The sequence below is a fragment of the Ornithorhynchus anatinus genome, chromosome X1 (assembly GCF_004115215.2).
Source record: "Ornithorhynchus anatinus isolate Pmale09 chromosome X1, mOrnAna1.pri.v4, whole genome shotgun sequence".
Classification (NCBI taxonomy): Eukaryota; Metazoa; Chordata; class Mammalia; order Monotremata; family Ornithorhynchidae; genus Ornithorhynchus; species Ornithorhynchus anatinus.
The window spans coordinates 100,559,021-100,847,378 of NC_041749.1; the positions used below are offsets into that span (position 1 = coordinate 100,559,021).

The following is a 288,358-nucleotide window of genomic DNA, read 5'->3' on the forward strand; positions in this document are numbered from 1 at the left end:
GAAGTTCAAAACTTAGAATTTTGTGGTTTTCTCAAATCCAATCAGCTTTTTTCAGCCTTCTTGTGTCTTGTCTATTTCCTAACCACCTTTGGCAAACTCTTAATCACTTTGTGACAGATTATTCATTCCATAAAACATTCTAAGTACAAACATGGTGGCAGGCCCAGATTTAGGAACTGCCCAGGTTGACCCTGGGTGAGCCCAGCCTAAACCCCAGTCTAGACTCATACCTTCATTATTTTGACTGGAAATATACTGGCCTAAGGAACAAAGCGGTGGGTTTTCTCCATACAGTCTCATCTCTCCTTGACATCTGATTGGTTGTGAAGGTGGGCACACAAACAAAATTCTCCTCTTTAAAATCCCAGCACTTAAGTTTTAAAGACATTTTAGAGGAACCGTGAGAAAGAGGAGAATTTAACATTCCATAAATGTATAGTAGTTGTTACTAAGGCAATAAAGGTTTGCAAGTTTCACTATTACCTGAATTGAGAGAGTACATGAACACCTAATCTACAAACAATCCATCTCTTTTGGTTTGATTCCTACGGAAGAGGATAATTTTGCCCCGATTTTTTATGATAGCAGTTTTGAGTTTCCTTTTAAGCACACTGTACATTATTAGCAAATGCCAATAGCTGTAGGCAGTGAGCTACACCTAAAATACTCACTTGATGATGTATATTAAGGACACGAAATAGTTGAACCCATCCGCTTTGCTTCCTCTGACCTTTTCAAAAGGCTAATAATAAACATCTGGATCATTTCAGATTATAATAGGGACCTAGAAGTTTGGTAACAGTGCAACTTGTGATAATGGAGTAAATTAGAATACATCTGGAGCCTGCAACATCTTATCCTCACTTCACTGAAGGGCATGATTATAAGACTTTTCTCCATTACGTTATGGAAAAAAGGAGATCTTATTATATAGAATATGAATAACGACAACAAACCTTCCGAAATCCATGATACCAACTTGAAAGGTTAACAATAGTTATTACAATCCTCCCTGTATTCATACTGGCAATAATGGTTTTCCAAGCTTAGGCAGCCAGATAACATGTAATAAAAGTTCCCTGCCCCTGCCTTTTAGAGCAAAAGAAATGGGAGCACAAAGGAGGAGATAAGACTCATGGACTTTGCTTTCACTGAAGTAATAATTTGACAAGAAAGATTAGTGCTGAAATTCCATTTAAAAACTTCTATGAAACCTACCATGGAAGGCACGCCTTGAAACAATTATGTTTTCTTATTTCTAGCCTCTGAAAGTATTGGTCTTTAGATGTTGATGGTTCATGTGACATTTCCTTAAAAGTAATCTCTTATTTCAATCTGGGTTTTTGTGTTAAGCCTTTTTATACTGGGTAAACTAATTGGGTTTTTTCCATCTATATGTACCCAGTAAAAAAAAAATACTCCATGTAGGGTCAAACAGAGGGAAATACTTCTTCACACATGTCCACAGGATAATTTACAAAGGGGAAGTATCAATAGAATCAAGGTTTTGTTTAAATTCATGTCTGATAGGAGAGTAATAGGTTTTTTAGGAAAATGGGATACTAGAAAACATAAGAAGGGTTTGGATAGATATGTGGATTACATGTTCATTATTGCTTACTGAGGAGGACCATTAATACTTTTAGATGATACATCCCAAACCATGAGGATGGATGTGATGGAAAACAACAATTACTTTATTCAGCCAAGTATCTTTTTGAAAATGTTAGTTAACATTGTTTATGCTCTTCCCTTAGACTGTGAATCCCATGTGGGACAGGGACTGTGTCCAACTTGATTGTCTTATATCTACCCCAGTGCTTGGCACAGAGTAAGCACTTAATACCATAATTATCATAAGTAGTTATTATTGACTTTTCCCTCTAGACTGTAAGCTCATTGGGGGCAGGGAACGTGTCTACCAACTCTGTTGGATTGTACTCTCCCAAGTACTTAGTACAGTGCTCTGCCCACAGTTAGTGCTTAATAAATACCATTCATCGATTGTTTGATTCCCGAATTCTTCCAATTTAACTCCCAAGGAACAGCACTATGTCCTAGAGTATCTTAATGTCTGTCACCACTGCTAATGTGTAAAGTCCTTGTGAGCAGGCAACATTTTCTTGTGCTTCTGTTGTATTTTTCCAAGCACTTTGTATGGGGTATTAAACCACTGGGAACTCAGTAAATACAATTACTACTACTACTACTATTATTTCTTTCAGTTAATCCATTCCCATATTTTCTGCCCTAGCCAAGTTAATAATAATAATAATGTTGGTATTTGTTAAGCGCTTACTATGGGCCGAGCCCTGTTCTAAGCGCTGGGGTAGACAGAGGGGAATCAGGTTGTCCCACGTGGGGCTCACAGTCTTAATCCCCATTTTACAGATGAGGTCACTGAGGCACCAAGAAGTTAAGTGACTTGCCCACAGTCACACAGCTGACAGGTGGCCGAGCCGGGATTCAAACCCATGACCTCTGACTCCAAAGCCCCTGGTCTTTCCACTGAGCCACGCTGTCAAATTCCTTACAATCACTCCTGAAAGAATTGCTCTTATTAGACAGCCTGTTTCTGCTACTAGAACTTCTGAAAGCACATGGCCATTACCATACACTCAACCAGACCCTCAAATATATCACATTACATGTCTTTGTTCGTCCTGTGACATAGGTCTAATGAAATAAATAATGTGGCCTAGTGGAAAGAGCAAAGAACTGAGCAAGAGAACTAGGTTCTGACCCTGCTCTGCCACTTTCCTACTGTGTGACCTTGGTCAAGTCACTTAACTGCCCTGTGCCTCAGTTTCCTCATCAGTTAAATGGGAATTCGATTCCTGTTCTCCCTCCCCCATTACTCTGTGAAGTCCATGTAGGAAGGGGGCTATGTCTGGTTGGATTGAAATATATACATACCACGGTTTTTGCACATTGTAAGTTCTTAAAAAATGCTACAATTATTATGATTTCATTTTTTCTTGCATTTATAGGTCCAGGTGGAAACATTTTCCCCTCTCTTGTCCCTCTGTGGACTTAAAATAACCCATTTCATCCTTTTGTTGGGGGGAGGAGAAATGTGGTTTATATCGTTTCTCACGAATCTGAAATTACCAAAAGCCAGCAGACAGTATAACTGTGCTAATGAAATTGATAAATTTGCCACAGTATTTTGACAGCAGCCAAAATGAACATTTCGCTTGATTTTACACCAAGAAAAAAAAATACCTGAAAATGTGGGGCATGTGTTGGGTATCAATTCTTCCACATACTAGTTGTCTTAAATACCCTTAATTCATGTAACATTTTTCCTATTAAAAGATACGTCTGGATATTTTTACATAATTTGAGATGAGGGATGATAGGTATAAAGAGCAAAGAAGCACAACTCATGTTCTTTTAAGATTACACAAAGTCAAACTTTTATTAGCAAGGTTGAATTTCACGTATAATGCAATATTTTTGAAACCATACATATACATAAGCATGATACAAACAGCAACTACAATACAAACACATTTTCCTCCACTTTACTAAAGTTCCATTAAGAATATTAATCTAAAAAAGTAAACCGTTTAACTTGGTACACATATTCATTTACCTCTTCGGATGATGCAATGTCAAATAAAATTAAGGATGCTTTGGCTCAACCCCACCTATTTCACTACATGTAAATTTGAATGAACTACTGCAGGCTACAAACCCAATCCCTTTAGAATTGATTTGAGATTGTTATAAGCATCATAAACCTAATGAGATGTAAACATATTTAGGGTTTTAAATGGCAATCATATTTTATATGCTTTAAAGAACTGACCATACTTGCCATTAATGTTCTCTCTTTAGCTTATCTTTTGTACCATGAGTATAAAATAGAAAAAAATATTATTTGAGACTTCCAGCATAATTGCATTGTGCTCTATATTTTTTTAAAAACATGGGCATACTTAAAATATTAGATGTCCATATACCAAATAGACTAAACCCACCAAATTCATAAACATTTTCTTATAAATATGCATGTAAAATTAGTGGAAAAACACTTTAGTATAGCAAAGACCCTGCTTCTTTTTCATCAGATTCATTTTTTTAAAGGCATACTCCTGAAAGAACAGTAGGCATCTTTACAATTCCTGTAGATTTGTTTTTCTATAAAAATATATTTATATGCTCACAGGGAAAATTTCTGAGTTTGTACTGACTGCCTACCTGTTTGTATTTCTATTAATAATATATGCAAGATCTTATTCACAGAAGGTGCATTTCATCATTGCTCTAAGCAAAGGCTCCACTAAACAGTGGAAATTTTAAATGCAGAGGGATGTTATAACATGAATAAATACCTGCATATCATTTTTATAGGTTCTCAGACATACTTTACCCTATCGTACCTTGTTTAATGCCTTTAATAGAAGACATCTTAGCTTTTTCAGCTATTCTTTCATTAATTTTCATAAAACCCTGTGATATTGGCAGGAGCAAATTTGATCATCAGCTCTCCTGTAGAGTTCAGGGAGCTGAAGTACAGAGAGGTTAAGCAATTTGCCTGAGACCACTCAGTAAGTCAGTGGTGGACTTGGACCTTCCAATCTTGGTCTAGCCCTCTGAATAGTAGACAATCCTGCCCCACTCCCAATTCCTGGAAATGGATCGAATGTGACTATATGAAGACTGAGAGTTTTATGGGAGATAACAAAGGGGACCTTCGAAATGGACTTTTGAAACTCAGGGTAGAATTGCATTAGAGTAAAATGCTTAAACTTTTCAAAATACAGAGCATAGAGTGTTTTCCAACAGCATCTTTTGAAAATATAATTTGGATCTATTTGTACCACAATATGCTGAGCATAAAGAAGAAAAATGTTTTATAGTTAACTGCAGATAAAGTAACTATAGAGCAAAGTGCTAGTTTCAGACCTAAGAATTTGGGGGCATTGAACACTTTGTGGGCCAATTCTAAAAATGCCAGTGCACAATTAAAATAATCAGGAAACACAGGTCGCAAAGGTACACTATTGAGATCCTGAGGCATAATGAGAAACACAATTAAGAACTTTTTTGAATTTTTTTAATAGAAAAAAGCATCCATATGAGTTCGTGGCTTGCAAAATATATACATGATACAACTTAGCAATAGTTGATAGCATATTGCCTAGAACAGTTGATACTAAACTCACATTGATCAAAATACCAATGCTTCATGATATAGCCATGCCAGTATATCAAAAGCAATCATATTAGAAGTTAGATATCATAGCTGATACAATAGGCCCTACACACATCTTAAGCACTCCGAGTCCTGTAGTTGGATAATTCACTCAAGAAAATAAGTGAGCCTGCCTTTCCTTACCTAGAAAATGTGATCTTTTTGAATTAGGGTTGTGCGGCAATTCAAAGAATTGACATTTTTTCTTCCTCACTCTTTAGCTCAGTCTCTATCTCTCGACTGACCATCATTTCCCTTATCTCTAGGCTACTCACATAGTTTTTGTGAAAACAAAAACAAAAAAACAGGACATGGGACACCATCTCAAGCTTGAATGCCTTTCTCTCCCATCTCAATGAACTTGAAATAGGGTGCTGGGGACATAGGATCCCTAAACACTCTGGGAATCTGGACTATGAGTCCCGGATAGTGGTGGGACCATTAGAACTAAACTGAACCTTGTGCTGTATATGCTCCAGCTCAGATATAGAAATCTAAGCATTTAACATAAACAAGAGAATTAATAAATCAGTCATTTGTATTTATTGAGCACTTACTGTGTACAGAGCACTGTAGTAAGCACTTGGGAGAGTACAACATAAGAGAGTTGCTAGACACGTTTCCTGCCCACAATGAGTTTACAGTCTAAGTTGAAGATCGGTACAAAGTAGGTAACCAAATTCGCCAGGACTGTCCAGATTCTAAAGTATTTGTCCATTTTTCTGGCCTACAAAACCTACTGCATACAGAAACTGGGACTGAAGTCATGAGCCTGGGTTCTGAGGTCAGCAACCTATCTCAAGTAGCAAGGAAGGTCATTTGTTTCTTTTTGGTGAGGAGAGAAGAGATGCGCGAATAAGCGGGAATAAGCGGGAATAAGTATCCCTTTGCTGATGCAATGCTAAGGAGAAAGACTCATTCACACAGAATCAGGAATAATCTCCAAATTGTACATCCTTGGACATTTTTGTGAGCCAGTAACTGTAGTTCTTTCATAGCTGGAGATTAAGTCATATGTATACATTCCTGCAATGGAAATCTGGGTAAATCACAGATCAAGGTTCTTTGATATGGAGATTCTGGGGCTTTAAAAGGCCAGGAGGAGTTCCTATCATTTAAAATTATTTCCAATGGATACTGTAGTTGAGCTCATGGACATTAGGCAATCATTTGGGGAAGAAATTCACTGATGCACCAAACAAGCACATTATGTGGAAACTAGTTCTGGCTAACAGAATATTTCACCAAAACATGTTTTCACTAGTGTGTTCTGTGTATTAGGAAGGAGAATTGAGATTTTTGAAAGAAGAAAAAAAGGCTTGTCTAGCTGTCAATGGGCCACACTTGGCTTTCCCTCAGAGCTTTCTCTTTCACCTTAACCTTAACCCTTTCTAGCACCAGGTAGACATACAAATAGAGAGGAAGAAAATGCATTTGGGATCCATCCAACAATATAACGCAATCTGAGAATACTTGTTTCACATAGCCTCAGATGCATTGTTTGTAGGTACCATTCATTTTCTGTCTATATATTGGAATGCAAAAGATGATAGGTTGAAAATTGGTGAATCCCAATCCTATGACTATTTCAAATATCCTCAGGTGGGGCCATAAATAGATTTAAGTCAAGAATTTAGCTTATGGTACTAAGTAATCAGATGTTACATTTTCACTATCAATATGCATTAAGAGCCCTCAGCCATAAAATTGAATGCTGAGTAAATAATTTTCACCCAATACATTTCTAATAGATGCTTTTAAAGCAGTTAAAATTGTGTTAACACCACAATAAAAAGCTAGATTTAACTGGAGTTGAAGTGGATTATTTGTTAACTTTTTCACACAAAATTTATATTTAATTAAAAACTGAGTGTTATCCTATATGCCAGAAAAACAGTTCTAAGGCTTAACTGAGCTTCAGAGAGTGAAACAGAATGACAACAAAGAAGATTGAAGATGCTTGAAATAAGATGCAGGCAACCATGCCCAAAGGAATCTAGACTTCAAGCATTTTTACAAACCCAGTTAACTGAAAAATAAATATATTGAAAACAATATGAAAAAATTACCTTCCATATTCAGAAGTTATTTTATTTTGAGAAAGACTTGAAAAAGTTACTCCAAATCCATTTCCAATTTGAAAGTTCATTTTAACTGCTGTAGTTCTGCAAGGTGCAAAAAGATCCCTTTCCAAATACCATGACTGTATAGGTGCCCACATTTAATGCCATGCCTCACTTCCAAATGAAACACATCTATATTTAAATTGCGTAAATATTAACATAATATGTACAATGCATTCATGAATTGTATGCTAGCATTCAGATATACACACATGGAGCAAGCAAGAACGGTAAGTGAAGAAATGTGGCTCTTAGAGAGGATTTGAAGTTGAAAACAGGCTGTCTCTGCACTGTATGAATACCCAATCCTGTTCTGTAGCAAGCAGACATTCTACGGCAGATGGCTCTTTAATTGATGACTACCAAAAAGAGCCCAAAAAAGCAGCACAAACATTATCAAAGTTTCTGAAACTTGTGTGAGCTTTTTTCCTTTGGGAAAACTGGACACCAAACCAGATCTGGATGAATCACAGTCACCTAACTAGAATCACATAAACAGACTCCTTTATATTCAACATTGAATAAGCAGATGTAGAATGTTTTTCTTTCGTGAATTCTTTCAATGAGGCATGCCATGTGATTTTAATTTCCATCTTTTTTTTTCCATTTTTCAACTTCTAGGAAATAAGGTCATGATATGCAACACTGTGATATTGAATGCAAGTGGGCATTCAAAGTGATGAAAGCATACAAGTCAAGAATTATGAGAACACGCCAAACAGCAAATACAGGCACATATGTAACACTGATTACCGGTGGTTTGGGACCTACTGAATTGAATCTGGACTGTTTGTCTTTGTTCTTCCACAATGTGCGTATCCCATACAGTGTTGGAAGAGTTTGATTAACTTATCCTTTTGTGGAAGTGACACATTTCTTAGTATAGTTGCTTAAAGCTGGGCTTTTGACAAAACTCATCTGTAACCCATTTCTGATCCAGTGTGGTAAAATTTGATTTTACAAGTATCGATACATGTATTAAGATTGAAATTAACCACCCATGTTGCTTATGCATGTTGAGTTTATGCCCGAAGTGGAAATGTTGCTGTAGAACTTCCATTACTTTCAACAGATCCTTTTTCCTTAGATCCATTGTAAGCACCAATGAATGAACCATCTTCGTTGAACTGTCCGTGGTCTCCCTCTCCATAATCAACCAAGCTATCAGCACTCTCGGTGACTTGAATATCCCTGGTAAGGGACCGAAGACTTCCCTTGAGTGGTTTTTCATCACTGTCACTAAAAGAGAAACAAAACTCTGCACCAAAATCTAATACTGTTTTAAACCTAAATAAAAGGTTAATTCTGAAATCCACATAGAAATAATCAAAGAACTTTCACATGCAGAATACCACAGCAACCCAAGGACTAGTATGATAGTATGTGCACAGAGCACTGAGGTTCATCCATTTAAGTAAATTGAAGTGACACCACATTTTGCAAACCTCTGCTCATCTATTCCCTAAACACTTATCACAATGATAATAATAATTGTGGCATTTATTAAGGGCTTATTATGTGTCAGGTACTGTTCTAAGCACTGGGGAAGATAAGGATAATTGAGTTAGACACAGTCCCTCTCCCTCACAGGTCTCACAATCTAAATAGGAAGGGGAACAAGTATTGGATCTCCATTTTACAGATGAGGTAACTGAGGCACAGAGAAGTTAAGTGACTTGCCCAAGGTCACAGAGCAGGCATGAGGAGCAGATGGGATTAGAACCCAGGTTCCTCTGAATCCCAGGCCCATAGTCTATCCATTAGGCCACGCCGCTTCTTAAATATGCCTAATAACCAGCTTGAAATATATTACAAGGAAATATAGATGTCCTTTTCTCTATTATCAGTTTTGGTCCATGTTCAGAGATTTTGTTAACTTTAAATGGTGCTATTTGGCATGAAGAGGCAAGTACAAAGCAGAAACCCTTCTAAATGTAATATAGTATTTGCTTGGTTTAAAAAAGTAATAGTGACTTTCATCACTTTAAAGAACATAAAATATGATAATATGAAATATGATAATATCATATTTTAGGTTGTGATGCTTTACTGCTGCCTAACAAATGATTGTTAAATATATAATTTATCTGGGGATGCTGAACTAATAAGAAGTTTTTATAATTAAAGCACCCACTTCAGATTCTTAAATATAGACACCTGCCATTAAATTGATTAGGTAACCATTTCATTTTTTACATTCTCTACTTGAACACTTATTAAATTATTAAACTTATTAAACTATTATTAAAAGTTAAGGAACAGAGCAAAAACATGGCCCTACATTTGAATCTCAAAAAAAAAAAAGATGGTGACAACTGGAAGTTTTAACATTTATAGTGAATGTGAGAAGATTGAAATAGTTGGCAATTTTTCTCTCCTGGGATTGATAATCAATAACAAAGGAACTAGTAGTCAAGAAATATACTGAAGATAAATGTTAGGGAGACTTGCTATGGAAAAAGTCATGAAATGTGCTGATGTAACAATTTCCACAAAAATACAAATTGTCAATTCTGTGGTGTTTCCAGTGACAATGTATGGATCTGAAAGCTGAACAGTGAAAAAACAGGATAGAAAGAACATCGATTGCTTTGAAATGTGATGTTGGAGAATGCTTTTGCAAATACCATGGACTGCCCAAAAAACAAACAAATGGATTTTAGAGCAAATTAAGCCAAACTGGCCTTTGGAAGGCCAAATAACTCGACTTAGATTAGCATATTTTGGACACATAGGAGGACCAATTATCTGGAGAAGACACTAATGCTAGGAAAACTCCAGGGAAAATGAGGAAGAGGCAGGCCAGCAGCTAGTTGGATAGAGATCATAGCAACGATAACGGAGGAACCATTAGAAAGATGAGAATTATGGCAGAGGGCAGAACATTCTGGAGGAAGTATATCCATGGAGTCCCTATGAATCAGAAATGACTCGATGGCACATAATAATAATAATAATAATAATAAAACTTGAACTCTTAGGAAACATAACGTAATTGTGGATATTGCTGTTGCCAATACGGTGTCCTTCTTACTTTTCTAAATATCACTACAATCCAGTCTGCACACTTCGTTCATCTAATGCCAATTTACTCACTGTACATCGATCTTGTCTATCTTATTACCGACCCCTTGCCCATATCCTCCCTCCGGCCTGGAACGCCTTCCCCCTTCATATTCGACAGATCACCACTCTCCCCACCTTTGAAGCTTTATTGCAAACATATCCCCTGCATGAGGCCTTCCCCAGCTAAGCCCTCTCATTTCCTTCACCCATTCCCCTCTATTTGGATCTGTACCCTTTAAGCACTTGATATTCACCCATCCTCAGCACCATGACACTCATGTATTATTATTATTGTTATTATGTGCATATCCATAATTTATTCATATAAATGTCTGTCTCCCCCGCTAAACTGTAAGATCCTTGTGAGCAGGGAATGTATTGACAAACATGTTATATCATACTCTCCCAAGTGAAAATAATAATGATAACTGTGGTATTTGTTAAGCGCTTACTATGTGCCAGACACTGTATTAACCGCTGGGGTGGATACAAGGTAATTGGGTTGGACAGAGTCCTTGTCCCACATTGAGCTCAGAGTCTTAATCCCCATTTTGCAGATAAGGTAACTGAGGCACAGAGATGTGAAGTGACTTGCCCAAGGTCACGCAGCAGACAGGTGGCTCAGCCAGAATTAGAACCCAGCTCCTTCTAACTCCTAGGCCTGTGGTCTATCCACAAGGCCATGCTGCTTCCCAAGAGGTTCGTACAGTGTTCTGAACACTGTATCTGGTGTGGGCAGGGATTGTCTTTCTTTATTGCTGAATTGTACTTTCCAAGTGCTTAGTTCAGTACTATGCACAGAGTAAGTGCTCAATAAATACGATTTAATGAAGGAATGAACAGTAAGCACTCAATAAATGCCACTGGTTGATTCACTATAGTGAAAAAGCTTGTAGCTTCCTCTCCCTTCATATTTGCCCAACCTCAGAATAAGGCTAATTTTCATTTACCTTAACTGTTATTTCATCATTTTTGCACTACCTCAGCACTTTTTCACTAACAACCGTATGTACTGTTTCATATAATTGGCTATTTGAGCACTTGAGCTACTTGAGATACAGACATCAATACAAATAAATACAATTACAGATATATACATAAATGTTGTGAGGCGGGGAGAGGAGAAGAGCAAAGGGAGCAAGTCAGAGTGATGCAGAAGGGAGAGGGAGATTAGGAAAAGTGAGGCTTAGTCTAGGAAGGTCTCTTGGAGGAGATGTGCCTTCAGTAAGGCTTTGAATGTGGGGAGAGTAGTTATCCGTCAGATTTGAGGAGGCAGGGCATTCCAAGCCAGAGGAAGGATGTGGGCTAGGGGTCAGCAGCAAGACAGGCAAGATCGAGGCACAGTGAGAAAGTTAGCACTAGAGGACCGAAGTGTGCGGGCTGGGTTGTAAAAGGAGAGAAGTGAGTTGAGGTAGGAGGGGCAAAGGTGATGGAGTGCTTTAAAGCCAATGCTGAGGAGTTTTTGTTTGATATGGAGGTGGGTGGGCAACCACTGGAGATTTTTGAGGAGGAGAGTGGCATACCCTGAATGTTTTTGTAGAAAAATGATCCGAGCAGTAGGGTGAAATATGGACTGGGGTGGGAAGAGACAGGAGGTTGGGAAAACAGCAAGGAGGCTGATGCAGTAATCCAAGCAGGATAGGATGAGTGATTGTATTAACATGGTAGCAGTTTGGATGGAGAGGAAAGGACAGATTTTAGTGATGTTGTGAAGGGTAGACCGACAGGATTTGGTGATGGATTGAGTATGTGGGTTGAATGACAGAGAGGAGTCAAGGATAATGCCAAGGTTATGGGCTTGTGCTAAAGGAAGGATGGTGGTGCGATCTACATAGTGGGAAAGTCAGCTCTGTTTTGGACATGTTAACTTTTAGGTGACAGCAGGACATCCACGTAGAGATGTCTTGAAGGCAGGAGGAGATGTGAGATAGGAGAGAGGGAGAGAGATCAGGGCTGGAGAAGTAGATTTGGGTATCATCTGCATAGAGGTGGTAGTTAAAGCCATGGGAGCAGATGAATTCTCTATCCTGGGTGTAGATGGAGAATAGAAGGGGTGCCAGAACTGAACCTTAAGCGACCCCCAAGGTTAGGGGGTGGGAGGCAGAGGAGGAGCCTGCAAAGGAGACTGAGAATGAACAGCCAGAGAGATAAGAGGAGAAATAGGAGAGGGCAGTGTCAGGGAAGCTAAGGTTGGATAACATTTCCAGGAGAAGGGTGTGGTCCACAGTGTCAAAGGCAGCTGAGAGGTCGAGGAGGATTAGGTTGGAGTAGAGGCCATTGGATTTGACAAGAAGGAGATCATTGGTGACCTTCGAGGGAGTGGTTTGAGTGGAGGGAAAGTGGACAGAAACCAGATCGAAGTGGGTCAAGGAGAGAATTGGAGGAGACAAATTTGAAACAGTGGGTGTAGACAACTCACTCAAGGAGTTTGGAGAGGAATGGAGAGGAGGGAGATGGGGTGATAACTGGAGGAAGCTGTAGGGTCAAGGGAGAGGTTTTTTTCATACTCTACCAAGCTCTTAGAACAATACTCTACATGTTAGTAGGTGCTCAATAAATATTATTGATTCAAATATTGATTATGCCTAAACTATTGCTGTTCATCCTCAAATGATGCACTAACTCAATTTAGTTCAATTTATTCTCATGTTTGATAGCATATTATATCGGGTGGTTGAATGTTTGAATTGAATATACAAAGGTAAATACGCAGAAGAGGAGCAAATTTCACTCCTCTAGGGGCTTTGGATATTATGTTTTCAGCTTGTTTCCTTTCAAGTTGCATAATGTTGGCCTCACCCCAGACAAGGAAAAGGACGAAGTGGGGAAGGGGTTTGGGCCTTTCCCAAGACCCCCTCTCCTGCACACACATACCCTTCTGCTACCACTACCTCTCCTTCTAGCCCATATTCTTCCAGCCCCAGCCTTGAGTTTATGACTTTGCAGCTCCAAGGGCTAGAATCAAAGGCCATTATGGAGGAAGAGGTTTTGGGAAACTCATGGGAATGGGGGAAGCTGGGCTAGGAAAGATGGGCAGGAGAAAACTCTCTGGGGAACCACTAAAATGGACCTAAATTTATCAATCATTTCAAGAAAAATTGATTTCAGCTTGGCTGATGTGGAATTCATTCAGTCGCATTTACTGAGCACTTACTATGTGCAGACCATTGTACTAAGAGCTTGGAATGTACAATTCGGCAACAGATAGAGACAATCCCTGCCCAATAACGGGCTTTTATTAATGCTCATCAAATAAAGTATAATTTTCTTTTTATGAATGTTAACTAAGTGCTGTTTTATACTACTATACTGTAGCTCTGTTATAAAACTTGCATTATTTCTTTCTATATACATATATATATGTATAAATCAGTAGGAGTTATGAAAGCCTACTGTGCGTAAAGCATTGTACTAAGTGCTTGAGAGAGGATGAAAGAGTATATGGTAGAACTGGTCCCTGCCTTCACGGGCCTTACATTCTAGTAAGAAAATTAGTTCTCCAAGGAAATGGAGAACTATTCCCTTGGAGAAGGGTTCAAGAAAAGTAAACTAACATAATTTACAGAGAGGAGGAGAGATTACAGAGGATATGTAAATAAGTTGTAAATGAGCAATACAGCCCGGGAGTATATAACCTGAGGACAGTAGAATTAACCAGCAAAGCCATTGGAGGAGATGTGATTACAGAAGAGCTTTGAAGATAAGGTCATCTGTGACCTGTCAAATTTAAAGGGGGAGCCAATCTTAGTCAGGGGTAAGGGTGCAGTAAGAAGTAGCAGTGGGAGAGTTGAGATTGAGGCATAGTGAGTAGGCTATGGGTGGCCTAGTAGGAAAGAGAGAGTTGAAAGAGTGCCTTAAAGTCAATGATTAGGAATCTCTACTTGATGAGGAGAGAAAGAGCTAACCATTAGAGGTTTCTGTTCAATGGAGAGCCATGTGCAAAACAATATTTTAGAAAAATGCGCTAGGCAGGTAGGTGAGATATGGGTTGGAGAGGAGCAAGACTGGAAGCTTTGAGATCAATTAGGAGGCTGATGCAGTAGTTCAGACAGTACATAACAAGTGACTGGACCAATGTAGTGGACATTAGGATAAATAGGAAGAGGAGGATCCGGGAGATTCTGGAGAGAAACTCCTTCATTCCAAAGAAGAAAATTTTGAAGACAAAAATAAGGAATATGATGAAGGATACATATTTATCAAAAGCCAATTATTTTTGTCAGAGTTTGTACAAATTTGGTATTTTCCTATCTATTCCAATATTATAAGTAATTCTTTAAGATCTGCTTTAAAAATGAACAGTTAGCTTTTCTGATAGTCAGATGAAAGCATGACGATTATATGCTTTGAAAAATTTGAACAGCAAATCATGTTTACCTGTATTCTCCAAAAGTTTCATCTTTTATCGATTGAACTTCTGGATCTGGATGTAAATCTTCCTTTTCTTTCACTAAACAAATAAGAGATATATGTTACTTTTCCCAACCAAATCAAATTTTGGAAAAAAAATTAGTAATATTCCCTGAAAAGTGAGTGTTCAGTAAAATCAGAATAAATCAATCAAATGTTATTTATTGAGTGCCTACGGTGTGCAGAACACTCTACTAAGCGTTTCAGAAGTACAATACAATGGAGTTGGGGGACATGCTCCCTGTCCACAATGAGCTAACAGGGTACAGAAGGAGGAGCTCACAGTCTCAGCTAGGTTTTTTCCAAGATGTAAGGTCCACAAACGGTGAGCAAGGAAAGGGATTTCAATGATGAACGATGACACCACTGATAGAGAACTTTATCACCCCCTGGGGGTGTGGTGGAAATGTTCAGTGCATGAGAGGCAGGCTACCACAGTTCCAACTGTACGAATTCATTTAGCCCTTAACCTTTTCTTTTCTGCTCTGCTTAGCTTGACTATGTGGAGTTAAACAAAATGGTGCATGAAAACAAGAGTAGAGGATGGGGCTGGTCCTCTCTCTGAATGGTTCAGTGGCAAATGCATATTAAGAATCTACTAGACTCAGTCCCACTCACATCTGAGGATCCAAGTTATTACTGATCCTGCATACCTGTCTGTATGTCTGTGTGTGCATATCCACATCCTGTCTGATAATTCAACCTCATTTTAACACTTTACCTGAAGACAACACCCTCTCAAGAGTTCCTGTCCACCATTCTCTCATGTTAACACAGTGTTTTAAAACCAGATGGGGCCTAATTCTGGGAATAAATTTGACTTCAATGCTTCATTCCATTTCTCCACAGGGGCCATGGCAATGCACAGATTCATCAGGTATACTCATTATTTTATATAAAACTTGGTGGCATTCAGGAAAAGAGTCACTCCACACCTTAGTCAAGGTAGGCACAGATTTGGGCAGTAGCACTGGCCAAGTATTTTGGATTTCTTCATTCTCTGCTAAATATGTGTTTTGACTAGAACCTTCCTTGGGATACAGCAGAAAGTCCTGATAAGAGCCCATGTTTTGCTGAAACATTTGATCTAAATTAATCATTAAGAAACTACCCTCCAATACTACAATGCCTGATTCAATACTTTCTGAAATTATTTTGTGCCCAGTCAATGGGTTGGGACAGAGTTTATTTCTATACTTTCTAATCTTGAGTTGTATATTCTACTGCAGTGGAACTCCACCATAATTTCCCTTTTATCCCTGACCATTGAAACCTTTAAAGTAGCCCTATCACTTGCGCTACTAGTGTAAATTATTGGGTATAATGTTTTATGATATGTCTTGTCCAAACAAGTATCAAATCAATTATTGGAAGCTAAATATTAGAATACTCAGTAGAAATAGTGATTTAGCTTTCACAGATTGCCTTCAGAGTTTAAGAAATGGAATGGAAAAACGGTACAGACCACAGAGATGCCTGGAAAGTTTTTTTTGTTTCTTTAAAGTTAGCTATTTTTGCATTATTAGACTGGATGCATGTGGCAGCGTAGCTCTCTCTTTCCCTATAACCACCACGACACACGCTGCCAGATTCTCCCCTGAATAAATCAGTGGTATTTATTGAGTGCCACTTGTGTGCAGAGCACTGTACTAAGCACTTGGGAGAATATAATACAATGGGGTTGGTAGATGTGATCCCTGCCCTCAAGAACCTTACAGACTGGTGGAGGAGTTGACAATCCTGGCTGCCTCTTTGGCCACTGAAAACCCAGATGCTTTAGGCTGCTTGAAAATTAAATGGAAAGCAGATGTTCATGGAAGAATAATTTCACTTCTAAAATGCTACCCCCCAATCTTAAAAATGAACAAAACTTTACCTGAATATTTTCCACCTTTGTTTCTTTTGACAAAGCAAATAGTTAGCAGTATTAATGTAAGGAGAGCTATTGCACACATCAATCCAATAAACCAGCCCTGGGTGGAGAGTCCATTGTATATGCCAGCATACACTGTAGTACAAGGAGAGAAGTCAAAACATTTAAAAACAGAAATCCAATGTTCATACTGGAAAAATAATGCAGGCACCATTATCAATACTGCACTGCTTCCAGTCACTGCTGAATTTTCACTTTCATTTTTCATTTGAGGGATGGGAAATGTACAAATTCAAGAAATATCACTTGTATTTTGAACTTAAGATTCAGAAAGGTACTTGCAAGGTTGTACTGGATTCAGTGGATTAAAGCCAAATAGGAAAGCAGGACAGGAAATTTGACAAGTCATGAGCAAAAGCAGTATTGTGCAAAAAAGAAAAAAGAGGGCTTAGAATGCATGCAGACTACTAAGCGAGCCTCCTTTAGCGTGCAGTAAATACCAGAAGCTATTGTTTTTATATAACGATTATAATGGGGTTTAACAGCATGAATGGATTGGAAAACTGGATAAAATATTTGATTTTTTCATTAGCCAATGCTAATACAAAGATGAAGTGAAAACTGGGATATCAGCAATGATAGCTTCTTTAAACATAAGATTCTTATTTTGATCCCAAAGGGTGTTTTCATTTCTCACCTCTCCCCTTTGTCTCAATTACATCTTCAAAAATGCTATTGTTATCAACCCAATTCTTAGTCACTAGATGAACTGTATGCTCAGTTCCAGGTTCAAGGACCTCAACTGGGTGAACCTTTTGTGTGGGGTTTACTGCTTCTGAAATCTTCCCAGTACTTTTACCTATGAAACGTACACAGTTAAGTCACATTAATTGATACTAACCATTTGACAGAAGAATTATGAAAAGCAAATTATGATTATTCATTATTACCAGGGGTAGCTATATTTTTAGCATTTTTTTCTTGGCTGGCGTTTCCTGAATTTTTAAGGAAAAATTTCTAAGGTATTTTTCTTCTACTTTCCAAGTCAGAATCGAATTATATGATTGGTTGAATTGTACAAAGTGCTTCCATCACTCTTTAAGGATGAAAACATACACTTATGAAATGACCTGGAATATTATAAATCAGCCTTACCTCTTGAAAGGCTCAAAACTGAATGATGATTTGGATGTTAATTATGTTATGAATATGATTTAATGAAAAACCAGTTTTGTGTATACAATGAGAAACTCTATATGGATGTTTTATCATTTCTATCCCACGTAGAATAAAACTATCATACCACAGACCCAATTTGCTTTACTTTTTATTTTGCCAATCTGTGTTTACTCTTTAGTTCTGATGGGAGAAAAGACAAAATGCTAATTTGTAAATGTTAGGTTTCTTTTTGGGATAAATGATTTTAAAAGCTTTAAGGCTTTTTTATTAAAAAAAATATATTGCATAGTCATACACATATAAGAATGGAATGCTTAATGTAATTGTTTGAAGCACTGACTTCAAAATGAATCATTTTATACTTGTCACATTAGTTTATTAGGAAGGTTAATCACTTTTTGAAGATTTCAAGAATGATTCGTGCTTAGATTATGGAAGCTGCATCCAACCCAAACCAAGGCTAATGCAAGCAAGAAGTCTATACAGTTACGAAAACATTTAACTTCTGATAAGGTGGTTAATGAAATAATACAGCCTACCACCATCTATACCCAAAATAAAGCCCATAGCATCTATTTTTTTCCCACATGCTATATGCATCACCAAAATTAGAAAGCAACTCGCATGGTCATTAAATGAGAAAATTTATAGATTAGAAATTGGTTAATGGATGAAGTGGAAAAAAAAAAATCTTGGTCATTGTCTATTTTAAGCAGAATAGAAATACAGTAGTGTCTACACATTTCCAATAGAGTATATGATGAAGTAGCATACCGTACAACATAGAATTTAAAGTTACACAGAGGACAAACTCCAGGCTAAGTATGTTTAGAAATTATAAACTTGTTGCAGAAACATCATATATTACTATAACGATCTCGTTATTCTAATGTTAGGTTTTGTGAAATGAATTATATGAAGATGAAGCAAACTTTTCAATTAAGTTGCAAAAGTGACAGAAGAGTACTAATGTTTTTGATCAATTTTCAGAAATCAGAATTCATAATTTGAATTGCTGGCTAGAGAACAACCTGAAAAAAATGCTTGACAGATAAAAATCACTCCTACTTGGAGTTAAATGTCAAATAGCACTTAATTGTGGAAAGTAGGCAGAGAAAGAAGGAAAAGATAAGCAGTAATAGACTCTAGCTTGTACACAGAATCTCTTTTATGTGTATTTTGCGATAACAGGATGTTGTTTCTCACTGGAAATTATCGTTTCTATTCTCAAAGATCACGTTGGTGTCCAGTGCAAAAAGGTTTTAGAGTTTTTTCCTTGTTATTTGGTCTGAATTGTGGAACAGATACCTATAGAAGAGAAATCATTGGAAACTGAAAAAGGGCAGATGCAATAGAGAAAGTGTAGAACCCTGAAAAAAAAAAAGCAAAGACAAACTGGTCAGGAAAAATTTACCTCCAAATTACTGAAAGGTATATCCTGGCACTGAAAGAATTGATGTTAGAAAGTTGAAAATAATTGGAGTATATTTTTATCCCCAGAAAGATAGCACCAGCAGTAATAAAAAAATCCTCCACCAGCATTTGACATTCTCTCTTACCAACTTGTAAGGAGGTGTGTGTAAAATGTAAAACCTATAATTTCCTGGAGTGGGGAAGGTCATTAGGAGTCTCCTCTCCAACGACTGTTTAATTATTTAATTACTTTTCTATTCCCTTTGTTTTAAATTCTTGTTTTGTTGGTCTTCCTGCTATCTATACCTCATCTTAATTTATTTCTCTTTTCTAAATGTCCTCCCACCAAGGTAATAAGCCCCTATTTGGAACAGGAACTATTTCTGAATTCACTGATTTCATACTTACACCAGTGCTTGGCACAGTGCTCAGCACAGAGAAAGCACCCAATAAGCACCAGTACAACTAAAATAATTCCTATTCAAATCCTCATCTTTAAAAAAAATGGAGATGACATTTTTTAAAGCATACTATACAGCCAGGTCTTTCAAAATGAGAACATCCTTTGTGTGTGAAATCTGCTGATAAACTTGCCTCTGGGATGCAATTAGTGTATGCTTGATTGTTAACTGACTTTATGGCTCTATCTGTATAGAGTAGGCCTGTTTTTTTAAAGGAAACTGTCAAATGGAAAATGTATTTTTTGGCTTGGCTCTGCAAGAGGAAGATTGAAAATTAAATGTGGAGCTGTCGTTACATCAACCTGTTTACCTTATTGGCAGAGAGCATTTGGGGCTTTTCCACTCAGAAAACCTGTCTCCCTAGAACACTGCCATTCTCAGGAAACTAAACACATTACTCAAAGTCCTGTCTGAGCTATAGCACCCCTGTGCATAAACTGTCAATCGAGCAGAGCCTTGAGCCCCCCTCCCTCTAGACGGTAAACTCACTGCGGGCAGGGAATGTGTCTGTTATATTGTACTCTCCCAAGCACTTAGTATAGTGCTCTGCACACAGTAAGTGCTCAATAAATATGACTGACTGAACCAGTCAGTAATTTTGCCAAAGCAAAATCCCTATCCATACCAAAACAACCTAATTCTTTGCAACAGAAAGTTTTACTGCCAACTTTACATTGCAGAAGTTAGCTAACAAAGCAGATTTTGTTAGACTGTTAAGACACTTGCAGAATCTATACATTTTTCAAACTGATAATAAATTGACCAGTGCAGGTTCTGCCTTAAGCCATCCTACCCTACAATTTATTCTCTAGAGAGAACCAGGAATTTGAGATAGATATTTTGTGAATGGCTAAAGAGACATTCATAATGTAAGCTTTGGTGGTAATAATGTTGGTACTTGTTAAGTGCTTACTATGTGCAAAGCACTGTTCTAAGCTCAGGGGTAGATACAGGGTAATCAGGTTGTCCCACGTTAGGCTCACCGTCTTAATCCCCATTTTACAGATGAGGTAACTGAGGCACAGAGAAGTTAAGTGACTTGCCCACAGTCACACAGCTAAGTGGCAGAGCCGGCATTCGAACCCATGATCTCTGACTCCTAAGCCCGCACTCTTTCCACTGAGCCACGCTGGTGGTAGTCTCATTGCCATACAACTATTTGCTTTTGAAAATTTTGGTCTCCACACCAAACGGTTGAAAAAAATGTAGACAAGTACCTTAATTACCTAAATCTCAGCTTCCTTTTCAGTTTTGTTTGTTGGATCCTCTTCTGTCTCTCATCCTTTTACCATGGATGTTCCGCCGGGCTCCGTTCTGGTTCCCCCAACTCTTCTCCCTCTGTACTCAGGGAGCTTATCCACTCTCATGGGTTCAGGTTCTATCTTTATGCAGATAACTCTGAAATGTACCTGTCTAGCTTTGACTTCTCATCTAGTCTATAATTTTATACCTCTACTTACCACTAGGACACCTCCACCTGGATGTCCTGAAAAACCCCCCTTTTCCTTAGCTCCCCCTCCCTTCTGCGTCACCTCGACTCACTCCCTGTGCTCTTCCTCCCTCTCCCTGCCCCACAGAAATAATATATATAGGTATTATCTACAATTCTATTTATAATGATGCCTATTTACTTGTTTTGATGTCTGTCTTCCCCCTTCTAGACTGTAAGCCCGGTGTGGGGGGACTGTCTCTCTTTATTGCTGAATTGTACTTTCCAAGTGCTTAGTACAGTGCTCTGCACACAATAAGTGCTCAATAAATACAATTGATTGAATGAAGAATTAATGAATGAATGTTCTGCCAACACCTTAAACTCTATATGTTTAAACAGAACTACTCATCTTCCCCCCTGAACTCACTTTTCTTCCTAACTTTCCCATACTACTGATAACACCTCTCTCCCTCTGCCCCAGAAGCCCACAACCTCAATGTCATCCTGCACTCTTCACTGTCTTTAAATTGTCACATTCAATCTAGTGACAAATCCTGATGCTTCTTCCTATATAATATCTATATAATATATAATACCACCTGGATCCAAGCCTGTTTCACCCAAATTACTGCCACCCTGGCCAAGGTTTAGTCATATCATTGCTAGACTATATTTTATGAGCCTCCTTGTTGGTCTTCTTTTCTCTATCCTCTGTCCCCTCCCATCTATATTTCACAGTGTTCCATGGATCATCTTCTGGAAGAGTCATTCGGCATTCATTCATTCAATCATATTTATTGAGCACTTACTGTATGCAGAACACCGTAATAAGCTCTTGGGAAAGTACAATACAACAACAGGCACACTCACATTTCCTGCCCACAACAAGCTTACAGTCTAGAGGGGGGTAGGAGGGCACACATCTCTACTCCTCAAAACCCTCCACTGACTTCCTGTATCCCTGTACATCAAACTAAAGCTTATCAGCACTCAGGTTTAAGACTCTCAACCAACTCACCACATCTTACATATCTGCTTTCACTCATTCCTTTTAAGCTAAACTTATAACTCTACCTTTGTCTTGCCTCACCTGCCTCCATCCATTTGCCCATGCTGTTCCTTCAGCCTGGAACTCCCTCTCTCTCTCCAAATCTATCACAGCTCTCCCCACATGCAATGGCCTCCTAAAATACCACGTGCTCCAATAAGTGTTCTCCAATTCTTGCCCAGCCCCAGAAGCAGCTCTATCCTCCTGATAATCATCAATCATCACTACCACCGCCTCCATTAACAGCATATATATGCTGAGTGCCTGATAAGTGCACAGCACTGTATTGTGTACCAGGAAGTTTTGAAAAGTGTGAAGGCATAGTTTTGCTCTCAAAGAGCCTAAAATGTAAAGGGGAGGAAAAAACAGACATAGCATATAGATTGCTAAAAAAGGAGCACTTAGGTACATGTGACTACACAAACCATAGACATTTAAATATATAGGTGCATATACACATAAAATATTCAATTTTCATATAATTGGAAATTGGAAATATTTACCAGTTGTTTTGGGTTGACAGTGCAAGGGGATTAGTAATTAATAAGAACCAAGTACCATTCAACCTAGGTAGATTTCAAATATGATACTACCTTTCCCTTCAGTCTCAGTTCAGTAAAAGCACAAAGACCTGAAGGTATAAAATCAGTAGGCAAGTCAAAGAAACTCCAGTCTCTAAAGCATTATTTAAAAACTGCCATTGACATAGGAAATACAATCACTTTGTCAGCACTCAAGCCTGCCATGGACAGTATATATCTCTATGGATAAACAGACATTTATATTTAAGTATATGACCCCTTTTAACTTACTCCCTTCTCCTATTGTCCAGCCTTCTTCTGTTATTGGTTTTCCACAGCCATTTGAAGTGCATGCCCTCAAGTAGAATTTGTATTTCGTGGTCGAGTTAAGATCTGAGAGCCTCAAGCTGAGTGTTGAAGGGTTTGTAATGTTGATGTCATTTAATGCTCCAACTTCATATGTTTCATTTACTAGGAAGGGAAAAACAATAAATAGCTCCATATGGATTCCCGAAATTCCATTTCATTTAATTAAGCATGTTCATTAAACCTTTATTATATGACTACTCATAGTTTGGCTGAAATAGCTGCCTTTTACAAGCAATTAATGAGTTCCTAATGAGTTTTCCACTTTTTCATGGTCACATTTATGTTTAGGATGAGGAAAATGTCTGGCTATCAACTAATACTTATTGAAGGTCCACATTATGCTAAATGATCTGAAAATTCCATGACTTTCAAATCAAGCATTTCACATTTATTAGCTGTACTATATAATAATTCCATTGGAGTGTGCTCCTTTAAAGCAAATGCTCATCAGAGATCCAGACCTAATACCTGCACCAGTGACCCTTCTGCATATGGCGGCCTCCCAGCTGGACTCTGTTTTCACTAGAGCACCCACAGAGTTTTGTTATGGTATTTGTTAAGTGCTTACTATGTGCCAGGCACTGTACTAAGCACTGTGGTAGATACAAGATAATTAGGTTGGACAGAGTCCCTGTCCTGCATAGGGATCAGAGTCTCAATCCCATTTTTACAGCTGAGGCAACTGAAGTCCAGAGAAGTTAAATGACTTTCGCTAGGTCACAAAGCAGGTAAGTGGCAGAGCTGGTATTAGAAGCCAGTCCTTCTGACTCCCAGGCCCATGCTCAATCCATTAGGCCATACTGCTACTGAGTGAGATGTAAAGACTGCTCTTATTTCCCAGACAATCAGTATTTTTTGGTAGTCAGAGGTCAGGGGTTCTAATCCCAGCTCTGCCACTTATCAGCTGTGTGACTTTGGTCAAGTCCCTTAACTTCTCTGTGCCTCAGTTACCTCATCTGTAAAATAGGGATTAAGACTGTGAGCCTCATGTGGGACAACCTCATTACCTTGTATCAACCACAGAGCTTAGAACAATGCTTTGCACATAGTAAGAGCTTAACAAATACCATAATTATTATTATTATTACTTTTCCTTAGTCTACCCTTTTTGGTAATTCTGACTTCCGCATTAAATTTGTTGACTATCCTGTTCTCCCTGGCCTGTTGATGATCCTGTTTTGTCTTCCTGCTCTCCTGACTTCCATATGTTGGACCAGCCAGTTTCACCTGCAGCCTTGCAGGACCTTTGACCCTGATTCCAGGTCTTTACCAGAGCCAGGTCATGTGACTCTAAGCACAGTCTAAATCCCAAGAAGCCCACTCTAGACTGCAAATTCTACAGTAGGCAGAGAGCATGTCTACCAACCTTACTGTGCTGTGCTCTCCCAAGTGCTTAGTGCAGTCCCCTGCATACAGTAAGCACACAATAAATTCCACAGATCAAAGCCAGCCCTATTTTGAATCATTCACTATACCCTCATGTTTTCTGCCTAGGTGGCTTAAAGGGGCCACTGGGAATTGGACTTTCGGCATTCCTGTATCTGAGTGGTAATGCTGGAGTTCCACTGGTTAAACTACAAGATGTCCAGTGACTGCTTCCAATAACACTTCAGGTTAGGACCAGCAACTTTCATACCATCTGCAGCTCTCATGTTCTACATCTAGAGAATCCAGTTTTCAGACATCTAACACCCTCTGCATCCCTGATTCTCAGGCTGGAGCCCCTAGAGCACATCAGGCAGCATAGGAAAGAGTGGCCCAGTACAGACTGACATTGTTTGGGGTATGCAAAATTGTTGGGGAGAATATAATAAAAGGATCAGAAGACCTGGTGAGGCCATTATTGATGACAACGGAAGAGTAAATGGAGGGTGAAGGATAAAATAATCCAATCAAGGTAGTTGCTGGCAGCAGCAATGAACCAAGAAGGCATTATCTGTACGGCTAAATAATCGAGAACTAGACAAGGGCAAAATGATCAGATAATCTTCAACAAGAGTGTCGAAACCATGAACACAAATGAACAAAAAGGGGAATGTCTCTGAGGAAATCGCCAAGAGACAAGAGTACAAAGAGGATAATAATAATAATTATAATTATTATGGTATTTGTTAGGCGCTTGCTATCTGCCGAGCACTGTTCTAAGCGCTGGGGTAGATACAAGGTAATAAGGTTGTCCTATGGGGACTTCACAGTCTTAATCCCCATTTTACAGAAGAGGTAACTGAGGCACAGAGAGGTTAAACAGCTTGCCCAAGGTCACAGAGCAGACAGGTGGCAGAGCCGGCATTAGAACCCATGTCCTCTGACTCCCAAACCCATGCTCTTTCCACTAAGCCATGCTGCTTCCCCCTTCTGAACAGGCAAATAAGAAAAGTTTGCACACAACAAGTTATTCCTAGATTTAGTGTCTGAAGTTTTTTGTCAGATTAGTTTTGGCCATGATGTAGTTATTTTGCAGTATCGCTTCATCTCTACAAAATTGTAATTCATAATGATATGAAATACTTTATCTGCATATTCTATGACATTCACCAGATTCTCCTAGTATATTAGCTGTTCTCTGGAAGTGTCATCGTTGACTGCAAGCTCACTGTGGGCAGGGAATGTGTCTAGAGAAGCAGCATGGCTCTGTGGAAAGAGCACGGGCTTAGGAGTCAGGGGTCATGGGTTCTAATCCTGGCTCTGCCACCTGTCAGCTGTGTGACTTTGGGCAAATCACTTAACATCTCAGTGTCTCAGTTACCTCATCTGTAAAATGGGGATTAAGACTGTGAGCCTCATGTGGGACAACCTGATTACCCTGCATCTACCCCAGTGCTTAGAACAGTGCTCAGCACATATTAAGCGCTTAACAAATACCAGCATCATTATTATTATTTCTTGCTATATTGTACTCTCCCAAGTGCTAAGTACAGTGCTCTGCACATAGTAAATGCTCAATAAATACAATTGAATGAATAAATAAAAAGATTGAACTTTAAAGCTGCATTAATATTTTTTTCTACTGGTCATGGTTCAGTTAGGCCAGAGGGATGTTCAGATGCAGTATCAATCAATCAATCAATGGTACTTATTGAGCACTAGTATGGAAGGGAACGATACAAGGTTGCTGTCACTGTGCTTGCATCCACCTGAGACTATTGGTGCAGACATCGATAGTGTTTGGCCTGCTCGATCCCTCTACATGGAATGGTTTGGAATTTCCTAGGAGAAGCTGGAATGGTGCCTGTTTCCTAGAATTCTTGCACTTATGATGAAGAACATGCCTGAAAACATGATGAAATCACAGGTTTCTCCTGATGCTCTGTATTGAGACTACCCTGTCCTGGCAGACATTTTGATGCACAGTAGTTCAGAGGATAAAGACACAGTTTCTCCTCAATTTCCACATAGTCCAAATTGAAACTGCTGTCAGTTTATCAATAACAAATGTACTGAAAACTACACTAGTCCCTGAGAGAATTACTACAAGGCCCAAAGGGGCCTAACTAACTTCCAGAAAGTAGTTTATTCCATGAGAGAATATAACATTTAAAAAGATTTAATTCCTAGATTTTCCTCAAACTACTCTAGAGATTTATCTATATTTTTAGTTTTCATAGCTGGTGACAATCCCCAGTACCTAGAAGAAACACCTCTAGTCAAGACTCGAAAGGGTTGACTTTAAATCCCTGATTTTGCCATGACTTCCTGTGCATTACGGGGCTAGACTTCTGTTAATATCAGTTTCAGAGTAGATGAAATGGAGATAATGAAACTCATCCTTTATTTAACAGGAATCTTGGAAGAAAAAAAGGTCATAAATGTAAAGTGATTTCAACTTAGAAAAAGAACCCGACAGCTTTTTCGTTATAGATAAGAAGTTGCAAATTAAGCCTTGGGACTCAGAAAATTTGGGCATCTGGAATTGAAATTCAAGAATGAGATCTAATTCTCTGTTTACTGCACCATCTTTTTGCCTATATTGTTAACCATAAATTGTTTCTTAAATGAAATCCCTACTTACTTATTTGGTATTGCAAAACGTAGCCTGATAGGCGGCCATTTGCTTTCTTAGGAAGCCCCCAAGATAAAGTTACAGCATTCTTATCAAAATTGAGAATCCTTAGGAAAGTTGGTTGTTCAGGTACTGAAAAACATAAGTATAAATGTCATTTTACTCCAGATGTTATGCCAAATAATGACAAATTATAAGCAATATGATTTTTATATAAAGGAATCCAATGATGTTATCTTACTGTTTTCTAGCATCACTTTATTTTAGACTTGGGCCTCCCAACTCTGTTTTATTCTGAGACCCATAAAAGACATGAGGAAAAGTCTTTGACCACAATTCCCACATCCCCCAATTCACAAACCTTGAAGTGGATGAAGGATGTGGAAGGGGTGGGGAGGAGGTGTTCAAGGCTCCTTCTCATGTCTTTGCCGCCTCAGGACAAAAACCAGGATCCCAATGTGTGTGTCCAAACGTGCTCAGGGTGGCCACCAATCAAAATAAAATAAAGCATGATAGTGGCCAGAAATACCAGGACACACCTGAGAATTGGATGTCACAATAGTCACTGGGGACCCCTGTTTAAAACCATTACCACTGGATACCAATAATCCCAAATCATAAAAACAATGGTTTCAATTACTTGGACATGTCTCTCTTTGCTTTCTTACCCCTCAATTTTCTTACCTCCTTCTGGGGTTTGAAAGATAATAGGTGAACTTTCAGGTCCAGAACCTTTTGAATTAAAGGCTAAGACAGATAAATGAAATTCACTATATGGTTCTAGGCCAGGAACCATGCCATGGTCTCTGTCTCCCCAAAACACTAAAAAGTGTTTTTCTTGGCGATGTTTTCTTTCATCCAACAAACTTTTTGTTTTCCACCAACTGATCTGAAATGAAAATGGTCAATCTTCAGTATATTAATTTTAAGAATTATTTGTGTTTTTTCCAACTGAGATTAGCTTTATTTTTGAAGATTAGTCCAATAAAAGTATGAGAAAAAAATTGATAACAAAACCTTATATCCTTTTAGGTGTCCATGTACCCTTTCTCTGGGGATTTTAGACCAGGTTGCATTAATAAGTGTACTGTTTATTATATTCACAGCAACATTCAATGGAGCTGCATCAGGATCTATAAATACACAACATTTGGACAGATTTTACGTAGAATGAATTTTCTAAATGTAAAACAAAAGCAGAAAGTAATTCTCACAAAAGGCTTTCCATAAAGGTTTAATGAAATATTTTAAAATATTTTAAACTGCTTTTTAAATCCAACCTACGGCATTTCGTTTAATCACTAAGTCATTTCGAAAGCAGGGGTCATGCTGACAGTAATCACTTTTACACACTCTAAGGATTGAATCTTAAGAGAAAGAATTTTGAAGCATATAGCAATAAAATGAAAACATTACACATAAAGTACAACTTGCTAAATATATCTGTCTAAAAGAGTGAAGAGGGAAAAAAGTTAGCATTCACAAAAGGCAAACTATCAAGGACCAATTTCTAGGATGTGTGCAAGCATGAAAAGTTGTGAATGAGGTAATAGTTAGTATTTCTAAGGGCTGGGTAACAAGGGGCTGATAGGGTTTTATTACAAGCTTTTGAATTCTAGGTGTAGAGTGGTTTTTTTTTTAATTCATGCCATCAGATTTTTGCTTCAGCCAATCCAGATTTATTCATTTGGAATCTTTACAGGAGAATGTTGGATTAGAGAGGGGCTTGTGAATTCTCACTTCGAGATAGGCCACAGTTTATAATACCAGTGGAATTTGATTTGAGTATCTTCATTTTTTTCCTGAATAGAATTATGGATTCTTATAATTGTCAAAATATTGTAGTACAACTGCATTTAGAAGTCTGAAGCCCACTGTGATTGTAAAACCTCCACTAGATGGCCAAGCCCAACTCTCTGAGATAGGAGATTCACAAAAGTATACGCACATAGAAATCCCAAGGCAAAAATGCAGCTGGATTGCCAGCCTTTGTTTGATTCCTCTCATTTTCAGTTACAAATACGTGCATAAACAGAGCCTTCAACTATGAAAAAAAAACATTTGCACGTTTCCGAGTATTAGATTATGCATTAGTCAGCCAACTACTGCATTGATGGTCAGGTCTGTATGGGACCCGGCATGTTTTTGGAAAGGAATTTCCATTGGAAAATTCACTTTCATACCTGAATGTGCAGAGAGCAAATCTAATTTGAGTCTCCAGCTAACAGTAGCACTGACTGCACTGGACAGAAGAGACTCATGCTTTTGTAGCCATGCAGTCTAGCCCTGCTTCACAGAAAAGGTGACATCCATGCTACCCTCTATGCTGCCGTCAGAGCATTTTCAGGGAGCAACCAAACTGATCATAGGGCTAAGGGCGCAGCATAAAGTCATTTGCCGCCTGAACTGTAGGTGCCCCGGCAGTTGGCATTCCTGAGGATGTAATCTAAAATAGAAGTATCTGGGAGCAACGGAAAGGAGGGTGCTCGCCTCTGCGTTTTTCCTTACCATATAGTGTAGTGCCTTCAGGAGTTCAAATGGGAAACTTGGAACAACTTTCTTTATGGTAGTTATCAAAGAATCACTGACATATGCATTTTGGAAACATAATCAGAAGTATTTGTAACAGTTCATTATAACAGGTAATACTGAAAGTCAAGTTGTTCTGCTTTGAAGGACAAATGCAAAATTAATTTGGGTTTAGCAGCAGGAGCAAGAGACTGCTGAGAATTTTAGGTCAAGTGATCCTATGAATTTCAAATCATTTAGATTGTGCAATGAGATTCGTTACCAGACTTCCCACCTTCCCAAAAGTCAGGACTGGGACAACAGAAGGACTTCTGCATATCTTATGCTTGTGCCTGCTGGTGGCTGTGATATTTTCTGTTTTGTGTTCTATGGCTGACCATATTGCCACATATTCACTCTGACATATTCTTGAAATATCATCAAGGATTTTAGGCACCTTCAATAGTTTAAAACTGGACACAAAAATATACTTCTCTTTGAAATGTTTTTGCTTTTTTAATGTGTGAAAAGCAAAATCCCTCATGATATTTTACTTTCTTAGCTTGAAATGGAAATTTTAATTGGAAGTTGTGCATAGATCATCTTAACTCATTATGGTTGAACAAAATACAATACAGAAATTCATTAAACTCCCTCAAGTTGATAAAAGGATAGAAGACATTCTAAAATAGAAGTCAAAACATTTCAGTTGTTCATACTCAAATTGTTTAAGCATAAACCTCTTATATGAATATTAATTTAACCCTAAATGATGGAAAAACATCATATTTTTGAATTTTAACTTAGTTATAATTTTGCTGCTATATTCCGAAAGCTAAAAGAGACCGTAATCATTCTTTATGGGACAGACACATTTTGTTACATATTTCCACTGTCACAAAAAGCCACAGATGCTTTATGTTGTTGTTTAAAATATGGTGGTAGCTATTCTAAGTAATGAGGCAATTAATGGGGAGGATTAAATTATGTAACAGGTATACCCTGACTAATAAAATTTCTTTCTGATATGGAATTGTAACAAATGCTTGAATTTCAAATCAATTTTGAAAAAATTTCACTTACAGTCTTCTCCAGAATATCCAGTTGCTACCTGGGGCTCAGGTCCAGAACCAAACTGATTTATTGCTTGAACTTTGATATCATAAGGAGCAAAGGTGGGGGTGTTCTTCAACACCAAGACATGTTTTTTTACAGTTTCTTCATTCCAGTCCGTTTCAACCCCCTGGCGCCTCCAACTCACTCTGTACTCCAGTCCTGGTCCATTCTGCTCCATGGGCTTCAAAGGCTACAAAAGAAATTAAGAGACTTACTAAACTGCCTTAATTTTCAAAAATGAAGTGGAAATTAAAGAATGAATAATTTGTGAGTCAGTGAATGTATGATAGGTCAAAATTAGGAATACAACTTTCAGTATATTTCCCTAAAATAACTCAAGGTGACTAGCAGCATGGTTAAAACAGGGGCCTGGAAATTTGAGGCCTTTGACTCTTATCTCGGCTCTCCACTTGTCTGCTGAGTGATCTTGGGCAGGTCACTTAACATTCTCTGTGCCTCAGTTACCTCATCTGTAAAATGGGGAATAACATTGTGAACCCCATGTGGAACAATGGACTGTGTCCAACCTGATTAGCTTGTATCTACTCCAGGGCTCAGTATAGTGTGTGGCACAAAGTAAGCACTTAAATACCATAAAATAAAATTTTAAAAAAAGATTTATCAACTTCAAAGGCAGTTTGAAAGACTAGCTGGATTAAGGGACGTTTGGTCAGGAAAAAGAAATACTACAATTTAAGTTTTTAATAGAAGAGGATTTCATTTCTGATGAAGTCTCAATAACAGAATTCCTTCAGAGTGATTGTGTATGGATCAGTGGGGCCTCAGGCATTTTAGTCCTGGAATTTTTCACATGTTCACTCCCGTACAATCATGGGATTTCCTGTCCAATGAATAGTATGAATGGGGATTGAAGTGAGAGCCATTATTTCCTTTATGTAAATTCAAGCCTCTGGACATGCTTCTACCAACAGGCCATGAAATTTCTGACTATAAAAAGAACTGCATTTTCTGGGGACCCATCAATTCTCAGATAATGTTCTGTATAAGAAAGTAACAATAAGTTTTGATTATTCTTTATTTCATTTTAAATTTTATAATTATATTTTCCTTCGATCCTGCTTGACAAAAGCACTCCTAGGCAAATTGTTGTGGTTAAATCCAGTCATAAGTATCCAAAATGCATATTTTCTAGCATATTCTGAAACCCTCTAGTAAAACTGCCTTAATTTTCATTATTTAAGGAAAAGCCCTACGCAATCCGAAAGCAACACATGTGGGAGAACTTGACTACTGCATCAGCCTTCTCCTTGACTTCCCTGCCTCCTGTCTCTTTCTCTCCAGCCCTTTCTTCAATCTGCTGCCTGGACCATTTTTCTAGAACTTCACACCTCCACACATCTCCCCATTCACTTAAAACCTCCAATGGTTATCCATCCATCTCCATATCAAGGAGAAATTTCTGACCACTAGCTCTAAGGCACCCCATCGACTCTCTCCAAACTACTTGTCATCATTCTTCTCCAATTACACCCCAGATCATATACTTGACTCCTCTCAAGCCAACATACTCACTGAACATTGTTCTTAACTCCCCTGGCTCTGGCCTGTTCTTCATACCCGTATCTACTAGTTTTATTGTATTCTCCCAAGTGCTTAATACAGTGCTATACACAGAGTAACCAGTTACTAAATATCAATGACTGATCTCTCTCTGCCCTTCCCCTAAACACACAATTATCACGAATTCTTTCTTGAGGGAAGATAAAACAAGATGCAATCATGACATGAGTTAGTACTTTAAACTTTAACTTAGAACCAAAGCTGTCTGATAATTTTAATTTTGATTGATTGATTATACTTAATTTGGAATGTGTCTACCAACTCTGCTATATTGTACTTTCCCAAGTGCTTAGTACAGTCCTCTGCACACAGTAAGCACTCAGTAAATACAATTGATTAATTGAACTTGAATAAAGAGAATCAAATTTTTAAAATCTTCAAAATGAGGAAACAATCTTTACCCAGAAAACAACAACAGTGAATATTGGCAAACAATTAAAATCCCAAATAAATAGTTTTGTTAAACATATTTTAAATGTGAAACTTTTTAGGTCAGGTCATTCTGTTTCATTTTAAGTCTGACTGGGACTCATGATTAAACTTACATGTGGAAAAGTAGTTTAAAGATAGGGTTGAAAACTACAGTTCAAATACAGAATTATATTTCAACAGAATTTCACCTTTAGTTGGATCATGTTTAAAGCTGAATTCTTTAATTCAAAAGTCTGCTCCCAGTGTTAATCTGGTCTGTTAATCCAAATGAGGAATATTAACATCTTTTTCAAACAGCACATTGCCTCTCTTTGCTCTTTGTATTCTGAAAAGGAATTCTTCCTTAAAATATAATTTTCTGAGTTTGGGTAATTGTTTCTAGACATATGCATGTCAATATGATTTCTTCCTGAATCCATTTGGCAGGGCAGAGCATTTAAATTCCAGCACAATAAACCTTCTTAAACCATAAAGTGGTTTTGTTGTTTCGGTTGAAGATTCACAATTTCAACCAGCAGCTCACTAAAGGAAGACAATGTCATTTTAAGTATCATTGCTGTGGTTTAAGCTGGTTCAACACTTTCTGGATCTGGCTGCCACTAGGCAATTAATAACTGAAAACCTAGAGGAATCCACTTCTTGCTTACCAACCAGACCAAATGTCAAATGAGCTATATCACATTAAAATCTCCTTTTTGAGACTCTTCATCTAATTTTACAAAGCCAAGAGTCTGCATTAACATTCAAAGATTGAATTGACTGCAAGACAGCAAAATTCAAAGGAAAGATTTCCTGGATTGGCCTCCAAACCTCATTGCTGACTCATTAACCATGTCTACACGGGGCAAAACCAACCTTCATTTCCAGGAACAATGCTGTGCCCACCAGAAAAAACAGAAAGATGATATTCTCAGTTCTATCTTCAACCATACCAAAAGTACAAAGGGCCAATTTTGTGCTAAAGCTGGGGGACTGGCTGAAAGTCATTTATTTCAAACTGTGTACCCAGGGTTTATTTGCCTAGTCAGTGGACTTTCCTGTACGCATCCTAATTGACCCGAAACACCACCAGGAAACACTGAATGTGTGTCTCTTCCAGTTTACCCTTTCTTTTTTAGAAGCTATGATAAGTCCAAGTCTCTACCTTCTGAGCTGCAGTGGGACCAGTCTCTGGGCCCCCTGGGCAGTGGGTAGCCTGTCTTGTCTGATAACCCCCATGGTAACATGACACTACCATTATCCTGGGTCTAAGATGCTCCCCTTGGTTACCTTCCATTCTGGCCACCTAAATATCCTTCATCATATGGCCTTGTGAGCCTAGCTCCTGTTTTCTCTGGGCAACACAGGCCGTGTTTTCAAACTCCATAGATCAGTGGACCCTGCATCTGCTACCTCACTCTCCTGTTGGTCATGGTAAGTCTATCACTCACCTGCTGCTATTGGGTCATGATGGGGCCCTCTCAGTAACCCCAGGGCCGTGAACCACTAGCTCGAGCCCTTTCTGGAAGCACACATGATCTATTGCCTGAGCAGCTTTTTTTTTTTACTATTACTATCATTATTATTCAGGGATAGCTCTACCACATAGATAAATGAGGCAATTATCTACTTGTCAAAGAATAGTATTTACTGACTACTTATAGTGTGCAAAGCATTTCACTAAGGACTTGAAAGAGCACAATACAAGAGTTAGTAGACATGTTCTCTCAAGGAGTTCACAATCTAGCAAGAGAGACAGATGTTAAAATCAATTACAGGGTGGGAGAGCAACAGAATAATCAGTAAATCAATCAATCGTATTTATTGAGTGCTTACTGTGTAGGACACTACACTAAGCACTTGGGAGAATACAACACAACAATATAACAGAAACATTCCCTGCCCACAACGAGCTTACAGTCTAGAGGGGAGACAGACATTAGTATGAATAAATACATTATGGATATGTACATAAGTGCTTTGAGGGTGGAAGGGTGAATAAAGGGAAGCAAGTTAGGGCGATGCAAAAGGGAGTAGGAAAAGAGGAAATGAGGGTTTAGAATAAGAGAATAAAGATATGTACATAAGGGCTCTGGAGGTGAAGGTGGGTGAGTACCTACGCGCTTAGAGGTTATGGACTCAATTGCATAGGTGATGCAATAGATAGGAAATTATAGGGAAGGGAGACAAGGGATTAGCCATGCAAGGCTTCCAGGAGGAGATATGATTTTAGTCGGCTTTGAAGGTGGGAAAAGCAATGGTCTGCCAGATTATGAGGGGGAAGGAAGTTCTAGGCAGCAGGACACAGGGTGAGAGCAAGGGTAAGGCGAGAGAGACGACAGCATGAAATAGTGAGTAGGTTGGTGTTAGAAGACTGAAATGTGCAGTGGGAGTGGAGCAGGGGTAGATAGGAGAGAGAGAACTGATTGAGTGTCTTAAAGGTAATGATGAGGAGTTTCTGCTTGATGCTCAGATGAATGGGCACCCATCTCTTAAAGACTTTCACTTCTTGCCATCGGATTCAACTGCCTTTCGCATCCCTTCCTTCTCCGTAGGTGGCCAGAATGTTATTGAGCCTGTACTGATACCCTTTGTATTTTTAAGCATCGTGTACTATGAATTGGGGTAAATATGATGTGATCCAATCCCTGCCCCACAAGAGGCTCAAGACTTAAGTGGAGAAAGGCAACACATATAACAAAAAGCTATCATACAAGGACAAGGAAAGACAATTTAAAAATAAAGAATGAAAATATTGACTAATTGACTAAATGTATCAACAAAACAGTACTTGAGGAGGGCAGTGATAGTACATGGGTATCTCACCATTATAGTCAAATTATCCTTGGGTACAAACTGCCATAACATTCCCAACATTTGAACAGTTGGGAAGGCAGGTATGATTCCGACAATACTCAAAGGAAGAGAGGAGGAGGGTGGCTCCCTGCAATCTAGGAACTCACTGGAGTATGGACATCTAACTGACTCCCAATTAAAGCCTATCCTCCACTACTGCAGGGGGTTGGGCCCTGGCTCCTGCACTGCTAAGTGACAGAGGAACATGGGTAACAAATGGCTTCTGGGAGATCTTTCCTCCTGTCTCTTGGGAGACCAAAGACTTAGATGCACATAAATTCTTATCTCTCCTCCTGATCCTTTCTCTGTCCCTATATGTCTTCTCTGTTTTCGCTGGTCTCTGTCTCTACTTTGTGATGAGTGTGACCTAGTGGAAAGAGCATGGGCCTAAGAGTTAGAGAACCTGAGTTCCAGTCTTGGTTTTGCCACTTGCCTATGTGACCTTGGTCAAGTCACTTAACTTCTCTATGCCTATTACCTCATCTGCAAAATGGGATTTCAATACTTGTTCTCCCTTCTATTTAATAATGCTGGTATTTGTTAAGCGCTTACTATGTGCAGAGCACTGTTCTAAGCGCTGAGGTAGATACAGGGTAATCAGGTTGTCCCACTTGAGGCTCACAGTTAATCCCCATTTTACAGATGAGGGAACTCAGGCCCAGAGAAGTTAAGTGTCTTGCCCACAGTCACACAGCTGATAAGTGGTGGAGCTGGGATTTGAACCCATGACCTCTAACTCCCAAGATCGGGCTCTTTCCACTGCGCCTGTGAGCCCCATACGGGGGAGGGACTAACCAGATAATCTTCTATTTACCCCAGTGCTTGCTTAGTAGAGTGCTTGGCACAAAGTAAACCCTTAACAAATATTTTTATTTGAAAGAGTCCTGCTAGACTGTAAACTCTTTTTTAACTTTTCTTCCTGGTATCTCCAGACACATGTGCAAAACTACAAATTGCAGTATCCCATGGAGTCAATCATTTATGCAATTACATGATCCCTGGGACACTTTTGCTTTACCAAGGACTCATTCTGAGCCAGCCTGGACTCTGAATCCATTAATCCAGGAGTCTACCTGGGCCAGACATGGCACAGTCCTAGGTCACAGTAGACTAGGAAGGGTCAGATTGCGGATTTTTCAGAAGACCAATGATGGTGTCCGAGTGCCCCATCAAACATGACAGGTGAGCATTGGTCCTGAATCTTTAGGCCCGAGAACCTGCATAGAGGAACTGATTATACTGCAAGTGACTAGCAGTGCCACTCACACTCTATTGTCATTACCAGCTATGATCCCGTTGGGATGTGGAGAATGATCTTCTAGACCGTGAGCCCCTTGTTGGGTAGGGATTGTCTCTATCTTATGCCGAAATGTACTTTCCGAGCTCTTAGTACAGTGCTGTGCACACAGTATGCGCTCAATTAATACGATTGAATGAATAAATGAACAATGAACGAGTGGGAGGGGACTGCAAAGTGCATGTGCAGCCTTCGCCATATTAGCCAGCTCCAGACAGAACCGTGACTAGATCCCTGGTCTCCTGATTCCCCAAGCTGTGCTCTATCCATTGGACCAACTAGCAAGGCATCAGAAAATTAATTAGCCCACAGATGTGTCAACATCTTTAACTTTCATTCAGGGAGTATAGTCAGGAAAGTAATTTGGAGATGGGGTGGAGGGTCAGGTTCAAGTCGACCCGCAGTGAAAGTTACCAGTTTCCAACACTAGCTGTGTGGAGTAGATGGATCTACTTCCATTTATTCTATGCTTTTGGGCTGATCTGCTCAGCAAGCAGTACCTTCATTCTTTCCTGATGGTGGTACTTGCAAGGATTCCAGTTTTAAAGATGATAGGTCTTTTTGGATTAGAAATTGTATTAATTTCTATCTGATACGAATTTGTTGCTCCTCCCCCTCCTCCCACCATTATACTTCTTCCATCATGTTTTTACTTTCTACATAAAGTTATACGATCAACTCAGATCATTCTTTCATCTTCTTCTTTCCCCCTCCCTACCCTATACAACTCCTATCCACTCTTTTGAGACACCAGAATATGAAGTTCAAAGGGAAAGAGGAATAGAAACACCCCCCAAAGAGTCCCAAACCTATCCAGCATGTGGAGGACTATATATGACAGCCTAAAGCAGTGGCAATGAAGTGGTCATCTGGTGTCAAAGTTCCTCATGCTGTTATCTATCCCTGTGCTTAATACAATGCTTTGCACCTAGTAAATGATTAACAAATACCATGATTTAAACTAGTGGGCGTCTAGATAGGATTAAAGGCAAGTTGCTCCTAAATCATCACTTTTCAATGACTTTTTCCTTGTGATCTTAGGTTTGACACCAAAGGTTAGATTGTGATAAATACAATTGAATGAATTGTGATGTGAAGATTCTGTTCACAAACAGAAATGTTCCACAAAGAAATCCTTTTCCCAAACATTTTTTTTTCTGGGTGAAACCCAGTAACTGGCTAGTCTAACTCAGGCTTTGTAATAGTGGATGAATCACCTATGCTCTGAGTGTCTCAGTTTCTCTTTGGTCAAACCAGAGAATACCACACTAACTTCCTACCTCCCAGAAGAGTGGTGAGGATTAACTAATTGATGTTTGCACAGCAATTTGTGGTCCCTTGAGGAAAGTTCTACTCTAATTACAAAGGATTGTTATAATCCAAACCCGTGGACTATCCACCCTTCAGAAGTTTGGCTGTGAGTTTTGAGTTGGGAAGGGCAGACACGCTAAAGCAGGATGCTTACATTGAGTCTGGGGTGATCCCTTTTACATGGCTTCACTGGAATGAAGGATATTCTACTGAAGGATTTTGTTTTTTCTAGGTTTCAAAACCCATGGACCGTTTTCATCTTATGACAATCAAAAAGCCTCAAGGAGGATGTGAGTAGTTGGGGGAAGTTTTATTTTTATCCTCTCCCCTTAGGGCAGGCCAAGCTCAGTTCCAGGATGTTCCCTCAGCCTTGTAGGATACCCCATAACCTGCAAGGAGGTTCCATCTGCCCATTTCTGAAGGGGGCAGAACACTTTGAAGTTCTCAGTTGAGTTTACAATGCAGGCTGCAGAATCCTCACTCCTATATGGGCCCCACCTCTTCTCCAGGCAACATTCTATTACAGTGGTGTCTACTAGAGGTAATGCAGGGGCTATAGAAATTCATGAGAGCTGAATTTCTGCCTCTTCCCCACACCTCAATTTTGCCTCTGACAATATATGGGAAGAGAGGAGGGAGAATATGGTAGATTTTATACTTAGACTACTTCCTTGGAAATTACAGCTCTCTCTCTCTCTATATATATATATCATAAAGCTTTCCAAGAAAACTTTAAAATGCCTATTTCAACCAGTAGAGGAACTCATCAGCAAGAAATCCTCCTTGGAACCCACAGTGGAGTAAAAAATCAACCCAAAAGTATTTATTTTTCTACTAGGTGCTTGAGAGAGGGTGATAGACACAGTGGCATTCTTTGATCTAGCCCCTGTCCATAACTCAATTCAACAGGGCACTGGGGGCCTGGGGGAAGAGCGAAGGTAGAAAAGAAGCCCTGTCCTCTCTCTCTTACTCTTCTTCACATATACATTCCTCACATACACTCATTCCCACACTCTTACACTCACATTCTTACGATCAGCAGACTGAGTCTGAATGGGGAAAAGGAGCCTGGATAACATGGTTGAGGCTCGGATTAAGGCTTGCTTCTTCCAAGATGACAAGCAAGAATTCTGAAGCAGGCCTTAAACTGGAAGCGATAGCAGTTGGAAGCTGCTATTAGATTGAAAGATCCTTGAGTAATCATTTCTTATACGCTTTCCTTATATCCCCCATGGGCCTAGTACAATGCTCTGTACACAGTAGGGATTCAATAAATAATGTTTACAATGATGATGTTGCTATAGGATCCCACAGAGGCTTTGATTAAGCCAGGAGTTTACAAATACATTTTGAACAACTGAACAGAATGGTCTGAAAGCCCCCCAAATCCAGATCCTCATAGTCATATTTGGAAGAATGGTCACCCAAAGTATATTAAAGACTCACAATCAGGATTGTTGAACCTCTGCAGATAAAAAAAGTTCAATAAATCTAGAATTCTGCCACGCTACCAGTGGAGAAAGCTGAGCAGTATGGGAAGAAGGCACAATTGTTAACTAGGAATGTGGCACAGTGGACAGGGAGCAGCTGAAAAAAATGAGAGCCAATGAAGATAATAATATAATAATAATGACGGTATTTGTTAAGGTATTTGTTAGAGAAGCAGCGTGGCTCAGTGGTAAGAGAACGGGCTTTGGAGTCAGAGATCATGGGTTCAAATCCCGGCTCGGCCACTTGTCAGCTGGTGACTTTGGGCAAGTCACTTAACTTCTCGGTGCCTCAGTTACCTCATCTGTAAAATGGGGATTAAGACTGTGAGCCCCACGTGGGACAACCTGATTCCCCTGTGTCTACCCCAGCGCTTAGAACAGTGCTCGGCACATAGTAAGCGCTTAACAAATACTAACACTATTATTAAGGGTTTACCATGTGCCAAACACTGTTATAAGCACTGATACATATGGTATTTGTTAAGCGCTTACTATGTGCCAGGCACTGTACTAAGCACTGGGAGCAGATACAAGCAATTTGGGTTGGACCCTGTCCTTGTCCCTCATGGGGCTCACAGTCTTAGTCCCCATTTTACAGATGAGGTAACTGAGGCAGAGAGAAGTGAAGTGACTTGCCCAAGGTCACACAGCAGACAAGTGTCAGAGCCAGAACTAGAACCCATGACCTTCTGACTCCCAAGCCTATGCTCTATCCACTATGCCATGCTGGAGAGGGTACTGAGTGTGACTGAGAATTAGAGGGAGTAATGCCAGATTGAAGGCAGAAAAAATGAGACTAAAACAAGATAGAAGGGAAGGTGAGCTCATTGGCACTCACAAATTTTTAGGTCAGCTAGTTCCAAATAAGAATGATAACTTCTGAAACATCAGCAGTCTTGCCCTGTGGCCATGAATGCTAATAAAAAAATACACTGCCTTCATGCACTCCAAAGTTCTTCTATTTTCATATGAACAGAAAACATAGGAATATTTTTATTTCATGATAATTGACACTTAATGATTATACCGGGAAAGACACAGGAAGCAGCACCACACCTCTGTATTCCATTTATAGACTAAGCCCCACTTTTCTGCATCTTCCACTCCCTTCTGCATCATCATGACTTGCTCCCTTTGCTCTTCCCCCATCTCTCAGCCCCACAGCACTTATGCATATATCTGAAATTTCATTTATTTGTCTTGATGTCTGTCTCCCAGCTGCCCCCCCAAACCACTGAGGCTGTGACCTCGTTGTAGGCAGAGATTGTCACTCTTCATTGTTGTAGTGTACTTTCCCAAGTGTTTAGTGCAGTGCTGTGCACACAGTAAGCGCTTAATACATACGATTGAATGAGTAAATGAATGAATGAATACAGATCTTTTTGAGATGTTTGACCCCCATGCTCAGATAGGAGTCTGGGAACTACTAAGCAATAGATCCTTACGCTACTACAAGAGAGTATGGCTGTATGTCTAGTCAATTCAAATTAAAAGAGCCCTTTCTCATCTTTTCCTATCACCATCACAGTAAAGCAGACCCTGTCCCGTTCTAGGCTTTAGGATGAAACAAGAAACCTGAGAACAGGTTTCAAAACACACAACTGGTCCATCAGCCAATTCAACAGACCATGGACATCATCAAATTTCTTGGGCCAGACAACCAAGAACTGCCTCATGCAGCTGGCTTTCTTATGGGGTGGGGGTGGGAGATTAATATGGTATTTGTTAAGTGCTACTATGTGCCACACATTGTACTAAACGCTGGGGAAAATATAAGCTAATCAGGTTGAACACAGTCCATGTATAACATGAAGCTCACAGTCTTAATCCCTATTTTACAGATGAAGTACCTGGGGCACAGAGAAGTTAAGTGACTTGCCCAAGGTCACATAGCAGACAAGTGGAGGAACCGGGATTAGAACCCAAGTCCTTCTGACTCTCTGGTCCGTGCTCTATCCACCAGACCATGGGTTTTAAAGGCACGTAAACAAGAAAACGACCAGCTCGATATGAACCACTTTTCAATCTTCACAATACAGACTAGCCAATTCTAGCATGAACCATACTTATATAAGACCAGATATTTTCACTGAAAGCAGAGGACTTGGTATCCCCTAATTCTGCTACCAGTGTGGCTATTAGAATCAATCAATCAGTGTTATTTATTGAACACTTACTTTGTACAGAGCAGTGTTCTAAGCATTTGGAAGAATACAATACGAGTTAATAGACATGTTCCCTACCAACAAGGAGCTTACAATATAGAGGGGGTGACAAACATTAAAATAAATAGTAGATATATACATAGGTGTCATGGGATTGAGGATGGATTGAATATCAAGTGCTTCAAGGGTACAGATCCAAGCCTATAAGTGACACAGAAGGGAGAGGGAGCAGTCTCTAGACAGTAAGTTTGTTGCGGGTAGGGAACACGACTAACAACTCTGTTATACTGTACTCTCCCAAGGGCTTAGTACAGTGCTCTGCACACAGTAAGTGCTCAATAAATATGATTTATCAATTGATTGATAGGGGACAGGGGGGATTAGTTGGGTAAGCCCTCTTGGAGAAGATGTGATTTTAATAAGGTTTTGAAGGTGAGGAGCAAGACTGTGAGCCCGTCATGGGGCAGGGATTGTCTCTATCTGTTGCTGAACTGTACATTGCAAGCGCTTAGTACAGTGCTCTGCACATAGTAAGCGCTCAATAAATACTACTGAATGAATATATGAAAGTTCCAGGCCAAAGGGAAGACATGGGAAAGGAGCTGGTGGTGAGATAAAGATCAAGGTACAGTGAGTATGTTGGTGATGAAGCAAAATGTGCAGGCCAGACTATAGTAGGAAATCAGGTAAGGTAGGAGGGGCCGAGCTGATTAAGTGCTTTAAAGCTGGTGGTAAGGAGTTTCTGTTTGATGTGGAGGTGGATGGGCAACCCGACTGGAGGTTCTAGAGGAGTGGGAAAATGTGGACTGAACATATTTTTAGAAAAATGATCTGAGCAGCAGAATGAAGTGTGGACTGGAGTAGAGAGAGACAAGAGGCAGGGAGATCAGCAATGAGGCTGATGCAGTAGTCAGGGTGGGATATAGGTACTTAGATCAGCATGGTAGCAGTTTAGATGGAGAGAGAAGGAGGGACAGATTCTAGAGATGTGAAGGTAGAACCGACAGGATTTGGTGACATATTCAATATGAAGGTTGACTTAGATGAGTTGAGGAGAATGCCAAGGTCACAGGCTTGTGAGACAGGAGTTTAATGGTGTTATCTAAAGTGATTGGAAAGACGGGGGAGGACAGGGTTTGGGTGACAAGATGAAGAGTTCTATTTTGGACATATTAGGTTTGAAGTGTCAGTGGGACATACAAGTAGAGATGTTCTGAGGGCAGGAGGAAATGAGAAACTGCACAAAAGGAGAGAGTTCAGGGCTAGAGAGGTAATTTGGGAATTGTCCATACAGTGGTAGATGGTAGTTAGAAGATTGGCAGAGTTTGACGACAATGGATCATCGAACTTCATTCCATAATGAACACAATTGAAGCTAAGGCCTTGTCCAATTTTCTATTTGGCTATGATACCTGGGTCTACCACAGAAAGAACATCCTGCTTCTCAGGTAGTTTCAGCAGTATCACCTAAAAGTTATACGTGATACCAAATGACAAGAAAAGATCCCCAACACTGAGGTTCTGGAATGCAGTCAAGTCACTAGTATTGAGACAATGCTCACATTAGAACTTAGCTATAAATATATCAAGCAGCTGCTGTGTGGTGAACTAAAATGAGGCATAATTAAGCAGGAGGGATTGAATAAACATTTCACAGACATGGGAAGGTGTAGTCTCAAACAATGTGGTATAGCAAAGAAATACTGGGAAGCAGTTGTGACAGTCAGACCTGGCATGTGGCAATAAGAAATACCACAGTGATTATTATTACTAGGCACTAACGATGTGCCAAGTCCTGAGGTAAAGCCAAGATAATCAGATCAGACATAGCTTGTGTTCCACATGGGACTCACAGTCTAAGAGGGAGTGGGGGATACACTTTTTGTATCTATTTTACAGATAAGGAGACTGGGGCACAGAGTTAGTGACTCGCTGGATGTCACACAGCAGGAAAGTGGTAGTTGGAATTGGAACTCAGGTCTCCTGATTTCCAGTCTGTGCTCTTTTCATTAGACCAACTGCTCTCCTTGAGTAGATACTCCAGCAAAGCCAGGAAGCTAAGTCTCAGACTTAAAATATCAATAAAGGTTACAGTTATCAAATGCATCATCAAGGCTGAGGGATACACTTTTCATACAGTTAGTATGGAATAGCCATTTGATGTCCAAATATCTTTAAAGCCTCACTTGCTCATATGGGGTAATATCTCACTATCATCTTCCAGCATGAAAGACAGAAGCACACACACACACCATTTTTTAGGAATTCTTTTTTGAACTTTTAATGGTCAGCCAATCCAACTCTTTTGTATTGTATTCTCCCAAATTCTAAGTACAGTGCTCTGCACACAGGAATCACTCAATAAATACCACTGATTGATTTATAAATCCATGACAAGTGGTCTTTGGAAAGTGTCATGTAAAACTAAAAGTGTGAGTGGTACAAACTTTCAAAGTTCTATTTTCATTAATTGCAGAGTGGGTTTTTTTCATTATTTAGAACATTATAAGCTTTAAATTTATACCAGCAAATTGCTTTACAGCTACGTGACCAAATGCAAAGAGCATGGACCTGGGAGTCAGAGGACCTGAGTTCTAATCCCAGATTTGCCACCTGATTGCTGTGGACCTTGGCAAGTCATTTAACTTCTCTGTGCCACAGTTTTCTCATCTGTAAAATGGAGATTCAATACATGTTCTCCCTCCTACTTAGACTGAGTTCCATGCGGGACAGTTATTGTGTCTGACCTTATTATCTTGTTTCTACACCAGCAATTGCTTTAATGCTTGGCACATAGTAAGCGAATAACAAATATTATTATTATTACTCTTCATATTTACTCTAGAATATTACTGCCACTATTTATATTTACTCTAGTAACAACTACACACTTATGAAATGGTTAGAAATTTTCCTCAAAAGTAATGTCACCAATAGAATAAAGGACATCAAACTCATTTCCCCCCAGCTGACAGAACCATACTCAAGACAATTTATGAAAGAAGGAAAATGATTTTCACACATCTCAAATTTTAAAAATATGCATTTTTAGGTCATTTACCTATCAACCTATGCCATCTAGCAGAGTAAACAAGTTACAGTGCTAGTAATACTTACCTCCCATTTCATGATCATTTCATTTGGTTCAGAAGCATCGACCCTTATGTTTTCTGGATTCTTGTCTGGAGCTAGAAAATTAGATACACTAAAATCAACTTTTATCCTGTTACCTATTAAGAGTGCACTGATACAAAATGAACATTTCCAAACCATAGCCAATTAAGTTACACAAGGTGAAAATCAAACCAAGGACTTATATTGAACTAAATCATGAACTTTAGGAACCTTACAATTCAAAGAAGCTGGCACTCCCTAAGGTGTATTCCTTTCTGATATAAGCTTACTTTTGTAGTTCTTGTTTTAAGCATGTAAACATTTGACTGACAATTATTCAAGAAAATGTTCACATTTCTTTTTACAGTCAAATAAACATTAATGAAAGCTGTTATGCTACACCTCTCCCTTGAAGTTGGCATACTGAAAATAATCTGAATGAGTTCATTAAGAGAGTAATGAAGAAGCATAAAACCATAGAGAAGACCAAATCATCCAGACCTTCAATGACCTCAACAGTATCTCTTTGCAAGACTTTGCATCACTTCACAGGACATGTTAAAGTTCCAGCCTTGAAATAGAAAGCTGATGAAAGTGCATACAAACCTGCAGGAGGTGTCTCATGATGTTCCGAGGGCTTGCTAGGTTGACTTCTCCCAACACTATTCACGGCAATAACACGGAACTTGTATTTTACATAAGGAGCCAGTGATAAAATGACTGTAGTTTCATTCCCTGGAACTGTGATTAATTCTTCCCACTTTTCAGAATCCTCTTTATTCCCTTCATATTCTATAATGAATTCTAGGAGTGGAAATCCAATAAAACATATTTATATCAGCACAATACCATAAGTTATGAAAATGGAGGATACTAATGAATGACTGCAATGTCCATTTTACTTTGTTTTACAGCCCACTTCCCATAGTCTTTTTTTTTTTACCATTAATTATGCTGTTGTGGCTATTCCCAGCTTTCCAAGTCAGCCGAACACTCCTATTCTGCTTTTCTGAAAGGTGTAGATTATCAGGTGAATCTGGAACATCTAAATGGGAAGGGAGAAACATTTTAAAAGGTCATGGGCAGTGCCATGACTGAATTAGACCAATGGTCCATCAGGCTACTATTCTACTTCTGACAAGTAGCGACAGGATACTTACTGGAAAAGCATGATGATTGACTTACTTGACATCTACTCTCTTGGTTATATATGTAACATCTACCATCACTAACATTTCCTCTATATTGCTTTATCTTTCCCTCTAGTTACCCATTACGGACTTCTTGTCCATAACTTTATCCAAACCCCACCCTGAACATCTTACTATGTCCAATCTGAATACATTTCTTTAGTAACACATTTCATATGCTTATCATCTGCTGGGTTTTTTTTTTCTTTTTTATTAACTACCACCTTCAATCTTCAGTGGTTGTGTCAGATCCTCCCCTTCCTCTCCACCCAAACTGCTACCACTCTGGTACAAACTCTGGTTTTGCCACAGCTCAACTATTGTGTCAACCTTATATCTCCTCCAACTCTATTATGTCCTTACTAAGATGTGGCCATCAGAAATACATGTAGAATTCTACCTGATTCATTTTGTTTTCTATTCCCCTTACTGGTGGTGCCCAAGGCCTAATGGTAGCCACTTTATAAAGAATCAATGGAAGATCTAAAGAAACATTGAATAAATTTTATAATCTCTCCTTGGATTTTTTTTTCCAGAATTTATGTCTCAGTGTATTACAGTAGGAAAAATAAGGTAAAGGTAGGGGACCAAATGGAAGGAATTAAGAAATAGGGATAGCTTCTTATTTTAGTTCCTTAATACATTCTCAAGCATAGAAGAGAATAGAATAAAATGAGACGGGACCTACAACACAACCCTCATTCCTTAAATGATGGGGAAAGACCAGACAGTAGAGTCTAAACTTTAATACACAAGGATAGAATCTTGATGAACTTATCAGATCAACCAGTGCCTTTTTGAGTTAAAGGCTATTAATCTTTTTTAACCTTCTTTTTATTAAAAAAAAAAGCCAGAATGAAATGGCAGTGGTGTTATTTCAAAACCTAAGATACTATTTGCCAAGTCAAACATTCCAGATCTTCAGGGTGCCTCTCTTTTTATGTGTGCACCAGGAAACTAATCTCGCAATGACCCCTTTGTTGTAACACTCAGCTGTGCACACAAACTGCACAAATACATTTCTGACAATCTGTTCTCTTGTATACAGTAATTTTTAGTATCAAAACATTCTATGAGTTAAAGCTAACAAGGAAAACTACAGTTCTGTCAAAAAAATTAGCTACCAACCCAAATTACAGAATAACAGAAAATGGAAAAAACAACAACACTTACCAAGGATAATTACATGAGAGTCAGCTTTGACACTGTCTAGAGACGTGCTAGCTAAACAGGAGTAAACACCTTCATCCTCTAAAGTGACATTTGATATAGACAATGTATTCATTTCAATCATTATCCTACCGAGAAAATAAAATGCATGATGAGAGAGGAACACTGAAATGAAACCTTTCTGATACTCAATCATTTTCTGAGTGTTTTTTCATACTATGAAGATTAAATATATAGAGGTTCTGTATTTTTTAAGTTGACACTTTATTAATGTCACATTTCATACCTGCCATTTGAGCTAACCCCCAAATTATATCAGTTGGTCATGAAGAATTTCAATGTGAACTGGAACATACATGATTACCATATTTGATTTCTTTGTTCATATTAATCATCAGAATTATCATGATGTGATAATATAATCAATCAACTAAGGGTATTTATTGAGTGCTTATTGGGTAGAGAACACTGTACTACCTGTTTGGGGAAGCACAATACCATAGAGTTAGTAGACATCCCTGCCCTCAAGGAGTTTACAGTCTAGCAGGTGAAGACAGACATTGAGTCGGTAGACACAGTCCCTGCCCAAAAGGATGTTACAGTCAACAGGGGGCAAAAGACATTAAAATAAATTACACGTAGGGGAAATGGCAGAGTATAAGGATATGTACATGAGAGCTGTGGGGCTAGAGATGGGGTGAATATCAAAGTGCTTAAGGAGAACACACCCAAGAACATAGGTGATTGGGGGGTGGGGGAGGAGGGGAATGAATAGGATAGGGAAAAGAGGGATTAGCAACAGAAGCTCTCTTGGAAGAGAGATGCTTTCAGTAAGGCTTTGAAGGTGGGGAGAGTGATGGTCTGTCGGATATGAAGGGGGTGGGAATTCCAGGCCAGAGGGAGGATGTGGCCAAGGGGTCAGCGGCAAAACAGATGAAACTGAGATACAGAGAGTAGGTTGGCATTGGTGGAGCAAGGTGAAGAGGATGAGTTGTAGTAGATTAATGAGGTAAGGTAGAAGGCACAGGGCGAATTGAGGATTTAAAAGCCAATGGTGAGGAGTTTCTGTTTGATGTGGAGATAAATGGGCAACCACTGGAGTCTTCTGAGGTGTGGGGATACTTGGACTGAATGCTATTTTTTTTCCTTCAAAAAAAAAGACCTGGGCAGAAGAATGAATTATGGACTGAAGGGAAGAGATAGGAGGAAGGGAGGTCAGCAAGGGAGGTCACTGCAGTAGTCAAGAAGTGATAGGATAAGTACTTGGATCAGCATGATAGCAGTTTAGATAGAGTGGAGGGGGTTGATTTTACAGATGTAAAAGTAGAACCGAGAGGATTTGGTGACAGACTGAATATATGCATTGAATGAGTGAGATGAGTTTAGAATGATGCCAAGGTTATGGGCTTGTGAGACACAGAGGATGGTGGTTGTTTTTTATGGAAAAGTCAGGGGAGGCCAGGGTTTGGGTAGAAAGATGAGGAGTTCTTCTTTGGATATGTTAAATTTGAGGTTTTGGCAAGACAGCCAATTAGAGATGTCCTGAAGGCAGGAGGAAATGTTCGATTAGCAATTTTTCCAATAAAAAATGACAGCTCTTTACCTATTTAGTGATATTACCTTTTAATTAAAGTATTACTGTGAAAGCTTTTATGATGCAGTATCTATTTGAATTTAAAAGCCAATTTGGGGATTATACTAAAGCACCAGGAAAATAGAGTTGGTTATCATCCCTAGTTTTCAAGCTAATGTTCTAAATCTTTCATGGGTATTCTTGCTAGAGTACAACTAGCCATCTGGAGAGACTAATACAATCTGCAGCTTCATTTAGTTGACTTGTGGCCAAAAACTCTATTGCAGCCTAAGCTTATATCTGATTAAAGGACTGTATTGTGTTTGCCCTTTGAAACTTTACTGAAGAACATATCAATTTGCTATGATTTTACTCACCCATAGAAACAGGAAAATCCATTGATTTTTCTATGGGAAGAAGCTTCTAAATATTATGGCCTCTACCAGGCCTTTAAAAACTAGTTGGATGTCAGAGATATTAATAGTTTTATTACATTTCAAATTGGAAGTCAATACATTCAGGATATTTTACAAATACCCAGTCTCTTATATTGGGAGATAAAGGATGGTTTCAAATGTCAAACCACATTTTAGCATTAAAAATAAAAATCTCCTATTTCCTTTGCTTACCTGTCACCTTCTGTGCCATTGCTTTCAAGCTCATTTCCATCTTTAGTCCAGGATAATTTTAAACTGTGCTTCAAATGAGAGTCAAGCTCTATTTGACATTGCAAAACCAGCAAATGTGATTTCAAAACTTTAGGATTCTTTGGCAAAACTCTAAGTTTTGTAGCATCTGTAACCACAGTGAAACACTTAGATTAATAATAGAGCACTCCAGTTTCTTATCAAATGCTGGAATATTTTTATGTTTATAGTTAGGATGAAAGAAACATACATTTCCAAATTCACAACCTGTTTCAGCTTTTGAACATGTCAATTTTAGTTTTATAAGGCTACCCACCTTTATGGCATTAGCTCCATGGGTTCATGTGGTTGGATGTTGTAATGAAGCAGGGAAGCAATATTTAAAACTGTGAAATTGGAGGAGGGATAGAGAATAAAGTTTAAAGACGGTGGAGGGGGAAGGGAAGAGACAGAGGCTAGGAGGCAATGTGTGTGAGGGTAGAAAGGTTTTACTGATTGTCAGGCAGAATCACCAGAGAGGATCAATCAATCAATCATGATTATTGAACTCTTACTGTGTGCAGAACACTGTACTAAATGTTCGGTAGATTACAACATAACAGAGTTCGTAGACATATTTCCTGACCGGAAGGAGCTCACATGTACATTTTACTTTCAGTAAAGTAAATGTCAGCAACGTTACCATGGAATCTCTCTAATTCGATATGAAGACATTACACACTATACATGAGTAATATATACCTCATCCATATTCAGTATATAATTCTGAATAATTTTGGTTGAGGAAACAATACTCTATTTACAATATCATTCCTAGAGAAGCAGCATGGTCTAGTGGATAGCACACAGGCCTGCGAGTCAGAAGGACCTGGGTTCTAATCTCAACTCCACCACTTGTTTGCTATGTCCTTGGGCAAGTCACTTAAATTCCCTGTGCCTCAGTTCTTTCATCTGTCAAATGGGGATTAAGACTGTGAGCCCCTTGAGGGACATGGACCTGTGTCCAACCTGATTAGCTCATAAGTACCCCAGATTTTAGTACAGTGCCAGGCACATAGAAAGTGATTCACAAATGCCATTAAAAAAAAGTGGTTCCAATTTACATTTTTGTTTAAGATACAGTTTTTTAGGAACCAATTGTGTCATAAGTCTGATTTAAGACTTTAAACTGAATTTTCAAACATCAAATGTGGTATGGATTTTCCAAACAACTGCTAATTAATGTGAAGTAGTGTTACCCTGGATTTTTCCCCAAGTTTGCCTTAGATCTTCTGCTGAGGGACTAATAATACTAATCTCATATTAATATTTGTATTTGTTAAGTACTTACTATGTACCAAGCACTGTTCTAAGAGCTGGGGTTGATACGAATTAATTAGGTTGGACACAGTTCCTGTCCCACATGGGATCTTCCAACTAATTAGGAGAGAGAAGAGGTATTCAATCCCAGTTTTACAGATGAAAAACTGAGGCACAGGTAAATTAAGTGTCTTGCCCAAGTCACATAGCAGGCAAGTGGCAGAGCCAGGATTAGAACCCAGGTCCTCTGACTCCATTGCTCTTCCACTGACTCCTGTGCTCTTTCCACTAGGCCATGGCAGAAATAAGGGCCTATTTCTTTTCTGAAACAGTTGTGTTTTGGTGGAAGGAATAGAAGATTTTCTCATCTCATACCCCTGCAAATGTAGGCAAATAACAATAAGCTGTAAGAAAATCTGAATTGAACAATAAAAATAACAATAATAATATCACTTTGAATATGTAAATAAATTTTATCTTTCTAAAGCACTTTAACCTCAATTCCCTCATTTTATACCCCCAACACCCTATCCCCATCACATAGATGTGGAACTGGCTGTACAGAATTTAAGTGACCTACTTGAAGACACACAGTGGGCCACTGGCTGAGCTGGGACCAGAATATAAGGTTCCAGGCTACCACACTAATTCTACCTCATTAGACCATGCTGCTATTTTGGAAGTGCACATTTATGATAATATGGAAATCATTAAGTAGAACCAATCCTCCAGAGGAGAGAAAGTATGAACAAGAGTTTCCATGGAGATGACGAGAATCAGTAACAAAGGATAATAACAAAATCTAAACATACTACAAACCTCACTCCAAATCCCACTTTTCAAATCAAATTTCAATGTGAAGAATCACTGATCTCATGTCAATTGAGAATGCAATGGATTAATTGTGAAAAAAATTCTAGTTTCTCCTTTTAATACAGAATGAAGACAAAAAAGAGGAGAAAAAGAGGGAAACAACTATCAGTGATTAAATGTGGCTTTCCTCATTTCTCATCCCATTTCTAACGGGTGCTAAGATTAGTTTGAGGGAAACATGGCTAAGGAGCAGAGAATATAGGGAGCAATAAGACCAAGGTAGGACTCTAAAGACAGCTCTTCCGCCCTCCTACCCTTTAAAAAAAAAAAAGCTATGTAGTCCGGGCATCAACTGAAATGACCAGTTGTGTAGAGTGTGATAAGGATTTGGTGAGCCCTATTCTCCTCCCAAATGTAGAGGGAGCAGGTTCTTGTAAAAAGGAAGGTGGTTTCATGGGGATGAGAGGAAGCTGAGAAAAACTGGAGAGAGACAAAAGACATATTTGGGGTGCGCCAGATCCAGTACCCCAATCAATCAATCAATGGTATTTATCAAGCACTTACTGTGTGCAGAGTACTGTACTAAGCGCTTGGAAGAGTACAATACAATAGAGTTAGTAGACAAGATTCCTGCCCTCAAGGAGTTTATAGTCTAGATAATTTGAAGAAGGAGAAGGAACCAACCATTTTGTAGCCCAGTTGTGGTGCTTATATCCTCCAATTAATATATTTATTGACCAAATACTTTGCATGCACTGAACTAAGGACTTGGGAGAGCATGATATTACAGAGTTGGTAGGCATGTTCCCTGCCCATAAGAAGCTTCCTCCAGTAGCTCTCCTGGTGAGTGAGTAATCAGAGGAGAAACTCTAAAGTTACTTAGCTGACATAGCAACTATACAGCTTCCTCCTCCCACCCCTCCCTGGACATCACCTTCCAGCCTGCCCAACCCCAGTCTCCCCAGGAGGGATTGCACATGTGACTCTGTCAATCCCTACCTGTTTCTCTGCCTTACCCTGCCTCCTAATCTGAGGGAAGGGCTTCCTCTTCCCACCCCCTCCTCAGGGGCACTCTTGTGGGGCTGGGGTTGACTGTGGCCTAGTGGGAAGAGCACAGGTCTGGGAGTCAGAGGCCCTGAGTTCTAATCCCAGCTCTGCCACTTGTCTGCTGTGTGACCTTTGGCTAGCCACATAACTTTTCTGTGCCTGTTTCCTTATCTGTTAAATGGGGATTAAATCCTACTCCCTCCTATTTAGATTGTGAGCTCTATATGGACAGGGTCTAAGTCCAATATGATTATCTTGTATTTACTCCAGAACTTGGTACAGTGCTTGGCACACAGTAAGCACTACTTAACAAATACTATCATTATTATTATTACTATTTTACTTTGTAGATTGTTTGCCCCCCTTAGCCTATAATATGCCTGCCTAGGGGAAAGAATAGTTTGAGGAGAAGAGCACAATCTTTCCTTCTTAACCTACTGTTAACTAAGCCCTCATTTTCCCTACTAGCTCTCCCACCTGAGTACCTTTTTTATTATCTGTACCGTCGAGTTGTTTCCGATTCATAGAGACTCTACAGATATATTTTCTCCAGAACGTCCTGTCTTATGCCATAATCTGTAACCTTGCTAATGGTACTTCCGTTATTGTCATTATGGTTTCTCTCCATATAGCTGCTGGTCTGCCTTCCCGATGTACTTTTAACCACTTGATATTCACTGCCCTGCCAGGCCCCACTGCACCTATGTACATATCCTCATATCCTGCACTCCCTTTATCCATAATTTATACCATTGTCAGTCTCCTACTTTATAGCATAAATTCTTTGTGGGCAGGGATCATGTCTACCAACTCTATTGTAGTTTACTTTCCCAAGTACTTAGTTCAGTGCTCTGCATACATTAAGTGTTCAATAAATAGCATTGATCGATTGATGCTGTTAAAACCCTTAGAAAACAAAAGGTAGGAGAGAGTAGTGAATGATGGGAAGAAACTTAATAACTCCTAAAATAGGTGTTGAACCAATTTGAATTGTTGGGAAAAGGAAAAAAAGATATTAATTTCCCTGGAAAAGACCCTGCCTCAATGACCTCTGAGAGGTGTTATGAGAAAGGAATTGAGGTGAGATTGCAGGTGAAGGGCAAAAGGAGAGACCCAAGGTTCTAAATCGGTATTTTAGGGTCACTGACTGTAAATTTCACAGAGGTGTATCTTTTGACAATAAAATGGATATAGGCACCACCATTACTTTAGTTTCCCTTTGGTAAAATACGGTGACTTTCTCAGGGAATGTGTCTAACAACTCTGTTACATTGTACTCTCCCAAGAGCTTATTATAGTGATCTGCATACAGTAAGTGCTCAATAAACACGAGCAATTGAATTTTCCTTGCTTATCTTCTAGGGTTAATGTGAGGATTTTTAACAGCTGAAAGGAGAATGAGATGGGCAGATGATGACTTATGATAGAGGAGCAGAGTATGGGTCAGGGTTATGGGCAATTGCTACTTGATGAATAATATGCAGATTAAATGTGACGTCTGTGCAAAAAAGAAGTCACATGGATTTGTGGTAATAGGAGATGAGGTTAGGGGATCTTGGACCTATTTAATAATGGAAACCTTTGTGGAGAGAGATGAAACATTGAACTAAAAGCAACAAACATATTTCAATGGGTCAGAAAATAGCCAATTCATGGGAAAGGACACACATAGATACTCCATGCAATCCCAATCATGGATGCCCTCCCCCCATTACTATAGGATCTTTCAAATCTTCTGTTTCCACCTTAAAAAAAAGCTCTTTTAAGCAGTTTATCAAACAAAGGCAACAATAAAACCAGTGATCGTATGGAAGGACTCCCAGGACTTTTATTTGTGATCTATAAACAACAGGTCTTTAATCAATTTGCTTTGTGCCAGTTAACCTAAATAGCAACATTGGCATCAGATTGCTGGTGACCTTCCAGTCATTTCTATGACCATAAATGCAGAGAAACAAAAGAACCAAAACATGCTTTGTTCAGTGACAGGGAGGAAAGGTATCCACATTCTTTCAGAAGTGAACCTACATTCATGCAGTTTCAGTTTATTGATTGTGCCCACAGTAATGCTACCCCTGAACACAATTACCTATGAAAATATAAAGTTTAAGGTACATATCCGGGGAAGGAGCAAAATCAATACAGAAATATTAAAATAATATGCTCTGCTGTTCCCAAAGACATTTTAACAACATTTTACCACAGCTATAACACAGTGACCAAGCCCAATAGTATTTGCCACAGTTTTAGTTGTTTTTTCCACCTCCTGCTATTTTGGTATGGGAAGAAATCAGAGAGCATTAAGAACTGTGAAAATAAGCTGTGAAGAATTCTTTGTTTGGTCACATATTTGCCCTTGGAAAATGAGAGAAGCTAAAGCCATGTCAATTCATGAAGGCTTTTGCAGAGGGCGAGAAAAAAGAGTTATTACCTCTAATAGCCAGGTAGGCCGTGACTCCAGTTTTTCCTTTGCTATTGGTCACCAAACAGTTATATGACCCAGAATCTTCTTTTGTTGTTTGTTTTATCTCTAGTGTTCCATTTTCATATTTAAAGAATCGTGGACCTCCAAGGGGGGTGACACTGTCCTCCCTCTGCCTGTCATAAGGATTACAAATGATTTCAGTGCTAATATTACTTTAATGGCTACATACTTTCACAATTTTTTCAAAATTTTATCAATAAGCCCTTTACTCTTTCATTAGATTTTAAGCTTGAGGGCAGAGATCATGTGTTTCACTTTAGTATGTTTTGTGATCATTCAATATAAAGCTCTGCACCCAGTTGATACTCAATAAATACTATCAATACTGATCTACTCCAAGAAGTACTGAGGCACTTCAAATAGTTGCACTTCTGTCGACTGGGATAGCATTTGCTAGGTTATTGCTCCACTGTACTTAGTGGTACCCCCAGGCACAGAAAGAGTAAAAGTAGAGGATGCCCTGAAACATATTCTAGAATGATTAGATAGTAGAAAATCCTTGAGGGATCAAACAAAATAACGTCAGGTCTGTCCACAGCTCTACAAAATGTACACTGGCCAGTTGACATTGTTCAACATAGGTCTCTCTTCCATTTACATTTCAATAACCAGGAGTGGTCACAAGCAGCATTTATGGAAGAAAAGCCATGCAAATTATCCTACTTACCAAATTATCTCTGCAGGAGGCGACGAAAAAACTCCACAATGCAAGAAAGCACTATAACCAATGACTGCAGCATAGTTTTCACCATCTAAGGTCAGCATTACTGGAATGATATCTATAAAATGGAATGTGGGGTGTTATACACGAGTTAAAAAGCAATATTTTTATCATTCTACATCTGAATTCTTATTTCTCTTTCAAGATAAAAATCATAGTAAAATTTTTATATAAGCTCTCATTATGGGCAAGGAACATGTCTGCTAATTCTGTTGCACTGTACTGCCTGAAGCACTCTGATGTAGTTAGTGCTCAATAAATACCACTGATTGATTGATATGATCAATGGAACAAAAACCTCAACAGATAATAAAAACACCTGTGTTTTCATAAAATCGACTGCTCAAATACGTAAATACAATTTGTCAAATGATTATCATAAGGTGCAAGTCTTCCCTTCATAACCAGAAAGGCCATAGAGATTCTTCCCCTCTTCTTCCCTAATTCTACTTATGCCCTGCCCCCAGCCTAATATTGATCTATGGAATCCAGCCCAAGAGGTTTGGCCACATTCCTTCTGAGAAGGGCAGCAGAGACAATTATTGTATGTGCCTAAATTTCAGTGCCTCAATCCAGTTTCAGAATCAAGTTAGCCCTAACCTCGACCAAGGAGGAAGGCCTCATACTTGGAAACATTTGAGCAGGCTTGCCCAGTCTCTTAGTGACTACTCTGAGGGAGAGAGAGAAAAGGAAGAGCAGTGAAAGAAGGGAAGGGTCCCGTGCTTGCTAGTGAGAGGCATGAAAAGGTCCATATGGCTGAGGAGAGAGAGAGAGAGAGTAAGGGCACCGACCACTCTACTGCCCACCCCAAAGACTGCAAGTTAGGTTTGTTATGGACAGACACCTGACTCCGTCTTGGGATGGGAAAAGTGGGAAGGTATGAAGAAATGGGAGAGACCTTTAATATATGCTTGAAAACTCCTTGCTGAGAATTTCTTCCTGAACACTGAGGTCTTGGCCTGATATTGGACTGGAGAAAGCCCTGGACTTCTACAACTCTAAGGAGGGTGTGCAGTGGAGTTTCTTTATGAGTGAGAGAATCATGCTTCAGATAAACTACCATTTCCACCCAGCAAACCTTGAGTGGTTTCCAACCAGGAAACCCCTTTCAGCAATATCCTGATATATATCCTATATATATCCTATATCCTATATCTTATATATCAAAGAAGGAAATAAATGCACATCACACACAACACACCAGGAATTGCGGTGTAAAGTGGTGATGTCACAGGTGCCATTTTGCCAAATAATGCAGACTTCACGTGGCCCTAGAACATTCCTCCAGGGGGCTCCTGAACCCAGAGTCACTGGTTCCTTCCCCAGGAGAGTGTGAAGCCTGGCATAGTATTTGAGCTCCAGAACTTTGCAGCAGATCTATGGCAGAAAGAGCTTGTGACCAAATAAATCCCACAAAACCAGACACAAAAGCATCCAGGATCACATCAGAAGGAGTCAGGGAAGAGGCCGGCTGAAAACCAAACTGCCCAGTATAAAATTGGATGCGCCAGTCTAGAGATATGCACAAGACAAGAGAATGCACAACCTTCAGAATTATGCCTACTAGACTGGAAGAGGGACTATTCAACGGGAGTGGCATTTTCCTCTATGCACAACTTGCTCTCTCCCCTAAGTAGGGTCTCACTGCATTGCGGGACTTTTTATGGCACAGCAAAATAGAAACCCAACTTTGATTAATGGATATTAGAAAAGACTTTCAGAGTTTGGATTTCCAATGGATCTAACACTAGGGTACTCTAAACCCAGAGTCATTAATCCGTTTTCAGAGAGAATTGAGACTTACCTAAAACATCAACATTGGCATTGGCCAGAATGGTGCCGTGCTTGTTTGAGGCTTCACACTGATACACAGCACTCTGATCAAGTTGTAAGTTGACAAGACTAATCTCTCTTGGAAAGATTTGACCACTGGAGACAAGATTTTCTTCTGAAAAGGATTAAATAATTTCCAAATGAGAAAGTTACACAATATATTTACAAATCAACTAGAGAAGTAATATGAAATAGAGGAGCAGCATGGTCTAGTGGAGAGAGCATGGGCCTAGGAGTCTGAAGGACCTGGGTTCTAATCCCGGATTTGCCACTTGTTTGCTGTGTGACCTTGGGCAAGTAAGTCACTTCACTTCTCTGGGGTTCTGGGACCTAGGTTTTAATCCCAGTTCTGCCATGTTCTGCCATGTGACCCTGGGCAAATAACTTAACTTCTCTGTGCCTCAGTTACCTTATCTGTAAAATGGGGATTCATTCATTCATTCATTTCATTCAATAGTATTTATTGAGTGCTTACTATGTGCAGAGCACTGTACTAAGCATTAAGGGATTAAGACTGTGAGCCCCATATGGGACATGGACTGTGTCCAACCTGATTAGCAGAAGCAGTGTGACATAGTGGAAAAAGCATGGGCTTGAGAGTCAGACGATGTGGGTTCTAATCCCAGCTCTGCCACTTGTCTGCTGTGTGACCTTGGGCAAGTCACTTCACTTCTCTGTGCCTCAGTTATCTCATCTGTAAAATGGGGATGAAGACTGTGAGCCCCACGTGGGACCACCTGATCACCTTGTATCCCTCAGTGCTTAGAACAGTGCTTTACACATAGTAAGCACTTAACAAATGCCACCATTTATTTATCAGCATACCTAACCGGCACACTGATAAAGATCTCAGCATCAATAGCATCATCTTCCAACCTAAAACACAGCTCTATACCTAGTATATCCTGTAATCAATTCCTCGAGAATATTCCCCCAAATTGTGCTGAAGAAAACTTAGTATGAGGGCGTGCATTTTTTTCTCTAATGGTATTCGTTAAGTGCTTACTATGGGCCAGGCACTGTACTAGGCACTGGGGTAATAATAATGATGGTATTTGTTAAGTGCTTGACACTGTTCTAAGCGCTGGGGTAGACACAAGGTAATCTACATGGGGCTCACAGTCTTAATGATTGACAACACCTTCTGTAGCTTGTGCATGTACAAATTTCACTATGCTGCCCTGTTGCAGTTGCTATCCACTTGATAAACTATAGAGCAGCTAAAATTTTTCAGTGGCTGCTAGAGACCAGGTCTACAGATGGTGTTGAATGTTCTTGTAAGGTCTACAGACACTGTATAGAGGGTTTAATGTTCTTCCTTGCACTTCTCCTGAAGAGTCGGTATAACAAAACATGCCTGGCTCTTTAGGTGCGTTGGGTTGTAAATTTCCTGTGTGCAGGGATTATATCTACCAATAGTATTGTACTCTCTCCCCCAAGGGCTTAGTACAGTGCTCTGCACGCAGTAAGAACTCAAATGCCACTGATTGATTGATTGGGTGATTCCATGGTATGCTATCTGATTTATAAAGGGGTTCTGTTGAATCTATGAGATATTTACTGGTAATCGGCAAATGTTATTTTAGCTAGAAATTGTCACTTTTTCCTCCACCAAATATTCCACTAATATTGGTCTTTGATCAATTTGCTGATTAAATTTGCAATTTCGCAAAAGGAAAAGCAGGGCAGTGGCTGAGAAATAATAATAATGATGTTTGTTAAGCACTTATTATGCGTCACGTGCTGGGCTAAATGTAGTAAAATCAGATCAGACACAGACCTTCTCACCCATAGGGCTCAGAATCTAATGGGATGGAAAACCAGTATAAACTAACATTTTACTAAAGAAGGAGCATGGCATAGTGGATAGAGCACAGGCCTAGGAGTCAGAAGGTCATGGGTTCTAATTCTGGCTCTGCACTTTTCTGCTGTGTGACCTTGGAAAAGCCACTTCACTTCTCTGGGCCTCAGTTACCTCATCTGTAAAATGGGGACTAACACTGAGCCCCATGAGGGACAGGGACTGCATCCAACCCGATTTGCTTGTATCTGCCCCAGTGCTTAATACAGTGCCTGGCACATAGTAAGTGCTTAACAAATATCATCATAATAATAATTAGTAATAATAATAATTATTATTTTATAGATGGGGAAATTGAGATATATTCGGATGAAAAGTTTGATGAGAAAGGAAGTTGAAATTATCATCTAAAATGTAGTTTAGGAATTTGCCATGAATTCTGTTTATTCTTTTTCAAAATTAGTAGGTTGGCTGCTTTGTGATTCAATTAAAGTTTTACTGAATATTCATAGTGATATTTATCTTAAAGGAAAATTCACTACTGCCAGTTTTTTGGTTCTTTTTTTTAATTTTCCCCCAGAGTCAATAGGGAACAAATTGTTACTGGTTGGGGGGGCATCTACAGGACACATTTAGTTTTGAAGATAAATTGTATTTATGTCTTTGCTATACATTATCAGACACATCTGGTGTCTCAGGACGCTTCTTGCCTGAGACCAGGAGGTTGAAACAAGTTCAATAAAGGAAACCAAAAGCATCAGATACATATTGCCCAGGACAAACTACCATTAATTGTTACTCACTATTCACAGGTAAGCCATTCCTTTTCCACTTGATTTCAGGCCGAGGATTGCCAGAAGCTTCACATCGCAAGATGGCATTGCTCCCAATACTATACACACCGCTTTTAGGTTTTTGTGTCCAGCGAGGGGGCTCTGTCATTGTAATGAACAAAATCGTGTTAGCAAATTCTGTCCAAGAGAAGCCACAAATTCCAAGCCCTGCAATTTGACTCTATTCCAGCAGATGGAGAACTCTATCAAGTATTCAGGAAAGTGTTTTTTTTTACTGGTAGTTGATTTTTTTTTTTGAGAGGTAAGCGTAAAGCGATCATTGTTTCAACATTTTTTGAGGTCTTTAAAATCAATTTAAATTGCTCATAGAAAAAAAGGATTTTATATGATCATAACTTTTGAAATATCGTTTCTAAAAAAGAGAGAAACAGGATAGGATGAGTCAGAAGGTCAGATTGATATGAATGTATTATACAAGCTTATATCTTACTCTCAAGTTGAGTGTTCTTCCAATCATCCTTTGGTGTCACTGTTGGAGACAGAATACTGGGCTGGATGGACCATTGGTCTGACCTAGTAATGGCATTTCTTATGTTCTTATGTTATTAATAAATCTGGAAGGCCAACAAATCTGACAAATGCTTTAGGATTTAAATGTTCATAACTTCCTTAAAAATGATAAACAATTCTATAAATGGTTTTCAATAAACAACTTATATCTTGCTTTTTACTCTAATTCCCCACTTCACCCTGGAGAAGGCACATCCTCTGCCTCCTCTGTGGAGTAGAGGATGGCTTAACAGCTGTAGATAGCCAATGAGACTCTTGGCAGAGGGCAGGCAAACCTTGGCCAGAAAGCATCCTGGCAGCCACAACATGACCAGGAGAATTTCTGGTCACATATGGCTGCGGGCCCTGCTGCTGGCATGCACCAGCTATCCCCTCTTTAGGGCTATTCTCCTCCAGTAAAGGAGGAGAATTCTCCTTCTTGCTAAATATGTGCTGGCAGACTTACCACCCCCACCCCAGGAACAGGAATCAGCCTCATTCCATGAATTTTCAGAAACCACTAGCCCCACAGATGTTTTGGACCCGAACTAAAACCGGGATCTAACTTCAAGCTCTCAAAATAACTTGGAAAATTTGTGCAATCCAACCCCCTCAGACACAATGCAGCATTTCTAGGAGCTGCTTCCTGATAGACAAAATGAAACATATTCTTCTTTCGGTGCCAAAGTTACTTTTATGTTTTGTCACCTTGGATACATTATTGTGTCAGGATAGAATAAAGGAAGGTAGGCTCAACTGTGCCCTTGGATGATTTTAGATTGTTGGAAATTGCTCAAAACCCTAGACAGAGTTTGACCCCAGTGTTATAAGTTATAGTTATTTCCCAAGATGTGTACTCTTGGATTTGTCAGAAGGGGATTAATCAAAAAAGTCAAATGGGAAAAAAAAATCACCACATGATGCCTGAGATGTATTAAAAAATAATAAAAAATAAAATTGTCCTTCTTATGATTGGTTATGGGTTTGAAAAAAAATAAAGTCCCCTTAGAGATTTACCAATAAAAAGGTGGTGAAATAGCAAACAAAAGCTGATCAAGTCTGAACATGAAAATTCCCTTTGTAATCACTTTGAAAGGGTGGGAATGTAACTCTTGAGTTGTTAAATGTGCAAGGTCTTTTTTTTGTTGTACCTTTAAGCAGGTAGTTTGCAGAATAATGACTGAAATGGAATAGTCCAGAGAACAACTTCTATATCTGGCCAACAATTTTAATCCTGGTGCTTATGGTACTTAATATTTTACTAAAATTCAATCGCTTCTCACTCCAAAACTGCACTACGTTTGAGCAAATTTGCATGAGTTCTTAATTGAGATCAATCACAACAGACATTTTCAACTATTTTCTCTTTCAAAATCCATCACTAGCTGACTTAGTTTCATTTTTCATTCACTAGAATACCCACAACAAAATACAGAAACCCAATAAACAGCCTCCTACCCTAGAAGAGGTAAATGAATGCATCAAATCCAGACATTTCCCAAATGTTTATTGTTAACCTGAGTACTGTATAAGCACTAAGATGACCAGGGGGATTTGAGATCTGGAATGGATTAGATTGTGAACCAGCTATACCAAGACATACTCGCTGACCCTTTCTTTTGGTTTTATAGGTATGCTCTAATGCTGCCTACATTTTGCCCATAACTCCTCAGGGTTTCACTGTCTAGGAAACTCCACAAAATGAAGTCCCCCTCTAATTGTCTATATATTTTCTCTAACACTTTAACACTCTTGTGCTTCTCTTGTCTCTTTCTCCTCTGCTGAAACTCCACCTTCTGAGATATTGTAAATGGAAGACTGAATTTGACTTTTGTGGAATTTACACCTTGTTTCTATTATTTTATTTTTATTCCTGTCCAGGGAAATTTTTTTGATGGGTATATGTCACATGGATATTAGACTTCTTTTTATTTTCTCAAAAAAGCACTTGGAATTCTCAAAGCATGGTTGCATGGAATTCTTGAGGATGACATTAAAATAAGTATTTCCTAATTTTCTGGATTCAGGATCAGAAATAGTGCTAAGAATTATTTGTTTTACTGATTAAAAATGGAAACTATTTTTTCAAAGGTTGGTCATTTTAATTTTAGATAGATAACTGAATTGATCAGAGTCAAAGTTTCATTTTAATTCTACATAAAAAAAGCCTCTGACTTTATGATCATTTTAGTGTCCCAGAATATACCTCAGTGGCAAAAGTTATTCCATACTAAAACAGTGTGTGTCACATTATGAACAACTAAACAATTGGCATGTGCTTTATGGAAAATTTTCTGAGATTTTTTTTGGTTGCTCAATGGGACTAGCCAAATTGAATAGCTCAAAAATGCTGCTAAGCATTTAAGAATGGGAAATCATAGATAAGAAAGAGAATTCAAGCCAGGTTCTGATTTAATCACAATAGGTATCAAGGGAAATGGATTGGACAATCAAAATAGACAACAAGATTTGTTCTTGCTCATATGTTTAATTCTGGACTCACTTATGTGGTCCTCTTAAACAAGGAAAGAAAAGGATAGAGAAGAGACAGGAAGGAGAATTAGAGAGAGTGTGAGTGAATCACCCCATATGATTGATGAAGGTGATATTTAGAGCTTCAAGACTTTAGAAATCAAGGCTTTTTAGTTTGATTTAGCTTTCACTTGCAAGCATAGAAAAGATTCCTGATATATATAGCCAGAAGACACCTATAGTAACTATTCACAGGGAAAAAGGATTTAATGGTTCTTGTAAAAACATTATTTACATCTCAATAGAGCTAATAGTTGTTTTGTGAATAGAAACGATAATTTGTTTAGGAAGCCTATGTTCCTGTAGACTCTCACTGACAACATTTTGAATTGCTTAATTTTTCATTCCTCGTATTTTCTTTTTTTTTTTTCAATCCTGCATTTCAATTTTGGAGTCAAGAAAACCGTGGCCAGATTGTTAAAATATGCAGCTTCTGTAGAGACGTTACAGGCCATCTGGAAGGATTTCTAAGAGTCAGCAACTGAGAATACAGTAGCAGCTCACAATTATCCATTCCGTGTGTGTGTGTGTGTGTGTGTGTGTCTGTGCTGTGTAAAAAAAAAATTATAAATTTGGAAAAAAGGTCTTTGTTCTTTGGGGCTGGGGTAGGAAAAAGTAAAATCATTTCATCTGGTTATCAAATAATTTATATGAAATTCAGGGAAAACAGTTTTTGGAAGCTCTTCCTCCTCTCTGGATTCCTCCATAAAGTCGAGGCTTAAGTTAAGAAGAATATTTGGATATAAGCAGATGTTGATTTTAATACAGAATGTGCTGTTTTGTATAGAGGATCGTAATTTGTTAGTATCAGGGATAAACATGCTCTCAGCATTGTTTTGCTTCTAAAACCATTCTTTTACTTTCCTATCTGGCAGAAATATGGTGATGTGAATAATGTCAGCATTATTATGGGAAACATTACTGTTTAGGTAATTTATCTTTAATTCTTCAAACTCCAAACAGAAAAGCATCTATCTATAAAATATTAATTTATATGAATGTTTTAATTTTATAGAAAAACAAAAATATTTTCCTAGTTTCAATTGGAACCCAAATTGTTTGGCCATTTTGGTTTAGTTAGAGACCCGGATGAGCCATTTTTGTCATATTTCATGCTTCTAGTTCTCCTTTTGCTGGTGGCAGCTTGTATAATACCACTTATAAAAATGATAATAATGTTACCTTGCAGTAATTTAGCTCATTTCCTATATGGGACCAAAGGGTTGGGTAATGTTTTTTCTTTAAGTCCCAGTGCTTTTCTCATGTGTTTAAAAAAAAATAATCCCAGACTGGGCAACTTGGAGTTCTGAGTTTCGCAGCAAAATTGGGGGTTGGGGATAAATTCCTAAATATAGGAGCTAGCCTTAGAAAGTGAATCTGGGAAGTTCTGTTGACATTTCTAGAGGACCTGATGTTCCCTTTCCCCCTTAACAAACATACCAGTACTCTGTAGTCCTCTATCCAATAGACAAAAAAGAAACAATCTGGAGAAGTCAACCTAACTGTGAGATCAGATGGTGTGCTTTGTGATATTTTTTTTTCTTTAACATACCAAGCCTTTTGACACTAAAACTTTCAATATAGAGATAGTGGGTCAGATTCTCTGAACTAAGTGAGACAGCTTCTCTGTTATTTGGTGTCCTGTGAGGTATATTAACTCTTTCAGGTCTCAAGGTATCAATTAGCACAAAAGCATCAGTTTATCAAATGACAACTTAATGTTGAATGCCTTGAAAGAGCTAATATACTCCCAAACATGCCTAACTTGCTTTGACTATGGCCCTCAATTGAAAGAAGGTCATCACTACAAATTTGTCCAAATATTTCACTTCCCACCCTTTGCTTATTCTAATTTATCATTCTAAAGAATTAGAAGTCTGTTTGAATGGAGATAGCACCTTCCACAGTAACATGAAATTCATGTTTAGCTGATCCCATAAAATTGCTTGCTGAGCAGAGATAAGTTCCTTCATCCGTATTAGACACTTGTTCTATCTTCAAGGTCTTTCCAAAATTTTCTTTTGCTTCCCTGTCCTTGGGCAAATTTCCATCCAACTTTTTCCAGGTTATCTGTGGAGTTGGCCTAAAAAACCCAAAACAAGAAAGGCACATAAGATAATGTGACCTACATAGTCATAAAATCACCTTGTGAGCAATTAAAATTGCTTTAACAGTAGACTAAAGGACATAAAGCATAAAGTATTAATAACAAGTCCTATTGTCTAGGGAAAAACTTCTGTCAGTCTCCACCCCATGGATTACCTAGGTATGACCACCCAGCCCTGGAGGCAGATGTTGATCAGAAACAGCATGCTCCAAAAGGCAGGAATGGAGGTTACAAATGCAGCTAAAGTGAGGAGTGCAAAATCAGTCATTTAAGATGGGCTGGGGATGCCAGGCCCTGGGAAGATATCATCTTGTACTCCCCAAAACTTATCTCAGGGTTTGGCACAGAGTAATTCCTTAATAAATACTATTATCATTATCATCATCATCATCTTCATTAGGTATGGTGCCAGAGAAAGAGAGAATGGTCCAGGGTGGGGGTGGGGGATGGCACACCAAGAGAGAATTGTTGCACTATGACAAAATGCTTTAAATGGAGATTCCACCAAAATGACCTATCAAAGAATCATTTAGTGTGGGAAAGGGTTTTAAAGGGCTAACTATCCCATCCTTTATTTCCTGCTTGCATTGTTACACCTGTACATGAATGGACTCATGTTGCTTGCTATGAAGCCAAGCCTTGCACATCTAAACACTTTGGTGCATAAAATGTTTTGCAAAATCTGTATATACTCTACTTACATGTCTTTCTAACACAGCCACACATAGGCGAACACATACAGTTCATTCATTCAATCATATTTATTGAGTGCTTACTGTGTGCAGAGCACTGTACCAAGCACTTGGGAGAATACAATATAACAATAAACAGACAAATTCCCTGCCCACAGCTAATTCACTTCTCACTGGTTTTGAAGTTTTGGCAAGCCTGGCACATAGTAAGCGCTTAACAAATACCATAATTACTATAAAAAATCTCCAACAATAGAGAATCAAACAATGGTATTTATTGAGAATTTACTGTGTGCACTGTAATCTACTAAGAGCTTGGGAGAGTACAATACAATAGAGATGGTAGACATGATCCATACCCAGGAGGAGCTTATTTTCTAGAGCAGGAGGCAGACATTGAAATAAATTACTGAAATGGGAGACTATAGCGATATGTACCTAAGTGTTGTGAGGAGGTACTTAGAGTGTACAGATCCAAGTGCATAGGCAAAACAGAGGGAGGGCAAATAGGTGAAATGAGGGTTTATTCAGGTAAGACCTCCCAGAGGCGATGTGATTTTAATAAGGCTTTGAAAGTGGGCAGAATGGTGGTCTGTCAAATATGAAAGAGGAGGGACTTTCAAGCCCGAGGAAGGATATGGGTGAGGGGTTGCAGTGGGACAGTCAAGTGAAGGTGCAGAGACTAGGGTGATGGCAAAAAAATGAAGTGTACAGGGTGGTTTGTAGTAGAAGTTCAATGAGGTAATGTAGAAGGGAAAGAGTTGATTGAGTGCCTTAAAGCCAAAGGTGAGGAATTTCTGTTAGACGCAGAGGTGGATGAGCATCCACTGAAGGTTTTTGAGGACTGGGTAAACACAGACTGAGTTTTGTTTTTGTTTTTAATGATCTGGGCAGGAGAGTGGAGAATGGACTGGAGACGGCAGAGACAGGGGACAGAGAGGTAAATGAGGGAGGCAGAAGCAGTAGTCAAGGCAGCATAGGATACATGCTTGGATCAGCATAGTAGCAGTTTAGATGGAAAAGAAAAGGCAGGTTTTAGTGACGTGAAGATAGAACCTAAAGGATTGGTGGAAATTGAATATGTGGGTTGGTTGTGAGCATGGAATGTGTCTACCAACTCTGTTAAATTGTTATATTGTACTCTCCCAAGCGGTTAGTATAGTGCTCTGCCTCCAGTAAATACTCATTAAATGCTATTGACTGATTGAACGGGAGATGTAGAATACACATCTTGCGGACTAACCCTTACAGTCTAGAGAGAGAAGACATGACCCAGAATTTCCTCCATGTATTCAACCTAAATATTTCCTACTCCAACATAAATCGCCTTTATCCTAGGAGGAAATCATCATTATTTTCATAATAACCCTTCCCAAGACTCCTCTTTTCCCAGCATAAACAGCCTTTTTAACTTGTCTTTGTGTCCATTTTCAATGTTTTAACCAATTTTGCTCGTCTAGAATATCTCCAACATTCCACAATGTGAAAATTTAAAATGAAAATTTTCTTTTAAATTGACCTTAGGAATGTTAAATAGAGCAGGAAAATTACTTCTCAGTTTTGCTTATTATCCTGCTTTATAACAGCATGCACTGCTGACTCATATTCAGTGTTAGGCCACCGTGACCCTGAATTTCAAATTTTAAGTAGCTGGACGTTCAGGAAAAAAGCTAATCTCCTAGAACAATGGTTATCGGCTAGAGAGCAATAGAAGGGTTGGGTTATTGTGACAAAAGAGGTGGAATTGTTGTTAGCTAACTTGCTAGAAAGAGGAAATGGCATTTATTTTACACTTCAGACACCATAATGCAATCAAGACTGTACAAGGCTGATGCACAAGCAGAATGAGGATGTCTGAGGAGAAGCAGTGGATGTGTTTCAAAGAATGTCAGCATATCCTCTGCGAAAACAGGACTCTAATCCTGTTTTAGCATTAAAAAAGAGGGGTCAAGAATGCTTTACTGACAAGTTTATAACAATTGTGGTGTTTTTAAGTGCTATCTATGTTCCAAGCACTCCGGTAGATCCCGTATAATCAGATCAGGCACGGTCACAGACACATCCTAGATGGGGCTCACAGTCTATGGGGGAGGGAGAACAGGCATTAAATCCCCATTTTATGGATAAGGAAATTGAGGCCCAGAGAAGCTAAGTAGCTTGCCCAAAATCACACAGGAGACAAGTGGCAGAGCATGAGATTAGGACACAAGTCTCCTGACTCCTAGTTCTACCCTCTTTCCACTAGGCCAAGCTGTTTCTCATGAAAAAAAGGACAAGAAAATGATTGAGGATTACCCTTAGTGACTTTTGCCAAGGCCAGCCATATTCTCTCCTGATGATTAAAAAATAAATCAAAAATACTATACTGTGACCTGGGAAAAGCTACATCTTTAATGCCTGTTTACTTGTTTTGATGTGTAGGTATCTATAATTCTATTTATTTAGATTGCTGCTATTGATGCCTATTTGCTTGTTTTGATATCTGTCTCCGCCCTTCTAGACTGTAAACCCATTCTGGGCTGGGATTGTCTCTCTTTATTGCTGAACTGTACTTTCCAAGCACTGAGTACAGTACTCTGCACACAGTAAGCACTCAATAAATACAATTGAATGAATGAAATATTTCTGACCCTGCAGCCAAATGTACTCTGCTCTTACAACTGCTCCAGCACTCTAGGCAGCCAGATGAGGCAATTTACAGGATTAGGCAGTGTCGTTGCATAGATTTGAGACATTACTTTTGAGAAATCAAGGAAGACAGGAGAATTGGAAAAGGGCAAGCTCTGACCCTTTCTTTAATGATGAAGGAAAAGCAATGCCGCAGCTAATTACAAACTGGCCAACTAAAAATCGGTAGCTTGAAGATTGTGGAATAAATCATTGAACTAGAAGATAAAATATTAGGAACCAGCCAACATGACTTTGTGTAGAGAAAATTGTATCAGTGACAGGTCATTGATGCAAAGAAGAGGTACTAAATGTAATTTATCAGAACTTCAGTAAGGTCTTTGATTTTATTCCATCAGTTACTCTCATTAACTAACTAGCAAGTATGTTCTTAAACTACTGTTGTTGAACAACATGTTGAGATTCACCTGAAGGGATAATTTTCAGTGGTACAGTGGCAAGCTAGAGTCCTCTCACTGTGCCTCGATATTGCCTGTCACCGCTGACCACTGGCCTACTTCCTACCTCTGGCCTAAGAAAGCCCTCTATCCTCAAATCCGCCAATTATTCCCCCAGCCCCCAAAGGCTTACTGAAGGTACATCTCTTCCAAGAGGCCTTCCCAGACTAAGCGCCACTTTTCCTCATCTCCCACTCCCTCCTGCATCACCCTGAATTGCTCTCTTTGCTCTTCCACACACACCTCCCCCCCACCCCACAGCACATGTATATATCTGCAATTTTATTTATTTATACTGATGTCTGTTTATTTGTATTGATGACTGTCTCCCCCTGTCTAGACTGGGAGCTCATTGTGGTCAGGGATTGTCACTCTTTATTTCTGTATTGTACTTTACTGCACACAGTAAGCACTGAGTAAATACAATTGAATGAATGAGTGAATAGAATCAAGTAATGGCCCAATCCATTGACTCTAGTGCCAGTATCTTTATCGATTACAGATGAAGAAATTGAGAATTTAATCATTCTAATTTCAGATGATATTAAGTTGAGTGGGTGTGCAAATAGTTTAGAAGAAAAAAATGGCATTCAAAATCATCTCAATAATTTGTAGAAATGATCCTGCAGAACTAGAGAAGCAGCGTGGCTCAGTGGAAAAAGCACGGGCTTTGGAGTCAGAGGTCATGGGTTCAAATCCCAGCTCGGCCACTTGTCAGCTGTGTGACTTTGGGCAAGTCACTTCACTTCTCGGTGCCTCAGTTCCCTCATCTGTAAAATGGGGATTAAGACTGTGAGCCCCACGTGGGACAACCTGATTCCCCTGTGTCTACCCCAGCACTTAGAACAGTGCTCGGCACATAGTCAGCGCTTAACAAATACCAACAAATACCAACAAATAGGATGGAAATACATAAGCATACATGTGAGGGATAAGTAAACATAGAAACACACCAGAGATGTAGACTCTCCCCCTCTTCAAAGGCACATCTCCTCCAGGAGGCCTACCCTAAGCACTCTTTTCCTTTTCTTGCATTCTCTTCTGTGTCACCCTGACTTGCTCCCTTTATCTCCCCTCCCAGCCCCACAGTTCTTAGGTACATATCTGTAATTTATTTATTTATGCTAATATCTGTCTCCCCTTCTAGACTGTGGATTTGTTGAGGGCAGGGAATGTGTCTGTTACATTGTTCTACTGTACTCTCCCAAGCGCTTAGTACAGTGCTCTGCACACACAGTAAGCACTCAATAAATACAACTGATTGATACTCAAAGACAGGAGGAAAAAACTCGGGATCATACTCAATGGCAAACTGAAGGAAAGCCAGTACCACAGTGGCATTATAAAGAAGTTAAGGTGGTAATGGAATGTCCTAACATGACATGCCAGAAAGTAATACAGTCCTTTTTCTATGCTAAACATATAGAATATCATTAAAATCCATGTTCAATTTGGATCACTCTCCTTCAGTGTATGTGGGGAAACTCGAGAAAGTCCAGAGAAGAAGAAGAAGAATGACTAAAGGAAGGGGAAATGGATCCTATGGGGAAAGGTTAAATAAACTGGGATTGCTTACTCTGGATAAACAAGGGGAACCGATGGCTTAATAACTGTCTTTAAGTGTCTGAAAGATTTTTATAATAAAGATGGTATTTGTTAAGCACTTACTATGTGCCATTATGAGAATGAAAAGGTTTTTATGAGAAGCAGCATGGCCTACTGGAATGAGCACAGGCCTGGGAGTCAGAGGACCGGGGTTCAAAAACCCGGTTTGCCACCTGCTTGCTGCTTGACTTTGGGCAAGTACTCGACTTTTCTGTGTCTCAGTTTCCTCATCTGAAATAGCTGGCTTTCCCTCCTCCTTAGATGATGAGCCTCATGTGGAACATGGACTGTGCCTGACCTGATTTTCTTTTATCTACCCTAGCATTTCTATAGTGCTCAGCTCAGGGTAACTGCTTAACAGATATAAGAACAATAATAATGATAATAATATCAACCCTGAAAAATTTTTCTCCTCCTCCACAGATGGTCAATAGGAAATGGGCTTAAAGTAAGGCAGGTGTATTTTCAGTTTCATGTAATGATGGAGCTTTTGATTGTCAAGGTGAAAAAAACATGAAATAGGTTACTGAGGGAGGTTTTGAAAGTCTCCATTGGTGTAGATCTTTAAAAAATGAAAGTCATCCACCGGTTCCAGTTGGCTTAGTCATTCAAATGCCTTGTAAGCAGGAGGCTGTACCATCAGATCCCTTGAAGCTGATTCCAGCCCTATTATTGGAAGATCCGCTAGGCAGTGGGAGAGAATTTTCCTTTAGTACTGTTTCCATCATATACATGCAACCGTCTCAGTAAAATTACCATCACATTCTGCAGCCATAAACAGCTATGGGTGCATGACAGCTTATATCTTAAATGGTGCATGAAAACTATATTTTAATTATTTCACAGAACTCACTAAAAAATTATGCAGTTGCCAAAAGGAATGGGAAATGAACCAATGTGGCATTATTTTTCTAAAGTGAATGACAACCTTTCAGGTATGTACGAACCAAAACAACAACAATAACAAAAAAATATATAGTGACATTTGACATTGCAACAAAACACACTCTAAATCTACCCTGGCAAGAGATAATGGCACCTATTATTCTATTATATATTGTGTTTTTATCTCTTAACCACAGTAAGCATATAAAAACAAGAAGATATTACATAGCACATGGTTACCATCACAAATCAAACAACAATTTACGTACCTTCTGAACTGGAACTGAATGTGCTTCTCTTTTTCCACCTTTTGTAAAGTGTTAAGAGAGAAGCAGCTGGGCATTTTTTAGAGTTTATTTCACTACCCATAACCAATATGGGTCCCTGATATATACAGAATGGGACAGAAAATTGTACAAAGTAGGACTTTGGGAAATGAGAATCTCAAATCATACATCTTGAATCAAAATTTGCAAAACAACTAACAAATGACATCATTTCCAAGATCACAAAAACTGGTCTACTAAATCAATTTCCCTCTTATCTATTTCCCGGTTTCAGCTAAATGGAATCATTGTGAGCACAATGCTTGTATTGTTCCTATTGAAGAAGGACCATTTTCTTGTTCATATTACTTGGTTCTTACATCTTCACTTTTTATCTTTGCTATAGTGTCCCCTGCTCTAGCTTCCTACTTGTCTAAGATATTATGCCAGGATTAGCAGCTGCTGTTGTATGGAAAAACCAAGTGAGGAAAAGCAGAGCTGATGGTATTCAAAGATTCCTGGGAGCAGGAGGGATTGGGGGGGGCATGTCACATTAGTGTAAATACTAAATGTTTCTGCCACTGTGTGCAAGAAATCCTTTTGCACAACACTTATCTAGGACATATTAATACTCACTCCACCTCTCACCCCAGCCCCACAGTACTGATGTATATATCTCTCTACTCTCCCACTTCCCCTTTCAGTAACTGATTTTCATGTCTGTCTCCCACACTAAACTGTAAGGTCTTTGAGGGCAGGGAATGTATCTACCAACTGTATTGTATTGTACTCTCCCAAGCATTTAGTACAGTACTCGGCACACAGTTAACATTCAACAAATGCCACTGATAGACGTTATCCCTGTTTTCTCCCACCCTGTCCCCACCCCATTCCATTTCAGGTTTGGGGGAAGTAGGTATCTCCCAAACCCCAACTTCCCTCATCCACAAATAAACAAATGCATATGCCCCATGCCATCTCTGCACACTAAGAACTGAGAGAGCAGTGTGGCTTAGTGGAAAGAGCACAGGCTTGGGAGTCAGAGGTCATGGGTTCAGATCCTGGTTCTGCCACTTGTCAGCTGTGTGACTTTGGGCAAATCACTTAACTTCTCTGTGCCTCAGTTACCTCTTCTATAAAATAGGGACTAAGACTGTAAGCCCCACGTTGGACAACCTGATAGCTTTGTATCTATCCCAGCACTTAGAAAAGTGCTTGGCACATAGTAAGCGCTTAGCAATTACCATTATTGTTATTATTATTATCTCACCATCTCTTATTCCATCCCCAGTCCATTTTCCTTTATTACAAATAAATGTACCTTCCTGCATTTGGAATTGCTTCCTTTATTCACCCTCCCTCGGCCCCTCAGCACTAAGTACAGATCCATAATTCATTTATTTATAATAACGTTTGTTGCCCTTCTAAACTGTAAGCTCAATGTGGGTAGGGAACATTGTACTCTCCCAACCTCTTAGTACAGTGCTCTGCACACAGCAAGTGCTCAATATATGCAATCGATTGCCTCTAACCCTCTATTCCTGTCCCTGCCACCTGTGGACTGGAGAGACCAAAGTGAAGGGAATGGTTGGCTTTGGGGGGCCAGGGCATCCCTACAACATGAATGTCATCTTAATCCAGATAGATAGGTAGGGCAGGGAGCCTAACACAGCAAAGACAGATCGGGAGACAGGATCTCAGCTGGGGAGACGGTTGATCTTGAGTTGGGAGGATGTGTAAAGGAAGGGGTCGGTGATTAGTGGGTGACGGTCACTACACAGGGCTGCAAATGAAGAGTTCCAATCATACCATGAAGCTAATCAGACAGTATGGACAATAATCCTCATTGGGAGAATTTCCCAAGATTGACTGCTTTAGAGGCAGCTTTATCAAGCAACTATTCCCTTTTTCAAGTCTACTAAGCCTTGATTTTGACATTCCTAGTGAAGAGGGGTCCAGGCAGGGTCCTGCGTCTCCAACACAGGGTCACCTCCCCAGAGACTGCCCATTTACCCCCAGTTTTAATGGAAACAGATACCACTCCCCCTTGTCTCCCCAGAGACAACCCATGTATCTCCAATTTGGGGGGAGCCGGTAGTCTGCTTTCTTTCACTCAACCCGCCCCAGGAAGGAAGAAACCTGCAGCCAGCCAGCTAGCCATTTCCCAAGGTATTCAAGGGAATCAGAGGAAAAGCCAGCGGAAAGGCTCTCCTAGGCTCTCCAACTCCTGTCCTGAACACTACAGTGGCAGTAGTGGCAGTGGAGAGAGAGATGGAGAGTATAAAGGAAGTGGGGAGGGAGCAAACCAATGGGCCACTGTCTCCTCCTCCACCAGAAAACCAGGCTTGGGGTGGGGAAAGAGTTATAATGATGTTACTGATGCCTGTTTACTTGTTTTGATATCTGTCTCCCCCTTTTAGACTGTGAGCCCATTGTTGGGCAGGGATTGTCTCTATTTGTTGCTCAATTGTACTTTCCAAGAGTTTAGTACATGATCTGCACACAGTAAGCACTCAATAAATACGACTGGATGAATGAATGAAACACCTTTAAAAAAGGGGGCCTGAACGATAAACCTTTCCCTCCCAAAACCATCTATAAGCATACCCTATAGAGACCTAGGGACTCCAATGGATGAGGATTAAAAAAAAAACAAAACTGAAGCTTACACGAAGGCTGATTTGTGAAACCAACTGCTTTCATAGACTCAACAGTGCATACAATCTGGAAAACCTCAGACAACAAAATCAGTGCTTTTGAACCAAACAGGGTCAAAATCAAGTGCCTTTGAATGCCAGAGTACAGTGATATGGATGAAACATAGTTCACGCAGTTCAAGAAGCAAAAGAAATGCAAATGATCCCATAGGTGGGCCCCTTGTGATGCTGAAGGCTGAATAACCTATTAGACTGTTAGAAAATGAGCAGTTTGTGAAATCTAATGGCCAGATTGACAGATTTTTGATAGTGTCGCAACAACTGTTTCCAGTAAGTGAGTAGTGAAGCCAAGAATGAAAGCACACTGAAATAACTGAGTGGCATGGTTCATCTGGTTGAAAATGCAGGCTGACAAAATGGGGCTTTTCTTCAAGGTGACTGAACAAAAATTTAAAATTCTAGGGAAAAGAATGTGCTAGTGGTAAAATATCAAAAGACTTTTGATACAGTTCTGTTGATTCTAAGACGAATGGAAAAGAAAAGAGAAAATTAAGAAGTGCTCAGAAAGTCCCCAGATCCTAGAGTTATGAAGAGAACTATTTGATATGGTGCCCAGTACTTCTGAACATTCTTGAGCATGCCTTGGAAGGTCAGTAGAACTGCTGTGCCACTAGAGAGGCAGCGTGGCTCACTGGAAAGAGCACGGGCTTTGGAGCACATAGTAAGCGCTTAACAAATACCAACATTATTATTATTATTATTTGTGCCCAGACCCACCAACCCCTTCACAGCCACAAAATGGTGCACAAAAGCACATAGTATTCTCCGGCTGCCCACAGGAGTAGAAATGTTAAAATTCTCTCTAACCCTTCCTCCCCGACTTAAACCAACATCAGTTTAAATCTATCTTCTCCTTCCTGATGTAGTGAGCAGATCTAGGCTTAATAAGCATAATTTATGGAGTTATTGTTATTTGTTACAGAACTTTAGGAAACTGAGCTCAATTTTACTGCTGCACATGGGGGGTCGCACAGCGTGGAAAGTGAGTAGAGCTTAGGACAAGGCAGGAGTGATGCAGAATGCAAATTGGTAGTAGCAGAGTTGCAGTGATTCTCCCATTCACCATCCAGCCAAGTAGTAGGTGGCTTCTTTGGGAGGAAAATGACAAAAGCTAAACTCCTTCTGCAGAAGCTCATCCTAAGAGAGAGCAACCAACACGAGTAACTTGGCCAACATTCTCATCACTACCCAGGGAGGATGGGTGGGGCACAGGGATTTTTTTTTCATTCACTAACTAGCAGTCTCCTGTGCCCAAAGGGGAGAACAGAAGACATTACAAATCAACATGTCATTGCCTATGGGATGGATAATGAGGTGAAGTTCCATAATAAAACTGGCAGGTTTAAACACATAAAGCATGATTCCAGGTTCAAAAACATTATGTACGGGTGCCCACTAAATGCTCTTTCTTCATAGGATCTAGTTTAACAAGATGATGAAATGTGTCCACAGTTACTTACAGGCCTTCAGCAAAACACTCAAGCAGGAGAGTGCTACCGTTGAGGAAGGTAACTGAAGAACGGCTGCCAGAAGTGTCAGGAGGCAAAAGCATTTTTGGTTTCCTCTGCTTGATTGAATTTGCTAAAAATATAAGAAGAAAATAAGCAGACATTTTCAGTTAAAGCGGCTCTGTTTTGGAAGCATCATTCTCTTCTTAAAACATATTTGTGAGTAAATATATAATCTCCACTTTACGTTTTACTCACCCATATAGCTATGAAATGTGTCATATAAATGGTTCATAATTTTCGGTGTCCAAGGTCTTAATAAAGCTAATATTACCCTATTAGTCCAGAATTATTTCAGCGATTCCAATATTGTGAATGGCAATTTTTATGAGCTAACACAATTCAATAAAAATGGTATTTTTAGGATATGTTTATGGACAATCATGAACTGAAAGCATATTTAAATGAGTCGTATTTTCTTTCTTAAAAATAGGCAAAGCTAATTCAGAATTCACCTGAAGCATATTTTTATTCCCATTTTAAAATGTTTGTTATGCTCTGCATAACCTAGATGGCAAATACAAAAGTTGGAACTCTCAAATGTTGATACCTTCACCTACCAGAGGAAAGATGGTATCTGAGTATCTTTTAATTTAGTAATATATTTGTCCTTACCAAGTTCCAACAGTTATCAAGTCATTTTGCAGAATTTTAAGTACTACTGAAATATTCTGACATGAATTTTTCTGACTCTCTAGTTCCATCCTTCACTTACCCTTAGGAACCTGCTGTAATAACAAAGATTTCCATATGACTTTGAAAAAAATCATTAGCCCACAAAAATATGATTTGGCCCAAATAATATATATTAGCAGTGACCATATTCACCAATGTAATCTTCTACTGCTCCCCACATTGTTAAGCTAAGAGAGAGCATGAATCTGCCTGCAGTAAATATAATCATAATTTCCCCACAAACACAGATTCCTATGGAAATCTACCAAAAATGACATTTTAAAAGAGGATTTAGAGTTCACTATGCTTTTATCAGTAGGCCTCCTATCTGATTTTCAATGGCACACTGCCTGACAGTTGTTTGATCCACTGTGATTCTTTTTAGATTCTGAACATGTGGGCCAGTGCTAACCTTAGCTGTATAACAGTACTATAAAAATGATCCTTTGCTAATAAAGAGGGATATAATTATTTTTCAAAGAGGTGCTACCACACGAGTGCCAACTTTCCATCTTGAATACGGGCACACATTTGGGGTGAGTAAAGAGATGGAGCTTTGAGGGGGTGGGTAGGAAAAGTAGGTAGAGGGAGGAAAAAGGGGAGGATTGAGAATAAGGATTGTGATACTTATTCATGTCAGCTCCTTTGAGGGCAAAGTCATTCACCTCTGGTTTTCCCAGAGAGCCTGGAGAATCCTCTGATGATGAGGTAGGAAGGAGGAGGAGACAGAAGGGAAGAATAAAAAGGGCAAAGAAAAGGAACTCCACATTGCTGCCCTTGTCTTGGTATGTTTCACCCTCATCGAGCCCCTAGGTCCTTGAGGGAGAAGTCATTCACCTCCGGTTTTCCCAAACAGCCTGGAAAATCCTCTGATGATGAGGCAGGAGTCACAGCCCTGGAGTCGTTATGACACTGGTTTAAAGCTAGTGGGGCTGCAGCTTCTCGCTTGCTGCATCTTGCCCTGGCATCTGTTGCTTGCACAGCAGCAATGACAAGCACTGGTCAAAGAAGCAGCATGGAGTGGCTTCCCTAAAACACTTTAAAAGTGGATCCATAAGTTTCCTGAGCAGGCAAGTGGTGAGACAGGCATATGGCTGCTTCCTGAGCAGGCATGTGGTGAGACAGGCATATGGCTCACTCTGACAGGATATTGGAGTTGTGAGAATGACAATGAGAGAGAAAAACACCATTTTGGGTATCATGACCTACCAAGAGAAGACAAGAGGCAACATCTTGGCTCCAACCTAAGCCCCTTTCTACCTTTCCCTAATTGGGTGAACTAGCTAGGTCTGCTCACCCAGCTCAGAAAGCTATGGGCAATACCTTCTCTTGCCAATGGACTTAGTATCTATGAAACCATTTCATCACACTCCTACTTAGGCCATTTTTAGATTGTGAGCCCCTGTGGGACTGGGACCATGTCTAATTTCCACCTGTGCATTCTTTCTGGGTGTTAAGTACAGTGCTTTGCACAGGGTAAGTGCTTAATAGATATTACTACTACTACTAGGAATATTCTCATGTTGTTTTCAGTGTGATCAAGTCTAATGTTTCAATGAATCCACCCAGGGAGTAATGGAGTAAAATGGAAATTAGAATTCTAAGCATACGGGGTGTTGTGAGGGTAAAATTAGATTCCAAGCATCTACATGCATGTTCAACTTACCCTTAGAAAGAGTGGCATTTCGTGAACTTGAGTCATTAGCATGCTTTACTGAAATAAACAAAAATGGAAACCAAATACAAACATAACAGTTGATGCAAATGATAAAAAATAAAACCACATGAACATCTCAATATAAAAATCAACAGAAACTGTGTCCTGCAATCACAAGGCAAATAAAAACAATAAAATGAAGAATCAACTTTCAACTATATAAGACTTGAGAATGCAGTTTATGAATTATCTAGACACTTGGCTCCCTCTCCTCCTTCCTTCTGCTAGATGCCTTGGGGCAAATTAAACATGGCACCTTCCACAGAGGGTGGGGTAACAATGGATGGAAGAGCAAAACTCAAATAATTAGAAGTTGCTGTTTTTAATTGCTTTAGTGAAAGGTTTAATGAAGACACTGGAAGTATTGGCTAAAATGAGATATGTTGATAAACTGGATTTCATTTATTCATGAAGAATAATGGGTAACATCATCACACATAACTGAGAATTTGATGTATGGAAAGACCATGCTTAGTTCTCTTTTAGCAACATCATTTTGTTCTGTTTACATTAGGCATTCAATAGACATGATTGACTGAGTGATCCTGGTTTTTCCTTCAAATTTTTTGGACTTTCTTATAGTGTATTGATACAGTTATATGAGTCAGTGGGCAAGAAGAACTTGGAAATCAGCCCCTAAATTTTCATTGTGGACTTAGCTCTAAGATAAGAGATGCATTCTTGGCATACAGCTGATGATTTTATCCCCAGAATTGTGATTTGCTTTTCTGGCTCCATGGAAAAAAAACACTGGAGGCTTATGGCTACGGAAGCTTTTCCCATCAAGGGGAAGCTTCAGTAGTTGAGATAACAATAGAAGGGTAAATATATCAATATAATTTATTTTCTCCAGTCAAATGATATTGGACAAATGATGTATGTTTGGGTTCAAAGTCACTGATGATGAAAAATAAGCTACTTCGACTTACAACTCTTCACAGTCAGTTTCATTGGCATTTTCTGTACAATAGTTCTTAGTCTTGGAAATGCTGCAAAGCAACAGTAATCACTTCGGCTGTCATTTTCTTCCACATTTGCAAAGTACAGATCACCCTTATGGCTCATGTATACTCTTTCATCTTGTGGAATGTGTTGCAAATCTGGAAAGAAACAATAATTATGTTATGGCAAGTAAAAATACAACTAGCCCTTATCCAACTATTGCTAACATTCTCCTATAATGCAGGTTTTTTTGTTTTTTTGTTTTTTAAGGTGCAAGTTGTCAAAGAGAAAGAGGCAAAGGCTCAACTAATAAATTAGTTACTTGACACTTCCAGCGGCATTTGCTATCCAAATGTGTGAATTCCAACTTAGGCCACAGTCTTGTAATGTTAGAACACTTTAAATGTGCCCCAGTGTACTTTAATGAAATAGATCTATGTTTGGGGGAAAAACAAAAAAGACTTCCTGGTTAAGTAAAGCTGTTCAAATTTATGGTTTTCTATTGAAGTTTTGACTTTAAAATAACATTTGTTCCTGGTCTAGCAAACCCATGCACCTCAACTGTGAAGGTTTCATAGAGGAAAGCTTAATGTCTGTTTAACGTAAAGAAATAACCAATAGTCATAGCCTTCCTTACAGTGGTTCCCTGTCTTGGCATTAATTAGCAGACTTGCAAATAGTTTGAGAAGATATATAGGCTGGCAAAATTTCCTCTGTTCACAAAGGGGGCAGAAGTTCTACCCTCTACCCATAACAAGTGACCCTCTCTTCAGAGTCAGAGACAGACAAGCAGACCACATTACCCACGCTTAAAACACAAATCTTCACATCTCATATTATCTGCAGCTTCTAAACTGCATGTATTATTTTGACAGAATTTTCAATTGCACCCTTACATTTATTTATTCCATTTCTCAAAGAGTTAGGGGCATATTCCAATTTGCTTTAGTTAAAAAGAATATGGTCATATTCCAAAACACAAGGGCTCATTCTCACATCTACTACAAAAATAATGAGGAGGTGGTGTTGGTTCCTTTCTTTTTCCTTAAAGAATGTAGGAAAAGATTCCCATAGTTGGTGTAATCAAACACAGCTCACCTATATTCATCCAGTAGATGTGTAAAGGTGGAATTCCTTTAGGGGGATTGCAGTGCAGAACAATTGAATCACCTTCTTCTACTTCAAGAGGGTCAATTTTTTCTTTGGGGAATTTTGGTATACCTGATACAGTAAGACAAGGAACAATCTTAAACATTTGTATTTTCTTAGCCAGCTATGTATTCTCTCCCTCTTAGCTACAACTGTTCATTCATTGGATCGTATTTATTGAGTGCTTACTGTATGCAGAACATTGTACTAAGCACTTGGGAGAGTATAATACAACAATAAACAGATACATTCCCTGCCCACAATGAGCTATGATTTTCAAATGCTTAGTCCACAGCATCAGTTCACTTAAACTGCTAAACATAGTGGAGAGTAGGGGGAAGACAGCCACCTAAAAAGAAAGCAAAATCAAAAGTAGGAGCAGAGAAACTATCAAAGGCAACCTGTTTATGGCCATTAAAATGAACACAGAGAAGCCTCTTAACTAACTGCTCCCAATTAAAGAATCTGTAAAATCAAATTGCTCTTTGAACCAAAAAAGTTTGCAGTATTTCAAACCATTGTTTTTTTCCACTTTCCAGATAAGTCCTAAGTGAACCATATATATTTTGGTCAGCTTAGAAGTACCCAGGTAACCAAAATGAAAGATAAGTCAGTTGTCACCAGAAGAGTCAAAGTGAATTTCCAAGCAAAATGTCAAAACTTAAACTTTTATGTGAAAAGTAAATGAGTTGAAATTTGAAAAATAACTCCACCTGGATACCTGTCATTAATGTTCCCTGATGCCCCTTAGCTTTGGAGGCTTGGCTATAGAAATCAGGTGATTCCAATATCAGTGATTATTTCAATGTGTCATACCATGTCCCAAAGTGATACACAACAGACTGTCATTATTCTTGAAAGGGTAATAACCCAAATGCTCATTAAAAATGCTCTTCTTTAAGAAGCTGATAACTCTCCTGTGAAAGGGTGGGTTTTTTGTTGTCTTTTTTTTCCCCGCACCTGAGGCTGAGGGAATTTGCTGACATTTCTCTCTTCCACATAACAAACCAGTTACAATGAATCATTTTTTAATGTGTTAACTCTCTGAGGCTCTTTATGGCAAGGAGCACTGTGTATAGTTCAAGACTTTTTCAAGTTCAGAAAAATGGTTTCACTATTCTTTATACAATCACATGGCTATTTCATCAATGAAATATCCTTGATCAACTGATGTTTGTGCTGAACATTTATTTTATGAAACTAAAATTGGGTGTTAAGGCTCTGTGGTTTTTCCCATTAATTTGCACAAATATATGTGTGTTGTGCTCTATAAGTCCTAATCCCAAGGAAATAAAATGAAGTCCAATAAAGCAAATTCATAAAGCAGCATGGTATAGAGAAGCAGCATGGCATAGTGGATAAAGCACGGGCCTGGCAGTCAGAAGGTGATGGGTTCTAATCCTGACCCCTTCATTTGTCTGCTTTGTGGCCTTGGGCAAGTCACTTCGCTTCTCTGTGCCTCAGTTACCTTATCTGTAAAATGGAAACAAAGACTGTAAGCCCCATGAGGGACAGGACTGCGTCCAATCCGATTTGCTTGTTTCTGCCCCAGCACTTAATACAGTGCCTGGCACACAGTAAGCATGTAACAAATACCATAATTATTATTAGTGGTAGTAGTATGAAATCAGCCACCTGCAAAATCCAATACTCAGAATCATTTTAGCAGTGCCTGCCAGGGAACTTCCATTTCCAGGTAATTCCTACATGGTAAGGACTAGAGCAGCCAGGGAAGGAAAAGTCAATATCAATCTTTAGCACAGTCCATTAGTGGGCTCTATCACCTGGGGATTAATTAATTCATCAATCAATCAATAGTATTTGAGTGCTTACTCTGTGCTGAGTACATAACTAAGTGCTTGGGAAAGTACAATACAAGAGAGTTGATAGAAAGGATTGCTGCCTTCAAAGGATTTACAATCTAGTTGGAGAGATAAACATTTAAATAAATTATAGCTAGGGGAAGCAGCAGAGTATAAGGCTATTTACATAATTGTTGTACGGGTGGGGTGAGTATCCAAGTGCTTAGCTGGGATGGACCCAAAGTGCATTGGTGATGCAGAAGGGAGGGAGAATGGGGTGGGGAGATGAGAGGTTAGTCACCCTGCATAGACTGTGGTGCAATGGGTCTTTCTTTGAACACAGGGACTCTAATGCTGCAAGAAAGAACTGGCGATGCCTATTTTTTGTTTAAATTATTTTTTTTAAATATGGTCATCCCAACTTCTGTTACTCTCTAGGTATACATTTGCATTGCATCTTGAGAGTACTAGAAATCAGGCTCACATGACAGATCTCTTTTTTTAATTCTCACCAAATCACTTGTTACATACTGTAGGATATAACTAGATCCTGACACCAGGTGCCTCTTTCTGTTACTACTAGGTATACATAGAGTTAAAAAATCATGACCATCTGGGCTGTGTATTATGAGTAGCAGCCTCTCAAAATTGTTCTAGAAGGTGGAATAACCATTACCTTCTCTCCATTTGAGGCTTAGACAACAGGAGCTTTTAAAATGAAGAATGAAAAAACAAAATGGAGTCACATCCTGTGAGGAGGGCATAATTGCTAATGCACTTTATAACTTTTCCACTAGATTTGCAAACAGCTGTTTGACCAAACCAAAGTAAATCATTCAAAAGAAAATTTTCCACTGAAACTCTCTCTACAGATTTGATTTAATTTGCTAGAGTATGCCTGTTTTCACTAATCCAGATTTTTTCAAGTCTGATTTTGTAATAACCAGATTTGATTGGATCCAACTGTCCTCTCTACAAAGTTCTAAACAGACTGCTTATCAACCAACAAATGTGTTTCCAGATCAATAGTTCTGATGCCGATTGAATCATCTGACTCCCCCTCCCTGCCCCGCCCCATGCACTGGGAGCCTAGAACTACATGCCGCATGTCCCCTATCCCCACCTCCCCATCAGTGCATGGGGGATTTGGGATTGCACAAAGAAGGAATCGTCTATCCCATCACCCCCTCCACCCCTCCACACATGAGACCCCAGTGCCCCACCCCACCAAAGAAGTAGGACAGTGGCTAAGGTGATAATAATGTGTCAATAATCACCCATCAACAACTAAGGACTTAAGAGTGCTAGCCCATTCACTCACAACTCAGAACAAGTGGATTCCTCCACACTGGGAGTGACATGAGTCACCACCTAGTAGATTAACCTGCCCACTACCCAGTGGGTGTACAGATCAATTGCTGCAGATCAGGACTTTCTTTCCTTTAAACCCCCACCAAGTTCTGACAACAATATTTCTTCCTAATTCACTCCCATACCCACTGCCCCCACCAGCTGTTCCAGACATTTTATCCTCTCCTCAAGCTTCCTGCCTCCAAGCCCCCACCATTTCTTTCACCTAATGACCTGGCCTTATTCTTCATCAACAAAATTGAAGCCATCAGGAGTGATGGCTTGGCTTCACTGACTCCATTCTCTCCAGGTTCTCCTCATATCTCTGGCCGTTCATTCTCAGTCTCCTTCGCGGCTCCTCCTCCCCATCCCATCCTCTAACTGTAGTGGTCCCTCATGGTTCAGCTCTCGGTCCCCTTCTATTCTCCATCTACACTCACTCCCTGGGAGAACTCAATCGCTTCCACGGCTTCAGGTATCATCTCTATGCAGAGATATTCTCTCTCCCTCCCTCCAGGCTTGCATCTTCTCCTGCCTTCAGGACATCTCTACTTGGATGTTCTGCAGACACCTCAAACTTAACATGTCCAAGACAGAGTTCCTTATCTTCCTTCCCAAACCCATCCTTTCCAAAACTTTCCATCACTGTAGATGGCACCACCATACTTCCCGTCTCATAAGCCTGTAAACTTGGTGTCATCCTTTACTCGGCTCTCTCATTCAACCCACATATCCACTCCATCACCAAATCCCGTAGGTCTCACCTTCACAACATCGCCAAGTTCCTCTCTTTCCTCTCCATCCAAACCGCTACGACATTAGTATAGTCACTCATCCTATCCCTACTGGAATACTGCATCAACCACCTTTCTGACCACCCAACCTCCTGCCTCTCCTACTTCAGTCCATTCTTCACTCTGCTGCCTGAATTATCTTTCTACAGAAACGTTCAGGACATGTTTCAGGATATGTCACCCCCCTCCTCAAAAATCTCCAGTGGTTGCCTAACAACCTCTGTATCAAACAAAAACTCTTCACTATTGGCTTTTAAGCTCTCCATCACCTTGTCGCTTCCTACCTTACCTCCCTTCTCTCCTTCTACATCCCAACCCACTCACTCTGCTCCTCTGGTGCTAACCTTCTCACTGTGCTTCGATCTTGCCTGTCTCACTGCCGACCCCTGGCCCACGTCCTACCTCCGGTCTAGAACGTTCTCCCTCCTCAAATCCGCCAATCATTCTTCCCTCCCTTCACCTCCTCCAGGAGGCCTTCACAGACTAAACCCCCTTTTCCTCAGCTCCCCCTCCTTTCCACGTCACCTTGACTTGCTCCCTTTGGTCTCCCCCCACCCACAGCACTTATGGACATATGTATGTGTATATATATGTATGTATATATATAAATATAATTCCATTTATTTATATTGTTGCCTGTTCACTTGTTTTAATGTCTGTCTCCCCGCCCGACCCAGACTGTAAGCCCACTGTGGGCAGGGATTGTCTCTCTTTATTGCTGTTTTGTACTTTCCAAGTACTTAGTAGAGTGTTCTGCACACAGTAAACACTCAATAAATACAACGGAATGAAAGAATGAATAAATGAAGTGATCTTCCTACAATCTCTCCTGCTCCTCTTCAATTCCCCCTCCCTATATTCCTTGCAGTAACTCAAGATGAGATCTTTTGCCTCTTCCCCAAACCTAACTCCTCCACCTGTGTTTTTGACCTCATCCTTCCAAACCTTGACTGCCATCTTCAACTATTCACTTTCCACTGGCTTCTTCTCTACTGCTTTCAGACATGCTTATTGTATTCCCTATCCTTAGAATGACTCTCCCTTGACTGCATAGCTCCCTCCAGTTATGGCCTCTCTCCTACCATTTCTCTCCAAACTACTTGAGAGATTTGTTTATACCTGCTGTTTCCACTTGCTGTACACCAACTCTCTCCTAAATCCCCTCTGATGTGGCTTCCGTCTCCTTTACTCCACAGAAACAGTCCTCTCTAAGGTACCTAATGACCTTCTCACCAAATCTGATGGCTTCTACTCTATTCTAACCCTCCGAGACTTCTCAGGTGCCTTTGACACTACAGACTGCCCCCCCTCTTCTCCCTGAAACATTATCAAACCTTGGCTTCACTGTTGCTGTCCTCTCTTGGTTCTCCTCCTCTCTGACCACTCCTCAGTTTCTTTTGCTGGCACCTCCTCTGCCTCTCATCCTCTGACATGAGGGTCCTTCAAGGCTCACTTCTAGATTCCCTTCTATTATTCATCTACACCCACTCCCTTGGAGAACTCATTCGCTCCCATGACTTCAATTACCATCTCTATGCAGATGATCCCCAAATCCACATCTCCAGCCCAAACCTCTCTCCTTCCTGGCAATCTTGCATTTCCTCTTGTCTTCAAGACATCTCTACCTGGATGTCCCACAAACACTTCAAACTAAATGTGTACAAAGCAGAACTCCTTATTTTGCCACCCAAACCTTGTAATCCCCCCATTTTTCCCATCATTGTAGACAATATCACTAATCACCCTATTTCACAAGCCAGTAACCTTTGACACCTTTCTCATTCTACCCATGTATTCAATTGGTCACCAAATCCTGTCAGCTCAACCTTCACAACATTGCTAATATCTGCTCTTTTCTCTCAAACAAAACTGCTACCTTGCTGATCCAAGCACTCATCCTATCCTGCCTTGACTATGGCATCTGCCTTCTTGCTGACCTCCCAGATTTCTGTCTCTCCCCACTCCAGTTCATACTTCACTCTGCTGCACGGATCATTTTTCGGCACAAACGTTCAGTTCGTGTCTCCCCATCTACCTCCACATCAAACACAAACTCCTTACCATTAACTTTAATGCACTCAATCAGCTTGCCCTCTCCTACCTTACCTTGCTGATCTACTATGAGAAGCAGTTGGGCATAGGGGATAGAGCACAGGCCTGGGAGTCAGGAGGTCATGGGTTCTAATCCCAGCTCTGTCACTTGTATGCTGTGTGACCTTGGGCAAGTCACTTCACTTCTCTGGGCCTCAGTTACCTCATCCGTAAAATGAGGATTGAGACTGTGAGCCCCACATGGGACAGGGAATGTGTTCACCTCAATTTGCATGTATCCACCCCAGTGCTCAGTACAGTGCCTGAAAAGTAGTAAGCGCTTAACAAATACCATAATTATTACCGTTATTATTCCTACAGCCCAGCCCACACACTCCACTCCTCTAGTGCTAGTTTACTCACTGTGCCCAGATCTTGTCTATCTCACTGCCAGCCCCTTTTCCACCTCCTCTCCCTAACCTGGAACTCTCTACCCCTCCATATACACCAGACCAACACTTTCCCACTTTCCCCACCTTCTGTGCATTATCATGATCACATTTCCTCCAAGAGGCCATCCCCAATTAAGTCCTTTTTTTCCCAGCTCACTCACCCTTCTGCGTCATCTACAGACTTGGATCTGTGACCTTTGGACATTTGATATATCACCCCACCCCCAACCCCACAGCACTTATGTACATAGCTTTCAATTTTATATTATAAACTACTGAGTTAGTCATATTAATGTCTACCTCCCCTTCTAAACCATAAATTCCTTATGGTCCTAATTCTGTTGTACTCTGCCAAGCGCTTAGTACAGTGTTCTGCACATCAAAGAGAAGCAGCATGGCTCAGTGGAAAGATCATGGGCTTGGGAGTCAGAGGTCATGGTTTCTAATCCTGGCTCTGCCATTCGTCAGCTGTGTGACTTTGGGTAAGTCACTTAACTTCTCTGTGCCTCAGTTCTCTAATCTGTAAAATGGGGATGAAGACTGTGAGCCCCATGTGGGACAATCTGATTACCTTGTATCCCCCCCCAGCACTTAGAACAGTGCTTGGCACATAGTAAGTGCTTAACAAATACCATCATCATCATCATCATAGTAAGCTCTCAATAAATACCATTCATTGATTGATACGACCCATAATGAGTTATAAGATAAACATGATCCATGATAAACATGGATCAGCGTGGTAGCAGTTTGGATTGAGAGGAAAGAGCAGATTTTAGCAGTGTTGTGAAGGTAGAGCTGACAGAATTTGGTGATCGATTGAATACATGGGTGGAATGAATATGGATCATCATGGATAAACACAGACCTGTAGGGCAGGAATTTCTTGGCACATGCAATTCCAAGTCTTCTGCTGAAGCAGAAATTAATCACTATTTATTTGCAGACAATTAAACATATTTAACGTAACAAGCAGATCAGTATGGCAAAGGACTATCTTCATGTGCACCTGGACTGGGTGCAGAGTTTTCTGAAAGCTTTCACTGCTTCTCTCAATGTGGGAATGATTTGCTTTCAGACCACTACTTATCTTCAGTTTTCTGGGATACCAAAGAGCTAAATCAGTGCTTATGCATCTTTCCTTGTTTGTAATCTCCCAAATATGGCACTCAATAAATGCCTGTGATGACGACAAGGATGTTGATACTGGACTAGAATGTGAAGAAAACCCCCAAATCTTGAAAGTTCAATGCTTCCCGCCTTCATGACAATGGGACCGTGTCTTTTGTTATATATTCCCAAGTCCTTAGTACAGTACTCTGCACACATTAGGCACTCAATAAATGTCATTGGTGACATTAATGATGATGTTCCTTTTTCTCTCTGAGAATTAATTCTTTTGCTTCTCTCTTTCTCCTCCATATACAAAGTAGCTATAACACCGAATGAGCTATGATGAAAAGATGACAGGCTATATTGCTGTTTTCAGGAGAGAGCTGTGGTACTAAAACTTGCTTGCTTGCAAGCATTTTGGCATTTATGGAGCACTTTCAATATGTAAAATCCTGTACTTGGCATTGGGGAAATGCAAGGACCATGATTCAGACCCAGGTCCTGGTTTGTGGGGGACTCATAATAGAGGAGTGAGGAAGACAGAACCAACCACAAAAAATAACATAGTGAATTCAAATAACAATTAATTCAAAATGCATTTAACAGGAATGATTCAACCAGAACAACAAATGGAGTAGCAGTAATCCATTACTGGGAGGGGATGGTCCCCAGGCTCCTCATCACTCCAGGCAGACTGCCCTTGGTTCGAACTACCTCAACCTTTCAAATGCTCAGAATGTCCTACAGAATTTCATCTTCCTTTCCCCATTTATTCCTCGAAGGAATGGGGCTCTGTGCCATGATGACTGGTGGTGAGATGTTGGCAGGGTCTTGTGCCACAGAGCCCACCCTAACTCCAGAAGCCTGGAGTGACATAGACCATACTTTTCTGTCTTCTACGAGCCACTCAATGTCTTAGAGAAGGAGCATGGTCTAGTGGAAAGGATACAGGCCCGAGAGTTGGAGGACCTGGATTCTAACCCCAGCTCTGCCACTTGCCTCTGTGTGACCTTGGGCAAGTCACAACTTCTCTGTGCCTCAGTTTCCCCACCTATAAAAATGGAGTTGATTCCCATTTTCTCCCTTCCCCTTAGACTAAGAGCCCCATATAGTACAGACACTGTGTTCAATTGTAGTGTATCTGTCCTAGTGTTTAGTACAGTGCTTGGCCAGAGTCCGTTGTGTGACCTTGGGCAACTCACTTAACTTCTCTGTGCCACAGTTACCTCATCTGTAAAAAAATGGGGATTAAAAAATGTGAGCTCCACGTGGGACAATCTGATTACCCTGTATCTACCCCAGTTCTTAGAACAGTGCTCAGCACATAGTAAGTGCTTAACAAATACCATAATTATTATTATTAAATATTTATATTACCACTGTTTTCATTATTATTGTTAAGTTTATTAGCTCATTAAACTGGCTATTCAATGATATATGAATCTCAAGTTGGTCACACAATTCCAAAAATGCCTTTTAAAATAATTTACTGTATTTGAAGCTCTTTGAGGGCATAGCCTGTCTAATCTAAAATAAGTGATCCCACGGCACCTAATATAGTACTATGTTCCTTATGGGGATGTATAAAGATAGTCCTTGGCTATAAAAAAAAGTGTTTCCTCTTTGCAGTACAGTCAGCTAATTTGGAATGCAGGGTTTCACTTTGATTTTAGACAGAAATCTTTTGGGGAGTTGAAGCAAGTTCTGTCTGGATAGAACAAAATGTAAGAAATGGTTGTGTGAATGTGTGCAGGGTCAATCAAGGTGTGCGCACTACAATGGAAGTTTCTCAATGGGAGATTCTTCATGAATGTAACCCTGTCCAGTGTTATCAGAGAACTCCTCCTCTCAATGTTATGAGAGAACTGATGGTGCATAAATTTATTTCTGAATGTATCCCTTGACTGCACAATTTTTCTAAATCCTATACTCAAAAAGTTCTCCTTTCTCTCGATTGCCACATGCCATGCAGTTTGTTTACTGCAGTCTCACCTCAGTCCACTGTGTTCATATAAGACACCACTGAGAGGGAATTTTAATTTTACATGCAGATGTGAGAAAGGTTATCTATTGGCCTTAAGGCCTCAATCAGCTCTCTCATCTACTACTTATCCTTGCTCCTCTCCCACTACACAGAGAAGCAGCGTGGCTTAGTGGAAAGAGCACGGGCTTGGGAGTTAGAGGAGCTGGGTTCTAATCCCGGCTCTGCCACTTGTCTGCTGTGTGATCTTGGGCAAGTCACTTAACTTCTCTGTGTCTCAGTTACCTCATCTGTAAAATGGGGATTATTACTGTGAGCTCCACATGGGACAGTCTGATTACCTTGTATCTACCTCAGCACTTAGAATGGTGCTTGGCACATAGTTAAGCATTTAACAAATACCATTACTATTATTATTATTGCACTCCAGCAGTCAGGGTTCACTCCTTTACCCACATCAAGCCAACATACTTACTATGCCTCACTCTCATCTCATTCTTTTTTTTTTAATGGTATTTGTTATAAATGTTACTATGTGCCAGACCCTGTACTAAGTGCTGGAGTAGAGACAAGCTAATTGGGTTGGACAGAGTCTATGTTCCACATGGGTCTCACAGTCAATCCCCATTTTACAAATGAGGGAATGGAGGCACAGAGAAATGAAGTGACTTGCCCAAGGTCACAGAGCAGACAAGACAGTCAGTAGGGCCTAGGTTCTAGTCCCAGCTTCATCACTTGGCCTCAGTCACCTCACCTGTAAAAACTGGGGATTAAGACTGTGTCCATCCTGGTTACCTTGGATCTAGCTCCAGCACTCAGAACAGTGCCCAGCACTAAATAAGCACTTAACAAATACCAAAGTTTTTAAAATAAAATTTACAAAGTGGCAGAGCCAGAATTAGAACCTAATTCCTTTCTCTGTCAAACTCTTGCTCAAGCCCTTGCTTCTGCCTGGAATTCCCTCCTCTGTCACATCCCCCTCTAGTCTATAAACTCCTTGTGGAGAGGGATTGTGTCAACCAGTTTTATGGCACTGTACTCTCCCAAGCACTTAGGACAGTGATCTACACAGAGTAAGTGCTCGATAAATACGCTTCATTGACTGCTGATCGATCAGGAAGATGCCTGCTCTCCCCACCTTCAAAGCCCTTCTGAAATCACATCTTCTCCAGGAGGCTTTCCCATATTAATCCTCCATTTCCTAACCCTACTATCTCCCTCTCCTCCCCACTGCCATTTCAGTATTTCTGTGTTTCCTAAGCACTTGGATACTCACATTCCCCTCCCTTTCATTTGTGCCCCTATCTTTATCCTCATTGACGTAATATGTGACTGCCAACTCTATTGTATTATACTCTCCCAAGCACTTAACACAGTGCTCTGCACACAGTCAGCACTCAATAAATTTTGATTGATTGACATCATGCCTTGCACATACAAAGAATATCTCCTCTCTACTTCTGTGTTCAGTCATTCTTTCATTCAATCGTATTTACTGAGCGCTTACTGGGTGTAGAACACTGTACTAAGCTCTTGGGACAGTACAGAATAATTTGCAGTGCCAGATGTTGCTTATGGTCAGCCCCCAGCCTCACAAACCCCTCCAAGTTTCTGCTCAAACAGAGTCACTCCTTTCTAGACCACAGGCTATTTAGCGGTTTTTCTAGCCACACTACCTGATGTTAAGCATGGTACATAGGTGTCACAGATGAAATTGCTTAAGAAACCTGATGAGCAGTCTGTAGCAGCTCCAGGTCTCACAACCCTGAAGAAGACTGGGTGTCAGTGCAGCTCTGAAGACCTTCAACGTGGCCTGAAGCTTGATCTTATTCTGTTGCCAAACTCATTCTGACAATGTTTACTGCATTTTTTGAGACAAGATACACCACATCTTTAAAATGCCAGTTCTGTTTTCCCTAAAGCAGCATGGCCTAATGGATAGAGCACGGACCTGGGAGTCAGAAAGTCCTGAGTTCTAATCCCAGCTCTACCACTTGTCTGCTGTGTGACCTTGGGCAAGTCATTTCACTTCTCTGTGCCTCAGTTACCTCATCTGTAAAATGGGGATTAAGACTGTGAGCCCTATGCGAGAGAAGGATTGTGTTCAACCCAATTTACTTGTATTCACCCCAGCACTTAGTACAGTGATGGTACATAGTAAGCACTTAACAAATACCACAATCAATATTATTATTATTATTGCATTTCAGCCCATCTTAGAGATGATATCCATTGTCATCCATTGACCTCATATGGCCCATCCAATGAAGTTGTCTTCAGTAGGCCTTTCCTCAATCCTGCTAGGTTGGTTGTGTTCCAGCGCCTTGTTTTTGGCGATCCTCTGTTGCCCTTTGGTGTATGACTTGTAGGTGACACTAAAGTGTCCCAGAAGCCAGTGGGAAGACTGTGTTAGGTCCCAGTCTTGCAGCCACATTGAAGGTTTACATACTGTTAGTTTGGTATGCGACTTGATGTGATGATCTTCTCACACAGGCCGGTGAGCTCACGAAGAGACTTCCTTGCCTATCTGTATACTGTTGGACAGTGTGCTGCCTAGGTAGCACTGAACTCTGTGTTCCTGCTGAATTTTTGGTGGCATGTAGAACTCCCCTGGAAATGGTTGGTGTATAACTTTGGACTTTAGATCTGTGCTAACTCTGCAGGTGTTCATAATATCTGCATTTCTTCATGTGAGTACTGCTTCCAGAGATTGCCATCAGATATAACAGCTCCTTGTGTCCATCGAAAACTTCTGCTGATGCTCTTGGTCTGTTGAATTGAAGGAGTTTCCAGGGGATTTGAGGCATTTTCTAAATCCAGGTCCCCGGTTGCATTCTTCCGTGTGGGAGGAAAGAATGGGACTGAACAAGGCTAAAGTGTCTACACAACCCTGTCTAGTGAAGTCTTTCGCTTGCCTGGAGACATGGGACTTGTTCAGGTGCTGTTCTTTCCCGCTCTAATATCTACTTCAACTCTCCACTTTGTTTTGCTCATATGCACACAACCATAATAGAATGCAGAGGTGCTGGGATTATTCATTCATTCATTCAATACTATTTATTGAGCGCTTACTATGTGCAGAGCACCGGACTAAGCGCTTGGATTATGAAATGGAGGGGTATGATTTTTCTATTATTGTAGTTGATTTTCGCTTTTCTCAGGGAATGAATTGACAGGTGAGACAACTGTTTTTTCTGCCATTATTAAAAGTATATTTTTGTTGTTATGGTTACCAATAGCTTTGAATCCTTAATCATTATCTTCTAGAATATACCATGTATTTTATGCAAAAAGATCATTGCCCTTTGATCTTTTATTCTGTTCACTTAACTGGATTAATGAGTTTTAAGTACTTTAAATTTTCCTTGAAAATAATTCCCAATCCGTTTGGAATTTCTGAATCATTAGCCTGAATAGCTCAGCACTTCTGCACCATCTATACACTTGTTCATTCAAACCCATCTAAGCACTTTTTACACATACCTTTCTATTTTAAAACTTACTCATCTACATACCCACTTTTCTTTTTTCTTCTTCTGTATGTTACTCATTTAATACCTGCATCCCCCGCACTGTTTTGTAAAGCTCTCTAAAGGCAAAGATCATTTCTTCTGACTCTATTGTATTCTCCCTTGCATTTAGTTCAGTGGACTGCTCACAGCAGTTGCCAATAAATACTATTGATTGACTGGTTAATTATTCTGCTCTTATATACTGTATAACTTGTTACGAAAGTCAATATATTCCATTTCCTCTTTGGGACTTAATCTGCCTTGTACATAAAATGAATGATGTTAACCTGTCTTCTAGCCTGAAAACTCTTAATGTATTTATCCTAAGGAAAAAAAAAAATCAGCACAATTTATCCTTAAGCATCCCCGTATACTGACAAATAGGAGCAGTACCTCTTGCCTTGATCAAACATTTATGATTCAAAGTTGCATGCAGCAGCTAAGCAAATTCCACTTCTTTGGTTCATTTGCGGCTAATAATGGAAATAGACTTATTCTACAGCCCCCCACCTCATTCCTATAAAGACATTATTAGCGAAATTGGCATCTGTGCACTCTTCTTTAAATAGGGCATAAAGGGGATGTGTTCCAACCCCCTCCACTAGATTCCCTGTTGACACTACACAAAGATTGATTCATGGTTAAAGCATGTGTTTAATACTACCATGCTCCTTTTAGGGGTGCTATATGCCAAAATACAGTAAAGCCCACCATCCCTGGAAAACATACCCACCCAACTTCAAAGCTATTCATTTTCTGGTGAGTTCTTGTTTCACCTATGTATAATTTGGCTTTCCTGGGCAGTAGAGGCAGCATGAGAAACCACATACAGTAGTTCCTCTATAATGCAGTTGAAGTACACAGTGTTCATGGCCATGGCCATGGCCCAATTTTTGGTGATATTTTATTTTATTCTTTGGATTCTTTTTTCCCAAACTGTTCATGTGTGCATACTACTTGGTATTTGTGAATTTTTGTGTTAGAAAGTAAATTGTTCAAATGTGAAGCTGGAGATGAGAGACCATTATTTTTGTGAGACTACTTATCACCAGCCAACAAAACCTGTACTTCTTGTGGGTGTGACACAGACAGAAGTACAGAGACACACAGATGGGAGGGAGAGACAGGGACACACAAGGAGGGAGAGGCACACAGGAGGGTGGAGACAAACACAGAGGGAGACACACACACGGAGTCCTGCGGGGAGACGGAAACGGAGGGAGACTCACCTCTGCCACTTGGCTCGGCTCCTGGGCGCCTCTGCCACCTCTAACATGGCCGTCCTGGCTGAAAGCGGGACCTCTGCGGGTTCCGCCAACTTTGGTTGCCCTCTCGGTCCCGCTCCTGTGGGAGGCGGGGTTGAGGCTGTAATAATGCAGCCTGGTGGGTAGCCAGGAGGGGGAAAGGTAACTGGCCCTCTTGGGCCATTTTCACCACAGTCCTGCTCCTCCAGGAGGTAGGACTGCGGCAGGTGGGGAGGTGGGAGGGAAACATTGGGGGAGTAAGGGATGCGTACAGCATGTGCAACCCACATCCCTCAGTTTTCCAGGCCAATCACCTTCTGGTCGCCATCTCTGTAACAATCAGAATGATCAGAGATGGCAACCCAGACAGCAACAAGTCCTCTCATATATATCAGCTAATAGAATTCCCTGACTTTGCCAGTGAGTTATGGAGTCGATACTCACCCAAGACAAATTCCTCATCTGGAGAGGAAAGCATTGAAGTAGAAGCAGGGAAACAACTAAAAACTGCTGGAGTTACTACTTCTAATGCCATATTCATCTTGGCTGCAACAGTCAAAATCTGGTGAAAGCATCAAGGTGGCTTTGATAGTTGCAGGAACAGCAGCGGTGGTGGCAGCAGGTTCTGATTCTTCTCGTGTCTTAGGCTCCTAATCTACTTCTTGCTGAGCTCTTGGTAGAGTCATGACCTCTGGGGATTCCAGAAGAAGTGCAGCAGCGGTGGCAGAAGCAAGTAACAAGGGAAGCACTAGTTGCTATTAGCCGCACGGCAGCCATAACGGCTGCTGCCGGTAGGCCGTTCTTCCCATCGTTTGGGAGGGGTCGTACACCCGAGTGGATAGAGGAAGGTGGTGATGCTCACGCAAATGTTACGTATGTAGAAGAATACCTCTCACCAACTGCTGCCCAAACAGCAGTGACCTGCACTTAGTCACTCTAGGGTGAACTCATGGGCTTTTAGGGGAGTTAGTTTCTATTGAACATGGGGATTCTTCCCATGGAATGAACACACTTTGGGAGAAATTCCCCAAAGGAAAAGGCACTGCAGGAAGAACCCGGAAACCAATTTGAAAATCAGACAGAAGTCACAAGAAGTCACCCCCATCCCATCGCTGCCTCCATCACCCCGAGTTTGGCCCCACCGAGGGACAATGGGCAATGGGTCACCCTGCTCGAGTTTGGGGAGGGGAGACTATTTTTCCCAGTCCCATGCTTTCACCGCTATGACAGTAATGAAAATGTATTTCATAGTTCCTAAGTGGCAGTAATGTCACCGTGTTTTAAGTTTGACTTTGTATCTGAGAGAAAATCAAATAGAAGGGAGGGCTTGAATATTTGAGAATATTTCTCAGTGGTGTCTGGTAGAAAATCACTAATAGCAATTTGAGGTTTAGTCCTCTTGTCACTAGCAGGGGTCCTAGGGAAAGGGCAAATGGCATTAAAGTGCTTCAGTTTCCTTTTGGGACCTCCCCAAAAGTTGCTTTTCCAAAGTTAATTCCAGGGGCTTGGGAGAACACTGGAATATGAAAATACTGTGCTCTAATTTAACCCAGTGGCTTCAGCTTCTATTCCTTGATTGATATATTGGCAAGCGATATACAGAGGGAAAGCAACGTTTGGGGTGGCAGAATACAGCCCATTTTGTATAGATCTGGCTGCAAAGAAAGGCCTGTTCAAATGATTTCTATCCTTCTGACCAAGATGGAGATTTGTACCAAGGCTGAGGCAATGTGTTCACCAGAAATTGGAATTACTGTGAAACATTTGGCTCACGCCACTCTCCCCTTTAAGCTTAACAGATTCAGGATACCTGGCTGAGGATATGCTTATCCTTCACGGAGGCACGGGCACTAATTCTGCCTTTGAATTCAGGCCAGGAAAGCTGTGTGCTTAGAATCTATATTGCCATGTTTGATAGGGAGCCTCTGAAACACTTCCACTTTCCCATTCCCATCTTCCCAGCCTGTTGTCACCCTGGACACCTTCAAGAAGTTAGCAGAGTCTAGGTGGACTGATAGGGGGTACAAGGGCAATGCCAGAGCCATAAGCTGCATTATAACAAAAGAGTAGTGTGCCTTACCCTCATCTCCTCCTTTTGGTGAATTGAAAACAAGGCTACCCCTGCAGTGGCTGTTAATTATTGTGGGATTGTAAGGTCTTTGAGGCCAAGAGTCACATCTGCTAACTCTACTGTTTTCTCCCCAGCACTCAGTAAAGCATTCTGCACAGAAGAAGCACTCAATAAATACTACTGACTGATGGATTGGATTTTTTGAACAGTTGGAAGTTTGTTCACTGTGGGAATGACCTCAGGGTGACAGGGAGAAACAAACCGATAAAATAAATAGATTCATCGCAGTGCTTTTTTGGCTTTTGGATGAGTACTGTGATATTTGTAGAAAAGATAAATCATTTAAATGAAAATTTAAATAGCCTGCTGGAAAAGCATTTTTCAATTTACTGCTTTGGCTTCAGTTTTGGACTCATTAATACAAAAGGTAGAGCAGGTGCTCAGGTGGGATGGGACTGCATTAAATAAGCATATATTTGAGTGGATATATTCTTTTTGTAAATCTATGTTTTACATCTGAATCAACAAAGGGAAAACCAAATCCAGGACATTAAAGAAATGGGGAAAGTGCCAGGCGGACAAGAGAATATCTGTGAAGCAACATGCAACTTGTCTTCCTCCCAGGTCTTCCCTGAGAACTCTGACATCTGCTTAACTGCCTGAACCCAGTCCTGTGCTTTGGTTGGAGGAGTGGGGAGAAGAGGGGTTTCCTGGATCTGTTCCTCCCTCTCACTTCCAGCTCTCCTGTTGCTGTGGTATTGAGGAACTGTATTTGTCATATGCTTTAAAGGTTGGGGAAAGGAGAAGTAGAGTGAGAAGTGGGAGGACAAAACTGGAAATGTTGAAAGATTTCAGGGTGAGGAAAAGCATGAAAATAAATTAATTCAGAAGGAGACAAAAAGCAGGAAAGGCAAAGAATGACACGCAAGGACAATTCTTAGAAGGGAAGAAATTTGCCCACTTTTCAATTCACAAATAATTCTATGCTACCCACTTAATGTGTTTAATTTGAAACAATGTACCAGGTGATGTTTGGGTAGCATTTTAGTTTAACAAAATAGTTATATTGAGAACAAAGAAAGAATACAGTAAACATATTTCCAGTTATTAAGCACTTTGTTTTCTAGAAAGAGAAGGGCAGGAGGGAAATTGAAATGGGCAGATGTGAAGTGTCAATCAGGCTTACACCCAGGCCAATCAGAACCCGGCTCAAGGGTGTACTCTAATTGGATAAATCCCTTCTTGCATTGTCTCAAACAAATAACTTCCAGCAGATAATCTGATTAAACTGCAATAAAAACCTATTGCCGCAAATCAACTGGAAATGATTTGACCATACATGCATACCTGTTTTGGTCCATGTGGCCTCAACCTATGATTGTCTACATAGACAAAATGAAGAGGAGAGTTTGATAAATTAATAAAATCACTTGGTTCCAATCTACCTCTTTCTCCTCAGTAATAATGAACTGTGGTCTCAATTGTTTGAGGAATTACTCAACTCTCTACATCACTTGCCGGAGTGGAAGCAGGCTATTCTGTAAAGAAAGAGGTATTTTCTATTGCTCAACTATTACCTCATATACACATGAAAGTAGAGCAGTGAAAAAATCAGATGCACCTAGTCATTCCATGCACGTAGAGTTCATGATTGAATAAAATGATTGAAGTATGGAAAAAGAATGCTTAGAGCTCAAAGAATAACCAAGTACAATGAGCATAAAATTCAATTTCCTGGTTACTAAATAAGACTGATACCACACCAATAAAATATTCAGTGTAAGCTGCAGAGTCACTGAGACAATGCACATTTAGTTTAAATCAATAGTTTGTAGGTGATTTGATCCCCATACAGCACCTTAGCGTTCAGTACTTACTCAATATTCAGTCCACCAAGGTCCTCAGTAAAGATGACAATTACAATACGAGTATATTTTAATTTCAGAAACTTACTTGGGACGATAAATTCAATTTCTTCAGACATGGCAGTTCCTAATTTATTTGACGCAAAACAGCGATATTTCCCTTGAAAGTCAGCTACATTTCCCTCATTTGGAATCTTAAATGTTCCTGAATTATTTGATACAATTATCCGCTGGTCAGAGAGTAAATCGATGGGATTTCCATTCTTTGTCCAGTTAAAACTAAAAGATAATAGCAAACTTAGGTAAAAACCACAACCGACTGTGTATCTTTCAAAATGTTTTAAAAATAGGCATGGGGAATTTCATGACAATAAAAGCATTTACCAAATCACATCAAACAGTGACATATAACATAGTACAGAAATAGAAAACAGACCAGAATCCCCAGTAAACACCAAACTGCTGACTAGGCAAGGAGAGATTAAAGAAATGAGAGAGAGCTTAAAATCAGTTGCTTCTGGCAAGAAACCAATAAAGTGGGTGGACCTGGGGGAAATATCTTAACTCTTTTAGGTGACTGAGGTACTTTTAATGCAATAGTCTGATTATTTGTATCTATCTCAGTGCTTGGCACAAGTAAGCACTCAAAAAGCACCATAACTACACATCAGAGTAGAAATCAATTTCCTTCCCACTGGCAGAATCAAGAGCATGAGAATACAGATCTCCAATGCCAATTTGCCAACAAATAACTGCATATAGCAGTAAGTAAGCAATCAATTGTGCCTAAAATAAAATGTATTTCCTCACTGACCTCCCTGACTCTCGTCTCTCCCACTCTAGGTTTTAATTCTCTCTGCTGACCAAAACATTTTTCTAAAAAAGTTCAGTCACTGCTTCCCAACTTTTCAAAAACCTTCAGTAGTTCCCCATCCACCTCCACATCAAATATAAAGTCCTTACCATCTGCTTTAAAGTGTTCAATCACCTTTTCCCCTCCTACCTTACCTCACTGCTTTCCTACTACAACTCAGCTCACTCACATAGCTCCTCCCGTGCCAACCTACTCACTGTACCCAAATCACATCTATCTCACCACCGACCCTAGCCCATGTCCTCCCTCTGGCCTAGAACTCCCTCCCTCTTCATAACTGACAGACTACCACTCTCCCCACCTTCAAAGGTGAGACACAGGAGGCAGGGAAGTCAACAAGGAGGCTGATACAGTAGTCAAGGAGGGATAGGATATGTGCTTGTAATAGCATAGTAGCAGTTTGGATGGAGAGAAAAAGGCAGATTTTAATCATTCATTCAGTCGTGTTTATTGAAAGCTTACTGTGTGCAGAGCACTGCACTAGGTTCTTGGAAAGTACAATACAGCAATAAAGGGAGACAATCCCTGCCCACAACGGGCTTACAGTCTAGAGGGGGAGAGACAGACATCAAAACAAGTAAGCGGGCATCAATATAAATAAATAGAATTATATATATACATACACACGTAAGTGTTGTGGGGCAGGAGGAAGAGCAAAGGGAGTGAGTTGGGGTGACACAGAGTGGGGAAGCTAAGGAAAAGGGGGCTTAGTCTAGGAAGGTCTCTTGGAGGAGGTGCTCCTTCAGTAGGGCTTTGAAGGGGGGAAGAGTGATTGGCTGAGTTGAGGAGGGAAGGTGTTCCAGGCCAGAGGTAGGATGTGGGCCAGGGGTCAGCGGCAAGACAGGTGAGATCGAGGCACAGTGAGAAGGTTAGCACCAGAGAAATGGAGTGTGTGGGCTGGGATGTAGAAGGAGAGAAGGTAGGTTAGGTAGGAAGGGGCAAGGTGAGTGATAGAGAGCTTTAAAGCCAATAGTTCAGAGTTTTTGTCTGATACAGAGGTTGATAGACAACCACTAGAGATTTTTGAGGAGGGGCGTGATATGCCCGGAATGTTTCTGTAGAAAGATAATCTGGGCAGCGAAGTGAAGTATGGACTGCAGTGGGGAGAGGCAGGAGGTTGGGAGGTCAGAAAGGAGGCTAATGCAGTAGTTCAGTGAGGATAGGATGAGTGATTGTACTAACATGGTAGCAATTTGGATGGAGAGGACAGGGCGGATCTTGGCAATGTTGTGAAGGTGAGACTGGCAGGATTTGATGACGGATTGGATATGTGGGATGTATGAGACAGCGGGGTCAAGGGTGACACCAAAGTTGCGGGCTTGTGAGACAGGAAGGATGGTTGTGTCATCTTGCGGGCTTGTGAGACAGGAAGGATGGTTGTGTCATCTACAGTGATGGGAAAGTTCAGGAGAGGAGAGGGATAGGGATTTTAGAAACGTTGTAAAGGTAAAACTGACAGGATTTGGTGACAGATTCAATATATGGGTTGAATGTGTGATGAGTTGAGGATAATGTCAAGGTTACAGGCTTGAGATACAGGGAAGATGGTGGTGCTGTCTACACTGTTGGGAAAGTCACGGGGAGGATGGGATTTGGGAGGGAACATGATGAGTTTTGTTTTGGACATGTTAAATTTGAGGTGTCTGCAGAACATCCAAGTAGACATGTCCTGAAGGGAGAAGGAAATACGAAACTGCAGAGGAGAAAGATCAGGAATAGAAATGTAGATCTAGCAATCTTCTGCTTAGAGATGGTAGTTGAAGCCATTGGAGAGAATGAGTTATCCAAGCTAGTGGATGTAGATGAAGACTAGAAGGGGACCCAGAACTGAGCGTTAAGGGACTCCCACAATCAGGGGTGGGAGGCAGAGTTACAACCTGGAAAAGAAAGGACCACCATCTTTCCTGTCTCATAAGCCCATAACATTGGCATTATCCTTGACTCTCTCTCTCTCTCTCTCTCTCTCTCTCTCTCTCTCATTCAACCCCATGCATTCAATCTATGACTAAATCCTATCAGTTCAAACTTCACAGCATCACTACAATCTGTCCTTTCCTCTCCAACCAAACTGCAACCACATTAATCCAAACATTTATCCTCCCCCATCTTGATTATTCTATCAGCCTCCTTGATGACCTCCCTGCCTCCTGTCTCTCCCCACTCCAATCCATACTGCACTCTGCTGCCCAGATCATTTTTCTACAAAAAAGTTCAGTCCATGTTTCCCCACTCCTCAAAAACCTCAAGTGGTTGCCCATCCACTTCCAAATAAAACAGAAACACCTCACCAGCAGCTTAAAGCACTCAATCACCTTGGCCCTCCTATCTCACCTCACTATTTGCCTACTACAACCCAGCCTGCACATTTTGCTCCTATAATGCCAACCTACTCACTGTACCTCTATCTCGTATATCTTCCTGACAACCTCTCATCCACATTCTGCCTCTAGCCTGGAACCCCTACCCTCTTCTTATCTGACAGGCGATTACGCTCTCCACCTCCAAAGCCTTAGCGAAAGCACATCTCCACCGAGAGGCCTTCCCTGCCTAAGCTCTCATTTCCTTTTTTCCCACTTCCTTCTCTGTCACCCTGACTTGCTCCCTTCATTATTGAAAGCACATCTCTTCCAGGAGGTCTTCCCTGACTAGGCCCTCTTTTCCTTATCTTCAACTCCCTTCTGTGTAGCCCTGACTTGCTCGCTTTATTCATCTACTCTCCCAGACCCACAGCAGTTTTCTGTTATTATTTATATCAATATCTGTCTCTCCCTCTAGACTGTAAGTTTGTTACAGGCAGGGAATGTGTCTATTATATTGCATTCTCTTAAGAGTTTAGTACAGTGCTTTGCATGAAGTAAATATGACTGACTTACTGACTGACCACCTCCACCACCAGCCCCACAGCACTTAATGTACATATCCATAATTTATTTATATTAATGTCTGTATCCCCCTCTAGACTGTAAGCTTGTCTGTTACATTTTAAAGTTGAACGATCCCAAGAGCTTAGTCTTAGAATAGTTAACTCAGAGGCTTTAGTTAGCAGGACTATGACAGAAAACAAAGTTTCCTCTTTCTCCAACTCTATTATGCATAATAAACCTTATTACTGGAATGTATGGATGAACATCTTTCACTAGTCTGGCTAAATGTGCTAATGCAGAGACCCTTCAGGGAAAACCACTAGCAACCTTTGCTAGCTCCAAAAGTCTGCCAATGTCAAAAGAAAAGTGAATGGAAATCTACGGAGGTGCAGGTGAAAACTTCTCCACCTGGACAACATCCCAGGAGACTCCACTAATAAGAGTTCAGGAATGGGACCTGCAGCTGGAACTCAAATACAGGCTCTAATCAAAGACAGACAGGAAACTCAAGATTTTAGTGGCAGTTGGTTTTGCTGAAGTATGGGGTAGGAAGGATGTTGCACTTCCAGGGGGTAGAGCTAAATTGAGCCCATCTGCTGCTCTGATATAAGGCTATACCCATCTTGGTTCCCTGAGAGAAATGCAGTGACAAGGTATTATCCTGTAATCTTTGTGTGTATCTCTGTTACAGTTCAGTTGCAGGTGTCTTTATGATGATGTTGGTATTTGTTAAGCATTTACTATGTGCAGAGCACTGTTCTAAGCGCTGGGGTAGATACAGGTTGTCCCACGTGGGGCTTAAGTTAATCCCCATTTTACAGATGAGGTAAATCTGTAAGAAAGAAAATTCATAGCAAGAAAATTGAAAGACTCAGTCAATTTAATCAGTCAATGCTATGTACTGATTAACCGGACAAGCCCTGCCCTCAAGGAGAAACCACCCATGTGAACCAATTTATGGGTAGGATAATCAAAGAACCACCAAAATTAAGAGACCAACCTCCCAGAATAGATGAGGCAGTGGTTCAAGATGCTTCTGAATCTCTCCCAGACCATAAGAACCAAACAAAATATTAAACCCACCCAGGAAAAAAGCAGCACCCCACAAATTGTCTATTAATTGAGTGAATTGATTTAATCTTTCAATTTTGTTACTATGTCCTGTTGAGCTCCTACTGAACAGATTAGATGATAGAAGGATGATAAATAATCTTCATAGTCCTATATTTTACAGAACACATCAGTGCATGGTATGTCCTTATCCTCCCTCCCAAACCCTGTTCTCTCCCTGACTTTCCCATCACTGTGGACAGCATCACCATCCTTCCTGCCTCACAAGCCTGCAACCTTGGTGTCATCCTTGAATTTGCTCTCTCATTCACCCCACACATCCAATCCGTCACCAAAACCTGCTGGTCTCACCTTCACAACATCGCCAAGATCCGCCCTTTCCTCTCCATCCAAACCACTACTTTGTTAGTAAAATCACTCATCGTAGCCCGACTGGATTACTGCATCAGCCTCCTTTCTGATCTCCCAACTTCCTGTCTCTCCCCACTTCAGTCTATACTTCACTCTGCTGCCTGGATTATCTTTCTGCAGAAACGGTCTGGGCATGTCATCCCCCTCTTCAAAAATCTCCCGTGGTTGCCTATCAACCTTTGTAAGAAGCAAAAACTCCTCACTATTGGCTTCAAAGCTCTCCATCACCTTGACCCCTCCTACCTCACCTCCCTTCTCTCCTTCTACAGCCCAGCCCGCACATTCCGCTCCTCTCCCACTAACCTCCTCACTGTGCCTCGTTCTCGCCTGACCCGCCGTTGACCCCTGGCGACATCCTACCTCCGGCCTGCAATGCTCTCCGTCTTCACATCTGCCAAACTATCTCACTTTGCCCCTTCAAAGTCCTCCTGAAGGCTCACCTCCTACAGGAGGCCTTCCCAGACTGGGCCCCGCTTTTCCTCTGCTCCTCCTCCCCTCCCTACCACCCCTACCCCCCTCCCTGCCCCACAGCACTTGTGGCCAGTGCTTAGAACAGTGCTTGGCACATACTAAGTGCTTAACAAATACCATTATTATTATTATTATCCATAATTTTATTTATTGATTATGATGCTATTGATGCCTGTCTACTTGTTTTGTTTTGTTGTCTGTCTCCCCCCTTCTAGACTGTGAGCTCGTTGTTAGGTAGGAATTGTCTCTATCTGTTGCTGAACTGTACTTTCCAAGCCCTTTGTAAAATGCTCTGCACAGAATAAGTGCTCAATAAATACGATTGAATGAATGAATGTAAAAATTGCTACAGAGATACTAAATGTTAATTTTGCTCTGTTAAGAAACTAAATTCAAAAAATACTCACCTTGGTTCTGGATTTCCTTTAGCTTCACATACAAGTGAAAAATATTCATCGAAAGGAAATGCAACTTGTACTGTTGACTGTTTTATAATTGTTGGCACTTGTTCAACTAAATATAAAAAATAATGAATGCATAGAACACACTTTTCAGTCAAAGCATGGCTAATTTAACTATGGCAATAATTAGCAATTTCATTGTCAAACATGATCATTAAAACAATTACTGGAAAAGTGAAAATGTTATAACACTGCAGCAACCTTCAACTCAAATGCCTAATTCAAAAGGACATGACTATGCCACCTAATGAAATAAAATTAATCATTCCACTATGATGTGTCAATTTGAGCTTGACCAGCATATTGAATGACTACAGATAATTGTCTCGTTTAATTTCTAACAGTTAAATAGGATACTAATATTTTAGGGAAGGCAAGTGTATGATATGTAGGTGTAGGTTTCAGTAAGATTAAAAAAATGCAATTTCGTGCATCTCAGAGTAGGCCTTGAATTTGAATTGTGCTACTTTTAAGTACAGCAGCTCACCAGTTATCACTATTTTATAAACACATTTTAATTACACCTAAAAATGATGATGGATGATTCACAGTGACTGCAGTTTAGACAACAGTTAGTACCTTGTGAACAACTCGTCACTGGGAAATTCATTCTCCCTTGAATTGCATAGCTGTGAATTCTCAGCAATGATTAGATGTTCATGGAATTAAATGAACAACATTTGCATATTTACAAAAAGTTCTATTTTCATTAGAAATTATTTTCTCCAAAATTAATCTGACTACAAATTTGCCAGACTTTCACAATCAGGTTGGCTCCCCAAGTCGGTTTGCAGGTTTGGGCTTTAGCATCTCTGAAATGAATTAGGCATGTCATGTTCCCTCAATATTTCACAACAATTATTTTCTCTAGAAATTATGTTTTGAATGTACAAAGAAAACTGTAGGTCTCAATGTAATTGAGGTCTTCTGACAGTGAAGTCTTTGTGTTTCCTACATTCTTTCTCAGTTATGACTGTAAAAATGCACTAGGGAAAGGGGTAGGTGAAAATGCATAGGAATAATAAAGCTACCTGGATTACATATAGGAGGGGAAATGTTCGATGTGTGTCTGATGAAAACTTCTCTTTGGATGCACTTCTAACTAGGGCACTTGGGTCTCTTAATTTGTACCCTCATTCTCTAGCCTGGGCATAGAGGAATCTGGAGAGAAACTGAGTGGGCTTTTATGATCATTAGAAGTACTGCTCTGATGACTGGTTCTCTTATGGGCTCATGACTCCTCTTCTATCACTTCATTTTGCCATTCCACCATTTTCCCTTTTCTTTCCTAAGGTTACCCCCAACTCTCCTACTATTCCAACCTCAAGCACCTACATCGCATCTACATAGTTGTTGATGGTGCTTAATTTTTATGGGATGGGGTACTGGCAAAACTGAAAACTTTCCATTGACGAATCTGTCTCCTCACAGAGCTCTTGGTGTTTTGGTATTTTTTTTTAGGAGGGATGGTGAGGGGCGGGGGAATAGCGGGGGACTGATTTCAAGAACACAGGTTCTACAGCTTTCGTACACCAATGTTTATTTTCAGGTACTCTCTCTGATATCCTCTGGCATCTCTAACTATGTACCCTATCAGGACCATTTTTTTTTTAATGGTATATGTTAAGCGCTTACTATGTGTCAAGTACTGTTGTAAGGTCTGGGGTAGATACAAGTTTATCTGGACAAGTCCCTGTCCTACAATGGCAGAGCTTCAGAACAGGACCCGAGCTGAGTTCCTGGCAAGCCCTGGAACAAATTAAGTCTGCTAACACACATGGGGCATGGATTTAAGCTCTGACCTTGGGAGAGAAAAGTTAGGGCTCACCACCCTTTCATGTATCCTCCCCAATAGGCATCGTATCCATTACTCCAGAGTCTCACTGGAGGGAGTGATTACTTGCTAAGCGGCCTCTGGGAATCCTCCCGTTCTGGAAATCTTAAAGAAACTGGGAATATTTAGAAGGTCCAGAGACTGTTGAAGAAGATCTCAAAGTTTATGCCGATTTCTGATGCCCTAGTCTTCAGCTCCACTGAGAGCAGAGCAAATCGTTTAAACTGCTGAAAGGATTTTGATTATTCACAAGGAAAGAGTTCCTGATAGTGCAAGTTATTAAACACTGGAATGAGTTAGCAAGGGAGCCTCATTCTCAAGAGATAAAAATAGTGCAGTTTTCCATCAGTCTGGTTAGTTCAACAATGATATTTGTCACTGGAATTCTGCCTCAAATTGGAGGAATGATGAAAAGATATAGGAATAGCTATCAACTCAAGCTCTTTTCTGGTCCTGTGCCCCTTTACAATCAAAATCATGGTGTTGCTATAGCTAAGCAAACACAAAATTCATTCATTTCCTCATTCTATTCATAAATTTAAGATATTAGGACTTGTAAAAAACAGTACTCATTTTGGGACACTTTTCCCTGTAAATAAATCTTATAAATTCCTGTGACCTTTTGATTTTATTTGAATGTATCCTTTTAAATTGACAGAATGGATAGAGCAGGGGCCTGGGAGTAAGAAGAACCAGAATTCTAAACCCAGCTATGCAACTTGTCTGCTGTGTGACCTTGGACAGGTCACTTAAATTATCAAAGCAGCATGGCCTAATGGCAAGAGAGTGGGCTTGGGAGTCAGAGGTCATGGGTTCTAATGCTGCCTCCGCCACTTGTCTGCTGTGTGACCTTGGACAAGTTACTTAATTTCCCTGTGCCTCAGTTACCTCACCTGTAAAATGGGGATTGAGACTGTGAGCCCCACGTGGGACAACCTGATCACCTTGTATCTGCCCCAGCGCTTACAAAAGTACTTGGCACATAGTAAGTACTTAACAAATACCATTATTATTATTATTATTATTATGGCATCTGTAAAATGGGGATTAAGGCTGTGAGCCCTTTGTGGGACAGGGACCATGTCCAAGCTGATTCGCTTGTATCTCTCTCAGCACTTAGTACATTCCCTGACATGTAATAAGCCCTCATAAAATACCATATTAAAAAATCACTTTTCATAAATGGTTATTTAAGGAATATGAAAAATTTGGTTTAAAGAATTTTGCTCTACATAATTACTAAGATCATTTATTTGAAAAGACCAAGGGCTGCCTGAAAGAAAACCCTCACCTGCCAAAGGGTCTGTGCAAGTGTCTAGATGAAAGAAAAAACGGAAATTGCAATCTTAAATTTTCAGGGTGTCCTTTCTCCTCCCAGTCAAAGATGTAGAACACCATCGACTACATGTTCTCATATTTAACTTTTTTTGACCACAACCCAGTTTACACATCAGCTTCCACTTTGGCAATAGTGCAGTATAATCTACAATTTCTAGTGTTGATACAACTAAGCAAAAACCTGAGTCATATATTTCCCCATTCTATTCTGGATATCAGCTTTGATTCCAAAGTGAAATGGTATGAAATTAGTAAAAGGACAACAACACATAATTCTCAGAAATAATTTTAGCAATGAAATGGGAGTCAAAACCATGCAATAAAAAATCACAATGAAATTATTGATATAGAATACTGTTCTCTATATCACAAAGTTCAGAGTAATGGCATGTAGGGAAGTTTATAAAAAAATTAAAAATAGCACAATTAAAGGGCAAATTTTTTATCAAATTTTAAAATTACCTCTTGGTGGAATCTCAATCTCCATTGCAGGCAATTCTGCTGCTATTGTTAAGTTAGCCATGAAGAACAGAAGACATATAATGCATCCCCTGCCATATATCAGCATCTCCATAACTTCTCTGCAAAGAGGGTGGTCTCAAAAGGAAGAAAGATGGATCTGTGGTCCTTTTCTCCTTCAGTTCCAAAGCAATGTGAACATGTGAACCTACAATCCCAGAAGAAATGAAAAACAATATTCTGAACCCCACATATTCTGGAAGCTGAGTAAATTAGAAAGCAGACATACCCCTCATTATGACTTGCATTTGGGAGACTATTTCCCTTTTTTGATACATTTATTTAATGAAATTGTTGTGTGTGTATGTATACACATATGTGTGAGTGTGAGTTATACAGCGTAAATACACATCCACTTCGGAATTTCAATTTACTACAAAAATCAATTTCAGTTTTGCTTTGCATATCAAAGAAATACTGTTAAAAATGGCATACTGATAATCACGGCTTTTTTGTTCTTGAGACAAGTGCTCCAATATACGATATCTATCATTGACCATCTGCTGAATGTAGCACACCGTCTTAAGCACTTGGGAAGAACAACAGAAGCAAAACACATGTTCTTTGCCCTTCAAGGATTTTACTATCTATTGGGAGGAGTTTAGGAGTTTACAATCTAATAGGACCTAATGAGTAAAATTATGAAGTCTAAGGACCTCATTTATCCCACTCATAAATATTACATTTTTCCATTTATTTTGTATGATAAGGCACTTAACACTACTTAATCCCTTAATAAATTTGACTTGTCATCCCTTGTTTAAAACTACCTGTGTTATGGTGGATAGAGAGTCACAGGGATAACCAATTTAGCTGAAATTCTCAATTTCTTTCTGTTCAGTTCAAGGAATACATGAAAGCATCAGCTGGTTTGCATTTTAATAAAATCATTCATCCGGGCATCCATTCCTAATTTTATAGTGACAGAATTAAAGCACCATGGTGACAAGAATCATTAATTGGTGATATAGTACCTTGTATATTTTTTAAGCACTTTCATTATTTTTGCCATTTTGTCTTCACAAAATCATTGCATGGTAGGCAGAAGCAAGGATTATCACTTCTAATTTACAGATGAAGAAACTGAGGTAGAGAAAGGGGAACCTTGCTCCGGGTCACAGAGCAGGCCAGTGATAGAGCTGGACCCAGGAGTCACAACTCCTGACTCCCTTTCCACAAGATCATGCTGCCCTAATAACAATTTGCCCCAGATGTTTTTCTGCCTAAATACCAGGGCGGTCCCCGCTTAGGGTCATACCTGGAGAGTTTCCAGTTCTCTACCAGTCTCAACTATGAGAGGGACTATGAGAGGGAGAATAAAGCAGAGGCATATACATTCTATTCCTAGCTTGCACAGTGGCTAGTGAGTGGAAGGCAATCTGCTACAAGTCAAAACTCACCTTTCATTCAATAGTATTTATTGAGCGCTTACTATGTGCAGAGCACTGTACTAAGCGCTTGGGATGAACAAGTCGGCAACAGATAGAGACACCTGTGCTGGGGAGCAGTGGCATGGGAGAGAGTCAAGGGCAGAGACTCAAGTTTACTGTGTGGAAGGAGGCAGTGGTAAACCACTTCCGTATTTTTACCAAGAAACCTCCATGGATACACTACCAGAATGACTGCAGGTGGAGGTGGGCATTCTGAGATAGATGTGTCCATGGCATCGCTATGGGTCAGAGACGACTCGACAGCATAAGACAACAACAACAACCAGGGTGGTGGAGTTTGTGGCTACTGCTAGGAACAGGGCCAGGGAGGAGAAGGTCTGAGGCTGGCAGCAGGGAAGGTAGATGTGGAGGCTCACAGGAGGGGCAGGGGTTTTCGATGCATACTGGTTTAGGCAAGGCTAGCTGTACACAGCTCTATGGGAAAGAGGTCGATCCCCTGAATTGTGAGGCTCCTAAAGGAAAATAACCCAATCAATCCATTGCATTTATTGAGCACTTACTGTGTATAGAGAACTGCATTAAGTGCTTGGGAGAGCACTGTATAACAGATTTAGTAGACATGTTCCCCATCCACAAGGAGCATAATAATAATAATAATAATGTTGGTATTTGTTAAGCACTTACTATGTGCAGAACACTGTTCTAAGCACTGGGGTAGATACAGGGTAATCAGGTTGTCCCACGTGGGGCTCACAGTTAATACCCATTTTACAGATGAGGGAACTGAGGCACAGAGAAGTTAAGTGACTTGCCCACAGTCACACAGCTGACAAGTGGCAGAGCCAGAATTCGAACCCATGACTCTTGACTCCCAAGCCCGGACTCTTTCCACTGAGCCACACTGCATACACACTTTGATTGGGTAACTCTCACTGGTGGAACCCATTTGACGATGAGTCATCCATGAAAACAATGAGCTGGTGGCCCAGCTTTGGCTGCAGTACTCAATTCATTGATAGGTCATTCAAAATTTATAGACTCAGTATGCATGAGATCGTTACGAGGATATCATTATCCCCGCCACATAAGGTTGGCCTTCTCGCTGGCTGACCTTTTCCATCATCCCGTCATTGGTTTCTTATTCCTATGGATAGCACATGCCCTTTCTCTGGGAACTGAACTTTAAGCTTTGAGATCGTATCTCACTATTTCAATTAGGTAAGCATCTACCACAGCTGTCCTTTTGTGTGTATTTGGCAGGAAGCTATCAAATTGGCCCCCTCTTTTTTATATCCACCAGCTGTGCTCAGCTGAGGTTAAATCTGTGGGGAACTTTGCCATTAGCTTCAATCAGTTTCAATTCTAAATCTCAGTAATCTAGTTTCAGGGATTCACGGGCTATTGAAGGATGTATGATATTGCCTCCCATCCTCATTCTGGCCACAGAGACCGCAGGGTGTAAGCTTGTTCTAGTGGGCTTGGCACCATCAGTTAGATCAGGGATCGGTATAACGATCCCTGATCGGTATACACAGTTTGTGAGCCACATGCTATTCTTCTTTTGCTGAGCAGCTTAAGGTGAAGAGTTTGTTCACTAGCTATGCATTGTTTCTTTTTTCATTATTGCTGTGGTGGGCTGCAGCATTTGCAATGACAGCAGCTGCCCCTCGCCCATGCTGGGGAAGAGTGTGTCACCAGACCCTGCCACCAATTCCTACTCCAGATGCTCCTTAGTGCCTCGTTGCCACCCTCCCCATTTGCCCCAGAATGTGCTATGTGCTCCAGTCAAAACAATATTTTCTGGATAATAATTATAATTATGGTACTTGCCAAATACTTACTATGTGCCAAGCACCGTTCTAAGTGCTGGGGTAGAAACAAGTTAATCAAGTTGGACACCGACTCTGCCCCACATGGGGCTCATAGTCGAAGTAGGATTTAGCCGGATTTAATCCCCATTTTACAGATGAGGTAACTGACACACAGAGAAGTGAAGTGACTTGCCCAAGCTCACTCAGCAGACACATGGTAGAGCTGGGATTGAACCCAAGTCCACTGATTCCCTGGCCAGTGCTCTTTCCACTAGGCTACACTGTTTCTCTAGACTGTAAGCTTGTTGTGGGCAGGGAACATGTCTGCCAACTCTGTTGTATTGTACTCTCCCAAGGATTTAGTAAATGCTCAGTAAATACCATTGATTCATTGACTGATCACTTGATCAAAGGGAATCACTTCTCCCCCTTGAATCAGAACAAGAATGGTATTTAACCAATAATTGAGCAATGGCATTTATTTAGCACCCACTGTGTGAAGAGCACTATACTAAACACTAAGGAGAGCACAATACAAGAGAGTTGGTAGTGATATTCTCTGCCTACAAAGAATTTACAGTCTAAAGAAGACAATCCATCAGTCCATCAATACTGGTTGGAAGACATTGATGCCTGCCCACAAGGAGCTTACAGTCTACAGGGGGAGACAGACATTAAAATAAATTGCATAAAGGGGAATTATCTGTTTTATTAAACTAGTTTCCAAGCTACTATGGGAAAAAATCTGCCTACTGCAGTGTGAATGATTGAGTGTTTCTATGGAACATTTTCTAAGACTGAGAGGACTCCCAGAAGAACCCACCAGAACTAGTTTAATGACCTGGATCTAACACAGATGTCAGATCCAAATTCTAGAGCAATTCCACTAATGCCACCTATGTGACCTACTTAATATCAGATGGTAAGATAGGATCTCAAACAATGAGGTTGTGAAATTTAGTCAGGCCCCAGGTCTTAGACAGTGCTGCATTTCTACCTGAGAGCTGAAAATCAGTTACCGCATTCAATTGCACGGTATATGCAATCAGGAGAGGAGTGGCTCTACTGGGGATCAAGGAAGCAAAGGTGAAAATAGTGCAAAGTGCTACCAACTACAAACATGACTTGGTGTGTGCACAGTGCCACCAGGTTTTTGGGTCCTGCACTGACCTTTTCAGACACACATACTCACATGGGTGAATTTTACCATCAGTGATGTCCTTTTCAAGTACTAAGGAAAATGATATATATGGAAACTATATGTATTCAATCGTATTTATTGAGTCCTTACAATACAAAGAGTACAGTAGAACAGTAACAGACACATTCCCAACCCACAATGAGCTTACAGTCTACATATGAGTGTGTGTGTTTTAATTAGCACAAAGTGCCTTTTTGCTGAACATATTGTGAAAGAATACACTTTGAAAATTATTTACCTATGTAGACATAAAAAATTTAAAATCTTTTATCACTGGCACTTAGTTACATAGCTATTTGATTATGCAACTATTTTTGTCACTTTAAAAATTCATTTGTGTAGTTTGGGTTGATTTTTTGGATATGGGAATACAATAACCCTCTACTTTCTATGGGAAATCCTATTTCACTGAGCACTGTTTTCTTTACCAAGAAAGCACTGAACTGGGAGTCTGGAAACCTGGGTTCAAGTCTCAGACCTGCCACTGGCTTGCTATGTTGTGACTCTGGGCAAGTCACTTAACTTTTCTGGGCCTCAGTTTTCTCATTCATAAAATGGTGATAAAATAGATTGCATCTCATGAAGGACAGGGACTGCATCCAATTTCATTATCTAGAATCTATCTACTCCAGTACTTAGTAATAGTAAGTGCTTAATAAATGCTATAATTATAGCATCTATTTCCATGAATCCAATTAATAAACCTAACTGGGGTATAGGAATATGCAGTATGGAGGTGAAGATGGACTTAAAAAGGACTGGAAACAGAGTATTTACTAGGGTGGCACAGGGCTCAGGGCAAATCATCCAGTGTTTGCCCCTTTGGTCTCGAAAAGTGACATAGTCCTCTAAAGAGTCCATCCTGGGGAAATTGCCCCAGTGTTCCAAAATCTGAGATAGCCTAATAATAATAACAATGATAATAAGATTAATATCATTGATAATAATAATAACAATAATAATAATAATAGTATTTGTTAAGTGCTTACTATGTGCCAAGCACTGTACTAAGTGCTGGGGTAGCTATAGAATAATCAGGTTGAGCACAGTCCCTGTCCCATACCGGGATCACAGTCTAAGGAGTAAGGAGAACAGGTATTGAATCCCCATTTGACAGATGAGGAAACAGAAATGCAGAGGGAGTGAAGTGACTTTCCCTAGGTCATCCAACACACAAGTGGTAGAGCTGGGATTAGAACCCAGATCCTCTGACTCCCAGGCCTGTGCCCTTTCCACTAGACTGCACTGCTTTGCGGCCAAGCTGCTTCTCAGCCTAGACTTAAAAGATATTAATTGAGTAAATAATTAGTCAACTAGGCCTCAGTCAACTAGGCCCTTATTTCCTCTTCTCCCTCTCCCTTCTGCATTGCCCTTGCCCTTGGATTTGTGCCCTTACTTCACCCTTCCCTCAGCCCTACAACAGTTAGGTACCTATCCATAATTTATTTGTTTATATTACCATCTGTCTCCTCCACTAGACTGTAAGCTCTTTATGGGGCAGGGAATGTGTCTACCCACTCTGTTATACTGTACTCTCCCAAGCACTTAATACAGTTCTCTGTAAACAGTAAGCGCTCAATAAATATTACTGATTGAGTGATTGTTGAAATGGACATTGGCAGTCACTGAAATGAAACATCAAATATGGGTGACTTTGGTTTCTGGAAGGTGCTGCAAAGTAGTGTGCTGTCCTTAATCCCCTAGATGCCTTTCTAATGTTATCTATATTTCATTAACTCTGGGCAGATGTGGAGGGCATTAAAATGGCACTAACTGTAGTTTGTTGCTTCATATAAAATTAAGCATAGTAAATGATTCAGCTGGTAATATATTTTCTACCTTGTCTTTCACATTTCTCCTTCTCCTTTCCTTTTCTCAGATCCAGGCAGAACAGGCAATCTGATCTCCCTATATAAAATAAGACACAGTTCTCTACCTGCAATTCATTTACTATCTTGTTCTATTAATAGTTAATACTGATTGCTTTAAGGACAGCTCATTTATTTGTTTAATGAGCTGCTCTTTATTTGCAAGGAACAAATCTTTCAAAAGCCCAGTGCTATTAAAGAACTATGTATTTCCATATTAATGTACTATATATTATTCCTTCCTGAAGTACAGAATAAAAATATTAGATAGTCAAACAAGTCAGAAAATGTTAAAACATCATTAATCTCTTAAAGCTGGTTAACAGTTTTTACTACCTCTATTATTACTGTATTAAAATAGCTCATAGATACTAAGTGCTCAATATCAAGGCTGTAGCTCTTGGGACTTAGAAGACTCCCAGTACATGCTCTATCACAGCCATTTCTTCCACTTTTAATAAAAATGCAAAGTAGAGCCTTTTGCTTGAAATGCAGTCTAGGTTCAGGAACAGAAAGCAAATATTAATGAAGCTATTAGTTTCCAGAAGTCTGGTAATGGTTAATTCTACCACTGACCTTTTCTTTTGCAAGATTCAGATTTAATTTACCAGTGACATACTTTAGAAGGTTGCTACCAAAAAGTCATTAATAATTACGAATTGCAACTCCTATGGTGGAAATCACCAGGCAGAAGATACCAGGAGAGATAAAGAAATGCTTTTAAGACATGGGAAAATCATTTTATAGAATACCAAGGGTCCAAAACTATTTATGGCAGAAGGGAGGACCGTATGCAACAGCAGCATATGAAGTGGTTGAAAAACCCAAAGAATCTCACCGTGAGAGGGGCAGAAATGTATTCTGTTCCATGGCCAGAGATTGAATCCTTAATTCCATCCTGCCATCTAGCTGTATGTGCTTTGGCTTATAGACTGTAGCTCCTCCTCTAGACCATAAATTCCTTGTGGGCAGGGAACATAATGTCTACCGATTATGTTGTGTCATACTCTCCCAAGTGCTTAGAACTGTGCTCTGCACACAGTAAGCGCTCAATAAATATCATTGATGATGATGGTGATGAATATAATAGAATTAATAGAGGTGATCCCTGCCCTCAAGGAGTTTACCATCCAGTGCATCAGTCCTCTCTGCAATACTTGTGCAAATATTTCAATTCTCACTGTCACTAATGCCTTCCTCAGTCCCAAAAGGACAGCTTTCTATAGATGTGCAATGACTTATCTGTTAAATAGATTTGTTTTGTAGCAGGGAAACCTGACTTGACATCGGTCTTTTTCATGAAGGGAAGCAAGTTAATAGCTCATCCTAAGCCTAAAAGAACCAAGAACCAGTGAAAGCTTCATTCACTCAGATACACTTAGCATGGATCTAGCTGTGCACTCGAAACTCTGTAATGGAAGAGTAAAATGGTTCTTGAGCATCGCTAGGCAGGGAAGTTAATACACCACCTGCTCATGTTATGGCCATTTAAACTCAAATCCCATAGCCCCGGGGCATCCAGGATTTTAATTAACTATCCATGAAACCTGGCAAAAAATCAAGCCTAGTTGTCCTTTTACACCGCTCCTCCTTAAAAAAAACAGTTTGTGTGAGTATATTAATAAGTAAATATAGACATAGTTGTATACAGATAAAGCTATGCATATGTAATGTCCTTTGGGTGCGAAAATGACACTACTAACGGGCAGATTTTGTCGGTGTGTGTGAAAGGATCACCTCTTACATATTAACCAAAGTATCCAGGGTTGTTTCCATTTCTTTCCCTCCTGTCACAATGTTCCCAGAGACTTTAGTCTAAGAAGATTACCTCATTTCTGCTCACCGCGCTGACATCTTGCCATTGTCTCTCACCTGTTAACTGCTAAGTCACTGGTCTGAGAGTTTGCTTCATGTGTTCCTCAAGTGTTTCTCTGTGCACCCTCTTTCTGGTTTCCCCATTTTAGCCCACCGCAGTAATAATAATGACGATATTTGTTAAGTGCTCACTATGTGCCAAGCACTGTTCTAAGCGCTGAGCGCAATATAGTTGTTGGGGCACCCTCCTGTTGTATGTTCCCCTCAAAAATCTCCCTCAGCTAAGCGAACCAACATTTCTTCAATGCTGGTGGTCTGACTGTGCTTTGGGACCTCATTCCTCACTGTTCATGACCATGATCCTGTCCTGCCATGCTTATTCATTCATTCATTCATTCATTCATTCATTCATTCATTCATTCATTCATTTTTTTTACGCTATTTGTTAAGCACTCACTATGTGCCAGGCACTCTTCTAGGCACTGGGGTAGATATGAGGTAATCAGGTTGGACACAGTCCATGTCCCACATAGGGCTCACAGTCTTAATCCCCATTTTAGAGATGATGGAATTGAGGTGCAGAAAATTGAAGTGACATGCCCAAGGTCACCCAGCAGACAAGTGGCAGAGCCAGAACTAGGCCCCAGATCTTTCTGATTCCCAGGAGCTTGCGCTTACTAAGCGGCTGTGTGCAAATCGCTGTACCTAGAACTGGGAAAAGTACACATATGATCATTCAGACTGGTTCTCTGGCATATGGGGGTTCAGAATCTAAGAATAAGGTTGGGCAAAGGTTGGGAGAGACAGTGGATACACAGAGGAAGATTGAAATGATAGAAACAGGTATATAACATGAGGTCCTTGTGGGCAGGAAATGTGCTTACAAACTCTGTTATATTATACTCTCCCAAGCGCTTAGTACAGTGCTCTGCACACAGTAAACGCTCAATAAATATCATCAATGGATTGATCGATAACATAAGAAAACAAGGACAACCATAAATACCACAGAGTAGTAGAACACTGTGGCTATAAGAACAAATTTTTAGGCCTCTTAGCATTCAGGCTATCCAAACTGCAACATCAATCCACCAATTAATGGTATTTTTTGAGTGCTTACTCTGTGCAGAGTACTGTACTGAGTGCTTAGGAGAGTACAATTCAAGAGAAGTGACAGACATAATCCCTGCCTTCAAGGAGTTTACAACATCACAATAGCCCCACTCTTCCCAACATTTTAACTGTGTGATATGCTGCTCCTTCTGCTTCTTCCTGCCCTAGCCCATGAGGTCAAGATGGGTTAAGAAGTCAAGATGGCATGTGGAATCGGGGCATCTCTCCCAGACATTGTGTCTCCATGCTCTGAACTGCCATGACCAGGTGCTGCTGCTTTAGCGTCTCCCCACCCAGCTCCAGTGGGGCAGCAAGGGTCTCCCCCAGATGGCACAGGGGGCTGGCAGTGTGCCTTAGCTCTCTGATGGCAGAGGGGATGCCGAGATCACACAGTAACACATCATATTATCCCCACCCTGATTGATATTAAGTATTGCACCTAGGTGACACTGGTGGAACTGCTTGAGAAGTCTAGGATTGTAGTGTTACGGATGATCTTGGATAATTATCAATTGAGGGAAGTGGGAGGTTGATATTAGGAACAAGGGACACAGCCCCTACAGCACAACAGAAAATCCTATGGAAGCATAAAACTCCTTCCCCTAAACTCCCCCATTAAGCTGCTTCAGACTTCTCTTTCTAGATGAATGAGACTCATTTCATTCACCATTAACATGGTCTTTTCCTCAAGTATGCAGGAATATCTAGAACTGCTATATTAGCTGACATCTATAAGATATTTCAAGAGCCACCTAAGAAAAAAGCAACGGAACCTCTAATGATCACTATTTAAAAGAGTTTCATTTCCCTAGCAGCCACTCAACAAGTCTAGAGACCCTCTGCTGAGTCTGAATTAGAAAAGATGAAATGTATGCAGCAAAGAAACACTATGTTGACATTCTACTCCTCTTAGAAACAACATTAGAACATGGTTCTCTCTACCTTAGTTTCCAGGGTGGGAATAAGGCCACTACAAATCAGTTTAAGGAGTTTGCTCAATTTCCTTAGCACTCATTCTTTAAATGAACTCAAAATTTTAAAAATAAAACTAACATTTTATTTTTATCAAAAGGAAAGAAATGCCTCTATTCCTTACACCTTGGTGACCTTTAGAATAATATAGGTCTGCAAAGGTTTTCATTTCACTTTTTAGGGGACCAAAAAGTTCTTATAGAATTAATCATGGTGCTTTGAATACCAGATCAATAGGATTTTTTGTCTAAGGGTGTTCCACATCTCCAAGACAACAAAAGGAAACCTTCCTTTCACACAGATGCCCAATATATAATTTTGGAAACTGGTGGGTTCTCTGATCTCAACCCTTTGTTGAGGGTGAGAGAGAGATGAAATTGTCTTTTGAATCAGGAATCTTCTCCATGGGAGAAGAATAGTATAGTACAATTCCATCCACCTGACATGTGCTCTGAGTACAGTGTCTGGCACAGAGTAAGCGCTTAACAAATACCATGATTTTTAAGTGCTGAATATCTTCACCTGAATTAATATAAATTTAAAGCAAATTGCTAATTCTAAAAATGATAAATCAATGTTCATGTCAGAAACAGCAATGCTGAAATAGCTGTTTATAGCTTTTACTTTATTACTATTATTGGATTTTTCAAGTGCCTATTCTATGTCAAGTGCTGTATTGGGGTAATTACAAGATAAATAACTGAGGCACATTTTCTGTCCCACAAAAATCTCTCAGTCTAAGTGGGGAAGACTGACAGAACAAGAAGAAATTAGGACTACCACAATACCTTTCAAATAAAAATCAAGACAAAACATTCATATGCAGAATATTAAATTATCTTAACAGAAGTTTGAGGGGAGGTGGGGAAGTGCAGAGGGGAGGGAACCTCAAGTTCCTCACTCCTCCAGGAAAACAGTTCTTGGGGCCAACTAGTCAATCAGTCAGTGGTGTTTGCTGTGTGCAGAGCATAGTAGTTAGGAGAGTACAATACTATGAAGTTGATAGGAAGAATCCCTGCCCTCAAGGAGCTTACAATCTAGTGGAGGGCAAGGAGCGGGGAGATAGACATTAAAATAAATTACAGAGGCATAGTAGAAATATGTGTACGGAAATGCTGTGAGGCAAGAATCAAAGCGTTTAAGGAGTAGAGAGCCAAGTGAATATGCAAACCTTCCCAACATTCAAACAGTTGGTAAGGCAGGTTTCACTGCAGCTGTGTGGGATGGGAGGATGGAGACTGCCTTGGTTGGGCAATGAGTGGGTCTCTAGTGATTCTGGAGCCCCAAGTTTAAACTCAGAACAAAATCATAAAAAAGATCAATGTGATAAGGTAAATTAATTCACATATGTTCCATCTCTGAAGTGTCTGAAATTGCTTCAAAAAATATAGGTTAATAAAACCATATTGGTGTTACTAAAAAGCATACAGTGCATAATTACCACTGTAATTGCAATCGTTAAATGAATAGGAAAGTACTTTTGGTTATGGTCTCAAGGAAATACTTGACTGGTTGAACTCTGTAATGTTTGAATTCCCTAACTGAAATGTTGTATATTGTAGCTCATCATTCTCCATCGTCATTAATGGTATTTATCAAGTGCCTTCCGAGTGTGAAACATTGAACTATGTGCTTGACAGAGTACAACAGAAGCAACACGCAAGACACATGATCACTGTCCTTTGGGAGTTAACAATCTAATGGGGCGGATAGACAAAAATGATTTACAAATAGTTGGAGCAGGAGGAAATGATTTCCATGTATTAGGATGTAATAGCTAAATCTATTCAGCTATAAATCATTTTCAACTCTTCCAACTAATAGTAAACAAAAGAAAGGAGAAGGGGATGGTTTATTTTTACAATATTTTTATAGTTTTTGACAATTTAACTAGCTGGGTGAAGGAAGTACCAGGAAGAGGGTGAGATCGGCTCCTGAGCCAGGGGCCTGTGAACTTTAGAGAAATGTAATGTTCAACCACTCTGTGCATCAGGTTTGGAGTAGCTAAGAAGCAATAGCGTGGCAAAGCCTGGGAGTGGGAGTTGAGGTGGGGGGGTGGGGGCGGGAGTTAGAGTGGTAGACCAAACTATGAGAAGCAGCATGGCTTAGTGGATAGAGCATGGGCTTGGGAGTCAGAAGGACCTGGGTTTTAATCCCAGCTCCACCACGTGTTTGCTTTGTGACCTTGGGCAAGTAACAACTTCCCTGGGCCTGAGTTTCCTCATCTGTAAAATAGGGATTAAGAGTGTGAGCCCCATGTGGGACTGGGACTGTGTCCAACATGATTAACTTGTACCTACCCCAGGGCTTAGAACACTGCTTGACACATAGTAAGCACTTAACAAGTACTATATTCCTTATTATTACTCATTCATTCATTCAAACATATTTATTGAGCACTTACTGTGTGCAGAGCACTATACTAAACATTTGGGAGAGTACAATACAACAATAAACAGACACATTCCCTGACTACACCACAATGAGTTTACAGTCTGGGGGGGAGACAGACATAAATAAATTACAGATATGTACAAAAGTGCTGCGGGGCTGGGAGAGGGGAAGAACAAAAGGAACAAGTCAGGATGATGCAGAAGGGAGTGGGAGAAGAGGAGAGGTGGGGGTTTAGTCAGGGATGGCCTCTTGGAGGAGATGTGCCTTCAATAAGGCTTTGAAGTGGGGGGGGAGTGGAGGAGAGTAATTGTCATATTTAAGGAGGGAGGGCATTCCAGGCCCGAGGCAGGACATGGGCCAGGGGTCAGCAGTGAGACATGTGAGATGGAGGCACAGTGAGAAGGTGCGGGCTAGGTTGTAGTAGGAGAGAAACTGATGCCTGTTTACTTGTTTTGATGTCTGTCTCCTCTCTTCTAGACCGTGAGCCTGTTGTGGGCAGGGACTGTCTCTATTTGTTGCTGAATTGTACTTCCCAAGTGCTTAGCACAGTGCTCTGCACACAGTAAGCACTCAATAAATATGATTGAATGAATTAGATAGTTACCTAATATCAGTTGATAATGAGGAGATAGGAATATTGGCTATCTCTGCCTTCATTCATTTCTATCTCCTTTCTCTATTGCTGTCTCTGTTTTCCTGTCTGTATCAGTAAAGTGTTGCTCAATACAACAGTATAATTTGGATGGGAAGGGTTATAAAGGTGCCTCTCCCTTGTTGTGTACTCTTTGTTCCAAAATGGGTGGAATTCTTTCCTGAAGCCCATTGGTCCTCTTACAAAACTGGCTGATAATGAAAGACAGAATCAAAGAGTGGAAAACACAATCAGAGTGGCTATCCCGTGCAAATTGTTTAAAAAGGAAATGTTAAGAAACGGCTTATGCGACATACATATAAAGTTCAGCCTTTCTCTTATAGTCCCAAAACCATAGCACAGAAAAAAGATCACCTAATCGTGGCTGGTGTAACTATGGGATTTGAATGAATGGAAGCCAATTGAAGAAAACAATTTCAAGTGGCTCTGATCAGTTTCCAGCTAACATATAACCAGAGGCTACTTGAGTAAACAAAGTCCAATAAAAAAATCCATAGAAACAAGACTAGTAGATATATCATTCAAAGATTAATACAGTAAGTCTTAAAGACAAACTGAAATAATTAAGATATCCTGAGCTTAATTATCTCACATTTTAGGAAGCATGAGTAAATTCAGCTCTGTGGGATTGATTGCATATGGAAGAGACCTTGTTAACACAAATAGTAATTCACCCCACGAAATCCCATGAATACCAATGTATGTGCCCTTCAAACAGGGGAAGACCTTTGATTTTGAGCAATTTTCTTTCCTGTTATCGGAACCCACATCTTTTAGAAATAGGCTCTTAAATCTGATATTTTATTCCTGCTCTACCTTCTCCATAAATGACGTTTGGCTTTCTCATTTTTTTCTCTTATTGGATGCTTTCAAATCTAATACTTCTTTTTATCATAATCTTGCAGCCCAGAAAGATCTTCCATGTGCCAATTCAAACATGGCCTAGTTAGATACAGCACATGCCTGAGAGTCAGAAGGACCTGGGTTCTAATCTCCACTCTCCCGCTTGTCTAATCTCGGATCCACCACTTGCCTGCTATGTGATCTTGGGCAAGCCACTTAACTTCTCTGTGTCTCAGTTACCTCATATGTAAAATGGGGATTAAGACTGTGATCCCCCCATGGAACAACCTGATTAACTTGTATCTAACCCAGTGCTTAGAACAGTGCTTGGCACATAGTAAGCGCTTAACAAATACCATAATTATCACTATCTGTTGTGTGACCTTGGGCAAGTCACTTCACCTCTCTGTGCCTCAGTTACCTCATCTGTAAAATGGAGATTGACTGTGAGCCCCATGTGGGATAGGGACTGTATCCACCCTGATTAACTTGGATCTACCCCAGCACTTAGAACAGTGCTTGACATATAGTAAGCACTTAACAAATACCATTATTAATAATAATAATAATAATAATAATTCAAAAATCTCTAGTAGTTTTGAATTGGATGCAGCAAATTAAGAATAATTAAGGAGATAGCTGAATGTATGTAACTCATACCTATTACATAAAAGTATATTGGTAGGGTTTTATAACTTTTCATGACTGTTACATTTTCTTGATAGCATTTATGAATCACTTACTGTTTGCAGAGCACTGTACTAAGTGCTCGGGAGAGCACAATACAATAAAGTTGGTCAATAGGATCCCTGCCCCCAAGGAGCTTACAGTCAAGAGCTTAAACTGTAACAAGAAAAACAGCTGCACTGGGATATGGTATTGCAAATTTTAAACTTTTCATCACACAGAATCCTAAAAAGAAATCAAATTAAATTCTTGCCAGAATTGCAATGCATGATTTCAATTTATATTGATACATTTATAAATTGCTTATATTTTTTTCCAGTTGATCTGCTTTGATGAAGGAGTTGTATCTGGCAAGTGTAATTTATCTCACTTTATACTTTTATGAGATTTATACAAAACACTGTGCAGATACCCTATATCTCATGAGGTTTTTCCTATCCTTTACTACTTCTTCATGACTGCAGTGAGAATCCAGTTTATGCATAATCTTAATTAATAGTCTCCTGTCATTTGTAAATAACTTGCCATCCACAATTTCCACAAATTCAGGTGTCAAAGTTGAAAATATCATTTTAGCAAGACAGAGTTGTCTTATTTTCAGGTCTTGCTTCATACCCTAGTAATTCTGAACAGCAGTTGTCAGATCCCAGGTGTCAAATACTTTTATAAAGTTTATTAACGATGGTGAGAAAATTGATGTTGTTCCCTATGTCTCTTCTAATAATAATAATAACAATATTAATAATAATAATAATAAATGTGGTACTTGTTAAATGCTATGTGCCAGGCACTGTACTAAGTGCTGGAGAAGATCTACCCACAGTCTTAATACCCATTTTACAGATGAGGAAACTGAGCCCCAGGGAAGTTAAGAGACATGCCCAGGGTCACACAGCGGACAAGTGGTGGAGTCAGGATTAGAACCCAGGTTCTTCTGACTTCCAGATCCATATTCTACTACTAAAGGCCATGCTACTTTTGCCTGGGACTTCCTCCCCATTACATCCAGCAGATGACCGTTCTCCCCATGTTCAAAGCCCCACAACCCTTATGTTCATATTCTTATACTCTATCATTTCCCCTAGCTGTCATTTATTTTAATGTCTGTCTCCCCCGCTAGACTGTAAACTCCCCATGGACAGGGAACGTGTCTATCAACTATATTGTATTGTACTTTATCAAGCACTTAGTAGAGTGTTCTGCACAGAGTATGCTCTAAATAAATACCACTGATGGATTCATTGAAACCCCTTCTGAAATTACACCTCCCCGGGAGGTCTTCCCTGATCAGCGCTTAGAACAGTGCTTGGCACATAGTAAGCACTTAACAAATACCTCATTATTATTGTTATTATTAATATTCCATCTTTCTATCATATTAATTCACTCTGTGTCATGCAAAAATTTGAATAATATGATGATGATGATCGTATTTGTTAAGTGCTTGCTATGTGCCAAGCACTGTTCTAAGTGCCGGGGTAGATACAGGGTAATCAAGTTGTCCCACATGGGGCTCACACTTTTAATCCCCATTTTACAGAAGAGGGAACTGAGGCACAGAGAAGTTAAGTGACTTGCCCAAGGTCACCCAGCAGACAAGTGGCGGAGCCGGGATTAGAACCCACGACCTCTAACTCCCAGGCCTGTGCTTTTTCCACTAAGCCACGCTGCTTCCCTAATATCACACACTTCTTTCACTTCTGTGTTTATCTTTACACTCTACTGCTTCCTCCTACCTGTAATTTTCATTTTAGTATTTGTCTCCCCAGCCAGATTATAAACTCCTTGCAGGTAGGGAATCACATCTATCAATTCTCTTGTACTCTCCCAAGTGGTTAGTAGAGTGCTATACACAGAGTAAGTGCTCATTCATTCAGTCAATCGTATTTATTGAGTGCTTATTGTGTGCAGAGCACTGAACTAAGCACTTGGGAGAGTACAACATAACAATAAACAGACACATTTCCTGCCCACATCGAGCTTACAGTCTACAGGAGGAGCTTACAGTTTCAATAACTACTATTCATTGATTGATTGACTGAGAGGGGCAATGGGGTTCTCATTCAGAATGGAAGAAACACCTAGTAACCATCACTAATACAGTGTCTATTGGTACAGTGTCTAATGTTGCAAGGATCAACAAGGCTAGGGTGTCCTATGCAAAATCTCGGGAGAATTTGCCATCAACCTGGCACCAAGATTCCAACCAAAATGAAGTTATCCAACAGTCTCTATGGCTGCTAGACCTGGATTTACCACTAATACCATGTTCTACTTCTACATCAGTTCTACCATTACCAACAGTGTACATAATATGACATTAAGTGGCAAGGTGGGATCATAAGAAGTGTGTTTAAGCAATGAGAAGCCATGTGGCTCAGTGGAAAGAGGCCGAGCTTGGGAGTCAGAGGTCATGGGTTCTAATCCCGGCCCCGCCACTTGTCAGCTGTGTGACCTTGGCCAAGTCACTTAACTTCTCTGGGCCTCAATTACCTCACCTGTAAAATGGGGCTAACAAAAATATTAATAATGTCGGTATTTGTTAAGCGCTTACTATGTGCAGAACATAGTTCTAAGCGCTGGGGTAGATACAGGGTAATCAGTTTGTCCCACGTGAGGCTCACAGTCTTAATCCCCATTTTACAGATGAGGAGGAAGATTACAGGATGAAGATTGGGAGCCCTACATGGGACAACCTGATTACCCTGTAATAAAACAGTGCTTAGAACAGTGCTTGGCACATAGTTAGCACTTAACAAATACCAACATTATCATTATTATTATGTGGCCTAGTGGAAATATGACAGATCTGGGAGTCAGAGGACCTGGGTTCTAATCCTAACTCTGCCACTTGTCTGCTCTGTGACCTTGGGCAAGTCACTTTACTTCTCTGTGGCTCAGTTCCCTCATATATAAAATTCAATTCAATTCAATTGTATTACTGAGCACTTACTGTGTGCAGAGCACTTTACTAAGCACTTGGGAAAGTACAATACAGCAATGAAGAGGGATAATCCCTGGCCACAATGAGCTCACAGAGGGGACTAAAACTGCGAAGCCCATGTGGGACATGGACTTTGTCCAACCAGATTATCTTGTATCTACCCCAGCATTTACTACAGCACTTAATGAATGTCATTAAAAATAATACAGTCAGATCTCCAACATCAAATCAATGCTCAGCACATTATACACACCTTGGCTGGGTGGCACATGTGAGGAGAACAAACAAGAGGATGTCCAAAAAACTGCTCTATGGTGAGGTGATGTAATCATAATCTGGTTGGTCAGAAAGCACATCCTTTAAAGACACACTGAAGTTAAATCTTAATTATAAAATGTAGAAGAAGCTAGACTTGCTTGGATCTTATCAGCCACAGGAATACACCCTGATAAAATCTCACCATCCTTAGTGTAATAGTGTAGTATTCAAACCTGTACATATAAAGCTCATTTATACATGGTGTGTGTACACGTAGCTTTACAGCCCCTTAAACTGTTTATTTAGTGAGAAAAATTATTTAAAGAATATATCGCACTAAATGAATAACTACATAGAGTCCATTCTGCTATGTACATCTATTTGGTTTATGCATTTAAAACAATATTGTGTTCATCATCACAAACATGACATAATAAGTATTTCTTTAGTGTCCATAGGTTGTTTATAGCAATGAAAACAGATGCTAGATTAACAGCAGAGTTTATAAATTTCTTCTCTAGGTGAGATTTTGATGAAAAACAATTTCTACTCTATCCATAATAATGGGTTTCTCAAACCAAATGTATGTAAACTGGCGAGAACTGGCTGTGAATTTGTGCCAAGGGAATTTCCTCTTATCGAAGAAATTAGCTTTGAATGGGAGAAATCAAATGATGGCTCTTCTCACAGACTACCTTACCATTAGCTCTGTTAAATTATGGTGATAAAGGCATTCTGTTTTAACAGTTGTTTGGATTGGTTACTCAATTTGAAGAGCAATTCAACACAGTTAATAACAACCCAAAAGAAACTAAGTTAATCAGAAGTCAGGTATGAATATAACGCACTTTATCAGGCAGTAATTGACAGAAACAAAATCTTCATATATAGTGAATTTTGTTTAGAAGAATGGCAAAGCAGCAGAGGGGCAATTTTCATTCTGCAATAATCATTTGACTACAATGGTAATCATTGTTCCTCAATGACGCTTCCATTCTAGGCAGTGATTTTCACAGCAGGGGCTTGTGCTTCCAGCTTACACTTTTAACTAGACAATACTGAATCTTGTAAAAACTGCTTAATCACAAGTGAATCATTCCTGTGAGCAATGGAGAACATCTATTACTGCTTTATCATTTGGTGGAGGTAAATTGTGCTCCAAGTAACTGCCTCCTATCTAAAAGAATTCTCCAGAAGCCAGATATTTTTTCTTCCCCTTGACTTCAATTTGGTAAAATGATAAAGAACCAATCCATCCCCTCCTGGATTTTTTAATATCACAATAGCTATAGAAATATAGTAAAGTATAGAATGATCATGGCATATCTTTCTCTGGAAATATTTATAAACATCAAAATCAACTAGAAATATTTTTATCTTCTCCCATAGACATGGTTTCATGCTTTATCTGTGATCCCTGCCCTCTTGGAGTTTACAGTTTAGATTACTGCATATGAAACTGTGTATGTGCTATCCTGGATATAGGAAGTGCCCTACATTTTGTCTAAAAATTTCAACAGCTGTAAAAACAAATGACTTTTCTAAATGAACTTCCTCTGCACTAGACTGTATTGGGCACAAATACGAGACTAGTATTATTCTGACAGTACCCTAAGTGATGTCTAGCTTGTTTTGGATTTCATTTAGGACCCACTTTAATTACGCTTTGATAAATCATTTATTTGAAATAATTGGACTGAAGGTTTGGAAAAAAATAAGTGCTATTTCCTCCTACCCAGCAACAGAAAATATTTATGCTTCATCAGTCCCTACCATCTCAAGGAAAATTCAGGAAGAACTGTTTTGCTATAATTTAAAAAAAATAAGATCTCAATGGAGCGGATTTAAAATACTCTTAATAAAATACAATGGGACATGCTATTAAGGAACGACATATTTCAATATACCAGAAAACAGCATGAATATGAAGCATTTTTAAGAATGAAGGTTTATTTTAAAGATGCTCTAGGCAAATGTACCTCCTTCTGTCCACCTATTTAACCTGCCAAGACAAAGAGATGATAAAATTCTAGAAAGGCTCCCATAAATATTTCCCCCTCCATATGCAAAATTTTTTAACACTAGGTCTTGGATCCAGTGAGGGCCTTTTAATGGCTTGACATTCTTGATTTAGCCAGGGCATTTCTGGATCGGGATGAGGTAACTTAGGCCCAGAGAAGCAGCGTGGCTTAGTGGCAAGATCATGGGCTTGGGAGTCAGAAGATGTGGGTTCCAATCCTGGCTCCGCCTCTTGTCTGCTGTGTGACCTTGGGCAAGCCATTTCACTTCTCTGGGCCTCAGTTACCTCATCTGTCAAATGGGGATTGAAACTGTGAGCCCCATGTGGGACAACCTGATTACCCTATATCTAACCCAGCGCTTAGAACAGTGCTTGGCACACAGTAAGCGCTTAACCAATACCAGAATAATAATGATAGTAAGTCATTTGCTCAAGGTGGCACAGAAGACAAGTGGTGGAGGTGGGATTAGAACTCAAGTCCTTCTGACTCTCAGGCCTGTGCTCTATCCACTAGGCCATGCTCATTAGGTACATTATTGTTGATGCAAAGTGTACCTGCCCATTATATCTATTATCTTTTTGTTTTGTGTATTTGCTCTTTTAAAGTTCACCTTCTAACTCTGTCTCACTGTCAACTCACCCATCTCCAACTTGTCAGCTATGTGACTTTGGGCAAGTCACTTCACTTCTCTGGGCCTCAGTTACCTCATGTGGAAAATGGGGATTAAGATTGGGAGCCCCACGTGGGACAACCTGATCACCTTGTAGCCCCCCAGCTCTTAGAAAAGTGCTTTGCACATAGTAAGTGCTTAACAAATACCATTACTATTATTATTATTATCTCCAACCCCATTCTTACATCATTCCTTCTGTTTGGAACTGTCTCCCTCCCCATCTTCAACACTCTCCTAAAATCCCACCTCTTCCAACAAGATTTCTTCTAGACTGTGAGCCTGTTGTTGGGGAGGGACTGTCTCTATTTGTTGCTGAATTGTACTTTCCAAGCTTTTAGCACAGTGCTCTGCACACAGTAAGTGCTCAATAAATATGACTGAATGAATTTCCCCTCCATCAATTCCCATTACCCTGAGTTGTAGCAATCTAAAAGTTACCTCTAGAACATATGATTTCATACCCATCCTCAGTCCTTTAGTATATATGGATATTTAATTGTAGTCAATTGATTATGATGACGTATTCTGATATTTTCTCCTACCGTAATAATTCAACTCCCTATCTGACCCTTGTTCTTCCTATTGCTCCCACTATTTATAATTCTGATGGTATGACTGTCTCTTCCATTAATTACAAGCTCCTCATGGGCAGAGAATAGGTGTCTTTCTTTGGTTGCATTTTTCCTAGTACTTTTACTGTATTGTGTTGCACTCAAGACTGTAAGTTCCTTGTACTCAGGGAACATGTCTACCATCTCTGTTGTACTTCATTCTGCCAAGCGCTTGGTACAGTGCTCTGCACACACTAAGTGATCAGTAAATTCCACAGACTGTTTGACTGAGTTGCTCAATTACCACTACAACTTGCGAGAATTGAAGTCACATATAACCAGCTTCTTCTAGTAAATAGCTCAGATTCATTCAATCACATTTATTAAGCACTTTACTGTATGCAGAGCACTGTATTAAGTGCTTTGGAAAATACAATACAGCAATAAAGAGTGGCAATCCCTGCCCACATATTTGATACGATTGAATAATGTCAATTTACATAAAAACAGACTATAAATCAGACAAACTCCATGACAACACCTTCACTTTCTGCAAACTTTCCTTTAGAAAAAAATCCAATAAGAAAAAAACAGCTACACACTTTTTATGTTTCCCAAAGACAACTTCTATCTTACTTTAAATGGCATTTGACTTCCAAAATATATTAAGCACTAATGTGTTGCATGTGTGTGTGTGTCTGTGTGTGTGTGTGTGTATTTCTGTATGCTTGTGCATACATATACATGATTTTGGTTTGCTCTTTTTTAAAAGTGCATGTATTGGTCAACAAGAGATTCAAATGAAGGGAGAGAATGATTAGCATTAATATGTTTTTCACTGTGGTAAAAAACTGATATTTTTGCCAAGTTTTAATGCCCTCTGATACTTTCCACCTTCAGTTGTCACTTTAATTGCAAATGTAAGAATGCGGTAAAGCTAAGTACACAGATATGGCACTTCCACTCAGCAGAATTTCACAAAATTAAGTGGATCACAATCAACTTGATAAATTATATATTTCAAAATGGCACTTAAAGTCATCAGCGATGGCAATAACAATTTGAACATGTATTAATAATAATAATAATGTTGGTATTCGTTAAGCGCTTACTATGTGCCGAGCACTGTTCTAAGCGCTGGGGTAGACATAGGGGAATCAGGTTGTCCCACGTGGGGCTCACAGTCTTAATCCCCATTTTACAGATGAGGGAACTGAGGCACAGAGAAGTTGAGTGACTTGCCCACAGTCACACAGCCGACAAGTGGCAGAGCTGGGATTCGAACTCATGAGCCCTGACTCCAAAGCCCGTGCTCTTTCCACTGAGCCACGCTGCTTCTCTCAAGTTCATATCTCAAGACAACTCAAGAGACCAGAAAAAGCAGAGTGTCTGAATCCCTGTGGCCCAGTGAGGTGGCTCAAAGCCCCTTCCTGTCAATCTCTTGGTTTTTTCCCCCGGCCCCTCGACCAACACGAACTCCTCTCTGTGGCACTGCCCACTGGAAACCTGCCAGAAACCTCATTCTGGGAGCTTGAGGTGGACTGTTCTGTGGCTATACAGCCATAATTCCTAGTACCAGCAGTCCATTGGTGACCTAAGGAGAACCCAGAAGCAAATTTCCAGATCTGATGTTGAGCATTTTCAGTTTGGCAACTCTGTACTTGGGCTGATACAGGCTCTGTTAGGTACTACTGCAGACTCCAAAAACAAGCTTAATCCAACCTGGGCTTTGAATTCACAGCCCATGCACAGCCCTAGCGACAGCAATTACCATCCTGCAATCAATCGTATTTTTTGAGCACTTACTATATGTAGAACAATGTATTAAGCACTTGGGGGAGTACAACAGAGTTGGTAGACATGTTCCCTTCCCACAATGAGTTTACAGTCTAGAGGGGGTAAGGATATCTGGGATCAATACCAGGTTTGAATTTCTGAAAGCCAGTTTCTCAGTTCACCTTTCTGATTTATCTCTCTCTTTCTCTCAAATGAGTTGAAACCACAGCAACCTTACAGTTTCATTACAGCATGCCCAGAAAAAAATGGCTTCCAGCATTTCTTCTATAGAGAGCTGATTTTTAAATGAAATATTTTAGTTCAAAGATTAGCCTGAGCCTTGCCTCAAAATGGATGGCTTGAAATGGGTAAAGGTAAAACAAATAAGCTGAGTGCTTATAGAAAACCCAGCTTTCCTGCTGAGGAATACATGACCAGCCAGCCAGAATAAGATTCATTCTGCAGACATATGTTACTAAACCTAACGGTCTGCTACAAAGCTCATTAAGTTCCCTGACAATCATTTTGACAAAGCATAAACCAAATTCTGCTGAATCTGCTAGTGAAACTATAGCCCAGGCAGTGGTTCAGGAGAAAAAAAAATTGCTTTGAAATATTTCTTTAGTAAACTGAACTGGTGCTGCAGGATGAACCAAATGCCAGGTTCAGACGCCCGATGCCTATGCTCATCAGTCCCCAGAAAAGGTGAAATAGACAGTAGGATGGTAGCCACAGAGGTCGGAGTCTGCTAAGTGTGTAACAACTCACATGCCGAATCAACTAGCCCTGAAAATGGATGGTAGTGGAGCGTCAGGCCCAAACCTAGCATCGCCTTCCATCACTACAGACAGTACAAACATCCTCCCTGTCTCACTGGCCCATAACCTTGGCATTATCCTCGATTCATCTCTCTCATTCAATCCACATATTCGATCTGCCACCAAATCCTGTTGGTTCAACTTTCACAGCATCGTTAAAATCTGCCCTTTCCTCACCATCCAGACTGCTACCACGTTAATCTGCAGTCTTGCATTTCTTTTTGCCTTAAAGACATCTCTACTTGGATGTTCTCCCTTCACCTTAAGCTTATCATGTCCAAAACTGAACTCTTTATCTTTCCACCCAAACCCTGTCCTCCACCTCACTCAACAATCACTGTAGATGGCACCATCAACCTTCCTGTCTCAAAGGCCCGTAACCTTGGTGTTATCCTTGATTCCTCACTCTCATTTAACCCACATAACCAAGCCATCACTAAATCTTGTCTGTCCCACCTTCAGAACATCACTAAAATCTGGCCTTTCCTCTCCATCCGAACTGCTACCACTTTAAACAACCACTCATCCTATCCTGTCTGGATTACTGCATCATCATCCTTGCTGACCTCCCAGCCTCCTGTCTCTTCCCACTCCAGTCCATTCTTCATTCTGCTGCCTGGATCATTTTTCTACAAAAACGTTCACTACATGTTATCTGTTTCTCAAAAAACTCCAGTGGTTGCCCATCCACCTCAGCATCAAACAAAAACTCCTCACCATTGACTTTGAAGTACACCACTATCTTGCCCCTCCTACTGCACCTCACTTTTCTCTTTCTATAACCCAGCCCACACACTTCACTCTTCTAGTGCTATCTCACTGTGCCTCAGTCTCGCGTCTTGCCATTGACCCCTGGCCTATGTCCTGCCTCAAGCCTGGAATGCCCTCCCTCCTCACCTCTGACAATTACTCTCCCCCTTTCAAAGTCTTATTGAAGCACATCTCCTCCAAGAGGCCTTCCCATATTCGGCCTCCCCTTTTCCTCTTCTCCCACTCCCTTCTGCGATGCCCTGACTTGCTCCCTTTGTTCTTCCCCCCTTCCCAGCCTCTTAGCACTTACGTATATATCTGTAATTTATTTATTTGTATTGATGTCTGTCTCCTCCCTATAGACTGTAAACTCACTGTGGGCAAGAAATGTGTCTGTTTATTGTTGTACTGCACTTTCCCAAACACAAAGTACAGTCCTCTGCACTCAGTAAGTACTCAATAAATGAATGAATAATCCAAGCACTTATCCTAGCCCCCCATGATTACTGCATCAGCCTCCTTGCTGACCTCCCTTCCTCCTGTCCCTCTCCATTCTAGTCAACACTTAACTGCTAACTGGATCATTTTCTACAAAACCATTCATTCCATGCTTCCCCACTCCTCAAGAACCTGCAGTGGTTGCCCATCCAACTCTATATCAAACAGAAACTCTTTACATTAGGCTTTAAAGCACTTGATCACCTTGCCCCCTCCTACCTAGCCTTCCTAATTTCCTACTGCAACCCAGCTCACACACTTTGCTCTTCCAATGTCAACCTACTTACTGTACCTCTATCTCACTGCTGACCTCTCACCCACAACCTGCCTCTGGCCTGGAACACTCTCCTTCTTCATATCACTCTCCCCACCTTCAAAACTTTATTAACAGCACATCTCCTCCAAGAGGCCTTCCCCAACTAAGCCCTCATTTCCTCTTCTCCCACTCTCTCTTGTGTTGCCCTGGCACTTGTATTTGCACCCTTTATTCACCCCTCCCTCAGCCCCGCAGCACATATTGGTAATTTATTTATTTCTCTTAAGGTCTGTATCCCTTTCTAGACTATAAGCTTGTTGTGGGCAGGGAACATGTCTACCAACTCATTATACTCTCCCAAGTGCTTAGTATAGTGCTCCTGACAAAGTAAGCACTCAATAAATATGTGACTGATTTCTTTTGAGGAGGGATTTTTGTAATATGAGTTTTGTTGAGAATATCCACTTGCAAACGTTTTTGAATTTTATAACATGAATTTACCGATATGCCTTCCATCTGTGATATGAACATCCTGTTATATGACTCTGTATATGTCTGTGTAGTGTGTAATGTAGGTCTGTCTTAGTCTTTCTCCATCTCAGTCTATCCTTTGCTCTCCTTCCCTAGTATGATTTTCTCTCCCACTAAGCTTCGACCCATTGTCTCACTCCCTAGAAACTATGGTCACCTTACTAAAGACATGTCTCCAGATCTTTATCTACACACACATCCAAACTTTTTATATTGATAGTTTTTAGCAGGCTTTCCTAGGCAGAGTGCTGAAGAAATGGAGTATTCATTCATAAGTGATTGTTCAGTATTTTCCAAAATAAAACATCAGGCATTTTGTTTTTCAAAATTAATAAATTATAGCCAATATTTAATTGGTGTTATTCATCTTGAAAGTGCTAACCTAAGATCCATCAATCTCAACAAAACCATTGTCTTTTAAACATTAACTGCTGTTGGTGAGTGTCAAAGAAAACTTGGAAGGTTAGTTGGCAAAATAAAAAGCAGTAGCAAGGTTTATTTTAACAATGTTTTTATTATTTTAATCTATGCCATGCTTTCTTATCTTGATTTTTAGCTAAAATGCCAGTCAGTTTCATTATTCTAAGAATGGCCTTTGTTACAATTGTTTGTTCTTAAGCTTGTCAAAATACTTTACAATACTCTCTTCCTCTCCTATATCTTGCTAGTCAATTCCAGGAACAGCCTCCCTAAGGTGATTATTTTATAGGAAGCAAATTCAGCCATTCATCGATTATCGGTGATAAACAATCCCAAACCCTGATTATAATCTATAGTTTTAACTCCATCCTCTTTTTTTTTTCCAGAGCAGCTAAAGAGTATTAAGAGTATTGACTGATCTGAGTTTCACTTTTTTTTTCTCTCCTACTATCTCTATGAGTTGAGGGTGTTTGTTAATGGGCAATTGGAAGAGGGAGACGAAAGGGATTGGTTTAATCACACCGTGAAAAACATAAGGTTTTCCTGTATCTCCCTAAAGCAGATATGGGTTAATATAATCTGAACAATTCAACACTAAGAGGGATCTTCCTATATTGTGTCAGCATTTCAACAAATTTAGCTAAAGGGGCCACAGGAATGCTCCGGATAGTAATTTTTGATTGGGATTGATAAAACTACGTGACTGTTATTTACTGTTGAATAGTCAGAAGTCACTATTCTGACTATAGGTTCCTGACCATGATGTCCCAGCCTTCATGTTGCATGCATGAGTTTCCCCATGCCCAAGCCATCACTGTAATGGCAACTAAATTAATTAGCAATATTCCTTTCAGAATGCTACTTTAGGGAAATGTTATTAGGTATAGAATCCCCAAGCAATTCTGCCTTGTCTCTTTCAGAATAATTTGTGGGGAAGAAAGGGTTCCTCAATCACTGGAATATTTATATTCACTTGCCATGAAGGAAGACAAAAACAGCCTATCATAGTATAACTGGGGTGCCTAACCCCAAACAGTCAAGTAGAACAAAATTATTCTTGAGTTATCTGCAGTCAACTTGGTTTTAAAATGACCCTATGAGGATTCAAACATTTTCATGCTGGTAGTCTCCAAAAATCTATGCAATTCTAAAACCAAACACCCTCCTCCCCATCTCCAGAGCAAATGTAAATATACTCTAAATGATTAATGATCCTGAGAAGCAGCTTAGTGTCCACTAAGATCAGAAAAGTCAGAGATAGAGCTTTTTCTCATTTTGCCTCTGCAAATGACTTAGTGTTTGGCTTTGTGCAAATAAGCTCCTTGAGAGGAGTGGCCCATGCTTCATATTTCTTCCCTATATTTTCCCACTCCTGACTATTATGGGGAGATGACGAGAATAGATACTCAAATACTGTTGATGATAGTGCCCACTCTATGATAAATTCTATTATGTAACTAAATTATCACAACTGTGAAATAATATCCAACACAACCAAAAATTGGATTCCTTTTATTCTCTAGAAAAGACCTTGAAAATAAATTGAAATCAATCAATCAATGGTATTTATTGAGAGCTTAATGTGTGCAGAGCAAGTATTGTGGGTCTTGGGTGAGTCTCAAAGTAATAGAAAAGGAATCTTGATTGTTTGGCTAGGTGCTAAACTGTGTGTAAAGTTACTTTCGGGTTTTCTATAACGAGCACTCAAGTGAATGGGGAATAAATCAGCCAATATTTTCTTCTCTAGATTGAATATGGCAGGACTCTGCATACCTCACATTTTATACTCTTTTGATAAGACTGCAGTCTAATCAAAGCTTCATTATTCTTTAGGCATTTTGTATTGGACTATTCCACAGAATAAAATATGTTTTCTGTCAAGAATTTCATTTACAATAAGACCTTAACTCAATTTTTTTTTGTGGCACATGAAAATCCTTAGGGAGTTTGGAAACCTGGCATCTGTTAAATGTTCAAACAACTCAAAGATAAGGACCCCTTCAAATGAAATACAATTTTATTGGAGAATCATGGTCTAATAGAAAGAACACAAACTGGGAATCAGGAGGCCTAGGCTCTACTCCTAATTCTGCCACTGGTCTGCAGTATGACTCTGGGCAAGTCATTTAACCACTCTGGCCTCAGTTTCTACATCTATAAAATGAGGTTAAAACACATGTTCTCCCTTCCCTTTTAGACTGCGAATCCCTTGTAGGATGGAGACTGTGTCCAGTTGAGAAGCAGCGTGGCTCAGTGGAAAGAGCCCGGGCTTGGGAGTCAGAGGACACTGGTTCTAAGCCCGGCTCTGCCACTTGTCTGCTGTGTGACCTTGGGCAAGTCGCTTAACTTCTCTGTGCTTCAGTTACCTCATCTGTAAAATGGGGATGAAAACTGTAAGCCCCACGTGGGACAACTTGATTACCTTGTAACTACCCCAGCACTTAGAACAGTGCTCAGCACATAGTAAGCGCTTAATAAATACCACAATTATTATAATAATCGTGTAACTGCCCCAGTGCTTAGCACCTACTAGGCACTTATTAAACACCATAATTATAAATTCTTTTTGTAATTCATTCAATTTATTTTTATGTATCCAATTCATCAATTAACTTAACCAGAAGTGTTTGCTAGCTTTGACATGGTTCAGAAAAATCTTTGAAAATCAAAATGAAGTGTCAAAGAAATTACATTAATCTAATTACTGGTTAAATCTTATTCATCAGCAACCGTTTTTCTTCCAACATGTGAACCCATTAAGAAAAAGTCAAATATACTGAAAACTCTTTATCTCTGTTTACTATTTATGTATTCTACATGCACAGGCATATAGATCCAGAATATATTACCTTGACTATAATCTGTTTCATTAATGTTCCATTGCATCAGAAGATGTGTGCTTTTTAAAGCTACTTGCTGACTACTTCCTTATTTGCCATTCCCTATGTCTAGATACAATATCTGGACATCAGTATATCTATTTATATCTAGATCCATATACCTAGATATGGATAGATAGATCCATTTTTTCCCATGGCAAGAATACGATTGCTTAAAAATGCTTAAAACTGCCTCATCTAATAATAATAATAATAATGTTGGTATTTGTTAAGCGCTTACTATGTGCCGAGCACTGTTCTAAGCGCTGGGGTAGACATAGGGGAATCAGGTTGTCCCATGTGGGGCTCACAGTCTTAATCCCCATTTTACAGATGAGGGAACTGAGGCACAGAGAAGTTAAGTGACTTGCCCACAGTCACACAGCCAACAAGTGGCAGAGCTGGGATTCGAACTCATGAGCCCTGACTCCAAAGCCCGTGCTCTTTCCACTGAGCCACGCTGCTTCTCTGCCTTTTTCAGGAATGTAGGTAGAAGAGAAGCTGGGGAAGGAAGATTGCTCCCTCTTCTTCACTCCCCTCCCCCATGCAGCATTATGTTCCCACATCTTGTCCCTATGTGCCAGTCTCCTCTGACCCCTGACCGCCCTCCACAGCATTTATAAGAAAAGAAGAGGCACAATAGGCAGATTCCCTCTCAGTACCCTGACATATTTACCTTAAGTCGCTTCTAAGCACCATGAATATTTGTCCCTTTGGTGTACGGCTGGGATGCACAAGGTCTGCCACAAACTCTAGTCAAAATTGGGCAGCGGCATCCTTACCATATATCAATCCTAGACTGTAAGCTCATTGTAGGCAGGGAATGTGTCTGTTTATTGTTGTACTGTACCCTTCCAAGCACTTAGTACTGTGCTCTGCGCACAGTAAATGCGCAATAAATACAACTGAATGAATGATAGATTTGATTCATGCATTGACACCCAATTTCTCAAGCAGCTCATTTGATATTACTGATATGTCATCCTTAGTAAAATATGGCAAAATACGATCGCCAACATTATAAGATCCTAAGTTAGGGTATCAGCAACAAAACAGTGCTCATAGTATCATACCTTTCCTGGGTGGGCTGTGGAAGAAAAATAGATATCATAAGATTACCCAAACAGCTATTCTAAAATGAACTGAAATGGATGAATGATATACAGGAAGGAAAGAAGAAACCTATGAAAGATCCACTGAAGAAGCATCTCATATGATATGGCATAGCCACGGACAACCGGGAGACGGCAACAGAATACAGACTAGCCTCTTGTCAGCAGTTGGAAATTTAGGTGAATCTTGGGGAAGAGGCTTCAAGAAGGTCACTGTGCAAAAAGGGAAAATTCAAAATGACAGGCTGGAAATGTGTCAGTGCAGCAAGGGGAAATTTGTATGGAAAACATGAAGGAGGGATCATCAGTCACACATTGGTCGTCTTAGCCACTTTTTGCATTCACTGATGAACTATCACCAACAGGAGTGGTAATATCCAGTTCTCACTGGATTGCAAACTTCTTAAGGTTGGGGATTGTGTCAATGAATTCTATTATATTCTCCTAAGTGCTTAATGCAGTGTTCCGAACAGAGTACACACTCAATGCACTATTCATTTGTTGACTGCTTGAAATTTGATATGCACATAAGAACACAAACATGCCATTTGTGTTCAGACATGCAAGCACACAGGATTCAATACTGAGTCACTTAACTACTTGGTGCCTCAGTTTCCTCATCTGTAAAATAGGGGTTAAATCCTATTCCCTCCTACCTAGGCTGGAAGGCCCGTGTGGGACAGGGTCTGTGTCCAACCTGATTATTTTGTACCTCAGCATCTAGTAGAGTGCTTGGCACATAGTAAGTGCTTAAAAATGCCATGATTATTATGTAGCTCTACATGACCAGTGAAAAGAAATTCACATAAAGAAATGACCTATAGGTAAACACTATCCATAGTTTTAGAAGAGGTAGGGTTAGCCCTCTTAAAGCTCTGTACCTGTAGAGTAAATTCAGCAGAGGGGGAGGTAATGATAGAAGACAGCAAACAAAGCAACAGACCAAAATGACAAACACAGACACACAGCTATCTAATTAGTGTTGATTTTGTTTGGCAAGCTGCTCATTTTTTCTAGTCATTATGCATTTATGTGTATATGTATGTAGAGCTAACTGAGGCAATTATCAAAATTTAGGTAAAAGTCCATTTTTGCCTGAACCACTTAAAAATATAGGAAAATGTGGATATAGATAGATATACCAATCCCTATGTTTTTTGTGGGTTCACCAGTTTTTTTGATTTACCCATACCATAGTTTCATTGGCTAAGTTAGTACAAACCTGTTTTTAGATCAACTTCATTACAATCAAGTAGATTAAGGTATTGGTCTTGCTAATCTGACAACAGGCCCTTGTTTTACAGGATGTTTTTGAGGTAAAATTCCAGGGTAAGACCAACACTCCTCTCCAAATCAATTTTTTTCTGGTCTTAGAAGAGGGCTTTTTGCCAGGTGTTCAATTTTCTCTGTTCAGTGTTTTGTATCTATCTTGTATATTAATCACACTTAGGTGTCACAACTCTTGACATATCACTTCACCCTTCTTGCACTTTGTCCAGTGTTACTGTATCTTAACTCACACTCTTCCCTATTCCTTTGCTGATCTCGGACCATTAATCCACAGCGCTGGATCACCTCCACAATTGACTTCCTTCGCTCTTGGGCATGACCTGCAGAGCACTGCTGACGCAAATCCAGTTATCAAGCCAACTCTATCCACTTTAAATTCATCCTTGCCACATTAACTTTGCCAGCAGCATGATTTCTCCATCCTATTGACTCCCATGCCCATTGCCCTCTCCAGCTGTTTCACATATGCAACTTCTTTCTCAAATGCTCTGCCGAACCTGTTTTCTCTATCTCTTGTCCCTAATGACCTGACCATGTACCTTAATGAGAAAATTGAAGCCATCACATATAATCTCCCCCAAATTTCCCCTGTTCCTCTCCAGTCCCTCGCTCTTCCTGCTCCTTCTTTTACTCTCCCATCTTTCCCAGCAGTATCTCAAGAGCAGATCTTCCGTGTCCTCTCAAAATCCACCCACTCCACCTGCACCTCCGACACCATCCCTTTCCTCCTTATCAGAATGCTTGCCGCCTCCCTTTTTTCCTCCCTGGCAGCCATCTTCACCTATTCACTCTCTAATGGCTTCTTCCCCATTCAGCCCATTTCCCCAATCCTCAAGAACCTTCAGTGGTGGCCCAACCACCTCCACATCAAACAGAAACTCCTTACCGTAGGCTTTAAAGTACTCAGTCACTTTGCACCCATCTACCTCACCTCCCTGATTTCCTACTACAACCCAGCCCACATTCTTCATTCCTCTAATGCCAACCTACTCACTGTACTTCACTCTCATATCTCACTGTTCCTCGCTCTCCTATATCTCACTGCTGACCTCTCACCCACATCCTGCTTCTGGCCTGGAATGACCTCCCTTTTCATATCAGACAGACGATCTCTCTCCCCACCTTCAAAGCCTTATTAAAAACAAATATTCTCCAAAAGGCCTTCCCGGACTAAGCCCTCATTTCCTCTTCTCCTACTCCCTTCTGCATTGTTTTTGCACCCCTTTAGTCACCCCTCTCAGCCTCACAGCATTTACGTACATATCTATAATTTATAGTAATGTTTGTCTGCTCCTCTAGTCCGTAAAATCACTGTGAGCAGGGAACATGTCTACCAACAGTTATAGTGTACTCTCCCAAGTTCTTAGTACAGTGCTCTGCACACAGTAAATGCTCAATAAATACTATTGATTGTCTTCATCTTAATTTTTTTCTTCAGGAACTCCTCCAGAGCCTTTTAACCTGGCAACCTGCTCCTTCCACCCCGCCCTCTGAATTAATTGCTATTATTCCCCATGCTGATGGGACAGGACTTGATATTAACATTTTCAATAGGAATTCACAGAATGATAATGTGGATAACTCAAGAAACATCAAAAGAAGTGAAGTACTCTGGAATATAGCCCTGAAATTACTTTCACAAGTTCTCTTTGATGTACACTGAGCCTGTGAAACTTGAAGAAGGAAATCCCAGGTGGCCATCTAACTCACTGGGGCGTTTTGTTCTTCTTGTTCATTTGAACTCACAAATTTAAGTGAGAACTAAACTTTAGTCAAAGGATAAAAGGCTACTGGGTAATGGAAGAGGCTTCACAAATTCAAAGAAAAGATATTAAAATTCAACTTCAGACCACGAAGATTTCAAGGAAACCAAGTGCCAGAAAAACATTACAGTAAATGATAAGCCTAATTTTCTTCCCATGTGCAGAGGAAGCAGGGTTACAATAAAATCATACCAGCATAGATTAATATAGGTAGGTGGAGAAGAACCAAATTTGATTCTCTGCCCCACAGCAATGCACGAAGTCATTAACACAAGGAGGAGACACTACACCTCTAAAAGGATATGCAGCCCAGAGCATTTTAGGGAGGTGAGGGATGTGGATCACCCCACAACCATCCAGCAGTAGCACTAGAGAGGGATGGTCTTTGATGACCACTCCAGGGACTTTCCCAGTGGCATAAATCTTCTGTTACAAAGATGTATTATAATTCATTGCAATTTTAGGTATGTTCCCTCATGTTGCAAAGGAAACTCATACACATAAAAACGAGAAACGGAAAATAATCACTGATGGATTACAAGTAAATAAAAAAAATGTAATCTAACTTACTTCCCAAGTGCTTAGTAGAGTGCAATGCACCTACTGGGTACTGAGTAAATACTATTACTACATGTGACATTTTTTATATTCTGAAATAAAACTTGCAAGAACTACATTTCTAATAATTAAAAATTCCTCATATTTGAAACAATTAGGCATCCATTTTATTTTCTAAATGATAATCTTACCATCTTTCTTTTCTTTCTCCCATCACAAGTTGCTACTCACTGTTGTATTAAACCATAATGATGGAGTTAAGACTCATCCCTCTTCTACAGACCCCAACAGTGTTTCAGTGGACCACTTGAACACAGAAGGGTTGGAAGCATTAGTTTATGCAGGAGTGGAGGAAGAGCAAAAGCAAAGAGATACGTTGCATGGTGTCTTTGTGCCACTGGGAATTTCAGGGGTAATTCTTACATCCTGCCTCTGGCCTGGAGCACCCACCCTCTTTATATTCAACAGATGAGCACTCCTCCCCACCTTCACAGCCTTAGTAAAGGCACATGTCATCCAAGAGGTCTTCCCCAACGATGCCCTCATTTCCTTGTCTCCCACTACCTTCTGTGTCACCCTTGCACTTGGAATGGACCCTTTATTCAACCCTCCTTCAGCCAACTACTACATATCTGTCATTTTTTTTCATATTAACATCTGTATCCCCCCCAGACTGTAAGCTCACTTGGGCAGGGAATGTGTCTATCGACTCTGTCATACTGTACTCTCCCAAGTGCTTAGTACAGTGCTCTGCACACAGTAAGTGTTCAATAAATACGGTTTATTGACTGACTGGTTCATGGGAAGTCCCAATGTCCAGAAGCGTTAAATCTCAGCCTCATTAGGCGCTTCCAAGCTTCCATGTCACCAGGGCTTTGGAGTTTAAAGGGAGTCATGTGAAGCCCAATGTAGCCTCCATTTTTCTATTGAATAAAAAAGGAGCCAAGCCAGTCTCCCCTACTTCTAGAAAATGGGAAAAGCTTTGACAATTTTTTCACCAAGCACTGTGTGCTTGGAGCCATGTGTTGTCCAAGGACTGTAACTTAAATTACTTGAAGATTGATATTTTGGATTGTTTAATTTCAATTGCTTTCATTATTGTTCAAATTATTATCCTAAGTGACAAACCTCACACATTTAGATTATAAGCCCTTTGTGGAATAGGGGCCATGTCTAATTAACTTCTCTGTACTTACCCCAGCACTTAGTATCATATATTATAAGCCCTTAGGACATGTTAATAGTAAGAGTAATAATAATAATAATAGAGTTTTGAAGTTGAAAGACTAAGCATGTACAGAAACATTTTCCTCCCCTGCTTAGACTGGTGGATAGGAGAACAATCAGTAATGAAATGACTCAGAGTAAAGACAGTGAAAAGAATGGGCTATTTAGAAGCAAATAAAAACTGGGTCAGGCACTGCAGAGAGCAAATGCAATAGCAGAACAAAAGGTGACCTTTACATGTGCACTGGAGAAAGGGATTATCAGGTTTACATCTTTGAACTTGAAGGACAGCTCTATATTATATATGGAAAAATAACTCTAGCACATGTCCTAACAATCAATAGTATTTGAGTGCTTACTATGTGCAGAACACTGTACTAAGTGCTTGGGAGAATACAACAGAATTGTATTCGCTGACTAACCTCTCATATCCATCCCCCGCTCCCTTATTGCCTCCCTTCAGACTACTTGTTTTGTTTTGACTTGTTTTGTTCTGTTTCGCTTTGCTGTCTCCCCCATTTCGACTGTGAGCCTGTTAATGGGCTGGGATTGTCTCAATCTGTTGCCAAATTGTACATTCCAAGCGCTTATTACAGTGCTCTGCACATAGTAAGCGCTCAATAAATAGTATTGAATGAATGAATTGCTGATGCACTCGGGTCTTCAGCCATTCTGCGTTTTGATACTCATTTCACCTCCTCCTTATTTATGTGCATGTACTAATATTCTGTTGCTTTTCCTTCCTGTAATTTATTTTAATTTCTGTTTTCCCCACTACATTATAAGCTGCTTGTGGGCAAGGATTCTGTCTACCAACTTAATTGTTCTCTCACTAGTGCTTAGTATAGTGATCTGCACAGAGTAAGAACTGAATGAATAATCTTGATTGATGCATTAGTGGGATTCAGTTTCAGTGACACAGCGGGTGTTGATCAGCTACATTCAGAAATGTATTGCCCAATCCAAATGGGGAAGGGGCTAGAAAAAGTGTCCAATAATCGACCTCCCCAGGAAGCTCATGCCTTTATTTAATAAACAAAGTGCACTAGCCTATTTATTAACTCTAGAGTCCCAATCATTTAAGGCCTTTTTTGAAAGTCATGGTGAGTTACTGAATACAATTTTAGTTTTAGTTTCTTATTAGGGTCATTGGTGAAACCATAAAATCAAATAGGGAAACAGGTTAATTTTGTGAAACCATAAAATCAAATAGGGAAACAGGTTAATTTTGTGCCTCTCAAAAAACCCCATGACAGGTGTCACCATATGTTACGACAAGTTGTCTAGGCCACGGGTCATTTCTTCCAATGGAACTAATGAACGGTTTGTGGTATTGTGACATTGAAAGATCCCCAGGGATCTCATACAAGATATCATGACAGGTGTGAAATTAACTCCCGTCATCACAGTATTTGCCAAATACTACAGCTCCAAGATATGTGTTAGCACTTCATGTTTCAAGGATTGATTGGGGTCTTAAAATATTCAGGAACTGATCTCAGGACGATCCATCACCAGCCATAATGATAAGTAGCTCAAGCGATGTACTCTAAAGAGAGTCACATAAGTGTGCAGTATTTGTTTGCATGCAAATGAAAGAAAAGTTAGTCTGTTTTGGATATTCTCATGATTCAGATTTGCTTCTTGGCCTGACTTCAAGAATGTCAATACGGCAACAAATAAAGCGTTCAGTGTTGTATTAGAAAATGTGTTTCACTTCTTCTGAGCAATAGAACAAGAAGTCATGAAATTTAGAAAGCAACCACAGCTCCCCCCAAAATCATGAATATTTTTAATTGAGATTTTAATCATAAAAAACCTATTTTCTGAAAAGCCGGATTTAAAAAGAAAGGAGTAAAACTCCATTTTAGATTAAAATAACGGCAAAGCCCCAAGTCTGATGCTTTTTCTCCATTAATTTAAAGAGAGTGAGAGAGAGAAAGGGAGAGGAATGAGTTCAGAGAGGGGAGAGAAAGAATAGGAATGCATCTTTTGGACATACAGCACACATAAAAGACATATTTCACTTAATACTAATATGAAAATAAAAATAATTATTATACAGAGTCAAAATTCATGCATGAAAACTATTTTGGCAAGATTTTCTAATCTAACAGTACTTAGCATTTCCTAGTATATCTTTAGACTAATTAATTAATCCTCATTGCATTATCTGTTTTGTAGTTTTATTTACAAACTGGACTGTCCTTGTAAAAATGAGATTGGTAGGGCCAAATTTATAACTCCTTGAGGTCAGGGATTGTGTTCATTAATGCTATGATACTCTCCCAAGTGCTTAATAGAGTAGTCTTCACACAGTAAGCACTTAATAAATGCCACTGATTGATTGATGGATGGATTGATTTATAGGCTTGTGTTATTTCCTCGACCTTGAATGTGGCTTCAGGGTCTTAGCGTAGGCCTGGCCATGCAGTCTCTACAGGACTTGTGGTTTGGACATTTGGGCATTTTTCTAAAAAAAAGATCAGTCCATGTCTTTCCAGTCCTCAAGAACCTCAATGGCTGCTCATCAAACAGAAATTCCTTGCCATCTCAATCAACTCACCCCTTTCCTACCTTACCTCACTGATTTTCTACTACAATTCAGCTCACACGCTTCACTCTTCTAACACTGGCCGATTGACTGACTGGGCATGTTAAGGCATTGCTACTGAGAACCAATGTAAATGTGGTTATTCTGTGGTTTCTAAGTACAAGAGTTGTATCACCTTGACTTTGAAGCAGTGTTAGCATTATGCTGCCAGGTTTAGGGAACTCATTTCATTTCTGAACCAGAGTTTTGTTGAGGCAGGAGGTAGAGGGAGCTTCTTCTGTTCTCTACAGCCTAAGAAAAGACAATGAAGTCCTAACCCGAGCTGGAAGGGGAAAATAAAATCAGAACGACCTCATTTCTTTTTTTTTTATTTTAGCCATTTGGTTTAGGCTGTTTTAACAGAACAGGAAATAGTCCTGACTTCTTAATATAAATGCAATTGAGCTGAAAGATAATTCTGAACTCAAAGAATAGCCATTTTACTTTCTGATTTACAATGAAATGGAGTTTCAATTCAGAAGAGTAGTAATGGATAGATTTTATATTACATATTCTTCTGAACGTATAAACAAGACGGGCAAATGGGAACTAGTGATTGCTTAAATATCCCCTGTTCTGTGGCTACGACATCGCACAAACTATCTGCTACCTTAACCTGCAGTATTGAAATAAATATTTCACTACAGATGGCAATTGGTGTACTCTTTCCAGATGGCAATTCAATAGCTCATAATACATTCTCTTTAGCTTACACATGAAGAAGGCAGTGCTTAAAGGACAGGGTAGACCCTCATTCAAATGCCAGATCCCCTACAATCCCCAAGCTCTGTCAACCCTGTGTAAAAATGTAATCAGAAGAATAATGTTACTTCGCTCAACAGATCTAAACTGTAGGGAAAAAACACTAAAGAAGACCACAAATAAATTGTCCTACATCAATATCTTTGGGGACTAGTATTGACACCTTTTATAAATTTGTCTCTATTGGGGGGTATTGGGCCATATGATAACTTGAGTAACCTTTTTCTTTTCATATTAACTCACCCTAAAGCCCTATAAAGTCGATCAGCATCTTTCCTTCCATAAAATAAGGAAATAAATGGCTTCACATGGCCAAATCTGTATCAAGAAAGCCATGCTAAGAGCTGTGTTAATTCTCCAGATAAGGAAAACAAATATATAACTGGGGGGGGGGGAGGTGGGAGTGAATTTTTATCCATCAATTCTCTAAATGTAGTTTCGTCCTATTTATATATCATTAAAATAGTTTTCTCATTTCTGTCAACATTTGAAGATCACACTGTTAATTCTACTCTCGATGTGAACCATTTTGGCTATGAATAGGGCATCTGCTTCACCCTCAGGAACCTGGAATGGTAGAGAGTCTGATAATTTAATTCCACATAGTGACTCCTGCAACTTTTGCAGAAGAGAACCCAGGTAAATAATACCGTGAATTGTCTTGCATCTATTTTAATTTCTAATTGCATTTCTAATCGCCAAAAATTTTCCTCTAGGACCTGATATCCCCATGCTACAGGTAAGGAAAAAAAGAGAGATTATGTGAAAAACCCAGCATCATCCAAGTAGTTAGAATGAGAGCCCAGATATAAGGTATGAATTCTTCAGTTTCTACTCAGAAAATGAAATCAATTGTTATTATTGTAAAACCCAGGTTCTACTGACTGCACTGGCAAAATTACTCGACTCTGATGGGCCTTTAAGTTTGGATTATGATTATTAGCCCTAGGATTATAGTGATTTTCCATACAGCCTGCAGTGATTTCTGGTCTTCCTGGGTTACCAGGAAAGAGGCCTGGGATAAATGAAGTTATAGCTAGACATTTCCAAATAATCAGAACTGAGGCACCAAAAGGAATTTAATTTTAAAGCTCAGAAAAATCTCTCATCATCCCACTCTGCCATTTCATCACTTTCCTGTTCCTCGAGCACTTGTATATACATACCTCCCTCTACCATCCAACCAACTCCACCCAATTGCATTTATGTCCATATTTTTATATTCTCTCGATTCCCCCATGCGTAATGTATTTTAAAGTGTGTGTCCACTGCTAGATTTCTAGCTCCTGGTGGGTAAAAATAATTTTGACTAGCTACTTTACTCTCCTGGGTGTTTAGTAAACTGTTCTGCACAGAGTACCTGGACAAAAAAATACCGCTGAATGATTAAGAGGATAAAGCTACAGCAAATAAAAATTACAACATGGCCCTAGATATCCAAGTTCCTATAAATCCACATACTCATATCTTCACAAGAAAAGTTTATGAAATAGGCTGCATTCTAAAGACACACGGTAGGATAATTCTCAAGATCAGTCAAGTTCCTCAGTAATGTAGGTATAGAATACAACTATGGAGACAGACCAGGGGAATCTTCTTTCCTGAATTAATAAGCTCCACCCAGTTGACTGGCTCTCATTCCCAGATGATACTGGGAAATCTAAGCTTTTGCCTTCAGGGAAATATCATCTCTAAGTACATTTTCCTACTTCCTACCTTAAGCCTCTTGACCTCCACTCCACTTCCAATAAAGGCCTTAATAACCTGGCCCTGCAACAAAAACAATCATCACAGAATTAAAAATTTGCTCCTGACAGAATTGGTCACAAAAGTAAATGGATCTATATATGAAAGAACTAGTAAGTAATAACAATAGGTATGTGCTGCTTTCTTCTGGAAAAGGGATGAGAGGTTTGGTTTTTATTCCTCAGAAACATGCTGATGAAACTAATTGCATAACAGAGACATTCCTGTGATAAAGATTAATGAAACTCAAGTACACCTAGAACTAGTACAGGTGAGGTAATTACATCTGGGAAGAGACAGCTAAACCACAGAGTACGGAGCCAGATTTTCCCATTGCATAAATTACTTTCTAGGATAGAGTCTGTCTGCATTAACTCCATCACAGACCACAATGATGTTATGCTGTTGAATACACTGAGCCTTCAGTGTCCTCCATGGAACCCTAGTGGCCTGAAAGAAGTAATACAGCTCTGAAAGGAGCAGATTTACTTTGAGAGAAAAACCCACACCTGAGGATTCACTTTCCTATACCCAAGACATAACACTCTGACTTTGATGTAAAATTTAGGTTATTTTTGTTAGCGTGGTGAAGCAGAGGCTTAGAGAAGCAGCGTGACTCACTGGAAAGAGAACGGGCTTGGGAGTCAGAGGTCATGGATTCGAACCCCAGCTCTGCCACTTGTCAGCTGTGTGACTGTGGGCAAGTCACTTAACTTCTCTGTGCCTCAGTTACCTCATCTGTAAAATGGGGATTAAGACTGTGAGCCTCTTAACCCCGTGCTTAGAACAGTGCTCTGCACATAGTAAGCACTTAACAAATACCAACATTATTATTAAATGACATATTATAGTCAATGTCTGTAGGTGTGACATTAAAACGATAGTATATATATATATATATATATATATATATATATATATATATATATATATATGTATCAGTAGAGAAGCAGCATTGCTTAGTGGAAAGAACACGGGCTTGGGAGTCAGAGTTCGTGGGTTCTAAGCCCAGCTCTGCCACTTGTCAGCTGTGTGACTGTGGGCAAGTCACTTAACATCTCTGGGCCTCAGTTCTCTCATCTGTAAAATGGGGATTTAGACTGTGAGCCCTACGTGGGACAACCTGATAACCCTGTATCTACCCCAGCACTTAGAGTGGTGCTTGACACATAGTAAGTGCTTAACAAATATCACTATTATTATTATTATTTGGTATTTCAGAAAAGAGGTGATTATTCTGTTGATAAAAGTCAGACAACCTGGTGAAAATCGCACTATGAGGAAGAATCACATTTCACAATAATGCTTTTCATGCCATCTCTTACTTAGTGAAACACAAAAATTTATCCAGCTCATTTGCAATTTTCTCAAAAACAACAATTAAAGTTGCTTTGATTTTCCCCTTCTCTGAAGCTCTTCCAAGTGTCAGAGTACTATTTCCCAAATTTCCTACTTGCTTGATTTTAGAATGAATATATTTGCTGTTTCCCCAGACACCACTGACTGTCCATTTAGTTTACAGTCCAGTTTGGGTTTTTTTTTTCCTAAATAGATAATAGAGTCTCTCCAATTCACAACCCTCAACCTCATCAGCTCTCCAGTTCATCAGTGTTGGTATTTTTGTTGTTGTTTTTGTTTTTCACTGACTTTCCTCTGCCTTTTCATTGAATTGGGTATTGTGAACACAAGGGTACTTCTGTTGTCTGGAACAGCCTTTCCTAATTTCTCCACAACTTGAACTTTTCACCTTCCCCACAATTGATTTTCTTGTTTTACCACTTAATTTCTGTCTAAATTCAAGTTAGGGTCTCTATAGGGAAGCAGTTTGGCTTAGTGGATAGAGCACCAGCTTGGGTCAGAAGGGCCTGGGTTCTAATCTAGCTCTGCCACATGCCTGCTGTGTGACTTCAGGCAAGTCACTTAATGTTTCTGGACTTCAGTTACCTCATCTGTAAAATAGGGACTAAGAGTGTGAGACCCATGTGGGAAGGGACTGTGTCCATCCTGATTAACTTGTATCTACCCTAGTGTTAGAACAGTGCTTGGCCCATAATAAGCACTTAACAAGTAACACAATTATTATTATCATTATTAATGTTTGAATATGCCAAGGTGTAGAAACACTTGACATCTAATGCCTAGAAAGAGTTAGAAGAGGAATCCACCAGACCCAAGTCTATGTGAGAATATCTTAAATTGTATCAGATGTCATAGCCTTTTAGGAGATAAATTATTATATTTATCTCCACTTCCATCAACTATAATAATAATAATAATGTTGGTATTTGTTAAGCACTTACTATGTGCCGAGCACTGTTCTAAGCGCTGGGGTAGATACAGGGTAATCAGGTTGTCCCACGTGAGGCTCACAGTCTTAATCCCCATTTTACAGATGAGGAACTGAGGCACAGAGAAGTTGTGACTTGCCCGCAGTCACACAGCTGACAGGTGGCAGAGCCGGGCCCCGAACCCATGACTGTAGAAATGGTGGCATACAGGGATTATTATCATTTTTATTTGTAGGGTAGTACTCTAATCTCAGCTCCACCACTTGTCTGCTGTGTGACCTTGGACAAGTCACTTCACTTCTATGTGCCTCGGTTACCTCATCTGTTAAATGGGGATTGAGACTATGAGCCCATGGGGAACAAGGACTGTGTCCAACCTGATTTGCTTGTATCCACTCCAGCGCTTCTTACACTGCCTGGAGCATAGTAATTCTTAACAAATACCATAATTATTATTATTATTGTTACTCAACAACAAAAAAACATGCACACCATTATGGAATTATTGATTTTCTACTATCTTAATTTTTATGAGATCCCAGTAATTGCTCTTAAAAATGTATTGCATTTATTCATTCTAAAATTTAGTTGAATTATTTAAAATTACTGTAATGCCAAACTAAAATGAGAGTTCTGCTTCAGTTCAGAACCAAATGGTAATTTCTAATGAACAGTTTTCTGGTGTCCATTATTCATGCAAGACCACTTTGTAATCATCCTCCTAGAGTCATTAAATTGCCAACAACAAAAAAGAAACAGTCATCTACTGAAATGACTTTGGGTTGATTGTCAGAACGAAATGTACCAGAACATAACTAGCTCAGTACCGGGTAGATAAATCACATATTAAAAATGGGAGTTTTCTTCATTATTAAAGGGCATTGACTCAAAATTGAGCTTTCCTGAATATTCTATATCCCTGAACTACTGTAGTATACTTCCAGAGTCTCTTTTATATGGTAATAGAAGAGAAAGGTCAGATTTTTTAAAGATCAGAACCTAGTCTCTGATTTGATCATGGTTCGTGCTTATATGTGCAAGCTTCAAGAAGAGAAAGGCTTTGACAAAAAAAAATACACCACTTCTGGAAAATAGTTAAAATTGAAATACAAGAAAAATTCAAGTCAATTTAATTGCATTATTTCCTGTAACTATTAATAAGAAAATTTCACAAGATGGAGGGAACAAGAGGGTTCAATGAAATTTTAAGACATTTTCAAGATATTTTCAAGACATTTTCAAGAAATCAGCCATTAAAAACTGAGGGAATCTTACATTGAATATGGAATGTTCAAAGCATGTAGGTCATGACTGCATGGGTTAAAACTAACAGCAACTTAAAAATAGAACCATGAAATCTGCACAAACATTATTTGACTTGTTAGCCATCTAAACATTGGAGGGTTGGTTAGTCTCTATTTTATTATAATTCTGCATCAAAGGTCTGAAAAATGGTAAATTGGAATGGTAAAGTGAGTTTAATATGAGATTCTGCTTTCATGCATACCCCCTAATTGGCCCAAATAACTGGTCATGGGGACTGGTGCCCAAATGCCCTTTCCTTTACCCTCCCACTACCCTGCCAGGACATCCAAGGCAGATTTAGGGTGAGAGGAGAAGATCTTTTGGTTGAAAACACCATAAATGGTCTGTTTTCAGAAAGACCTGCTGTTTTCAGAATTGTGATTGGTGGTAATGAGGCTCTAGAACATTTCCTTTCAATCAATCAATCAATCAATCAATTGTACTTATTAAGCACATACTATGTTCAGAGCACTGTACTAAGCATTCGGGAGAAGCAGCGTGGCTCAGTGGAAAGAGCCCGGGCTTGGGAGTCAGAGGTCATGGGTTCGAATCCCAACCTCGTGACTTGTCAGCTTAAGTGGGCAAGTCACTTAACTTCTCTGTGCCTCAGTTACCTCATCTGTAAAATGGGGGTTAAGACTGTGAGCCTCATGTGGGACAACCTGATTACCCTGTATCTACCCCAGCGCTAGAACAGTGCTCTGCACATAGTAAGCACTTAACAAATACCAACATTTGGAGAAGCAGCGTGGCTCAGTGGAAGGAGACCGGGCTTGGGAGTCAGAGGTCATGGGTTCGAATTCCAGCTCTGCCACTCGTCAGCTATGTGACTTTGGGCAAGTCACTTAATTTCTCTTTGCCTCAGTTCCCTCATCTGTAAAATGGAGATTAAGACTGTGAGCCTCATGTGGGACAACCTGATTACCCTGTATCTACCCCAGCGCTTAGAACAGTGCTCTGCACATAGTAAGCGCTTAACAAATACCAACATTATTATTTGGGAGAGTTCAGTATAAGAGACGCATTCTCTGCTCATAATAAGCTTACAGTTTAGAGGGAGAGACAGACATTTATATGAATAGCCTTTCCTTGCACAGCACAGGTACACCAATTCAAGTTGGCAGTTAACCCCATTTTATGTGTAAGCTTAGAGCCAACAACTGATTTCTCACACCAAAAATTATTTTCTTTCAACCCAGACTGTGAAAGCCAACCTAATTATGGTGTATCTACCTCAGTGCTTAGTACAGTGCTTGGCACATAGTAGGCATTTAATGAATACCACTTAAACACAGATAGTACAGAATCTAATGTTTTGAGTATATCAAACAGAAAAACCAACAACACAGATTTGCTAAGTCCCAGAATCCCTCAATGACAGATGAAACTTAAATAATGACATGTGGAGGGGGAGGTCAGGGAACTGTTACTTTGGAATCTGTGGTCATTTATTCATTTAATTGTATTTATTGAGCATTTACTGTGTGCAGAGCTCTGTACTAATTGCTTGAGAGAGTCCAATATAATGATCAATAAACACATTTCACTGGGAGAGGGTCGGGGGGGACACCCCGGGTAGACCCTCCGCTAAAGCGCACCCTCTCACACATCAACTCTCTGTCACTCCCACAGACCACTTGCAGTTAATCCGGCTTTTAACAAGCACCTCCTTTGGACCTAGAGATGCCCTGAACTCTACCCTCTGCTCCCTCCAGCCCCCACCAGATCTGATTGGAATCATCTGAAGCCCCATTATCTCCCTGACAGCTGTACGTCCATGTTGGAGAATTCCACGGTTCTATTGGGCAGAGAGGCAATCTGCCCAATTACCATGGGGCAATCCATCTCAAGAGACTTCACTTCACCCAGGCTAACTGTTCAGTGCCTTAAATCAAAGGCTGAAGATTGAATTGTACTTTTGAAGCACTTAGTACAGTGTTCTGCACACAGTAAGTGCTCAATAAATATGAATGAATGAATGAATGAATGAATGAATGAATGATAGGTTCACCAACAAATAAGCACAGAGTAAAAAGAAAAAATGTCTGAACTAAATTGTAAATTTCCTCATTGCAATGCACTCGGTGTTTTGTGCAACAGCCTATCAAAATGACAGTAAGTCGCTATCAGTCAACGCTATGGAATTGCCTTTGGTTCCAAGAACCGCCCCCCTTAGGTGACAAAAGTTGGCAGTGATTTCTCATTGGTGTCAAAATGCTCTAAATCAGGTACTTTTCCAGAGGAAAAGGTTCACACTGTTATTTCTCCTTATTCTCAAACTCAAATTTTTTGCCTCAATGGGCAGCCCTCATTTTATTAAACAGAGTTATCAATTGCACCATTATATCATTGGTGTTTATTGAGCATTTACTATGTGCAGAGCACTGTACTAAATACTTCCAGAGAAACAGCATGGCTCAGTGGCAAAAGCCCGGGCTTGGGAGTCAGAGGTCGTGGGTTCGAATCCTGGCTCTGCCACTTGTCAGCTGTGTGACTGTGGGCAAGTCACTTCACTTCTCTGTGCCTCAGTTACCTCATCTGCAAAATGGGGGATGAAGACTGTGAGCCCTACGTGGGACAACCTGATTACCATGTATCTCCCCCAGCGCTTAGAACAGTGCTCCTCACATAGTAAGTGCTCAACAAATATCAACATTATTATTTGGCAAGTACAATACAACAGAATTAGCAGATATTTTCTCTGCCCATAACAAGTTTATGGTCTACAGGGGGAGGCAGGCAACATGAATAAATAATTTATAATACGCAATTTAAAGATATGTACATAGGTGCTGGGGGTTAGGGGGATGAATATCAAATATCCAAAGTTTACAGATCCATCTGCATTAATGGTGCAAAACAGAGAGAGAGTTGGGAAAAAGAGGGCTTAAACGGGGAAGGCCTCTTGGAGAAGATGTGACCTCAAATCAATTCAGTTCAAGTCTGTATTCAAAAATGTCTCTTGTAAAAGAGATAATACCGATATCAAAAGCCATGAAACTAATAATGAGCAATTGCCATTTACAGAAATAACTCTGAAAATAAATAAGGAAATCACTGTTAAGATGCCCATATGGCAATAAGCTTAATGCACCTTTGGTAAAGTACATAAAATTCCATTCAACTAACCAAATAAAGCATTCAAAAAGATTATGTAGAGGAAGGTGGACTACAAAATTCAACTCAATTTCCTAGAGGTTATATTGCAGTCTTTTTGTACAGCAATTCCTGATTGCAAATATATATCACATATAATAAAAGGAAAGGAAAGAATGTAAGGTCTCACTTGAGTCTCTCTCAAACCCCAAAATATCCCAATACCATTGTTAGAATACATCACGTTAGTGCTGAAAAAGTGCATAAACTTTGGGGGTAAACTTCTAATGCATTTTATATAGTATTGCTTTTGAAGGATTGTGCTTTATAGTATAGTTATTTATAGTTGAAAATTCAGGTCAACCCTGACCATGTATAACTTTTCTCTTCCAGCATTTTAAATCAGAATAGGAATCACTGGCAACTAACAAAACCCAGAAAAAATAAAAATACAAATCATTTTTAAATTCCAATGATTAGATTCCAATGAGCTTTTTGATGTTTTTTTTTCTTTTTTGTAATCATTGCACAAAGAGCCAGTTTGAGAAGCTGTATGATCTCTTCCAGTAAATCACTGCATCAGTGCACAAAATGGTTCCCTAGTTAGGGCAGCTTCTGAAAATGCCTAACATAAAACCAGAGAATAGAGATGCCTAAAAATGAATCACTTTAACTACAACTTTGATGCCTGTTTGATGTATTATAAAAATGCCACATTGTTTTATACCTTTAGAGGATTAAAGCCGTTGCTCTTATGATCCACCAGTGGTTGATATAAATAAATACAAGGGATGCTTCACGGGGTTACCATGCAACAGGATGTTCTATTATTTGCCACAGATTTTATGGGCTAAAGAGGATGAGCCTGGAAATTAGAGGACCTGAGTTCTAACTCGGCTCTGCCACTTGCCTGCTTTGCGACTTTAGGCAAGTCACTTAACTTCTCTGTGACCTAGTTTCCTCATCTGTAAAATGAGTAATAAAAACCTGTTCTCTCTCCTTCCCACTGAGAGCCCCATTTGGGACAGGGACTATGTCTGACCTGATTATCTGGCACCTAACTAAACATCATGCTGCTCAGTGTGGCCTACTGGATAGAGCATGGGCCTGAGAGTCAGAAGGACCTGGGTTCTATTTTCGACTCTGCCACATGTCTGTTGTGTGACCTTGGGCAAATCACTTAACTTCTCTGTGCCTCAGTAGCCTTATCTGCAAAATGGGGATTAAAAGTGTGAGCCCCATGTGGGACAGGGACTGTGTCTAACCTGATTAGCTTGCACCTACTCCAGCGCTTAGAACAGTGCTTGGCACATAGTAAGCGCTTAGCAAGTACTACAATCATTATTATTCTTATTAGACATGATCCCTACCCTCAAGGAACTTACAGTCTAGCAGTGGGCACAAATACTAAAGTAAATTACAGACATAATAGAGTATATTCTGTGTGTACGTTACTGTTCCATGGGGTGGTAAGTACTTTAGTTCTTAGGTAGCATAAAAGTGCTGATGTGCAGATTTAGAAATTAGTCAGAGAAGTCCCCCTGGAGGAGATGTGATTTCAAAAGGGCATGTATAGATTAAAGGTGTTATGAACAAGGATGTAGATGATTTGGGTGGGCTCTCAACACCTTTGTCCCAGGAAACCCCCAGGGCTAAAGCAGAGGGCAGATGTTAACAAATACACAGAATCAATCTCACAGTAAGATAAATGTGCAGGAATGTTGTGATTGAATTGTTCTAAAATTTTTCTTCAAATGCAAAGCAATATTTAAATTTTAGAGATGAATGCTCTTCTAATATTATAACCTTTGTAACTTTTTCCTAAAAAATATTGTTTTGTTCTCCATCTTCACAACGGAGGAAAGTGTTTGCATTTCACTTGAGAACTACTCTGCTCTCATCTGATTTTGTATTACGGAGGGATACTTTTATTTTAAAGACTTACAGTTAGGAAAAAAAAAACATGAAGAAGCAATCTACTGCAAAATGACCATGCTTAAAAACCACTTACATAGGCATTTATAGTAAGTCATTTTCATCTAGAATTTTGCCTCATTACACACACTTTATGTGAGAGTTGAGTTCATTTTTTTTAAAGATGATCAAAAGAGGAACACTAAGCTTCCTAGATGTGGTGTAACTGCACAAATATAACAGCCTAGCCATCACATATTTAATGAAACAAGAAATACCTTGTTTAGTTATAGGATTACACTTAATACAAGTTGCCTTGTATTCTGTTCTGCCACTGAGAACACTTTCTGTCTCTTTGCAACACCCCTTTCCTTTGCCCCAAACTGAAGGTTTATTCTCCTAACCCCAGAAGCAAGATTATCTGGAGGCCAAGAATAGTGACCACAACACACTGGGGAATGGCCTAGCTCTCTTAGTTCATCATCCAATTTATTTTTAAAAAAATTTTCACTCCACTAATAGGCAATGTCCTAAGCAGACAAAATTAGTTTTTAGATGGTCAAAAACAAAACTGATTTTCAACCATCTGAAGGTTCCTAAGATGCTGATGCCTCATGGAAAATGCAAAAAAAGAAATAATTCTATTTAAAAAACATTTTGCCTTACATAATCATATCTCTTTCCCATTTCTCTTCCTCAAATTTTTTATTGCTAAGGACATTTATAGGCAAATATAGATTGTTACATTCAAGTATGAATTTTCCTCAATTATTATTCTTGGTCTTTCTTTTTAGACTAAGTATCAAATGTATATTCACTAACAGCATTACAAATCTAATAAATTCAATCATTTTTTCATGATGACCATGTGTCCTATTTGGAAAGATGCTTAAAATGGAGCACATTATTGATAGGTAATTTCACATTTTACAGAGAAGGAAACTGAGGCACACAGATTTGTCCAAAGTTACATACCACACATAAACCCACACTACCATGCCTATCTCTGCCCTCTTCTCTGCTGCTTCTGTCTCCTTCCTTTGCTTGAGATGTGACTTTGGACAAGTCTGTGGGCCTCAGTTTCCTCCTCTGTAAAATGGGGATTAAACGCTTGTTCTCCCTGCCTCTTAGACTGTGAGTTGCCTGTGGGACAGGGACTGTGTCCCAACTGATTGTCCTCTATCAGCCCTATATCAGCTAAGGCACAGTGCTTGACACTTAGTAAACACTTAGTAAGTACTATATTATTACTGAAGTGAGAATAGGAGGATAAGGTTTTTGCCCAATAATTCAATTGGTTAATTTAAGATGTTGGTCACAGGAGTAGAGTTTGTCTGGGAAGACTACAGAATTGTGATGTTTCCTACCTAATTCATAAAAGTTTGCTGCTTTGAACCAGATCATAAGTTTTGGTCCCTTTAATTTTATCCATTTCTGCTGTGAAGTATTCATTTCCATTTTTATGAGAGAAACTCCATATGCTCTGTAGTATTTAAAACATAACAATGTACTTTTATCTTATGCTCCTTTCTATTCTCTCCCTCCTCCTTCCCTTTCCTCAACTCTCCCATCTTTCCCAGCAGTATCTCAAGAGGAGAGCTCCCGCATTCTCTCAAAATCCACTCCCTCCATCTGCACCTCCAACCCCCTCCCTTTGCAGCTTATCAGAGCACTTGCCCCCTCTCTTCTTTCCTCCCTGACAGCCATTTCTATCTGTTCACTCTTGAATTTTTCCCCACTGCTTTCAAAGATGCTCGTGTCTCCCCTGTCCTAAAAAAAATTAATTCATTCAGTCAGTTGTATTCAGTGCAGAGCACTGTACTAAGCACTTGGGAGAGTACATTACAACTATAAACAGTCACATTCTCTGCCCACAACAAGCTTACTCTTTTCTTTGACCCCACGGCTCCCTCCAGCTGTAACCTCATCTCCCTCCTACTATTGCTTTCCAAACCTAAGAGCGAGTTGTCAACACCTGCTGTCTCCTCTCCTCCAGTTCTCTCCTCAAACCCCTCCAATCTGGCCTCCGAACTGCCCTCTCAAAGGTCACCAGTGATCTCCCTCTTGCCAAATTCAATGGCCTCTACTCCAACCTAATCCTCCTTGTCCTTTCAGCTGCCTTCAACATTGTAGACCACCCCCTTCTCCTGGGAACATCATCCAACTTTGGTCTCACTGACACTGTCCTCTCCTGGCTCTCCTCTTATCTCTCTGGCCACTCATCCTCAGTCTTTTTTGTGGGATCCTCCTCTACCTCCCACCCCCTTACTGTAGGAGTCCCTCAAGTGTTAGTTCTCATTCCCTTCTATTCTCTATCTAAACCCACTCCCTTGGAGAACTCATTCGCTCCCGTGGCTTCAACTACCATCTTTATATGGATGATTCCAAATCTACATCTCCAGCTCGGCTCTCTTTCTCTGCAGTCTCAAATTTCCTCCTGCCTTTAGGACATCTCTACATGGATGTCCTGCCAACACCTCAAACAGAACATATCCAAAACAGACCTCACTATCTTCCCATCCAAATCCTATCCTCCCCCTGACTTTCCCGTCTCTGCAGACAGCACCACTATCTGTTCAGTCTCACAAGTCCGTAACCTTCATGTTATCCTCGACTCATCTCTCTCATTCAACCCACATATTTGATCTGTCACCAAATCCTGTTGGTTCAACCTTCACATCACTAAAATCCACCCTTTCGTCTTTATGCAAACTGCTACCACATTAATCCAAGCACTTATCCTACACTGCCTTGATTACCACATCAGCCTCCTTGCTGACCTACCTGCTTCCTGTTTCTCCCCACCCCTGTCCATACTTCATTCTGCTGTCCAAATTGTTTTTCTACCAAAACTGTTCAGTCGATCTTTCCTGACTCCTCAAGAACCTCCAGTGGTTGCCCATTTATCTCTGCATCAAACAGACACTTCTTACCATCTGCTTTAAAATACCCAATCACCTTGCCCCCTGCTATTTTACTTCCCTGGTTTCCTACTAAAACCCAGCCTGCGCACTTCACTCTTTTAACTCCAAACTACTCACTGTACCTCGATCATCATCATCACCACCAAACTCTCACCCATTTTCTGCCTCTGGCCAGAAACACCCTCCCTCTTCATATCAGACAAGCACTCTTCTCACATTCAAGCCTTATTGAAGGCCCATCTCCTCCAAGAGGCCTTCCTCAAAGAAGCCCTCATTTCATCTTCTCCCACTCCTTTCTGGGTTACCTTTGTAATTGGATTTGCATCCTTTATTCACCACCTTCAGCCCCACAAGCACTTATGTACATATCTGTAATTTATTTATTTACATTAAAGTCTATCTTCACTTCTAGACTGTAAGCTCATTGTGGGCAGGGAACATGTCTACCAACTCTGTCATATTGTACTTTCCCAAGTACATAGAGCAGTGCTCTACACACAGTAACTGCTCAATCACTACAATCTATTGAATGATCCTTTCCGGGGCTCATTCAATTAATCAATTCTATTTATTGAGTTTTTATTGGTACAGGGCACTGTACTAAGCCCTTGGGAGAATACAACACACAGTAAAACAGACACATTCCCTGTCTACAGTGAACTTACACTCCCATGTGGCAAGTTGAGCATCCTTCTCCCAGATGTCATTTTTTTATTAGTGAGATCTGAAAATTTCATGAATAATAAAAGATGAAAAGTACCCAAGTGACTGAATATAATAGGGAAATAAAAGCAACATTTCTGTCCAAAAGAAAATACCAAACCACAGACTACTTTTTATATAATAGATTCCAGCTTTGTTTTTAAGTCAACCAAAATTTTCATAACATTTTGGAGTCAGTAGTTGTTTGTTTCAGTCCATAGAGATAAAGGGATTTTTGGTGTGTAATAGCGTTCGCTCGCCCAGTTCCCGTGTAGTTCAGGCCTCTACTTTTTTTCAAGTCTTGAGTGTTCCTTTCACCCAATGCTCCCCAAAGGGCTCCACTAATTCCCTAGCCATCTACTTCATTTTAATTTATTAAAATGCTTTTTTTGAAAACATTAACTTTGGCATCTTCTGCAAAGTGCTCTTCAGAATCCCTTTAAGGAGAGCTAATTTCTGATTTTCACCTGATCTAGGATCTGGGTTCTAATCCTGGCCCCCACTTGCCTACGTGACCTTGGACAAATCACTTAACTTCTTTGTGGCTCAATTTCCTCATCTGTAAAATGGGGGTTCAATAGTGCAGAATGGTATCTGTCAATCAGGCTATGAGGAGTTCATGATTCTTAAGCAAGCTCTGAAATGAGGAAAAGTTGTCAACTCCTTAAATCAGTGATGTGGCACCATGGATTAGATTTGCCTTTTGCAGATTCAGGTGAAGGGAAAATTCCTTTCAAAACAGTACCTCTAGCCCTATGTACACCCACATATGTCAATATTTAACAGCAAGGGAGTAAATAGCCAATGTAGAAAATTGTTTCAAAGAGATTCTCTGCCACTGCCTCTATCAAACATGTTCAATATCTCCCAATTACATCTCTGGAGTTTAATTAATCTTTCCACCCATAGGAAATCAGTTATTTTAGTTTCTTTGTTGGCTAAAAAAAATTAAAAAATACCACTTTAGGAGAATACTGAGCTATAGTTCATTATTGTTCAGTAGCAATAAACATGCCCCTTAATGTCTTGACAGCATGAATATGCTTTCCCAAGGGACTAACCTAACTCTATGTTATGATTAAGAAAACACCAGGTAGTGCTAATGAAGCAGTGGTATTTTCTGAGCACAACTGTGTGTGAGTTGTACTAAGTAGTTGAGAAAGTTCAGTACAGTAGGCAGATACAATCCTTGCCCTCAAGCCACTTAAAATCTAGTATCAGGCTCATTTGTAATGACAACAAATATTAGTAGTAGTAATAGCATGTACATTCTCTGTCCACAAACAGCTTACATTCTAAAGGGGAAGACTGACATTTATGGAGTAAATGAAAAAAATAATAAATGTATATTCATAAGTGCTGTAGATGGGTATAAATAAAAAAAAAAACATGGTATTTGTTAAGGGCTCACTATGTGTCAACCACTGTTCTAAACACTGGGGTAGAATCAATGCTAATCAGTTTGGACACAGTCCGTGTCCCACAGGGGGCTCCCAGTCTTAATCCCCATTTTACAGATGAGGTGACTGAGGCCAAGAGAAGGTAAGTGACTTGCCCAAGGTCACCCAGCAGATGAGTGGCAGAGCCGGAATTAGATGCCAGGTCCTTCTGATTCCCAGGCTTGTGCTCTATCCACTAGGCCATGCTGCTTCTCCAAGACTAAATAAGCATATACGTAATGAAAATAAATAAGTATATAAGTAATAATAAGTATATAAGTGTTAGAGACAGTAATGGATTTACATAACAGGATACCAGGAATGAATCAAGAAAGGGTTTTAAATATGAGGAAGGCTGCGGTCTGTCAGATCTGGAGAAGGAGGGAGTTCCAAGCCAGGGGATGGGATGAGTAAGGTGACCTGGCAATAGTGAAGTACAATTAGAAGGTTACCTTAGGAGGAACAAAAATAGAGGCTTGGGGAGTAGTGGATGAAGAGAACAGATAGGAAAGGTGGGGTAAGATTGAAGTCAATTGTGAGGAGATTTTGCTTGATATAGAGGAACACGGGAAGCCAATGGAACATTCTGAGAAGTGGAGAGAGGTGAGCCAAGGTCAAAATGCTGAGCTTTCCAAACTCATTTCCATTCCTGTGAATTCAGTTTGGGGGTCCACAGTACACATTATATTACACATTACATTAGATTGTAAACAGCTTGTGGGCCAGAATAATGTTTTTACTTGTACTCTCTAAAGCACTTAGTACAGAGTTCTGAACACTGCAGTTCTTAATAAATACCATTGACTGATAGCCAATCGATAATGATCCTCTCATTTCAGGATTTCTAATATTGTTAAAAGATTATTTTGACCCTCCTTCAGCCTGCCTTCCTGTCACTCCATATCAATCAATCATATTTATCCATACCCCAGTAGAGGCTATTTTCTTGGTATCAAGATAAATGCACCATAATTTGCAGCAATGTCGCATGAATCATAGCTCTTAAATGTATCAACCACATTTTTCAATCCCACTCAAAGTGACTCCTGTTTAATACTCAATCAAAAGTCTTTGAATGAATCATAGCAGCTGCAACAAATGCATAAGAAAAAATCTTTCCACATGTATAACTATATTGTATACAAGACCTTGAAATTTCATCTTTTTCCACATAAAATTACAGCTGTGAGATGTTTTTGGATGAAAGGAGATATATGAATATATACCAGAGATTTTGAAGAAGAATTAATTTTTCAAATCATGACTTCAAAAAAGATTTCTGTCACCACTGAAAAGCACTAATGGGCCCCATAGGGAGATGCATCCATAGCTGTAATACCCAGACTCTGACTAGGAGCACAAAAGCAAAGAGGAAGAGAAATAGAAATTATTATAATGGCCCAGGCAATTGATTAAGATCACAGCCACGTGAAAGACATCTGAGGGCTGAGCAAGAGAGTTTTTGTGGCTTAAAATCTCTTAAAAATGACTTGCCTATTCATGAAATTACATCTATTTTCTTCCCACTGTAAGCATGATGAAAGATCAGAACTCCATAAGGCCACATTTGAAGAACAGAGGAAAAAGCACCATACTCTGCTCTGATGTTCTCCTTCAGTTTCTTGCACAACATACAAATGTGGTATTAAGTTGAGTCCCTTATAATCCTGTAACAGGTCTTCAGGCCCCTTTTTAAGTGCACAGGATCCCATGAATTAACTAGACTGAAAAAAGCTCTTTATCTGATTATATACATGTATTAAAAATATATGTGCTAGGACATCAGATAAAAATGTGGAGTGCCACAGATGGACACGCAATTTTGCATTTTTTATAGCATTTATTAAGTGCTTACTATGTGGCAGGTACTGTACTAAGCACTGGGGTAGATACAAGCTAATCGGGTTGGACACAGCCCCTGTTCCACATGGGGCTCACAGTCTCAATCCCCATTTTACATTTATTCATTCATCCAATCCAGTACTTAGTACAATACCTGACACATAGTAAGTGCTTAACAAATACCATAAAAATAAAAACAAAATACAAAACAATTTTATTGAGAGATTCAGTTGCTCTATATTTTCTCCTCGCATTTCAGTAGTATTATCCATCAGTGATCTGCTAGAAATACAATCTTGAGGATTCATTTCCTCATCCCATGACTATAGAGTTACTGGATTTCAATTTTCAACTCAGATTGATGTTTTGCAGGAAATGAAATTCATGTAAACAGAGGTGTCTGTGGCAAATCAAATAAGGAAGATTTTAAGAACGACAAGTGGATATATGTGTAAAAATTAATCAATCCATAGTATTTACTGAGCACTTATTGTGGGCAGAGCAGTACACCAAGTGCTTATAAATGGCACTCAAATTAATCTCTCCAAAGGAATTTTATTATATTTGGGTTAAAAAAGTGAAAATTAGCTAGTAGTACCTGCCACCACCTTGCTGTGCAGAATTCCCATCATAGACATTGTAGAGCCCCACTCCAGTCCACACTTCACTCTGCTACCACATTAATCCAAGCATTTATCCTTTCCTGCCTTGATTACCACATCGGCCTCCTTACTGACCTCCCTGGTTTGCGTTTATCCCCATTCCAGTCCATACTTCACTCTGCTGCCCGGATCACTATTCTACAAAAACTTTCGGGATGTGTTTCCCACTCCTCAAGAACCTCCAGTGGTTGCCCATCCACCTTCATATCAAACAGAAGCACCTTACCATCGGCTTTCAAACACTAAATCACCTTGCCCCCCACCTACCTTACCACGCTGCTCTCCTACTACAACACAGGCTGCACATACCGCTCCTCTAATGCCAACCTACTATACTTCTATCTTGTCTATCTCTCTGCTGACCTCTTGTCCATGTCTTCGCTTCGTCCTGGAATGCCCTTCCTCCTCATATACAACAGACACTGATTCTCCCCACCTTCGAAGCATTATTGAAGGTACATCTCCTCCAAGAGGCCTTCCCTGACTAAGCCCTCATTTCCTCTTCTCCCAATCCCTTCTGTGTGACCCTGATTTGCTTCATTTACACACCAACTGCCTGCACCCGTAGCCCAGTATCAGAGCGATTATCCATATATCCATAATTTATTTATATTAGTGTCTTTCTCCCTCTCTATACCACAAGCTCATTGCGGGAAGGGAGCATGTCTGTCATACTGTTGTGTTGTACTCTCCCCAGAGCTTATACAGTGCTCTGCACACAGTAAACACTTAATAAATATGATTGATTTATTAATATGAGAAGCAATAAATCAGGCAGCTAATGGCAGTTAGTACACAGTGAATCTAAGCAGCAACAGGCCCAAATAGGTAAATGAAACTATTGTCAGGTGAAATCACTGGAACCACTGGCCCAGACTGGTTGCCCAGTTTCCCAGCTCCAAGTCAATCTGAGTGACTGACTGACTGTAAATGTGAGGATTTCTTTATGTGTGGGAGAAGATTTCAGTTTCTGTTTCCTGATTCTGTCTTCCTCTTTATCTAGCATCCTTTTCCCTAACCTGCACCTCTTTATTTCTCTCATATTGATAACTGCATGAGCTTTTCTGCTAGTCGTTCATATAAATATTATACAAAAATAAAAAGCCGAAAATTCTTAACTCATTTTTGAACCCTTTGCTTTTTACTATATCTTTGTACCCCAAGCATATGTAGGTCTGGAGGAGGGAATAGTGCATACAGTTTAAAATTGGGACTGCATAAAGTGCATTTATGGATGGAGGCAGTCTATTCCTGAGCATGATAAAGCCACACTACAAAGATACAGATCCTCTACATTTTCTCTGCAAGAAAACACCCTCTTCCTTAGAGAAAATAGAAATGGTTATGATTAAAGATACTTGTAATTCATTATGATAAATAGCACAGTACTTTAAATCTTGAAATACATTTGTATCAATCAACTGTAGCTCCAATATGTTCAACTAAATAACTCAAAGCTATATATTTATATATCTATGGATATATAGATATATGCAAAAATTCATTGCAATTTAATTAATGAAAATTAATTAAGAGCTAAAGCATCCTTAATCTAAAATCTAATGAGTTTTCCTAACCCTTGAGTAGTTAAATTAGACATAGTTAATCAAAAAAGAAAACAATTAAGATATTCATTTACCACAGAAAAATGAAGAGTAAGCAAGTTTTTTTTTTCTTCTCTACTGGCCTTTAATTATAATAAACGCTCTCTCAATCAAAATACAGAACAGGATGTTTTTCAAGTAGAAAAGTGTAATTTAGAGTCTACATATAAAGCTGGCTACTCTTTTTTTCTATCTGTATTCCTAATCAATACCTTCTTTACAATGTATGTTCATCATTATGATAGCTCAGGGATTGATTGAATATTTTGCAAGAGTGAAGACTTGCCTTAGAATCCTGGTATTTGTATTGTCTTAAAATTCAGAGTCAAGATATATAAAGATATATAAGAATTGAATTGTACTTTCCAAGTGCTTAGTACAGTGCTCTGCACACAGTAAGTGCTCAATAAATATTATTGAATGAATGAATAAATAAATAAATATAAACCTAAATATAAAGCTATCTACAGTTTTCTGTCATAAGACACCATCTTAAAGTAGCCTTCGAAAGCAAAAAATTGTATAAGGATTATTTTTTGTTGTACTCTCCCAAGCACTTAGTACCAGTACAGTACAGTGAACAGAGAAAGGAAAAATATATTTTCTCACAAATTTAACTTTGTTGTACCTTTATTTTTCATTCTATTTCTTCCTTTTGTGTAGTGCATAAGTACTGATCTTTGATGCTACTATATATGTCAACTAAAATAAATTATGGCAGGATATATATTAGGCTTTGATCTTGAACTTTGATTTACTCATTATCTATGACCTGTTGCACCATTTATCTTTCTAATCTTGATGCTCCATTAATTCACCGGTTTTCTTCATTCCAAAGGGCTCTGAATATTTGCAGCCTAATTCATTCCAATAATGTTTTTCTATTGAGAAACAATCTTTAAAATCTTTTGAAGAAGGATGCAACCTGAGTTGCTGTTCTTTCATTATTTTGGAATTTTTTTGCTAACCTGAATTATATACTTATGTCCTTGAATTTTCCTCTGGTAAACTGTGTGACTGAGCAATAGAGTTTCATAGATTTTAAGTTTAGCTTCTGTACTTAACACTCCATGTTGGAACATTAACTGCCTGATTAATGAAAATAAGATGTTGGGTAGCTATTAAAATAATTGAAAATATGACATTCATTCATTCAATTGTATTTATTGAGCACTTACTGTGTGCAGAACACTGTACTAAGTGTGCACACACATTCTTTTGTAAGTGTGAGCTTTTTAGAATCATTTTCCTAGAATAGTCTATTTTTGTTTGAAGAATACTGGCTAAAAATGATTTTCCTGGTATTTTCTCTATTGACAAATGTGTACAAAAAACCTGATAAAGTAGAGGGAAGCAATAATATTGCCGGTTCAGTGAAATGAGTACATACATGTAAGAAATCATTAACATTGATGTGACTGAAAATAATAACTGAAAACTGTAGCTGAATTGTGCCATGCTTAATTTAAATCATTTTATGGACAAATAAACACTTTAATAAAATTGAAAATGGATATCCTAGATCTAGGAGTTTACTCTGTGGCCGATTACTGGTCATTTACATTTAGGTGTTTATCTCGATGGATAGGATAGTGAAAATCTCCAGACCCAGAGGCCTGCATATAGGTCTGGAGATCAGTATTCTATTTGCAAGACTGGATCTAGCTGGCACACCGTGTTATCTCTCCTATCTCTACAAGGTCTATCATTAGTTCAAATTCAAACTGAGAAAGAAGAGATATTGGCACCTTAATTGAAAAGAGAATGAATTCAATCAATTTGCAAATAAGCAGGAACTCACTGTCTGGAAACAGTACATTAGGCCAATTGAAGTAAATTGGCTTCCTTCAACCAAATCCCGGGATCCTTATTCAGGCAGAATCCACATGCGGTTCATACATAATACTTTAACATGGGATTCATGCATTCATTATGTGGTACTCAAATTGAATTTCTGCAATTTGTGTTTCCGCGGTAGCAAATGTATGGCTTGTTCAAAATGAGGTAGTTCTCTTGATCACATCCCTACCTCCTTAGTTTTCTTTTCTAGATACCATTCATTACCTATAGACTGTAGACTCCAGTCTGTTGGCTTTAGTCTGTAAGATCTAGACTGTAAGCTCCCTTGTGGGCAGAGATCATGTCAACTAACTTGTATTTCCTCAAGTGCTTAGTACAGTGTTCTGTGAACGGTAAGTGCTCAATAAATACGATTGATTACAATGTTCAGTTGAAGGCAGCATGGCCTCGTGGAAAGAGCACAGGCCTGGGAGTCAGAGGATCTGGGTTCTTATGTCGGCTCTGCTATCTGGCTGTTGTGTGACCTTGGGCAAGTGCCTCCATTTCCTCATCTTAAAATCAATGATATTTCGATCAGTGGTATTTATTGAGCACTTACTATATTAGCACTAAGCATGTGGGATGGCACAATACAATAGATCTGTTCATAGTAATAACTATGGTACTTGTTAAGTGCTTAGTATGTGCCAGGCACTGTACTAAGTGCCGGGGTAGATGTAAGCAAATTGGATTGGACATAGTCCCTGTCACACGTGGGGCTCACAGTCTCAATCCCTATTTTGCAGATGAGGTAACTGAGGCTCAGAGAGGTAAAATGACTTGCTCAAAATCAAAGAGCAGACAAGTGTCAGAACCGGGATTAGAACCCATGACTTTCTGACTCCCAGGGCCGTGCTCTATCTACTACATCATGCATTCCTTCACACCTTATCAAAACACTTGCCCCTTTCCTTTTTCCCCCTTAACTGCCATCTTCAACTACTTGATCTCCAATAGCATTTTCCCCATTGCTTTCAAGCATGTCCATGTCTCCCTTATCCTAAAAGAAACCCTCCCTTGACCTCACGGCTCCCTCCAGTTATCACCCCATATCCCTCCTACCATTCCTCTTCAAACTCTTTGAGTGAGTGTCTACATCCACTGTCTCAAGTTCCTTTCCTCCAATTCTCTCCTTGAACGTCCTCCAATCTGGCTTCCATCCCCTTTACTCCACAAAAACCTCTCTCTCAAAGGTCACCAACAATCTCCTTCTTATCAAATATAATGACCTCTATTTCATCCTAATACTCCTCTCTCAGCTGCCTTCCACATTGTTGACCACCCACCTCCTTCTCCTGGAAACATTATCCAAACTTGGCTTCACTGAAACTGTCCTCTCCTGGTTCTCCTCTTATTTCTCTGGCTGTTCATTCTCAGCCTCCTTTGCAGGCTCCTCCTGTGCCTCCTACCCCCTAAATGTGTGAGGCCCCTAAGTTTCAGTTAAGCACCCAAATCTACATCTCCAGCCCTGACCTCTCTCCTTCTCTGCAGTCTTGCATTTCCTCCTGCTTTCAAGACATCTCTACTTGTATGTCCTCTCATCACTTCAAACTTAATACGTCTAGAACAGAACTTCTTATCTTCCCACACAAATCTGGTCTGCCACCCATCACTGGAGATGGCACCACCATCCTTCCTGTCTCACAAGCCCATAACCTTGGTGCTATCCTTGATTCCTCATGCTCATTCAACCCACATATTCAATCCATCACTAAATCCTGTAGGTTCCACCTTCACATCATCTCTAAAATCTGCCCTATCCTCTCCATCCATACTACTACCACGTTCATCCAATCAATTATCCTATCCCACCCTGATTACTGTATCAGCCCCCTTGCTGACCTCCCCGCCGCCTGCCTTTCCCCACTCCAGTCCATACTTCATTTTGCTGCCCGGATCATTTTTCTACACAATTTTCTCCACTCGTCAACTCCAGTGGCTGTCCATTCACCTCCACATCAACAGAAACCCCTCAACATTGCCTTTAAACCACTCAATCATCTTGCCCCAACCTACCTCACCTCATTACTTTCCTACTACAACCCAGTCCATACACTTTTTCCTCTAATGCTAACCTTCTTACTGTACCCTGATTTCTTCTATTTCACTACCTACCTCTCGCTCATGTCCTGCCTCTGGGGTAGAATGCCTTCCCTCCTCAAATCCGTTGGACAATTACTCTCCCTGCCTTCAAAGCCTTATTGAAGGCAAATCTCCTCCAAGAGGAACCTTCTCTAAGTCCTCCTTTTCTCTTCTCCCATTCCCATGTGTGTTGCTCTGACTTGCTCCCTTATTTCATCCCACCAACCAACCCCATAGTACTTATGTACATATCTGTAGTTTATTTACTTATATTAATGTCTGTCTTCCCCTCTAGACTGAAGGTCATTATGGGCAGGAAATGTGTCTGTTTACTGTTATATTGTACTTTTTCAAGTGCTTAGTACAGTGTTCTGCACACTGTAAATGTTCAAGAAACACGATTCAGTGAATGAATGAATGAGTTGGTAGACACATTCCCTACCCATAAGGAGCTTTAGTTTAGAGGGATTTGGTGAGGATTCAGTACCTGTTTTCACTCCTACCTAGACTGTGTGATCCATGTGAAGCAGGAATTAGGTCGAACCTCATTACTTTGTATCTTTCCCAGCACTCACTTTGCTCTGTGCTATGTTTTCTCATCTCATAGTAATAATAATAATAATGTTGGTATTTGTTAAGCACTTACTATGTGCAGAGCACTGTTCTAAGTGCTGGGGTAGATACAGGGTAATCAGGTTGTCCCACATGTGGCTCACAGTCTTAATTCCCATTTTACAGATGAGGTAACTGAGGCACAGAGAAGTTAAGTGACTTGCCCGCAGTCACACAGCTGACAGGTGGCAGAGCCGGGTGGCAGATCTGGGATTCGAACCCATGTCCTCTGACTTACAAGACCGGGCTATTGCCATTGATCCACGCTGCTTCTTAGCACTTAACCAGGACCAGAATTATTATTATTGGAATATGAACCTTAGATAGCTAATCTTCATCATAATCAACATTTATTTAGCACCCTCTGGGTTCAGAGCACTGTGGCTGGGCACTTGGAAATGTAAAATGAAAGTGAATACCCATTTCCTTCCCTCACTGAGTGCGCATGCTCCTTATAATTTTCATGCACCTGCACGAATAATATGGCTATATATAATATAGCTGTGATCCTTACTCAAAAATGACACTGGCAATATTGGCATTGCATCAATGTGTGTATTTTGCTGAGACCTGTTTGCATACCGTGTCCATGAAACTATAGTAGACCACTTTTTTCTGGCCCTTAGCCTCAGCCAACAGTACAGCTGCTAGGGACAACAAGCCAGGCATCTAATAGCATTTCTGTCTCTTGATCTGTGGAGTCAACTATCACTGATCATTCATCTTAATCTGAGGTTTGTTACTTTTCAGAAGCAAAACAAAATGGGGGTATTTTGTCCAAAACTTTCATATTTTGGCAAAAACCTCCTGAGCAGTCATCATTATGGAAGCATATTTAACTAAGGTAGAAATGAGCCAAAGAAGATGAGTATTCTAATTATTATCCCAATGGGAATCAGGGTTTGATGAATAATGGCAGATGGGACATAAACGATAAGTTCATCACTTCACATCCTTTGAGGAAAATTCTATTTTTTTTTAGAAAAAAAATTCCTGGCATGGGCTTGAAAACAAGAATGAAAGTGCCATAAAAATATTTGAGGAGGGAAGAAAGATTTCTACAAAGCCTTGAATAAGCTGCATATTTTTCGCAGGCTCACTGAGAAATCATCTCAACAAATCAGATGATATAGTTTGCTACCTTCAAAATAACTTCACTTTATCTCCCCTCATTGACCCTAATATACCATCAACTCAGGAATTGGGCCTGTTATTCACTGGGAAATTTAGTCATAAGGGTACTGCTCAAGCAAATATAACAAGGGGAATATCAAAAAGGCAATGTGTTATACATAAAGAACAGCCTGAGAAGTAGTGAGGACTTTGGAAGGTATATTAATTATTTTAGGCCACTAGGCTATTAATACCCCAAAGAACTAATTTATTAAATTACCCTATTGGCCAGAAAGGGCTAATATAGCTTCCTAACTTCCCATGGAGGAATTTATGCCCTGGGAGAATGAAGCTCAATATACTTCCAACTTGTTTTTTATCTTGAAGAATGTATGTAATTACATTGCCTTTCTGTGAGACTTCCTGTGATGGATTATCAGGGGAATCTCAAGATAATTTCAAATATTAGAATATATCTCATTCTACATAGTTTTCTCAGGTTTGCATACACCTACCTATAGTTTTTCACTAGAATAGTACATTTCTGCACTTCTTTGTAATTTCAAGATGACTTTTCTTCCCTTAGAAATAACAATCATTTATATATGCGATCTGAATATGGTTCCTTCCTGAATTCAAAATACCATTTGAGGTTTTTTAGCACCTTAATACTATAATTAGGTATTGAAAGTCAAGCAGTCAAAAGAACAGCAAAACAAATGATAAAGGGAATGGGGTGATGGGAAATGGGATGCGTTGCCGTGTGTGTGTGTGTGTGTGTATCCTGCACATATGTGCGTGTATGAATTGCAAGACTTGCTAAATATGCCTAGCTTGGATAAACAACAAAAAAGCATGACAATAGCCCATCAATATTTAAAAGGTATAAGCATCAAATACAGAAAATCATTCATTTGAAACAAGGGCACAGAGCTAGAAATAATGGATTGAAAGGGAAAGAATTCAAAATTATTGTTTACATTAGTGTGAAATATGATTATGAATTATTGATGCCCAACATTCTACATTATGATGACATTTTTCTCAGTACTGAAAGCCCAATCACTTGGGATACTGAAACTCGATCTAATGAAATAATAGAACAACCTCTTCTTAGGTTGTTTTATATCTATAAATCATTTATGTGAGATGCCACCTTATATAATCCAGTGGAGAAATCATTATGTCATACCTGTTAGTTGTTGTTTTATTTTTTCCCCCTCAAAGTTTTGTATTACTGGCTAGTGACTATAACCTGTTGTTCCATTTAGGTAAAGAAATAACAATGTTTGTGAGACCCATCTTATTTGAGAAGTAGCATGGTCTAATGGATACAGCAGAAAACGCTACTGAAAGTCACATCCCTCCAAGAGGCCTGTACCTGATTAAACTCTCATTTCCCCAATTCGTCTTCCCCTCCGCATCATCCATCCACTTGGGTCTGTACCCCCTTAAGCACCTGATATTCCCTCCAGCCCCACAGCACTTTTGTATATATCCATATGCTCTGCCGTCCCCTTATCTGTAATTTATTTCATTGCCTGTCTCCCCCTCTACACTGTAAGTTCCTTGTGGCCAGGGATAATGTCTTTCAACTCCATTGTATTGTACTTTCCCATGCACTTAGTACAATGCTCAGCATATGGCAAAGGACTTAATAAATGACATTGATTGATTAATTGACTGGGAGCCAGGAGACCTGGGTTCTAACTCCAAGTCTACCACTTGCCTGTTGGGTGATGTTGGACAATTCACTACATATCTCTGTGCCACAGTTTCCTCATCTGTAAAATGGGGTTTAAACAGCTGTTTTAAACTCCCTCCTAGATTGTATGCTCCATGTGTGCCCCATGTGGGATTGTGTGCCCCACTGTGTGTGTCCCCCATTGTGGGATTGTGTGCCCTTTGTGGGATAGGGATTGTGTTTATCCCAGCCCTTAACACACAGTGTTTGGCATATAACACTTGATAAATACCACAATAATAGTAATAATAATTAAGAAGGTTTCCATGGATCATCCTGATGTAAATTATATAGCATTTGTTTTTGAATAAACCCAAACCAAAAAAAAAAGACTTTCTAACTCTCGATTCCAACACATGGAATGATAGACTGTCCAGTACTGGACTGAAAGATGCTCATTTACTGAAAGGGAGTAAATTGAGGCTTGAGAAAAATTGAGCTCAATGTGGATAAAGTTCTCTATTCCTTTCCCTCAATTCACTGCAGTCTTTATTACATCATCAACAGATTGTTTTAACGAGATTGGTTTTTCACTAATTTTCATTACCATTTTGATTATTAACAGGTGGCCTATTTTATAAGTATTTGTAAATGTCTTTTTTATGATTTGCTCCATTATTTTCGCACTATTTCACAGAGATGCTATAGTTTTTAAATTAGGTATGCCGCCACCGCTACCAAAACTTGACGGCAAAGCAATGTCATCTTTGAACTTTAAAACACATTACACTAAATATAAATATAGCAGTTTAACAGGTAGTTTCCATTATATGCAGGACCTTATTTCATTCTTAACTTTCATATCAAATTAGAATCAGTGCATGAAGCACTCTCTTAATGATGGGCTTTTGTTAAGCGCTTACTATGTGCAAAACACTGCGCTAAATACACGGTAAATATAAACAGCAACCAAAGATAACAGAGTCCCTATCCCATATGGGGCTCATGGTTTAAAGGGCAAGAGGAACAGGTATTTAATTCCCATGTTACAACTGAGGAAACAAGGCACAAACAAGTTAAGTGACTTGCCTCAGAATGCACAGCAGTCAAGTGCTGGAGCCAGGATTAGAAACCAGGACTCCTAACTTCCAGTCCTGATATATAAAAGTTACATTCTTAGCAATCGTGGGGTTGTTGTCTTACATGAATTTTCATCTCCACAACAGAAATAAAATCTACTACTTATAAATGTAAATGCCAGTATTCATAATGCCCAGAGGGATGATGGCAAGAAAGGCCATATTCATCTAACTAGCTATTGCATATGTTCACCTGTATTCCAATATAAAAATCAAACTACAATTTTTAGTTATCAATGAAAATGCTGACTGTGCTCTGAAAATATTAAAAGGAAATTATGTTTTGAAAAATGCTATAGTAACCTTAACTATTCAAATAAATACAATTAGAATGTGGGGTATTTATCATCATTCTTCAGAGATTCAAAAAAAATTGTGATTTGAAATGTATATTTTTACCAGTTTCATTATTTATATCACTGGAGGCTTCAGATCAGAATAATGAAGCTTGAAATGCTGGCACCTCAGAAGAAAAGGACAACATTCAGTGCAATTTATTGATATTACCCAAAGAGTGTCCATTTACATTTAATAGAAATTTCAAAATTCAATTCCCATGTGCTATACTGGATAGCTAGTTCTCAGCAAAGGATACTGGAATAGATGGGTCACTGGAAAGATCCAGTGTTCCTTTTTTACATTAATATGATTATTCACAATGCAAATCTGAGTTCAAGAGTTTCAAAAAATAAGATTAATTTAAGAAAATTTAGGAAGAAAGATTTTAAATGCAGAATAGTTTTTCTCAGGGGAGGGTTCAACCAGCTATTGTAAGGCTGAGAGTCACCATTCCATAGTTATGCCATTTCTAAAATCAAGGCCTTTTGCTGTAGCCAATGACTTCTTTAAAAATACTAAATTTGAACAAATAGGAATCAGTGTCCTCATTTCTCAGAAAATCTGAAAGCTACTTAGATTTCTTAGGAGCATATTCTATCAAAAATACAGTAAAGGAAGAAAATAATCCCATTCAGTGAAATAACAAAAATTTAAATAATCAGATTTTATATGTTTCACCTAAGGGCATAATAGCACTTGATAACAAAAAAAAACCAAAACAGTTTTTAACATCACTTTAGGACACATATTAACTGAACTGAGGCTGGCAACTTTTACCAAAAAGAAAATAAGAGCCATAAGCATCGTCGGTCATATTTAGTGGAAGAGTATGGCCCTGGGAGGCAGAGGATCTTGGTTCTAACCCCACCTCTGTCACTTACCTGCTGTGTAACCTTCAGCAAGTCACTTCACTTCTGAATCCTTCAGGTTCCTCTTCGGCAAAATGTGGATAAAATACCTATTCTCCCTCCCACTTAGAACGTAAGCCCCATGTCGGAAGGTAACTGCATCCAACCTGATTATTTTGCATCTATCCCAGCAGTTAGTATAGTGCTTGGCATATAGTAAGTGCTTAACAAATACCATTATCGTTAATAGTCCTCAAGGAGCTTCATTCTACCTTTCTAAAGTTCCTTGTTTCATCGCCTATCAATCAATCAATCAATGGTATTTACTGAGTTCTTGCTGTGTGTAGAGCACTGTACTAAGCACTTGGGAGAGTACAACACAATATAAAAGAGATGTTCTCTACCCACAACGAGTTTACAGTCTTGAGGGGGAGACAGACATTAATATAAATTAATTATGGATATGTACATAAGTGCTGTATGTGTACAAAAGTGCATAAATCCTTCAAACTTATCGCTTTATAAAGTTGCTCAAATATCATAATAATGTTAAATATTGAAATTTTGTCTAAGATGAGTCACTTTCAGAAGGATTCAATTATCTAATAGCTAAAACCTGAAATGACTTCTCAATCAGTGGAAACTGAAACACTGGCATGTTATTCTTTTGCCCTCCCTGAGACCTAGTCTTTATTCTTAAATAGCTTCAGAACCAGGTTTTCAGATGTCCTGGACATCCAGATAAATTCTCAGCTAGAAATAAGATTGGGAAGCCCAGGCCCAGGGACACCATGACATCATTACACCATCAGGGTGAAATGAATCAACCTGGAAGGAACCCTCTTTCAAATGGATCAGAATAACAGCTTGCTTTGAAAAAAAATCACTTTTGGTTCAATGCTTTCCACCACAGTGAATCTGAATCTTATTTATAGTACAGCATTCCTATGTAAGCAATGACCATACATGGATATCTTGGGTCAAATTTGCCCTTCAGTTTGAGGTACACATTTACCAAGGCATTTGTTTAATTCTGCATCATTACCACTAGAGCTTCCCACAGAGTGTTCAGGCTGTGGGTTCATCTTTCCACATTAGCAGAGACTTCAAGAAGGTTGTGACACTGAGCTAGTAATGAAAATAGTGCCAGGCACTGAGGATACCTTCAGCACCAGAAGGGATGATATATAGCAGCACACGATGATATATAGCAGCACACGATGTGAAAGGAATTTAAAGTTACACATGGTCCTATCAGCTACACTTGCACCCATTAATAAAATCTCACCATTAGTAGGATTAGCTTTGAATTACAAGGACAACCACATACATACTACAACAAGTAAATATGTTTGAAAATACACGTTCTATTTAAAGAAAATATTCTTACCATTAATTAAAGTCCTTTTCACTCCACTATGAAATCCCTCTGCAATTCTAAGCTTGGGTCATCATTGGCAGTTTACAGCATCTAGAGAGAGACCAGGAGGTTGTAAATTTAGAAATAAATGGAATTTTAAAACCAGCCTCTCATACATTATGAACCTTTTTCTATGCACTATGCAATTTCTTCTCTTATTGTCTCTCACTATTTCCCTTGTTTCCAACTTTTTTCTCTTCTTCATTTACCAGATTTCCAGTCAGAGCAGAAACAGGAATAACGTTAATATCATGATCAAAATTCTGCTTGCTAAAAGGGTTTATGGCAACAACAGTTCTCTTGCACACCTCTATCACTTCAAAACAAGCTGAGTTTCCTGCTATTGCGTTCCACTTTCCAAATACTGATGGTGTCAGCTGTTTAGTGCACATGGAGTTGGATTTCTCAAACGCATTTTCACTGACCACCCAATACTCTAACATCCTTTAAAAAACAATTATTAACTCTTTGTATGAAAAATATTTGTATTGGGCAGCATTTCTTAGATTTTTCCTCCTGTCCTCCTTTGTCTGAATGAAAAGTGATTCTTTACCTTAATAAAACAATAAACCACCCCAACCAGGACCAAAATATATATCCTAGTCTCCATGGCAATATTCCATAAAATACTTGCTTCAAAACACTTCATTGCGCTACCTGGAAACAAAATGTGCACCTGAAAATTTAATTAATTCCATTAATCTCCTTCCTTTGATTTTAAACAAACCAATAAGTGAAAAGCAGAAAGTAATGTGACCTGTATCCACAGTCCTTTTTTGAAAATCCCCAGGATTCAGGAATTGGCTTATGAGGTATGAAAATCCGTTCTTCCTGAAGGTCTTTAACACTGCCAGATGTGTCCATAAAAGAATATAAATGTCCTTTGCTACATGCAAGGGACCTCAAAATAGCACACAATCCAAGCTTTTGATATGTGTTGTCTTCATTTGGTCAATTGAATCCCTAAAAGCTGACAGGGCTCACGTCCCTGTGACTCAATGTTTTGAGATTGATTTTCATTTGTGGATTTGTAATGAAGACATACCATATTCTATCTCCAAAAAGAGAAATCAGAATGATTAAGATATTCAGAAAGCATTGTCCTCCCTTTTGTTGCATGCCAATCCCTTTGATTGGTCTCATTCAAAAAGCTACTACATAGAAGATATAAACAAAGATGCATATTTCTCCAAAGACAATACTACACAAATCTATTGGAAAACTATATTCATTCTGAGATATATGATAAACATGTACAATGTTTCTACTCTTTTGGCCAAGCAACACATATCACAGAAATTTATTCTGTTCCAATGTTTTTGAAACCTCATTTCTAATCACAGGAATCAGAACTTAGTTGCATTCTATACTCATCATTATAAAAGAAAAAAAGTCATATTTTCCCATGAGGAAACAGAGTTACCTAGAAGTGCTTTAACCTGCAAAGGCTGCCCTCATGGGTTTAATCAAGTAATCAATAAATCAATGCTATTTCTTGAGTGCTCCATGTGTGCTATATTAAGCACTTGGGAAAATACAATAATAGAATTGGTAGACACCATCTCTGCCCAAAGGGAGTTTGCAATCTTTTGAAATGAAAGCATTTTATGTTGGGAAGAAAGGGTGGAACTCCCTTCCTCCCAACTGTGTGGAGGGAAAAGCACATCTCTCTTCCTCTGTATGATACACAATCCTACTTACCACTTCCAACAGTGTATCATCCCTTTGGGGTGAGGCAGTGGGGTGAGTGGAAGTGAGCTATGGCCCTACCCAGTCTCCTCCAACTATGCCTTTTAGGGACCCTGGTTTATTGCCTCACAGAGAAGCAGTTGGGGTGAATAAGGCACAGAATCCCCCAAATTCTGGCAAGCTGTGGTACCTCAGGAATTGTTCCCACCAGAAACATCAGACTGGATTCCTCTAGGCGCACCTAGTGTATGGAACATTCCTCTCCATCCTAATCCAAATCGTTGGCCCCCCCAGGATAACTGAAGTCATGCCAGAGGCTTAGAGAAGTCAATCAATCAAAATATCAATTGACCACTTACAAGATGAACAGCACAGTACAAACACTTGGGAAAATACAAAGAAGTTATCAAACGTGATTCCTGCCAGCAAAGAGTTTACCATCTAGCAGGAGTTATGGGCACTAAAGTAAATTATAGATAGAAGAAAGTAATAGAGTATGAACATGTGTACTTAAGTGTTTCAGGGGGTATGAGTACCCAATTTCCTAGGTGGGAGGAAGTGCTGAAGTGGCAGTAGGGAGGGATACAAAATGAGAGATAATAAATTAATCAGGAAAGGCCACCTGGAGGAGGTTTGAAAAGGGCTTTAAATAGGGGGAGTGTTAAGGTCTGTTGGATGTGAAGTAAGAGGGAATTCCAGGCAAAAGGGAGGGTGTGATCAAGAGGCTGATAAAGGGAGAGATGAGACCAAGGGCACATGAGTAGGTTACCTTAGAGAAACAAAACATGTGAGCTGGGGTGAAGTGGGAAAAGAGAATTGTTGAGGAGGAGGGAGAGAACTGATTGAGTGCTGTAAAGTAAGCAATGAGGAATTCTTGCTTGATATGAAGAGGGTAAGACAAACATCGGAGGCTTTTGAGGAGAGAGGAGACTTGTACAGATCTGTGCTTTATAAAATGAGTCAGCCAGCAGAGTTCAGCATGGACTGGAGGTAGAGACAGGGGACAGGAAGGTCAGCGAAGAGGCTGATACATAGTCAAGCAGGGATGTGACAAGTACCTGTACCATCATGGTGGCCATTTGAAGAGTAAGAAAGGAGTAAGTTCCAGAAATGTGGAGGAAGAATCGACAGGAGTTGACAACAGACTGTATATAGGAGTTTAAAAAGGATGAGTGAAGGATAATACCAAGGGTACATGAGAAACAGCGTGGCTTAGTGGAAAGAGCATCTGCTTGGGAATCTGGGGTCATAGGTTCTAATTCTGCCTCTGCCACTTGTCAGCTGTTTGACTTTGGGCAAGTCACTAAACTTCTCTGTGCCTCAGTTACCTCATCTGTAAAAGGGGGATTAAGGCTGTGAGCCCCACGTGGGACAACCTGATTTCCTTGTATCTACCCTTGCGCTTAGAACAGTGCTTGGCACATAGTGTTTAACAAATGCCATCATTATTATTGTTATTATTATTATGCTTGAGAGATAGGAAGGATGACGGTATAGCAAATTGTGATAGGACGGTTAGGTGAAAGAGAGAATTTTGGAGGAGATGTGGAGTTCCGCTTTGCACATATTGAGCTTGATGTGTCGGAGGGACATTCATATAGAGCTGTTCTGAAAGCAGGAGGAAATGCAAGATTGCAGAGAAGGAGCAAGGACAAGACTAGTAAAATAGATTTGGGAGTCAGCACAAAGAGGTGGGAGAAGCTGTGGAAGCAGGTGTGTTCCCCAAGACGTGAGTGTAGATTGTAAACTCATTATAGGCAGGGAATGTGTCTGCTAATTCTGTTCTATTGTACTCTCTCAAGCACTTAGTACAGTGCTGTGCACATAATAAGTGATCAATAATACTACTGACTGATTGAAAAGGGAATCCCAAACAGAGCCTTGAAGGATATTCAAATTCAGAGGAAACAGGAAGAGCCAGTGAAAGAGACTAAGAAAGATAAAACAGAGATATAAGAGGGGAACCAGGAGAGGACTGTGTCTGAAACAAACAAGGAAGATCATGACTGTGAAGGGAGTGATCCAGTATCAAAGGCAGCTTAGGAGAGAGTTAGGTAATAATAATTATGATAATTGTGGCATGTGTTAAATGCTTACTATGTGCCAAACACTGTATTAAGCACTTGGGTAGGTACAAAATAATCAGATCCCACATGGGGATCACAGTCTTAAGTAAGAGGTAGAACAGGTTTTGAATTCCCATTTTGCAGATGAGGGAACTGAGGCACAGAGATGTTAAGTGACTTGCTCAAGGTCACACAGCAGACAAGTGGAGCAGACAAGTGGAGCAACCAAGATTAGAACCCAGGTCCTCTGACTCTCTGTGGTCTTTCCACTAGGTCACGCTGCTTCTTGGGTTCATTGGATTTGGTAAGAATGAGGTCATTGATGATATTGGAGACAGTAGTCTCAGTAGAGTGAAAGTGGCAGAAACACAGTTGTAGAGAAGAGAAGGGAGTTGGTGGAAAGGAAGTTCATTCATTCAATAGTATTTATTGAGTGCTTACTATGTGCAGAGCACTGTAATAAGCACTTGGAAAATACAATTCGGCAGTAGAGACAATCACTGCCCAATGATGGGCTCACAGTCTAAACGTGGGAGACAGAGAGCAGAGCAAAACAGAACAAAACAAAAAGTCAACATTATCAAGATAAATAGAATCAAGGGGATGTACACCTCATTAACAAAATAAATAGGGTAATAAATAATATATACAAATGAGCACAGGGCTGAGAGGAGGGGAAGGGGGAAGGGGGAGGAGTAGAGGGTGGGGGGAAGGAAAGGGGGAGCAGAGGGAAAGAGGGCTCAGCTGAGGAGAGGGGAAGGGGGAAGAGGGAGGAGCAGAGGGTGAGGAGGAGGGGGAGCAGAGGGAAAGGGGGGGCTCAGTCTGGGAAGGCTTCTTGGAGGAGGTGAGCTCATGGGTGTATACTACCTGTTCAAGGAGCCTGGAGGAAGATTGGGCAACAGCAGAATGGTGCAGTTGGGTCAAGATAAGGTTTTCTGTTATTAGGATAGGGGAGATGTGGGCATGTTTGAAGGCAGAAAGGAAGGCTCTCTCAGAGTACAGGGTGGATGTGCTTTTTGAAAGCATAACTCTGAGTGTTTTAGTGCCTAGCAATCTTGACTCAGAGAACTGATAAAATCAGTCCCTTCTTCAAAGGTAAACTCAGAGAAGAGGATATAGCTAAGCTCTGCCTCAAAGCCAGGTATAACGATGGTCCTCTTTGCTATAAAATGAAGAATCAAGGTAATGAGATATAATTAGATACAATTATCATCATCAAAAATATTTATTGAGCATCCATTATATAGAACCATTTAATCTGGCCCTAGAGGACTCACAGTGCACAGTGTGAGTATTTAAATCACATTCGTAATTTCTTCAAGCCAACAGAAGATGTTTATTCGGGCACAGGAATTTGAAATCTGTCCATCCTTCTGTTCTACCAAGAAATATCCATTTGGAATGTAGTTCCTCAGTGAATAAAATATTTGCACATTTTTATTCATTTTCCAAATAAGGTTTTATCTTTCTTTTTTACTGGTCATATCAATTAGAACAATGACTTTCGAATACCTCACTGAAATGTAATGCTTTTTCAGCATATAAACACATACTACACCACTAAAATGGTCTGAAGTCAGTGATATCTGGGGATATAATATAAAAAGAGAGATAAAACCTCAAAGTCAACTCACAAAGATAACATTCCCAAATTAAAAAAAAAAAAGCACCCAATTTAGATTGGCTGGTGACAAAAAAAAACCCAAACAAATACAATTAGGTAAAAATAGTCCAAGTATCAGACTTCTAACCCACTATGCACAGCAGTCTTCCCAACCAGATACTTACTGCTTGTTTTGTTTTTAAATCAATCATATTTATTGAGCACTGACTGTGTGCTGAGCACTGTACTAAGCGCTTTGGAGAGTATGATATAACACTATAACAGACGCATTCCCTGCCCACGATGAGGTTACGTTAATATAAATAAATAATGGGGTTTTTTTCTGGTAGAAAAAAATGTGTTCTAAAATATCAGTTCAAGCCATTAAATTAGGAAGAGACTTCTTCAGTCAATCTTATTTATTGAGCATTTACTGTGTACTGTGTACAGAGCACTGTACTAAATGTTTGGAAGCGCACAATATAAAAGTTAGTACACATGTTCATTAAGCACTCATTGGTGATTGAACTGGAAAGTGGATGGACTGTTAAAGACATGCAAAAATTACTCATTTTGCACATGATTTCCAGTGTATTTTTGTATTTTTTGTTTGTTGTATTTTTGTTAAGATGTATTTTTGTTAAGATTCTACCTCAAAAGAGCAGAGGAAATCCCAAACTGAGTCAGATCAATGGCTGATCCAGTGCAATGTTTCACTTCCAACAGTGGTAACAAATGATGCTTGGAGGAAGCATGTGATCACTGCCCTTCTCAGATTGACCCTCAGGTTATGGATTCACCTTCTAGCATCCTTACTATCCCCCTTTAATAGACCACCCTCTATTTTTTAAATGGCTTAACATGATCGCATTCAAGAAAGTGAATGATGGATTTCTCCTTAAAAGCCTCCTGTGATTCCTGGTTTGAAGAAAAATAAACATTTTAGTGGCTTCCTATTTTCAAAAATCAATTAGTACAACTGGGGAACATGAAGAAAGACACTTTCTGTTTTGAATCTAGAGAAAGCTCTTTGGTTACTAAGTATGTGCCATTTCACTATAGAAAGAACCTTTTATAAATAGCATTTCCCCTGTCATTTTTACACATCAGTGCTCAGTGCATCAGTGCTATTAATGAATGTTCTAAGGATATAATGATCAGAATAAGATTATGAAGTCTTTTTAATAAATCACATCAGACACAGTACATGTTTATTGAAATTATATTTAATGAAAACTGAAATGTAACACTACCTTAAAATAGGAAGCAGAAAGCAACATATAGGGCTAATGCAAAAATCAATGTTCACTGCACTGGCTGCTTGCAAAATTAGATAATTAATCCTGTGTAAACTAACCTATCAAGAAAGCACACTGCAGGGTTGCTGATAACTGACATGCAGTACAGTGTATTAAGAAGAGAACCTTTTAATGAGCTCCCTCGAGGATCTTCAGATTTGGATCTCTCTTCTTTTTTTATAAAGGACATTTTTGCTCCATTTAACTAACAGTGCTTTACATTTCTGATACATGTGGTCAAGTGCATAATTAAATTGATCATCAGTAGCAGTAAACAGTCCTTGTGACATGATCAGAGAGCTCTTATCATGCTGATTTTCAGATCTGAAAATCTGTGTATTTGAAATGCCTCTTACTCTTAGATATGATAGTAATCCCAAGCATAACAGGATAACAAGAACTAATGAACTATTTTTAAAAATTAAAGGAATAATGTATAATTCCCTAGGTATGCATGTACACATGCATCAGCATCTATTGTGGATGTGTTCATTTAAATCCTTCGTGGGTGGTAAAATGAATCTTAAATTACGCTCCAAATTATTGAATGTGTGTATATATATAGACATATAAAGAGAGTAACCATATTTGCATAGTATCCAATAGTATCACAATAGTAATATGTCCCCTATAATGATTTTATTATTTGCAGAAATTATAACATGGCCCTCCCAAAAGTCAGTTGTACACTTACTAAATGTCACAATCTAATATTATACTGAATTCAAGACCATCACTATGAATTTTGACTATGTCTGCATGAAGAAAACCTAAATGCAGGTTAAAAAGGTTTTACCAAGCCTAATGACACTGTGTCTATTTCTAATGTCCCTTCTCTGATTCCTGTCCAAACCTCTGGAATGGATTGTATACACCCACTTCATCCACTCCCTCTCTCCCAAATCCTTTGGTTTCTGATCCTTTACTCCATTGAAACCACATTATAGAAGCTCACCAATGACCTCCTCCTTGTTAAATATAGGTCTTTACTCCACCCAAATCTTCCATAACGTCTCAGCCACTTTGACTCTGTGGATCATTCCCTTCTCCTGATAACACGATCTAATATTGGCTTTACTTTTTACTCAAGGAGCTCAACTGCTCCCACTGCTTCAGGTACCACCTCTCCCCTCTCCAGTCAGGAATTTATTCTTCTGCTTTCATTCACTCAGTTCTATTCATTGAGCGCTTACTGTGTGCAGAGCACTGTACTAAACACTTAAAATTGCATTCTTTTCATATCTCTCCACTCCTCAAAACCTTCCAATGGTTACACAGTCTCCTTTGCATCCAACAGAAACTTAAACTGCTGATTATTTAAGGCACTCCATCAACTCTCTCCCCAATGCTCATCCACTCTCTTCTCCTAAAGTTTGGGGTCCCTATTGAAACCTGAGAGTGGTAAGTTCAAAAGAAGGAAATGGATACCCTTCTTTATGTAGCAGATGATAAGCACAAGGAATTAATTACCACTTGGAAATTGTGAATACAGAATATTTCAACAAATTCAAAAGGTGCGTGGACCAATTCATAGAAAGTCAGTGACAAAGAGGGAAAGTTTAGGGATAGTAGATAGTTCCTAGACAGTGGGATGGATATAGAGGAGAGCAGCCATACCTGTTCTTCTGAGCATCTTGTTCTCATTGTCAGAGACAGATCACGATTCTGAATGGACCATTAGTCTGGTCTCATAAATGGCACTGCTTCTATTCTTACTTTCTGTTGAAATTCACTTTACTAGAATCATAAAATACATCCCAGAGCTTTGAAAGAGGCTTTGGTCCAGATCCTTCCCACTAACCAGGTAATAACTGCATTGTCCAGAAGCAATAGTTCTCTCTTTTCTAGAAAAACCCAGAGGCAGAAACTACAGAATGCCACCTTGGCAACACATTCCAGTGATCTTGCCTTCTTTTAATTCAACATCCTTGACTTGGTCTTCAGTGGACTGGGGAACAAATCATCAGTGTTCTCTCCAAAAAAGAAAACTTTGGTATATTGAGGAGAATGATTGCCACCCTCTATCTTTCTTCTCTAAGATAAACAGTCCTAATTCCTTTAACATCCTCATAAAACACAATTGCAATCCTTTAATCGTTTTTGATCACCCTCTGATTTTTCTATATTTTTTTTTATGTGATGTGATCAAAACTCTACACAGTATCCTAGTAAGAATCTAACCATAAGAAGTGTAGTGAAAGGATTGCGTGCCAACTGCTGCACTGATCTCCTGTTGCTATAATCCATTAACGTATTGGCTTTTTAAATAATTATCCTACATTACTGACCCATGCTCAGCTCCCGAACACTATGGTCCAGGTTTGCTTCTACTGTACTTATCCCTTGCCATTTCTTCCCCATTCTGTATTTGTGCTTTTTTTTGTCCCTAAATTTTTTTTCCCTCATACCAACCCCTATTACATTTAATCCTATTTTATTGGATTTTTTTTCCAGTTTGTATAGGTTACTTTAATATTTCTGCTCAATTTAATATCCTCTGAAAATATGATGACCATGTTCTTAATTTCTTCATGACAATGTAGATGTTGGATATAACTGGTCCCAGTTCATAATGATACTAATAGTTATTATTATTATGGTGTTTATTAAACACTATGTGTTAGGCACTGTACTAAGCGCTGGGGTAGATACAAGCAAATCGGTCTGGACACAGTCCCTGTCCCACGTGGGGCTCAAAGTCTTAATCCCCATTTTACAGATGAGGGAACTGAGGCACTGAGAAGTACAGTGACTTACCTAAGGTCACACAGCAGACAAATATCAGAGCCAGGATTAGAACCCAAGTCCTTTGACTCCCAGGCCTGTGATCCTTCCACTAAGCCATGCTGCAGGTCTATGGGTTATGACTGAAGTCATCTTCCTAAACTTCCAACATGCCAACAAAGCTATTCTGTGGGTGCAATCCACCTAACAGTAGTAGTGTCAAAACTACGATGAAGAAAATATGAGGGGTGGAATCAGTTAGGGCAACTTTTGCTTTTTCCTTCGTATATTTGGTATATATGTGGTCTGTCACAATTCCCTCTTTACAAAGACATTTTATTCCTTCCAAGTATCTTATGTTCATTCAGATGGTTAAAAATCAGTTGTTCAATCATCGTTAATTATCAAATGACAGGGCATTTTTGTTCCATGAAATTGTGTCCTAAAGGGTGTTGCCTGATTGACAACTGCTATCCAAGGGTGATTTCTGTACAATCCCTGCTAGTATTAGGTTGTAGCCTAAAATTAATTCATTTATGTGTAGATTTGAGCAGAACAACATGGTCTAGTGGAAACAGTACAGGCCTGGGAATCAGAGGACCTGAGTTCTAATTCTAGCTCTGCCTCTTGCCTGCTGTCCGACCTTGGGCAAGTCACTTAACTTTTCTTTGTCTCAGTTAACCCCATCTCTAATATGGGGATTAAATCCTTCTCTTTCCACTTTAGACTGAGCCCAGAGTGGGAGAAGGACTGTGGGCAACCTGATTACCTTGTATCTACCCCAGCTCTTAGTACAATACCTGGCATATAGTAAATTCTGAACAAATACCAATTTAAAATAAAACAAAATATGGAACTGAGGCTTTTTTCAGCTGCCGGTCCTATGTCCTGCTATCTCCACTGAAATCGCCAGAGTCCGGGAAGGCAGACTATAGGTTGTAGGAGGCTGTGTGGAGATGTGAAACAATCAATCAATTGTATTTATTGAACTCCTATTGTGTGCAGAGCACTTTACTAAAGCACTTGGAAGAGTACAGTATAACAGAGTTGGTAGATATGTTCCCTGCCCACAAAGAGCTTTCAGTCTAGAGGGGAAGATAGATATTCATGTAAATCAATAAATTATGGATACGTATAAAAGTGCTGTGGGGCTGAGGGAAGGATGAATAAAGGGGGAAAATACAAGTTCAAGGGTGATGTAAAAGGGAGTGGGAGAAGAGGAAATGAGGGCTTATTCAGGGAAGGCCTCTTGAAGGAGATGTGTTGTCAATAAAGTTTTGAAGGATCCCTGGGCAGGAGGACCCCTGGGCAACAGCTGTCAATTGGAAAAGCTGCAAGGCCAATTAGGATGCATTAACATGGATGGAATTTTAAAATAAAAAAACCACAAACTTGCCTGTATGACTTTGCCACATTTTTAAGCCTTCCCAAGCACTTAGTACAGTGCTCTGCACACAGTAAGCACCCGTAAATATGATTGAATGAATGAATTTCAGCAAAAAGTATATATCGAAGATATTCATAACGCAACTACCAATGAGGATAAGGTTTCAGTAGGTCTATTAAGAAACATGACCTCTATGCTTTTTTTTTTCCCCCAAATGAGACTGGTTGCCCCAGACCTGTCTTTTTAGTCAAAAATTCATTCTACTACTCAGAAGAGATCTATATGCATTCAGATTAGAGGAAATTAGGGTTATCGTTGAAAAGATGCCTATCAAAGGCAATCACACATCCTTTAAAGCTGGGAGCTAGCATTACTAGTTTATTATCATCATAATGATCACCAGATAGCATTTATTAAGTGCCCACATGCATATGGTGCTATGCTAGACATCAACATTAAGCCAACCTTCCATGAAATCATTTTTCTGTTGGTGTATAGCTCTGCTTCATTAAGAAGACCCGAAACAGCATTTCTAGGGAAGCAATAAGGCATAAAGATTGAAAAAAAAAATCAAAGTTTGCTGCAAAATCCCTGACCTGGTTGAGCTTAAATCAGGTTAGAACTCGATGTTCCTGAATGTAAGGGAAAGGGAATAAAACTACAGCTCATATTTTTTGATTTTAACATTCAAGCCCAATAAGGTGAGAAATAGTAAGAGCATTGGTTTTTAGTAAAGACATCTCCCTGATGGAATTTACAAAATGAGCAGGAAAATCACTTCTATTCTCACCAGATTCTATACCCCCTTCTTCAGCTGGAAACCCTTCTTTGTTCTATTTTTAATGGATGTGATCTGAAAAAAAAATGTATTCTTCTCTACTGAATTTATGCTGTAATAAAATGGGACATTTGCTTGGAAGGTTAGAATAAATCTTGAGCATTTTAGTGTAAATGTAATTTTCTGCAAGAGGTCACATAATTTTTTCTACCTTAATAGGAGTTAGTAAACCAGTGAAATATCTAATCGAACCTATTTTTCAAATCATGCTCCATGTTTTTAATTTATCACTAAGACTCAGGGATTATTTAGTTTCTAGACCATTCTTGGTGCAGTAGAATTCGGAACCATTTTATTGTTCTTTTCCTTTTGGCGTTTGGTTTGTGCCCAGCCTCATCAGTGCCATGCTGGTCTCTAAGGTGTTTTGACTTTTTAGTCTAATTCATTTTCTAAAACTGTTCAGGGATGTATCACACTGAATGTACAAGTCAAAGGCCTTGTTTTTGCTGACCAAATCATATGACCAATTAAACATAGCTATATTTCTAATTATAACCCTCGCAACACATGAAAAGTATGAGTGATTGTGGGATATGGAAACACCACTACATCTATAGTGAGATGAAATCAGCAAACTGAAAGCCATGACGATGGTGGAAATGTTTTAAGGATTTAGTAAAACAAAACCTCATAGACACTGCTTCCTCCCAGTTGAAAATTGGGTGTCAATTGCTCTGGAAAAAAACAGCATGGTATTCTGCATCAAGAGAAGAGTGGCTCTTTCTTTGAGCAGAAGAATTTTAAGGATTGAGAAACAAGGAGGCAAAAGTAGAAGAAGCAGCATGGCCTAGTGGCAAGAACCCAAGCTTGGGAGTCAGATGTTATGGGTTCTAATCCCAGCTTCACCATGTGTTAGCTGTGTGACTCTGGGCAAGTCACTTCACTTCTCTGTGCCTCAGTTCCCTCATCTGTAAAATGGGGATTAAGACTGTGAGCCCCATGTGGGACAACCTGATTACCTTGCATCTACCCCAGTGCTTAGAACAGTGCTTGGCACATAGTAAGCACTTAACAAATACCATCATTATTATTATTATTATTAGAAAGAGCAATGTAACACTGTGGACTACTGTGGATTACTGTGATTTGGAATCCAAGTGTGATTTTTTTTTTATGTATAAGCAGTGAAGGGTTGGGATGTGGAATACAGAGGTGAGAGGTCATGTCTGAGCCTGGATGAAATTCAATGGATTCTTTGGTCATCGGATCAACCTGATTCATAGGACTTACCTATGAACCTCAGCTTGCCTATGTAATCTCTTGAAGGCCTATAGCAGAAAGAACATATTACAATACAGAAACAGAGTAAGAGCACAATGTCTAAGAACCATGGATCTCAAAAGCAACTACCAAAAAATATAGCCCCCCCCCCCAAAAAAATGAATAAAATAAAGTTTGCTTCCATACATTCACTCTTTAATATTTGCCCTAGAAATGTGGTAATTTGCAAGACGACTTTAGGCCATGTTGGCATTTAAATGTCACACAATTTTCAAAGCATCATTTCACAACAATAAATCAGACTTGTAAAACAAAGCCTTCTTGACCACACAAATACTAAATTAATGAAATGGTAATGTAACATCAATCTGAGGGCAGTGCTTATTTATTTTTTACATTTTGATATTCTCCACTGAGTTATACTTAATAGCATTAAAATTGCATATTTAGAAGATATGTTAACAATTAATAAGAAATAGAAATAAGAAATAAAAATCAGATATGTTAATCCAAGTACATATCATATCCTGCCTTGACTACTGCAGCAGCCTCCTTGGTCACCTCCCTGCTTCCAGTCTCTCCCCGCTCCAGTCAATTTTTCACTCCACTGCCCATATTATTTTTCAAAAACAAAAAACTTTCAGTCCACATCTCCCCACTCCTCAAGGAACTCATCCACCTCTGCTTCAAACAGAAACTCCTTACTATTAGCTTTAATCAATCAATTCCATATACCTTAGTAAGTATACTGTACTGTGCTTACTTACACTGCAGTTATTGAGTGCAGAGCACAATGCGCTTGGTAGAGTACAAAATAACAAAACTGGTAGGCCTGTTCCCTGCCCACAATGAGCTTACAGTCCAGATGGGGACACAGACATTAATATAAGTAAATGAATTACAGGTATGTACATAAGTGCTGTGGGATTGAGGGATGAGAGAATAAAGAGAAGCAGCATGGCCTACTGGTTAATAATAATAATAATGTTGGTATTTGTTAAGCACTTACTATGTGCCAAGCACTGTTCTAAGCGCTGGGGTAGACACAGGGGAATCAGGTTGTCCCACGTGGGGCTCACAGTCTTAATCCCCATTTTACAGATGAGGTAACTGAGGCACCGAGAAGTTAAGTGACTTGCCCAAAGTCACACAGCTGACAAGTGGCCAAGCCGGGATTCGAACCCATGACCTCTGACTCCAAAGCCCGTGCTCTTTCCACTGAGCCACGCTGCTTCTCAGCTGCTACTGGTTAGAGCACAGGCCTGGGAGTCAGAAGGACTTGGGATCTAATCACTCCACCACTTGTCTGTTGTGTGACCTTGGGCAAGTCACTTAACTACTCTGTGCCTTAATTATCTCACCTGTAAAATAGGGATAAGACCTCTGAATCCCATGTGGGACATGGACTGTGTCCAACCAGATTAGCTTTTATTTACCCCAGCGCTTAGTATAGTGTCTGGCATAAGTAAGCTCTTAATAAATACCATTTTTTAAAAGCTGCAAATTCAAGGGAAAGGGCACTTAGATTTAAAGCACTTAATCAGCTCACCCCCTCTTAAGTTACCCCACTGATTTCCCACTAAAATGCAGCCTGAACACTTAGCTCTGCTAATGCCAACGTACTCACCGTACCTTGAGCTCAGCTATCTTGCCGCTGACCCCTTGCCCACATCCTGCCTCTGGAACTCTTCCCCCTTCCCGTACACACCCTTCCACCCTCCCCATTCATAGAGCACAGCACTGGAAATCAGAAGGACTCGATTCTAATCCTGACTCTGTCACTCGTCTGTTTTGCGGCTTTAGGCATGTCACGACTTCCCTGTGCCTCAGTTAACTCATGTGTTAAATGGGGATTAAGACTGTGAGCCTCACGTGGGACATGGACTTTGTCCAACTTTATTAGCTTGAACCTACTCTAGTGCTTAGTATAGTGCCTGGCACATAGTAAGTGTTTAAAAAAAAAACAGTGAAGACAAAACAAAAACAAAACAGACCACCACTCTCCTCACCTTCAAAGCCTGATTAAAATCACATCTCCTCCAAGAGGCTTTCCTTAACTAAGCACTTATTTCCCTTGCTTCTCTACCTTCTGCACTGCCTATACACTTGGATCTTACCCCCTGATATTCACTTCACCTTCAGATCCATAGCACTTATATACTTATCTATAATTTATTATCATCTCTGTCTGCAAACTCTTTAGAGGCAGGGAATGTGTCTATCAATTTAGCTATATTGTACTCTCCCAACTCTAAGTACAGTGCTCTGCACACAGTAAGCACTCAATGAATACCACTAATTAATTTACCAATTGAAAGAACATAGGAAGAAAAACGACTTCATTGTGAAACCCCAAACTATAAATTAGTTTCTCTGACTTAAAATAATTCCATGGAAAATCGGACATGTCAAATATCGCAGTAGAGCCATAATGTTGCTACTCAACACTGGAAAGGCATCATAAAAAACAGTGTAATAGACATATTTCTTTAAGCTGGTAATGTTTGTGCACCTTTCTTATGCTACAACCACAGAACTTTTAACACTATCTCTGTCTACTGAAGGAGTGTTGCAGTTTAGCCTAGGTAAGCTGTTAAATTGCAATCTAGGCACACTCAACTGAAGTAAATATTTTTAATATATAAGTTTCTTCTGCCAAACACTGAAGTTCTTTAATAAGATGAAAACCTGGCAGCAAGACAAAAAATTTGCAGATGGAAACTGTCAAAAAATAATAGAGTCAAAGTTATGACAATGCTTAAGATGAATGTATTTTCTGTATTAATATTAGAACTGATTTCCCTGCCAGGAGTTAGGGGATTTCTAATAATTGTTACTGTTATATTAAATGCCTCCTATGTGCCAAGCATTTTACTAAGCACTTGGGTAGATACAAGTTAATCAGGTCAGATACTGCCACTCTCCCACATTGGGGCTTACAGGCTAAGGGAGAGAGAGAACATGTATTCCATCCCCAACTTATGGGAAGCAGCGTGGCTCAGTGGAAAGAGCCTGGGCTTCGGAGTCAGAGGTCATGAGTTCGACTCCTGGCTCTGCCACTTGTCAGCTGTGTGATTGTGGGCAAGTCACTTAACTTCTCTGTGCCTCAGTTACCTCATCTGTAAAATGGAGATTAACTGTGAGCCTCACGTGGGACAACCTGATTACCCTGTATCTACCCCAGTGCTTAGAACAGTGCTCTGCACATAGTAAGTGCTTAACAAATACCAACATTATTATTATTATTATTAACTTACAGATGAGGGAACTGAGGCACGGAGAAATTAAGTGACTTGCCCAAGGCCACACACAGCAAGCAAGTGGCAGAGCCAGGATGATAACCTAGCTCCTCTGATTCCCAGGCCCATGATCTTTCCACTAGGCCATGATGCTTCTCTAAAGGAAAGAGAAAGCAGATATGGAAATAAATATTTGGAAGAGATGTAATGGGCTCAGATGGATTAGATCTTAAATCTGCATACTGTATTTTCCCTTTCAAACTTTGTGTGCATTTTATTTCTTTTCCTATAGCCATATTTAAGTGCCTCTATTCTGATTATTTTTCAAAAGATATAGTAGTATCTTTATGAGTCTAATTTTTATTTACTGAACACGGAGGTCCTGCGATAAAAAGTTTTATGTCATTTTAATTATTGTTCACATTATACAGCATTTCAAATAAAATTAAGAAATACTAATATAATCATTTAAATACCAAACAGGAAGTACATCCTCAACTGATTGAGCAAATAACCACCTCACCGTGGTTATTTTTGGAGTAATACAGTCATCTCTCTTAGAAGGCAAGGAAGATTAGTATGTTTATGAAAAGAAAACTATGATTAGAATTCTAAATTGAGTTAGGCACCTATGTTCATGCTATTGTTTTGTAAGTTAGAGACTATTGAGAAATTATTCTTATACATTTTTTGGACATTTTCTGTAAGGCCTTCAAGAGCAATCCTAATACAAGTGGGAAAATGTGTGATTTTGCATTTGCATGTGCAAGTGATTTAAAAGAACAATAGGGAGATTTATGAATGTAGTAGGTATGAGTACATTTCTGTGGGCACACCTAAACACCTGGAGCCGAAGTGTCTTGCATTATAAATATTGTTCAATGCTACAATTTCTATGCTTGGGCATAGGAACTTAATCTCCTAAAGAATCCAATTATACATTCTTATACTATTTTGCAACAGTTGCCTAAGGCCTTCTTTGAGTTATTAAGATATACTATTCTCCTTGTGCTTAAATCTGAAAATGAACACTGAAAATAAAAATGATTCATGTTTTATTCTTTCAGAGGAACAGCACATTCATCAGCATGGGGTGGAAGTCCAGCTTTCCAGATCAGACACTTGGGTTTGTATTGGACAGAATCAAATAAGATCACAGAATTAATACAGTGGTCAAGTTTGGGCAAAACCAATGACTAATGCTTTACTGGTGCTAATGATATATAACTATTATTCACTAGGTATATATTTGCTTCTTTGGGGGAATTCAGATGAGCAGGATTGAAAAATGATATTTTGTGGCTCTGGGTTCTTATCCTCATTCAGGTCCCAAAAGTCACTTCTTCCCATTGGTGGTAGCCACCCTGCCTTTGTGCCCTTACCACATCAAGCCTGACACCAATCTTTGTGAATTTTCATCGCTCCTGAGGGTGGCAATGGGATGGAGTAACAAAGTTAGGATTTGACAGGTCAAAATGGCACCTGTCAGTCAATGAAAAGCATTAATGTGCTCATTCTCAGGTGGGTTTGGAGGTTAGGATAGAGGTTCCAACACCTCTATTTTGTCTTGAGGACAGGGAACATGTCTATGATATTGTCATATTGTACTCTCCCAAGTGCTTAATAATAATTATTATAATAATAATAATGGTATTTGTTAAGCACTCACTATGTGCCAGGCACTATACTAAGCCTTGGGGAGGATACAAGTAAATTGGGTTGGATACAGTCCCTGTCCCATGTGAGGCTCACAGTCTCGCTCCCCATTTTATATATGAGGTCACTGAGGCCCAGAGAAGTGAAGTGACTTGCCCAAGGTCACAGAGCAGACAAATGGTGGAGCTGGAATTAGAATAATAGTAATAATAATAATGATGGTATTTGTTAAGCGCTTTACTATATGTCCAGGACTGTTCTAAGCGCTAGGGTAAATACAAGGTTATCAGCTTGTCCCACATGGGGCTCATAGTCTTAATCCCCATTTTACAGATGAGGTCACTGAGGCACAGAGAAGTTAAGTAGCTTGCCCAAGGTCACACAGCTAAATCATGGAGCCGGCATTAGAACCCATGACCTTCTGACTCCCAGGCCCATGCTCTATCCACTAGGCCAAATGCTCCACACATGATGAGCACTCAACAGATATGATTGGTCGACTTTTCACTCATCACTAATGTGCAGCTGGACCTAGCGCTACGATTGCCTCTGCACATTCTCGTTAAAAAACCTGTTCTATTTGACCCACCTATTTTCCATGTGGTGTATTTTTGAATGGGTCCAGATTTTATCATTGTGCTCTCAATTGACATAAAACAATGGGAGCCAGCATATATTACACTGCAATCTTCCCGAAGTGGTAAAGGCACACATAAACCCTGAAAACTGTGACATTTGCTAAGCGCTATTCATTCATTCAATCGTATTTATTGAGCGCTTACTGTGTGCAGAGCACTGTATTAAGCCCTTGGAATGTACAATTCGGGAACACATAGAGACAATCCCTGCCCAACAGTGGGCTCACAGTCTAAAAGCTATGTGCTAAGTACCAGGATAGGAACAAGATAATCACATCAGATACAGTCCATGTCCCACATGGGGCTCACAGTCTAAGTGGGACGGAGAAGAGATATTTAAGCCCCCCACTGTACAAATGAAAAAAAACTGAGGTACAGAGAAATTAAGTGACTTTACCAAGTTTATACAGCAGGCAAGTGGTGGAGCCGGAATTAGAACCCGGGTCCCCTACTCCCAGACCCATGGTCCAAAAGAGTGGAGTGGAGGAGACTCACTGAGGCACCTTCCCATATTCTCCCTTTTACCTCGATTTATGCCTGGGAAGAGAAGCTAGTGTTGCTGCCCCTGAAACTGAGCTTTGAGTTATGAAGCTAAAAGTTTACCTTTAGGGACAAAGAGAAAGTCCTATGCACAAGATGAAACAACCAGAAACCACACCCTAAAGAATCTGGGGCTCTCTTGCTCTATGGCCGCATCTAAAACCTGCTATGGGTTTGGGAGTTCGGAGACCTGGATTCTAGGCCCAACTCTGGCCTGCTGCGTGAGCTCAAGCAAGACGCTTAACCTCTCTGTAAAATGGGGATTATGCTTGCTTTCTCTCCCTTTTAGATTGTGAACCTTGGGTGGGAACAAGAGTGCCTATGAACTGATTGTCTTGTATCTACCCCAGCACTTAACACGTAAATGCCATAATTACAGAGGAAGAAGAGCCAGACTTATTCTGTTGATTGTGGGAACATACCTCAGGTAGAGTTTGAATGTGTATATTCAATGAAAGTATATTAGGAATTTTTGTAAGCTTCATTTACTCTCTCCATTTGCACCTCTAGATCTTAGAGGCTTAACGATGATAGTCTTGGAAAAACGTTCATTTTTTCAGTCAATTTTAAAAATAAAGTACCATTTAATACCCTGTAGTAGTAAGAGTAAAATTGTCATTTTCATTTTCTACATAGGCAGAAGGCAAAGAATTATGATCATTTTGGCCTTATTTCCACTGCCATTTCCTAACCAGCCAACCACTCATGTGTTTGCAGCAGACTAAGTCCAAAGGTTTGACAAAGTGGCAGATAAATCACTTCAGACTCTTTCTACACTGCTCTAATTTCCCGTAGCAAAGCTGGCAATGAAGAATACGGCTTGGGATTTTCCTACATTGCTAAAATTAGTGGTGGTTTTTTTGCTGCAATTAACAAAATTGCCAACCCGCCCCCCTTCCCCCCAAATATTCTGGCCATTTGCTTGTTGAGACCCTAGCCATCACAATCTGTCACCTATCCGGGGAAAAACTGTAAACCATTGTAGAAATTGCTACATTCAGCATTTTCCTAAATAATTCATTTTTTCAGTGTAAAAATATTCACTGACAGTTAACACACCAGTGAATTGAACAAAGCTCACTGGGTTGGTTTTGCATCAGGTGGCTGCTGAAAATGCCACTCCCAGTATGTATTACCAATCTTTGTCTTCAATTGTCTAGAATCAGTGGAAGACACTGAGTTGTATTTGCTAAAACCACATCTTTCTAAAACAGCTACAAAAACAGACTCATTATGCACATTTATGGAATGATATTTTTCAGGAAGAACTACTTTTGAGCATAGAAGCTGTTGTTAGCCTCCTCATAAACACACATTAGCCTCATAAAGTCTTTGATATTTAGCTCAATTATTTTTCTAACCACATCCGAGGGATTATATTTCCATCTGACAAGCTGATGGAAAAAAAATGCTCAACTGAGAACAGGAAAGCCCAAATAGAATGACGGACCAGATTCAAATAGGAAAATGGGGTGCCCAAAAAGAGTGAAGAGCATAGCATAAAGGATGCCAAATGCTAATAATAAAAAAGGCTCTTCAAATATATCAAAAGCAGGAAACACTGTGGTCACTTAATGATCAGAGAGTACACAGCATGCAAGAATGAAAAGAAGAGAAGCACCAATAGGCTCAATGAATTCTTCAGTTGGATCTTTATAGAGGAACATATTGGAGAGGTTCACACATCTGAATTGTTTTTTATCACAGATGGGTTAGAGGAACTGGATCAAAGATGTCCTGGGCTACAAACTGATAAAGGAATTGTTGATGAATCACTTGGTAGGAAGGGCATCCACCAGACAAACCTCAAGTCCTCAATTTACGACTGTCCAAGTTACCATAAGTGGTACTTACAACATAGCTGAATTAACACCCTATTTCAGGCTGTTGACCTTGAGCCACTGTATTAGTAGTTTCTTTGAATACCAAATTGTTTGGGACTATGTCTTTAAACATTGCTTTGTTCTCCCTACTCAGATATGCCCCATTTCAGGGAGGCTTACACCAGCTATTTGGGCATCCTCTTCTTCAGAGAAGCAGCATGGCTTAGTGGAAAGAGCACAGGCTTGGGAGTCAGAGATCGTGGATTCTAATCCCTGCTCTGCCACTTGTCTGCTGTGTGACCTTGGGCAAGCCACTTAACTTCTCTGGGCCTCAGTTACCTCATCTGTAAAATGGAGATTAAGACTGTGAGCCCCTCGGGGGACAACCTGCTTAACTTGTATCTACTCCAGCGCTTAGAACAGTGCTTGGCACATAGTAAGTACTTAAATACCATAATAATAATTATTATTATTATTCATCCTTCTTACAGGAGAACTAGGTTGCTATGAGCATGGCTTTACTGCCAGTAAACTGACCATGTACTAAAACCTCACTGATGCTGATGCTCTCATCATTTGATAGTTATTTTATTTTTTAAGGTATTTGTTAAGCACTTAGAACAGTGCCTGACACATAGTAAGTGCTGGGGTAGATCCAAGCTAATCAGGTTGGACACAATCCCTTTCCCACATGGGACTCACAGTCTTAATCCCCATTTTACAGATGAGGTAAATGAGGCACAGCAAAATTAAGTGACTTGTACAAGGTCACACAGCAGACAAGTGGTAGAGTCAGGATTAGAACATAGGTCTTTCTGATTCCCAGGCTAGTGCTCTATCCACTAGACCACACTCTTTCTCTATACTAAACTGTATTTTGTACAGTTCCCAGGTGGTACTGATGACTACACTTCCTTTGAAAGATTTGAGTATCATAGTCATATAGATGGTTGAACTCCACCAAATCCATGAAGATCTTCAATCTGTTTGACGCTTGATATTCTATTGATGCCAGACTGTCTCTCCCAAAACACATCCTGGCCTTTTTGATGAGGCTTTCCACTTCTCTGTGAACCTGTCTTTATTGTAGGAGAGTGTATTGACTCGATAGCAGATTTCAGTGACAATATTTATGTTCTGTGTTACAAATGAAATTGGGAAGGCAGACATCAATACAAATAAACAGTCATCAATACAGATTCATAAAATTGCATTAAAATTAATATTAGGTATTTTTTCCATGCTTACTATGTGCCAAGCTCTGTATTAAGCACTGAGGTAGACACCAGATAATTAAATTGGACATAATCCCTGTCCCACATGGGGCTCACAGCCTAAATGAGAGTAGGATTTAATCCCCATTTTACAGATGAGCAAATGGAGACACAGAGAAGTGAAATGACTTGCCCAAATTCACACAGTAGGCAAGTAGCAGAAACTGGGATAAGAACCCAGCTCCCTCTGACTCTCTGGTCCATGCTCTTTCCACCAGACCGTGCTGCTTTCCATAGGCTGGTAAAAAAAACACACACATATAAAAGAACACCTAGATTTTTCCCAGGCTATCATCAGTCTTTAGTGCTGTGATGACTATGGAAAGCATTACATGCTCATCTTCATTTTTTTCTGATGCATATGCCTACAGCACACATTCATTAGTCTACAGTAGCTCCTGAATGATTAGCTCAAAGACATCTGCTGATGCTTGCAATTCAAACTGGAAAAGATTCCTGGAGAATCGAACATATTCTTACACTAGCTTCCAGACCTCTCATCACGTCCTATGGCTGTATACAATAGGTTGAATAGAACAATCCTTTCCACATAGTGCTGCTAAAATCTTCAATGATTGTACTTTCCAAGCGCCTAGTACAGTGCTCTGCACACAGTAGGCGCTCAGAAAATATGATTGAATGAATGAATGATGTAATCAATTAATCATTGGTATTTATTGAGCACTTACCATGTGCACAGTGCTATACTAAGTGCTTGGAAGAGTACAATCCAGGTAGACATGATCCCTGCTCTCAAGGAGCTTACAAAGGAGGCACCATGCTTAACCAGATCATGATGGAAAATTCTTAAGATCTGTATCTTAATGAGAACATTAGCATGCAATAAGGAGAGCTGTCCCATCCCTTTAGACTGTGAATCCTATGTGGGATAGTTATGCACTTATGTAAGACAGTAATTATTGTCATTATTATTACTGTCCTTTGCATTTGAAGAAGGTGCTTCTGATGGTGAAATTTGCCTAGAGGTGAATAAATGCTACTACTCTAGGTGCATGTGACACTGAAAATGCCATTGTGGGATGCATGGTCTCAATTGCAATGTGCACACATAAAAATTATCCCTTGTTGTGCTGACAAGTTGGTTGCTTGCTGTGCCTGGCAACTGTTGGGGGGATATATATGCATGCTATTGAAGTGAATTTTATTATGATAAACCACAGCAATATGCTCAAAGATAAATTTGCAAGATGCATAATTCAATTACCAAAGCTACAGCAAATATCTACTACTGACACCAATTTGCACATGTAAAGGATTTAGAAAATAGGAAATTTTCTTGTGATTAATATTTAGCAATAATGTTATAAATCGCAATCACAGTATGTATATAATATTAATCATAATGCAATCCATATTTACATCAGGTTTTTAATATGTAGCTTTATCCCAAATATTCAAGAGTTATCACACTCACTATTAAGATAATGGCACTAGGCTAGTCCTAACTAAAATGCCATTTTGAAGATGCATAGTTCATATTAACAATGGAAGTACCAGGAGATGAATAAATTGATGGAACCACACTTTTAATTTTTAAAAAGCCTCTTAAATAACAGATATTCATTTTAATCTTTCCCTGTCTCCATCCTAAAACTTACATGCTCTTTATTTTTTTTCCATTCTTGGAGCATACATTGGCCAAATTATAATTCTAGGTTATAAAAGAAAATGCTAGAAATGAAAGGAAAAAAAAATCTGAGTTAAAGTGAAATGCTTCTCTTTCAGGATGGAGGGGATATCAGAGAATGGCAGCAAAGTCGTCAGCTGATTTTGAATGATTAATATGAACATCTATTATCTCCCCTTGTACCTTCTCTTCTTTATCAATCAATCAATCATATTTATTGAGTGCTTACTGTGTCCAGAGCTCTGTACTAAGCACTTGGGAGAGTACTACACAACAATATAACCTACACATTCCCTGCCTACACTGAGTTTATAGTCTAGAGGGGGAGAAAGACAATAATATAAATAACTAAATTGTGGATATGTACATAACTGCTGTGGGCCTGCTGGGTGGGAGGTGAATAAAGGGAGCAAGTCAGGGTGACGCAGAAGAGAAAGGGAGAAAAGGAAATGAGGGCTTAGTCAGGAAAAGCCTCTTGGAGGAGATGTGCCTTCAGCAGTCAATTGTATTTATTTAGCATTTACTGTATGCAGAGCACTGTACTGAGCACTCTGAGAAGAGTAATTGTCCATCGGATATGAAAAGGGAGGGTGTTCCAGGACAGAGACAGGATGTGGGCAATAGGTTGGTAGCGAGATAGACAAGATCGAAGTACAGTGATGCTTTGAGTCAAGGTATCCACAGAAAAACGGCTCCTCCATCCATTGAATTTCACTGTTTTTTTTTTTCTTAAATGCCAATGTATTTCATTAGAAAACAACAGTGAGGCTTCTCAGGGAATGCAGTACACCTTTGCAGCCTCCTACTTCCCAGCTGGAGTTATGGAATGGCACATTGCATCAGACCAAGAGTTTAGGGTCCGATTAGTGTCCCACGCAGTTATTTAAATGTTGAGACTAGATCAAGAAGTTACTACATTTCCTTATTTCAGCTGGTCCCTTTTCCCCTTATGTAACTGGTTTCCCTTTCTATCCCTCCCTTATTCCACCAAGTTTTTCAACACCTCTTCATTTTATGAAGATGGATTTACTCAATAATCCACTGACATGCACCCAAGTTCTCAAGGAGCTTACAATCTAATGGGAGAGACAGGCATTAAAATAAACACAGGTTAGGGGAGGTGGGATATGAGAGATTAGTAAGGGAAGGTTTCCTGGAGGAGGCATGATTTTAGCAGGTCTTTGAATGTAAGGAGGTCTTTGAACAGTGGTATGTTAAATAAGAAAGGGAAGGGAGTTCCAGATAGGAGGGAGAATGTGAGCAAGGGGTCAACAGAGAGGGGAGAGATCAAGGCACAGTAAGAAAATTGGTGTTAGAGGAGTGAAGTATGTGATCATCTCATCATCTGTAACCGTTACACAATCTCCACCCAGACCAACTCTGCAATCCCTCTCTCTGACCACAACCTTCTCATTTGCCTCCTCTATTACATTCTCCTCCCTGTAAATCTGTACTACTCCCCCACAGAGACCTCCACTATCTTGGCCCCATCCATCTCTCTCAAAGCATCACACCACACCTAGCCGCCCTACTCACTCTTGATGACCAAATAGATGCCCTCAACTCCACCCTCTCTACTCAACTCACTCGCTCCCCTATCCCTTCGTTGCACTCGCACCACTAACACACAGCCCTGGATCACCTACACTGTCCAGCTCCTTCACTCTTATGCTCGAGCTGCTGAACACTGCTGGTGGAAATCTAAACACCAGGCCACCTTGTTCACTTTAAGTTTGTCCTTTCTTGCTTTAACTCTGCCTTCTCCTCTGCCCGACAAAACTATTTCTCTTCCCTTATTGACACCCATGTCCATCACCCTCATCAGTTGTTCCAGACAATTAACTCCCTCCTCAGGCCCCCTATCCTTCCCCCTCCCCCACCCCTCACCCCCAACGATCTGGCCACCTACTTCACTAGGAAAATTAACACCACCAAGTCTTAGTTCCCCCAAATCATCCCACCCCCTTCTCCATCCCCCCTACTTCAGTCCCCTCTTCTATTTTCCCATCCTTTCCAGCAGTATCTTCAGAGGAGATCTCCTCCCTCTATTCAAGTGCCACCCCCTCCACATGAGCATCAGACCCCATTCCCTCCCACCTTATAAAAACTCTCTCCCCTTCCCTCCTCCCCTCCTTAACTTCCATCTTCAACCACTCACTCTCCAGTGGCTTCTTCCCCTCGCCTGCAAACAGGCCCGTGTATTCCTCATCCTAAAAAAAACCTTTCCTTGACCCCACAGCCCCCTCCAGTTATTGCCCCTTCTCCCTCCTACCCTTCCTTTCCAAGCTCCTGGAGCAAGTGGTCTACACTTGCTGCCTCAAATTCCTCTCCTCCAATTTTCTCCTGGACCCCCTTCAATCGGCTTCTGCCCCCTCCACTCCATTGAAACCTCCTTCTTGCCAAATCAGGACTCAACCACTCAGCTGCCTTTGACACTGTTGACCATCCCCTTCTCCTCAACACATTATCCAACCTTGGCTTCACTGACTCCGTCCTCTCCTGGCTCTCCTCTTATCTCTCTGGCCATTCATTTTCAGTCTCCTTCATGTGCTCCTCCTCTCCCTCCCACCCACTAATGTAAGGGTTCCCCCAGGGTCAGTTCTTGATCCCCTTCTGTTCTCCATCTACATTCACTTCCTTGGCAAACTCATTTGCTCCTACGGCTTCAACTATTATCTCTATGCGGATGACACCCAAATCTATACCTTCTCCCCTGTTCTCTCTCCCTCCCTCCAGGCACGCATCTCCTCCTGCCTTCAGCACATCTCTACTTGGATGTCCTCCCTCCACCTAAAACTCAACATGTCCAAGACAGAGCTCCTTATCTTCCCTCCCAAACCCTGTCCTCTCCCTGACTTTCCCTCACTGTGGATGGCACAACCATCCTTCCTGTCTCACAAGCCTGCAACCTTGGTGTCGTCCTTGACTCTGCTTTCTCATTCACACCCCCATATCCAATCTATCACCAATGCCTGCTGGTCTCACCTTCACAACATTGCCAAGATCTGCCCTTTCCTCTCCATCCAAACCGCTATCACATTAGTACAATCACTCATTCTAACCCTTCTGGATTACTGTATCAATCTCCCTTCTGATCTCCCAACCTCCTGTCTCTCCCCACTTCAGTCTATACTTAACTCTGCTGCTCAGATTATCTTTCTGCAGAAACATTCTGGGCATGTCACCCCCATCCTCAAAAATCTCCAGTGGTTGCCTATCAACCTCTGTATCAAGCAAAAACTCCTCACTATTTATTTCAAAGCTCTCCATCACCTTGCCCCCTCTTAACTCACCTCCCTTCTCTCCTACATTCCAGCTCGCAAACTCCGCACCTCTGATGCTAACCTTCTCACATTGCCTCATTCTCGCCTGTCTCACCATCGCTGCCTGGCCCATGTCCTACCTCTGATCTGGAACGTCCTCCCTCCTCAAATCTGTCAAACAACCACACTTCCCTACTTCAAAACCCTACTTAAGGCTCACCTTCTCTAAGAGCCTTCCCAAACTAAACCTTTTTCCTCAGCTCCCCTTCCCCTCCCCATTGCCCTGACTCACTCTATTTCCTCTACCCCCCCTCCCACCTCACAACACTTGTGTATATATGTACATACCTATAATTCTATTTATTTATATTATTGCCTGTTTACTTGCTTTTATGTGTATATATCCATAATTTATTTATATTGATGCCTGTTTACTTGTTTTGATGTCTGTCTCCCCCTTTCTAGACTGTAAGTCCTATATGGGCAGGGATTGTTTCTCTTTATTGCTGAAGTGTACTTTCCAAGCGCTTAGTACAGTGCTCTGCACATAGTAAGTGCTCAATAAATACGATTGAATAAATGAATGAACGTGTCATCTGGATTGTAGTGGAAGAGAATAGGAGGGAGAGAATTGATTTGGGTGACTTAAAGCCAATAGTGATGGATTTCTGTTTGATATGCAGATGGATAGACAATCATTGGAGGTTTGTGAGGAGGGGGAAAAGTGAGCAGAACATTTTTTTTTTTAGATAAATGATCCAGGTAGCAGAGTGAAGAATTGACTGAAGTTGGGAGAGACAGGAGGCAGGGAGATCAGTGAAGAGGCTGATGCAGTAGTCAAAATGGGATGGCTTCTTCCTCACTGGCTTCAAACATGCCCATGTCTCCCCCATCCTAAAGAAAAAACCCTCCCTTGACCCCAAGGCTCCCTCGAGTTATTGTCCCATCTCCCTCCTACCATTCCTCTCTAAACTCCTTGAGCAAGTTGTCTACACCTGCTGCCTCAAATTCCTCTCTTCCAATTCTCCCCTAGATCTCCTCCAATCTGGCTTCTGTCCCCTTCACTCCACAGAAACTGCCATCTCAAAGGTCACCAAAGATCTTCTTGATAAATCCAATGGCTTCCACTCCTTCCTAATCCTCTTTGACCTCTCAGCTGCCTTCAACACTGTGGACCACCCACTTCTCCTGGAAACATTATCCAACCTTAGCTTCACTGACTCTGTCCTCTCCTGGTACTCCTCTTATCTCTATGTCTGTTTATTCTCAATCTCCTTTCTGGGCTCCTCATCTGCCTCCCACCGTTTAACTGTGGAGGTCCCTCAAGGTTTAGATCTTGGTCCCCTTCTTTTCTTCATCTACACTCATTCCCTTGGAGAACTCATTCACTCCCATGGCATCTATCATCTATGCACATGATACCCAAATCTACATCTCCTCGCCGATCTCTTTCCCTCTCTCCCGGCTCGCATCCTCCTCCTGTCTTCAAGACATCTCCACTTGAATGTCCTCTTGTCACCTCAAACATAACATGTCCAAAATAGAGCTCCTTATCTTCCCACCCAAACCTTATCCTCTCCCTCACTTTCTTGTCACTGTAGATGGCACCACCATCCTTCTGGTCTCACAAGCCCATAACCTTGGTTTTATCCTTGACTCTTCTCTCTCATTCAACCCACCTATTCAATCCGTCACCAAATCCTGTCAGTCCCACCTTCACTACATCACTAAAATCCACACTTTCCTCTCCATCCAAACTGCTACCATGTTAATACAATTACTCATCCTATCTCGCTCAGATCGCTGCATCAGCCTCCTTTCTGATCTCCCAACCTCCTGTTTCTCCCCAATCTAGCCTGTTCCTCACTCCACTGCTCAGATCATCTTTCTACAGAAATGTTCAGGACATAGCACGCCCCTCCTCAAAAATCTCCAGTGTTTGCCTATCTGTCTCCTTATCAAACAAAAACTCCTCCACATTGGCTTTAAAGCACTCCATCACCTTGCTCCCTCTTACCTCCCCTCACTTCTCTCCTTCTACAACCCAGTCTGCATACTTCACTTCTCTGGTGCTAACCTTCTCAATCTGCAGTGATCTCACCTGTCTCGCCACCGACCAATGGCCCACATCCTGTGTCTGGCCTGGAATGTTCTCCCTCCTCAAATCCGCCAATTACTCTCTCTCCCTTCAAAGTCTTATTGAAGGCACATCTCCATCAAGAGGCATATCCAGACTAAGCCCCATTTTTCCTCATCTCCTACTCCCTTCTGCATCACCCTGACTTGCTCCCTTTGCTCTCCCCCCACCACAGCCTCACAAGATATGCATATATCTGCAATTTTATTCATTTGTATTGGTGTCTGTTTACTTGTATTGATGTCTGTCTCACGCCTCCTAGACTGTGAGTTCATTGTGGGCAGGGATTGTCACTGTTCATTGTTGTATTGTAATTTCCCAAGCGCTTAATACAGTGCTCTGCACAGAGTAAGTGTTAAATAAATACAATTGAATGACTATGACAAGTGCTTGGACTAGAGTGGTAGGGTTTGGAAGATGAAAAAGTGGTGGATTCTATGTCTGTGAAGAGAGAACCAACAGGATTTTATAACTGGCAATATGGGGTTGAAGGAGAGAAATGAGGCAAGGATAATGCTAAGGTTATGGACTTGTGAAAGAGGGAGGATGATGATGTTGTCTACAGTGATCAGAAAGAGGGATCGTGAGTGGGTTTGGATAGGAAGATGAGAAGTTCAGTTCATTCTACAAGGTGGAGTCTGTAACAGCCTTGGAGATGCAGCATAGCCTAGTGGAAAGAGCACGGTACTGAGAGTCAGAGGACCTAGGTTCTAATTCTGGATTTGCCAAATGCTTCCTTTGTGAGCTTGGACAAGTCACTTTGCTTCTCTGTTCCTCAGTTTCCTCAACTGTAAAATGGGGATTAAATACCTGTTGTCCCTCCTAATTAGACTGTGAGCCCCATGTGGTGCAGGGACCCTGCCTTACCTAATTAACTTATACCTACCCCGGCACTTAGACTAGTGCTTGACACATAGTAAAGCATTTAAATACCATGAAAAAACAGCATGGGTAAAACGTTTAAATAATACATAGTTGATATAAGTAACTTGGTAATCACACAACTGAATTTTACATAAATTTCTTCACTTTTGCATTTCAAATTAATTGATCAGATTTTTTCTTTTTTGCACAAAAGCCTCTAGGTGATTTTATTTTAAATGAAAGACAGCTTGTGCCTTTCCCTACTGATGCACACAGGGTCTTAATATGCAAAGCTTATACCTGGTGAAGATTTGAGCCAGTTTTAAAACATATGGTTAATTCCCCATGTACAATTCAGCAAAATAAATGGCTGAATTCACATGAAAACCAGAATAAATCAATGAACTGATAATAGTTACTTGCAAATAACACTCTCATAACATGATAATGTTATTGAATGTAATCTATATGAACTCCCCTCAGAATAGTGATGCCAAAATTTAATGAAGAGTAACAACACTGTAGATGCATATATGTGAGGATTTAGTTTTCATTGTTTTTGAAGGCAAGATATTCAAGATTTTTCTTTTATGGTATTTGGCAAGTGCTTACAATGTGTCAAGTACTTTTTTATGGTATTTGTTAAGCATACTCTGGCTCACTGTTCTAAGCGCTGTGGCAGATATAAGTTAATTAGGTGGGACACAGTTCATGTCCCTTATGGGGTTTAGAATCTAAGTAAGAGGCAGAAGAGGAGAACAGAGGCACAGAGAAATTAAGTGACTTGCCCAAGGTTGCACAGCAGGTAAGTGCCAGAGACAGAATTAGAACCCAGGTCCTCTGACTCCCAGGACCGGGCTCTTTCCATTAGACCACGCTGCTCCACATCAAACAGAAACAAATCACAATAATTTATTTTTTAACCTTCTGATGTTAATTTTTCCTTTTTTATATGTATTAGCAATCACCCCCCGGAACAGTGAATATTGACTATTTAAATGAGTCTCCAGAAAGCAGACAGGCATGAAATGGGCTAAATAAAAAAGAGTTGAGAAGACAGCCTGTGGTTTCAGGACCTGTAGAAAGTCAATGCAGAAAACTCAGGTTAAAAGATAGCCTCTGTTTAGCTCATAGGAGCTTGTTTGGGCCAAATGATGTTTTATAACTATTTCAGTCCTCCAAGCATTTGACTGTATAAACACAACCAAAGGGTACTGAATTGCTCAAGTTTTTGGTAGAAAAATAAGAACTTGAACCCTTTATTCCCTTGGAGATATAATTTTCTTTTCTCACGCCCCATTCCTCTTCTACACATCCACCCCAAAAAGGCTTTGACTACCATCTCTACGCAGATGACACGCAGATCTACATCTCCGCCCCTGTCCTCTCCCCCTCCCTTCAGGCTCGCATCTCTTCCTGCCTCCAGGATGTCTCCACCTGGATGTTGGCCCGCCACCTAAAACTCAACATGAGCAAGACTGAGCTCCTCATCTTCCCTCCCAAACCCGGTCCTCTCCCAGACTTCCCTATCACCGCGGATGGCACGACCATCCTTCCTGTCTCTCAGGCCCGCAATCTCAGTGTCATCCTTGACTCGTCTCTCTCGTTCACCCCACACATCCTATCCATTACCAAGACCTGCCGGTTTCACCTTTACAATATCACCAAGATCTGCCCTTTCCTCTCCACCCAAACGGTTACCTTACTGCTATGGGCTCTTGTTATATCCCGGCTAGACTACTGTGTCAGCCTTCTCTCTGATCTCCCTTCCTCCATTCTCGCCCCGCTCCAGTCTATTCTTCACTCCGCTGCCCGGCTCATCTTCCTGCAGAAACAATCTGGGCATGTCACTCCCCTTGTTAAACAACTCCAGTGGTTGCCTATTAACCTCCACTCCAAACAAAAACTCCTCACTCTAGGCTTCAAGGCTCTACATCACCTTGCCCCTTCCTACCTCTCCTCCTTTCTCTCTTTCTACCGCCCACCCCGCACGCTCTGCTCCTCCGCCGCCCACCTCCTCACCGTCCCTCGGTCTCGCCTATCCCACCGTCGACCCCCGGGCCATGTCCTCCCGTGGTACTGGAACGCCCTCCCTCCTCACCTCCGCCAAACTGATTCTCTTCCCCTCTTCAAAACCCTACTTAAAACTCACCTCTTCCAAGAGGCCTTCCCAGACTGAGCTCCTCTTCTCCCTCTACTCCCTCTACCACCCCCCCTTCACCTCTCCGCAGCTTAACCCTCTTTTCCCCCCATTTCCCTCTGCTCCTCCTCCTCTCCCTTCCCATCCCCTCAGCACTGTACTCGTCTGCTCAACTGTATATATTTATTACCCTATTTATTTTGTTAATGAAATGTACATCGCCTTGATTCTATTTAGTTGTCATTGTTTTTACGAGATGTTCTTCCCCTTGACTCTATTTATTGCCATTGTTCTTGTCTGTCCGTCTCCCCCGATTAGACTGTAAGCTCGTCAAATGGCAGGGACTGTCTCTATCTGTTGCCGACTTGTTCATTCCAAGTGCTTAGTACAGTGCTCTGCACATAGTAAGCGCTCAATAAATACTATTGAATGAATGAAAGGTACTAAAGCTACAATTGTGGAAAGCCCCACCTAATTTACTGGGGGTGAAAGAAAGCCCAGGCATACAATTCAGCCATTACAAAGGTCATGGGATGACATAAAATTCAAAATGCATTACCCATTTATGAACGATAAGTTTTTGATCTGTGACAATACAACTATCCTACTTCAGAATTACACTGTTAATTTTAGGGAATCTTCACAATGCTTGCTAAAATGCACAGAGGAAAATATTGACTTTTTTTTATTTTCCTAGGAAATTTGTTACCAAACCTTTAAAAGTCTTTGAAGTGACAAAAAATGATAAATGCATATTTGATTGAGGAAGTGAATATTACCCCATAGTAGACTTCTTTACTGTTAAGTACAGTAATGTTTTTTTAATGGCTGCTGCCCGAAGTTATACATGAGAAAAATGGTTGATTAGTGATAATAGTAATTAGCACTTCTATCTTCAAAGCACTTTACAAATATTAGCTAATTAATCTTCACAGCACCTCTGGGAGACAGTGGTAAATGTTATTATCCTCAATTTACAGATGACAAAGCTGAGAAACAGAGACTTAGGGCCCAGGTTTGCAAACGGTGGTCTTCCTTTTGTGCACACTGTTCCTATTAGAGCTTTGCACATGAATTTTAAACACAAATGAGTGGCATCAACTCTAATGGCTTGATCTCCTTCTGAGGGCACCAATGCCTAAGGTCAATTCCAATAGATTAGAACTGGGGAATAATGACACAGGGTAAATTGCACCTAAATTATACAGGCTCAGTTGAATTGCTCAGGAGTAATTCAAATGTCCTTGAATATTTTTCAAGCAAATTAATGGTGCTTAAATATTAATGGATACAAAATCATTCTATGTAGATACTTGTGGTTGTCTGCAAGATGGGTTGTCAGTTCAACTTTCACAACATAGCTAAAATCTGCCTTTCCTCTCCATCCATGCTACCATGTTAATCCAAGCACTCATCCTATGTTGCCTTCATCACTGTATCAGCCTCCTTGCTGACCTTCCTGTATCCTGACTCACCCCACTCCAGTCCATACTTCACTCCGCTGCCTAGATTATTTTTCTAAAAACATTCAGTCCGCATTTCCCCGCTCCTCAAGAAAACTCCACTGGTTACCCAATCAAATCTGAATCAAAGAGAATATACGTAAAATCAGCTTCAAAGCACTCAATCACCTTGCCCTTTCCTACCCTCACCTCGCTTCTATCCTACTAGACAACCCAACCTGCACACTCCGCCCCTCTAATGCCAACCTTCTCACTGAACCTCGAACTCATCTCTCTCACCACTGACCTCTCACCCATGTCCTGCCTCAGGCCTGGAATGCCCTCCCTCGTCACATCCAACAGAAAATTACTCTCTCCACCTTCAAAGCCTTATTCAAGGTACATCTCCTCCAAGAGGCCTTCCCTGACTAAGCCCTCATTTCCTCTTCTCCCAATTCCTTCTGTGTCACCTTGATTTAGTCCCTTTATTCACCAAAATCCCCATAACATTTATGTACATCTCTGTAATTTATTTATTCATATTAATGTCTTTCTCTCCCTCTAGACTGAAAGCTCTTTGTGGGCAGGGGCTGTGTCTACCAACTCTATGTTGTTATATTGTACTTCCCCAAGCACTTAGTACAATGCTCTGCACATTGTAAATGCTCAATAAATGTGATTGACTGACTGAAGATTGAGGACCATTAATCCCTTTGGAAGATGTTCCCCTCTTTGAAATCCTAGCAGGGAATGTGTCTGCTTACTGTTGTATTGTACTCTCATAGTGCTCTGCACACAGTAAGCATTCAATAAATACAACTGAATCAATGAATGAGGGAAGGATAAAGACTTAGGCACAAATTTAATCCAGAAATGTCTTGATATGTTATTCTACCATTCCTCCAACACCTTCCTGGGTCTCTCCCTCTCTTCTCTCAATTCAATAATATCTAGTCTGTCAGGCTTACAGCTGAGATCTACCAATGTCAAGTTCTTTCTTGATTACTATGGGGAAACCTTAACGGTTTTCCCCTACTGCATATTATCCAGGTATTTTTCACTCATTCATTCTGAACAGTTTCTTCAATGTGTATTCACCAAGACATCAATTGGTCTTCATTTAGTCAATTCAGAAAATCATATAATTTCCAAATAGAACACTTGGAGTCCATGTAAAACTGTAAAGTATCATTTTGTTTGGAAAATCTCTAAAGATGAAACTTTTTCTACTTTAAGGTAACTGGAAGCCTAAGGCCTTCAGAAAGACTATGACAATCCAAACATGAGTGTCATTCAATCTAAAGCCATTTTGCAAATCCAGTAAAACAATCCCAAGGAAATATGTTTGGGTGTTTTTTTATACCTTAGGGCAAACATGGCTCCTGCTGTGGTAATTTACAAAATTGGAGGCTGCAAGTCTTTTGAATTAATGAGAATAAGTTAACTCTACTGACAAATTCCACCACAGTCATGACTTTCTAAAACTGATATTATGTCTCATTTTGGTGAAATCGAAGGCTTAAGGATGCACTGATTTGACTATCACACACTGATTTTTATTATGTGGAATCCTGACTAATGTACGGTATGGGTATTTCACAAGTCATTTCATAAACTCTATGGCAATTTTTTATTAAATCACATCCAAAATAAAATGATCTTACATAGTACAACTGACAATCATATCCAAATGATTTTCTTAATGAGCACCAGTGTCAATCAATCAATAGCAGTTACTGAGTGCCTACTGTAGTCAGAGAAGTGTACTAAGTGCTTGGAAAAGTTGAATAGAATGAATACCCATGATCCCTTCTCTCAAGGAATTTACATTCTAGCAGGTATTACACAGGAATTCTTATTAGCAGCTGATAAAGTGAGAATGAGCTACTTAAGCTAGAATAAGTAGAATGGTAACAGCCAAGTCTTCACTGCACAGAAATTTTTTCACATCCCATAAGTCACCAGTCAAAAATGTAACAATGTGGCAGGATGATCCCCTCTCTATCTTGATTTTAACTGATCAGCAGCCTAGTGCTAGTCTCCTTTCCCTTCTCGGTTACATAAAGAACCCCAAAAGGTACCGTTCAATGGCTCAACTCCAGTTGGCAATGAGATGTGGCATCTGTCACTGCCAACCCTTCTAATGTTAATCTGGAGCCCAAGGGATTCACAACTTCATTGAGATATCAGCTGCCGTGTAATGCAGCTAAATGCATGTAGTGTCCCAAACAGAGAGAAGAGTCAGTGATGATGAATCTTTAAATCAATATTTAGTGGGTGAAAGATGCTGGATGCACTGAAGAAATGATTGATGGCAATAAGGGCATTCCCGTTCCTTTATTCAAGCTTGAACATTTACCATAGGTACATGATAGAGGGAGATGAGAAATGCAGAACTACAACATCCATAGGGCTAAATTGATTGAGACCTCATCTAGTCCATTTCCCCTTCCTCTGGGCATTCCAGGAAGAGAGCTATCCAATGGACTTTTCTTAAATATCTTAGAGGAGATAATACAGTAGCTACCATTTCACTGACTTGGCCGTTTCATTTAGAATTGTGATTCTCTTTCCACCTTATATCAATGCTTTCACTCTACTTTGAAAAATCTTATCATGAAATTCAAAACTATACCACTTTTCTATATAGGGAGAAATATAGTAAACTTAATTTCATCTAGCAGGGAAAAAGCATTATTTATCGCTTCTTTTGAAATGAAGCATAAATTGTGCATAGACTATACAAATCCTTTTCATATGAACACAGAAAAGGTCAATATTTGTCTTTACCTTGTAGCCTTGAATCATAGATATGTTATTTCCTTGAACAAAGCAATACATAAAACATTTTACATATATAAAACAGGTTTTCACTTAGATAATATAAAAACCTCCCCATCTGCCCTCATATGATTAACAACAATAATAATAATTATGGTATTTAAGGGCTTACTATGTGCTGAGCACCGTTCTAAGCACGGGGGTATATACCAACAATCATCAAACCATGAACTCTGTTATATATTCTATTAAACCAGCTTCTTCCCAGAGTCATGATTCCTCCCTGAGAATAAGTTAGGTGCTTGGTGAGATGTGTTAACTCATTCAGACCATTAGGATATGAGCTTTTAAAGAATGATATCCAATTTAATTTCAGAGAGCGAGACACATCCCTCCCTGAGACATCAACCATCAATTGTGCTGATTCTGAGGCCAATCTAGAAGCATAAACAACCTTCGCTCTTGGTAACTAAACTTGGCATTCTCAAGGTAAATCGTGCTAATTTACAACAAAAAACACATTTTACAACCCTTCCTCCTCTAAACTGTAAGCTTGTTTTGGGCAAGGAATGTGTCTGTTACTGTTATATTGCTTAGTCCCAAGTGCAGTAGAGTGCCCTGCTCACAGTAAGTGCTCAATAAATACGATTGAATTATATTGAAAATGAGGCCAGGATCCCAATGGAAGTTAAGCCACAGCTGGCATTTGCACATATTGCTTTTATTTGATTTTTTGGATTGATGGAGACTTTACCTTTCATAACTGTGTGACTCTGGGTAAGGTTCTGCCTATACATATAAATCAGTAGGATAAACTAGGCCTCAAAAATTGAACTTCACATCCTTCTTGCATATATTTCAGGCACAATCAACTGAGCAATGTATAGTATTTACTGAGCATCCGTTTTGAGCAGAATACTGTACTAAGTGTTTGGGAGAGTACAATAGAATTGGTAGACATAGTCCCTGTTCTCAAGGTGTTAACAATCTAATAGGCCACTGTGGCCTAATGGAGAGAGCATGGGCCTGGGCGTCAGAGGACCTGGGTTCTAATCCCAGCTCCACCTCTTGCCTGCTGCATGATCTTGGGCAAGTAATTTAGCTCTTCGGTGCCTCGGTTTCATCACCTGTAAAATGGGGATTCAATGCTTGTTCTCTCTCCTACTTAGACTTTGAGCCCCATGTGGAATAGGGACTGTGTCCAACTTGATTAACTTGCATCTACTCTAGTGCTCAGAATGGTGCTTGACCCAAAATGAGTACTTAACAAATACCACAATTATGTATTATTAATGGGAGGGAGAGAGATAAAATAATTTATATAGAAAAAAGTGATTAAATAGAAGAGCATGTAAATCTATCAGTGCTAAAGTGCACAAGAAGCTGTGAGTACAGAAATTCTGAGGTGGTGTAATAGTGCTGAGATGCTAGTTAAGAAGTTTGACTTGAGGAGAAGAAAAATTAACTGGAGAAAGCCTCCTGGAAGAGATGGGATTTCACATGGGCTTTGAAGATGGGAAAAGCTGGGGTATGGCAGATTTGAAGGGGGAGGGAGTTCCAAACAGGAGGAAGGGATTGAGCCAGGGATAGGAAATGGGTGACTCAAGAGGGAAGTGCAGTCAGAATGCAGGGAGTCAATATAGGATCATGCTTAGTCATTCACAGACTTTTTTTTTTCCCATGAGGAAAAAAGATACAGTAACTCTGGATCAGTCTTTCATTTTGAAGCAGCGTTGTCTTAGTAGATAAAACACAGGCCTGGGAGTCAGAGGACCTGGGTTCTAATTCTGGCTCTGCCACTTGTCTGCTGTGTGACCTTGGGTAAGTCACTTCACTTCTCTGTGCCTGTTACCTCATCTGTAAAATGGAGATTAAAAATGTAAGACCCATGTGACACATGAACTGTTTCCTACCTGATTAACTTGTATCTACCCAGCACTTTAGTACAGTTCCTGGCACATGGTAAGCGCTTAACAAATACCATAAAAGAGTCAGCTCCATAAAACCAAAACTAAAAAATGTTTGCAATTTTCATAATTTCATACTGTGTGGACTGCCCTGGATTCTTCAAAATACTATGCGATAGTGGGCTTTGTTCTGGGCTCAGATTTATTTTTTTCAAAGTTTTCCAAGTCTTCCACTGATACTTGATGGAATGGTTTTCACCGCTAGTGATTTTCCTTCCACAGAGAATAACATTTAATTGCAAAGAATAGGTCTTCTGTGTGAGACAATGAAAACACATTAATGTGAATAATGCATAATAATTTCAGGTAAATGAATCCCAAGAATATGGCTATTCTTTCTCTTTGCACTTTATTATCCAAATACCATAGTAAGGTAGGCATCCTCATTTTTATTCGCCAATACATGGAATCTCAATTAGTTATGGTCTGTTTGTATCTTGGCCAAAACATTCTTTTAACAAAACAGAATTTTCTAGTTTGCTGGGTAAATATACCAGGAGAAATAGTGGATAATGTTCGGTTGCTAAGCAACCAATAGCTCCTCTGTCACTTGTTTGAGATCAATTCAAATCATCCATCAAGCTTCGAAGTCCCATGCTAAAGAATTCCGACAAATTTGTTCCTTGGGAAAAACAGTGACTTTTGAACACTTTCATTCTTAGAAGATAAACTTAGTAGATGTTCTTTTGAAGACAGTGATGTGTTAATTCATTACTCTCAATATGATGCTAATGGCAAAGCTATAATTAACTATACTATTGCAAATCTTGTAAAATAAACTGCAGTAATTAGTAACATTTAATGTTCTCCAGTATTCCAGAAGGCAACAGAAGCCTGTCTTGCAGGAGACACATAGAACTGTAAGGGGGGAGGGGGAGAAAGAACCACAACTAATTAAATTGAGTTCACTCTAAACAAAAAATAACATTTGATCACCACTGATATGTGATAAATTGCATTTTAATAGTGGCAAAATGGCTATGAGCCAAACTACTTGTAGGCAGACAAAAATGTTGGTGGAATACACAATCTCCTCTTTGAAGAAATGCTTAGCACAAATTTCTCAGGAATGAAAAGAAGGGATAGTTTGCTTTCATTCAATATCTGTGGAAGCTTAACATATTGTATGCAAATCACCATCATAATTGTACTCTCTTCAGGCGAATTAGAATGACGCTGTAATCAAAATGTTCATAATTGAAAATAGAGCATTCTCAGTCACTCTTTGAAAAAAGAACTGTGTGTGTTGTTTTTGTGTGTATTTATTTAGAGCACAACATTTAATGCAATTTTAAGGCAAATATAGTATTTGTTCTTTTATTAAACCTTTGCATTACAATTAACTCCCCAAATTTGTACCACCATCACCTATATGCTTTGTCATACTGTCTTACATTCATTAACAAGTTGTCAGTGTCTTGTCTGCAACAAAATATTTTCCCTGAAAGTCGCAAACCTTTTAAGAAAAAAAAAACAACATTCAAAATAAGAAAACCCCACAGTTCTTTGTTCATTCGGCTGTCATAAATCAACGTAAAAATATTTTTACAGGAAATAAAACATCCATGGCAAGGCGCTCATTTGAATCAATATGCAAATTATGGCATGAACTCCAGCACAGCGGTCATCCTAATTCTCCAATATACAGCTTACATCTCATTTTAAAGCCAAAGTATCTTCACTGGAGAAGGTAGGGTCAGTATGCACAATCCTGTTTTGCACCAATATTCTGACTTAATTTGTATTCAAAGCACTTACTAAAACCATTCCTTCCTATTATTCCATTAGTGGACTTCATTACATAATCTTCCTTTATCAGATTAATAAAAATATATTAGAACCTGCAATGAGGCTGGCCAAATCACTCTTAAAATTCCCCAGCCAAATATGCCAAGCTAAACCACTGTAGCCAAGCAATTTAGAGGAATGGTATTTTCTGGTTCAACATGGGAACAAAAAAGTACAAGAAGCAAATAATGTTGTTGATCAAATAAGAACAAATCATTACCAAAGCAATGCCCATCTGGTGATCTATTTCTCGGGAACGGTGATGGGCTTGAAAGTAACATTTTGCATTCTTCACTCTTATTTCACATGCTTGAAATCATGTAGGACATTAGTCACCAAGTTTCATAAGGCATATCTTTTAACACTAATGCATTTGATGAAGTCACCCAGAAAATGGCCAATATATTCTTAAGCATACTGTCATAAAATAGCCAAATAGAGAACAGATTAAATCAAGAGCCATGCGATACCGTCTTCAGAGTTTTAGTTGAAGAAATCATGCACCTACTGAAATGATGGATAAATATTTTCTTTCATCGAAAGCTACCGTCTGGAAGGATGTATAAATAACAGACATGGGTTAAATCTAATATTCTGACTGCCCCCTTGAAAAGTGGACTGCAAATTGGACCGAAACGGATTTATGCTAATGAAGTACCATAAATTCTCACCTAGCCAGATTATTTTAAATGGGCACCATTCGTCTCAATTTAGTTACAAAACATATCCCGTAGCCTGGAAGACCCAGCCTCTATTACTTTAGGTAAATTCACTGCGGTACACGGGAATTAAAATGGAAACCAAATTGTACTAGGAGCGAAGCGGTCGACACCTGAATCAAAGCCCGTTATAAAAGCATCCGGGGAAGAGTCACGGGAGGCTGCGAATTAAGGGAGGCACACTGCATCTCACACCGTATTTAGTCAAGGAAAAAATATTACAACTCCAAGGCTAAATCCGCCAATAGAGATTCCCCCCCCCCCCTTTACCTCTCTTCCCCCAGAAAGTTTCCCCCAGTGCTTTCTGGAACACTGCATTCGATACCCTGCCGCTTAAACTTTGCCCGGGCACCAGTTCATCTAGCTCGATCTGCTCGGCTGCACCCAGGGTCTTTTATTATCTAAATAGTTTGGGGAGCGATGACAGATGGTTTCAGGGGAGGAAGGGGGAAAGCGCAGGAGACGCTGTCACAGAAGGTGCCTGCTAACACCTTGGCTCGGGATTCTCCATCGCTCCAACCAGGCAAATCCCGGCACACAGTCGGGAGCAACGCAGAAGGCGAGCGTCGGAAGGGAAAAAGCACCGACGGAGATGGCAGCGGGAGGCTGAAGAGTGGGGTGAAAGGCGAGGAGTTGGGGGGAGAGGGGGCAATTCTGGGGGACCCAGAAGACTTCCAATTCCCAGCGACGCCCGAGTGCCAAATTCCCACGATCTGCTACTTCTCCCCCCTCAAAGGAAAAAATTCTTACCACCAGCCACTCCCTACCATCACCTGTGTAGCTTCTCGCCTCTTCCCCGCTGCAGACACAGAAACCTGGCTCGCTCCTTTGCTTCCACTCAAACCCGTGGGTGGGAGTCTCCTTTCTCCTTTTCCCCTCCTCCTCCTTTCCCTCCCACTCCTCGGTCCCCCCCAACCCCCCCGTCAGAGAGTACCTCAACGCCCAGGAGTGGCCCTGGGGAGAAGGCTCGCCTTTGCTGTTCGCCCTCCGCTGCTTTATACCCACCTACTCTTTTTCTTTTCTTTTCCTCCTAAGAATAAAAAAAGAAGACAGCTCTTCGCTAGGAAAGTGCAGCTCTCGGGAAGAAGAGGGGAACGGGGACTCTGGAACTGGGCCGGGCTCCCGCCCCCCGTGATGCCCCAGCTCTCCAAATTAATCACTTTTGCACACACATTCACACACACGCGCACAAAGAGGAAGAAGGGCCCATCCGTGACTGGCATCAATATCTCTTTCAGCACAGCTTCCAGGGAACCATGGCAACGCGAGACCCCAAAGCTCCCCAAACTCACTCTCTCTGTCTCTAACACACACACACGCACACACACACACAAGTCACCGCAAAGCGCCCTCCTTCTCCTTTCCCCCTTGGCGGATTGGGAAGGAGGCAGATGAGCGCCTCCTCTCACTCCCGTCCCTCACCCCTGTGCCCTTACGCCTTCCCCCTTCCCTACCTTCTGTCGGGAGAAGGGGAAGCTGAGACCCCCTTCCCGAAAGCATGAGGGCCCGGGGAAGGGAATCCCGTAGTGGGATCGCCCTCTGGGACTGGCCACAGGGGCAGGAGAGTAATCCCCTCTTTCCCTCTGCAGCGGCTCCCCCAACCCGGTCGAACTGGCTGAGTTGGGGTGGGCGGCGGGGGTTGGTAGCCCGACTCTTTCAGGCTCCGATGGGAAGACGAGCTGGATCCAGGGGCCCAGGGCGGCTTTCTTGCCACCCCCCAATCCAATCTCTGACCCCCTAGGCTATCCCGGAGGCCGGGAAGAGGCTGCACCGACCCACCTCTGTCTCCTCGAGGGCCACGACCCGGCAGGTCCCCGTGGAAAAGTTCCTCCGTGGAGCAGTAGCCGAGCCCGGCAGGGAGGCGGGCGGGGCGAGGTGTGGGGTCAAGGGCTTCCCGCCGCTCCTCTGGGAGTTCCCGGCCTCTCCCCCTCGTCAGCAGGCGAATCCGCCGGCGACTCCGCCCGCCTCACCCCTCCCGCAGCTGGCACAGGACGAGAAGCTGCAGATCCCGTCCCGGCATGTTCCCCCTATCCACTCCCTCTTCCCTCAGCGTTGACACTCTTTTTTTCTCCTCCTTCCCCGTCTTCTGGGTTCCCCACCCCCCACCCCCTTCTTAACACCTCTCCCCTCGTCTCCCTCCACCCCTCTGCCCTGTCTCTTACCCACTGTCTTCCCCCTGACCGGATTCTCTCCTCCCTACCGGATCCCTCCCTCTTCCCCCGGTCCCTTTCTGCCTCAGGAATCTGTCTCCCCGAACAGAAAAAAGGTTCACGGCTGCCACTTCATGGCGACAGCACAATGAATGAGTTCCGAACTTTCTTTTTCTAGCGTTTTCTAGACCTAGATGGCCCTGGGAAAAGGAAAAGAAAACGGAGAGAGAAGGGACATTATAACAAAGGAAGCCCTTCTGCCTTTTTTTTTCACTCCTCCCTGTTTCGGTGTGTCCCACTTCCATGCCTCCTCTCCCTTAAATATATATTCCACTTATAGCTGCCTTTCGGAGATATGTGACAATTCGACTATTAGGCATTCTTTATCGGTATGTGTGTGTCTGGAAGCACAGTTTTTAATATCGCATGATTTTAAAAATGTTTAATGAGTCACAAATGAAAGTTGGTATCGTCACCTGTGCTAAGAAAATCATTTCACTTTCTCAAAGGTCTGTGAATCATCTTAATTACCTGCTTCAACGTTTGTACCCTGAGTTATTAATCAGTGACATCTTTTGTTGGGCCCAACATTGTACCCCATTTTTCTCTAATTCACTACTTAACATACACTGTCTGCTTATAAGTGCTTTCTTTCCATTGCCGGAGTTTAATTGAAAGACACGGTACCACAAACACATGTAAAATAATAAGTTGAACAATGGTATTCACTGATCACTTACTGTGTGCAGAGCACTGTACTAAGTCTTCATTTCCCCACCATACATTGCCAAGCGCTCAGGTTTTACCAAAAAAAAAAAGCCAAATTGAAAAAAAAAGGTACTGATGCTCAGGTTCTGAGATGCTTCTCAAAGACTGAGATCTTAGTTGCTTTGAAAATATGCATTTTCTTCTAATTTTCCACTGCATGACACAGCAAGATATTACATGTATATAATAATTGTGGTATTTAAGCGCTTACTATGTGCCAAGCACTGTTCTAAGCACTGGAGTAGATACAAGGTCGTCCAGTTGTCCCACGTGGAACTCACAGTCTCAATCCCCATTTTACAGATGAGGTAACTGAGGCCCAGAGAAGTTAAGTGGCTTGCCCAAGCTCACACAGCAGACAAGTGGTGGAGGCGGGATTAGAATCCACCTCTGACTCCCAACCCCGAGCTCTTGCCACTAGGCTATACTGCTTCTCATATATATACATATATACACACACACACACACACATTTCCATTCTTTGTTTCATGCAATCTTCCACTATCTCTACCCAGCAAAGATAGTAATTATCAGAAACTCTACCCATGTCGGTTGTTTCTGACAACTCAACAGTAATCCTGCCCCATAGCAGAATAGCAGAAGGGCTGGAGAAAGACTCAGTCCAGAGAAGCTTCAAGGAAAATCTGGGGAGAGATGCAAATAAGGACCTAGTACCCCTTCTCCCCTTCCCAGAATAGACAGTAAGGGAAAGAGCTACACAAAATTATAGTCTTGGGACAAAAGAGTAAGATATTTAAAAATGTAATAACATGATTTATCTTTTTTCATTTCTACATTCTAGAGCCAGATTCTGACCTCACGGGTGTTGGTACTGCTCCCACATATTGTGCTAGGAGCTGCAAATGCCTGTGAGGACCGGATTTGTCCCTAGTTTAAATTGCACCAGTGGGACAATTTCTCGCTCAGGGCACAAGTATTCACATGGGATGGAGTCTGACTAGGAAGCAAGATAGAATATTAAATATGCTTCCAACAGGGGAAAAATATGCCTGTAGGATAACAGTTTCCAAGGTTAAGAGAATATAAATGGAACTCAAAGTCAAATCAGGATCAGAAGTTAACCACATTCTGGGTGTCCAGAAATCAACTGATTTGTGTGCATCTATATTATAATGAGTAACTCTGAATGCTTCTATGGTCATCATCAAAGGCATTATTCACTGGGTGGCTACTGTGCTTGGCGCACTGAACTAAGCACTTGGGCATATATATATACAGAAGTATCAGGCACAGTTCCTGCCTCCAGGGAGTTTGCAATCTGATGGGAATGACAACCCTGCATATACTGATGATAAATATGAAATAGTTAAAAGTCTATGAAAATTGTCCACATAAGAAGCCAAAAACCAATAAGCAGATTCGTGCATAAGGGAAATCAAGAATTCTGAAGAACCCCTTTCCCGCATCCTCTCCCCACCCCGTAGCACTTGTTTATATAGCCTTAAATTCTGTTCCTTTCCCCTATTTGTAATTTATTTTAGGGTCTGCCTCCCCCTTACACTGTTAACTCCTTGGCAGCAGGGGATCATGTCTACTAATTCTACTCTACTCTCCTAAGTGCTTTGTACAGCACTTTCCCAAGTAATTAATTAATGACGGTGTTTGTTAAGTGCTTACTATGTGCCAAGCACTGTTCTAAGCACTGGGATAGATAGAAGGTAATCCGGTTGTCCCACATGGGGCTCACAGTCTTAATCCCCATTTTACAGATGAGGTCACTGAGGCAGAGACAAGTTAAGTGACTTGCCCAAAGTCACACAGCTGACAAGGGGCAGAGCTAGGATTTGAACCCATGTCCTCTGACTCCCAAGCCCGTGCTCTTTCCACTAAGCCACACTGCTTCTCTAGTACTTGATTTCCAAGTACGTAGCACAGTGTTCTGTACAGAGTAAATGCTCAATAAAAGCTTTTGCTTGACTGAAAATAACCCACATCATGCTCAGAACAGTGCATGACACAAAGTACTTAACAAATATCATAATAATATTGAATCTGTCACCCAATCCCATTGGTTCTACTTTCCAAAGATTTCTAAAACCTGCCCCTTCCTCTCCATCCAACCTGCTAGAGAGCCAATCCAAGCACTTATCATATTCCACCTTGACTACTGCATCAGCCTCTTTGCTGACTCTCACCACTTTCAAAGCCATCACCTTTAATCAATCAATCAATGGTATTTATTGAGCACTTACTGAATGTGGAGTCCTGTACTAATTACATGCAGGAGTACCAGCATGGCATAGTAGATAGAGCACAGGCCTGGGAGGCAGAAGGTCATGGATTCTAATCCCTGCTCCACCACTCGTCTGCTGTGTGACCTTGAGCAAGTTACTTAACTTCTCTGTGCCTCAGATACTTCATCTGTAAAATGGGGATTGAGACGGTGAGCCCGACATGGGACAAGGGACTGTGTCCAACCCGATTTGCTTGTACCCACCCCAGCACTTAGTACAGTGCCTGGAACATAGTAAGCCCTTAGTAAATATCATAATTATTAGTATCATTATTATTTCAATGCAATAGACTTGGTTGATATGATCTCTGCCCACTCTCTGCATACACTCTAGAGTGGGAGACAGTCATTGAACTACATTACAGATAAGAAAAACGACAGGGTATACTGAAATGTACGAAATTGTTGTGGGGCTGAGGGTGGGGTGAATATCAAGTACTTAAGGGGTACAGATCCAAGTGCACAGGTGATGCAGAAGGGAGAGGGAGTAGGAGAAAAGAGGGCTTAGTTGGAGAAGGCCTCTTGGAGGAGATGTGATTTTAATAAGGCACTGAAGGTGGGGAGAGTGATGGTCTGTCACATATGAAGGGGGAGGGAGTTCCACGCCCGAGGAAGGACATGGGGGAGGAATCGATGGAGACATAGAAGTAATCGAATTACTGGACTGTTTTTTAGGAAAATGATCCAGGCAGCAGAATGAAATATGGACTGGAGTGGGGAGAGACAGGAGGCTGGGGGGTCAGCAAGGAGGCTGATGTAATAAGACAGGATAGGTTAAGTGCTTGGATCAGCATGGAAGCAGTTCAGATGGAGAGGAAAGGGTAATTCTAGAGATGTTGTGAAAGTAAAACCGATAGAATTTGATAGCAGACTGAATAAGTGAGCTGAATGAGAGAGAGATGAATTGAGGATAATATCAAGGTTAAGAGCCGGTGAGACAGGGAAGATGTTTACAGTGATGGGGAAGTCAGCACGAAGGCAGGGTTTGGGTAGGAAGATTAGGAGTTCTGTTTTGGTCATGTTAAGTTTGAGTTGTTAATGGGTCATCCAAATAGAGATGTCCTAAAGGTAGGAAGAGATGTGAGCCTGTAGAAAAAGAGAGAGGTCAGGGTCCAAGAGGCCTTCCATAAGCCCTTGTCTGCCCTATTCACCCTCCCTTCTGCATCATATATACATTTGGACAGGTACCCCTTAAGCATTTGCTATTCACCCTTCCTACAGCCTTGCAGCACTTAGGTGCATATCCCGATACTCCCCCATTTCCCCTACCTGCTGTGATTTTTTTTAATGTCTGTCTACCCTACTAGACTGTTAGTTCCTTGTGGGCAGGGATTGGATCTACTCCATTTCAGTGTTCTCTCCCAAGCGTTTAGCACAATGCTCTGCATACAGTCTGTACTCAATAAATGCCTCTGATTACCTGATTTGGAGGTCACTGAATGGCAGGAGAGACTGGGATGGTAGGGGGATAAATGGTAGGAAGAATGTTGCATGGACGCTTTGAAGGAGAAAAGGAACATGACTATTGACGTTCAGGAGGGGAGAGAGACAACAGGATGGTATGTGCAACAGATTGAAGGTTTGACAGCCAAGAATAAAACATGACTAGAGAAGGCAGCTTGGGGTAGTGGAAAGAGCAGGGGTTTGGGGGTCAGAGGACCTGGGTTCTAATCCCAGGTTTGCCATGTGCCTACTGTATAACCTTGGGTAAGTCATTTAACTTCTCTGTGCCTTAGTTTCCTCATCTATAAAAGATCAATACCTGTTCTCTCTTCCCCTTTGACTGTGACCCCCATGTGAGACAGGAACTGTGTATGACCTGATCATATTACATTTACCCAAGTGCTTGGCATGTAGTAAGCATTTAATAAATTGAACAGCTATTAAGTGATTTTTTTTCTGAACTGTATTTTAAAAAGATCATGCAGATAGCAGTAAGATAGATTGACTAGGGAAGAGGCCTGAAGCTGGGAGGTCAGTATGGAATCTGTTAGTGTTATCCATCCATTAAGTGACGAAAATTTAAAGCAGGACAATGGTGGTAAAGATCAAGAGGAAGGGAAATATCCTTGCAATATTACTGAGAAAGAACTGGCAGAATTAACAGAATCTGAATGTGGGAAGCGCTTAGTACAGTGCAAGTGCTTAGTACAGTGCTCTGCCCACAGTAAGAGCTTAATAAATACGACTGAATGAAAGGAGTCAAAGCTGACACTGAGATTACAGGATTTTGGGCCAGGGAGGATAATATGGTTGTGAAAACTAATGGGAAAATGAGGAAATGTTAGAGGAGGTTTTGGAAAGTAGAGGAGTGTTTTTGTTTGTTTGTTTTTTGTTTCTCATTTGTTTATTCATATATTGAGTTTACAGTGCTTGGCACATAGTATGAGCTTAACAAATGCCATCATTATTATTATCCAGGTGAGGAAGTCCTGAAATAAGGAAGAGACATGGTACTGTAAATACAAGATTGGAATAAGTACTTTGAAGAGGTGAGATATCTAGTTAGAGACCGAGGTCAAGGTCTAGTTAGAATGAGTCACTTGGAAGTAGGCAAAAGCTCTAAGAGTAATAATAATAATTGTATTTGTTAAGCACAAACTATGTGCCAAACACTGTACTAAGTGCTAGGGTAGATACAAGACAATCAGGTCAGACCAGTCCCTGTACCACATAGGGCTCACAGTCTAAGTAGGAAGAAGAATGGGTACTGAATCTAGGTTGTACGGATGAGGGAACTGAGGCACAGGGAAGTTAAGTGACTTGCCCAAAGTCACATAGCAGACAGGTGGCAGAGCCAGAATTAGAACCCAGGACCTCTGTCTCCTAATCCCATGCCCCTTCCACTGGGCCATGCTGCTTTACTGACTCTCAGATCACCTGGGAGGTAGCTGGAAAGGAGAGGACACTGGAGAGAAAGGGGCTCTCTAGGGTCATTGCATCTAATGGCCTCTCCCTTGTAAACAAAAGAGCTTGGAAATTCATTGGGAGTTAGAGAGGGAGGAGGTGGTTCAGATGGGAGTTGAAGGTCTGGAATAGTAGGTGGAGACTATAGGCAAGGGAGTCAATGAAGAAGAAATTTCCTGCTTGTCAGAAGTGCTCACTCCTCCCTCAATTCAAATACCACAAAAGCAAGATGAAACCAAGCCCAAATAATAAGGTAAAAATTCTGAGATCCTGAAGTGTTATTTCCTGAAAGTTGAACGGACTCCATCTTTCTTTTTTCACAGTGGAGTTGGATTATTAGGCAAGGCAATGCTAAACAAATCCATATAAAGCAGCCAAATTTTATGCTGAAAAGAGGGTACTGGGTTCTAAAACCGTGCTGGCAGAACTGGGGCTACCTAATTTCCTCCTATCCAGGGCAAGCAGACAGAATTGTCTGTGTGGTTTTTCTTAACCTCCCCCAAACCCTGTGAAATTTTTGGTATTAAAAAAAGAGGTGAAAAATCCACTGTTAAATTCAGAGCTCTGTATGACGTCTTAGAGTAAGGCTCCAAGCCACAAGACCACAACTACTAGCCATGTGGCATTCTGGCAAAGCTGGTCTGCCAAGGTTAGTGGGGGGCGGAACCTGGGAAAAGTTAATCGTACCTCCTGACGTTCTGAACTGAAACAAAGGAGCTCAATTTAATAACCAGGAAGGAAACAAGGAAAATTAAACCAAAACCAAATGCTTACTTTCCACTAATACTTACAGGATTTAGTCTTTACACAAGCACACTTCCATAGACTCAATTCTGAGCAGGCATCATCACAAGTAACTCAGTGGAAGACAGAAGAGTTATAGATTTGTCTATTGCTGATTGATTCTCATTACCAGAAATTTATGGAAGATTCTGGGAAAACTGGAGACCTCTGGAAGATATAGTACCCAGGCAACCGATGCTATAAGAATGTTTTTCTATTTCCTCGGAATTCCCTTTCTCTTCCATTCTGCTTCCAGTAGTGGCCTTTTTTTGCAACCAGCTTTACCAACATCCATACACACGGAATTCATGGAAAGGGATGCCCTTTTGGACCCCAATTCATATGAAAGAAAATAAAAAGGAATATGTGAGCCCATTATTGGTCAGGGATTGTCTCTATCTGTTGCCGAATGGTACATTCCAAGCGCTTAGTACAGTGCGCTGTATACTGTAAGTGCGAAATAAATACGATTGAATTGAATTGAATTGAATACGTAGCATATATACTACAGGAGGGCTAAAGACAGTTAAAAAATCTAGTTTGTTAATGGCAAATTGTTTAACGGTATTTGTTAAGCACTTACTATGTGCCAGGCATTGTACTAAATACTGGGATAAAGCCAAGCTAATCAGGTTGGACACAGTCCCTGTCTCACATGGAGCTCACACTCTGAATCCCCTTTTACAGATGAGGTAACTGAGGCACAGAGAAGTGAAGTGACAAAGGGTCACCCAGCAGACAAGTGGCGGGGGTGGTATCAGAACCCAGGTCCTTCGGGCTCTGAGGCCTGTGTTCTACCCATTAGGCTACACATATTCCATATGAACCCCCAAATTCAAATTTTTGACACCAATTCAAGGGAGAAATAACTGATCACGAGGTGGGATTGTCAACTGTCTGTAAGTTCACACAGCTGTTCCTGATGCAGCCGCCCCTGAAAGTGCTGGAGCAAGGCACAGCAAAATCCACCACTACCGCCACAGTATTTACAGCTATCAAAACATTTTTATGAGCTCTACGGACATGAGCAATTTAAGCTCCTTTTTACAGGCTATCCATGAATTTACAGCCCTTTCAGAGACAGCCTCAATGGCATGCACATTTTTGTGAATTTACGGAGGGGTTGCAACCCTGGAAGAGGGCCACGAGCTCAGTGTTACAGCTCTTGAAATGTATTTCCACTAGGTAAAGATAATACTAGCAAAGCAATCTGAAAATAGCAGAGTCTCGCTACTCAGGACAAAATGGCATCTGAATGGCTACAAATTTCAAGTGGCACAAATTATTTTGGTTGTTATTATAGACTACAGCTGTTTCAACTTCACTCAGTCCCCGGGAAAGGCAACAGAATCCTGGAGGTTCTATAGCAAATTGTTGAAAATGAAGCAACTAGCATTCACTTGTTCTCAGTTCAAGTTTTATAGTGTTACATTATCATAAGTGTCACACAGACTAATTACAGGCCTTAATCTTAAATCTATTGCTAAATCTGGGCCAAAATTTAACCCTAGCCTTAAATCTAATCCTTACCTTTATCCTACTCCTGCCCTAACCCTGACTTTAGCCATAACTCTTGTTCTAATCCTAATGAGGTTGTTTAGAGATTGATTTTCTTTTTTTTTTTTGTCTAGCACTGAACTTTGATCTTTGGCATTATCAGCAAATAGACTGTTCAGGGGCCGGAGGGGGGAATCTATTCATTATTTTGATGATGTGTTGCCTTATTTATATGGAAAGAGAATGGGCCCGGGAATCAGAAGGCCTGGTTTCTAATCCTAACTCTGCCTTTGTACGTTGTGTGACCTTGGACAAGACCATGAGCTCAGTGTTAAGCATGGATTGTCTCTATCTGTTACCGAATTGTACATTCCAAGCGTTTAGTACAGTACTCCGCACACAGTAAGTGCTCAATAAATACGACTGAATGAATGGCTTCTCTGCATCTCAGTTCCCTCACCTGTAAAATCGGATTCAATGCCTGTTCTCTCTCCTACTTAGACTGTGACCTGCATATGGGACCTGATGATATTGTAAGTAACCCAGTGCATAGGACAGTGCTTGACAAATAGTAAGCACTTAACAAATACCACAATTATTATTCTTATTTCTATTGTGTTCTCATTTGGATATGGCACTTCCCCTAATCTTCACAGCAATCATCCAGTAAATTGTATTTATTGAGTGGTTACTGTGTGCAGAGCACTGTACTAAGCACTTGGGAGAGAATGTTATAATAGAGACAGTCCACAGGTTCCTAGCCCACAAAGAGTTTATGGTCTAGAGAGGTGGAGGGAGGGGAGAATAAAGGGTGCAAATCCAAGGCAAATCTAAGGGCAAGGGTGACACAGAACAGAGTGGGAGATGAGGTGATGATGGCTTAGTTGGAGAAGGCTTCTTGGAGGGGACATGCTGTTAATAAGGCCTGAAGAGGGGGAGAGTGATTGTCTTTTCCATATGAAGAGGGTGGGTGTTACAGGCCAGAAGCAGAAGGTGGGTGAGAGATCAGTGGTGACATTGATGAGATCGAGGTATGGTGAGTAGGTTGGCATTACAGAAGCGAAGTGTGCAGGCTGGGTTGTAGCAGGAAATCGGGAAGTAAAGTAGGAGTGGCAAGGTGATCGAGTGCTTAAAGCTAATGGTGAGGAGTTTCTATTTTATGTGGAAGTGGATGGGCAACCACTGGAGGTTCTAGTAGAGTGGGGAAATATGGACAATGTTTTTGTAGAAAAATGATCCAGGCAGCAGAGTGAAGTATGGACTGGAGTGGGGATAGACTGGACACAGGGAGGACAGCAAGGAGGCTCATCAAGATGGGATCAGATAAGTGCTTGGATTAAAGTGGTAGCAATTTGAATGGAGAAGAAAGGGTTGATTTTTGTGACATTGCGAAGGTTGACTATGAGGGCTGAATGAGATGAGTAAAGGATAACGCCAAGTTTACAGGCTTGTGAGACAGGAAGGATGGTGGTGCTATCTACAGTAATGGGAAAGTCAGGGGGAGGATAGAGTTTGGGTGGAAGATGGAGTTCTGTTTTGGTCACATCAAATTTGAGGGTGATGGTGGGACATCCAAGTAGAGATGTCCTGAAGGCAGGAGGAGATGTGAGACTGGAGAGAAGGAGAGAGATCAGAGCTGGAGGTGTAGATTTGGGAATCATCCACATAGAGATGGGAGTTGAAGTCATGGGAGCAAATGAGTTCTCCAAGGGAGTGGGAATAGGTGAAGAATAGAAGGGGACCCAGAATTGAGTCTTGAGGGACTCCCACAGTTTCTGTGCTGCTGCTGGTGGTATGTGTTAAGCACTAACTGTGTGTCAAACAATGTCCTAAGTGCTCGGGTAGATACAACCTAATCAGGTTGGACACAGTCCCTGTACCACATGGGGCTCACAAACTTAATGCCCATTTTACAGATGAACTAACTGAGGCACAGAGAATCTAGTGACTTGCCCAAAGTCATGGAATGAAGGGGGGTGGAAACCAGATTGGAGGGAGTCATGGAGAGAATTAGAGAAGAGGAAGTGGAGACAGTGGGTGTACATAACTCGCTCAAGGAGTGTGGAGAGGAATGCTAGGAGGGAGATGGAACTATAAATGGAGGGAACACCAGGTACATACGCTAGTGGGGCTAGGTGGAAGAAATCCCCTAATCTCTATCCTGCCGAGACATAGTCCTAAGCAACTAAGAACCGTTAATACAGTTTTGGCTTGCCCTTGGCAAGGCAGGTGTAAACACTGGGGTGAAAGGGTGAATCAGTCAGTCAATTGCATTTATTGAGCACTTACTGTGTGCAGACTGCTGTATTAAGTAATGATGATGATGGTATTTGTTAAGTGCTTATTATATGCCAAGCACTGTTCTAAGCGCTGGTATAGATACAAAGTAATCAGGTTGTCCCATATGGGGTTCACAGTCTTAATCCCCATTTTACAGATGAAGGAACTGAGGCCCAGAGAAGTTAAGTCACTTTACTTCTCTGGGCCTCACTTACTTCATCTGTAAAATGGGGATTAAAACTGTGAGCCCTATATGGGACAGGGACTGTGTCCGACCTAATACCCTTGTATCCACCTCAGCGCTTAGTACAATGCCTGGCGCATAGCAAGCACTTAACAAAACCCATTATTATTATTTTAAGTGACTTGCCCAAGGTTACACAGCAGACAAGTGGTGGAGCCTGGATTATTCAATAGTATTTATTGAGCGCTTACTATGTGCAGAGCACTGTACTAAGCGCTTGGAATGAACAAGTCGGCATGGATTAGAACCCATGACCTCTGACTCCCCAGCCCAGGCTCTTTCCACTAAGCCACACTGCTTCTCAAGTACTTGGGAGAATACAGTATAACAATATCACAGACACATTCCCTAGAGGGGGAGATGGGCATTAATATAAATTAATTACAGATATGTACATAAGTGTTGTGGGCCTGGGAGGGGAGATGAAAAAAGGGAGCATGTCAGAGCAACACAGAAGGAAATTGAAGAAACGGAAAACAGGGCTTAGTCAGGGAAGGCTTGTTGGAGGAGATGTGCCTTCAATAAGGCTTTGAAGAGGAGAAGAGTAATTGTCTGTCAGTTATGAAGAGGGAGGGCATTCCAGGCCAGAGGCAGGACGTGGGTGAAAGGTTGGCGGTGAGAGAGATGAGATCGAGGTACAGTGAGAAGGTTAGCATTAGAGGACCGATGTGTGTGGACTGGGCTGAAGTAGGAGAGCAGCGAGGTGAGGTAGGAGGGGGCAAGGTGATGGAGTGCTCTAAAGTCAATGCTGAGGAGTTTCGGGAAGAAATAGGGGAATTGTATGTTCCCAAGACCTCTGGAGCTGGTGGCAGCCTGCAGATCGGGAGATAGCATAAGGGGGATAATTGGGAACGTCTTCTACACACACAGTTCAAGAGGTTCTCAAACATAAACTAAAGTAACCGCAAATTTCCAGTCTACCCACAGCCTGGCTGTAGTCTCTAATTTTGTTTTGTTTCGGTTTTGGGTTTTTTTTTATTGTATTTGTTAAGCACTTACTATGTAGAGAAGCAGCGTGGCTCAGTGGAAAGAGCACGGGCTTTGGAGTCAGGGCTCATGAGTTCGAATCCCAGCTCTGCCACTTGTCGGCTGTGTGACTGTGGGCAAGTCACTTAACTTCTCTGTGCCTCAGTTTCCTCATCTGTAAAATGGGGATTAAGACTGTGAGCCCCACGTGGGACAACCTGATTCCCGTGTGTCTACCCCAGCGCTTAGAACAGTGCTCGGCACATAGTAAGCGCTTAACAAATACCAACATTATTATTATGTACTGGGAACTCTACTAAGCACTGGTGAAGATACAAGATCCTCAGGTGGACATAGTCTTTGTCCCACATTGGAATCTTTGTCCCACATTGGGGTCGTAGTCTTAATCCCCATTTTGCAGATGAAGGAACTCAGGCACAGAGCCGTTAAGTGACTTTCCCGAGGTCACAAGTGGCAAGAGAACAGCCCTGGGACTCAGAGGACCTGGGCATGCTGCTTCTCAGATGTTCCTTTTCAAGGAGCAAGGAGCAAACAGAATTCTCCTTTTACCCATGCTGCAGCCCCCAGGCAGGAGACCAAAGGACTCTATTATTGAGACCCAAGTCCAAATTCCAAGAACATTTAGCGGCCAGGCGGGTATCATTTCAATGGTTGTGAGGGGGAGGGAGATCCATCTCCAGGAACCTTGGGTGCATTCTTTCATTCAATAGTATTTACTGAGTGCCTACTATGTGCAGAGCACTGTACTAAGCACTTGGAATGTACAATTTGGCAACAGAGATAATCCCTGCCCAATGATGGGCTCACAGTCTAAATTTGCCTTGGGCAACCCACCTTCAATGTGGCCTGTTACATTCAGACTTAGAATGAAGCTCTGTTACTATGAAGTCCTAAAGTAGTTTTATTTATGTATTTATTCATGTGTACATAAATATTTATGTATTTATGATTTATGTATTTCTAGTGGTCATACTTTTAAAAATGCATTCATTTGGCTTTCCTGTTCTCCATACCTTTTAATTTGGGCATGATTTTCTTTGAATATACAGAGGTGGGTTTTTTTTTTCCATTTTAAATGGGCAAAAAACTTCTGGGAAAATGATAGGCTTTGGTATCATTAAAAAGTGAATATGAAGCATGCACTTATACTTTTCAAGAAGTGTTTTCATAGAAGCAACATGGCCTAGTGGAAAGAGCACAGTCCTGTCAGAAGACCTGGGTTTTAATCCCAGCTCTGCCACTTGCCTGCTGTGTGACAATCGACCAGCCACTTAACTTCTCTGTATCTCATTTCCTCAACTGTACAATGGGGATTAAATACCTGTTCTCCCGTCTACTTATACTGTGAGCCTCAAGTAAGAAAGTGACTGTGTCCAACCTGATTAACATGTATCTACCCCAGAGCTTAGAACAGTGCTTGACACATAGTAAGTGCTTAACAAATATAATGAAAATAATAATGATAATAAAAATCTCTTGTGGCAATAGCTCTCTTTGATCCTATTTGTCAGTAGGACAGGACCTCCTCACTGTTTGCAGTTCACAAGGAGAGGCAAGATGGTAGTAGTGAAGATGGGCCTGAGAGACAAAAAAGAGGGGACTTTCCTTTCTCTATATCCCACCCCTGACCCGAGGGTAGGAATCGGGGAGGGGGGCAGGAGGGGGCAGAGGGCATCGGGGGAGGGCATCCCAGGGGCGCACCTGATGGAGGTGGCATCCGGAGAGGAGGTAGTGGGCACTGAGCCCAAGCTTCTGTCTTTACTGCTCTCTTCCTTTCAGTGCCTTAGCAGCCTCCTGCCTTCACCTGGCTCTAGGGCTGGCCCTGAGCTTACTCTCACTCTGCTCCATTATCCACAGTCTGGTACCTTGGAGAGTTGCCCATCTTCACCCATCTCTTGCAATCCCCTAAAATGGATTAAACTGTTACGCGTATTTGCTGAAGAAAGACAATTCACTTTTGAGTCACAGATGGTAATTTCATTTATAAGGAACAACCCACTCCACAATAAACCATGAAAGGCGTGAGTTCATGTTTCACGATCAATATACATCATTGCAAGTGCACTACTGTATAGGCTTCACAGTCAACATGCACCAAGATGTAATGGGGAAGGGAGAATCTTCTTTAGATGCACACAAAAGGGGAAAAAACAGGCCAAACACTAAGGCACTTTTCAGTAGATGAAAGGATAGGTATTTATAAAAGTAATAATTTTAAAAATTCTAGTTATTCTTCATTGGCATGATTTGGCCTAGGCATGATTTGATAGCATTCCCAGAATGATTATCAGTGAAAATGATATTTCTAAGAATGGTTGCTTTTTGGCTAGGCTGAGTAGCTAGTGATATGGCATTGTTCCTAAAAAAAAACTGCTTTGTGAGAAGAGCTGTAGTTTGGAAAATAATATTTCAACCCAGCAGTTCAGAAGATTCACAGATTGTTGGGTATTTTCGGGCCAACAACTGAAATGAAGCAGGATGTTTCACCTCTGAATAGACCGATCAAGGACATTTACTTCAGTCTAGAATAGGGAAGAATTAAACTGGGTAAATTCACTTCATGGAAGTGAATATGTCTTTTAGTCTGACCTTTCATAGGAGAACAAAAGGACATTTATTAAAATCAAAGGCAGTAACTCTAGAACAAATAAAATGAAAAAAAAATACCTCATGCAATGGATCATTAATATCTGCAGTTCTGCCTTGAGAGGTCAGAGTCAAACACTCTGGATTTTAAAAAGATGGGTAATTTTATGAACATCAATAACAGTAGAGTTATGAAGCTAAAATAATGCTAAGTATAATCAAATCTCATGCTTCAGGGCATCCGTTGATTGCTAGTGGGGGTCACGACTTCTTTTTTTTTTCCCTGCACATACAGTATTACCCATTCCTTAGCATGATTAGTCAGCTCTCTAAGTGGCCATGTCCTTAAGGTAGTTCTTTTTAGTATAGTCCAATAGCAAGGAACATAACTAGGTTGTTTATAAAGTCAAATTTCAGTCAGACTTTGGCCTCAATGCTCTAGCTCTTTTGAATGATCAGAACCAATTCAGTTGAATTTCAATCCATTATCCCCACATGCCTAGCTTTTCTCTTTAATGATGTTCTTTCTTCTTAAAAGAGAGAGATTAAACAACCATCTCTGGGTAGATAGTCTAGCTAATTCCCACCTTGTAGCTTCAGTCCTCTCAAAGTATTCATTCATTCATTCAATCGCATTTATTGAGCGCTGTGTGCAGAGCACTGTACTAAGTGTTTGGAAAATAAAATACAGCAATAGAGACAATCCCTGCCCACAAAGGGCCTACAGCCTAGAGCCAATTTACAGTCAGTTACAGTTAATTTAAACCAACTAAATTGATTTAATTGATTAATTAAAGTTTCAGAAAATTCCACTGCTGTCTTAACTGAAGAAATCATAGTATTTCTCCTGGAGTTTTGGTAGGAAAGTTGGCTTTAAGGGAGGCCACTGCCAGTTGTCTGTATTAGTAAAGGACCAGGACCCTCTTTGCAAACTACAGGTTTTCTTATGGATTTAGAGTAGCTGGGGACAAGTTAGTTTTAATTATATGCTCGATATAGGGGAAGTAGTCACACTGGAAGATAGAAAAGAGCCTGGAAGATAGAAAAGGAGACAGACAACTACCCCATATCATATTAGGAGATGGCTTGGAGTATATCACAGGCTGCCTCCAGAGATGGCAACATCTAAAGAGAGCAACGGGGGCTTAGTCACAGGAGATCTTGCACACTGTAGAGTCCTACATTAAATTGTTTTAAAGGTCAATGAAAAAAGGCACGTGGAGGTTTGATAGTACAGTGTGGCTACACTTCTGCTTGGGTCAACTTCACTAAGGTCTTGTCAATTGATGATATTCACTGAGCATTTATTGTGAGCAATGTGTCGTACTAAGTGCTTGGGAAGTACAGTACAATAGAGTAGGTAGACACGATCCCTGCCAGCCAGGAGGTTACAGTCTAGAGGGAAAAAGCCATAGTATTCTTCTTAGCATAAGGATGGAAATAGTATTTCTCCTTAAAATTCAAACCTGTAATGCTCCATATACCAATAAGATTCACAGGCTCAAGTCTTTCAGTTGACTTTTTTGAGAAAATCCATATGAAGTAAAATTTAGTGGCATGCGAAATGGACCAAAATTGTATGTTCAACCCTTCCTTATCACTGATTTTGATTTCATCAATGTCTGTTGAAGTCTTTAGTGAGACCATGGACAATTTCATAATGTGGTTTTCCTGTATTAGGATCTACAGCCCTGCAAAGAGCATTCAGTAATGAATGGTATGGTATGGTAACCCCAGAGCAGATTTCAAACTCATTTTTCCAAAGAAAGGGTTGACTTGTGCTACCTCAGATTACTTGATTCTCCTATCTCAAAGGGTGAACTAGATTCTGTAAAAGGATTTGGAGAAGACGAGGAAAATAAGGACTGCCAGTTTGAGAGTGGAACTGGACTATTTGTACTTTTAAAAGGTGAAGATTGAGGACTTAGGGAAAAATGGGATTGCTTTTTTTAAATGGTATTTGTTAAGTGCTTACTATGTGCCAGGCAATATACTATGCACTGGGTTATGTATAATGGAGTTGGACACATTCCCTGTCTCACACAGGGCTCATATCTTAATCCCCATTTTACAGATAAGGGAACTGAAGCCCACTCAGCTCCTCTAGCACCTCCTTACTGACTGAGTTCCAAACTCATCTATCTCACTGACAGCCCCTTTCCCACATCCTCCCCACAGCCTGGAACTCCCTCCCCATCCATATACACCATGCCACCACTCTCCCTATCTTCAAAGCATTATTAAGGTCACATCTCCTCCAAGAGGCCTTCACTGATTGAGTCCTGTTTCCCCAACTCCCTCTCCTTGTGCATCATCTATGTACTTGGATGCCTTTGGGCATTTGATATTTACCTCACCCTCAAACCCACAGCATCTTAGGTACATATCTTTAAATTATGTATTATAAATCATTTATTCATATTAATCTCTGTCTTCCCATCTAAACTGTAAGCTCGCTATGGGCAGGGAATGTGTCTGCCAACTCTGTTGTACTGGACTCTCCCAGGTGCTTAGTACAGGAATCTGCACATAGCAGCACTCTGATGATGATAATGATGATAAACCCAGGTCCTCCGATCCCCAGTTCTATGCTCTTTCCACTAGGTCAAACTGCTTTTCAATTTGGGCTGGGAAGAGCATTGAAAAATCCCCATATCATCTGCCCTCCTCTTTTGCATGCTAAATTTTGTTGCCTCGTGTGTTTTGTTGCCTGGTGTGTTGACTTGTAGTCAGAAGACAATTTCGATCATCACTATATAAATATCTGAAAAGCTTTATCCCCTTAAAGATAGTGACATGAACAATTTCAGCAAAATGGAAAATGCACATCATAAACATATAAGAATATTACATTTTTGTACCACAGAATGTGATATTTTTAGCAATACTGATTACCTGAATACAATTGGATTGTTATATTCATAAATTTGGTCTCCCATTGGCAGATCAGGCTATTGCATGTTAAATGTTTTCCATGCAGTGCCAACTAAAGCAGCCTGCAGTGCTTTTGCACAAAGATCAGGCCAATTAGATCAGAATGAGAGTACTCCTTTCAGATCCAAATTTTAGCGTCATTATCTCTCTAGGAAGAGATCATTAAATTATTATTCAGTCACAGAGCTCTTTGCTGATTAGAATGCAAAACACTTAAACATTTGCATTTGAATGCAAAGTTGAATAAATATAGCTAGTCCACTTAAAAATAAAATAAAAGACCTAAAAATATATCTCAATTTGAAAGAATAGCCTAAGAGAAACTGCAAAGTAAGACTGTCTAGTACTTATATGGAGAAAAAAAAATCACAACAAAAAATGCATGCTGCCTATAGCATAGATTTACCTAGGAAAAGCATTTTCACTGGAAGTAGCATTGGACAATTAGGGGATCCCTTGAAGAACAATTCAATCTATTTAGAAGTGATTTAGAACACATTTAGTAAAACATCCCTTCACATAAGCAGGATACATTTCTGCAACTTGCTCCTGATTCTCCAAAATTAGGCTTCAACTCTATTTTGCTAAAAATTTGAGTAATCTAGGCCCTAGATAATCTCCCTCATGTTTGTCTTCTGCAGTTATGTCTAAAAGCAGGCAGAGTTCATGGTGAGAAGTAAACTCTTTATTCACATATTTGCCTGTTCAGTAGTATAAGGCAGCCAATTAAAAAAAACAATGCTGTTGCTTTTCCTGAATAACTTTAGTAAAGAACATAAGCTGGTGGTGAAAAAATGGAAAACAGTTTTCCATCTGAGGGAAAAGTAGAGGTGCAAACCACAGTCCAAAAAAATATGGCTGTGGTTAATTCCTGTGATATTATGGCTAAACCTAAAATTGACATAAATCCCCATAGAAATCCAAAGAATTCTCAAATAACACGAAGAAAAAAGACCCACAAACGATGACAAGATAATTCTTAATATGATATTAAGTTAATCAGTTTTCTAGAACTAAATTACTGGGCATCGTGGACAAATTCTGGTCACATGGTGCAGTACATTGGCTCTGTTACTAGATATTTAGGTTGATTGCTGACAACCAACTTCTTCAGAACATTGTAACTAAAGCATGGCATATGTTCTCCTCTTGAAGAATACACACATCCATTATTTGATCTATAAAGAAAGGAATCTCCATGCCAACATTCAAACATTCAACAAGAATTTGTTCAAGCCATAACTCTGCACAGATGACAGTGGGCACCGATAAAAAATGGGAACTTTTCTAAGGAAATTGTTTATGGAAAGGTCATATGAGGTTTCTCGTAAAATGGTGTGGAAACCCAACTGTTGTTCTCTCTTTTACACTTTCCGCAATAAATGTCTGTTCCTTAAGTTGCATAAGTTTCTCACCATCATGTGATCAGAAATGTCAGGTAACACAGCCTCCCTCTTTTTAGAATGTGTTCAAAAAAGAACATAAATAAAATATAGACATCTAAATCGTAAATGTGGGTTGGTTTTTATCCTTTTCCAGATGAATTAACCTCCATTGGATTTGGTGGTTAAACTAACTTCCAGTCAGAAAAAAAGCATCACATTTTTGTACTTACTATTGTCAGTAGATGTAATCTTGTGTTACTTATTGAAGATGGATGTCTTTGTTTTTCAACTGATTCCCAAGAGATTGAATTTCAGTGGAAAAAAAAAAGGACAGGAATGTTAAATGAGGCAATCGTGGTGGAGATGGAAGCTTGATAGTAACAGGTAAAAAATATAAGCTAACATTATTTCAATAAAGAAATGGAGATAGACAGAGACAGAGTGAGTAACAAAGAGGGAACAAGAAAGGGGGAAAAATGATCTCTTTTTTACTAGTGTTTAACATTTGAAAAAAAGGAAAGCACTACTTTCATTCTGAACTCATTAAAAGGCTTCTGTATTTTAACAGTTAATAAGTATGTACACAAAAAAGTGAATACTTTCACATGGTAAAGTTTCTCAGGAAAACATTAAGTAAATAAAATGGATGATATCATGATGAATATGATATTCAGGCCTGGAAGTTACACTGGACCTGGGATTCGGGAATAGGGGTGTCACTAGAACGATGGCATGTGGAATAGTTCAATCTGAGGCTCCATCAAGGATCTTTTTAATCTTAAAAAGGTCTTTTCTGTAGCTCTGATAATAGTAATGTTAGAAGATTTGCAGGCAGTGAGTAGTAAGAAATACATGCTGTTTTCAGCAGGATAGCTTCTGCAGGAAATCTTACTATCCTGCAGGGCCTACTTGTAAACTCAAAAACAAATGAAATCACTGGAACCAGTGGTACACTTAGAACAGTATATAGGTAAGACTAATCTTATTTTCATATTTTTCACAGGGTTACAGGATTTGATTAGCTACACAGAGCTCCTATTACCCTAACCCCTCCTATAATGCTTAATAAAGGTATAAAATGTAAGTCTAAATTCTTCTAAAACATCAATCAATGACACTGAACGCTTACTGTGTACAAACTACTACTAAGCATTTGGTAAAGCATAACACAATAGAGTTGGTAGACCCAGTCCTTGACTACAAGGAGCTTATACACCATTCATTCAATAGTATTTATTGAGCACTTACTATGTGCAGAGCACTGTACTAAGCGCTTGGGATGTACAATTCGGCAACAGATAGAGACAATCCCTGCCCAATGACGGGCTCACAGTCTTTGATAACAGTAGCAATGATAATGACAATTGTAAATACTTCAGCTTGTAACTTCCTCCCTCTCCATATCAAAAAGACTCCAGCTCTTCCTACATTCAAATCCCTTTTAAACTCCCACCTCCTCCAACAAGCTTTCTCTGATTAAATTCCCAACACCCTGAGTCACATCATCCCTTCAGCCAACTCTAGCACTTAAGTACTTATTTACACCCTCCTTAGAATTTATTTACATATGTATATGTATATATGCACTTAATTAGTTTAATTTTTAACATTCTAGTTGTCATTAGTTTTATATTTGTCTCCCCCAAAGAATGTAAGCTTTTTGTGGGCAGCAGGGAACATGTCACTTCCTTATTTGTACTTGGAGGTTAGAACAGTGCTTGGCACTAATAAGCGCTTAACAAATACCATAATTATTAATTATCATCACTTCCCAAGTGCCTCACACTCAATAAATGCTACTACTACTGAAAATAATCAATCAGTGCTACTTATTGAGCGCAGAGTCCTGCACTAAGCACTTGGGGAAGCACAACACAATAGAGTTGGTAGTCACATTCCTTGGTGATATGGCCCACTAAAAGGACCATAAAAGGGCCCATTACAGGTCATATTTGTCTTCATAAATAATTCATGTTTCTGAAAATCGGTTTTCTATGGAAAAAAACTTATTTACTCCCTGATATAGGTATGCTTTAGGCTAATACTAAGGTCTATCCTATCACTGAAATAAATCACATCATTCAACAAAGATCAACATTTTGGGAGCCAAATGCTAATAGATCCACTTCAGGATCCTGGAATCCGGGCCCATTAACCAAAAGGGAGCATGCCAAGCTTGCCTAATACTGTGGCGTTGTCCTCCTGATCTTTTAATGTTCTTATATATTTTATAATTGTCTGCCTATTATAGGTAAAGTTAGAGACGCAAAGGAGAAAGTTGGGACTGTTAAATAGCTCATTGCTAAGCCATAGGAAAGAATATTGCATACTAGCTGAAAACTGGGAGTAAATTAATGAGGATTGACCAGAATGGCACACTGCTATCATGAAAGGAGTTTCTTTTTTCAAGCAAAAGCTTCATAAGGAACGAGAGAGAAGGTGGCAACTGAGAAAACAGAACAAGACGCTACAAACACTGAGCGTGACAACACATATATTGATGTCTGCCTCACCCTCTAAACTGTAAGCTTGTTGTGGGCAGGGAATGTGTATACCTACTCTGTTGCATTGTACTTTCCAGAGCGTTTAGTACAGAGCTCTGCACACAGTGTTCAATAAATACATTGAAGAGACTGACATTGACTGAAGAGGCAACCTTTTTGTGTGCATAATGTTGCTGGGCTGTGGATTTTCAGTCAAGCACAAACCTCTGGTCTTTTGATTGACACCAATTTTTGAATGTCATCATGTCCCATTTAGTCTCCGTAGCCAAAACACCTTTCCTTAACCCCAAAATTGACAACCTCAATACCACAACTCTCTACTGAACTGAACTTACTCTACTCCTCTATCCCTTCGCCGCCCTTGCACCAATAATCCACAGTCCTGAATCACCTCCACAGTCCACTTCCTTTTCTCCTGTGCATGAGCTGTAGAGTGCTGCTGGTGAAAATTCAAACATCTGCCTGACCTTTTCCATCTCAAACTATATCTATATCTATCTACATATATCATATATACATATATATACACATATATGTACATCTATATAGACACCCACATACATGAGAAGTATGGAAAGAGCCTGGGCTTCAGAGTCAGAGGTCATGGGTTCGACTTCCGGCTCTGCCACTTGGCAGCTGTGTGACTGTGGGCAAGTCACTTAACTTCTCTGTGCCTCAGTTACCTCATCTATAAAATGGGGATTAACTGTGAGCCTCACGTGGGACAACCTGATTACCCTGTATCTACCCCAGCGGCTTAGAACAGTGCTCTGCACATAGTAAGTGCTTAACAAATACCAAGATTATTATTATGTACAATTAATCATACTAGAAATTTGATTACTGTGAGAGATTTTGGGTACATATAGCCCAGGATTCTGTCTCCAACCAGAGCAATTTGCCTTTCTGGAGATAAATATGTTTAGCCATTTCAAATTATAAATAATACCCAAGAACATGAATGTAAACATGTTACTTTTGTAAAAGCAAATAGTTCACATGTTCAGATTAAATATACACTTTGGCAGTTTAAGAAGCCAGAATCATCTGTTAGTTAATTCAGCAGTAAATTGAGCCAATCTAAAAATTTTGCATTCATCATCAAAATGAATGCTCTCAAAGACTTCCTATAAAACAGTATATGTCTCTGTAAAACATGAACTATCAAAATATATATATGTAACGCAACTGCTGTACTACCATTTTTTTGGCATGTTTTTATATATATATATATATATATATATATATGAAAAATAAATTATCTTAATTTTTGACCAGACTTTGACGCATTTCTCACTTCAGTTCCTTAGGTGTAAAAATATAGTCCTCATTTTTGTCATAAAGTGAACACATTAAACAATATAGAGCCACAGGTTCCTAAAGGGCCGGGATTACATCTGTCAACTTTACTATACTCTCCCAAAAACCTCGCACCATGCACTGCATACAATAAGGGAAGCAGTGTGGCTTAGGGGAAAGAGCACGGGCCTGGTAGTCAGAAGATCCGAGTTCTAATCCTGGTTCTGCCACTTCTCTGCTGTATGATCTTGGGCAAGTCACTTAACTTCTCTGTGCCTCAGTTACCTCATCTATAAAATGGGGATTAATACTGTGAACCCCATGTGGGACATGGACTGTGCCCAATCTGGTTAGCTTGTGTCTACCCTAGCACTTAGTACAGTACCTGGCACATAGTGAGTGCTTAAAAAATACCATAAAAAAATTGATAGACCCAAACTCTATGTCACAGAACTAGACACTATAAACATTGAGCGTGACAAGACATACCCAACCTATACATATACAATTTACACAAACATATATATCTTTTTAATAGATATGCAAATTATGCATGACTGCCATTTGGCCTACCAAAAGCTCCCCTCCTCCAGGAGGCCTACCTGGAGTAAGCCCCCCTTTTCCTCTGCTCCTCCTCCCCTCCCCATTGCCCCGACTCCTTCCCTCCCTCTGCTCTACTCCCCTCCCTGCCCCACAGCACTTGTGAATATATGTACATATTTAATATTCTATTTATTTTATTAATGATGTGTATATATCCATAATTCTATTTGTTTATATTGATGCTATTGATGCCTGTTTTCCTCATTCAATCATATTTATTGAGCACTTACTGTGTGCAGAGCACTGTACTAAGTGCTTGGAATGTACAATTCAGCAACAGGTAGAGACAATCCCTGCCCAACAACGGGTTTTGTTGTCTGTCTCCCCCTTTCTACACTGTGAGCCTATTGTTGGGTAGAGATTGTCTCTGTTGCTGAATTGTACTTTCCAAGCACTTAGTATAGTGCTCTGCACACAGTAAGCATTCAATAAATATGATTGAATGAATGAATTTGAACTTTTGCATATGACGCAGTCTAAGTTGGAAGAGTTTCCAGGAGATCAGAAGCAATTTACAGCAGTCTCCATCAAGTTTCTTGTGGGATCCTACTGCATAGAATAAATTGATCAGGACTGAATTTATTACACAGTACTGGTTTACCACACTGGCAATGGGAAATGGATCACACTGGACAGCCCCAGCTCTGATAGGACCAGGCAAGCCATCATGAAGCATTAACAGAATCTTACTGAACTTCTCAGAGTAGCCAAATTTACTAAACAATTGCTAGTCAGGATCTCCTTCTGAGGTCAAACACTTTATACTATTGAAGATGTTTGAAAACTGCAGAGGTTTTGGTGCTGTTCTCTGCACTTCTCCAGAAGCTAATGTCTTCACAACATATGAAATTATGCTTGTTTCATCATGTTTAAATTTGAGGCTACATTACAATTCTGAGGGTGTGAAGTCAATGGTATTCTTCAGTAGCTATTCCATTAGGATTCTGGTTCGGATGCTCCAATGTTTGCCATACTCTAATCTTTCATTTTTTTTTGAAGATGAAAGGTGGTTTCTTTGATATCCTGTGACATATCCTCATACTTCATATGTGGGGAAATGCTTTTGTAAATGTTCAAGTAATATATCCCCTGACATGCTTGTAAATCCCATCAGCCACACCATGAGGGCAGGGATTGTGTCTGCCAACTGTATTGGTAGACACAACCATTTAGTACAGTGCTCTGCACAAGGTAAGTGTTCAATAAATACCACCAGTAGATTGATTAGGCAGGTGCTCTGCCATTTTTCACGCTGTGGTAACTTTCTCAATATTTGAATGTATGTTGTTAGTTCGTCAGTGCTTTTATAACAGAAGTTGTGCTCTGGAGAACACTTACGTGATGCTGCTATCTCCCCTGAATTCCCCTTTTGTCTGTGACTATGACAGTTAGTACAGAACCATGTCACTTAGATGTATAGACATACTTGATTGGTGGTGGTTTGCATAGCTTCTGGTCTCTTCCACTTTGGGATCTCACCACTTGTCTGCATGTGATTTGCATTATCGGATCATGAAGTGGTGCAATGTGTTCTTAAGCAGTACTTGTTTTGCTGCAAGTAGTCTTTTTATCTCTGAGACATTTTCTTCAAACCAATCTAGATGGTTTTGGCTGCTTATGCTCATGTCTTAATGGTTGTCTGGTAGGATTGTGGAGAAATGCCCAATCGCTGTTTATGTTGGAGATTGTGGTCGGGGTTCCCTGTTGAAACAGGATTGCTTTTATTTTGCTGAAAACCTCCTTGCAGGTATCTTCAATTTCCATGTTTCACAGTCTTGGTAATTCAAAGCAATGACTGTAACCTCAGTGCAAACTTGAGGTATAGCAGAGGATGACTCATCCAACACTCTGCTCCACGTATGACTGTTGTGATCTGTACATCCTTTAGGTCTTATGATGTAGTCAAAGAGCTATTACTGTTGAATCGTGTTCATTTGGAATATTTCTTTTCATTTGGTTGGGAGAAAGATGTTTGTTTTCTCTCTCTCTCTCTCTCTCTCTCTCTCTCTCTCTAATACACCATCTGAAAAAACGGTTGCAAATTGAAGTTTCTTCAAACTAAATATTCAAATCACTGATTTTGATCTTTAGTGTCTGCTCTCCTGCTAGGTTGTATGCTCCATGGAGGCAGAGATCATGTCTCCCAAATGCTTAGCATAGTGCTCTGCACAAAATAAGAGCTCAATAAATACTAGTGATTGATTGATTCATAATGCATTTGTCAACTAAAATGATTTTATGATCAATTATTCCACAGCCCAGAGCCCTGATTAAATTCATTATACTACAATTCAACTCTTTCCTAAACACAACCTTGTACTACATGTTATAAACACTTAAGAATCGGGGAGTGTCAATATTATTTGACTATGTCAAATAGTATTTGACATTATCTCACGTTACTGTGAGAAGCAGCATGGCTTAGTGGAAAGAGCATGGGCTTCGGGTCAGAGGATGTGGGTTCTAGTCCTGGTTCCACTACGTGTCTGCTGTGTGACCTTGAGCAAGCCACTTAACTTCTCTGTGCCTCAGTTACCTCATCTGTAAAATGGGGTTGAAGACTGGGAGGCCCACGATTGTTCCGGACCTTTAACTCTCTCCTTAGGCCCCCTGTTCCTCCCCCTCCCCCATCTCTCACCCCCAATGATCTGACCAGCTATTCCTCACAAAAGTCAACACAATCAGGTCTGAGCTCCCCAAAGTCACCCCTCCGCCTCTCCCCTCCCCCCCAACAACCCCCTCCCCTACTTTCCCATCCTTCCCTGCAGTATCCTCAGAGGAGATCTCCTCCCTCCTCGCAGGTGCCACCCCCTCCACCTGCGCCTCGGACCCCATTCCCTCTCACCTTATTAAAACCATCGCCCCTGCCCTCCTCCCTTCCTTAACTTCTATTTTTAACCACTCAATCTCCAATGGCTCCTTCCCCGCTGCCTTCAAACATGCCCACGTCTCCACCATCCTAAAAAACCCCGCTCTTGACCCCACTTCCCCCTCCAGTTATTGCCCTATCTCCCTACTACCCTTCCTTTCCAAAATCCTAGAACGAGTCGTCTACAATCGATGCTTAGAATTCCTTAACTCCCATTCTCTCCTAGACCCCTTCCAATCTGGCTTCCGTCCCCTCCACTCTACCGAGACTGCTCTCTCTAAGGTGACCCATGACCTCCTTCTTGCCAAATCCAATGGCTCCTACTCCATTCTAACCCTCCTTGACCTCTCTGCTGCCTTTGACACTGTCGACCATCCCCTCCTCCTCCATACCTTATCTCACCTTGGCTTCACGGACTCCGTCCTCTCCTGGTTCTCCTCTTACCTCTCTGGCCGGTCATTCTCGGTCTCCTTCGCTGGAGCCTCCTCCCCCTCCCATCCTTTAACTGTTGGAGTTCCTCAAGGGTCAGTTCTTGGCCCTCTTCTGTTCTCCATTTACACTCACTCCCTCGGTGAACTCATTCGCTCTCACGGCTTTGACTACCATCTCTATGCAGATGACACGCAGATCTACATCTCCACCCCGTCCTCTCCCCCTCCCTTCAGGCTCGCATCTCCTCCTGCCTCCAGGACGTCTCCACCTGGATGTTGGCCCGCCACCTAAAACTCAACATGAGCAAGACTGAGCTCCTCATCTTCCCTCCCAAACCCGGTCCTCTCCCAGACTTCTCTATCACCGTGGATAGCACGACCATCCTTCCCGTCTCTCAGGCCCGCAATCTCGGTGTCATCCTTGACTCGTCTCTCTCGTTCACCCCACACATCCTATCCGTTACCAAGACCTGCCGGTTTCACCTCTACAATATCGCCAAGATCCGCCCTTTCCTCTCCACCCAAATGGCTACCTTACTGCTACAGGCTCTCGTTATATCCCGGCTAGACTACTGTGTCAGCCTTCTCTCTGACCTCCCTTCCTCCTCTCTCGCCCCGCTCCAGTCTATTCTTCATTCTTCACTCCGCTGCCCCGCTCATCTTCCTGCAGAAACGATCTGGGCATGTCACTCCCCTTCTTAAACACCTCCAGTGGTTGCCTATCAACCTCCGCTCCAAACAAAAACTCCTCACTCTAGGCTTCAAGGCTCTACGTCACCTTGCCCCTTCCTACCTCTCCTCCCTTCTCTCTTTCTACTGCCCACCCCGCATGCTCCGCTTTTCTGCCGCCCACCTCCTCACCGTCCCTCGGTCTCGCCTATCCCGCCGTCGACCCCTGGGCCACATCCTCCCGTGGTCCTGGAACGCCCTCCCTCCTCACCTCCGCCAAACTGATTCTCTTCCCCTCTTCAAAACCCTACTTAAAACTCACCTCCTCCAATAGGCCTTCCCAGACTGAGCTCCTCTTCTCCCTCTACTCCCTCTGCCACCCCCCCTTTACCTCTCCACAGCTAAACCCTCTTTTTCCCCTTTTCCCTCTGCTCCTCCACCTCTCCCTTCCCATTGTTCTTGTCTGTCTGTCTCCCCCGATTAGATTGTAAGCCCGTCAAACGGCAGGGACTGTCTCTATCTGTTGCCGACTTGTTCATCCCAAGCGCTTAGTACAGTGCTCTGCACATAGTAAGCGCTCAATAAATACTATTGAATGAATTGAATGAACGTGGGACAACCTGCTTACCTTGTATCTATCCCAGAGCATAGAACAGTGTTTGGCACATGGTAAGTACTTAATAAATACCATAGTTATTATCATTCTCAACAGGCCATACGGAGAAACAGGATTTAAAAAGCTGGCTATTTCAGTTATGTAATCCTTCTGAATACCCTCAAACATATTTCAATGGTGAGATTATCAGAATTACTTTTTCTAGATTCATTTCAACTTCAATTTTCCATTTGAGTTGAAGTTTATTCATTCATTCATTCAATAGTATTTACTGAGTGCTTACTATGTGCAGAGCACTGTACTAAGTGCTTAGAATGTACAATTCGGCAACAGATAGAGACAACCCCTGCTCATTGACGGGCTTACAGTCTAATCGGGGGAGACAGACAGACAAAAACAATAACAATAAATAGAATCAAGGGGATGTATATCTCATTAACAAAATAAATAGGGTAATAAAAATATATACAAATGAGCGGACACAGTGCGGAGGGGAAGGGAGGGGGGAGGAGCAGAGGGAAAGGGGGGAAAAGGGGGCTTAGCTGAGGGGAGATGGGGGGGGCAGAGAGGGAGCAGAGGGAAAAGGGGAAGCTCAGTCTGGGAAGGCCTCTTGGATGAGGGAGCTCTCAGTAGGGCTTTGAAGAGGGGAAGAGAATTAGTTTGGCAGAGGTGAGGAGGGAGGGCATTCCAGGACAGCAGAAGGACATGGCCCAGGGGTCGACGGCAAGATAGGCAAGAATGGGGGACGGTGAGGAGGTGGGCGGCAGAGGAGCGGAGCCTACGGGGTGGGTAGTAGAAAGAGAGAAGGGAGGAGAGGTTGGCGTGGGCAAGGTGATGGAGAGCCTTGAAGCATAGAGTGAGAAGTTTTTGTTTCGTGCAGAGGTTGAAAGGCAACCAATGGAGGTTTTTAAGAAGGGGAGTGACATGCCCAGAGCATTTCTGCAAGAAGATGAGCCGGGCAGCGGAATGAAGAATAGACTGGAGCGGGGAGAGATGGGAGGAAGGGAGATCAGAGAGAAGGCTGACACAATAATCCAGCTGGGATATTATGAGAGCCTGTACCAGTAAGATAGCAATTTGGGTGAAGAGGAAAGGGCAGATTTTGGCGCTATTATAAAGGTGAAACCGGCAGGTCTTGATGATGGATTGGATGTGTGGGGTGAATGAGAGACCCGATTCAAGGATGACACCGAGGTTGCGGGTCTGAGAGACGGGAAGGATGGTCGTACCATCCACAGTGATAGGGAAGTCAGGAAAAGGACAGGGCTTGGGAGGGAAGATAAGGAGCTCAGTTTTGGACATGTTGAGTTTTAGGTGGCGGGCAGACATCCAGGTAGAGACGTCTTGGAGGCAGGAGGAGATATGAGCCTGAAGGGAGGGGGAGAGGACGGGGCAGAGATGTAGATCTGTGTGTCATCTGCATAGAGATGATAGTTGAAGCCGTGAGAGCGAATGAGTTCACCAAGGGAGAGAGTGTAGATGGAGAACAGAAGAGGGCCAAGAACTGACCTTTGAGGAACTCCTACAGTTAGAGGATGGGAGGGGGAGGAGGAGCCTGCGAGGGAGATCGAGAATGAATGGCCAGAAAGATAAGAGGAGAACCAGGAGAAGATGGAGTCCGTGAAGCCAAGGTGAGATAAGGTGTGGAGGATAAGGGGATGGTCTACAGTGTCAAAGGCAGCTGAGAGGTCAAGGAGGTTTAGGATAGAGTACCTGGAGATCATTAACCTCTGCTGTTCACCTCAGTGCCCTTATGGGGACTAGACTGTGGGAAGATGTGAAATTATTAAACATCATCGCTAACATTTATATCACTAAAATCCACCTTCTCCTCGCCAATCAATGGTATTCATTGAGTGCTTAGTGTGTGCAAGAGCACTGTACTAAACACTCGGGAGAGTACAATACAACAGAGTTGGTAGACACTTTCCCTGCCCACAAGGAACTTACAGTGGAAAGACAGATATTAAAATAAATTACAGATATGTTCAAAGATTACAGAACACTTTGCTGCCCTAATCATTTTTCTACAACACCATCGAGTCCATGTCTCCCCATTCCTCAAGAACCTCCAGTTGTTGCGCATTCACATCAACAATCAATTAATCCTATTTATTGAGCACTTACTGTGTACAGAGCACTGTATTAAGCATTTGGGAGAGTAGAACACAACAAAGTTGGCAGACACGTTCCCTGCCCACAAGCTTACAGTCTAGAAGGGAGTTTACATTCTAGAGTCTACATCAAACAGAAACTTCTTACCATCATATTTAAAGCATTCCATCAGCTCTATTCCTCTTATATTGCCTCGTTAATCTCCTACTACAACCCAGCCTGCACGCTTTGGTTCTCTAACACCAACTAACTCACTGTACCTAGGTCTCATCTCTAACAATAATAATAATGTTGGTATTTGTTAAGAGCTTACTATCTGCCAAGCACTGTTCTAAGGGCTGGGGTAGATACAAGGCAATCAGGTTGTCCCATGTGGAGCTCACAGTCTTCATCCCCATTTTCCAGATGAGGTAACTGAGGCACAGAGAAGTTAAATGACTTGCTCAAGGTCACACAGCTGACAAGTGACAGAACGGGGATTAGAACCCACGACCTCTGACTACCAAGCCCAGGCTCTTTCCACTAAGCCATGCTGCTTCTCACCAACCTCTATCATCTATTTCACCAACCCCTTGACCACATTCTCCTTCTGGCCTGAAACTCCCTCCCCCTTAATGTACGTCAGTCCACCACTCTCCCCACCCTCAAAACCTTAGTAAAATAAGGTTTTATAAAACCATTTTATATAACAAATTTTTTTTTAAAAAAAGGTTATTTATAAAACATCTCCTCCAAGAGGCATTCCCCAACTGAACCCTCAAACCTTCATTTGCCTTACTTGCTCTTCCTTCTCTATTGCCTATGCACTTGGATCGGTAACTCTTTATATTCACTCCATTTTCACCCCTACAACACTTATTCACATATCTGTATTTTACTTATTTTAATGTTTCTCTCCCTCTCTTGATTGTAAACTCTTTGTGGGCAGGGAACACTTCTACCAACTTTTGAATTGTATTTTCCCAAGTTCTTAGTACAATACTCTGCACACAGTAAGCACTCAATAGACACTGTCCATTAATTGGACAAGTGTTTGATTCTACATTGCTACTGAGCTTTTGTAGTTTGATAGAGAGCATTTAAAAATTGCATTTTTTCAGTCATGTACTCTAACCATTATAGTATGTTCTGGAACCCCAATTGGAAAGTACATATGCCCGGTGTGGGCAGGGATTGTCTCCCTTTATTACTGAATTGTACTTTCCAAGCGCTTACTACAGTGCTCTGCACACAGTAAGCGCTCAATAAATACAATTGAATGAATATGATAATGATGATGATGAAAGGAAAAAGAGAACTAAATATGACAAACTGTGATGAAGTGGATAAACAGTGATCACAATGTTTATTGTGATGAGGTTAGTAGCCTTGATTGTGACCTCTTGAGGAGAAAAAAGATGGATTGTTCTAATGGATCATTCTTAATCTAATATAGAAATGACATTGAATGATGGTTCTTAATTAGTATCCCTCTCTTCCCCTGTACTCAGGGCACTCCCACGTTTACCATGAGAAATTATAAAATCTACAGATCATGAATGGAGTCTAAAAAGAAGCATCTCTGTAAAAATGGGAAATTTGAGGGACAATATTCAATTATCTCCCATCCCAAATGTCAGTATTTTGTATTAAATATTTTGCTTTATCTACTAGGCATTTGATTATGTGCTGTTTCCTTGCTAATTTCTTCAAGAACAAGAGCAGCATCACATTTTTTCCATGATATTCTAATTAGGTATAAGGCCTGAGCAGAGATCTAATGATACACAAAGAAGCTAACGGATGCCTCTCCTCCTTCATGCTTGAGTGCATTTCTCAGTCTCTTCTTTCACATGCAGCAGAAAAAATACAGAGCTGAAATCTGGTAAAACTGTGAGATGGCTCTAAGAGTAAGCCTTGCTCTTAGCTCTAGCCATTAGCCAACATGTTTTCCTTGATTGGGCAATATTTCTTTGGGTTCGATAAGAACTCTCAGGAATCTATAGAGATATCATAATACTAAAGCCTGTTTCACCCGATAACCCCGTAACAGTCCCTGAATTTAAATGCAGTACTAAAATCAGTTCCTGTGCTTTATCACTAAAACCTACAAAGAGCTAGCTATTTTGGATATCTAGGTGGATAAATGGAAAACTGGCATTTGATTTCCTCATGAGAATCAAGCTTGTGAATCCCTGCAGGATCACTGAGATTAAGCATTTCCCAAAACCTATCCTTTCTTTTGCCCCAGGATAACCTGATCAAATTTGGTAGCTTCATTTTCTCCACTGGGCTAGCAGTAATGTGAAACTGACTGGGCCCTGTCAGCTCTAAAGCTAATTTCAAAGGAACACCAGCTCCTTAGGGGAAAGACAGCCATGCAAAGGCAAGATTGTGCTAATAGTTAAATCCCATCTTCATCTGCCACCGACTGAGATGCAGTAAGAGACACTGAAAGAGAGCAGACACAAAAGAATGCAGAAACTAAATTGAACAAAATGACGACAGAAATTTTAAGAGAAAGCAAAGGACAGAGAGAAATGAACACTTAAGGAGGGGTTTGATTCAGATGGTTCCTTCAGACATATTCGGTAATATGCTTCATGGAAGCTATGGGATGACTTACCTTTCGTAATACCGATTTGTAAATAAGTGAAAAAACAAACCAACGTAACCTTTAAAAATACATTCTTTGTGAGTCACCCTATATTCATGTGGGTACAAATGTGATACTGCTAAGTGATAAAATGAATATAATCAGAGAATTGTAGATATATAACATATAAAAGGTTATATATGTAATACCCTCATCTAGATGTCATACTGACTTTATATAGGAGCCATTGTTAAAGTAAAGCTAGAAAACCGCCTTATAAAAGAACATTATAACTCCATTAAGAAATTCTTAGCTGTTTTAGATTTTATCAGAGAATTATACACAAAGGAGAAGAAAGGACATAAATGGGAGAGACAGAGCTGGCACCAATTAATGATTGGAAATTATTACATAAAATATTTGGTGATAAAGCATTGTTCTCAGGTCAAGATACTGTATGGAAGTATTTTTTATGCACCATAAAAATCAGTCAAGTAGTGAAGTGACTCTAGAATTAAAGATTACTGCAATTATTGAGTGGTGTTTGATACTAGAAACTACCATCAATATAGTATGATAGGTCTGCTATGGTAAATATCAACTTTACATGGAAATCCAATATATTTCAGTCAGAGGAAAATAAACTAAATGTTGATAGAAATTAAAAATGAAGGTTTTGAAAAACTCAGCCTGGTAGAATTCTCACTACAAGATTTTCAAATTTATGATAGCTTCTTTAATCAGTTTTCTAGTTGAGCCTAATATTCAAACAAAGCCAATCACCACTTCACTAGAAAAGCAGCCTTAGTTGTCTTTTAACATATAATGACCAAAGAAACATGTGCTCATTTTCCTAAGATTATTTCACATTATTTTGACTACCACAAAGATTACCTTCATAGCACTAAAATGCTACCATAACTGAAACATTTCTTCCTCAGAGAGACAGAAATATTACCAAGGGTTTTTTTTTTTTACTACCTTGGTAACATTTACAGTCCTATTTCTTTCTAACTGCATATCTAGGTTGTGTAGACAGAGAAATATGGAGCAGTACAAAATCAAGAGAGAGGCCCAGTAGCATCAAACTGCGAGAAGAATTAAGTAAGCCCTCAAGCAAAAAAAAAAAAAAAAAAAAGAATGCCATTCTTCGTTCTTGAGGGAAAATAATGCTTGACCTAAACTGAACAGACTGGTTATTTATATTCAACATTCATTAGAAAAATCATTCAACTCTCCATTTCACTTTTCCTGTGTAGACACAACTTTATTTCCAAGAATTGTTGTTACATTATTGGGAGGTCATTCCCATTGCTTTACTTACTTGACAAGAGAGCTACAATCATTTATAAACTTGGCTAGCTCAGCATATCCTCAAGTCAACACTTTTTCATTTGGATGTCAAGCCAATTACTGACATATTTCTAACTTCTTTATTCTCTTTTACATCAATTAACTGTAGCTGTTAAAATTCCAAAGGGGGAAAAATGATATAAATGGTGAATGCTCTCCTAAAAAATTGTATTTTGCCATTTTGTCACTGAATATTTTTAACATATCTAGAGTAATAAAATGCAAATGATGGGGGCAAGAAATAGGACACAGAAAAAAGATCATTTGTGGATGATTACATTTAGTACCATTTTAAATGCTTTCAATCCTCCAGTTTAAAACCCCATGTAAATCAGAATTTATTCATTTTATGCCATCATTAAAAAATCAAATGAATAATTCAGGTAAATATTTAAGTTTTTAAAGCTAATTACCAAAATTTTTCAGATGAAAGCATTCTCTTAGCCTGAATTTTCTGGAAAACTGCCTCAAGTCCACACTTTATTTTGCTAGTGTAGCATTTTGATTCTATATTGAATAAGCACTATACAATTTCAGAGTTTATGCCAAGAGGAATTATCTAATTCGGGAATTGAAATGTATTCTTATTTGGCATGAATTCCTGAATTAGATGTATTCTTTGGCATAATATAGATCACTGTCCTTTGTATCCAAAGAATCGGTCACTGTCAATAAAACCTATAGATGTATGGCTGAAAAGGCCAATGCAGGGCATACAGTACTGTTTACACACAAAGACTATCCCCTGCTGTGTTATGTTGCTTGGGGACAAACTTTAAAAGGTATGTTAACACTATGGACACCCACACACCTTTAGGTAGACAGCCCTAAGATCATTATCTGGGTTTTAATCAGGAAGAGGTACTTCAGAGCTATAAACACATTGGGAGTCACACAGTACACAAGCAAAACTCATTTTCTGTTGCCTGGCCAGGATTTAAGAAAAAAAATAATTCCAAAAAATAGTTTCTCCTGATCTCTCTTTTCTCCTTTTCCACTGCTATTACATTGTTGCAGAGACACATAAGAGATCACTCTCTACCCAAACAAGACTCATCTCCCATTGTCTGAATGGTTTTGCAGCAGGTACATAGATTGCCAGGATTTACACTCCTAACAAGCAGCATGGCCTAGTGGGAAAAGCATGGGCCTGAGAGACAGAGGACCTGGGTTCTTATCCTGGTTCTGCTGATTGCTTGCTATGTGACCTTAGGCAAGTCACTTACCTTCACTGTGCCTCAGTTTCTTCATCTGTAAAATGGAAATTAAATCTTACTCCCTCTTACCTAGACTGTGAGCCCCATGAGGGCCAGGGACTATGTCCAACCTGATAACCCTGTGTCTACCCCAGCACTTACAGCAGAGCATGGCACATAGTATGTGCTTAACAAATACCACAGTTAGTAGTAGGAGAATCTCCTACTCCCATACTCCATACTCCATAACTCCATAACTCACACTCCATACTCCCATAACTAACAGGGCTTGGCCACTGACCTGAGAAAATGACATGATACATCCACAGAAGGAAAAAAAAAAGGATGTTATCAAGGACTTATTCTGAGTGCATTTCTGCTCTCTCTAAGGTCACCCATGACCTCCTTCTTGCCAAATCCAATGGCTCCTACTCCATTCTGATCCTCCTTGACCTCTCTGCTGCCTTTGACACTGTCGACCATCCCCTCCTCCTCCATACCTTATCTCACCTTGGCTTCACGGACTCTGTCCTCTCCTGGTTCTCCTCTTACCTCTCTGGCCGATCATTCTCGGTCTCCTACGCTGGAGCCTCCTCCCCCTCCCATCCTTTAACTGTTGGAGTTCCTCAAGGGTCAGTTCTTGGCCCTCTTCTGTTCTCCATTTACACTCACTCCCTCGGTGAACTCATCTGCTCTCACGGCTTTGACTACCATCTCTACGCAGATGACACGCAGATCTACATCTCCGCCCCTGTCCTCTCCCCCTCCCTTCAGGCTCGCATCTCCTCCTGCCTCCGGGACGTCTCCACCTGGATGTCGGCCCGCCACCTAAAACTCAACATGAGCAAGACTGAGCTCCTCATCTTCCCTCCCAAACCCGGTCCTCTCCCAGACTTCTCTATTACCGTGGATGGCACGACCATCCTTCCCGTCCCGCAGGCCCGCAATCTCGGTGTCATCCTTGACTCGTCCCTCTCGTTCACCCCACACATTCTATCCGTTACCAAGACCTGCCGGTTTCACCTCTACAATATCGCCAAGATCCGCCCTTTCCTCTCCACCCAAACGGCTACCTTACTATTACGGGCTCTCGTTATATCCCGGCTAGACTACTGTGTCAGCCTTCTCTCTGACCTCCCTTCCTCCTCTCTCACCCCTCTCCGGTCTATTCTTCACTCCGCTGCCCGGCTCATCTTCCTGCAGAAACGATCTGGGCATGTCACTCCCCTTCTTAAACAACTCCAGTGGTTGCCTATCGACCTCCGCTCCAAACAAAAACTCCTCACTCTAGGCTTCAAGGCTCTCCATCACCTTGCCCCTTCCTACCTCTCCTCCCTTCTCTCTTTCTACCGCCCACCCCGCACGCTCCGCTCCTCTGCCGCCCACCTCCTCACCGTCCCTCGGTCTCGCCTATCCCGCCGTCGACCCCTGGGTCACGTCCTCCCGCGGTCCTGGAACGCCCTCCCTCCTCACCTCCGCCAAACCGATTCTCTTTCCCTCTTCAAAACCCTACTTAAAAATCACCTCCTCCAAGAGGCGTTCCCAGACTGAGCTCCTCGTCCCCCTCTACTCCCTCTGCCATCCCCCCTTTACCTCTCCGCAGCTAAAGCCTCATTTTCCCCTTTTCCCTCTGCTCCTCCACCTCTCCCTTCCCATCCCCACAGCACTGTACTTGTCCGCTCAACTGTATATATTTTCGTTACCCTATTTATTTTGTTAATGAATTGTACATCGCCTTGATTCTATTTAGTTGCCATTGTTTTTACGAGATGTTCTTCCCCTTGACGCTGTTTAGTGCCATTGTTCTTGTCTGTCCGTCTCCCCCGATTAGACTGTAAGCCCGTCAAACGGCAGGGACCGTCTCTATCTGTTGCCGACTTGTTCATCCCAAGCGCTTAGTACGGTGCTCTGCACATAGTAAGCGCTCAATAAATACTATTGAATGAATGAATGAATGAATGAATGAATGATCTCCAAACGACTTGGGAAGACAATAGAGCTGAAAAAGGTAGAGAACTGAAATCAGAACCACCAGGGCATGAGGAAGTTCCCATCTGAGGATAGATTGAAGACTCTTCCATCTGGAGAAACAAAGGTTGAGGGGCACCATGGTTGAAGTCTACAAAAAACATAAAGGGTGGGTAGAAAGAGCAAACACGGAATTGCTTACTCTCACAACGCTAGGTTCAGAGGACATCTATTCAAACTTGAAAGCAGAACGTTTAAAATAAGCCAAGGGAAACATTTTTGTATACATATGGAATGCCTTACTGTAGGCAGAAAATGTCAATAAATTCAATAAATTCATGGCTAAGGGGTCCATAATGGGTTCTCATAGAGAAAGGTTAGGAATGTTGACTGGTACATCTATAATCATTAAGATGGATGTCAAGAAGGGCAAAACTGTCACACCTCTCCTCCCAAGCACTGCATTCATTGTCCATGCCAGAGACTGGACGCTGGGATGGATGAACAATTGGTCTAAGCCAATATGGCACTGTTTATGCCCTTCTTATATTCTAAAACAAGCCTACTACAATACGTTTTAAGGAAAACTGCTCAAGTATTATTACAGTAAGAAATGTAGCCAATGCTGCCACGCTCGAAGGCAAAAATATAACTCCCAATGAGGAAAGTCATACATCACACTATGAATACATTTGCTGATCCAGTGAGGATGGTCTGTGACATCTGATTTTACATCTACTATTAGGAGACTAAAAGGTTTATCCACTTAACCTTTGATATTTTTGAGGGCTTTTCCCATCTAAAAATACATTTAGTGACAATTAATAGCTTTCCAAGATTATACACTTAATAATAAAGAAAGAAAATATATATATTAAATATAGATGCTCAAGATGAATTCTTTGCATGCAGATTACCTGGACAATTCAAGTTTAAAAATATATTTTGCCATAAATGCCTAGTTGTGGTCAACATGTATCTTTGGGGCCAGGGTTACCCTGATAAATTGTTAATATATGCTGACCCTGAATGCTACATATTATTAGCCTTTAGAAGAACCTTATCAATCAATCATATTTATTAGGCATTTATTGTGAGGAGCATTATACTAAAGAGTTTGGGAGAGTACAGGATAACATAGTTGGTAGACAAGTTCCCAGCCCACAGTGTGTCAAAAAATGAAATGTTTTCTATCACCCCCTCCTTCACTAATTATCACATACATCAGTCTCCAGGATGAAATCAATGTTTTGGGTTTTGTTTTTTTTAACCAGTGTATCATGCTCCGATTGTGCCAAAAACAACAACACCCAAAACCAAAAAAAAAAAACATGGCAGAGATTCTCCTGCAATTCAAGTATATTTTAGCTGTGTTTACATAGCTAACATACAAGATGTCACCTGTTATTGTGCAAATCCTCAAATCCCTGCATTTTAGTCCATATTATTTTTATTTGGTTTTGTACCCCATACAAAACCACAATTTCATTCTTGATCCAGAAAGAAGAAAAGGAGACCTAGCTGGTTGTATAGTAGTCCAATTTCCCTCAGGGATAATGGAATCTCACAATACACAGCTAATAAGCAAAACCCGAAAGGGGAACTTAAAGTTTCCAGGACTGTTTAACCTATTCTGCCAAGTAATTCTGCTGACAACAGTAAAGGTCAGCACCTCCTAGAGTACATGAGATCAAATCCATCTTGATTTAGCTGGAATTTGGTCCATGGTTTTACATGATAATAATAATAATAATATTGATACTTGTTAAGTGCTTACTAGGTGCCAAGTATTAGATTAAGTGCTGGGTTAGATACAAGGTAATCAGGATGGACCCAGTCTCTTTCCCACATGGGGCTCACAGCCTACAGTTTCTGTAAGCACACCGCCCAAATAACCAGCAGATGTTAAGAACCGCATCTTGGAATTAGTGAAGCCCTATGAATTACAAATAATCTGAAGAAGATTGTGGCTCTGTCCCCAGCCTGCTTCTGGGAAACCTTACACACATCCAGGGATCAATGCTGGTGACAGTCATATTCTGTCACTGAATTCTGGTACATGGGTACTATGCTGCCCAATGATGCAAGGATAAGCAAAAAGGTAGGAAACCAATCCAGAAGGCTAGTGTGTCCTTCTGTGTGGTGTCAACATGACATCAATATTCGGACCAAACCGATGGTGTACAGGGTAATTGGACCATGCAACCCATGTAGCTGAATAACCTGGACCTACCGTAGACATTACATTCATTTTCTAGAGAAGCTCCAGCAACATCACCTATGATCAGTATTTAATCAGTAGTGGCTATACAAGATCTTAAACAAGGAGGCTTGGAATGCAGTCAGACTATCCACATAATATCAATCAATGGTATATCCTGAGAATTTAAGGGTATAGAGCACTGTACTAAGCACTTGGGAGAGAACAACAGAGTTGATAGACATGGTCCCTGCCCACAACAAGCTTACAGTCTAAGGGAGAGACAAACGTTACCAGTGAGTAAGCTGGTGCTAGAAGAGTGAAGTGTGCAGGTTGGGCTGTAGCAGGAGATGAGTAAGGTGAGGTAGGAGGGGGCGAGCTGATTGAGTGCTTTAAGAAGTTTCTGTAGGATGAAACAATGCTCATCACATCACACCTTGACTGAGGAGAAAATGTCAGCAGAGTGAGAAACATCAAGACACCCAAGCAACTGCTTTACGGTGAACCGAAATGGGGAAATCATAGAAAGGGTGGACAAGAAATAGTAATAGTAGCATTTAATGAGCACCCACTTAGTGGAGTACACTGTACAAGTGCTTGGTGAAGTAAAATTAGCAAAATAATGCTTTCCCTGCCCATAAAGAGCTTACATTCTATATGCTTTAAAGATATTCTCTTAAGTTTTACCCCCAACTGTAATATCAGCATTTTTTGCCATTTGAGTACTTGTGAGTTCACTACCACCTTTAGCACTTATAGGTTACATATTAACTCACATAAATATCCTCTTTCTGTCTTTCTCCTTTCTGTAAATGATTTCAGTATTTGTCTCCCATGCTAGAATGTTAGCTCTATGAGGAACCATGTGTACTAAATCTCTTATACTCTCCCAAGAACTTCATACAGTGCTCTGCCCGCAATGGACACACAATAAATCCTACTGATTGGTTGAAATAATGCTATACAGAAAGTCAGGTACAGAGAACAGGTCAGCCTGGTGTGCAACAATCTGAAATAGGCTCACTGCCTTGGAGCAGGGGATTCAAGGAAATTATGACCCTAAAAGGGAGAAATCAAACAGCACCAAGGTGTTATATTTATTAAGCTTTTTTTTTTTAATGGTATTTGTTAAGTGCTTACTTTGTATACTAAGTTGTGGGGTAGAGATAAGCTACTTAGGTTGGACAGAATCTGTGTCCCAGTTGGGGCTCACAGTTAATCCCCATTGTACATATGAGGTAACTGAGGCACAGAGAACCCAGCAGACAGGTAGCAGAGCCAGGATTAGAACCCAGGTCCTTTGGACTCCCAGGCCCATGCTCTATCCACTAGGTCACACTGCTTCTCTAAGTACTTATAATGTGTCAAGCAATGTATTATATGCCACTGTAGATAAACGATAATTAGATGACATCTTCAGATGAGAAGCAGCAGGGTCTAGTATAACCAACACAGGCCTGGGAGCCAGGGGACTTGGTTCTAATCTGTTCCCCCTTCCCCTTAGACTGTTAGATACATGTCGGGCAGGGACTATGTTCAATTTGATTATTATTACTGTGTGCAGAGCACTGTACTAAGCACTTGGGGGAGTACAATATAATAGAGTTGGCAGACATGTTCCCTGCCCAAAACAGTCTCCTGATTCCTAGTGCCATGCTTTCCACTAGCAGAAGGGGCAGTCTTTGAATGCACAAGACAGCCATGCATTGGTTTTATCAGCCACACTTGGAAACTGAGACACAATTTCAATTTCAGTAGCTTCACCTTTGAATCCAAAAGATAAAATGACATAGCTTGGTGTAGTGGATAGAGCATAGGCTTTGGAGTCAGAAGATCCTGGGTTCTAATCCAGGCTCCGCCATATGTCTGCTGTGTGATCTGAGGCAAGTCACTTCACTTCTCCGTGCCTGAGTTACCTCATCTGTAAAATGGGGATTGAGACTGTGAGCCCCATGTGGGACAGGGACTGTGTCCAATGTGATTTGCTTGCATCCATCCCAGTGCTTAGTACAATGCTTGGCACATACTAAGTGCTTAACAAATACCATTATTATTACTATATGCATTTGTTGCCTACAAAATGTAAAAACAAGAGGAACAGGGGGATTTTTACTAATGATTGAAATATTTTTATTGAAATCTGTTTGTAGAAAAAAATAGTTTTTAAGACATAAGAAACCTTTTAGCACTTTCTGCCCCATTCAGGGCAGACTGACTAAAAGTTAAGAGGTTTTAATCCAACAAGATTTGTTGATGTAAAATTATACTGTTGTGCAGGCCTGCTTTTAGAGTCGGGAAGAGTCCTGATTGTCAGCTACTTCATGGGGGTGCTGGCAATCAAGGAATCAATGGTATTCAATTAGGACTTACTGTGTGCAGAGCACTGTACTAAGCGTTTGGGAGAGTACAAAATAACAGGGTTGGAGGACATGCTCCTTGCCCACAATGAGCTTATAGTCTAGAGGAGGAGATAGACATTAATATAAATAATTTATGGATATGCAATTCCAGTAGTTCCAAGATACTCCTCACTTCCTTCACTGTGAATACCATATTCATTGAGTGGTTACTGTGTGCAGAGCACTGTACTGATTGCTTGGGAGAGTACAGTACAGTAGAGTTGTTAGAAATGATCCCTGCCCTCAAGGAGTTTACAGACTACTGGGGAAGACAGACATTCAAATACATTTCAGATAAGGGGAAGGTCAGCAGAACAAGGTTTCAGAAATATTCATTTCATAGTACACAGCAAGTCTTGCAATTCATTTGGGATTTTGAAGCTGGGACTGTTGGGGCTGGCCGGTAATTTCACCTTTACACATTAGGTATTTACCCCACCCTCAGCCCCACAGGACTTATGTACATATCTATAAATTATACTTTATACATTAATCATTTATATTAATGCCTGCCTCCCCCCTCTAGACTGTAAACTCCTATGGGCAGGGAACACGTCTGCCATCTCTGTTGTACTCTCTCAAGAGCTTAGTAAAGTAAGTGCTCAATAAATACAATTGATTGATAATGGGGAGGCAGGACAAAGACAAAAACTTGAACACGGAATTTGATAGAACATGCATGTGTCATATCAAGAGAGTCTAACAGCACAAAGTCCCATACAGAATTTCACAGGGGTATATGTATTCCCTGGGGTAGATAGGGTGGGTGGTGTGACCAGGGAGTGTTAGAAAGAGGATGGAGAAAAGGGTATAGAGACCTGGGGGAAATTAATCTGGGAAGGATGCATTCAGAAGACAGAATTTCAGTTGAGCTTTAAAGGAGGCAGGAATGTGATTTGTTCAAGAGAGTGGGAAATAGTGTGCATAATGATTCAATGGCAAGATAATTAGTCATGGAAACCCATGAACAATTAGCTAGAGGAAGGTTGCTTTTGTGTTGCTCTTTACTGGAACACAGAGCTTGAGCTGGGGTATAGCCCAAAAAGGCAGTTAGGGGGTGGAAGCCAACTGGAGCCTAGAAGATCATGCTTAAAAGATTGAATTTGACCTAAGAGACAACCACAGACTTTTGAAGAGGGGAGTGACATGATCTGAAAGAAATGATAATTGCTAAGAATAAAATATAAATGAAATAAATTATAACAGAGAAGCAGTGTGGCCTAGAGGAAAGAGCACAGGCCTGTTAGTCAGAGGAGCTGAGTTCTAATACCAGTTCAGCCTGTCTGCTGTGTGACATGGGGCAAGTCACTTAACTTCTTTGTGCCTCAATTTCCTCATCTGTAAAATGAGGATTAAATCCTACTCCCTCCTACCTATACTGTGAGTCCCATGTGGAATAGGGACTGTGTCCAACAAGATTACCCCAGTGCTTACTACATTGCTTGGCACATAGTAAGTGCTTAACAAGTATTATTACTATTATTATTATTGTTATATTTGAAAAGGGGCTGGTGCAAGGAGTCTGTGATCTGGTGACCAGAGAGCAATCAGTTAAAGGCACCCACAGTTTGAGAGTTCGCAATTGGGCAGGGTGGACAGAAAGGGTGGCAATTAGTTGATACGTGACCAATTACATGCTTAACTATTGTTTTCATGATATGTTTTGTCATTTTATTATGGCATTTGTTAAGTGCTTACTGTGTCAAGCACTGTTACTATTCTATGACAACTGATGGTAACTACACTCTCATACGAGCAATTTGTGGGACATGTATTTGTCAGTAGTTGTTCAACAGTTAAAATTAGTCCTCGCTAACCAATCCAGTTGCCTCACATCACGTAGGAAGGTTTCACATTTCAAGTCCCTCCGCTGTTACTTGAAAATGATCAATCCCCACATCTGTGTCAGTGTATTTGTCTGTGGTCCTCATATCTATCCAAGTCAGTGTATCTGTCTAATGTTCACAACATCTCTAGAATCTGCCCTTTTAATGAATACTGTGATCACACTGATTCTAGCACTTATCATATCCCGCCTTGACTTGACATCAGCCTCCTTGCTGACCACCCTTCCTCCTGTCTCTGCCCTCTCCAGTCCATACTTAACTGCTGACGAAGTCATTTGTCTGAAAAAAACATTCAGTCCACATCTCTCCACTCCTCAAAAACTTCCAATGGTCACCTATCCACCTCTGCATCAAAGAGACATTCCTTACCATCAGTATAAGGCACTTAATCAGCATTCCCCCTTCTGCCTTATGTCCCTGATTGATCTCCTACTACTAGGATTAGCATGACCTTGTGGAAAGACCATGGACCTGGGAGTCAGAAGACTTGGGCTCTAATCTCAGCTCTGCCAGTGGCCTGCTGGGTGACCTTGGGCAAATCAATTTACTGTGTCTCAGTTTCCTCATCTGTAAAATGGGGATTCAATACTGTTCTCTCAGACTGTGAGGCCCAGGTGGGACAGAGATTGTGTCTGACTTGATTAATGTGTATCTATCTCAGCACTTAGAACGGTGTTTGACACATAGTAAGACCCTCCTACCTCACCTTGCTAACCCTCCTATTACAACCCAGCCCACACACTTAGGTCCTCTAATGGCAGCCTACTCTACCTCAATCTTGTTTATCTCGCTGCCGACCTATTGCCCACATCCTTCTGCTGCACCATTTTTTGACTGGTATTTGTTATGTGCTTACTATGTGTTAGGAACTATACTAACCTGTGGGGTAAATAAAACATAATCAAATTGGACACATCCACTTCCACAAGTCTTCATTCCCATTTTACAGATGAGGTTACTGAGACATAGTGAAATTAAGTAATTTGACCAAGGTCACACAGTAGGAAATTAGATTAGAACCTAGGGATTAGAACCTAGGTCTTCTGACTCCCACACTCGTGCTCTTTCCACTAATAATAATAATGATATTTGTTAAGCACTTACTATATGCCAGACACCATACTAAGTGCTGGAGTGTATACAAATGACTTGGGTTGGACACAGTCCCTGTGTCATTTTGGGCTCAAAGTCTCAATCTTCATTTTACAGATGAGATAACTGAAGCACAGAGAAGTGGAGTGACTTGCCCAAGGTCACACAGCAGACAAGTGGAGGAACCAGGATGGACAAGATCAAGGTACAGTGAGTAGGTTGGCATTAGAGGAGCTAAGTGTGTGGGCTGGGTTGTAGTAGGAGAGTAGTGAGGTGAGGTAGGAGGGTCTTACTATGTGTTAAACACCGTTCTAAGTGCTGAGATAGACACATATTAATCAAGTCAGACACAATCTCTGGCCCACCTGGGCCTCACAGTCTGAGAGGAGAACAGTATTGAATCCCCATTTTACAGATGAGGAAACTGAGGCACAGTAAATTGTGTAAAAAGTGAAGCAGAATGGCATAGTGGCTAGAGTACAGACCTAGGAGTCAGCAGGTCATGGGTTCTAATCCTGGATCTACCACTTGTCTGCTGTGCGACCTTGGGCAAGTCACTTAACTTCTCTGTGCCTCAGTTACCTCATCTGGAAAATGGGGATCGAAACTGTGAGCTCCATGTGGGACAGGGACTGTGTCCAACCTGATTTGCTTGTATCCACCCCAGCGCTTAGTACAGTGCCTGGCACATAGTAAGGTACTTAATAAATCCAATAATAATAATGATAATAATCCATGGCCTTCTGACTCACAAAGCTTCAGGTTGGATTCATGGATTGTGTCCAACCTGGAACATAATGAGTGTTTAACAAATACCAGAAAAAATACCATAATAATAGTAATAATACCACAACCCAAACTGCACACCTCCTTCCACTAATACCCAACCTACTCAATGTACCTTGATCTCGTCTAGCCTGCCTCCAACCCCTGACAATCAGGATGCCTCCTAACTCTAAAAGTCAGCATGCACAAGGATGGAATTTTACATCAATAAATCATGTTGTATCAAAACCTAATACCTTTGAGTCATTCTGTCATGATTTGGGGCAGAAAATCCAAACAGATTTCTTATTTCTTAAAGTAATTTTTTTTTACAAAGAAATTTCCTCGAGACTGTAAGCTCACTGTGGAGAGGGAACATGTCTACCAACTCTGTTGCACTTGTACTTTCCCAAGCACTTAATTCAGTGCTCTGCATACAGTAAGTGCTCAAATGCCACTGACTGATCCATTGTCCCCCACATTGGTTCATGTCCAATGTCTTTGTCTGTGGCCCCTGCATCTGCCTGTCTATGAGTCTCCACCACGTTCTTCTCGATATTTCAACGTGTCTCTTTCTTTTCAGTCCTGCTTCCTTGCCTTTATCTGTCCTTCTGTGCAGTAAAAACTTGAGTCTAAATTTTATTTATTAATGATCTATGCTTGGGGTTAGGAAAGAAAGAAAGAAGGAATGACAGATCTGGTAAGTACTAGAATAATTACCTAGAGAAATGGCAAACTTCCACCTGTATCTGCAACTCTGTTCTACTGTACTCTTCAAAGCACTTAGTACAATGCTCAGCACGTAAGTGTTTAATAAATACCACTGATGATATGAGAAGAAGCAACGTGACTTAGTGGAGCACAGGCCTGGGAGTCAGAAGGTCATGGGTTCCAATTCCAGATCTGCCACGAGTCTGCTGTGTGACCTTGGACAAGTCACTTCACTTCTCTGGGTCTCAGTTACCTCTTTTGCAAAATGGGGATTAAGAGTGTGAGCCTTAAGTGGGCACATAGTAAGTGCTTAACAAGTACCATAATCATTATTATTATCATATGATGGCTAAGCTAGGCCATTTTAGAAAATGTGCACACTCTTACAAGGGGTAGGATCAGGTGGCCCAAGGTGCTGTTTTATAGTATTTCCATTTTTTTAATTGGTTTACATGGATATTCAAGCCTTCACCTTTTTTTCATACAACTGCCTTATCTTGGATTCATCCTATTACTTTGGGTGCACTATGTCACTCAATTTTTTAGCACCAAATAAATTCCTCTGTAGCTAATCTGTCTACCAGAAAACAAAGTACAATTCTTTAGGTGATGTCAACAATATGCCTTATAGTAATAACGCCAACTCTTGATTTATATTGTCTTCCCTTAGCAATACAATCTAGTTTTCTCCTTGCCCTTTTCCTGCAGTTTCACATTAAGCTGAACGCTTTAGAGATTTTCTACAACAACTCCCAGACCTCTTTCCTAATCAGTATTCAGCAGTATCTTTCCCTTCAGCAGATGCACTATGCTTTTCCTTTGTTCTAAGATTCATTGTTCTAGGATTCATAGGCACCCACTGCATTTGTCATTATTAGCCCAGTTGCAATAATGTTCCAAAGTCCCTTAAAAGTATAGATTCATGCAAATTTCTAGATAGTACTGACACAATGGACTGTGAGGAAAAATCATGATTTTCTGAACAATTATTGAAACTAAACATCCTTCTTGAACACAAGTATCAAAATGGAGGCAGAGTTAAAAGTGGTGAAATGTAAATGAAGTACAGTTTATAAAGATACTTCTGCTGAAAATCCAATTTGGCATCTATGTAAATCTGTGCATACATAACAGTTGTTTTTTTTCCTGAAGATGGCAAACTTTAATGAAAAGCAATGATATATCAGGCAAAATTTCATAATCAACATGTTTTTTCCAAACCAGAGAAAGCCATATTTATGATTTACAAAGTTATTTTTCATTGAAGATTTCTTCTTAAGCAATATATGTGATTTTTTTTAAGGTAGCACATTCCAGATGGTGGCAGAAAATCTCTTAGTTCCTAGTTATCTTGTGTATACAAGCATGCACACACGCATACACACACACATCTACGCAGCCTAGTGGAAAGAACATGGGCCTGGGTGTCAGAAAACCTGGGTTTTAATCCTTGCTCTGTCATCTGTCTGCTGCGTAACTTTGGATAAGTCACTTGACTTCTCTGGGCATCAGTTAACTCAGCTGTCAAATGGGGATTAAGACTGTGAGCCCCTAGAAGACATGGACTGTGTCCAACCTGTCTACCCCAGTGATTAGTACAGTGCTGGTTAGTACAATGCCTGGCACGTAATAAACACTTATCAAATACCATAAAAAAGTTGTCCTTCATGTTCAAAGACAATAATGTCATGGTGAAAATCATTAATGCGTGAGTGTGTGACTGAAGAGACCAACCTAAAACCCATGGTTCTGACCATACTGAGCATAAAACAATCATAATAATAATTGCTAATAATTACAATGATAATTATGGTATTTGTTAAATGCTTACCTTGTGTCAGGCACTGTATTAAGTGCTGGGGTGGATAAAAGCCAAGAGGGTTAGACACAGTCCCTGTCCCACATGGGGCTTACAGTCCTAATGCCCATATTACAGATGAGGTATCTGAGGCACAGAGAAGTGAAATGACTTGCTCAAGGTCACACAGCAGACAAGTGGGGGACTCAGAATTAGAACCCAGGTCCCCCTAGGTCTGTGCTCTATCAACTAGGCCATGCTGCTTCTGCTACCTTGTGGCAGAAAAGCTCTTGCAGGCCTACAGACCTGACTGAAAATGTAGAGGGCCATACAAGCTTCTCACTCTACAGGTACCTGTCCTTGCAGATCACTCCTTTGAGAAGCAGGGAATGGTGCTCCTCTCCACTCTTGTGTTGAGAAGCAGCTATCCTCACTGTTTTAATGTTTGTTATAGAGCAACTTCAATGAAGACCATGTGCATGCAGACTTCGGCCATGTCTGGTTAGTAGGGATCTATTTATGTCTCAGCCCCAATATGGCTGTAACTTTTGATTTGAAAGCTCCCTTTTGTTTCATTCTAAATGAGATGATCCCTTAATCCAAGGGAAAATTATCTCAGACTCTTGCTGTGCCATAGTGTTTGCTGTTTTTACTGGTTTTACTTTAGCCTCATTTTCTTATAATCCTTATAAAACCTCTGCTTGACAAGCACCGTTCTTTTCTTGTTCGCAGTGCTCCATGTTGGACTATCAGCAACAGTCGACTCCCAGTTTTCAGTTGAGGTACAGCCTTATCTGAGGCTTTGTTTTACTGTCATCTTAGAACACTTCCTCTGTCCTCCTTGTGCTTCATTTCCAAATTTCAATCCACCCTACAACAGCTCTTTGAGTATCCTGTGGAAATTCATTATTCTTTCAGGTTCTACCCAGTGCAGCTGTGTTAGGGTGAACATAGCTTCAATACTGACTTGATTCTAGAACTCCATTGCTATGATGTAGTCTCACTATTTGATGTTGAGTTTAGTCCATCACTGATGTTGATGAGCTACCAAAGGAATCAGATGAGGATTCTGTTGGGGATTCAGTTTTCCCAGCTGCCACAATTTGACAGTCTCCCAAAGGATGTCCGGGCCTTCTTGATTTGATTCTCTACTTCCTTTCCTATCATTTTAATTGTGGAATTTATTAAGCACTTACAATATGCCAAGCACTGTGCTAAGTCCTGGGGTAAATACATACAACCGGATCAGACACAGGCCCATTCTCATGGGGGGTGGGGGTCTTAGTCTATTCATTCATTCATTCAATAGTATTTATTGAGCACTTACTATGTGCAGAGCACTGTACTAAGCGCTTGGAATGAACAAGACGGCAACAGATAGAGACAGTCCCTGCCGTTTGACGGGCTTACAGTTTAATCGGGGGAGACAGACAGACAAGAACAATGGCAATAAATAGAGTCAAGGGGAAGAACATCTCGTAAAAACAATGGCAACTAAATAGAATCAAGGCGATGTACATTTCATTAACAAAATAAATAGGGTAATGAAAATATATACAGTTGAGCAGACAAGTACAGTGCTGAGGGGATGGGAAGGGAGAGGTGGAGGAGCAGAAGGAAATGGGGGGAAAAGAGGGTTAAGCTGTGGAGAGATGAAGGGGGGGCGGTAGAGGGAGAAGGGGAGCTCAGTCTGGGAAGGCCTCTTGGAGGAGGTGAGTTTTAAGTAGGGTTTTGAAGAGGGGAAGAGAATCAGTTTGGCGGAGGTGAGAAGGGAGGGCATTCCAGGACCGTGGGAGGACGTGGCCCAGGGGTCGACGGCAGGATAGGCGAGACCGAGGGACGGTGAAGAGGTGGGCGGCAGAGGAGCGGAGCGTGTGGGGTGGACGGTAGAAAGAGAGAAGGGAGGAGAGGTAGGAGGGGGCAAGGTGATGTAGAGCCTTGAAGCCTAGAGTGAGGAGTTTTTGTTTGGAGCAGAGGTTGATAGGCAACCACTGGAGGTGTTTAAGAAGGGGAGTGACATGCCCAGATCATTTCTGCAGGAAGATGAGCCGGGCAGCGGAGTGAAGAATAGACTGGAGCGGGGCGAGAGAGGAGGAAGGGAGATCAGAGAGAAGGCTGACACAGTAGTCTAGCTGGGATATAACAAGAGCCTGTAGCAGTAAGGTATCCGTTTGGGTGGAGAGGAAAGGGCAGATCTTGGTGATATTGTAAAGGTGAAACCGGCAGGTCTTGGTAACGGATAGGATGTGTGGGGTGAACGAGAGAGACGAGTCAAGGATGACACCGAGATTGCGGGCCTGAGAGACAGGAAGGATGGTGGTGCCATTCACGGTGATAGGGAAGTCTGGGAGAGGACCGGGCTTGGGAGGGAAGATGAGGAGCTCAGTCTTGCTCATGTTGAGTTTTAGGTGGCGGGCCGACATCCAGGTGGAGACATCCTGGAGGCAGGAGGAGATGCGAGCCTGAAGGGAGGGGGAGAGGACAGGGGCAGAGATGTAGATCTGCGTGTCATCTGCGTAGAGATGGTAGTCAAAGCCGTGAGGGCGAATGAGTTCACCAAGGGAGTGAGTGTAAATGGAGAACAGAAGAGGGCCAAGAACTGACCCTTGAGGAACTCCAACAGTTAAAGGATGGGAGGGGGAGGAGGCGCCTGCGAAGGAGACCGAGAATGACCGGCCAGAGAGATAAGAGGAGAACCGGGGGAGGACGGAATCCCTGAAGCCAAGGTGAGATAAGGTATGGAAGAGGAGGGGATGGTTGACAGTGTCAAAGGCAGCAGAGAGGTCAAGGAGGATTAGAATGGAGTAGGAGCCATTGGATTTGGCAAGAAGGAGGTCATGGGTGACAGAGAGAGCAGTCTCGGTAGAGTGGAGGGGACAGAAGCCAGATTGGAGGGGGTCCAGGAGAGAATGGGAGTTAAGGAATTCTAAGCAGCGATTGTAGATGACTCATTCTAGGATTTTGGAAAGGAAGGGTAGTAGGGAAGGATAGGTATTTCACCATCATCTTACAGATGAGGAAATGAAGGCACAGAGAAGTTAAAAGACTTGCCCAACATCACAAATCAGGCAAATGGTGGAGCCAGGACTAGAACACAAGTACTTTGACCCCTAGGCCCCTACTCTTTTCATTCATTCATTCAATTGTATTTATTGAGCGCTTACTATGTGCAGAGCACTGTACTAAGCACTTGGAATGTACAATTCAGCAACAAATAGAGACAATCCCTGCCCAACAATGGGCTCACAGTCTAAACGGGGGATACAGACAACAAAACAAAACAAGTAGTCAGATGTCAATACCATCAAGATGAATAGAATCATAGATATATTCACATCATTAACAAAATAGAGTAATAAATGATCTATATGAATATGCACAAGTGCTGTGGAGAGGGGTGGGGAGGGTAAAGGGAAAGAGCAGAGGGAGGGAGTAGGGGGAAGGGGAGGGGAGGAGGAACAGAGGGAAAGGGAGGGCTCAGTCTTTTCCAGTAAGTCACACTGCTTCTCAATGCATCATTGGTCTGTGCGCAGCCTAGATAGCAAAATTTGGTGACAGTGTTTAGGTTTATGTCATCACTTCTTAATTGTGTGCACAGCTTCCCTGGTGCCAGCTGATCACTACCTCACTTTACTTCAGACTCACTGTCAGCAAATAATGCCCGGATGATGCAGTAATGTAGTTTATAATCATTTGAAAATCTTTGCCCTCCTTAAACATGCACATAAGCTCTTCCTCAACCTGTGAAAACTAAGGAGATGCCACAGGACCTCAAAGATGCCACCGTCAACACCATTTTCAAAAACAAAAATGAAAAGTCAGATTGTGGCAGTTATCAAAGCATCTTATTATTCTCTGTTGCTGGCAAAACCCTAACCGGAGTCAATCACGTGCTTCTGGAACCCCAACATACCTGCAGTTCACAGTGTAGTACAGTGGAAATGATCTCAGTGTGACTTGGTGGGAAGAGCACGGGCTTGGGAGTTAGAGGACCTGGGTTCTAATTCCGCCTCCTCCACTTTTCATTCAATAGTATTTATTGAGCGCTTATTATGTGCAGAGCACTGTACTAAGCGCTTGGAATGAACAAGTCGGCAACAGATAGAGACAGTCCCTGCCGTTTGACGGGCTTACAGTTTAATCGGGGGAGACGGACAGACAAGAACAATGGCAATAAATAGAGTCAAGGGGAAGAACATCTCGTAAAAACAATGGCAACTAAATAGAATCAAGGCGATGTACAATTCATTAACAAAATAAATAGGGTAATGGAAATATATACAGTTGAGCGGACGAGTACAGTGCTGTGGGGATGGGAAGGGAGAGGTGGAGGAGCAGAGGGAAAAGGGGAAAAAGAGGGCTTAGCTGCGGAGAGGTAAAGGGGGGGTGGCAGAGGGAGTAGAAGGAGAAGAGGAGCTCAGTCTGGGAAGGCCTCTTGGAGGAGATGAGTTTTAAGTAGGGTTTTGAAGAGGGGAAGAGAATCAGTTTGGCGGAGGTGAGGAGGGAGGGCGTTCCAGGACCGCGGGAGGACGTGGCCCAGGGGTCGACGGCGGGATAGGCGAGACCGAGGGACGGTGAGGAGGTGGGCGGCAGAGGAGTGGAGCGTGCGGGGTGGGCGCTAGAAAGAGAGAAGGGAGGAGAGGTAGGAAGGGGCAAGGTGATGGAGAGCCTTGAAGCCTAGAGTGAGGAGTTTTTGTTTGGAGCGGAGGTTGATAGGCAACCACTGGAGGTGTTTAAGAAGGGGAGTGACATACCCAGATCGTTTCTGCAGGAAGATGAGCCGGGCAGTGGAGTGAAGAATAGACTGGAGCGGAGCGAGAGAGGAGGAAGGGAGGTAAGAGAGAAGGCTGACACAGTAGTCTAGCCGGGATATAACGAGAGCCTGTAGCAGTAAGGTAGCCGTTTGGGTGGAGAGGAAAGGGCGGATCTTGGCTATATTGTAGAGGTGAAACCGGCAGGTCTCGGTAACGGATAGGATGTGTGGGGTGAACGAGAGAGACGAGTCAAGGATGACACCGAGATTGCGGGTCTGAGAGACGGGAAGGATGGTCGTGCCATCCACGGTGATAGAGAAGTCTGGCAGAGGACTGGGTTTGGGAGGGAAGATGAGGAGCTCAGTCTTGCTCATGTTGAGTTTTAGGTGGCGGGCCAACATCCAGGTGGAGACGTCCTGGAGGCAGGAGGAGATGAGAGCCTGAATGGAGGGGGAGAGGACAGGGGCGGAGATGTAGATCTGCGTGTCATCTGCGTAGAGATGGTAGTCAAAGCCGTGAGAGCGAATGAGTTCACCAAGGGAGTGAGTGTAAATGGAGAACAGAAGAGGGCCAAGAACTGACCCTTGAGGAACTCCAACAGTTAAAGGATGGGAGGGGGAGGAGGCGCCAGCGAAGGAGACCGAGAATGACCGGCCAGAGAGGTAAGAGGAGAACCAGGAGAGGACAGAGTCCGTGAAGCCAAGGTGAGATAAGGTATGGAAGAGGAGGGGATGGTTGACAGTGTCAAAGGCAGCAGAGAGGTCAAGGAGGATCAGAATGGAGTAGGAGCCATTGGATTTGGCAAGAAGGAGGTCATGGGTGACAGAGAGAGCAGTCTCGGTAGAGTGGAGGGGACGGAAGCCAGATTGGAGGGGGTCCAGGAGAGAATGGGAGTTAAGGAATTCTAAGCAGCGATTGTAGATGACTCGTTCTAGGATTTTGGAAAGGAAGGGTAGTAGGGAGATAGGGCGATAACTGGAGGGGGAAGTGGGGTCAAGAGCGGGTTTTTTTAGGATGGGGGAGACGTGGGCATGCTTGAAGGCGGAGGGGAAGGAGCCATTGGAGATTGAGTGGTCAAAAATAGAAGTTAAGGACGGGAGGAGGGCAGGGGTGATGTTTTTAATAAGGTGAGAGGGAATGGGGTCCGAGGCACAGGTGGAGGGGGTGGCACTTGTGAGAAGGGAGGAGATCTCCTCTGAGGATACTGCAGGGAAGGATGGAAAAGTAGGGGAGAGGGTTGGTGGGGGGGAGGGGAGAGGCGGAGGGGTGACTTTGGGGAGCTCAGACATGATTGTGTTGATTTTCGTGAGGAAATAGGTGGCCAGATCATTGGGGGTGAGAGATGGGGGAGGGGGAGGAACAGGGGGCCTAAGGAGAGAGTTAAAGGTCTGGAACAATTGGCGGGGGTGACGGGCATGGGTGTCGATGAGGGAGGAGAAGAAGTTTTGCCTGGCGGAGGAGAGGGCAGAGTTAAGGCAGGAAATGATAAATTTGAAGTGTGTGAGGTCGGCTTGGTGCTTGGACTTTCGCGAGCAGCGCTCAGCAGCTCGAGCATAGGAGCATAGAAGGCAGACAGAGGAGGTGATCCGGGGCTGTGGGTTAGTGGAGCGAGAGCGGCGGAGGGAAAGGGGGGCAAGAGAGTCGAGATGAGTAGAGAGGGTGGAGTTGAGAGCGGAGACCTGATCATCGAGAGTGAGAAGTGAGGACAGGGCAGCAAGGTGAGGAGAGATGCTTTTGGAAAGACGGATGGGATTGAGAGAGCGGAGGTCTCTGTGGGCAGTAGCGAAGATTTGCAGGGGGAGGAAGTGTGAGAGATGAGGCAGGTGAGAAGGTTATGGTCAGAGAGAGGGATTTCAGAGTTGGTGAGGGAGGAGATAGTGCAACGGTAGGAGATGACGAGATCGAAAGTGTGACCTAGTCAGTGAGTGGGCACGGTATGGTGGAGGAGGAGGTCGGCAGAGTCGAGGAGGGATAGCAGGCGGGCAGCAGAGTAGTCGTCGGGTACATCCAAATGGATGTTGAAGTCTCCAAGGATCAGAGTGGGCAGAGAGAAGGAGAGAAGGAAGGTGAGAAAGGGGTCAAGGTGGTTGAAGAAGTCAGAGGTGGGACCGGGAGGGCAGTAGATGACGGCGACAAGTAACTGGAGGGGGTGGTAGAGGCGAATGATATGGGCTTCGAAGGAGGGGAAGGAGAGGGAGGGGGGAGGAGGGATAGTGCGGAAGCGGCAACGGGGCTAGAGGAGGAAGCCGACGCCTCCTCCCTTACCGGTGAATCTGGGGGAGTGGAAGAAGGAGAGGCCTCCGCTGGAGAGGGCGGCGGCGGAGACCGTGTCTTCGGGAGAGAGCCACGTTTCCGAGAGGGAGAGGAGGAGGAGAGAGCGGGAGAGGAAAAGGTCATGGACGAAAGGTAGCTTACCTGTAATAGAGTGGGGGTTCCAGAGGCCACACTTGAAAGTAGCTGTGGGTGCAAGGGGGGGGGAGGGCGGGGGGAGGGGAGGGTTTGGATGGGAAGGAGGTGGCGGGGCCCTGGACGGGGAGAGGGGGATGAGGGGTAGCGGTGGGACAGGATGACTGGGATGGGGCGTCTGTGGGGAAGAGAGAAGGGGGGAGGGGGTGAGGAGGGGGTTTGGTGGGGGGAAGAGTAGGGGAAGGGGGAAGAGGGGTAGCGCTGGTAAAGTGGGGTTCTAGGGCGGTAGGGGGGAGAGGAGGCAGAGGAGAGAGCGGGAAAGAGCTGAGCGAGAGAGGGGAAGGGGAAAGGGAGGATAGGAAGGGGCGGGAGGGGGGAGGAGGGACATGGCGAGGCCAGAGAGGTGGGTGGCAGCACTGACAACAACAAACAGTAATAAACGAAATCGGTAATATAGCAACATGATACAGTATGATACAATACAGTAGTGCTAATATAGCAACATGATACAGTATGATACAATATAGTAGTGTTAATAAGCGGGCAATGACCAGGGTCGGGGGTAGGCTCGATTAAGGGGTGACCTGATCAAACTCAAAGTCTGACGACAATAAACAATAACAGGCGAAATCGCTAATATAGCAACATGGTACAGTAATACACAATACAATAGTGTTAATAAGCAGGCGATGACCAGGGTCGGGGGACGACCCGACCCTCCCCGATCAGACTCAAAGTCAAGCGGCCAGCGGCCGAGAGAGCCCCAGAGCTCATGACCAAATGTCCCTGTGGCGGCAGGCGGGCCCTGAGGTTGTCCGGGATGGGTTGCGGCCGTAGGCGGCGGCTAAGGTAAGGTAACATGGTGAGAACAATGACGTCGTGGGCCAGGGCGGGGGCGGGGGAGATGAATCACCTCAAGGGGGAAGAGGGAGTGAGGCCTTCCCAAAATGGCCGCCTCAGGCGGGGTGGGGGCGTCCCAAAATGGCCGCCTCGGGCGGAATGGGGGAGCGGTTGGGGAACACAATGTCCCCGGGCCCGAACAGGGGGACACAATGTCCCCAGGGCCGAGCAGGGGAGCACAATGTCCCCAGGGTCGAGAAGGGGAGCGCAATGTCCCCGGGCCCGAGCAGGGGGGGTGGAATGGGAGCAGGTGGCTGGGGGTCTGTGGGGGCGAAGATCCTTAGTGTCGGAGTTCCCGAGCGGGGGTGCGGAGGTCCAGGTTGCGAAAGGCTGAGGCGGACGCGGGTCCGGGCGGTCCGAGACTCAGCTCCCCGGGGGAGGCGGAGGAGGCGCAGATGAGTCGGCGAGAGGCAGGCGAAGGGGGGGCTTGTCGGGAATCGGGACTGGGCGGGCCGAGGCTGCGCCTCAGGGGAGCAGAGATCCCGAGCCCACGAGGTAATGGCTCCAAGGGTCCGGGCGATGACAAGGCTCAGCTTCCCGGGAGAGAGGGGTGGTCTCGGCGTGGATGAGTTGGCGGTCGGCGGCCAAAAAGCCGCTAAAGTCGGTGGTCGATGGCCAAAAGGCTGCTAAAGAGCTAGCCTGGAAACGGGGGGCAGGCAGCCCAAGGAACCGCCGCCTGGGAGGAGAGCTCCGGAGTCCATGTGGTGGCCGATTCGGCTGGGAAGAGGGGGCCCGGCGGTCTGAGACTCACCCCCAGGGGAGCAGAGATCCCGGGCCCACGTGGTAATGGCTCCAAGGCTCCGGGCGATGACAAGGCTCAGCTTCCTGGGAGAGGGGCACTTGTCCGCTGTGTGTCCTTGGGCAAGCCACTTAACTTCTCTGTGCATCAGTTACCTCATCTGTAAAATGGGGATTAAGACCGGGAATCCGACGTGGAACAACCTGATTACCTTGTATCTATCCCAGCGCTTAGAACAGTGCTTGGCACATAGTAAACACTAAAATACCGTTATTATTATTATTTGGAAATATAAAGGGACCAGCACCAAACCTCCATATGAGTTTCACAGAACTTACTAAAACATTTGACACCATCAGTTAGACCTGGGATCTGGAAATTGTTTAGTAAATTTATCTGCCCTAAAATGCTCCCCCTCCCTCCCTCTCTCCTCATCCTGCCAAACTCTCTTCCCCTCTTCAAAGCCCTACTGAGAGCTCACCTGCTCCAAGAGGCCTTCCCAGACTGAGCTTCCCCTTTTCCCTCTGCTCCCTCTCTGCCCCCCCTTCACCTCCCCTCAGCTAAGCTCCCTTTACCCCCTTTCCCTCTGCTCCTCCCCTCTCCCTTCCCCTCCCCTCAGCACTGTGCTCATTTGTATATATTTTTATTACCCTATTTATTTTGTTAATGAGGTGTACATCCCCTTGATTCTGTTTATTGTGATTAAGTTGTCTTGTTTTTGTCCGTCTGTCTCCACCGATTATACTGTAAGCCCATCAGTAGGCAGGGATTGTCTCTATCTGTTGCCAAATTGTACATTCCAAGCGCTTAGTACAGTGCTCTGTACATAGTAAGTGCTCAATAAATACTATTGAATGAATGAATGAATAAAATTCAATCAATCATCAATGGTATTTACTGAGTATTTACTAGGTGCAGAGCACTGAACTAGGTGCTTGGGAAAGTACAATACAATAGAGTTGGTAGACACAATCCTTGCTTACAAGGAGGGTTCAGTCTACTAGGACTGCTTCATGGCAGCATGGCTGACCAGGTCAGAGCTGAGGTGCCCTTTCAATCCATTCTCAATTTCCAATGGGCCTGGTCCTGTTCAATTGATTCTACGCAGCCACACTGAAGGATGAAACAAGAGATCTGAATGGAGGTGTTAGAACATGGCTGCACTGCTCTGAGAAACTTTTCCAGCTCCAGCTTTGAACATCATCCAAAGTCCTTGACACCATCACTCAAGAAAAGCTTTGCACAAGCGATTTTGCCATAGACACACATACTTATACTTCCTCCTTCATTCCTGTGGAGTCCCAGGCAATTTTCTCTCCAGAATTGTGCTCCACACATGGCTGCTCTGACCCAAACGTGCAACCTTGAGATCCCTCTGCCTCAGTAACCTCAGTAAGATGTCACAAGTTAAACTGTGGATGCAACCAGGGTAGTTTTGTTTGAGTCCTCCTCTTGGTCCAGTGGGAAGAACACTGCTATGGGGTACTTAAAAGCCCTAAGTTTTAGTCCCAGTTCTTCATGTAGCTGCTTAACATAGCAAAACCTGGCTATACACTTAAAATGCACCCCTGCTTTCCTACTCATTTGTTGCACTCTATGCTCCTGCACAAATGTGGCTGGTGAGTATAAGAATGTGAGTGACTCTGCCAATAGTCACCAACTGTACTAGTCACTTGGAAGTAATAATAATAATAATTGTGGTATTTATTAAGCACTTAGCATGTGCCAGGCCCTGTACTAAGCACGGGGTGGATACAAGCAATGGAAAGAGTACATTAGAGTTAGGAGACATGATCCCTGCCCTCGAGGAGCTTACAATCTAGCAGGAGAGAAAGACACACTAATTTTCAAATAGAAGAAAAAGAAAAAATAGATGTGTAGCTATGGTCTGGCAGGCTTGAAGAGTGAAGGAGTTGTAAGGAATATGTCTGTTATAATGTCGTGCTGAACTCTCCCAAGTACTTAGTACTGTACCCTAGGCACAGTAAGTGCTCAGTAAATATGATTAATTGATTTTGGTCAGAAGGAAGAGTGTCATCAAGGGACTGAAGGCAGGAGTGATGAAAAAAAGATCCAGTGGGTTGGTGAGTTTGAGAGGAATGGTGAGTGCGAGTTGGGATGTAATTGGAGAAGAAAGTGGACTAGTAAGAGGGAGAGAGCTAACTGAGTGCCTTGAAGCCGATGGTCAGTAGTTTCTGCTTGATAGAGAGAGGAATGGGCAACCATTCAAGTTTCTGAGGAGTGGAGAGACGTGCACAATGACATTTAGAAAAATGGTCAGATCAGGAGAGAAGTATGAACTGGATATGGGAGATACTGGAGGCAGGCAGACAAATGAAAAGGAGGATACAGCAGTCAAAGGGGAATATGGCAAATACCCCATTGTTAGGTAAGCTACTGCCTCAGTCACAGAGTTCAAGGACAACATTCAACTCCGGGTTATCATGTTATTCAGGATGTTATCCATGTTTCCCAAGAAGCTTTCCTTTTCTATGTCAAGGAAGTGAAGGGACATGGAGGTTGAATTAAAAAAAATGCAGATACAAGACAGAAACTGCTTGTCTTCCTGCAGCCTAAATCTAGATATAGTTCTAAAGAGGATTCTTCTCTCTTTATATTCAGGTCCAATCTCAAATCCCATCTCCCTCTCTCCAGTGAGAAGCCACTGACTGCTCTTCTCCCTGTTAGCCAGAAGTTCTACTTTCCTGGGCCAAGTGAGTGGAAGGATATACTGGTAAGAGGAAAAACACAATCTGCTCTCCCTTGCTTAATGACTGCTGAAATTCAAAGATCATGTGGTGCTGATCAAAATCATATTTTGCCACTTGAGTTGAATATCGACTACCGATAGTCAAGAAGGGAAAGGTATGGCCTACCAACCAGCTGAATGTATGTGTTATTTATGCAACAATGGTGATAATTTGCATTGAGCCAACCCCCCTAGCCTTAAAGCCAGCCCTAGCCTCCTATGTCCAGTGGTACAAATCTTGAGATGGCTAACAAAGCTAACTCCAGAAGCAGCATGGCCTTGTGGCTAGAGCACAGGCCTGGGAGTCAGAAAGACCTGGATTCTAATCCCAACTCTGCCACTTGTCGGCTGTGTGACCTTGAGCAAGTACTTAACTTCTCTGTGCCTCAGTTACCTCATCTGTAAAATGGGGATTAAGACTGTGATCCTTTTAGGGGACAGGGACTATGTCCAACTTGAATACCTTATATCTACCCCAGTGCTTAGTATAGTGTCTGACATATAGTAAGCACTTAAATACCAAAAAAAAAAAAAAACCCTCCAGTTTTCACCCCATCTCCCTCCTAGCATTCCTCTCCAAACTCCTTGAGCAAGTTGTCTACACCCACTATCGCAAGTTCCTCTCCTCCAATTCTTTCCTCAACCCCCACCAACCCTGATTCCATCCCCTTAATACCATGGAAATCGCCCTCTCAAAGAACACAAATGATCTCCTTCTTGCCAAATCCAATGGCCTCTATTCCATTTTAATCCTTCTTAACCTCTCAGCTGCCTTCGACACTGTGGACCACCCCTTCTCCTCAAAACATTATCCAACCTTGGCTTCACTGACACTGTCCTCCCCTGGTTCTCTTCCTATCTTTCTGTCCACTTCTTCTCAGCCTATTTGAGGTTTCCTCCTCTGCCTCCCACCCCCTAACAATGGGAGTCCCTCAAGGTTCAGTTCTGGATCTCCTATTCTCCATCTACACCCTTGGAGAACTCATTCACTAACATGGTTTCAACTATCACCTGTATGCAGTTGATTCCCAAATCTACATCCCCAGACCTGATTTCTCTCCCTCCTGGCAGTCTCGCATTTCCTCCTGTCTTCAGGGTATATGCCTCTTCATATCGACAGATAATTACCCTCCTCACCTTCAAAGCCTTATCGAAAGCCCATCTCCTCCAAGGGACCTTTCTGGATTAGGCTTACATTTCCACTTCTCCCACTCCCTTCTGTGTCACCCTTGCACTTGGATTTGCTCCCTTTATTCACCCCTTCTTCAGCTCCACAGCACTTATGTAAATATCTATAAGTCATTCATTTATATTAATGTCTGTCTCCCCCTCTTGGCTATAAACTCATTGTGTACAGGAACCATGTCTACCAACTCTGCTATATTGGTCTCCTACGCTGGAGCCTCCTCCCCCTCCCATCCTTTAACTGTTGGAGTTCCTCAAGGGTCAGTTCTTGGCCCTCTTCTGTTCTCCATTTACACTCACTCCCTCGGTGAACTCATCTGCTCTCACGGCTTTGACTACCATCTCTACGCAGATGACACGCAGATCTACATCTCCGCCCCTGTCCTCTCCCCCTCCCTTCAGGCTCGCATCTCCTCCTGCCTCCGGGACGTCTCCACCTGGATGTCGGCCCGCCACCTAAAAGTCAACATGAGCAAGACTGAGCTCCTCATCTTCCCTCCCAAACCCGGTCCGCTCCCAGACTTCTCTATCACCGTGGATGGCACGACCATCCTTCCCGTCCCGCAGGCCCGCAATCTCGGTGTCATCCTTGACTCGTCCCTCTCGTTCACCCCACACATCCTATCCGTTACCGAGACCTGCCGGTTTCACCTCTACAATATCGCCAAGATCCGCCCTTTCCTCTCCACCCAAACGGCTACCTTACTATTACGGGCTCTCGTTATATCCCGGCTAGACTACTGTGTCAGCCTTCTCTCTGACCTCCCTTCCTCCTCTCTCGTCCCGCTCCGGTCTATTCTTCACTCCGCTGCCCGGCTCATCTTCCTGCAGAAACGATCTGGGCATGTCACTCCCCTTCTTAAACAACTCCAGTGGTTGCCTATCGACCTCCGCTCCAAACAAAAACTCCTCACTCTAGGCTTCAAGGCTCTCCATCACCTTGCCCCTTCCTACCTCTCCTCCCTTCTCTCTTTCTACCGCCCACCCCGCACGCTCCGCTCCTCTGCCGCCCACCTCCTCACCGTCCCTCGGTCTCGCCTATCCCGCCGTCGACCCCTGGGTCACGTCCTCCCGCGGTCCTGGAACGCCCTCCCTCCTCACCTCCGCCAAACTGATTTTCTTTCCCTCTTCAAAACCTTACTTAAAAATCACCTCCTCCAAGAGGCGTTCCCAGACTGAGCTCCTCTTCCCCCTCTACTCCCTCTGCCATCCCCCCTTTACCTCTCCGCAGCTAAAGCCTCATTTTCCCCTTTTCCCTCTGCTCCTCCACCTCTCCCTTCCCATCCCCACAGCACTGTACTTGTCCGCTCAACTGTATATATTTTCGTTACCCTATTTATTTTGTTAATGAATTGTACATCGCCTTGATTCTATTTAGTTGCCATTGTTTTTACGAGATGTTCTTCCCCTTGACGCTGTTTAGTGCCATTGTTCTTGTCTGTCCGTCTCCCCCGATTAGACTGTAAGCCCGTCAAACGGCAGGGACTGTCTCTATCTGTTGCCGACTTGTTCATCCCAAGCGCTTAGTACAGTGATCTGCACATAGTAAGCGCTCAATAAATACTATTGAATGAATGAATACTCTCTCAAGTGCTTAGTACAGTGTTCTGCAAAAAGTAAGCACTCAATAAATACGACTAACTGCTGCGGTCTACAATGACAAAACAGAAGCTCTCCAAGACCAGAACAGCAGTAGATACTACTGTGCCCTTATCCATTTTGAAAGTCATAGTTGTGTATTACCTGAATGCCTTAGTAAAGGTTGGGGAATGATTGGGGTCTCTTTAACTTTCCTGACAAAAAACAGGTGGAAAGAAAAAACAAGAGAAAAATTAAATTACAGCAACAATGAACATGTGTAGTTATCTTTTACACAACTGGATAGACTGAAGTCGGAAAAACAATTTATTAAATGCTCATTTTATGTTAAACAAAATTCTAAACTCTGGTGCAGAGACAAGTTAATAATGTTGGACACTTGTCCCTGTCCCACATGGGGCTCACAGTCTAAACAGAAGGAAGAACAGAGATTTAATCCCAATTTTACAGATGAGGAAATTGAGACACAAAGAAGTTAAGTGACTTGCCCAAGGTCACACAGGCAAGTGACGGAGCCAGGATTAGAACCCAAGTCCTCTTTCTCCCAGGTCCAGGATCTTTCCACTAGGTCATACTGCTTCTCGAGGGAAGTGCTCTAATCTGAGGAACTATCTGACTGAAGGTTTCAGGAGAGAGATAAAAGGTTAAACTCCTCCTCTACACTGTAAGCTCCTTGTGGGCAGGGGAACGTGTCTATCAACTCTGTTGCACTGTGCTCCCCCAAGTCCTTAGCACAGTATTCTGCTCACCATAAGCTCTCAATAAATACCATTGATTCCTAATAATTACTCATGATTAATACCTCAAATAAGGTACATTTCAATCCTTTGGTATTTGTGAGTGAAAATTTAGAAAATGAGAAGCTAGAGGCAAGAAAAAAATGCAGTTTGGGTTATGACTAAATGAATGCTTCTAAATCTGGAGAGATAACAATTGCAACTAAGAGCTACCGTAAAATTATGGCAAGGAAGGGAGCCAGGATAATGAGCCCAGTGCACTTATTTAATATTAGGATTTAAGTTTCAGTTTTTTAACCCTGCAATACAAGATTTCCACCATGGGTAGTAAGACATTTAACTGAAATTACAGTTTAATAGTTGAACCCATTGGAGCCTCTACAGGCAACGTTCAGTCAGCATTTCCACTTTAAGTCCTAGCATTCTGAAGTTTATAACTTCATAAAATTACATTCTGATCTGAAATTTGGTATAAGGAATCTGTGGGAGGAAGTCATATAATGGTCTTTTAATTTTCAAATGGTAATGGAGTAAAAAAAAAAAGAAAATCAAATTGTTGGAGCAACAAATTGATAGAGGGTTGAAAATTAAGATTTAATGGAAAGATCAGCAAAGATGGTATTTTTTGCTATGAAGAAAGATTCAAATCTACTCCTATTCCAATTGTTCAAGTGAACAAATGATCAATCGATCAATCGTATTTATTAAGGACTTACTGTGTGCAGAGCACTCTAAGTGCTTGGGAAAGTACTATATAACAGAGTTGGTAGACGTATTCCCTGCCCAAAAGAACTTAAATTCTAGAGGGGGAGACAGACATTAATATAAGTAAAAAGCAAATATTTACATAATTTCTGTGGGGCTGAGGGTGGGGTGAATACAAGGGTGCAAATCAAAGTGCAAGGGAGACACACAGGGGAATGGCAGAAGAGGAAATAAGGGCTTAGTTGGGGAAGGCCTCTTGGAAGAGATATGCCTTTAATAAGGCTTTTAAGGTGGGGAGAGTGATTATCTAACAGATATGAAGGGGGAGGGAGTTCCAGGCCAGAGCCAGGTCATGGGTGAGGGGTTGGTAGTGAGATACATGAGGTTGAGGTACAGTGAGTAGGTTGATGTTAGAGGAATGAAATGAGCAGGTTGGAGCATAGTAAACAATCAGTAAAGTAAGATAGAAGACAGCAAGGAGATTGGGTCCTTTAAAGCCAGTGGTAAGGAATTTCTGTTTGATGTGGAGGTGGATGGACAACCACAGGAGGTTATTGAGAAGTGGGGAAACTTGGGCTGAATTTTTTTTTTTTTTAGAAAAATAATCCAGGCACCAGAGTGAAGTATGAACTGAAGTAGGGAGAGACAGGAAGCAGGGAGGTCAGCAAGGAAGCAGGTGCAGTTACCAAGGCAGAATGAGGATAAGTGCTTGGATTAACATGGTAGCAGTTTGGATGGAGAAGAAAGGGAAGATTTTAGCGATGCTGTGACAGTTGAACCAACAGGATCATAGATAGATTGAATATGTGGGTTGAGTGAGAGAGATTAGTCAAGGATAATGCCAAGGTTATGAGCCTGAGAGACAGGGAGAATGGTGGTACACACTTCTGGAAGGCAGAGTTTTATAGAATATTCAGCTGAATTTCAAAAATCTGAACCTTTGTTCTTTATGGCCATGCAGCTGAAGTGGTCATGGGCAAATCATTTATCATTTCTGGGATTGTGTTTCCTTATTTTAGAAATAGGAAATTGTTGTTAGTCACCTTCAGTCTGTTTCTGCCCTCTTCACTCTGGGGAACCAGCCCTCTCTAAGATAACCAATGACCTTCTCACCAAATCTGATGGCCTCTACTCCATTCTAAAACTCCTAGACCTCTCAAATGCCTTTGACACTGTGGACCACCCCTTTCTCCTTGAAATTTTATCCACCCTTGGCTTCACGGACACTGTCCTCTCTTGGTTCTCCTATCTCTCTGACCACTCCTTCTCCCTCTTCTGCAGGCTCCTCCTTTGCCCCTCACTTCCTGACAATGGAGGTCCCTCAGGGTTCATTTCTGGGTCCCTTTCTATTGACACCCACCTCTTGGAGTATTCATTTGCTCCCATGGCTCCAACTATTCTTAGACCAAATGTATATATCTCCATCCCTGACCTCTCTCCTCTGCAGTCTCCTATTTCTTCCTGCCTTCAAGACATCTCTACCTGGATATCCACACCTCAAATGAAACGTGTCCAAAACAGAACTCCTTATGTTCCCACCCAAACCTTGTCCTCCCCATCTTACCCATCACTATAAACGATACCACTATCCTGTCTCACAAACCCATAACCCTGGCATTATCTTCGACTCATCGCTCTCCTTCCACACAAATATTCAATGTCACTAAATCCTGTTGGTTCTATGTTCGCAACATTGGTACAATCTCCCCTTTCCTCGCCATTCAAACTGCTTTTACTCTGATTCAAATATCTTTGGATCTTATCCTATCCCTCCCTTTACTGCACTGGTCTCCTTGTAGAGAAGCAGCATAGCTCAGAGGAAAGAATATGGGCTTGGGAGTCAGAGATCATGGGTTTGAACCCCGGCTCTGCCATTTGGCAGCTGTGTGACTGTGGGCAAGTCACTTAACTTCTCTGTGCCTCAGTTCCCTCATCTGTAAAATGGGGATTAAGACTGTGAGCCTCACGTGGGAGAACCTGATTACCCTGTATCTACCCCAGCACTTAGAACAGTGCTCTGCACATAGTAAGCACTTAACAAATACCAAAAAAAAGAAAAACAAAAAAACAAATACCAACACTATTATTATTATTATTGTTGACCTACATACCTTCTATTTCTCCCAGTCCATACTTCACTCTGCTGCATGAACATTTTTCCAAAAAAACAACATTCAATGCATGTCTCCTTACTCCTTAAGAACCTCCAATGGTTGCCCAGTCCACATCCTCATCAAATAGAAACTCCTTACCAATGGCTTTAAAGCACTCAATTAGCTCGCCCCCTCCTACCTTACCTCATCCATCTACTATCATAGCCCAGTCCGCACACTTCGTTCCTCTAGTGCCAGTTTACTCACCGTGCTCCTATCTTGTCTATCTTGCCACCGACCCCTCCTTTTCCACTTCCCTCACCTCTAGCATGGAGCTCCCTTCCATTCCAAATATGCCAGACCACCACTCTCCCCACCTTCGAAGTCTTATTAAGGTCACATCTCCTCCAGGAAGTCTTTCCCAATTAAGCCCTCTTTTCCCCAATTCCCTCTCCCTTCTGTGTCATCTATGCTCTTGGATCTGTAACCTTTGGGCATTTGATATTCACTCCACCTTCTTATGCACAGCACCTATGTATATATCTATAGATTATATAAATTATTTTATAATAATGTCTGTCTCCCCCTCTAGACTGTCAGCTCACTGTGGGCAGGGTGTGTGTCTACCAACTCTGTTGCATTCTACTCTCCCAAGCACTTAGTTCAGTTCTCTGCATACAGTAAACACTCAATAAATACCTTTGATTAGGATGATGATGATGCTGACAGCTTCCTCTCTACAATAACATAGATTCTCAATCCTCCTGATCCTCCTAGTATTCCATGGTCTAGTGGAAAGGGCATGGGACTGGGTGTCAGAAGGCCTGGGCTCTAATTCTGGCTCTGTCACGTGCCTGCTGTGTGGTCTTGGGAAAGTCACTTAATTTCTCTGTGGCTCAGTTACCTCATCTGAAAAATGGGGATTAAGACTGTGAGCCCAATGTAGGACAGGGATTACCTCTGACCTGATTACCTTGTATCAACCCCAGTGCTTAAAACAGTGTTTGGCAAATAATAATAATAATAATAATGGTATTTGTTAAGCACTTACTATGTGCCAAGCACTGTTCTAAGCACTGGGGTAGATACAAGGTAAGCAGGTTGTACCATGTGGGGCTCACAGTCTTAATCCCCGTTTTACAGATGAGGTAATTGAGGCACAGAGAAGTGAAGTGGCTTGCCCAAGATCACACAGCAGACAAGTGGCGGAGGTGGGATTAGAACCCATGTCCTCCGACTCCCAAGTCTGTGCTCTTGCCACTAAGCTGCCCTGCTTCTTTGCTACCCTACATCAAGTGCTTAACAAATACTATCATTATCATTATCATTATCATTATTATAGTTTGTGTAACCTGACTCTGGCCAGATACCACCTCTGCTAATCACAAAGTCAGCTACACTTACAGAAACCAAGAAAAATGTTGTTCTAAAGACTCAAAACAAAGTAGCTAAAATGACAAGTTACTTAAATGAAGCTTCAAGACTGTTACAAAAAAACAATTAGAGATCCAGGGAAAATTATGTACAAGAGGAAAAAAAAAACTACCAACGAAAATCTAGAGTGGCTGGTAAATGAGGTCATCTTCATTATTATTTATTGTACCTACTGTGGGAAGAGCACTACACTTGACGCTTGGAAACATACTATAGAAATTGAAGACACAGTCCCTGCTCTTGAAGAATTTGCAATCTAAAGGGAAAGGAGACAGGGATAAAGTCATCATTTCAAAGACTGAAACCTCACTGGACTGAAAACAGGAAGGTCCCTAAGGATGATGAAATGCCGTGCATACGGGGCCAAACAACACGGGAAGCAGCATGGCCTAGTGGAAAGAGCCTGGGTCTAGGAGTCAGATGACCAGGGTTCTAAACCTGGCTGTGACACTTGCCTGGTGGGTGACCTTGAGCAAGTCACTTAACTTCTTTGTGCCTCAGTTTCCTCAACTGTAAAATGGGGATTCGATACTTAGACTGTGAGCCCAATGTGGAACAGCTACTGTGCCTGACCCGATTAACCTGTATCTACCTCAGCACATAGAACACTGCCTGACACATAGTAAGAGATTTTTAAAAAAATTAAAAAAAACAA

The 288,358-nt window shown here is 40.8% G+C and overlaps 1 protein-coding gene across 8 annotated transcripts; it reads right to left on the reverse strand.

Moving 5' to 3' along the window:
* Positions 1-3,391: 3,391 nt before the first annotated feature.
* On the reverse strand, positions 3,392-220,636 carry CHL1 (cell adhesion molecule L1 like). Of its 8 annotated transcripts, XM_029050959.2 has the most exons (29): positions 220,397-220,633; positions 177,843-177,923; positions 148,991-149,044; positions 108,791-108,995; positions 105,103-105,208; positions 99,093-99,283; positions 80,739-80,861; positions 79,628-79,798; positions 78,648-78,695; positions 76,259-76,379; positions 65,300-65,484; positions 60,330-60,461; positions 57,697-57,840; positions 55,839-55,950; positions 55,118-55,284; positions 49,510-49,675; positions 47,311-47,435; positions 45,891-45,992; positions 45,554-45,751; positions 44,951-45,021; positions 30,690-30,912; positions 28,116-28,231; positions 27,783-27,987; positions 27,108-27,230; positions 23,021-23,200; positions 17,373-17,534; positions 16,679-16,810; positions 14,770-14,842; positions 3,392-8,565 (listed from the first exon to the last, which is right to left on the reverse strand). In XM_029050959.2, exons 4-29 carry the CDS (start codon positions 108,900-108,902, stop codon positions 8,349-8,351), a joined length of 3,705 nt encoding a protein of 1,234 aa, XP_028906792.1. In that variant the 5' UTR covers positions 108,903-108,995; positions 148,991-149,044; positions 177,843-177,923; positions 220,397-220,633; the 3' UTR covers positions 3,392-8,348. The 8 variants fall into 8 exon arrangements, with proteins under 8 accessions (XP_028906792.1, XP_028906791.1, XP_028906794.1 ...); XM_029050958.2 differs by lacking the exon at positions 148,991-149,044; XM_029050961.2 differs by lacking the exons at positions 148,991-149,044; positions 220,397-220,633 and adding an exon at positions 219,552-219,619.
* Positions 220,637-288,358: the final 67,722 nt, after the last annotated feature.

Bases quoted from the DNA above. Each gene is read 5' to 3' on its own strand.
- CHL1 (XM_029050963.2), bottom strand. From the start codon at position 108,902: ATGGAGATGCTGATATATGGCAGGGGATGCATTATATGTCTTCTGTTC. The intron at 55,285-55,838 runs GTAAGTAGGATA...TCCTTATGACAG, and splicing joins CCTCCTGCAGAGATAATTTG to GCAGAGGGAGGACAGTGTCA. The intron at 28,232-30,689 runs GTAAGTGAAATT...GTGTATTTATAG, and splicing joins TGGATATTCTGGAGAAGACT to ATCCTGATGCAGCTCCATTG.